This window comes from Hyla sarda, chromosome 5 (genome assembly GCF_029499605.1).
Source record: "Hyla sarda isolate aHylSar1 chromosome 5, aHylSar1.hap1, whole genome shotgun sequence".
NCBI lineage: Eukaryota > Metazoa > Chordata > Amphibia > Anura > Hylidae > Hyla > Hyla sarda.
Genome location: NC_079193.1, coordinates 365,750,601 through 366,023,100, shown reverse-complemented (window position 1 = coordinate 366,023,100; position 272,500 = coordinate 365,750,601). Strand labels below are relative to the sequence as shown.

Below are 272,500 nucleotides of genomic sequence, written 5' to 3'. Positions count from 1 at the left end.
AGAATTTCCACTGTAGTATTCAGCAGCTAATAAGTACAGGAAGGATTAAGATTTTTTTAATAGGAGTAATTTACAAATCTGTTTAACTTTCTGGCACCAGTTGATTTAAAAGAAAAAAGGTTATCACCGGAGTACCCCTTTAACACTATAATTTCTAGTCATTTAGTTCTTTTAAAAGAAATCAACTTTTTAAGACTGTTCTCCTGATGAGCTTATGCTTATATACAGCAGTTTAAAAAAAAAAAAAAGTTTTTCACCAGAGTACCCCTTTAATATTTGCCTTTGAAGTAGGTCACATGATCTCTTTCACCTCAAGTGACACTGCTGCAAAATGCCAAATGTCAATCATACGGAGGGCCGTGAGGGAAGGCACATACGGAGGGGCCGTGAGGGAGGGGGGAGGGAGCATACGGAGGGGCCGTGAGGGAGGGGGGAGGGAGCATACGGCGGGGCCGTGAGGGAGTTGGGAGGTAGCATACAGCGGCGCCGTGAGGGAGGGGGGAGGGAGCATACGGCGGGGCCGTGAGGGAGTTGGGAGGTAGCATACAGCGGGGCCGTGAGGGAGGGGGGAGGGAGCATACGGAGGGGCCGTGAGGGAGGGGGGAGGTAGCATACGGAGGGGCCGTGAGGGAGGGTGAGCATACGGAGATGGTGGGAGCATACGGAGAGGCCGGGAGGGAAGGGGGCACAGGAGGAAGGAGGAGAGAGGGTCATGGAGGAGGGAAACAGTGGAGTCTAACAGCAGTATAATTCCTTTTCACCCATTCAGAACACTCTCTTATTACCTGCACCTAACGTGTATGGCCAGCCTGGGAACGTATGAGATGGCTGCTCTATAAACGAGTGCTGATCTATGAGATAGATGCTTGTATACAGTGCAGAGAGGGAAGGGCCAAACACACGGGCACTGGATCATTGGAGCAGCCCTTTATGGCAATCATCTGTTGGCTAATGATTCTTTTTTAAGCGGGGCAAAACACGATCAGCCGACCAACAGGCATTTTGGAGTCAAAAACGCAAAAGAGGGGAAAAAGAGAGACGAAAAGGGCAAGAGAGGAGGAAAGGGCAAAAAAGGGTACAAGGGTGTACAAGAGAGTGCCTCAGAGCGAGCACAATACGAGAGAATGAGAGGTACAGATGGAGTACAGAAGGAAAATAGACAACATAAATAACAAAACTATGGCCGTACCATCTACTTCCTTCTCTATGAGGTCCATGCGGCTGGTGACTTCATTCTGGACGCTCTCTATGTGGGTCAGAAGATTGAGCTGCCACTGGAGGTGAGTGTCCAGCTGCTCCTCCGCTACTTTCTTGTCATTACACACTTCTGCCAATACAGCCTGGAATAGAAGATTCATCATCAGTCATTCATAAGTCGTAAGTTACCAGGGTGCCTTTCAACTGGCTCCAGAAAGTTAAACAGATTTGTAAATTACTTCTATAAAAAATCTTAATCCTTTCCGTACTTATGAGCTGCTAAAGTTGAGTTGTTCTTTTCTGTCTAAGTGCTCTCTGATGAAATGTGTCTCGGGAACTGTCCAGAGTAGAAGCAAATCCCCATAGCAAACCTCTTCTACTCTGTGCAGTTCCCGAGACAAGCAGAGATGTCAGCAGAGAGAGCACTGTTGCCAGACAGAAAAGAACAACTGAACTTCAGCAGCTGATAATTATTGGAAGGATTAAGATTTTTTTAATAGAAGTCATTAACAAATCTGTATAACTTTCTGGAGCCAGTTGATATATATATATATATATATATATATATATATATATATATATATATATATATAAATGCTTTTTCCTGGAATACCCTTATAAAACTAATTTTTGCTATTGCACTTCTTATGGTAAATAAAAAAATCTCTCTAATGTACTTTGAACATTTCTGCCACTAGGAGTCCCCCTACTTGTCCAGATCACATTTCCCCCATCTTTTGCACAGAATGTGGACTCCTGCTGGCCTGGCAGAAGTCCAAAATCAGGAAATGCAGTCTGGAGTGCTGAAGGGGGGGGGGGGCATGCAGCCTTATCTAATCATAGATCATCTCACACTGAACTGCTCTGGACTGTGTGTAGCAGAGTGAGGGAGGAAGTTCTCCCCTGTATGGCTTCAGATGATGTCACACCTGCTGGGGAACGCCCCTTCCCAGTCTGTGAATCTGACTGAGGCTGAGCAGAAAATACAGAGCAATATCAAAGTAGAAAACTAAAAAAATTTATAGAAATAAAGGCAGGGGGTGGTATATTATTAGAGATGAGCGAACTTACAGTAAATTCGATTCGTCACGAACTTCTCAGCAGTTGATGATGGGTGGGCTGGAAAAGGTGGATACAGTCCTAGGAGACTCTTTCCTAGGAATGTATCCACCTTTTCCAGCCCACCGGAGCACCGGAAAGCTGAACTAATTTACACAGGAAAAGTCATCAACTGCCGAGCCGAGAAGTTCGTGACAAATCAAATTTACTGTAAGTTCGCTCATCTCTATTTATTATGATGGGGGCAGTGAACTGGGAGGATTATAAAATTTAACAAGATCATGACAGATATTCTTTAACCCCTCCTGAACATTTCAGTAATGCTGCAGTTCACCCCGGTGTTCCCCTTTTCCCATACACTGGTCCAGGAAGTTGAAATATGAGGTGCTGTTTGGTTGCCCTCATACTGCAGACGTTATGGAAACTATTTTACCATGCACCAAAATTCTTTTAATCTGGTATCAATTAATACAGAATGTATCATGTCAGATATAGGAGCCATTGTATATAGTTCTATTTTACACCAAATACATAGATGACATAATTCTCTCCCTCCTATTGGACAGCTTTTCGATCTCTCACCTGGTCAGTCCTCCTTTCCATATTTATATGATCTGATAATCTTCTTTTTGCTTCAGTGTGTAAGTTACTCTTGTGGCCGCCCAGAATTACGCTATTATTGTCCTCAGACTTTCCGGTGTCGTTCTGCATTTTGTTGTCACCGCCGGAGCCCTGGGGCTTTTGGTAGCTGTGCTCGCTCACTATATATGTTTCTTCCGTCATATCCAGCTTGTTTGTTGGCCCTTTATGGTTCAGTCCACATGTGCCTTTTCCCTGATTTGACTCCCGAGGCTTCATGGGACGGGACCACAGTCTGAGGTCTGGGTGGTCTTTGTTCCTGTAAATACCAGATTAAGAGACAAATGGTGGTTATATTTGGGAAATTACAAAATGGACGTGTTTTACAGTCAATTTTCAGTTGTGAAAGTGCTGATGTGCATCAAATTTAGGAAATGGCCAAGAGGATATGATAAATACACAGCTAGGAGAAATTACCTCAGCACAGTCAATTTCCAACCAAAAGAAAAAGTGGCTGTGTTAAAGTGGTACTCCAGTGGAATACAATTTTTCTCTGATGCCAGAAAGTTAAAACAGATTTGTAAATTACTTTTATTGAAAAGTCTTAACCCTTCCAGTAACTTATCATACTCCACAGGAAGTTGTGTAGTTCTTTTTTGTCTGACCACATTGCTCTCTGCTGACACCTCTGTCCATGTCAGGAACTGTCCAGAGCAGGATAGGTTTGCTATAGGGATTTGCTCCTACTCTGGACAGTTCCTGACACAGACAAAAGGTGTCAGCAGAGAGCACTGTGGTCAGACTACAAAGAACTACACAATTTCCTGTGGTGTATACAGCAGTACCCCTTTAAAGAGTACCTGTCGTCAATTTTTTTTTTTTTGATATGTTGTTTATTATCTTAACCCCTTAAGGACTGAGCCCTTTTTCACCTTAAGGACTCGGCCATTTTTTGCAAATCTGACCACTGTCACTTTAAACATTAATAACTCTGGAATGCTTTTAGTTATCATTCTGATTCCGAGATTGTTTTTTCGTGACATATTCTACTTTAACGTAGTGGTAAAATTTTTTGGTAACTTGCATCCTTTCTTGGTGAAAAATCCCAAAATTTGATGAAAAATTTGAAAATTTTGCATTTTTCTAACTTTGAAGCTCTCTGCTTGTAAGGAAAATGGATATTCAAAATAATTTTTTTTTATTCACATATACAATATGTCTACTTTATATTTGCATCATAAAATTTATGAGTTTTTACTTTTGGAAGAGACACCAGAGGGCTTCAAAGTTCCGCAGCAATTTTCCAATTTTTCACAAAATTTTGAAACTCACTTTTTTTCAGGGACCAGTTCAGGTTTGAAGTGGATTTGAAGGGTCTTCATATTAGAAATACCCCATAAATGACCCCATTATAAAAACTACACCCCCCCAAAGTATTCAAAATGACATTCAGTCAGCGTTTTAACCCTTTAGGTGTTTCACAGGAATAGCCTCAAAGTGAAGGAGAAAATACACAATCTTCATTTTTTACACTCGCATGTTCTTGTAGACCCAATTTTTGAATTTTTGCAAGGGGTAAAAAGGAGAAAATTTTTACTTGTATTTGAAACCCAATTTCTCTCGAGTAAGCACATACCTCATATGTCTATGTTAATTGTTCGGCGGGCGCAGAAGAGGGCTCAGAAGGGAAGGAGCGACAAATGGTTTTTGGGGGGCATGTCACCTTTAGGAAGCCCCTATGGTGCCAGAACTGCAAAAAAACCCACATGGCATACCATTTTGGAAACTAGACCCCTCGGGGAACGTAAAAAGGGGTAATGTGAACCTTAATACCCCACAGGTGATTCACGACTTTTGCATATGTAAAAAAAATAAATAATTTTTTACCTAAAATGCTTGGTTTCTCTAAAGTTTTACATTTTTAAAAAGGGTAATAGCAGAAAATACCCCCCAAAATTTGAAGCCCAATTTCTCCCGATTCAGAAAACACCCCATATGGGGGTGAAAAGTGCTCTGCTGGCGCACTACAGGTCTCAGAAGAGAAGGAGTCACATTTGGCTTTTTGAAAGCAAATTTTTCTCTGGGGGCATGCCGCATTTAGGAAGCCCCTATGGTGCCAGGACCGCAAAAAAAAAAACCCACATGGCATACCATTTTGGAAACTAGAACCCTCGGGGAATGTAACAAGGGGTTAAGTGAACCTTAATACCCCACAGGCGTTTCACGACTATTGCATATGTAAAAAAAAAAAAAATTTTTTTTACCTAAAATGCTTCTTTTCCCAAAAACTTTACATTTTTAAAAAGGGTAAAAGCAAAAAATACCCCCCAAAATTTGAAGCCCAATTTCTCCCGAGTACGGCGATACCCCATATGTGACCCTAAACTGTTGCCTTGAAATACGACAGGGCTCCAAAGTGAGAGCTCCATGCGCATTTGAGGCCTAAATTAGGGACTTGCATAGGGGTGGACATAGGGGTATTCTACGCCAGTGATTCCCAAACAGGGTGCCTCCAGCTGTTGCAAAACTCCCAGCATGCCTGGACAGTCAACGGCTGTCCGACAATACTGGGAGTTGTTGTTTTGCAACAGCTGGAGGCTCCGTTTTGGAAACCATGGCGTACCAGACGTTTTTCATTTTTATTGGGGAGGGGAGGGGGGCTGTGTAGGGGTATGTGTATATGTAGTGTTTTTTACTTTTTATTTTATTTTTTGTGTTAGTGTAGTGTAGTGTTTTTAGGGTACAGTCGCACAGGCGGGGGTTCACAGTAGTTTCTCGCTGGCAGTTTGAGCTGTTGCAGAAAATTTGCTGCAGCTCAAACTTGCAGCCCGATACTTACTGTAAGCCTCCGCCCATGTGAGTGTACCCTGTACATTCACATTGGGGGGGACATCCAGCTGTTGCAAAACGAAAACTCCCAGCATGCGCTGACAGACTGTACATGCTGAGAGTTTTAGTTTTGCAACAGCTGTAGGCACACTGGTTATGTATCACGGAGTTTGTGACCTTACTCAGTGTTTCAAAACCAGTGTGCCTCCAGCTGTTGCAAAACTACAACTCCCAGCATGTACGGTGCATGGTGTAAGGTGACTGCTGAGAGTTGTAGTTTGCAACTGCTGGAGGCACACCGGTCGTGAAACACTGAGTTAGGTAAAAAAAAAAACTCTGTTTCACAACCAGTGTGCCTTCAGCTGTTGCAAAACTACAACTCTCAGCAGTCACCGACAGCCAACGGGCATGCTGGGAGTTGTAGTTATGCAACCAGCAGATGCACCACTACAACTCCCAGCATGCACTTTAGCTGTTTGTGCAAGCTGGGAGTTGTAGTTATACAACAGCTGAAGGTACACTTTTCCATAGAAAAAATGTGCCTCCAGCTGTTGCAAAACCATAAGTCCCAGCATGCCCATAAGGGAATGCTGGGAGTTGTGGTGATCTGCCTCCTGCTGTTGCATAACTACAGCTCCCAGCATGCCCTTTTGCATGCTGGGAGCTGTTGCTAAGCAACAGCAGGAGGCTGTCACTCACCTCCTGCTGCTGCTCCACGGTGCCACCGCACAGGTCAGTCCCTCGCCGCCGCCATCGCTCCTGGGGCCCCGATCCCAACATGGACGCCGGGGATCGGGGTCCCCAGCACCCGGGGTCGTCTTCCCGCACCCGCTCACGCCCTCCGGAAGAGGGGCGGAGCGGGTGCGGGAGTGACGCCCGCAGCAGGCGCCCTGATTGGTCGGCCGGTAATCCGGCCGACGAATCAGGGCGATCGTGAGGTGGCACCAGTGCCACCTCACCCCTGCAGGCTCTGGCTGTCAGAGACGGCCCCGAACAGCCAGTAATTCCGGGTCACCTGGTCACTGGAGACCCGATTGACCCGGAATCGCCGCAGATCGCTGGACTGAATTGTCCAGCGATCTGCGGCGATCGCCGACATGGGGGGGCATAATGACCCCCCTGGGCGATATGCCGGGATGCCTGCTGAACGATTTCAGCAGGCATCCGGCTCCGGTCCCCAACCGGCTAGCGGTGGGGGCCGGAATTCCCACGGGCGTATGGATACGCCCTTAAGGACTCGGGATGCAGGGCGTATCCATACGCCCTGCGTCCTTAAGAGGTTAATATAAACAACATGCTTTTAAAAAAAAAATTATATTTATGCCTTTTTCTATTTTTATTTCTAATAAATGGCCACTAGGGGTCTCCCTACATGTCCCGGCCGCAAGTCTCCCATAGAGTTCGGACTCATGCTGGACTGGCATAAGTCCAAACTCTGTCAGTGCAGCCTTCTTCCTGTCAATCAGACAGACGGGAGCAAGCTCTGTGCCCGCAGCAGCTCCTCACATGGCCTTATTATTATTATTAATTTATTTTTTGTAAAATTATGGCCACTCACCATATTGTCCTTGCCAGGCAGCGTGGCTCGCACAGCAGGTTCTCACTCCTACACTCCACCTCCCTATAAAACACATGCAGTGCTAAACGAGGAGGAGGAGACCCCAGAGCAGCCTACTGTGTCATAGGCTAAGCATCTCTGTGTGCTCCCGACACAAAGCGCAGCAGAGATGAAGTGAGGGCGGAAACGATCCCCCAGCAGGCTTCAGTGACGTAGCGCCTGCTGGGTAGAGCAGTTTGTTAGGTGTAGTTAGGAAACATAGCGGAAGGTAGTTTAGGACAGTTTGTTTCATGACAGGTACTCTTTAAGTGCTGCGTGTTGCTGTATTCCATTGTTGACCCCCTATAAAATTCAAATTTTTCCACATATAGGGCAGTAAAAGGGCTATTTTTTGCACCAAGATCTGTAGTTTTTAACAGTACCACTTTTATATATATGTGATATTTTGGTCCCTTTTTTTTGCATTTTTTAGGGATGTGATGTAACCTAAAATTTGGGATTTATTCTTTTACGCTGTTCACCGCATAGGACAATTCCCATCTTATTTTATTAGTTATGACATTTCCACAAGCGACCATACCAAATATGTTGGTTTATTTAATTGTTTTACTTTATTTTTATTTGTAAAATAAGAAATGAGGGTAACTTTTTTTTTGGGGGGGGGGGAGGGGCATTTAAACTCAGGGCGTGCTGGGAGTTATAGTCGTTTACCATAGAGAGAGACACATGTTAGGGCAGTGTGTCCTCTATGGGTTAAACCATCTGCCTGTGCCTAGTTATTTTTCTAAGTATGGTCCCTGCCTGGCGTTGAAACTTTTTTCAAAAAGTCACAATGATAAATTCCTGACCACGTCATCTGCAAAGACAGATTTGAGTGTTAACAGTGATTTCTAAGTAATCAGGTGTGCATCGAAAAGTTGCCAAAACACCACAAAAAGAAAAAAAAAAAGAAAAAAATAAACATCTAAATCCCTTGATAAATTCCCCCCAAACAATCTTAATTTTAATCTGTAATTAAATGAGTTCAGAATATTTTGGCATAACACGAAGTGAAGTTGAAGCATAAAGCTTGTCCCGGGTGTCATTGAGAAAGGTCTACAGCACAGGACCCTTCAACCACTTTATATGCATTTATTTCAATAGCTGCATGTAATACTTTATTTCCCCTGTAGAGGACACTGTAGGGAAAAAACAGATGACAATAGACTACAATCATACCACTATGCCAATAGGTCACACTTATAGGTGTTAAAGGGTTTATCCAGGAAAAATATATATTTTTATATATATCAACTGGCTCCAGAACGTTAAACAGATTTGTAAATTACTTCTATTAAAAAATCTTAATCCTTACAGTACTTATGAGCTGCTGAAGTTGAGTTTTCTTTTCTGTCTAAGTGCTCTCTGATGACACGTGTCTCGGGAACCGCCCAGTTTAGAAGCAAATCCCCATAACAAACCTCTTCTACTCTGTGCAATTCCCGAGACAAGCAGAGATGTCAGCAAAGAGCACTGTTGTCAGACAGAAAACAACAATTCAACTTCAGCAGCTGATAATTATTGGAAGGATTAAGATTTTTTTTAATAGAACTAATTTAACTTTCTGGAGCCAGTTAATATATATAAAAAAAAGTTTCTTTCCTGGAATACACCGTTAAGGAAAGCCGTAAAAGTTGTACATGTTTGTGTAAAATTGTGTTAAAGGGGTTCTCCGGTGGGAAAAAAAAAAAAAAGTTTTCAAATTAACTAGTACCAGAAAGTAAAACAGATTTATAAATTACTTCTATATAAAAATCTTAATCCTTCCAGCTGCTGTATGCTCCAGAGGAAGTTGTGCAGTTGTTTCCAGTCTGACCACAGTGCTCTCTGCTGACACCTCTGTCCTTGTCAGGAACTGTCCAGAGCAGGAGAGGTTAACTTTGGGGATTTGCTTCTGCTCTGGACAGTTCCTGACACGGACAGAGGTGTCAGCAGAGAGCACTGTGGTCAGGCTGGAAAGATCTACACACACAACTTCCTTTGTAGTATACAGCAGCTGATAAGTACTGGAAGGATTAAGATTTTTATAGAGAAGTAATTTGTACAAGTCTGTATAACTTTCTGGCACCAATTGATTTGAAAACATTTGTTTCCACCGGAGTACCCCTTTAACTACTTTCAAATTATTTTTTTTTTAACCAGAAAACTGGCGTAAGTTGACCCCCCCACATCTAAATGTAACCTATACAGTGAGGTGCAGGGTACATAAAAAAGCATTAGATCAAAAGTCATCACTCACTTTAAAATCCCAAATTTTAGCTGTAGTCCATGAAGTATCTCGGTGACGCCGTACACGTCAGCCAGGAGGTGGTGCGTGGACACAATCTTTTTGGCGTTCAGGTAGGAGTAGTTGTCATTTATGAAGGAGAGGCCGCACATGCGCCCGTTGTTAAACCAATCTCTGTCGTACTTGTATTTTGCGCTCCATCTCTGACCTGTAAAAATGAGGCCAAGGAAATGGAAATTATGAAAGAAGCCGTAAATTATAACAGTGCGCAAAAAAAACGAGAATGTGACTTTAACTTAGATGACTGATAGTTCTTTGAACGTTCCTGGCACTCAGGTCTAATTTTAGGCAATGAACTTAATGGGGTACTCCGCTGCTCAGCATTTGGAACCAACTGTTCCAAACGCTGGAGCAGGCAGCTCGTAACATCATAGCCCCCTCAATGCTAGTCTATGGGAGGGGGCATGACGGTAGTCATGCCCCCTCCCATAGACTTGCATTGAGGGCGTGGGATATGACATCATGAGGGGGCGGGGCTTTGTTCCAAAAGCTGAGCAGTGGAGTACCCCTTTAAGGGATTTGTCTCATCAAATTTTTCCCAGTTTAAAGTGTTACTGTCATTACAAAACATTTGATATGTCATGCAGACAAAATGTTTTGATCGGTCGGGATCTCAGTGCTGAGACCCCCACCAATCCCGGAATACAGGCACACTATAATCCTTGACCTGGCGCTTAATGCAGGAGTCAGTCTCCATCATAGTCTATGGCAGAACTGAGCACAGAGATAGGGAGCGAAGCTGGTTATATCTAAACTGGGTATATCTAAAGATTGGTGGGGGTCCCCTGTCCCTGGCAAATAGAAATGTTATTATTAAGCCAGAAAACCCCTTTACAGTTCCTTGTCTTTTGAAAGGTCATAGAGACCTGTTAAATGTTTTGATCAGTTGGGATCTCAGTGCTGAGACCTCCACCAATCATTAGAATGAGAAAAGGAGAAGTGCACGGTTTCTGCTTCACTCCCAGTTCTTCTCTCAGCTCATTCGAATGATCGATTGGGGTTTCAGCACGGAGACATCCTGACCAATCAAAACTTTTGACATATTTCTGTGACATGTACAAGTTTTTTTTTAAATGACATGGACGCTTTAAATAGTAACTTCACTGTAAATGACACTGTACGTTCTTTCTCCTTGACATAACTCTTATTTTTCCATCCACAGAACCACATGAGGGCTTGTATTATTATTATTGTATTTTCTTTTGCAGGGCCAATTGCAGTAGGTAATGAAACCTGTCATTTTACCATAAAATATACTGCAAAACCAGAAAAAAATATTTTGTGGGATGAAAATAAATCTTGTCTTTTATAAGTAATCATTGGATTGCTTATACTCATCAATGCTATGCTGTGTGTTTTTTTTTTTGCAGGACCAATTGCAGTAGGTAATGCAACCTGTCATTTTACCATAAAATATACCACAAAACCAGAATAAAATATTTTGCGGGATGAAAATAAATCGAGTGTTTTATAAGTAATCATTAGATTGCTTATACTCATCAATGCTATGCTGTTTTTTTTTTTTTTTTTTGTAGGACCAATTGCAGTAGGTAATGAAACCTGTCATTTAACCATAAAATATACTGCCAAACCAGATTTTTTTTTTTTTTGTGGGATGAAAATAAATCTAGTCTTTTATAAGTAATCATTAGATTGCTTATACTCATCAATGCTATTCTGTTGCATAGCAGTGTTCAGTTAGATTGGTGCTCTGCTGGGATGGTAGATGTACTATAGCACAGGGGACTGGTAAAGCCCTCTGCCTGCCATAGTAATTTTGCATGCACACCACGTTTTTGCATTACAGTTCCTGTATCAAGTTTTTGATGAAAAATGGATTCCTCAAAACTGGACTAAAACTGTATCAAAACGTGTGTACAAAAATTCCACCCTTGTACTGTTAAAAACTGTATATGGTTTGAAAAATAATGTCCGATTGCATCCATTTAAGAAAAAAAACTTTAAATAAATAAATAAAGTTTAACTTTTTTGATTGAAATTCCAAGAAAAAAAACTGTGCAAAGTCAAAAACCGTATGGTGAAAACTGGAGGAAACTGTATGCACATACGGTATGGTTCCAATTGACTCCCATGTATATATAAAAAAAAAAAAAAAAAAAAAAAGTATACTGTTTTAATATGGTTTTTCACCCAGACCAAAAAACGTAATATGACGAAAAACGGACTAAACCGGATGATGCGTTTGACATACAGTTTACAAAGTTAAGTCAATGTATACGGTTTTCTATACGGTTCCGTATGGTTTTTAGATTGAAACCGTATACGGGAACTGTATAGCAAAAAAGTGGTGTGAATGCTGCCTAAGGCTGGGTTCACACTACGGTTTGTAACTACGGTTCCCGTATACGGCTGGGAGGAGGGGGGGCGGGGCTTAATCGTGGCGCCCGCACTCAGCAGTATTTGGGAACCGTAGTTAATGTATGTCTATGAGCCGACCGGAGTGAACCGCAGCCTCCGGTCAACCACGTTTTTGCTTGCGGTCGGGAAACCGCATACGGCCGAAAAAGCAGCCGACCGGAGGCTGCGGTTCACTCCGGTCGGCTCATAGACATACATTAACTACGATTCCCGAATACGGCTGAGTGCGGGAGTAGCGATTAAGCCCCGCCCACCCATCCTCCCAGCCGTATACAGGAACCGTAGTTACAAACCGTAGTGTGAACCCAGCCTAACAGGTAAATGGGACATGCGGCCCAACAACCCCACTGAACAGACTGCAACCAGTTAAAAAAAAAAAAGAATCCATTTCTCACCTGGTGGGTCGCTGCACACATAGCAGATATACTGCTCAGGAATATTGTCTTCCGGAACTCCCATGCAAATACTGTGCTGCCAACAAAGACATTCCTCACACTACAAAACAGATAACATAAAAGCATTGTTATGGGATGTGGATGCCCAAAGCAAACTGCAACATACATGTGAATAAGAACCTAATGTGCCTACATTCTGATAACTGTTTAACCCCTTAAGGACCGGGTTTTTTTCCGTTTTTGCATTTTCGTTTTTTGCTCCTTGCCTTTAAAAAATCATAACTCTTCCAATTTTGCACCTAAAAATCCATATGATGGCTTATTTTTTGCGCCACCAATTCTACTTTGTAATGACGTCAGTCATTTTGCCCAAGAATCTACGGTGAAACGGAAAAAAAAATCATTGTGCGACAAAATTGAAAAAAAAAACGCCATTTTGTAACTTTTGGGGGCTTCCGTTTCTACGTAGTACATTTTTCGGTAAAAATGACACCTTATCTTTATTCTGTAGGTCCATACGATTAAAATGTTACCCTACTTATATAGGTTTGATTTTGTCGCACTTCTGGAAAAAATCATAACTGCATGCAGGAAAATTAATACGTTTAAAATTGTCCTCTTCTGACCCCTATAACTTTTTTATTTTTCCGTGTATGGGGCGGTATGAGGGCTCATTTTTTGCACCGTGATCTGAAGTTTTTAACGGTACCATTTTTGCATTGATAGGACTTATTGATTTTATTTTATTTATTTTATTCATTTTTAAATGATATAAAAAGTGCCAAAAATGCACTATTTTGGACTTTGGAATTTTTTTGCGCGCACGCCATTGACTGAGCGGTTTAATTAATGATATATTTTTATAATTCGGACATTTCCGCACGTGGTGATACCATATGTGTTTATTTTTATTTACACTTTTTTTTTATTGGAAAAGGGGGGTGATTCAAACTTTTAATAGGGGAGGAGTTAAATGATCTTTATTCACTTTTTTTTTCCACTTTTTTTTTGCAGTGTTATAGGTCCCATAGGGACCTATAACACTGCACACACTGATCATTGCTATCCCATAGGGACCTATAACACTGCACACACTGATCATTGTTATCCCATAGGGACCTATGACACTGCACACATTGATCTTCATCATTGATCACTGGTTTCTCAAAAGAAACCAGTGATCAATGATTCTGCCGCATGACTGTTCATGCCTGGATCTCAGGCACTGAGCAGTCATTCGGCGATCGGACAGCGAGGAGGCAGGTATGTCCTGTCAGCTGTTCGGGATGCCGCGATTAGCCGCGGCTATCCCGAACAGCCCGGCTGAGCTAGCCGGCCACTTTCAGTTTCGCTTTTAGCGCGCGGCTAAAGGGTTAATAGCGCGCGGCGCCGCGATTGGCGCTGCGCGCTATTAGAGGCGGGTCCCGGCTTCACTATGACACAGGCCCGCCGTGATATGATGTGGGGTTACTGTGTAACCCCGCGTTATATCAGGAGAGCAGGACCAAGGGCGTACCTGTACGCCCTTGGTCCTTAAGGGGTTAAAGGGGTACTCCGGTGGAAAACATTTTTCTTTTTAATCAACTGATGCCAGAAAGTAAAAACAGATTTGTAAATTACTTCTATAAAAAAAAAAAAAAAAATCGTAATCCTTCCAGTAATTATTAGTGGCTGTATACTACTAAATTATTTTCTTTTTGGATTTCTTTCTGTCACGAACACATGTGCTCTCTGCTGACACCTCTGTCCATTTCAGGAACTGTCCAGAGCAGAAGAATATCCCCATAGCAAACATATGCTGCTCTAAAATGGACAGAGGTGTCAGCAGAGAGCACTGTGCTCGTGACAGAAAGAAATCCAAAAAGAAAAATTATTTCACACAGGGCATCGCAGCTTGCTGTGTGCCATGCTGACCACTGTCCACTATTGAAAGTGTCTATAATAGGTATATGAGCATCAGAACTGGCGCATGGAGCAGTGTCCAGCTTTTAACTACAGTGGTCCCTCAACATACGATGGTAATCCGTTCCAAATGAACCATCGTTTGTTGAAACCATCATATGTTGAGGGATCCGTGCAATGGAAAGTATAGGACAGTGGTCTACAACCTGCGGACCTCCAGATGTTGCAAAACTACAACACCCAGCATGCCCGGACAGCCAACGGCTGTCCGGGCATGCTGGGAGTTGTAGTTTTGCAACATCTGGAGGTCCGCAGGTTGAAGACCACTGGTATTGGAGGTTGTACTCACCTGTCCCCGCCGCTCCGGACCATCATCGCCGCCCTGGATGTCGCCTTCTATCGCTGTCGCCGCGTCCCCGACGCTCCGGCAAGGCCTCTGCTTTCCCAGGATCCTCGCTCTCACGTCGCCGCCATCACGTTGCTCCTATTGGATGACGGGACGGCATGCGCAGCGACGTGATGACGACGATGGAGAGCGCCGACGATGCAGGGGATCCCGAAGAGGACGCGCCGGAGCCCCGAGGACAGGTAAGTGATCGTCAGCGGAGCACACGGGGCACCGTGTACGGCTATCCGGTGGCAGCTGAAGCAGTCTGTGCTGCCGGATAGCCGTTTATGCGATGGCCCCGACATACAAAAGCATTGTATGTTGATGCTGCCTCTGAGAGGCCATCGCATGTTGAAATGATCATATGTCGGGGCCATCGTAGGTCGGGGGGAGGGGTCACTGTAATGGTGCATTCACACCACGTTTGCTAGATCCGGACGGGAAAATTCAAAAACAGGGTGCTCCCGTATCTGAGCCGGACCAGCGCCAAATCTCATTAATTTAACTGCACCGACCAGAATCAGATAGTGACTCCGGTCGGCTCCTTTTTGCCCCGTATCCGGTTTTGTGGCCAGACTGTAAACCTAGGTATGCAACGGTTTCCAGTCTGGCCACAGAACCGGATACAGGGAAAAAAGGAGCCGACTGGAGTCACTATCTGATTCCGGTCGGCGCATTTAAAGGGGTACTCCGGCGCTTAGACATCTTATCCTCTATCCAAAGGATAGGGGATAAGATGTCTGATCGCGGGGGTCCCGCCGCTGGGGACCCCTGTGATCTTGCATGCCGCAACCCGTTTATAATCAGTCCCCGGAGCGTGCTCGCTCCGGGTCTGATTACTGTCGATCACTGGGTCGGAGCGTTGTGACGTCAAGGCTCCGCCCCCCTGTGACATCACGCTCCGCCCCCCCCCCCCCCCCACACACACACACACACACACGGGGGCGGAGCCTTGACGTCACAACGCACCGGCCCCGTGATCGACAGTAATCAGACCCGGAGGAGCGAACACACTCTGGGGACTCAGTAAAAACGGGGTGCTGCGTGCAAGATCAAGGGGGTCCCCAGCGGCGGGACCCCCGCGATCAGGCATCTTATCCCCCATCCTTTGGATAGGGGATAAGATGTCTAAGCGCCGGAGTACCCCTTTAAATTAATGAGATTCAGTGCCGGTCCAGCTGGGATATGGTTTTGAAATTTCCCAGCCGGATCTCACATACGTGGTGTGAATGCACCCTAAAAATGACTCTTCAGTGTCAGCAGAGATCTTAATAATGTGAGGAACAGGAACCGTTATAGAAAGTTTTATTGTATACTGTAAAGGGTTTGTCCCGGATTTAACCCCTTAAGGACCACGGGTTTTTCCATTTTTTGCACTTTCGTTTTTTCCTCATCACCTTTTAAAAATCATAACCCTTTCAATTTTTGCACCTAAAAATCCATATTATGGCTTATTTTTTGCGCCACCAATTCTACTTTGCAGTGACATCAGTCATTTTACCCAAAATTCCATTTCTACGCAGTACATTTTTTCTGTAAAATGACACCTTCTCTTTATTCTGTAGGTCCATACCATTAAAATGATCCCCTACTTATATAGGTTTGATTTTGTCGTAATTCTGGAAAAAATCATAACTACATGCAGGAAAATGTATACGTTTAAAATTGTCATCTTCTGACCCCTATAACTTTTATTTTTCTGCGTATGGGGCGGTATGAGGGCTCTTTCTTTGCGCCATGATCTGAAGTTTTTATCGGTACAATTTTTGTATTGATCTGACTTTTTGATCGCTTTTTATACATTTTTTCATGATATAAAAAGTGACCAAAAATACGCTATTTTCAACGTAGGAATTTTTTTGCGTGTACGCCATTGACCCTGCAGTTTAATTAATTATATATTTTTTATATATATAGTTCAGACATATACGCACGCGGCGATACCACATATGTTTATATTTATTTTATTATATTTATTTTCATTTTTTTTTTAATGGGAAAAGTTAAGTCTAATTTGGACTTTTATTAGTGAAAGGGTTAAATCACATTTATTAACTTTATTTTTTTACACTTTTTTTTTTGCAATGTTATAGCTCCCCTAGTGTATGCTATAACATTGCATACACCAAATGCCAGCACTGTTCAGCCATAGCTTTGCATTGATCAGTGTTCTCGGCAGTCGATTGCTCAAGCCTGGATCTCACTTCAGTACAGCTCAGCTACAATACTATAGACACGTGTGCTCTGCTCTGGAGAGAACCGTGTTTTTCTAATCCTGGACAGGCCATTTACAGCATTTCTGATGTTTGATCTTAACTTTTGACATTCCTGTGTGACATGGGGTAACAGTGCTGAGAGCCCCACCAATCCTCTAGATGTAGCTGAAAGAAGAGCATGACTGTATGCTGCTCTCCATCTGACCCATTGCAGGAGACTGGCTGCCATTATAAGTCTATGAAGACCGTGTCCTGCCATTACTCAAATTGAGCAGCAAGACATGAAGTTCACAGCCATGTGCTTCTCCTGGCTATATCTAGAGATCGGTGAGGGTCTCAGCAATGTGACCCCAGCCAATCGAAACTTTTGACATGACAAAAATGTATTTAAATTACTATAACGCTGTAAAGAATGCTTTCACTGTATATATGTATATAAATAAAGAGAAGAGAGAAAGAGAGAGAGAGATGTGTATAAACACACACACATATATATATATATATATATATACACACAGTCATGGCCGTAAATGTTGGCACCCCTGAAATGTTTCTAGAAAATGAAGTATTCCTCACAGGAAAGGATTGCAGTAACACATGTTTTGCTATACACATGTTTATTCCCTTTGTTTGTATTGGAACTAAACGAAAAAAGGGAGGAAAAAAAACAAATTGGACATAATGTCACCAAACTCCAAAAATGGTCTGGACAAAATTATTGCCACCCTTAACTTAATATTTGGTTGCACACCCTTTGGAAAAAATAACTGAAATCAGTGGCTTCCTATAACCATCAATAAGCTTCTTACACCTCTCAGACGGAATGTTGGACCACTCTTCCTTTACAAACTGCTCCAGGTCTCTTATTGGAAGGCGCCTTTTCCCAACAGCAATTTTAAGATCTCTCCACAGGTGATCAATGGGATTTAGATCTGGACTCATTGCTGACACTTCAGAACTCTCCAGCGCTTTGTTGTCATCCATTTCTGGGGGCTTTTTGACATATGTTTAGGGTCATTGTTCTGCTGGAAGACCCAAGATCTGGGAAACAAACCCAGCTTTCTGACACTGGGCTGTACAGCGCGACCCAAAATCCGTTGGTAATCCTGAGATTTCATGATGTCTTGTACACATTCAAGGCCCCCAGTGCCAGAGGCAGCAAAACCACCACAAAACATCACTGACCTCCCCCATATTTCACTGTAGGTACTGTGCTCTTTTCTTTGTAGGCCTCATTCCATTTTCGGTAAACAATAGAATGAGGTGTTTTACCAAAAAGCTCTATCTTGGTCTCATCTGTCCACAAGACGTTTTCCCAGAAGGATTTTGGTTACTCAAGTTCATTTTGTGAAAATGTAGTCTTGCTTTTTTATGTCTCTCTGTCAGCAGTGGGGCCCTCCTGGGTCTCCTCCATAGTGGGGTCCTCCTTGGTCTCCTCCATAGTGGGGTCCTCCTGGGTCCCCTGCCATAGCGTTTAATTTCATTTAAATGTCGATGGATAGTTTGCGCTGACACTGATGCTCCCTGAGCCTGCAGGACAGCTTGAATATCTTTGGAACTTGTTTGGGGCTGCTTATCCACCATCAGGGCTATCCTGCATTGATACCTTTCATCAATTTTTCTCTTCCGTCCACGCCCAGGGAGATTAGCTACAGTGCCATGGGTTGCAAACTTCTTGATGTTGCGCACTGTGGACAAAGGCAAATCTAGATCTCTGGAGATGGACTTGTAACCTTGAGATTGTTGATGTTTTCCCACAATTTTGGTTCTCAAGTCCTCAGACAGTCCTCTTCTCCTCTTTCTGTTGTCCATGCTTAGTGTAGCACACACAGACACACAATGAAAAGACTAAGTGAACTTCTCTCCTTTTTATATGCTTTCAGGTGTGATTTTTATATTGCCCACACCTGTTAGTTGCCCCAAGTAAGTTTAAAGGACCATCACATGCTTGAAACAATCTTGTTTTTCCCAAATTTTGAAAGGGTGCCAATAATTTTGTCCAGCCCATTTTTGGAGTTTGGGGACATTATGTCCAATTTGCTTTTTTCCTCACATTTTTGGTTTAGTTCCAATACACACAAAGGGAATAAACATTTGTATAGCAAAACATGTGTTACTGCAATCTTTTTCTGAGAAATACTTCATTTTCTAGAAAAATTTCAGGGGTGCCAACATTTACAGCCATGGCTGTGTGTGTGTGTGTGTGTGTGTGTGTGTGTATATATATATATATATATATATATATATATATATATACAGAATCTCTTCAGCTGTCCAGAACACATGAGGCCCCCACCTGAATCATGAAGCCGTTCTCCTCGTCCATCTTGCACACACATCTTACGATTTCGCCGATGCCTTCCTCTTCATCCTGAGACTCCTCAAAGTTCGTAGAGTCGAATTCCTGGTTGTACTCATCCCCGCTGAGGATCAGACTCTCAGTAGAGGAGTCATCGAGGAATTCCATGTCAGAAAGATCTGGTCAGAAAGACAAGAATAAGGTTCACTGCATTCAGCTGGGGAAAATAATTCAATTATAGGAAGAGCTCATGGTGATTGATGGGGGACACCTACACCTGGACATTGTACCCTAGGAAAACTCAAACAGTAGTATATGCCAGAATATTATAGATATGAGTAGAAGGTTCATTGTAGCCATGGAAACAGGCTGTTGACTGTGGCGACTATTACCAAGGTTACAGATGTTACTGCAGAAAAGTCCATCAAATGTCCAAATCATCTAAGGCGAATGCTACACAACAATATCCACTGCCCACGAGAAGTCCTGTAACTCATTAATAACACTCTTTACAATGGCCACCAATAAGCTTTATTCTACATTACAATAGGATAAGAACCGCATTGGTGTTTTATGCCATCCTGGAGCAGGTTCTCAGCCTTGTAATGACAGCCGAGCTCCTGCACTAATCCCCCTCAATCACCTTTGTCATGTGTGTGCGCCAAGGTAACAAAAAAGGAACCCCCCCCCCCCCCCCCTTCAATTGGGTCACTGGATTTCCAATTGACATACGTAGGGGTCTACGTGACCCCTGTTGAGTCAGGACAGGAGACCTCGAAAGACCCAAGGGCTGTCTGTTCACTTAGCCTGCTGTTAGATAGATATGAGATATATAGATAGGAGATATATAGATATGAGATAGATAGATAGGAGATATATAGATATGAGATAGATAGATAGATATGAGATAGATAGATAGATATGAGATAGATAGATATGAGATAGATATGAGATAGATAGATATGAGATAGATATGAGATAGATATAAGATAGATAGATATGAGCTAGATAGATATGAGATAGATAGATAGATGATAGATAGATATGAGCTAGATAGATAGATGATAGATAGATAGGAGATAGATAGATACGAGATAGATAGGAGATAGATAGATACGAGATAGATAGGAGATAGATAGATAGATAGGAGATAGATATGAGATAGATATGAGATAGATATGAGATAGATATGAGATAGATATGAGATAGATATGAGATAGATATGAGATAGATATGAGATAGATATGAGATAGATATGAGATAGATATGAGATAGATATGAGATAGATAGATATGAGATAGATAGATATGAGCTAGATAGATGGGAATTTAAACTTACTTTCTCCAGTAAGATCCACAGACAGGATGGCACATGGGAACTGAAAGGTTGTATTCTTTACTGTCAATGTATTGTTTGGACCCACTACACTGGGGGATGAACGTATAACTGGAGAGGAGCTTCTATCCAAAAAGTCCAGGGTACTCTCTTCATAGTCTGAATGTTCTGTAGATAGAAGAGACATATAATCCGATAATAAACATAAAATATATAGAATACAATCCATTGTAGAGATCACCCAATAGCATCTGCAAACATGGCCTTGATCGAGAGATGGGTGCGTGACCCAGAAGGGTAGGACCGGCATCCATCAGACATGTATTGAATAAATATCCACATGGGGAAACCCTGGCTGTCAGTCAAACCAGACTCCGACTGTAAGGGAGTGAATGACTGGGAATGACTCGGCCGCACACTTCAGTTTCTTATAACTGGAGATGGCAGTGGGTCTCAAGACTGAAACCTGGTGCTATCTAAGCTTTTGACATTTCAGGACGACATAAAAGAAACAAAGCTGATCCAACAGCACAAACCAGTAGTCCCAAATCCTGGTCAGACATCCAAACACAAAACAAAGGATTGAAAACATTAACAATTACTGTAAAAAACAGGTTTATTCAGACAAAACGTGCATGGTGCATCTAAATAGAACGTATGACAAAGGTTTGCGGAGGCAGAAACGTTGCATTATTATTTGGATGCACCATGCACTTCTTGTCTGAATAAACATGTATATTTTTTGCACTCATTTTTGATGGTGTCCCTTTGTCTAGATTTAGATGCCTGTGCGTCATGTCAAAAGTTTTTTTTAGAAGTGACACTGACACCTATTAATTAGGGATGTCCGGATATTGATTCTGGTATCGGTATTGAGACCGATACTGGACATTTGCTCGAGTACTTGTACTCTGCAAATGACCCCGATACCTGCTGACGGGACTCCCGCCGGCAGGTATCACGGAGGTGCGGTAAGCCACCCGCACTCTCCGCTCCCAAGCTATGGAGTGCACTCAGCAGCTGAACGCACTTCATAGCCGGGACCCGCATTAACCATTTACACGCAGCAATCAAAGTTGATTGCGACGTCTAAAAGTCCTGAGATGTACTGCAGGTTAGCTCAGGGAAGCTGGTTGGGATCACCGCGGTGTAATCGCGGTGTCCCTATCAGCTGTGATGACGGCCGGAGGTCCCTTAGTAAGTAAAGGAGCACCGATATCATTGATCACTGCTATGCTATGGCAGAGCATCGATCAGTGTCTGCAATCTACAGATTGCATGTAATAGTCAAATATGGGGACTAAAAAAGTGAATTCCTTTTTTTTATTTTTTTTTTTTTATAATAAATGTGAATTAACCCCTTCCCAAGAAACAATTTGAATCACCTCCCTTTTCAAAAAAGTTTAAATAAAATTAAAAAAAAAATATATTTTTTAATATAAAAATCCCTCTGTTATAAAAACTAAAACTAAAAACACCCCTTTTTCCCATTAAGGGTACGTTCTCAATGGCGGATTCACAGCGTATTTTACGCTGTGTATCCACCACTGAAGGACCGCTAGATGCTGCCTTTAGATGTGCCTGCTCGGTGCGGCAATATGCCGCTACGAGCAGACACACTGAGGCGATGTGTGACTCGCTGCACATGGGCGATTTACTCGCACACATCGAGGCCGCTCCCCCTGCTACATGAGCTAGCCCAAGAGCGGCCGCGATGTGAGTACACTGCGCATGCGTGCTGCGACTCGCACATCGCAGTGTGTCTGCTCGTAGTGGCACATTGCTGCTCCGAGTAGGACCATCTAAAGGCACCACCATGTAGCGGTCCTTCAGCGGCGGATCTGCAGCTTAAAGTACGCTGTGGATCCGCCCTTGTGAACGTACTCTTAAGAAAGGAAAAAACCCTGTCAAATGACATTGAAAAAAGTATCGGTAATTGGTATTGGCGAGTAATTAAGAAAAAAGTATCGGTAATTGGTATTGGCGAGTACTTAAAGGGGTTATCCAGGGAAAAACTTTATATATATATATATATATATATATATATCTCTCAACTGGTGCCAGAAAGTTAAACAGATTTGTAAATTACTTCTATTAAAAAATCTTAATCCTTTCAATAATTATCAGCTGCTGAAGTTGAGTTGTTGTTTTCTGTCTGGCAACAGTGCTCTCTGCTCACATCTCTGCTTGTCTCGGGAACTGCACAGACTAGAAGAGGTTTGCTATGGGGATTTGCTTCTAAATTGGACAGTTCCCGAGACAGTTCACATCAGAGAGCACTTAGACAGAAAAGAACAACTCAACTTCAGCAGCTCATAAGTACTGAAAGGATTAAGACTTTTTAATAGAAGTAATTTACAAATCTGTTTAACTTTCTGGCACCAGTTGATTTAAAAAAAAAAAATAATTTTTCCGTTTGAGTACCCCTTTTATGCTCTTTTGATAGATAGATAGATAGATAGAGATATATATCTCTATCTATCTATCTATCTCTCTATCTATATATATCTCTATCTATCTCTCTATATATATATCTCTCTCTATATATATATATATATATATATATATATATATATATATATATATATATATATATAAAATGTTTTTTTCCTGGATAATCTCTTTAAGTACTAGCCATTACCATTTACCAATACTTTTTCTTAAGTACTTGCCAATGCCAATTACCGATACTTTTCTCAAAGTACTCGCCAACACCAATTACCGATACTTTTCTCTTAAAGGGTAGCTCCCACCATCCCTTTTTTTTTCTTTCTGGCCCTGCCTATTGCCCATCTATCCCTAACCACCTCCCTGCCTTTACATTTTTTTTTACTATATTAAAAATGCTTTTAAAAATGCTTCCCCGGCAGGCATGACGTCACTGATGCCTGCCCAACTTCCGCCCTTAGTTCAACTATACAGGGTGCCTCCAGCTGTTTCACCACTACAACTCCCAGCCTGCCCTGACATCTATTGGCTGTCAGGGCATGCTGGGAGTTGTAGTGGGGAAACAACTGTAGGCACCCTGTGGTGAAAACAGTCTCAGCCGCAGCTGGCACAGATCCCGCTCCCCCAGGTCCCGCCGCGCAACACCCCCCACCCTTCTCCCTCCGCCCGCCCGCCCGAAAAAGACATTCCGCTCCCCCAAACTCCATAACCCCCAGACCCCGCCGTGCAACACCCCCCTCCCTCCGACCGCCCGAAAAGAAGACATTCCGCTCCCCTTATAAGACCTCCGATCAGACTTGCCCATTCGGAGGATCAGCGCAGCAATGAGTGCGCGCGCTGCCTCCGGACAGGGTAACAGGGCGGGTGGGGCCACGCGTGAGGCTAGTGGAGCAGCCTGACAGTGGGCAGTGCAGCCCCAGCTATCAGCGTGCTCGCTCTCGCCTGTTTGATTGACAGGCGGGAGCGAGCACCGCAGTGACTGGATTTTGACTCATTGCCAGGCTGAAATGAGTCGAAATCCAGTAGTGACGTCACCGCTGAATGCATTCGGCCACTAGGAGGGCGACCCCTAGTGGCCGAATTTAAAAGTGATTTTAAACTTGTTTAAAATCACTTTTTTTAATTAAAGTATATTAGAGATATGTTGTAGTACTTAAGTACTACAACATATCAATTTTTTTACTTCATGACAGTGCCCATTTAAGTACTCGCCAATACCAATTACCAATACTTTTTCTTAAGTTGTCGCCAATACCAATTACCGATACTTTTTCTTAAGAAAAAGTATCGGTACTCGTACTCTGTCTTAAAAAAAACGGTATGGGGACATCCCTACTATTAATGCATACTTTTCTTCTTCTTCTTTTTCTTCTTCTTTTGTTTGGACTTTGAGTGATCCTTCTCTTTCCTCTCTTTGTCTTTTTCTTTCTTCTTACCTACTAGGAAAAACACTATTAAAGGAGTATTCCCATGTCACAACGCGATGACAATTTGCTAGGAGTTTCCCGTACCTAATAAAGAGGTTTTACCCATAACTACCTGCTAACCATTTATCCATTTCCAGGCCTCTGATCCAAGAACTGAGTCATGACTCTACATTAATGTTTTCCAACCAGGGTGCCTCCAGCGGTTGCCAAACTACAATTCCCAGCATGCCCGGAGAGCCAACGGCTGTCCGGGCATGCTGGGAGTTGTAGTTTGGCAACATCTGGAGGCACCCTAGTTGGGAAACACTGCTCTATATCATCTCTGTTCCGACAGCACACACAAGGATTATTTCCTACCAAGCATGATGTCGGTGGTCACAAGTCACAACCTGGTAAAATCTAAGGAATAAGGCTCTAGAAATTTTGGTTGAGAAATTTCTGCAACAAAATAATTTGCAATATAATACAATGCAAGTGATTTGGATCTTATAAAATCCCATTACATGTTTCCTAAAAAATATTGAAGGGTATTCTGCAGATTTTCAAATCCAATGCATGTCTTGTCAATGACAATTTTTTATTTTATTTATTTATTCAAAGGGGGTTATCCAGGAAAAAACTTTTTTTTTATATATTTATATCAACTGGCTCCAGAAAGTTAAACAGATTTGTAAATTACTTCTATAAAAAAACAAAAAAATCTTAATCCTTCCAGTACTTATTGGCTGCTGAATACTACAGAGGAAATTCTTTTCTTTTTGGAACACACAGTGCTCTCTGCTGATATCTCTGTCCATTTTAAGAACTGTCCAGAGTAGGAGAAAATCCCCATAGCAAACATATGCTGCTCTGGACAGTCCCTAAAATGGAAAAGGAGATGTTAGCAGAGAGCACTGTGTTCCAAAAAGAAAATAATTTCCTCTGTAGTATTCAGCAGCTAATAAGTACTGGAAGGATTAAGATTTTTAAATAGAAGTAATTTATCTATATCTATTTAACTTTCTGGCACCAGTTGATTTAAAAAAAAAAAAAAAAAAAAAAAAAACAGTTTTCCACCGGAGTACCCATTTAATAGGATTCTGCAGCGCTGTGCACACCTGCGCGCCAGATGTTACTGAAATCAGAAAATTCGATTTCCGTATCCGCAGAAAGAATGAACTTGTCCATTCTTTCTGCGGACACCGCACGGAATGCATAGCCGTCTATGAGGCAGCGCATTACATGCAGTCCTAGCATTGGCATTTTGCCAGCATCCACAGTCTACGGCAGTGTTTCCCAACCAGGGTGCCTCCAGGTGTTGCAAAACTACAACTCCCAGAATGCCTGGACAGCCAAAAGGCTGTCCAGGCATGCTGGGAGATGTAGTTTGGCAACATCTGGAGGCACCCTGGTTAGGAAACACTGGTCTATGGGAATGTGCGCACTGAGATTTTCCTGTGTAGACACTCCAAGGTGTGAACAAAGCTTTAGGCTGGGTTCACACCTGGGTTCCCGACCGCAGGCAAAAACGTGGTCGACCACGTTTTTGCCTGCGGTCGGGAAACCGCATACGGCCGAAAAAGCAGCCGACCGGAGGCTGCGGTTCATTCCGGTCGGCTCATAGACATACATTAACTACGGTTCCCGAATGCGGCTGAGTGCAGGTGCCGCGATTAAGCCCCGCCCACCCCTCCTCCCAGCCGTATACGGGAGCCGTAGTTCAAATCGTAGTGTGAACCCAGCCATAGTCAGGTTTTGAGGAATCTTTTTTATTTTTTTTTTAAAACCTTTTAATCAAAAACCTGATAAGGGAACTGTATTGCAAAATGGTAGGTAGGAATCATCCGCAGATCTGATTCCTGCCTAAAATTTACTGCCACTGCTCATCCACAATGGTGCACCTCTACACTTAAAGGGCTGATGTTCTTATTAAAGGGGTACTCCGGTGGAAAACTTTTATTTATTTATTTATTTATTTTTTTTATCAACTGGTGCCAGAAAGTTAAACAGATTTGTAAATTACTTCTATTAAGAAATCTTAATCTTTCCAGGACTTATTAGCTGTTGAATACTACAGAGTAATTTCTTTTCTTTTTGGAACACAGAGCTCTCGGATGAATCACAAGCACAGTGCTCTCTGCTGACACCTCTAACCATTTTAGGAACTGTCCAGAGTAGGAGAAAATTCCCATAGTAAACATATGCTGCTCTGGACAGTTCCTAAAATAGACAGAGATGTCAGTAGAGAGCACTGTGGTCATGATGTCAGCAGAGAGCTAGCTCTGTGTTCCAAAAAGAAAATAATTTCCTCTGTAGTATTCAGCAGCTAATAAGTACTGGAAGAATTAAGATTTAATAGAAGTAATTTAATAGAAGTAATTTACAAATCTGTTTAACTTTCTGGCACCAGTTGATTTAAAAAAAAATAAAAAAATAAGTTTTCCACCCGGGAACCCCTTTAAGGAAAAAAAAAAAAAAGAATAGTCTATTACCCGCAGAAGAGGTTTTGTCTTCAGTCTTTACTTTCTTCTCAGATTTGATGGCTCCTGTTAAATGTATAAGATCACAAAAAAAAATGAGCATTGCAAATAAATGATTGTTCATATGGATTATTTTCTAAATACCTTAAAGGGGTACTTCCCTAGAATTGTTTTTTTTTTTTTTTTTTTTAAATCAACTGGTGCCAGAAAGTAAAACAGATTTGTAAATTAATTCTATGTAAAAAATCTTAACCCTTCCAGTACTTATCAGTTGCTATATGTTCCACAGGGAGTTCTTTTCTTTTCTGTCTGACCACAGTGCTCTCTGCTGACACGTCTGTCCATGTCAGGAACTGTCCAGAGCCGGACAGGTTTGTTATGGGGATTTGCTCCTGCTCTGGACAGTTCTTAAAATGGACAGAGGTGTCAGCAGTGAGCACTGTGGTCAGACAAAAAGGACATTCAAGAAGAAAATAACTTCCTGTGGGGGATACAGCAGCTGATAAGTACTGGAAGGTTTAAGATTTTGGAATAGAAGTCATTTACAAATCTGTTTAACTTTCTGGCACCAGTTGATTTAAAAAAATAAAATAAAATGTTTTCCAGTGGAGTACCCCTTTAAAGAAACAGTCCATATTTGCCTTACATTTGCCAAAAGAAATGTAGATTTTACTCGGACCACCATAAAAAAGGAGATTTTTTATGCTTACCGTAAAATCTCTTTCTTGAAGGATCCATTGGGGGACACAGACCATGGGTGTATGCTGCTGTCACTGGGAGGCTTGACATTATGGCAACAAGAAAAGTCAACTCCTCCCAGCAGGGTATACCCGCCCACAGGCACCTGAGGTAATCAGTTTTAGTCCCAGAGCAATAGGAGAAGACCGACAGGTCAAGAGAAAACCACAAATTGTCCGAGCAATCAGAAGAAAAGGCAACTGAACACACCTTCGGACAGATAACTGAAATAGGAACACCAGAAAAAAGGTTGGGAGCTGTTTCCCCCAATGGATCCTTCGAGAAAGAGATTTTACAGTAGGCATAAAAAATCTCCTTTTCTCTATCGGCTCCATTGGGGGACACAGACCATGGGACGTACCAAAGCCGTCCCTTGGGTGGGTAAGGAATCAGACAGATGGATGGTGGGACCACCGCCGTCTGCAACATCTTACAGCCCAGAGTAGCATCAACTGATGCGAAGGTATGAATCTGGTAGCACCTTGAGAAAGAGTGCAAAGACGACCACGCGGACGCCTTACAGAACTGCAAGGCCGAAGCCACATAGCGGAGGGCCCAGGATGCCCCGAAAAACTGGTGGAATGAGCCAAAACCCCAAAGGGTGGGATCTTCCCCTTGCAGCGGTAAGCTTCCAAAATGGTTGTCTTGTCCAACGACCACAACAGGTTGTGGAACAAACGCTTCCAGGGATGAGAAAGGGGCCAAACAAAGGACGGTAGGACGATGTTCTCATTGAGATGAAAAAGCCAAAACCATATCAGGTATGAAGGACGGACCTGGACGGAAAACAAAACAACTTGTCGTGGTATACAACCAGGAAGGGAGAACGGCAGGAGAGAGCTGCCAGCTCTGACACCCTCCTAACAGAGGGAAGAGCAATAAGGAACGCCACCTTCCAGGGAAGGAGGCGAAGAGAAATGTCCCCGAGAGGTTCAAAAGGGGGGCCTTGCAGGGCATCCAAGACCAAGCGCAAGTACCAAAGGAAAAGAGGGGACTGATGAGGGGCAGCTTGTGCCACTCCCTGAACTAGGTTCGGACATGATAACGCCAGAGAACGTTGGAAAAGAATGGAAACGGTCGAACCTTTGACCCCTAAGGGAGCTACAGCCAACCACGGAGGAGAAAAAGGCTGAGTTTCACACCAACAGAAATAAGACCACCAGGTATGGTGGTAAATCTTTGCAGAGGAAGGCTTGTGAGCCTTCAGCATGGTGCGAACCACTTGGGAAGAGAAACCGCGGGTCCTCAGAACCGCTGTCTCAACCGCCACGCCGTCAAAAGCAGAGACGGCAAATAGGGGTGGCACAGGAGACCTGATATAGGAGGTCTGGACGATAGGGAAGGTGCAGAGGTAAGTAGTTCAGGAGCCTGATCACGACGACGTATCACGCCCGCTGGGGCCAGTCTGGGCCACGAGAATGGTGGGAACGCCCTCTGCTGTGAGTTTCCTCAGGACCCCGAAAAGAGAGGAAGGGGAGGAAACAGATAAGGTAGGGCAAAGCCCGACCAATAAACAGATAAGGTAGGGCAAAGCCCGACCAATAAACAGATAAGGTAGGGCAAAGCCCAACCTCCACGCCTGGAGCGCCCCAGATCACTGCAAACACCTCCGGATGTAGGGACCACTCGCCTTAGACGGTTGAGGACCGGCTGAGAAAGACCACATCCCAGAGACGCCCGGAATGAAGAGCGCTGAGATGGCCGGAAACCTGAGTTCCGCCCAGAAGGGAATTTCCCAAGAAGCAAGCAAAGAAAGGAATGCCCTAGGCCCCAACATGTTGAAGGGGAAAAGGGCTTCTCGAGGGACCAAGGCCCCAGACTGGCCGGTCCTTGAAAACACCTCCCCAGCCCGACAGACTGGCAGGGAGGGGAAGGAAGGAGCGCCCCCGAAAAAGCAGGGGGGAAACAAAGCCACCATAGAAGCGACCGACAAGACTGTCGAGAGAGAACAATCTTGCACTCGAGAGACAATGGAGACCTGTCCCACCGGAAGAGAATCACCAGTTGAAGAGGTTGGTGGTGAAACTGGGCAAAAGGCACGGCCTCCACGGCTGCCGCTAACCGACCCAGGACATCCATGCAAAAGCGAATGGAAACTGAAGCAGGGTGCCGAAGTCATTGGACTCTTGATAAGAGAGTCAGCCGATTGGTCGGCGGAGTCGAAGCGGTCAGAGGCCACGTTGAACTGGAGCCCCAGGGGAGTGGTTGGACTTGTCCCGATTGACCATCCAACCGAAGTGAGACAAGGTCTGGAGGTTGAGACTAAGACTCTCCAGGATCTGGGCCCTGGCTGGAGCTCTGATCAGGAAGTCGTCCAAGTAAGGAATCACGGAAACAACTGTTGTCCGTAAAAGGGCTATCACAGGCGCTAGGACTTTAGTAAAGGTCAGCGGAGTAGTGGTCAGACCGAAATGGAGAGCCACAATAGAAAATGACTGTCCGGAACTGCGAAGCGGAGGTACCGCTGATGACCGGAACAATGAGATGTGGAGGCAGGCATCCTTGATGTCCACCGAGGAACGAAAATTCCTCATGAACCAGGGACACCAACACCGAATGGAGAGACTCCATTCGGGATGGGAAAGCAGAAGATGCTGGCTGAGATGCTCGAGAACAGAAACGCCTTTCTTGGGGACCACAAAGAGGTTGGAATAAACCTCGAAAATGTTCCCCTGAAGGAACCGGGACAATTCTGGATAAAAAAGGAGCTGGATCCTGAATGTGCGTGGTCCAGGCATCCCAGAAGAGTAAGAGGCGACCAACCACCCGAGAAAGGTCGGCGGGTGGGGGCGACCCTTCAGGTCGAGGAAGGCCTACGGGTGTCTGATGGGGCCGCAAAACTGCCGGAACGGATAGCCGACCTCCTGGAGAGACAGGTTCGGAAGGAGGAAGCCCTCTTCCCGTGAAGGCGCCCGGCTGGACCCTTTGTTGGTACCCTTTGGTGGCACCAAAGGTCTGCAGAACCCGAAGGAGGACTTACGACGAAAAGCAGTTCTGTGAGCCTTATCCAAAGGTAATAAAGAACTCTTTTCCGCCCATCGCCTCACTTCCTGAAGGCGGCGTCCACATTCCAGGCTTTAAGCCACATGGAGGGACGGTGGCTACCAGGTAGCTTGGGGCAAAGGCAGCACAGTGGCTGCGCATGGAAGCGGAACACAGGAAATCTCCAGCTGCAGAGCATCGGAGAGCTAGATGAAATAAATCCTCCAGAGGGATCTTGAAGACTACCCTGGCGGAGATGGGAGACCATACTGAATGGGCCCTTGACACCCAGGCCAAAGCAAAAGCAGGAAGATCCTGCTGTCTCAAAGGCAAAGTTTGCCAAAGTCTCCACCTTTATGTCCGCTGGATCCTTGAAGGCAGCCGCATCAGCCAACAGCCAGGTAGGCACCTTAGAGAGGCGGGAGACCGGCAGATACACAGTTGGAGAGGAGGTCCACCGAGCAATGAGGTCCTTGGCGAAGGGATACCGTGCTTGAACCTTCTTCGTTTCCTGAAACTTCTTGTCAGGGTGCCTCCAGGCGGATACCAGCAGGGCGTAAAATTCAGCGTGAGAGCTGAAGGTCTTAGGTGCTGGTCGGGCACGAAAAAAGGAGAATTCTGGAGCCACGTCCGAAGTTCCTGGGTCCTTTAGATGGAAAGTGTCTCTTAAGGCTGAAACCAATGAGTACACCACATCAGGCATCCGTGCGTTCCTTTGAGTCGGAGGCCGAATCAGAAACCTCATCCACAAGTTCTCCAGGTGAATGGGAACGAGGTGAGGCAGCCCTGGAAGAGGTCGGGCACGATGAGAGGAAACTTCTGGACCACGTCCGAAGTTCCTGGGTCCTTTAGCTGGAAGGTGTCTCTTAAGGCCGAAACCAATGAGTACACCACATCAGGCATATCCATGCGGTCCTCTGAGTCGGAGGCCGAATCAGAAACCTCATCCACAAGTTCTCCGAGTGAATGGGAACGAGGTGAGGCAGCCCTGGAGGTTTGGCACGATGAAAGGAAACTTCTGGAGCCACGTCCGAAGTTCCTGGTCCTCTACATGGAAGGTGTCTCTTGTGGCATAGACCAATAAGTGCACCATGTCCGACATATCCGTGCGGTCCTCTGAATCAGAGGCCGAATTGGAAACTTCATCCTCAAGTTCTCCAGGTGAATGGGAAAGTGTGAGGTGGCCCTGGAAGAGAGGGAGACTAACCTGGTAAGCGGGTCTGGAGAGCCAGAGCGGCAACCATGGGAGAGTCCTCTAGGGGAGCAACGCTTGCTACAGGGCGGAGTAACGGGGCGATGCCTGTGAGGGGAGCGCACGTGCCTGGCAGAAGATTCGGAGGATGAGTCAGATGAAAAACACCCCTATGACGCTGCGAGAGCGTCAGTCTAAGGGGAGAGCGGGACCCTCCAGAGGGCCACTTCAATGCAGTCACCACATAACGGGAGACCTGAGCCAAGTCGGATATACCCAGGCTGGAGGGGCGGACGAACCCACCGGGTCTGGAAGACAACCGGTGTAGAATAGCAGGGGGGGGGGGTCTGGGGGAGCAGTGGAGCAGGCAGAGCAAGTGGGTTCCGCAGAACTGGGAATTTTGGAGTTAGAGCATTTACAGACAAAATGGGAAACTAACGCTCCAGTTGTCTGTTTAGAGGGAGGAACAATTCTGGGCACGGACATGGTGAAAAAAGCCCCGGCTGCCGAAATTTCAATAAGAAACACAGTAATGGCGCCCGCTCCTTGCCCCGAGCGCACATGTCATTCGCATATGTGTTCGCGGGGAACTGAGCGGGTGAAACGCCGCCGGCAGCAGCCTGCTACCGAAAGTGAAAGTAAGCCGGTGCTCCGTACGCCGGCATAGAAGAACGCCGCGGCTGTCAGCCGCTTAAAGTAAAACACCCACATCTGTTTGAATGAAATGTGAAGTAAGCTGTGCCCCATCCAAAATGCCACTGCTCACCCCAGTAATAAAGAGACGCCTTGTCCAGGCCAGCCCCATTAGACCCTGAGAAAGGTTGGCCAAAACTGAGGGTCTCCAGAGGTTGCAAATCTGCACCTAAGGGAGAAAGGGAAAAATACTTCATTAGGTAAGTTCTTCTGACTAAGGTAAGTCTTCTATGAAGCTTTCAGTCAGCCTTTTGTCACCTGCATCACGCCGGGCTACCATATGCGAGCGAGGCGAGCAGGGAGATAGGGGGACCAGGACCCATGAGGTACAACCCCAGGCACTGACCGTTGGCGAGAGGGGTTTAACAGCACATATACGCAATGTCTGTGCCCCCTCAATCGCAATGGGGAAACAGTGAGCCGCAGTTCCTGAGTTCCCACCTGAAAACAGGAAAGAAAAAGGAATAAAAAACTAACACATCCCTAATCTAGGAAAATAATAAAACATAAGACGTGGTCTGGAGAACTCCAGACCATGTCCACCTCCTTAAGACACTAAGCTAAAACTGATTACCTCAGGTGCCTGTGGGCGGGTATACCCTGTTGGGAGGAGCCGACTTTTCTTGTTGCCATAGTGTCAAGCCTCCTAGTGACAGCAGCATACACCCATGATCTGTGTCCCCCAATGGAGCCGATAGAGAAAAAGGCATTTCCTACCTTGGTACCCTGCAGCTTCGGCTATGACAATACCTGGTCCCCCGCTCATCGCTTTGCTTCCTACTTCTATAATGGACCCATCTTGGCAGCGACAGCCCACTCAGCAAATGATTGGCTGAGTGGGCTATCAGTGCCTAGTGGAAGTACAAAGCACAGTGATAAGCGGGGGACCAAATGGCATTAAAACTGAGGCTATGGGAAAACCCAGGTAGGGAATGTTTTTTTGTTTTTTTTAGTTAATAGTTACAAAATATTTTTAAAAAAAGTATATACCGGTACCCAAACAACCTCTTTAAAGACACAATGATTCTTTTTGTTTTTGGTCAACTCCCTTTTTTAACTTTTGTGATAGATATAATAAATTACTTTGGGGAGATTACAATATTCTGGAGAGAATAAAAAAAATATATACATATATTAAAAAACGATTTTGCCAACGTCCTAAGATTTGATTTTATGATATTCCCCGTGAGGTACATTTTTACATTTCTTTCAACAAAATAAATTGATTTTTTGGAGGACAACTTTTAGTTTTCATTGGTACCCTTCTAGGGTAGATAGGACTTTTTGATGACGTTTTATCTTTAATTTGCAAATTTTATCCTATCAATTTGGTCTGGTGATTTGAATTGTAATAAGGCTTTTTTTATTCATGCATTTTTGCAATGTAAAATATTGTGCAAGGAAAATCCTTTTTTGTTTTTTATAAAAGTTTAGTAAACATTTTTGTAAACACTATTTTTAAAGGAGAATTATCATGCCGAAAAACGAATCCCCTATCCGCAGGATAGGGGATAAGTTTTAGATCCTGTGGGGTCCGTCCACTGGAACCCGACTCTCTCTGGGAATGAGTTGAATGGCTTTCCCATAGAAATATATGGAGGGGGCGTGTCGGCGGCCACTTTGTGCGGGGGTTGTGACACTGTATTCCCGGGGATAGACAGTGCTCCGTACAGGAGATCGCAGGGGGCCCAACGCTTGGACCCCCCCCCAGGATCTAAAACTTCTCACTTATCCTGTGGATAGGGGATAAGTTGTTAGGCATGATACTTCTCCTTTAAAGGGGTACTCCAGTAGAAAACTTTTTTTTTTTTTTAATCAACTGGTGCCAGAAAGTTGAACAGATTTGTAAATTACTTCTATTTAAAAATCTCAACCCTTCCAGAACTTATCAGCTGCTGAATGTTTCACAGGAAGTTCTTTTCTTTTTGAATTTCAAAATTGACCACAGTGCTCTCTGCTGACACCTCTGTCCGTGTCAGGAACTGTCCAGAGCAGGATAGGTCTGCTATGGGGATTTGCTCCTACTCTGGACAGTTCTTAAAATGGACAGAGGTGTCAGCAGAGAGCACTGTGGTCAGACAGAAAAGAAATTCAAAAATAAAAGAACTTCCTCTGTAGTATAAAGCAGCCGATAAGTACTGGAAGGATTAAGATTTTTAAATAAAAGTAATTTACAAGTCTGTTTAAGTTTCTGGCACCAGTTAATTAAAAATTATTTTTTTTTCCAATGGAGTACCCCTATAATCCCACCAGACCATGCAATTCTTTGACCAAATCCAAAATACCTTATAAATGACTTCTGTACTGCACTATACTGTATATAAGGCCTGCCAGGCCTCTGACTAACACAGCAGTCCCATGTATTCTGTGATTACTTTTCCTAGGCAAAGTGTATATCACTTAGGTGCCCAAGATCAATATGGGTTGTGGCATCCAAAAGGTTTAACGGCCATCTTCATTTACCCTAGTGCAGTGTTTCCCAACCAAGGTGATCCCAGCTGTTGCAAAACTACAACTCCCAGTGGTTGTAGTTTTGCAACAGCTGGAGGCACCCTGGTTGGGAAACACTGCCCTAGTGGTAGCAGGGTGTTGGCTCTATGTTACTGCAGATGGCACAGCTTCTATTGCTGTAAGAATACAATTAGAATGTAAATTTATTAAACGGTTAAAGGAGTTATCCAGGAAAAAAACATTTTTTATATATCAACTGGCTTTTTTACTTCTATTAAAAAATCTTAATCCTTTCAGTACTTATGAGCTTCTGAAGTTAAGGTTGTTCTTTTCTGTCTAAATGCTCTCTGATGACACGTGTCTCGGGAACCGCCCAGTTTAGAAGCAAATCCCCATAGCAAACCTCTTCTAAACTGGGCGTTTCCCGAGACACGTGTCATCAGAGAGCACTTAGACAGAAAACAACAACCTTAACTTCAGAAGCTCATAAGTACTGAAAGGATTAAGATTTTTTAATAGAAGTAATTTACAAATCTGTTTAACTTTCTGGAGCCAGTTGATATATAAAAAAAAGCTTTTCCTGGATAAACCCTTTAATAAAAAAACACCAATTTTTCTTCTTTATTAAGCCTTTTAGCTGAACAGCGTTGTGTATCTTATATTTATTTTCTAGTTAAAATAAATAAAAAATAGGAAGCACTTTACCAATTTCCGGCTGCTTGTCCTTGTCGTTCACTTTCTTTATTATCTTTTCTTGCAAACTATCAGAGAGTTTGTTTTCTGCTGCAGGAGTAGTCGATGTCACCATCATGTCTGTGCTCGTGAGACCGGGGGATTTCTTCTTTTTGCTTGCTTTAGGGGGCTTCATATTATTCGATAAAGTCAAGGTGGTGTGTAAGGAGAGCGGGGGAGACTCCAGGACTGCAAATGAGAAAGAAAATGGGTCACATATACTGATAGTAACAAAGCAGAATAAAACAGAAAATGAAACTATCATAAAATGTAAAAAAAATAAAAATAAATTCACCAATTTAATGAAACTGAGAAACATCCAGAAGTAATTAAAAAGGTACTCCAGAGGAACAATTTTTTTTACTTTTCAACTTGTGGTAAAAAGTAAAAACAGATTTGTTAAAAATCTTAAACCTTCCAGTACTTATTAGCTGCTGTATGCTCCGTAGGAAGTTGTATAGTTCTTTCCAGTCTGACCACAGCGCTCTCTGCTGACACCACTGTCTGTGTCAGGAACTGTCCAGAGTACAAGCAAATCCCCATAGCAAACCTCTCCTGCTCCGGACAGTTCCTCACAGAGGGGCAGCAGAGAGAGCTGTAGTCGGACTGGAAAAAAACACACAACTTCCTGTGGAGAATACAGCAGCTGATAAGTACTGGAAGGATTAAGATTTTTACATAGAGGTAATTTACAAATCTGTATAACTTTCTGCCAGAAGATGCTTTGATTTTTTCCCCTTGTGGAGAACCCCTTTAATCCTATGTGTTCCAGGAGGAAATCAGCTATTTTGCAACTGTTTCTTATAAATAAAGGCTGGCTGTAAGGCAACTGGCTGCAGCAGGAGCTTCTCCCCCATCCATTTCTCTGTCTACTAAAAAGGATACAGTACAACACAATAAGTCCGCCTCATCAAACATCTGCCTTATGGAAATAGCAAAGATTAGGAGAAAGCTTTAAGTGTCATAGGGGAGATTGATCAAAACTTGTGAAGAGGAAAAGTTGACCAGTAGCCCATAGCAACCAATCAGATCGCTTCTTTCCTATTTAACAAGGTCTCTGAAAAATAAAAGAAGCGATCTGATTGGTTGCTATGGTCAACTGGTCAACTTTTCCTCTTCAAAGGTTTTGATTAATCTCCCTCATTGTCATTTAAACTATTCACAAGTCAACAAAGTTTTGATCAGTCAGGATCTAGGTGCGGAGAACTTTACCGAAAACAAAAAAAATTAGCAGGGAGAAGCCCTTGGCCAAGCGCTTCTCTCTCTATCTCTCTTAAGCAGCAGGAGGGAGAGGGAATAAACATAATAACTGGAGATAGAAGCTTTTTAAGTCTAATATAAAACGAATAGGTACACTTTTCGGATGTAGATAAGGACAAGTATGGCTATATGGCCTCTTTTTTCTCTTTTGATTGATGTTGATATGTATATCTGAATCGTATATGGTAATTTTGTAAATTTTATATTTAAAAGAAATAAAAGATAAAAAAAATAACTATTGGAAGGATTAAGATTTTTTAATAGAAGTAATTTACAAATCAGTTGATATATAAAAAAAAGTTTTGACATGGAATACCCCTTTAAGAAACCACTGATCAATTATTCTGCCGCTTGACTGCTCATGCCTGGATCTCAGGCACAGAGCAGTCATTCGGCAATCGGACAGCGAGGAGGCAGGTAGGGACCCTCCGGCTGTCATGTAAGCTGTTCGGGATTCCGCTATTTTGCCGCGGCGTTCAACTTTGAATGCCACATCTAAAGGGTTAATAGCGTGCGGCACCGCGATCAGTGGTGCGCCCTATTAGCCGTGGCCCCACGTTATAGATCGGGAGCGGACTTATGACGTACTGGTACATCGTGGGTCCTTAAGAGGTTAAAGGGGTACTCCCGTGGGAAACTTTTTTATTTTATTTATTTTTTAAAATCAACTGGTGCCAGAAAGTTAAACAGATTTGTAAATTACTTCTATTAAAAAAATCTTAATCCTTCCAGTATTTATTAGCTGCTGAATACTATGGAGGAAATTATTTTCTTTTTGGAGCACAGTGCTCTCTGCTGACATCTCTGTCCATTTTAGGAACTGTCCAGAGTAGGAGAAAATCCCTATAGAAAACATATTCTGCTCTGGACAGTTCCTAAAAATCACAGAGATGGCAGCAGAGAGCACTGTGGTCATAATGTCAGCAGAGAGCTCTGTGTTCCAAAAAGAAAATAATTTTTTTCTGTAGTATTCAGCAGCTAATAAGTACTGGAAGGATTAAGATTTTTTTAATAGAAGTAATTTACAAATCTGTAATCACAAACAAGAGTACGTGACCCAAGAGATGCCGTTTTACTAGCTATTGAGGCCATTAGCACAGTATGCTAATGAGGGTCTAGACTAGTGGTCTTAAACCTGCGGACCTCCAGATGTTGCAAAACTACAACTCCCAGCATGCCCGGACAGCCGTTGGCTGTCCGGGCATGCCGGGAGTTGTAGTTTTGCAACATCTGGAGGTCCGCAGGTTGAAGACCACTGGTCTAGACTGTCAACTGGGTGGTCACCACTGCTCAGTCCTCAATGGGGAGAGCACTGAGATACACAACTCTTTAAAGAGCCGTGGTAACAGCCCCTTTGACAGTCTATAGACATCACTGCAGTCTGTGCACTGCGAAGGGGGCAGCACACATTGTGCTTAGCGGAGTGTAAATTTAAGGCTCCCCCCATTAAAAATTGAGCAGCGGTGACTGCCTATTTAACATGCTACTGAGAGTCTAGACCAGTGTTTCCCAAACAGTGTTCTCAAACTACAACTCCCAGCATGTGGCATGCTGAGAGTTGTAGTTTTGCAATAGCTGGAGGGCCACAGTTTGGAAATCACTTAGGCACCAATAGCTAGTGAACGGGGGCCTTTAAAAAAAAAAATTTAAAAAATGCCTCAAAGCAGTGGTTCAACATGAACGATGGTAGCATAGGGTTTTTTTTTTAAAGAGACCATGGGTCCTCTTTAAATGGGCACTGTCAGATTCCATCCAAAACTTTTTATATGTTGTAGATCTTAGCAAAACTAATACAAAAATACTTCAGAAATAGTTTTCTCTGCTTTTTATCGAAATCATGAAAAAGAAAAAAAAAAGACCACTAGGGGGCCTTTATACCATCCAGAACATAATCCTTTCCGGCTGCAGCATTATCTTTGTCCCAGCTGAAGCACAGGCAAGGACAAAGTCCAGGAAGTGAGGGCGGGACTAGCACTCCTCTGTGCTCACTCCTGTCCAATCAGACTGCAGCATGAAAACAGAGAGGAGGGGGGGTTACAGAGCAGCCTGCAGTGACTGAAGAGACTTAGCACAGCACAGCAGACTCAGGGAGAAAGTGAATGCATGGTGAGTGAGGTCTGAGCTCAGTGCTTGCCTTGGACACTCCCCTTCCTGAGCAGTGGATGTCAGAATGAGTGAGCAGCAGTACAGAGGGATTTATGAGCAAAATACAGAAGATAGACACACAAACAAAAGAGTTGTAAAGCATCCCTATGACCTAGGGAAATATATATGAAAGCATAATTTTTTTTTTTTCCTGCGATATGACAGGAACACTTTAAATCTGCAAAACACATATAAGCTTAGGGGCCTGGGTCCGAAGTGGCTGGCTATTTATTTCCCCGTCAATAGATTCTGTAAGGAAAATTTAGCATTTATATGGCAACCATTCGCTATGACATGTATGGATAAAGTCCGCCAGAAGGAAATGCTTCCTAGGCAGGGTCTATACCTATAAAAAAAAGTAACGCTACGTGTATGTCCAATGTAAAAATGGAGGTCGAGTCTTCATGATAGTGAGCCCCACATAGCCACACAGGGGATAGCAGTGCTGGATCTGCGCGGCTACATGACTTTATTGTAATAATGGGAACAATGGAAGGAGATTTATGCTAACTGGAACATAGGAAATGTGGTGCCGTGACCAATCGGGTCGCTGGTATAATTCTCCAAAACACAAGGCTGGAATCCGAGACCGCCCCCCTCCCCCCCTCTCTCATCAACTCTCCGCAAGTAATAAATTCTAGATGAAACCGACAGTATAAGAATGAGATCCAGAGTGAAGCGCAGGCTGCAGAATATATAGAGCAATATTGTGTCCGCCATCACATTATAGACTGATAGGGATCAATCTTCTCTACAGGATGCAATGACAATTCCCCAGTCTGCAGTGTATGTGTGTGAGTCACGTGACCATGAGGGAACTATAACTCCCACAATCCTCCTTGATTCTGCATTCTGTAGCATGTGCTTTTTAGCACTAGGCCGGCAGATCCTCGTGTAGTCAAAGAGCTTTTCTTTTCGCACGTGTTGGCAATAGAAAATAATGGATGGCGCTATGTGAAGGCTGAGGAAGGGGGTTTAACCCTATGTTTGCATTCTGTCTGCAGAAATTAATCTGGTCTCAAGAGGGATTCTGTAAAACCATCCACCCTCTTACTGTTAATGATCAAATGGTAGAGCACAGATTTCTATTAGGGGTTAAATCAGTTTTTCCCCCCCAAGCAGAGTGACTCCAGCTGTTGCAAAAGTACAACTCCCAGCATGCCTTTGGCTGTCCGGGCATGCTGGGAGATGTAGTTTTGCAACAGCCGGAGACACATTGTCCGGGCATGCTGGGAGATGTAGTTTTGCAAAAGCTGGAGACACATTGTCCGGGCATGCTGGGAGATATAGTTTTGCAACAGCTGGAGACACACTGTTCAGGCATGCTGGGATTTGTCGTTTTGCAACAGCAGGAGGCACATTGTCCAGGCATGCTGGAAGATGTAGTTTTGCAATAGCTGGAGACACATTGTTTAGGCATGCTGGGAGTTGCCGTTTTGCAACCGCTGGAGGCACTGTCCTGGCATGCTGGGATTTGTCGTTTTGAAACAGCTGGAGACACACTGTCCAGGCATGCTGGGAGTTGCAGTTTTGCCATAGCTGGAGACACACTGTTCGGGCATGCTGGGAGATGTAGTTTTGCAACAGCTGGAGACACACTGTTGGGGCATGCTGGGATTTGTCGTTTTGCAACAGCTGGAGACACTTTGTCCAGGCATGCTAGGAGATGCAGTTTTGCAACAGCTGGAGACACATTGGCCAGGCATGCTGGGAGATGTAGTTTTGCAACAGCTGGAGACACACTGTTTGGGCATGCTGGGAGTTGCAGTTTAGCAATAGCCAGAGACACACTGACACTGGGTTAAGTGGACTGTAAATACTACTATAGGCATTCGGGATCTAGACCCAAACCTAGACCGAAAGTTAAACTGTGTGGCCCTTTAATTGGAAATGGAAATTGAATCCTAAGTGTAATTCCTTTAATACGGTATTAGATAATCCAAGAAGTCCAATAATATGCCATGTGTTTCCATTCTTAAATTAGATCTTCAAAGATTTAACAACTTAGGGACAGCAGTGAGCTAAGCTAATTCATATATTGCTGAGGCTATAGAGCAGTGTTTCCCAACCAGTGTGCCTACAGCTAGTGCAAAACTACAACTCCCAGCATGCCCGGACAGCTGCTGTGGACAGTAACTAGCCAAGCGGGCAGGTTCTGCTCCAAGCTCTTGTGTCGGAAGCAGGCAGAGGAGACGAATGTAGGGGATCGGAAGGAGTCAATCGGGAGCTGCAGCAGGACCAGTGGACTGGGATTGGAGGTAGGTAAAAGTAGGATTTTTTTTCTTGTTTCACAACCAGGGTGCCTCCAGCTGTTGCAAAACTACAACTCCCAGCATGTCCGGACAGCCAACGGCTATCCGGGCATGCTGGGAGTTGAAGTTTTGCAATAGCTGGAGACACCCTGGTTGGGAAACACTGCTCTATAGCCTCAACAATATATAAATTGGAGCTGCAGACGGACAGGTGGGAGACCAAGGGATAGGTAGCTATAGTTTTTCTTTATATCTCTACAGCCCCAGTAATGCACACATTTTTTTTGGCCACCCGTTTAAAGATACAATGGGACAATTAAATTCTCTATCCAAGTTCAGGATCCTGACCTCTTGCGTGGAGAAGCTCTGCTTTAAAGAACCTGTCCTGTCTCACGTTACAGACACGCCATTGATATAAATGGACACTGTGTAATGCTTTATGTTCTGATGCTGCAGGAATTTAAACAATAAGGCTAAGTTCACACTATGGAATTTCGAACCAATAGGTTTTGCAATTGCTTTCATTAGAAAATTTGCAGTATTTCATACTGAAAAAGCCAGTCAAACAACTGCCTGCTTGGACACATACTAGTCCTGCTGTGTCCATGCGTCATCACCTATGTCATGGACACACTTCCTTGATTGACAGCTGTGAGGAAAAATCCTCCCACTGTCAGCTTGTGTCCCGCTACGGTCAGTGAGGACAAGCTGGGAGTTGTAGTTTTGCTAATGCTAGGGGAGAGGTGAGCAGACCGCACACTGAGGGAGGGGGCGGAGACCTGTACAGTGAGGCCACGCCCCCTCCCTTTGAGAGGAATTCAGACTAGTGAGCTAAATTAAAAGTGTAATAAAAAAAATTTAAAAAAATAAAGGTGCTAGACACATAAAAATTAGATGTACATGGTCAGGATTAGGTACTGAGTGATATATAAAAAATAAAATAAAAAATTATTTGTCGGATCTGACGGGTACGCTTTAAAGAAGTCTTCCAATAAGCAAGGACTGACCCCTTTTTTAAGGTGTTACAAAGGTCTTTTAGCCATTGGTTGGAAGGGGGGAGGTCTGCATTAGGGCCCAGGAGCTACATACTACACATTTTAAAAATGTTGAAGTACAACACATTAAGAGTTAATGCTCTGCAATAAATTTGTGGTTTCCTTCCAGCATGCCTAACACAAACATCCAATATTCTGCATCCCAACCGAGATAGTAATCTGGCATTTATGGAAGAAAAGTGATAGTCCTGCCTAGTCCTATTCTTAGGAAAGCCAATGATATGAGCTCATCCATGACCCTGGCTAAGGCTGGGTTCACATCATGTTTTCTCCCATACGGGAGAGCATACGGCAGGGGGGGGGGGAGCTAAAACCTCGCGCTCCCGTATGTAATTCATTTCAATAAGCCGGCCAGAGTGAAACGTTCGGTCGGCTCATTTTTGCGCCATACGGCGCAAAAATGAGCCGACCGGACCGAACGTTTCACTCCGGCCGGCTTATTGAAATGAATTATATACGGGAGCGCAAACGGGAGCGCAAGGTTTTAGCTCCCCCCTGCCGTATGCGCTCCCGTATGGGAGAAACCATGATGTGAACCACCCCTTACTAGTAAACCGAATCTACCCTGATCCGCGTCTTGTGGGCCCTCTCAGAAATACTTATCCTCGTAACAGACTGTAATGCGAGGAGGTGAAAGAACAGCTAGATATGACGGTACTTCCAGAACGCCAGCCAGGGGCCTTGCATGCACATAAAGCCAGCGTACTTCATTATCATCTAACCCAATAGTCAAGGGTTCCCAGGACACCAATAAAACGATGTAAATTAGCAGCTAAATCCAAGATTACGACGCAAACAGAATTCTCACCGTTTTATAGGACTTAATCTTGCTACATTAATATAAAGTATTTGCGGAAAAGAAAAATTGAAAGCCAAGTGTAGAACCGACTGTAAAAACGTTGGTGACATCTAAAGATATAAAAAAAATATATAAAAAATGTTTTTCCTGGATAACCCCTTTAAATTTGTCAGGGGGGGGGGGGGGGTTAGGGGTCTGGGAAGGATTTGGCATGTTGGATTTGAACGTGCTTTAAAAGATGGACCACTCTGATTTTTGTGTCTATAAATATTTCATTATAGCATTAATCCTTCCTCGTCTTTGTATCTCTTGACTGATATATTCTTGGTCGATGCAGGTAGGTTAAACGTTTCAATTTTAAGAACCCAGCACGATCTGAGCCCACTCGGCAGAAACTGTTGATTTTACTGGGCGACACCGTGGCCAACAAGGCACTGCCCTACAGTGACCACTGCAAGGGAAATGAAGTATTTTATGGCGGTCATACTTGTAATGAAGGGATTGAGTCAACAAGAATGGGAGCCGCTTATAGAGTAGAGTAGGGGGGGGGCAAGGTATCGTTCTTTTTAAGATGTCCACGTGCTCTAACAGGACATACAGACAAGGGCTAACAAGGAATAAACTCCATTGTATGTGGTACTGCTGCTCAGTTCCATTAAAGGGGTACTCCGGCGCTTAGACATCTTATACCCTATCCAAAGGATAGGGGATAAGATGCCTGATCGCGGGGGTACCGCCGCTGGGGACCCCCGTGATCTTGCACGCCGCACCCCGTTTAAAATCAGTCCCCGGAGCGTGTTCGCTCCGGGTCTGATTACTGTCGATCACGAGGCCAGAGCGTTGTGATGTCAGGGCTCCGCCCTGTGTGACGTCAAGCTCCGCCCCCTCAATGCAAGCCTATGGGAGGGGACGAACACGTTCCGTGGACTGATTTTAAACGGGGTACGGCGTGCAAGATCACGGGGGTCCCCAGTGATCAGGAATTTTAACCCCTATCCTTTGGATCGGGGATAAGATGTCTAAGCGCCGGAGTACCCTTTAAAGTAAAGGGAGTGGAGTTGTAATACCACACACAACCTGAAGATAGGAGTGGTGTTGTTTTAGGGAGAAATAAATTTCTTTAACACACTTCATTCCAAACTAAAACCCTTTATAGATCCTTCATTAGACATCATGTGACTATTCTTTAAATAAAATTCAGGGACAGCAAAATGGCAAACAGATAGATTTTTGGTAGCTTTAGTAACTTTCATGCTCACCAGTGTGTTTCACAAATACATGTTTGTACAGTTTGGAATCATATTAAAAGCCATAATGTATTATTTTGCATCATTTAGGATAGTGGCATGAGCAGAAGACACCAGGTGGTGGAGCGCCATTGTAGGTGTCAAGTCTATAACTAGAGATGAGCGAACTTACAGAAAATTCGATTCGTCACGAACTTCTTGGCTCGGCAGTTGATGACTTATCCTGCATAAATTAGTTCAGCTTTCCGGTGCTCCCGTGGGCTGGAAAAGGTGGATACAGTCCTGGGAGACTTTTTTCTAGGACTGTATCCACCTTTTCCAGCCCTCCGGAGCACCTGAAGGCTGAACTAATTTATGCAGGATAAGTCATCAACTGCCGAACCGAGAAGTTCGTGATGAATCGAATTTACCATATATACTCGAGTATAAGCCGAGTTTTTCAGCACGATTTTTCGTGCTGAAAACCCCCCCCTCGGCTTATACTCGAGTGAACTCTTTTGAAACCTCTGGAGGTCTGCAGGTTGAAGACCACTGCGGCCTTCGACATCATCCAGCCCCCTCTCACCCCCTTTAGTTCTGTACAGTACTCGCCTCCGCTCGGCGCTGGTCCGGTGCTGCAGGACTGTCCGGTGAGGAGGTCGTCCGGTGGGATAGTGGTTCCGGGCTGCTATCTTCACCGGGGAGGCCTCTTCGAAGCGCGGAGAAGAGGCGCTCCCGGTGAAGATGGCAGCCTGGAACCACTATCCCACCGGACGACCTCCCCACCGGACAGTCCTGCAGCACCGGACCAGCGCCGAGCGGAGGCGAGTACTGTACAGAACTAAAGGGGGTGAGAGGGGGCTGGATGATGTCGAAGGCCGCAGTGGTCTTTAACCTGCGGACCTCCAGAGGTTCCAAAACTACAACTCCCAGCAAGCCCGGACAGCCGATGGCTGCCCGGCTTGCTGGGAGTTGTAGTTTTGAAACCTCTGGAGGTCCACAGGTTGAAGACCACTGAGGGCGGATAGTTCACAAGAGGATGATGACAAGAGGATGATGAAGGGGGGGTGTGGGATGATGACAAGGGGATGATGACAAGGGCATGATGAAGGGGGTGGGGATGATGACAAGAGGATGATGAAGGGGGGGTATGGGATGATGAAGGGGGGTGGGGATGATTACAAGGGGATGATGAAGGGGGGGTGGGATGATGACAAGGGGATGATGACAGGTGATGATGATGAGGATGTTAATGACGGGGATCTGGATGATGACAGGGGGGGGATGATGTATTTCCCACCCTAGGCTTATACTCGAGTCAATACCTTTTCCTGGGATTTTGGGGTGAAATTAGGGGCCTCGGCTTATACTCGGGTCGGCTTATACTCGAGTATATACGGTACTTCAAGTTCGCTCATCTCTATCTATAACCAATAATTTTGATCACAGTGACCGAGCAAACAGAGTATTAATTTTTCTGATTAAAAAATGCAAAAATGTTGGTGTGGTTGAAATCTCCTGCTAAACATCTGCTATAGACTGCATAGACTAAGTCACATATGTCTGCCATTAATGCACAGATATAGTATATTATTACAGTGGTCCCTCAACATACAATGGTAATCCGTTCCAAATGGACCATCGTTTGTTGAAACCATCGTATGTTGAGGGATCCGTGCAACGTAAAGTATAGGACAGTAGTCTTCAACCTGCGGACCTCCAGATGTTGCAAAACTACAACACCCAGCATGCCCGGACAGCCAACGGCTGTCCGGGCATGCTGGGAGTTGTAGTTTTGCAACATCCGGAGGTCCGCAGGTTGAAGACCACTGGTATTGGAGGTTATACTCACGTGTCCCCGCTGCTCCGGACCGTCACTGCTGCCCTGGATGTCGCCTTCGATCGCTGTCGCCGCGTCCCCGAGGTGTCCCCGACGCTCCAGCAAGGCCTCTGCTTCCCCGATTTCCTCGCTCTCCGTCGCCGCCATCACGTCGCTATGCACACCGCTCCTATTGGATGACGGAACGGCGTGCGCAGCGACGTGATGAGGACGATGGAGAGCGCCGACGATGGAGGGGATCTCGATGAGGAGGCGCCAGAGCCCCGAGGACAGGTAAGTGATCGTCAGCGGAGCACATGGGGCACCGTAAATGGCTATCCGGTGGCAGCTGAAGCAGTCTGCGCTGCCATTTATGCGATGGCCCCGACATACAAAAGCATTGTATGTTGATGCTGCCTCTGAGAGGCCATCATATGTTGAAATGATCGTATGTCGGGGCCATCGTAGGTCGGGGGGGGGGGGCAGAAAATATCCACGTTTTTCTTATGCTGTACAAGCAGGCTTTTTTTCTCGATTAGCTTATAAATAAGTTTTCCTAGTGCAACCTAGTTAGGTGGGATTATTAGGTTATATTCTCTTGCTCTCAGTGTGATCTGCTCCTACTTGTAGTTCCTGAATTTATACGTGAATTACAGTAACCAACCACAGCTTAACTTTAATTTTACTAGAGCTTGTTAAGATATGAAAGCTGAGCTGTGATTGGTTGCTTTAGAAAAATCTGAGTTTTTGTCTAATTCTGGGCCAATGTGTCATTTAAAAAAAAAAAGAAAAAAAAAAGAATACTAGATAAGAAAAAGTTCTTAGAATCACGTGGATTAGTAAAATCAGTAAAAACATATTTGTACATAAACCTGGTAGATCTAAAAAAAAAACATTGGTCTGTGTCAGAAAGGTCAAAAAAGTATTTGGAAACAGTAGAATGCGAATGTATCCTGTCATGTCTAGGCAGTATTGTTTCTCACTGAGGGGGATCCACCTTTGTATGGACTCTTAGGCTATGATCACATGGCAGAATTTCTGCATTAAATTAAAGCCCAATAGACTTCAATGGGATTCTGCACTCCCATTCACACTTAAGAATTTTGGCATGCAGATTCTGCACCGATTCCACACAAGCCAGAAACCACTCAAAAGAATGCGGACGCGGAATTGGTGCGGATGTGTGGACATTCTGCTGTGTAAATAAAGCCTTACAGGCAAACTACATCCAGACTGAAGAAAATCGCCTCTCTACTGCCCATAGGTGGCACTTAAGAGATAGTTTTAATCTTTTTGGTGGATAGCTAGCTTGTATACGTCCTTAAGGACACTGGAATTTTTCATTTTCGCACTTTAGTTTTTTTTTCCTCCTCGCCTTCTAATAGCCATAACGCTTACAGGAGCATACGATGGCTTGTTTTTTTTTAATATACAGGGTGGGCCAATTCTATGGATACACCTTAATAAAATGGGAATGGTTGGTGATATTAACTTTCTGTTTGTGGCACATTAGTATATGTGAGGGGGGGAAACTTTTCAAGATGGGTGGTGACCATGGCGGCCATTTTGAAGTCGGCCATTTAGAATCCACCTTTTGTTTTTTCAATAGGAAGAGGGTCATGTGACACATCAAACTTATTGGGAATTTCACAATAAAAACAATGGTGGTCTTGGTTTTAACGTAACTTTATTCTTTCATGAGTTATTTACAAATTTCTGACCACTTATAAAATGTGTTCAATGTGCTGCCCATTGTGTTGGATTGTCAATGCAACCCTCTTCTCTATATACTGCTATATACTACTATATACATCAGAGGAGAAATGCTAGCACAGGCTTCCAGTATCCGTATATACTACTATATACACCGCAGGAGAAATGCTAGCACAGGCTTCCAGTATCCGTATATACTGCTATATACTACTATATACACCGCAGGAGAAATGCGAGCACAGGCTTCCAGTATCCGTAGTTTCAGGTGCTGCACATCTCGTATCTTCACAGCATAGACAATTGCCTTCAAATGACGGCAAAGATAAAAGTCTAAGAGGGTCAGATCGGGAGACCTTGGGGGCCATTCAACTGGCCCACGACGACCAATCCACTTTCCAGGAAACTGTTCATCTAGGAATGCTCGGACCTGACACCCATAATGTGGTGGTCACCATCTTGCTGGAAAAACTCAGGGAACGTGCCAGCTTCAGTGCATAAAGAGGGAAACACATCATCATGTAGCAATTTCGCATATCCAGTGGCCTTGAGGTTTCCATTGATGAAGAATGGCCCCACTATCTTTGTACCCCATATACCACACCATACCATCAATTTTTGTGTTCCAACAGTCTTGGAGGGATCTATCCAATGTGGGTTAGTGTCAGACCAATAGCGGTGGTTTTGTTTGTTAACTTCACCATTCACATAAAAGTTTCCTCATCACTGAACAAAATCTTCTGCGTAAACTGAGGGTCCTGTTCCAATTTTTTGTTTTGCCCATTCTGCAGCACCTGAAACTACGGATACTGGAAGCCTGTGCTAGCATTTCTCCTGCGGTGTATATAGTAATATATAGCAGTGTATACGGATACTGGAAGCCTGTGCTAGCATTTCTCCTGCGGTGTATATAGTAGTATATAGCAGTATATACGGATACTGGAAGCCTGTGCTAGCATTTCTCCTGCGGTGTATATAGTAGTATATAGCAGTGTATACGGATACTGGCAGCCTGTGCTAGCATTTCTCCTGCGGTGTATATAGTAGTATATAGCAGTGTATACGGATACTGGAAGCCTGTGCTAGCATTTCTCCTGTGGTGTATATAGTAGTATATAGCAGTATATAGAGAAGAGGGCTGCATTGACAATCCAACACAATGGGCAGCACATTGAACACATTTGATAAGTGTTCAGAAACTTGTAAATAACTCATGAAAGAATAAAGTTATGCTAAAAAAAAGCACATGATTCCCAATAAGTTTGAATTCCCAAGTTTGATGTGTCACATGACCCTCTTCCTATTGAAAAAACAAAAATTGGATTCAAAATGTCCGACTTCAAAATGGCCGCCATGGTCACCACCTATCTTGAAAGGTTTCCCCCCTCACATATACTAATGTGCCACAAACAGGAAGTTAATATCACCAACCATTCCCATTTTATTAAGGTGAATCCATATAAATGGCCCACCTTGTACTCCGTAATAACATAACTTGTTTTACCACGAAAATCTAAAGCAATAAAAATTATTTGGGGGGGGGGGGGGGCAGTCTATTTGCAATGTTTGGGGGCTTCAGTTTCTAAGATGTACATTACCTGGAAAAAATAATACATTACCTTTATTCGACAGGTCCATACGATTACAATAAGTATATTTTTTATGCTTACCGTAAATCTCTTTCTCGGAGGATCCACTGGGAAACACAGAGACCATGGGTATATGCTGTTGCCACTAGGCAACAAAAGAAAGTCGGCCCCTCCTGGAAGGAAATACCCCGCCTACAGACTCTGAGCTGATCAATTTAGTCCCAAAGCAGTAGGAGAGGACCGACAGGAAAGAGAAAAGAAAGCAACTGTTCGAAGGAACCACAGACAAAAAATAACCGGAACCAACCCACAGACAGACAACTGAACCAAAGACATTGGAACAAATGGGTGGGTGCTGTGTCCCACAATGAATCCTCCGAGAAAGAGATTTTACGGCTCCATTGTGGGACACGGAGACCGTGGGATGTACCAAAGCAGTCTTCTTGGTAGGAAAGAACCCAAGCAACTCAAGTGGAAGGCTGGACCACAGCCGCCTGCAACACTTTGCGACCCAAGCCGGCGTCAGTAGACGCAAAAGTGTGCACCTGGAAAAATTTGGTAAAAGTGTGAAAGGACGACCAGGTGGCCGCCTTACCGACTTGCAAGGCCGAGGCCCTAATGCAAAGAGCCCAGGAGGCCCTAACGGATCGAGAGGAATGAGCTGAGACCCGGAAAGGCAGAGTCTTCCATTTGCAACGTTAGGCTTCCGAGATGGCAGAACGGATGCACCGGGAAATGGACACCTTCGAAGCAGAAGTCCCTTCCGACGACGCTCCAGAAGCACAAACAAAGAGTCACACTAACGAAAAGATGAAGTGACAGAAAGGTAGGTCCAAATAGCCCGAACCACGTCAAGACAGTGAAGCAAACGCTCCCAAGTATGTTTAGAATGCTGGGTTTGGGCGGCCAGAGACATGACGCTACATTACGCCCTTCCTCCCCTCGTCAAACCACGCTTCCTCCGTTCAGGTCTATGGGAGGGGCTGTGACATCACTTCTCCGGCCGCCCCCAAACCCAGCGTTCTAAACATACTGTTTAGCATGCTGGGTACTGCACAGAGATTGTGGCAGGATCCCAGCAGAAGGAACCCCCCCGATCAGACATCTTATCTACCATAAGTATGTTACCAAATTAGATAAAATTTTATATTAAACATTTTTTAAGAATTTTTGTTATTGTGTTTTTCTAATTTTATATTTTAATATCTATATAAGCTGCCACAAAACTACACCTCCTATCATGCCCGGACAGCAAAACGCATGACCAGTAACCATTACTGTTCATGTTAATGGAACAGCTTCTGTCTATCATTGCCTATGTCTATGCTGTAAATGCTGTTACAAATAGCTCAGGCAAGATGGCAGCACTAATGCACAAAAAAAAAAAAAAATCCCAATTAAAAAAAAAATATAAAAAATTATAATTATTATAACAAAAGAATCTAAGCAAATTAGAAAAAAAAACATCTAAGCACATTGTCTTTAAGAATAAAAATAAAGTGCTTCACCTGCAGTATTTCACATAGTAGCAGAAAACATTCTGCAAAGATTGCCGAGCACCTACCTGACTCCATAGTAGAGGTCCATGATGCTGGATACACAGAGTTGTTTGCACTTTTTTTGTTACACATAGTATGAAACAAGCCATTTGCTTGCAAAACCAAAAGGACATTACCTGATGATGTTGAGGCTATTTTGCCATCAGCTATTGCTTTTGGAGAATAGGTTATCAATTGTAAGTGTTCCTTTTCTTTTGTGAGACAGTCAATGTGGAAAGTGGATGCTGGGATTATGGGAGATGTAATTTCCACGTTACGGCTTAGGTCAAGTGGTTCAAGCTTCTCCTGAGGCACAAAGGCAACATCGGGTACTATATAAACAAGAGAATGCGATAGAGTATTACAATATGACGTTCCGGAGGACACAGGTCATGACATTCTGCAGATTACCTCAAAAAATAGTTTTGGGGAATATAGAGGGTGTGAAGGTAGACTTTCTTTTCCGATGGTAGAATCAAACATCAAACATGATAGACCGCTAAATTTAATTTATTAATATCATTCTTTATCATAGTTATAACAACACTGAGTGACCAAAACCAATTTTACCACTCAAAGATTTAATAGTAAAATTAATAAAAAAAATAAAAGAAACTGGCATAAAAAAAAACAGTAAAATATTTTTCAATTACTGATCCACAGAAAAACAAAAATGTAGAACTGGTGTAAACACACTTTACAATTTAACAATTTAAACAATGTTAAAAATTCTGGTTAATCTGGTGTTAGGCAAACTGAAATATATATTTGATTAAATTACCAACTAAAGAATGTAAAAAAAAAAAAAATGTGTATATATTAGTTAAAATGTTCTTTCAATTAACAGAGTATTTTAAATATTTTCATTTCTTTTTTTCAAGTCTTCGGGGTTAATATATATTTATTAACTTTCGTACAATCTTATTCAAAAATTATTATTATTTTCCTATTGTACATCAGTTCTATTTTTCGTACATTTTTTGAGTTAATCATTTTACTTTTATTTTTTTGAGGAAGCAATCTTTAACGAATCACTTAAAAATGTTTTAACTACAAGACTTATTAATCATTTAACTAATTGGCGTAAAACTAGTTAAATATTTTCCCAGAATGAACAAAAATGATTAAAAACAGTTGGCAGAATTTAAATTTATATATTTATTTAGAACTGCTTACTTTAAAATAAAATGTAAAGTTACGGTAGTTAAAATTATTTTAAAATTGTTAACTCAAAGAACATTCAAAAACTAAAACTTGTTGATTAAGTTCTAAATAGTTTTTATCATTGATCCAAAAGATTATAGAAGGAAACAAAACCTGTGTATAAGTTTTTCAAGACTGGAGATCTCCTTTAATTAAAAAAAAATATATATATATAATATATATATATATATATATATATATGTCTCAATAAAATTAATAATCAATATCATCTGATGTAAAAGGTTGAAAAATATTTAAAATACTCTCTAAATTATAGAAGAGTATCCAGCGCAGCTTCTTGCAAAATGGACCTTTATTGCATAATTCACCTCAGTGCACAGACAGTGTAGACATTCGTGACGCGTTTTAGCCCCACATATGGGAATTAGTCATGATGGTATGACTAAGGCCCATATGTGGGGCCAAAATGCACCACAGATGCTCCATTTTGCAAGAAGTTGTGCTGGATACTCTTTCTTCTATTGTCTACAAACTATTGGTGGAGTCCGCGCCAGTTCAAGCGCTACAGGACACAGGGGGTGAACCGAGGACTTGTGTACATTCCCTATTCTCTAAATTACTATGTTAAATGTCATTAAAAAAAAAAAATCAGCATTTGGTGTAAAATAAATTAAATGTTCTTAAATATTTTTTTATAACTGAATCCAAATATCGTCCAAATAAATATGGAACTGATCTAAAATGAGTTTAAAATATAAACCCAGGTGATTGCACACAAAAAAAAAAAATTATATATAATATAATACTGCACTGGTATAGGAAGTGTTACTATTTTTTTTAAATGATTCAGTGGATCATAGAAAACTTTAATTGGGGAAGAATTATAGCGCCCCTGAGCGAAGGGCACGCATTAAATGTATTAATTACCCTTGGCTATGGAAAGGTCTTGCGGAGTCTGTGAGTAACTCAGAAGGCCTTTTGCTTCACTGAAAGGTATGCGGAGAACATCGCCACATGTTTCGGATGTAAGTCGCCGAGATCGCCGCCTTTGGTTGTTACGTCCAGACGACCTAGAAAGATTTGCGTTGTGTGGCATACCTATAAAGAAAGATCTTTCAATGATTATGAAGTAGCAGAAAACCTCCTTTGTTGAGTTTTATACCCCCAATAAAATGACATGCACTGAATTTTTTTTCATGTAAAAAATGAATTTAAACCATGCTGAAAAGGAGCCATAGCCTCATAAAGCAGCGGGGATGTCGTGTTGCATTTTCGGCTAAACAAAGTCACAAAACTCAGGTACACAAAAAGCTGAAAGGATACTAAATATCTTCTCAACAATTCTAAATAATTAATGGAATTCTTAAAGGTGTTATCCAGGGATAGGAAAAACAGAGGTTGTTTCTTTAAAAAAAAAAAAAAAAAAAAAAAAACAGCTCCACGTCTGTCCCCAGGTTGTGTGTGGTATTAAAACTTGGCTCCATTCATTTCAATGGAACTGAACTGCAGAACCACATCCAAACTGGAGACAGACTGGGAGCAGTTATTGAAAAAAGTTAGCTCTTTTTTTCAATTCCTGGATAACCCCTTTAAGGTCTGTAAAAAAAATTATAAAATGTTTGCATCTACTCCGTTCATATTTGACTGGATTTACTGTTATATTTAAACTATACTTGCAGGCTGGTTCTAAACAACCACTTTTTTAATTAAATACTATTTTCCAACATAATTCCCAAGCTTTTCCCTTATTAATTCCATAGTATGTTTAGAGGACATAATGGGTAATCTTAACACAAAATGATACCTGTCTCTTAACTGATTGCTGTTTGCAAAGTTATCAAATCACGTTTAAGGGGACATTCCCATGTGTGTATTTTGCTGCAGATTTGCTGGTTCTTATTTGCCACTGACTTCAATGGGTAGGAAAAACAGCAGAAGAAAAGCTACTGCAAAATACACACGTGTGAAAGTACCCTACAGGTTTTAGAGGCCAGTCTGATCTGCAGCATGCATGCCTCCTCCCTCCCCCACCCTTACCTGCTCTGCATGATTGATGCACAAGGCTCAGTACTGGAAGCCAAACATCAAGCAGGGCAAGGAAGTGAGTGTGGGGGGGGGGGGGGGGGATACATGTATGGTACAGCTTAGCCTGGCCTATAAGGCTTAGAAATAAAAGTTAATTTTATAACTTTGCAAACAGCCGTCAGCTAAAGGACCTGTATCATATGTTTTATCTGCCCATCAGCTATCTGCCCATGAATTCAGATCTGAGCATGAGAGAGAGAGTGAAAACATTCCCTTTTTACACACATAAAATAAACTTAAAAATTCAAAGTGCCCTGCCAGTTGAGGCCTCACACGCACTGTGACACTGGCAGTAGATAGATGCTAGTTCAGGATGAGTGATTTCATTAATTAGATTTAAATTTTAGGTAAACTATTGAGAATAAATATAGATGCAGTGCAGGCCGGGATACTTCCTACATAAATGAGATTAACACATTTTCCCAAATACACACATATATATATATATATATATATATATGCACTAACATAAAATGCAGAATACATATCATTTGAAATCCCAAAAATAAAATAAAATAAAATAAATTAATAATAATATAGAAATAGGAGGTATAATAAGGAAAGGCCTACACTGTCACTTTATGTAGCGCTATAGGATTGATTTTAACCACTGAGTGACTGCTGTTGAATTGGTTTAGACAGCAGCTGTGGCTAGATAGTTAAAATCAATCTTGTATCACCACAAAAAGTCTTCCTAAAGCCCTAGCTTACATTAATATCAACAGACATGAAGAAAATAAGAGATTTGAAAATCTTAAAAAAAATACATAAAAACAAAAAAAAAAAAAAATCAATAAATCTAACCATAACTGTTTACTTAAAATTCCATGTGGCTTCAGTTATTAAATGGGCAACAATACTTAAAAAAATTTTTTGTTATGCCAAAAGTTTTGATCGGTTGGGGTCTGAGTGTTCAGACTCCAACTGATGGCTACAAAGAGCCAGGATTAGTGTGCACCAAGCGTGTTCTCTCCCGGCTCTTTGCTACAGGATAGAGACAAACTTACAATGTCTATGGGATGGTCTTGGTTGCTGCACAGGGAGCAAGGATAGAAGTGCTTAGCCGTGGACTTCTCTCCCAGCTCGTTCTACTGATCGGTTGGGGTCTGAACACCCAGACCCTGATCAATCAAATATTTTGACATGTCTCTAGGATATTTACATTTTTTATTTATTTTTTTTAAAGGTGTCTAAACATTGGAGAAAATCTTATGTGTACCTGGGTATCCCAGTTCTCTAGTACCAAAGGGTCAATACATTCTTTCTGTATAACAAATTTTAGTACCTAAAATGTGCAGTATACTGAGAGAATAACATCTTAATACTGAAGAAAAAAACCCTGCAATGTAACTAAATCTGCAAATCAATTATAAAACATTGAATAGATTTTATTGCAACAGGAGGAAGGAGACTGTAGGCAAATGGCAGATCCTCGCCTTGATTTAGCTGCGGATCGGTAAAGGATAATGATGGGGACTTTTTACACCCTGAGGCATCGACAGACTCCTGTTTGTCTTTCTTGCTGCGAAACTTCCCGGAAGACAAAGTTGGCGGCAACAGCGAGGGTTTCACTGTCATAATAGAATGGCATTTATCTGCTTCAATTTGATTCTGCGGTTTGGGAGCAATGGCCTAAAAGAAAATAAGATTTTTACAGTTATATCTGCATTAAACAGGATTCAAGGCTCAAGCAAGAGAGATATTGCCCGAAGCACAAAAGTGAAAAAAAGCAATAAAAAAAAGTTACAAATAATAGAAGTGTCCAGCAATAAAAATATAAAATGAAAAAGGCTTAAAATAAATTAACCCTAAATGTGAAATAAAGAAAAAAAAATGGCCTAAACACTAAAATACATATTTCAACTAAAATATATTTTATAGAACCTTTTACAAGAAAAAAAAAATATGTTTATATTTAAGTTATTGTACCAGTCATTTAAAAAAAAAAAATTATTCGATTGGTCGGGGTCTCCACTGTGTGACATGTGAAAAGTAAATTTTTTTTTCTAAACGACAGGTACACCAACCATAATTAAGGGGCCTGGTCTCCTATAGGCTTGGTTCACTGGTAGTATTTTGGTTAGTATTTTAAGCCAGAACTACAGAATGCTACAGAGAAAAACTTTTTCTGTGTTTTTGGCCAAAAATACTAACCATAATTAGCTTCAAGTTAAGGACCAACCTGGCTTTACTTTTCACACAGCTCCATACATTTGGTAGTGGTGGTATCTGGTATTGCAGCTTTGTCCCGCTCACTAGATTGGCACTGAGATGCAAAGAGCTGTAGCACCGGGAACAGCCACTACAAAATGAACGGTGCTGTGTATGGTGGAGTGGGACCCCTACCTATTAGCCTGTTATAAGGAAAATATTTCATGTTAAAACTAAGTTTATTGTAAGTTATTGTATTGACTGTTCGGTACTTGAAAAATACACTATGCAACCATGAAAAACAAATAATGTATCACATTCAGTTTTTGTTCACATTCAGGGTAGGTATTTACCTCTTGTGTAGGTCCAAGAATACTTGATTGATCAAATGTTATGCAACAGATTTACAATCATTTAGAAGATACAATCTGCATTTAGGATTAGGAAATGTTACCATGTCGATGAATTAAAATTTTGAATGTTTAGTTACCCATTAAGAAATAAATTATATACTGAAAGAATAAAGTTAAAACAAAACTAAAAATAAGATTTTGGCATGTTTTTTTAAGTTTAGATTCTTTTCCTAAGTGTTTTTTGTTTTTGTGTTTTAACCCACTTCTGGAAATAAAGTTACATATAACACTACAGTAATAATAAACATGAACAAAAAGGGAAAACCAAATGTGTTTAAAGATATAAAAATGAATTCCCAAAAATGTTCTCTGAACTTTCGCTCTGCACTACAGCAATATGCCTAAGCTTCTAAAAGTAAAGCACTTACTAGTTCGTTTACTTCTATGTAAAGTCAATGTTTACACGGCATCCAATGTCATTTACGATGGGCTGGAAGTTGTGCGCTTAAAGGGGTACTCCGGGAAAACAAATGTGTTTAAAGATATAAAAATGAATTCCAAAAAATGTTCTTTGAAGTTCCGCTGTGCACTACAGCAATATGCCTAAGCTTCTAAAAGTAAAGCACTTACTAGTTCGTTTAGTTCTATGTAAATTCAATGTTTACACGGCATCCAATGTCATTTACTATGGGCTGGAAGTTGTGCGCTTAATGGGGTACTCCAGTGGAAAAAATTTTTTTCATATCAACTGGTTCCAGAAAATTAAACAGATTTGTAAATTACTTCTATTAAAAAATCTTCATCCTTCCAGTACCTATCAGCTGATGTATTCTATAGAGGAAGTTGAGTTGTTCTTTCCAGTCTGACCTCAGTACTCTCTGCTGACACCTCTGTTCATGTCAGGAACTGTCCAGAGTAGGAGCAAATGCCCATAGCAAACCTCTCCTGCTCAGGACAGTTCCTGACATGGACAGAGGTGTCAGCAGAGAGCACTGTGGTCAGACTGGAAAGAACTACACAACTTCCTCTGTAGCATACAGCAGCTTATAAGCACTGGAAGGATTAATATTTTTTTTTTAACAGATGTAATTTACAAATCTGTTTAGCTTTTTGCCACCAGTTGATTTGAAATGTTTCTTTCCACTGAAGTACCCCTTTAATAATGTAAAGCAAGGCCATACATCTTAAATAGATTTCAGCGTAAAACTAAGGGCCCATTCACACATCGGATTATAATGTATTATATGAATTGTGTCGTGTCTTCGTGGAAAAAGAGGGGGAAGAAGCTCACAGAAATAAAAGAAAACAAATTAATTAATATTAGGAGAAAAGCAGTTGGGGTGGGGCTGCAAATTAGCGGGTCCCTCCTTGTTCACAGAACCATTAGGTCTTGTTGAGTGCAGGTAGGTAACACTACAAATCAACAAATGCAGTTGCAGTCATATCAGTAAAGCTCTGTCAATAATGTTTACATATCTGTTATATGTATAAGATGGTGCAGAACCAGTAGTCGTTGTTTCGGTTCCGTCCCTTTTTAAGGCCATTGACATATCCAATATACTTTGGTTCCTGCACCAGGTTCTTCATCAAAGAGGTCGTCGTTACTTATTGAATTCTCCAAACAGTCTCACAGGCAAAAAAGAAAAATTATTACTTCAAAAATCTTCTACGAAGGAGCACAACGTTGTTTCAGATAATCAATAATGGACGATCAGAGCAGATCACAAGGTGACGATTTGCCCTTTTAGGGTAAAAAGTTCATTGTTAAAAGTCAATTCCAGAAACAAAAATTGGGTAGGATATGAATTATAGCCACAACATGTAAACAAACACAGTTTATTGCACATCAACTACAACAGCTTCATGATCATCAAACGTTGCATACATCATCAGTTCTATAGAAAAATGAGGTCACATCGCTATAGACAAAGAAAAAACGGTCATGACCTTGTATAAAGTACAATCAGAAATGGGTCTCATAGGCAATTGTGTCTCATACAGAAATAACACATAGCACCCACAGTGTGTGTCACCTTCATTTATTGTAGGTTTAGGTGGTGGATTAGATAGTAGACCTCAGAAGATCATTAAAAACAATCAAATACTGATTAAAAAATATAATAAAAAAACGGTCAACCAAAATAAAAACAATAATATCACAAAGTTTATAAAACTTTATAAAAATTCAATGTAAGTGCTGCGGGAGCTTTGGGGAGTCTGGCAATATTTTTCATAAATTTTAAAGAGGGTATGTTCACTTCTGCAACTTTTTGTTGTTCCAAAGCATACAGGGAAAAAATAAAATAAAAACCAATGTCTTATAAATATTGGGCTAGGACATATTCCTGGTGCTCGGACGGTTACACCGCACTGACGATCAGCCCATCACCGGCCCAGACAGGATTTCACTGCCACCGTTGCTGATCTGCAGTGTTATTTATCTGCCCTCAAAACCAGGAAGAAGACCGGGCCGGAAGATGGAAGACCGATAACAGAGCGGCGGAAGGTAAGTTAAAGTTTATTCTTTTAACCCCCTCATGCCGCCACGCCCCCTCACAGACTTGCATTGAGGGGGCGGGGAGTGATGTGACGAGGGGGTGGGGCTATGACGTCACAAGCTCCCGGCGTTGTTCCAAACGCTGAACAGCGGAGTACCCCTTTAAAGGGGTACTCCGGCGCTTAGACATCTTATCCCCTATCCAAAGGATAGGGGATAAGATGCCTGATCGAGGGTAACCCGCTGCTGGGGACCCCCGTGATCTTGCACACCGCACCCCAGTTAAAATCAGTCCCCGGAGAGTGTTTGCTCCGGGTCTGATTACCGGAGACCACGGGGCCGGTGGCGTGTGATGTCACGCCTCCGCCCCCGTGTGACGTCACGCTCCGCCCCTCAATGCAAGCCTATGGGAGGGGGCGTGACAGCTGTCACGGAGCGAACATGCTCCAGGGACCGATTTTAACTGGGGTGCTGCGTGCAAGATCACGGGGGTCCCCAGCGGCAGGACCCCCACTATCAGGCATCTTATCCCCTATCCTTTGGATAGGGGATAAGATGTCTAAGCACCGGAGTACCCCTTTAAAGTGGTTTTAGGAGATTAGAATAAATAGAATAAAATTAGCTTTTTCACAAAAAACAGCTCCACGCTGGTTAATAGGCCGTGTCTGGAATTGCAACTGTCAAGTAAAACGAGGCCTGAGAGGCAATACCAGACACCGTTCCTAAACAAAGATGGTGCTCCTTTAGGCCTTTTCTGAAAAAACTTAATTGATAATATTAATTCTGCTGTAGGGTCTACAGAGGAGATATTGAAAATATATAAGAGACCGGCCTTCATGTTATCGCCTAAACGTTCCAGCAGTACAGGAAGTGGTGCTGATAACATAGAATTGCTAGTTGAGAAATTGTCTGAATTTAGCCTCAAAAGGCAGAGAACTGGGGTGCTAAATGTTTTAAGAGGCAAATCCATCCACAATACTGAATAAAACACTCTGTTAACATCAACCATACAGAAAGGGTTTTGTGCAATGTTTAGGGGATCGCTTCTTCTACACCAAAAAAAATGTTTTCTCCTTACATAAGTGTTCCCCTTTATAAATCATTGTAAAAGAAAATAGATTAAGAATCATATGGCTCAAATATTATCAGAATATTCCTGATATTCCTTAAAAAAAACACCCCCAACAATAAAGGAAACATACGAGCAGAGGACATTCACATTTGTGCAAAAGTAGTGGATCAATACAAAGGTCATATGAATAGCAAATACTTTCCAAGCAAAAAATTTAAATGTTTAACTCAATAGTGAAATAATTTTTTTTTTTTTTTTAAATAAATACAAATAAAAAAGTAATGGCAAAAGCAACACATGATGTAACCTGTATATAACAGAAATGGTGGTTAGGTGTCAACAGCAGAGACAACATTTATTGGGGTTGTCCGGCCACTAAAAGAATAAAATAAAATAAATAAATAAAAAATAAAAACAGAATGGAGTAAAATTGCAAAAAGTAGTCAGATTTAAGTTACCGAGTTGCCATCTCTCTTTTCTCAGCATTCTTCTACCTACAGGATGCATGGCACAGACATGTGACTACTCTAACCAACCACTGAGCTTAGGAGGTCACTACCGCAGCCAGTGATTGGTTGCAGTTGTCACATGTCAAGAGAGACCAGGTAAAAGTATTTTTTTTTTACATTTTATACCATTCTAAAATTTAAGTGGTGGGACAACCTCTTCATCGCCTCTTTCTTTGCGTGTCAAAAAATATTTATAAAATATTTTGAAATTAAATTTTTATACAAAAAAACAGGAAATAAAACCAGCCTTCCCTCCTGAAAACCACAAACAAAAGATTTGAAATTTTTTTTTTTTTTTTTAATTCTAACAATATAATTATAACTAGGAAAATCCTCCCTTTGTTGATAATAATAGATTTTTTTTTTTCCTCTCAAGAAAACTTTTAAACATTTTTTTTCATTTTTTTTTTAAATGTCAGCGTCAAATAACTAAGCTTTTTTGCTGTATGGCTTCAATTTTTGAGAGTAAACATAGCTTTGTTATTAAAATAGCTTCAACAATTAATGAAATGTTTTATTTATATAAAAAGAAAAAAAGAAAAAATCACAGTGCTTTACTTTATAGGTACTTGTCCCCATCTTCCCTCTATAAAGTAACAAAGAAAACTTTGAAAAACTTTTCCGGAGGTTACATTTATAGGATTGATCAAAACCTGTGTAGAAGAAGAGTGGTGCAGTTGCCCATACCAACCAGATTGCTTCTTTTATTTTTCAAAAGGCCTCTGAAAAATTAAAGAAGCGATCTGATTGGTTGCTATGTGCAACTACAGCACTTTTCCTTTGCACAAGTTTTGATAAATCCACCCCTTCGTCTTCAAGGGATTATTCCTAATTTACATAAAAATGGGAAATTGTAAACAAAAACAAAAAAGTCCCAAATAAAAAAAAATAATAATTCTAAAAACTGGAGCACCCTTCCTTCTCACATAAGGCAAGGGGCCATTGTCTAAAGGCCTCCATAAGCACCTCTATAAACACACAGATTTTGGCCTACAAAGGCCGACTTTTCTGTGTACGGGGGCCGTATTAGGGTCTATTCACACAGCAGAGTTTCCGCTTGCGGAATTCTGCCTCAAATTAAGGAGTACCAGTCATCAAACCATATTTTCTAAACTAATGCAGATTATATTCCCTAACTACTCCTAACACCCCTCCTGTCCTTAATTTTTTTTTCTGAGCTTTAAAAAGCTGTGTATCATACCTTTCCCCTTGCTCACATTGTGTGAGCTCCCGGCAGGAGAAAGTGGGCGTTCCCAAGCAGATGCTACGTCATTGAAGCCTGCGAGAGCTGTGCCCCGCATGCACTTCCTGAGTTTGGACTTCTGCAAGTCCAGGAGGAGACCAAACTAACAGTTTGACTTGTGCAGGGAACAGAACAGAGCCACCTAGTGGCCATTTTTTTCAATCACATTAAAAACATATAAAGGTTGAGAATTTTAACAGCAAGTAAATAGCAAAGTTTCTTATAATTAAATAAGGAAAAATATATTAAAAGTTTAGTTTGGCGACAGGTACTCTTTAAAAGGAGTTATCCAGGAAAAAACCTTTTTTTTATATATATCAACTGGCTCCAAAAAGTTAAACAGATTTGTAAATTACTTCTATTAAAAATTATTAATCCTTTCAGTACTTATGAACTTCTGAAGTTGAGTTGTTCTTTTCTGTCTAAGACCTCTCTGATGACACGTGTCTCGGGAACCGCCCAGTTTAGAAGAGGTTTGATATGGGGATTTGCTTCTAAACTGGGCGGTTCCCCAGACATGTGTCATCAGAGAGCAGAGAAGACAGAAAAGAACAACTCAACTTCAGAAGCTCATAAGTACTGAAAGGATTAAGATTTTTTAATAGAAGTAATTTACAAATCTGTTTAACTTTCTGAAGCCAGTTTAAAAAAAAGTTTTATCCTGAATAACCCCTTTAAAGCCCATATACTTCTATAGGATTCCGCACTCCCTTTCACACTTCTGAATTTCCGCTTGCGGAATTCTGCCTCAACTTAAAGCCCATAGACTTCTATGGGATTCCGCACTCCCATTCACACTTCTGAATTTCCGCTTGTGGAATTCCGCAAGCGGAATTCCGCAAGCGGAAATTCAGAAGTGTGAATGGGAGTGCGGAATCCCATAGAAGTCTATGGGCTTTAAGTTGAGGCGGAATTTTGCAAAAGGAAATTCTGCTGTGTGAATAGACACTTTACTCTTCCCCCGTCAGACAATGTTGTGGGACAAAAGGATCGGGCATGTCGGACCACTAAACCCCTGCAGTTACCCTCCTGCAAATGGCTTATATTGACAGCATATCTCCAGCATATCTACATCACTCAAGATTTTTTTTACTTTATTGTTTTTAAAATAGTTTACCCTCTGTATTTTTTCAGCTATAGGTAGTTTTGAGACTGTACAGGAGGGGGCTTATTTTATATTTAGCACCAACCCTAAGGGGTTATACTGTTCGCTTCTACACAAAAGTTTAAAAAAAATTAAAATAAAAAAATACATTACACATTTCTCTCTATTACAGTGGAGATGAAAAACACAATTTGGGCAGAAGAAATGTATCTAATCCATAAACAACGAGCAAGTGATACAGGCCGCTCCTGAATAAATGCTAACCTGCCGTCTGATGAATTACTACAGTAGCCCAGGCAAAAAAAAAATAGAAAAAAAAAAATTACTTAAAAACTTCTTTGCACAAAACGGTCCCTGCTCAGAGGAGCTTACAATCTAATACTGGTAGATAGAGTATAGGAAGATGCGATAAGCAATGTCCACCTTTACAAACATTTTTTTTACTATCTTAATGAATTAATTTAGTTTTGCAATAGTTGCTGAATAAACAATATTTAAAGGGGTACTCCGGTGGAAAACTTTTTTTTTGGTTTTGCTTTTTTAAATCAACTGGTGCCAGAAAGTTGAACAGATTTGCAAATTACTTCTATTAAAAAAAATCTTAATCCTTTCAGTACTTATTAGCTGCTGAATACTACAGAGGAAATTCTTTTCTTTTTGGAACACAGAGCTCTCTGCTGACATCTCTGTCCATTTTAGGAAGTGTCCAGAGCAGCATATGTTTGCTATGGGGATTTTCTCCTACTCTGGACAGTTCTTAAAATGGACAGAGGTGTCAGCAGAGAGCACTGTGCTCGTGATGTCAGCAGAGAGCTCTGTGTTCTAAAAAGAAAACCATTTCCTCTGTAGTATTCAGCAGCTAATAAGTACTGGAAGGATTAAGATTTTTTAATAGAAGTAATTTGCAAATCTGTTTAACTTTCTGGCACCAGTTGATTATAAAGAGAAGAAATATATATATATATATATATATATATATATATATATATATATAGTGTTCCACCGGAGTACCCCTGTAAAGGAAATCTGTCATCAGTATCACCCGCACTAACCTGTCATACAGGGTTGTAGTGCAGGTGATACAGATCAAAACGATACTTACCATGTCCCGAACCGCCGTTATTTAGCTTTTTCTTCATATGTAAATTAGGTCCTTGGGGCATGGGTGGAGCTCCGGGCACCCATATGTGATCTTCGGCCCGGTGGAGCGCTCATCCATATGCATAATCCCTCTCCCTCTTTGCGCTGCTGCTGGTCTACTCTACGGCACATTCACCGTAGAGTAAACCTGCCTCGCAAGCAGGGAGGGGGATTATGCATATGGGTGAGTGCTCCACCCGGTCAAAGATGACAGAGGTGTCCGGAGCTCCACCCATGCCCCAAGGACCTCATTTACTTATGAAGAAAAAGCAAAATAATGGCGGAACAGTTGGACGGTTCGGGACATGGTAAGTATCGTTTTCATCAGTATCACCTGCACTACAAGCCTGTTAGACAGGTTGTTGCAGGAGATCCAGATGAAAGACTTCCTTTAGCAGTTTTGTATCTTCATAGTAATTGATGTCATACTCACTTCTGTTCTCCAACTTTGGCTACACAGAAAAGTTCATAGGAACTACAAAGACTAAGGGAATTAATTTAATTTTTATAGATTAATTGGGACAATAAAAAAAAAATGGTTGTGATGGTGGACAGGGGACAAAAAGACTAATAATAATATATTCTGGCAGTTTTTAAAGTAACCATTTTCAATGGAGAATATCCTATTTAATTACCGGTATAACATTTTTTTTTGTATTTCCTACTAATGAATACCATAATTAAACACTTTGTGACTCCTTCACATAATGAGATCATTTCAAGAAAAAAAAGAAAGAAAGAAAAGAACAACGAAGAAAAGAAATGTTCCAGATTCTCACATTCAGCATAAACCACCTGTAATATTGCCGTATTTGGCATCTGACACCATGTCCTTAAAATAATTTTTATATATATATATATTTTTAAATATATTTGTATTTTTTTTTCCGGTTATGGATCTTAATTTTGAGTTTACATGGACACATAAATATACTTTGCTTTACAGAACCAGAGCTGAACTTCGAATTTAGCTGGCTGGCAGCAATGTCCGATAAGCTGCTGGTTCAGGGTCTGTGCTCAATTGCAGTGCATTGTAAGAGATGGCTGCTTATTAATAAAGCACCTCCCAACATGCAGTGCAACTAAGCAGAACCCCCAACCTCTTCCAGCATTTCTAGCATATAAAAATTTAAAAAAAAGTCTGATAAAATGAAGCATTCGCAAATGTATAGATGTTAGGAGAAATGAGGGACATGGTGACAGATGGGCAATACTGGGAATACATACAGCCTTCCACTTGTGCAGATGAAAAGCTTTTGCACTGGAAGCAGGCACTGGTTTAAGGTTCAATAAGGTACAAGCCCTGATGTGGGTCCCTGCTGGAATCTTGAAAAAGAACCACACTCGCCCATTTCATACCTCTTCCTGCTTCGCAGGCTTTTCAGTGGCTTGCTGCTTCTTTTCTGCATCGTCCAGCACCACAGCTTTCGAGGCCAATAAACCTTCAAAAGAGAACAGGAACATATTGTAATTCAGGAACGTGATGGGTAAGCTGTTAGGGGCCATCACTAAATCATGGAGTAACCTGAATAGGAGACATTTTTCTTAAATATGTTCTATCACAAAGTTTCTTACTTTTACTGCTGATTTATGTAAAGTTTATTAAATGGTTAGTGACCATTTAAAGGGATAGTCCACCATAAGGTGATTTTAGTAGTATGTACCTGCCAGAATTGGGTATTTTCTGTTGAATTTCGTTCTCTAAACTACACATCCCATAGTTCCATAGTTTGTAAGTATGAGGTCACTTTCCTCCCTCCCACACATCAGCCATTTCACCCATTGAAACACACCTGTGATCCCTTCAATGCAATACACCAGTGCTTTCTAATCAGGGTGCCTAGAGCTGTTGTAAAATGATCTCCCTCCCACCCAGCGGACGCTCCACCCATTGAAGCAGGACAGGCTCCCTTAGATCACCTGACTAGTGATGTCAGGTCTCGACGAATTGCAACCTGGGAAATCCCGGGACCTGAATAATTTTGTATGCTGTTAAAAATAAATATTGGGGCGATAATCACATAAGAATTGTGAGAAAACCGTCACACACAGGTACAGCCACTATATTATGAACTACACTAACTTTACAGCCCATGTAGCATAGTCACATAAAAAACTCAAAGTTAGTTTTGCAACCGCTGGAGAGCCAAAGGTTCAAGACCTCCCATATACACTTCTGAATTTCCGCTTGCGGAATTCCGCCTCAAATTGAAGCCCAGAGACGTCTATGGGATTCCACACTTCTGAATTTCCGCTAGCGGAATTCCGCAAGCAGAAATTCAGACGTGTGAATGGGAGTGCGGAATCCCATAGAAGTCTATGGGCTTTAATTTGAGGCAGAATTCCGCCGTGTGAATAGGCCCTAAGAAAGGTGGCCATACACATGATATAACTGTAGGCTGAAATGTCTGATTTTTACAACTTTGTCCGACCGACCTGCCACGTTATGATTTTTTTGCAGCTGTGGTTGGCAGAAAAAAATATGGCATGACAAGCCAAATTCAGACAACCCTATGCCACTTCATATAAGGTCACTGTGATATATTATATATATATATTTTTTTTAAATAACCCACAGTGATCCATTGGATGTATTGCTGGTGGGACCATTCGTACAACAGATTTCACCAATATTTGATCGCCCACACAAACGACTTCTGTAGGCCTGTACTGATGTTAGAAGCAAAGTTATTTTACAGGATTCACCTGGGTATCATTTTATTTCCCGGGATCAGACATTGTACCTGTGATTTTGTTTAGCCGGGCACGCTTTGCTTGAAAGGAGCTGGCTTGGCTGATCTTCCTCTTTAGTAACGCCTCATCTTCTCGCTGTTGAAGGGAAAGTTTCGGTACTTCTTCTAATGCAATTTCTAAATTACAAAATAGAATTTTTTTTTTTATTATTTAGAGAACTGAAAAGATAAATATTGTGATTGTGAATAAAAACAAAGACTTCTTAAAGTGCATCAGTCATCTCTGTATGATGTACAGAGCTGTAGACCCCAGTATTTAGGACATAAGTAGATAGGAAAGTGTGCACCTTTGCTTACAGTGAAAGAGATTTGTAAAAGTATACTTGAGTTTTTTAAGATAGTCAAACAGTCAGAGAGGTGGGCAGTCACAGCAGTCCGCCTCCTTCCCAGCATGCTCCCAGAATGAAGTCCTGTAACTCCATTACGTGGGATCACCACAAGAGAGATCCCATGACCAGGCATCACAAGATTCCTCACAAAAGTTCCTAGGAGCTACCTAAAGGGGCAGAGCAATGAAGAGTCAGGGGGGAAATATTTTCTCATAGTCCTCTCTTCTCTGATGACTGGTTATGACTATAGGCCTTTCCATGGACCCCAGGCAGCCTTATTTGATTAAATTACCCCATTTTTAATGTGGATGGAATTATATCATGTAGATAAGCAGAATATGCTTTATATAATCTCAATATTGAGATGGTAAAGTTAGTTAATGAGCCAAACTTCCTTCTTCTGCAGATGAACGGGGCGTGTCTTATGGGGATCAATGCAATCACATATTGAATAGTCTATGGATCTTTCTCTGCTCCATCACATGATATAACAATTCCCATGAGGAAACAAAGAAGTACTCCAGTGGAACAATGTTTTTTTTTACAAATCAACTGGTGCTAGAAAGTTAAACAGATTTGTAAATTACTATTAAAATATCTTAATCCTTCCAGCACTTATCAGCTGCTGTATGCTCCAAGTTGTTTAGTTATTTCCAGTCTGACCACAGTGCTCTCTGCTGACACCTCTGTCCATGTCAGGCACTGTCCAGAGTAGGAACAAATCCCCATAGCAAACCTATCCTGCTCTGGACAATTCATGACATGGACAGAGGTGTCAGAAGAGAGCACTGTGGTCAGACTGGAAAGAACTAAACAACTTCCTCTGGAGCATACAGCAGCTGATAAGTACTGGAAGAAGATTTTTTAATAGAAGTAATATACAAATGTGTTTAACTTTTGCCAGTTGATTTAAAAAAGGAGATCTTTTAACACTTATCGTAAAATCTCTTTCTCGAAGGATCCATTGGGGGACACAGACCGTGGGTGTATGCTGCTGTCTCTAGGAGGTGTGACACTATGGTAATAAAAAAAAGTCAGCTCCTCCCAGTAGGATATACCTGCCTCCAGGCCCTGAGCTAATCAGTTTTAGTTCCAGAGCAATAGAAGAGGACAGACAGGTCAAAGACGACCCAAACTGTCCGAGAACCAGAAGAAAAAATACAACTTAACACACCCTCGGACAGAGAACCGAAGAAAAACCCCAAAAAAGGGTCGGAGCTGTGTCCCCCAATGGATCCTTCGAGAAAGATTTTACGGTAAGTGTTAAAAAATCTCCTTTTCTCTATCGGCTCCATTTTGGGGGGGGGGGGGGGGGGGGGGACAGACCGTGGGACGTACCAAAGCCGTCCCTTGGGTGGGCAGATAAGCAGTCAGGCAGACAGCCGTTCCACGGCCGCCTGCAACACTTTACGGCCCAGACTAGCATCAGCCGATGCAAAGGTATGAACCCGGTAGAACCTCGAGAAAGTGTGCAAAGACGACCAAGTAGCCGCCTTGCAAATCTGCAAGGCCGAAGCTCTGTTCTGAAGAACCCAGGATGCCCCAACAGAACGGGTAGAATGAGCCACAACCCTGAAAGGAGGAATCTTCCCCTTACAGCGATAGACTTCCGAAAAGGCAGACCGAATCGACCGAGAAATGGTGGCCTTGGAAGCAGGTTGTCCCATACGACGACCTTCCGTGAGGACGAAAAAGGAATCACACTGACGAAACGAAGAAGTAATAGAGAGATAGGACCTAACAGCCCGAACCACATCCAGTTTGTGGAGTAAATGCTCCTTAGGATGAGAAGGAGCGGACAAAAAGACGGGAGGACAACGTCCTCATTGAGATAAAAAGCCGAAACCACCTTAGGCAAAAAGGAAGGATCTGGCCTGAAAACAACCTTGTCCTGGGGGACCACCAGAATGGAGAACGGCAGGAGAGAGCCACCAATTCAGACACCCTCCGGATGGAGGTGATAGCAACAAGAAACGCCACCTTCCAAGAAAAGAGGCACAGAGACACCTCTCTAAGGGGCTCAAAGGGTGCACCCTGGAGGGCACTCAGAACCAGATTCAAGTCCCAAGGGGGAGAGGGTGACCGGTAAGGAGGGACAGCATGTGCCACTCCTTGAAAGAAGGTCCGGACATGAGAATTAGAAGCCAGAGGATGCTGGAAAAGATAAGAAAAAGCCGAAACCTGACCCTTAAGGGAACTGAGAGACAACCCCAGTTCCAAACCCGACTGCAAAAGGAGAGAAGACTGGGAACCGAGAAAGTCACAGGAGACAGGACCTGAGCTTCACACCAGCGAAAATAAGACCGCCATGTACGGTGGTAAATTTTTGCCGAGGAGGGCTTACGAGCCCTGAGCATGGTGAGAAAGACTTGGGAAGAGAACCCGCGGGCCCTCAAAACCGCAGTCTCAACCGCCAAACCGTCAAATGCAGCGACTGTAGATTGGGGTGGCAAAGAGGACCCTGTGAGAGCAGGTCCGGACGAAGCGGAAGGATCAGTGGAGCGTCGTCCAGGAGCCTGACTACGTCGGCGTACCACGACCTTCAGGGACAATTTGGAGCTACCAGAATGGCGGAAACATCCTCCGATTTGAGCTTCCTCAGAACTCTGGGGGGAGAGGGAACAGGTAGGGTAGGGCAAACCCCGCCTAAAGAATCATTAGGGCGTGTTCAAGGCTAGAGCCTGAGGGTCCTTGGACACAAAAGGAAGGATCTTCCGATTGTGCCGAGACGCGAAGAGGTCCACGTCTGAAATGCCCCAGAGGTCGCAGACCCCCGGAATGTGAAATGCCGAAATGGCCAGAACCTTGCTTTCCGCCCAGATGAGAATCTTTGTCACCTCGGCCTTGGCTGCAGAGCTGCGAGTGCCGCCTTGGCGATTTATGTACGCCACGGCCGTGGCATTGTCCGACTGGATGCGGACAGGACGGGACCGAAGCCGAGACTCCCAAAGAAAAAGACAAGGAAGAATCACCTGTAGTTCCAATATGTTTATAGGAAGAAGGGCTTCTCGGGGAGACCAGAGTCCCTGAACCGTCCATTCCTCGAACACACCGCCCCAGCCCCACAGACTGGCATCCGTTGTAACTACCTGCCAGCGAAAGGGAAGAAATGACCTCCCCTGAAGAAGAAGGGGGGAGCGGAGCCACCAGAGCAGAGACTGTCGGATCCTGGAGGGAGAACAATCTTGCGATCGAGGGACAGAGGAGATCTGTCCCATTGAGGGAATAATAGCCAGCTGAAGAGGGCGGTAATGAAACTGGGCCACCATCCGACCCAGGACTTTCATACAAGTGCGGATGGAAACTGGGACCTGAGCCCGAAGGGAGCGGACTCCAGACATAAGAGTCAGTTAGACCGGCGGAAGACAAATTCGGGCAGGGGCCGTGTTGAAGTGAAGTCTAGAGATGAGCGAACTTACAGTAAATTCGATTCTTCACGAACTTCTCGGCTCGGCAGTTGATGACTAATCCTGCGTAAATTAGTTCAGCCTTCAGGTGCCCGGTGGGCTGGAAAAGGTGGATACATTCCTAGGAAAGAGTCTCCTAGTACTGTATCCACCTTTTCCAGCCCATCGGAGCACCTGAAAGCTGAACTAATTTATGCAGGAAAAGTCATCAACTGCCGAGACGAGAAGTTCATGACGAATCGAATTTACTTTAAGTTCGCTCATCTCTAGTGAAGTCCCAAGAAGATCAGAGACTGGGTGGGAGAGAGGACTGACTTGTCCCGGTTGACCATCCACCTGAAGTGATCCAGAGTGTGAAGAGCGACATCCACATTCTCCAGAGTCTGGGCTCTGGTGGGAGCCTTGATGAGAAGGTCGTCCAGGTAGGGTATCACCGAGACTCCCCTCGACCGCAACAGGGCCATCACTGGCGCAAGGATCTTGGTAACGACCCGAGGAGCCGTGGCCAGGCCAAAGGGGAGGGCTACGAATTGAAATGCCCCTCCGGAACCGCAAAGCGGAGATACCAATGATGGGCTGGAAATATTGGTACATGGAGGTAGGCATCCTTGATGTCCACCGAAGGAAGAAACTCCCCTTGTTCTAGGGATGCCACTACCGAACGGAGAGATTCCATTCGGAAGTGGCGGATGAGAAGATGACGGTTGAGACACTTGAGGTCTAGGATTGGTCGTAAAGAACCGTCCTTCTTGGGGACCACAAAAAGAATGGAATAGGAACCCCGAAAAACGTTCCCCTGGAGGAAATGGGAACGATAACCCCTTGGAGGAGCAGAGACTGGAGAGCCTCTCGAAATTGCTTCACCAGAGAAGGAGACCGGGGGGCCCGGGATTGAAAAAAGCAAACCCTCGGAAGGGAGGCAAATTCGATTTGGTAACTGTTGGACACCACGTTCCTGACCCAGGAGTCCTGAATGTGTGTGGTCCAGATGTCTCGAAAAAGTAAGAGACGACCTCCCACCCGAGAAAAAAACTGCGGGTGGGGGGCTTCACTTCATGCGGAAGTGGGTTTGCGGTTGCCTGATTTGGTTGCAAACCAGCCGAAACGGTTGGTGTCCGACTTCCAAGAAGGGCGTGCCCGGAACGAGGGAGCCTTCTTGTCCCGTGAAGGCGCCTGCTCAGACACCTTGCTGGGGCCATGGGTCCGAAAGGACCGAAAGGAAGAGGGCTTCCTTTGGGAAGTGGAGGACGCCTTGTTTTGAGGCAACAAGGAACCCTTACCACCCGTCGCCTCAAAGATAATCTCGACAAGGCGCTTGCCAAAAAGACGGCCACCCGTAAAAGGAAGCTCAGTGAGAGACCTTTTGAAAGCGGCATCCGCATTCCAAGCTTTAAGCCACATAGAATGGCGGAGAGCAGCTAGGTGACCCACAGCAAATGCAGAACAACGGGCTGACTGCATGGAAGCTGTGCACAGAAAGTCCCCAGCTTAGAGCATTGGAGGGCCAGAGCAGACAGATCCTCTGGGGGGATCCCGCTAGGATACCCCGACGGAGTTATAGGCACCACTCAGATAGGGCCTTGCACGCCCATGTCGAGGCGAAGATGGGAAGAAGCGAAGAGCCAGCTGCTTTAGAGGCAAACTTCGCTAAGGACTCCCCCTTCTTGTCCGTGGAATCCATGAAGGCAGCCGCATCTGCCAGTGGCAGTGTAGTAGCCTTAGAGATTCGGGAGATTGGTGGATCCACTGAAGGCGGGGAACCACCTTAGTGACAAGATCCTTGTCAAATGCATAACGTACTTGAATCGTCTTTATTCCCGAGAACCTCTTGTCTGGATGTTTCCGTGCAGATTCCAGAATGGTCTCAAAGTCAGCGTGAGAGCTGAACCTTTGAGGTGCTGGCTTAGCACGATGAAAGGATACTTCAGGAGTTATGTCCAAAGATCCTGGGTCCTCTTAAGTGAAAGGTGTCTCCTATGGCTGCGACCAATGAGTTCACCGTTTAAACTGTACCCGAGTGGTCCTCTGTGTCAGATGCCGATTCGGAAACCTCGTCAGCCAGGTCGCCAGGAGAATGCGACGAGTGGAGGCAGTCCTGACCGGGTACGCGGGGGGGGGGGGGGGGGCGGGACCCACAGGGGGAGCACCCACACCTATCTGAAGACTCAATGGAAGAGTCGGACGAGGCACCCCTAGTACGCTTGTGAGAGCGTGAAGTATGTGGGGAAGAGGAGCGGGCCTCCAGAGAGGGCCGGCGCAGGGCAGACCCCTTCAAGGTGGACGCCACTTCCCGGGAGGCCTCAGCCACCGAACGGGAGACTTGAGTCAAATCAGCCATATACTGGGTCAGAGAAGAAACCCAGGCTGGAGGGGCGGCTGAATCCACCGGAACCAAAAGGGCATCCGGGGGTACCAGGGGAGCAGTGGAGCAGGCAGAGCAAGTGGGCTCAGTAGAGCCAGGCATCTTAGAATTACAGTGCTTACAGACAAAACAAGACTCTGACATTCCGGTTATGTGTTTAGAGGGAGGAACAGCTCTGGGTACGGACATAATGAGAAAAAGACAGGAACTTTCTCACTCCAGACTGTGTCCCCTGGCAGCTGCAGGGAGGAGAACTCAGCTCCGTGCAGCTAGAGTGAAAAATGGGCCAGCCAATAGCCAGAGAGGGGCGTTCCTGAGGCAGAGGCACAATCTGATTGGCCCCTACTGAAATTTGCACCCCCGGCGCTGATTGGAGGCCGCTTTGCGCCTCTAGAGAGCTCCGACAGCCCAGGGGGCGGAGCTATGAGAAGAGCGAGAAGAAGCTGTAATGACGCCCGCTCCTTGTCCCGAGCGCACATGTCAGCCGCATATGCGCTCGGGGGGGGAAGTGAGCGGGCGGCCCAAACGCCGGCAGCGGCTGCCGGAGAAAACGAAAGTAAGCCAGAACGAGCGTTGCGGCTGTCAGCCGCATATAAGGCGCTGTGGTCATAGCCGCACAGTAAACACCACACACACACACACAGTGAAGTAGAAAAAACACATTCACACAGTTTAAATATAGAATGCATGCCCCCTAAGATGCCACTGCTCACCTGAAAAGGTGGGCCAAAAAACTGAGGGTCTCCAGAGGTTGCAAGTCTGCACCTAAGGGAGAAAAGGGAAATGTACTTATCTCAGTCAGAAGAACTTACCTAATGGAGTCTTCCATGAGGTCTTCAGTCAGCTTTTGTCGCCTGCATCACGCCTACCTGCTATGCGCGAGCGAGGCGAGCAGGGGAATAGGGGGACCCGGACCCATGAGGTGCCAACCCAGGAGCTGACCGCTGGTGAGGGGGGGGGGGGGGGGGGGTGAACAGCGCATGTACGCTATGTCTGTGCCCCCTTACTCGTTATGGGAAAACAAGGAACTGGAGTCCCTGAGTCCAATGGAGCCGATAGAGAAAAAAAAATTCCATTGAAGTACCCCTTTAACTTAAGTCTTCCTAATTAATAGAGTACTACAGATAACATATTTAGTACTGTATCTTAATATCAGAGATAGCTGTGGTTAGAACTTGGCGGGGTCTACTCACATTTTATATATCTAAATATTAGATGCCCATTCGATATCATTTAATGTGAGGTTCTCTTGTCAGTGTCATACCTATAGGATATCTGAACTAACCAACTTCTGTGACTAAGATTGATACTAAATAAATGTATGCATGTATTATTGATTTATATCTGACATTGTGTCATTGATATTCTCTCTCTATCTATATATATATATATATATATATATATATATATATATATTTTTTTTTTTTTTTCATTCATTTATATCATGGTCTATTTATATTTCTCTTTGTTAATCAATTATAACTAATAAACCTGCATATCATTTTTATAACTTTATTATTTTATAATATTTCAAAAGTTACTTCTACCACTACTTCCTAGATCTCGTATCTGGGAAAATAGTCAGGCCCAGAATTGGGTTGTTTGTATATTTTTGGCAATTCATAATAATCATAATATTTGTAATATTGTTCTTGACCATAAATAATAATTCATAATTGAGTTATGATATTATTATGTCTTCTGACAAAATGGAGGCCTTAGGCCCCTTTAACACTATAAATTAATCAGTTTTAAAGACCCGTTATAATGTTCCGTTGTGAAAACCCTTAAAATCGTCCGTTAAACGGCAGTTACAAAATCCCATTATAGTCTATGGGATTTTTACATTATCCATTTTAACCCCTCATAGACGTTATTAATAACGGACGTTATTTTGTGACGGGAGAAAGTAACGGGAGAAATAGTTCATGCACGGACAGAGGTGTCAGCAGAGAGCACTGTGGACAAGACAAAAAAAAAATTAAAAAAGAAAAGAATTTCCTCTGTAGCATACAGCTGCTAAAAAGTACTGGAAGGATAAAGATTTTTTAATAGAAGTCAATTACAAATCTGTTTAACTTTCTGGCACCAGTTGATTTAAAAAAAATAACTGTTTCCACCGGAGTACCCCTTTAAACGGGCACCTCTATATCATAATATGTACACATATGTGGTTTATACCCAGGTTCTGGCTGGACGTTGGCTCTTCCTCCTTGTGGAATAATTCCAGAGGTTTACTAGTGACGACTTCTTCCTTTTTTGAAGACCCTTTTTGCATTTTTTTCTCTTCTTTATTGCTGTTGACGCTGGTCCTTGGTTTGTTAGCAGCCTTGTTCTTGACTACGGCTGCAGCGGCTTTGACTAAAGCTATCCAATCCTAGACAAAGAGAGAACAAACTTGTGAGCATATCATGGAGCAGTGGTTGCCAAGCAGGGTGCCCAGCTGTTGCAAAACTACAACTCCCAGCATGCCCTGAGAGCCAAAGGCTGTCCGGGCATGCTGTGAGTTGTTTTTTTGCAACAGCTGGAGGCACCCCAGTGTGGAAAAACTATTATAGAGGCTTTGATGCCGTTGACTCAAGAAGACATCCCCTGTCCATATACCCTGTTGGGGAATATGGATTTCAGGAGGGAGGGGGAGGTGTCCTACTAGAATCCCCCTACCATGCACACGAAAAATAACTTGCTTATATCAAGATGGGAATACCCCTCTAATTTATCTAATACACCTAAGGAATTAAAGAACTATAAAAGTTTGAAAAAACTGGGGTACATAGTCCATTCTATGGGTTATTCTTAGGGTAGGGTCACACATAACGGATCCAAAGCTTATTTTGACTCGACCCATAGTGTGCCTGCAGCTCTTAGACCTAACCCGAATCCACACTGCTCTGAGCAGTCACACAGGGGGCCTGCAAGATGCAGCTTGTAGTCAGACATCGCAGAGCAGCCACGATATCTGAGAACACTATGATTCGCCACACGCATGCGCAATGTACTCAGACATCGCGGCTGCACTGCGATGTGTGACTACAAGCGGCGTCTCCAAGGAGCGTGTCTGCTCAGAGCGGCCTATTGCCACTGCGAGCAGGCCGGAGGGGGGGGCAGGGGTGATTCGGGTTAGGTCTAACAACTGGAGGCACACTATGCGTCGGGTCAGCATCCAAAAACGTTTTTGATATATTATAGATTAATGTATGCAGAATAACTTTCCAATTGCATGTTTTAAAAAAAACACGCTTCTTTCTATTTAATATTCCACTTTGAAAAAATTACCACTAGAGGTCTCCCTACCAGCCCTGGGCGCAAGCCCTTTTTATAGATTTCCGACTCATGCTGGAGTCCTAAATCTCACACTGCAGCCAGGACACAGACAAGCTCGGCTGGCAGCTCTGAATCTTCTCTCTGTTTACAACTGCATGTGCAGAGAGAAGAATGATCGGAGCTCAGATAGTAAAATGAATGAGGGCATGCAGTAAAGCAGAGTCAGGAGTATGCCCTGCTGTGCTATGAGCACAGTGCTGGCTCCTGCCTGTCTGATTGACAGGCAGGGAGCAGTGCTGAGCTTGTCTGTGTCCCGGCTGCAATCTGAGATTTAGGACTCCAGAACTAGTCTGAAATCTATTTAAAAAAAAAGGGCTTGCGGCCAGGACTGGTAGGGAGACCTCTAGTGGTCATTTTTTCAAAGTGGAAAATGAAATAAAAAGAAGCATATTTTTTAATAACATGCTATTGGAAAGTTATTCTGCATACATTAATCTCTAATATATCAAAAGTTTTTTTTGATGAAAGGTACCCTTTAACCCCTTAAGGACCGGGTTTTTTTCCGTTTTTGCACTTCTGTTTTTTTGCTCCTTGCCTTTAAAAAATCATAACTCTTTAAATTTTGCACCTAAAAAGCCATATGATGGCTTATTTTTTGCGCCACCAATTCTACTTTGTAATGACGTCAGTCATTTTGCCCAAAAATCTACGGTGAAACGGAAAAAAAAATCATTGTGAGACAAAATTGAAAAAAAAAACCGCCGTTTTGTAATTTTGGGGGCTTCCGTTTCTACGTAGTACATTTTTCGGTAAAAATGACACCTTATCTTTATTCTGTAGGTCCATACGATTAAAATGATCCCCTACTTATATAGGTTTGATTTTGTCGGACTTCTGGAAAAAATCATAACTTCATGCAGGAAAATTAATACGGTTAAAATTGTCATCTTCTGACCCCTATAACTTTTTTATTTTTCCGCGTATGGGGCGGTATGAGGGCTCATGAGTGATCTGAAGTTTTTAATTGTACCATTTTTGCATTGATAGGACTTATTGATTCATGATATAAAAAGTGACCAAAAATGCACTATTTTGGAATTTGGAATTTTTTTGCGCGTACGTCATTGACCGTGCGGTTTAATTAACAATATATTTTTATAATTCGGACATTTCCACACGCGGCGATACCATATATGTTTATTTTTATTTACACTGTTTTTTTATTTTATGGGAAAAGGGGAGTGATTCAAACTTTTAATAGGGGAGGGGTTAAATGATCTTTATTCACTTTTTTTTGCAGTGTTATAGCTCCCATAGGGACCTATAACACTGCACACACTGATCATTGTCATCCCATAGGGACCTATAACACTGTACACACTGATCATTGTTATCCCATAGGGACCTATAACACTGCACACACTGATCTTTTACATTGATCACTGGTTTCTCATAGGAAACCAGTGATCGATGATTCTGCTGCTTGACTGCTCATGCCTGGATCTCAGGCACTGAGCAGTCATTCGGCGATCGGACAGCGAGGAGGCAGGTAGGGACCCTCTGGCTGTCCTGCAAGCTGTTGGGGATGCCGCAATTTCGCCGCGGCTATCCCGAACAGCCCACTGAGCTAACCGGCACTTTTTACTTTCACTTTTAGCCGCGTGGCTCAGCTTTGAGCGCGCAGCTAAAGAGTTAATAGCGCGCGGCACTGCGATCAGTGCAGCGCGCTATTAGCGGCAGGTCCCGGCTTCACTATGACACCGGGCCCACCGTGATATGATGCGGGGTCACCGTGGGACCCCGTGTTATATCACGGGAGCGGGACCAAGGACGTACTCATACGTCCTTGATCCTTAAGAGGTTAAGGAAGGAATGGTTACCTGGCCTCTGGCATCTTCTGGCATAGACTTAATGTGCATCTTCTTCAAGCATCGAATGACCCCGTCATAAAACTGCACCGTATAGGTACCTGTAAGCGGGTAAAAACATTTATGATGAGATGGGAACACACAGAATCAGTAAGAAAATGATAACAAAAATAATTAAATCTTCCAATCCAGTATCCATCTATAGCAAGGGCGACACTTCGACTTTTGAAGTGCTACAAATCTATTTTGACTATTGAGTGATTGCTGCTGTCCATGAAATTACGTTCAACTGTGTTGCTTTGCCCGGTGGATTGTTTTTGTTTTTTTGTTTTTTTTTTATGAACTGGTGCAATAAAGTTAAACAGATTTGTAAATTACTTCTATAAAAAAATCTTTATCCTTCCAGTACTTATTAGCAGCTGTATGCTACAGAGGAAATTCTTTGCTTTTTGAATTTCTTTTTTGTCTGGTCCACAGTCCTCTCTGCTGACACTTCTGTCCCTGTCAGCAACTGTCCAGAGCAGCATAGGTTTGCTATGAGGATTTTCTCCTGCTATGGACAGTTCCTGATACGGGCATCAGGTGTCAGCAGAGAGCACTGTGGACAAGACAAAAAAGAAATTAAAAAAAAGAAAAAAATTTCCTCTGTAGCATACTGTAGCAAAAGTACTGGAAGGATAAAGATTTTTTAATAGAAGTAATTTACAAGCTGTGATGTGAGAATAACCCCCGCTTGTGTCTTCCATCTACCTGCTCTCCCGCTGATGTCCTCATGTGTCCTGTAATCTGTGATTCTCAATAAAAGTTGCATCTGTGTCCGCAATTTGGAGGTGAGTGCTCCGTTTCTTTGTTCTTTGGAGAAGATTTAATTTACAAATCTGTTTAACTTTCTGGCACCAGTTCATTTAAAAAAAAAAAAAAAAGTTTGCCACCGGAGTACCCCTTTAAGAACGTTTTTGTTTTCCTCCTTCCATCCACACAATATGGGCCCGAAACAGACGAACCAGATGTTGAGAGTTATAGGCCATTCCTATGGGTTTGGAAAAAAAAAACTTTTCCACCGGAGTACCCTTTTAAAGAGTAGCTCCCACCATCCTTTTTTTTTTACTTTCTCTGTCGCTGCCTATTGCCCCATCTATCCCTAACCCCTTTTCTGCCTTAAATTTTTTTTTTATAATCCTAGAAATGCCACTACCAGGAAGACTTCCCCAGCAGGCACGACGTTACTGATGCCTGCTGAGAGGGCCGACTTCCGCCCTTAGTTCACCTATACAGGGTGCCTTCCGCTGTTTCACCACTACAACTCCCAGCTTGCCCTGACATTATTGGCTGTCAGGGCATGCTGGGAGTTGTAGTGGTGAAACAGCTGGAGGCACCCTGTGGTGAACACCGTATCTGAGTTTCGGCCAGGCAACCTGCTCCACCAGACCCGCTCCCCGCAACCCGCTCTCCCGAACCCTATAACCCGCTCCCCACTGCGCTCCCCACTGCGCTCCCCAACCCAAAAAAGACATACCCGTGGAGTGCAGGACTTCAGCGGAAGCATGTGTATGCAGGGAGGCGGGGCCAGCGTGTGAGCCAATGCACTCTGCAATCCTCTGTGTTGTCAGTGCTCACTCCTGCCTATCTGATTGACCGGCAGGGAGCGAGAGCAGCCTGAATGAATTCGGACTGATTGCCCGGCCGGCATCGGTCCGAATTTAGGCATGACGTCACGCCAGGCTGCAGCCAGCCACTAGGAGGGAGACCCCTAGTGGCCAGTTTTCAAATGTAAATTAAAACATTTTAATAAAATAAAAAAAATTAAACTATATTAGAGATATGTTGTAGTACATAAGTTGGTGACAGTGCCCATTTAAGCTGTAGCACGATTAATTTTAACTATTGGTGCTACTTCATGTTGCAGTGTTGCCCCAGCCTAAACGTATATTCAATACATATAATAAAATAGATTATAGAAAAATTCTATAGAAATGTATAAATAGACTATATAGACTTCTTAAAACCCCTGAAGAACAGATTACAGCCAAGGAGCGGCAATCCACTGCTACGAGAAGACAGAGCATTGTGCAATCAACATCATCGGCTGATCTGCAGCATAAAATATGGAGCGGATCTGCTCCGTGTGACATTACATTGCTGGGAGTTGTAGTTTTGCAACAGCTGGGGGCACCCTGGTTGGGAAACACTGCCCTACACTAAAGGTGTATTTCAGCACTTAATAACTCCATACATTCTCTATGAGAGCGCAGTACTCATGTATCTCCAGCACTTCCATAGAGATGCATGGAGGGCATGTCAACACGGAGATAACACGGAGGGACAGTCAAGCTCCATTCTCCATCCGCGATCAGACACTTATCCCCTATTCTGTGGATAGGGGACAGGTAGTCAAGTTCTGGAGTACCCTTTTGATACCGTATATACTCGAGTATAAGCCGACCCGAATTTAAGCCAAGGCCCCTAATTTCACCCCAAAAACCCTGGAAAAGTTATTGACTCGACTATAAGCCTAGGGTTGGAAATTCATCATCCCCCCTGTCATTACCGCCTGTCATCATCCCCCTGTCATCCTCCCACACCCCCCCTTCATCATCACCGCCTGTCATCATTACCCTGTCATCATCCCACCCCCCTTCGTCATCTCGCCTGTCATCAGCCCCCCCCCCTTCATCATCACCGCTTGTTAATGTCTGATTTACAGTGGTTTTCAATCTGCGGACCTTCAGATGTTCCAAAACTACAACTCCCAGCATGCCTGGACAGCCATCGGCATGTTGGGAGTTGTAGTTTTGAAACATCTGGAGGTCCGCAGGTTGAAAACCACTGCGGCCTTCGACATCATCCAGACCCCCCCCCCCCCCTCACCCCCTTTAGTTTTCTACTCACCTCCCCTCGGTGGGAAGGAAGGGTGAGCTGGTCCGGGCCATCTGTGCTGCAGGGACCGTCCGGTGGGGAGGGATAGTCGTTCCGGGCTGTCCATCTTCACCGGGGGGGCCTCTTCTCCGCACTTCGGGCCCGGAATAGAGACGTTGCTTTGACGACGACACACAGGGACGTTGCTCCCCCCCCCTGAAGACGGACAGCCCGGAACGACTATCCCTCCCCACCGGACGGTCCCTGCAGCACAGATGGCCCGGGACAGCTCACCCTAACTTCCCACCGAGCGGAGGTGAGTACAAAACTAAAGGAGGGGGGGGGGGGGTCTGGATGATGACGAAGGCCGCAGTGGTCTTCAACCTGCGGGCCTCCAGATGTTTCAAAACTACAACTCCCAGCATGCTGGTTGTAGTTTTGAAACATCTGGAGGTCCGCAGGTTGAAGACCACTGAGAGCGGAGAGTTCACTCGAGTATAAGCCGAGGGGGGTGTTTTCAGCACGAAAAATTGTGCTGAAAAACTCGGCTTATAATCGAGTATATACGTTAAGTGTTTTTGCTTATAAAATGAAGCATAAGCTATTATTAGAGAATGTAAAGATTCTTGTGTATGCCTTGAGCTTACCTGTTTTATCCGATGTGGAAGGTACAAGTTTGCAGCCATTTTGATTGCAATTCTATTACTGAAATGAATTTCCTAATGCTGCCTACATATCCCATAAATCCTCTGGGTTTCCAAAGAGAAGGTGTGGAGTCTCTTCACTGCACCTGATCATCTAAATAGGTAGCTGGAGGTCACCCAGGCGAACTGAATGGACTCACAAGTGGGTTAAAGTGGTACTCAAGTGGAATTTTTTTTAAATTTTTTTTTAATGAACTGGTGCCAGAAAGTTAAACAGATTTGTAAATTACTTCTATTAAAAAATCTTTACCCTTCCAGTACTTTTTAGCAGCTGTATGCTACAGAGGAAATTATTTTCTTTTCGAATTTCTTTTTTGTCTTGTCCACAGTGCTCTCTGGTGACACCTCTGTCCGTGTCAGGAACTATCCAGAGCAGTCAGGAACTATCCAGAGCAGTATAGGTTTTCTGTGAGGATTTTCTCCGGCTATGGACAGTTCCTGAGCACTGTGGACAAGAAAAAAAATAAATTCAAAAAGAAAATTATTTCCTCTGTAGAATACAGCTGCTGATAAGTACTGGAAGGAAAAAGATTTTTTAATAGAAGTAATTTACAAATTTGTTTAACTTTCTGGCACCAGTTGATTTAAAAAAAATGTTTTCCACCGGAGTACCCCTTTAAAGAACACCGGAGTACCCCTTTAAAGAGGCTGCCTCCCCGCCTCTTTCATAGAGATGTATGGAGGACGCGTGCCGGCTGCAACGTCATGCTGCGGCTGGCACGCCCCCTGCACGGGACAGCCGCGGCCCCGTACAGGAGATCACAGGGGGTCCCAGTGGTCGGACCCCCCGCGATCAAACACTTATCCCCTATCCTGTGAATAGTGGATAAGTGTTAATGACGCTGCAGATGTCCTTTAAGGTCAGTTCCCATTATGTGCAGTTTTTGTGTATTTTTTTTCACTTTTTTATACCAAGTGCATTTGTTTGAGAAATATGGCCATGAGTCAGAAGTGATTTGACCTATAATCACAACCGAGATGTTTTATGAAGATTTAAAGACTTTAGGCCGTTTCCCCACATTAAATTTTTACTACATTTTTGCAGTTTTTGCTGCAATTTTCAAAGTCATCATAAAAAAAAAAAAAAAGTGATTTTCACAATTGCAGTAAAATTATACTGATAAATTGCAAAGTAAATCTATGGCAGATATTGATACTTTAGAATTTTAATGATAATAGAAAGGTTTTTCTACCCACTGATCAAATGTTTATAAAGAGAAAAATAGGGGATTTTTAAATAGGTTCATGTCATCCATTGTAGTAGAATCTAAAGACAGGAACTCAAATCTTACAGCCAAAGTGATGTTTTTATAATACCATTTAAAAAAAAAATGTTTTTCAGAACTACAAACCTTCCTTGTTTATGGCCTCGATCTTGGCAGGATAATACCGACAATCCGTCCAACGAGCTAGAACCTCTTCTCCTTCTTTAAAATCCTATAAAAAAAGGGGCTCATTAGTAAGGCTGAAAATGACATCGGTCCATACAAGTCAGCTGAGGGGAGGTTTCCGTTTATTTTTTACAGGGGTCTAGGTTACAAAAAACCTTCTCATACACTTTATTCTGAGTCAAAAACAGAGTGGGGGGTGGGGGTCCTCTGTTTACAATCATTATCTCTTGGTCAGCGTTTAGAGCAGGGTTTCCCAACCAGGGTACCTCCAGCTGTTGCAAAACTACAACTCCCAGTACGCCCGGACAACCAAATGCTGGTTGGGAAACACTGGTATAGAGCATCTCTAGCTCTGGAGGACATGCTTTGTCCTATGTTACAGACAACATTTTGATATAAATGGACCTTATGTAACGTTTAAAGGGGTACTCCAGTGGAATTATTATTATTATTTTTTTTTTTTTATCAACTGGTGCCAGAAAGTTAAATAGATTTGTAAATTACATCTATTTCAAAATCTTAATCCTTCCAGTACTTATCAGCTGCTGTATGCTCCACAGGAAGTTCTTTTCTTTTTGAATTTATTTTCTGTATGACCACAGTGCACTCTGCTGACACCTCTGTCCATGTCAGGAACTGTCCCGAGTAGCAGCAAATCCCCATAGCAAACCTATCCTGCTCTGAACAGTTCCTGACATGGACAGAGGTGTCAGCAGAGAGCACTGTGGTCAGAAAGAAGAGACATTCAAAAAGAAAAGAACTTCTGCAGTATACAGCAGGTGAAAATTACTGGAAGGGTTAAAGATTTTTTTTTAATAGAAGTAATTTACAAATCTGTTTAACTTTCTGGCACCAGTTGATATTAAAATTTATTTTTTCCACTGGAGTACCCCTTTAATTTCTACTGTGGTGGCACTACAGGACAACTGAACACTTACTACCAGGTTTCTCCACAGATCACAGCTGCTGGCTGTAGGTCCTAAACAGAAGGACACTATGTGATCAGGTTAGAACAGTGTTTCCCAACCAGGGTGCCTTCAGCTGTTGCAAAACTACAACTCCCAGCATGCCTGGACAGGCTTTGGCTGTCCGGGCATGCTGGCAGTTGTAGTTTTGCAACAGCTGGAGGCACCCTGGTTGGGAAACAATGGGTTAGACCCTACTAAATATTAAGATTTGTAAAAAGAAAGGAACCCATCTGTGATTGAAATAGAGTACCTATCATCAACTACACTTTCCCTAACCCCACCCCCCATCTGTCCCTGACTATAACTCTATCCCTGACCTTTTTTTAATTCAATACCCCTATAAATCCCTTTTTTATTCCATCTTTGGTAGCTCAGTTTGGTGCTGTGTACCAGCGGAGGAAGAGGGCATGGCCCAGCAGACACAACGCCACCTGATGCCTGGCCGGGCCCTTTTTCCGCCCTTCTTCCTGTATTCGGCGCTCCATCTCGGGAGCGCGCATATGGGCTGAGTGCAGGGGAGGCATGGCAGCTTCTGTGTCTCCTCCTCTCTGTTTGGCTTTACACGTGCCATACATAGAGGAGGAACGTCGGAAGACAGAGCTGCCACGCCCGCTTCCAAAACATTTTTTAAAGCAGAAAAGTTTTCCCTTATGTTAATAGGCGAAGTTCTTTATCAACCCTTTATTACCAGCAGTGTTGCTAGAGAGTGATGGGGGGGGGGCGTACCGCATCGGGTGACACCCTGACTGGCACTAAATAGCTGCACTCCAACTATCCCACAACAACCCATCCACCCTCCTCAGAAATAAAAAAATATTAGAAACATACTATGCCGCACCATGAATATCCGTACTCTGGAGGCTTTTTTGTTTAATTTTGAGGCTGCAATTTTGTGACGTGGGTGAGCGGAGTCTTGCGTCAGGAAGGAAGACAACGCAGCGCCAACAGGCACATAAACTATAGTGAAGCCCAAAAAAAAAAAGCGGTTCGGTACGTTACCCACCCCAAAATGTGCAAGAAGCCGTATTACTACGGATGTTTCTTTTTTTTTTAAGGAAAAATTTTTGTGCCACATATGGGTTATTTACGTATTCTACATATTCTTACACAATTATTTTGTGCCTAATTCTATTTTAACCTATTTTTAATTTAGTGGGTATGCCAGCATGTACGTGTCCTAAAAATAACAAGGTGTGCAGTGTGTATTTTCAACCTTAAAATTAATTATTAGTTATATAATTACTTCTTTCTATAATTAACATTAATGCAGTAGCTTTGTTTCATGATGCAGAATAAGAACAGTTGGTAAAGTGGGTGTTAATGTCCTTTTCTGCGGACATATGCACTTTCTATAAGCCAGGTTGGACCTGGAATACATATGCGACTTTTAAATGGAGACGCAATTTTTTTTTCTTTATAATTAGCGACTATCGCATTTGATAAATAAATGAACACTGCAAAAGTAAAAAAAAAAATTTAAATTACTACTACGTGAGCGTGCGACTTTTTTACGCAAGAAAAAAAAAAAACTACTACGGGGCTTGATAAATCTCCTATGTGTAGACAGCAGAGCTATGCATCAGTAAGCGCAGTGTAGGGACACAACACATACAGGAGACTGGAAACATACAATGTCCTCCTCCTCGTCCCTCAGTCCTTCTTTCCGTAGTGCCGGTCTTTCAAGAGGACGAATACGACTGCTGTCCCAGTGAATCCATTCATCGTATCGACTGCTCCAGCGTTCAAAATGGATCAACATCTTCTCCTCTTCATAATCTATTTTCTCTATCTTTGATGGATACCTAACAAAAGAAAATCAAGACCGTCAATATAGAGATCAACAATAAACAGACTAATGTAAGGCTGGGCACACACTGCTGAAATATTCATGGGCGACCCTTCGCCCATGTGGGCACTCTGTTGGCGGCATATCAAAGCAAAGAGGAAGGAGTCAGGGATGCTGGGTATGCCGGGTCCAGCCACCATTGTGCAAAGTCGGGGATTAACAATGAAGGCCAATAATGACTCTGATCTACTAAGAGTGTTGTGTAGTTTTCTTTGTGGGTTTTAATTCCCTGCAATTTTTTTTTCAAGGTATTTACTAAGGTTTCCCTATATTTGGCACTTTTCCCTAACATTTTCCTTTTTTTTGTTTTTTTTTAATTTATATATTTTTTTTAAATTTATTTATTTATTTATTTTTTTACACATGTTCTGATCTGTGGGGCTTTCATCAGCTCAAATCCACCACATTTTCTATGGAAACCTTAGTGAATATGTTGGGTTTTTGTGAAAATTTCGGAAATACGGCCCCTTTTTTGTGACCACACCCCCTTTCCCGGCAGCCACGCCCCTTTTTCAGGTTCTCTCAGTAAAAAAAGAGAGTTAGTTGGGGTTTTTCAATTCGACAAAACTTGTTGGGTTTGCAATAGTAAATGAGGGCCAATGTATCTATCTCTCTCCAGAACAGGACCATGGATCCGGGTAAGTTATATACCTCATTTTAATCCAGTTCACCTGCACTATAACACAGTGTACTGGGTTTAGAAACATAGAAGCATAAAACATGTCGGCAGATAAGAGCCATTTGTCCCATCTTGTCTTCCCAATATTCTGCATACTTATGCTTCGTCCTTCTCCCTACCTTATATGAAGGACAGTCTTATGCCTATCCCTATCTTATATAAAGGATAGCCTTATACCCATCCCTATCTTACAGTGGGGATCAAAAGTTTGGGCACCCCAGGTAAAAATTCGTATTAATGTGCATAAAGAAGCCAAGGAAAGATGGAAAAATCTCCAAAAGGCATCAAATTACAGCTTAGACATTCTTATAATATATTTCCATCATTTTCCTTTAAATCTTTCTTTATTGAGCCACAATTCTTCATTTTATACATACAGTATATAGTACCGTATTTTTCGCCGTATAAGACGCACTTTTTCTTCCCCAAAACTGGGGGGGGGGGGGGAGTCTGTGCGTCTTATACGGCGAATACACCCCTATCGCGGCGGTCCCTGCGGCCATCAACGGCCGGGACCCGCGGCTAATACAGGACATCACCGATCGCAGTGATGCCCTGTATTAACCCTTCAGACGCGGTGATCAAAGCTGACCGCCATGTCTGAAGGGAAAGTGACACTAACCCGGCTGTTCAGTCGGGCTGTTCGGGACCGCCACGATTTCACTGCGGCGGTCCCGAACAGCCCGACTGAATAGCCGGGTTAGTGCTTACAGGACACCGGGAGGGACCTTACCTGCCTCCTCGGTGTCTTCTCCGTTCAGGGATCCCCTGTATGGCCGGCGCTCTCCTTCCTCGTCATCACGTCGTCGCGTACGTGCGTCGGCGTGCGTAACGACGTGATGGCGGCGACGGAGAGCGAGGATACCCGGCCGGCAGCAGAGACGTTCCGGAGCGACGGGGACAGCGATGGAGCGACATCCAGGGCAGCGGTGACGGGTCTGGAGCGGCGGGGATTACCTCCTATGCAGTGGTCTTCAATCTGCGGACCTCCAGATGTTGCAAAACTACAACTCCCAGCATGCCCGGACAGCCGTTGGCTGTCCGGGCATGCTGGGAGTTGTAGTTTTGCAACATCTGGAGGTCCGCAGGTTGAAGACCACTATTGGGTTCAAAATCTTTATTTTTTTAGATTTTGCACCTATAAATTGGGTGCATCTTATACGCCGGTGCGTCCTATAGGACGAAAAATACAGTATTTATAATTTTCTAACAAACAACACTCACTGATAATAGAACAAAAGAGATACGATAATATCCCTATTGTCTACCCACACAAATCTCAATATAAACCCACACATGATCCCTAAATGCCTCGGGGGAAGGACACACAAAAAAATAAAAAAATAAAAAACAAAAAACAAGACACCACCTAACTAATACGGCCTTCTCCAGTCCCATCCCTTCACTCATCTCTCAAACAGCGTTTAGGCAGCCAGTCCCTAACCCCTCCGATCATTCAGGCTCTTACTCAAATTTATTATAAAAATAGAGAAGATTTACAGAGTTTTTTTTTTTATTTTAATCGTAGCTTATCAATAAAAATTTTAGTCACTTGAAAGAGAATTTATTTTAAAATTTAGTTTATCTTCTTCTCCCCCTTCCTTTCTTTTTTTTACTTTTAGTTCAAGTATAAATAGTCCGAACAAATAAATATTTACATACATTTAATCTTACTTTATCAAAATATATAACCGGGACTCCCTCCCCCTTCCTCTCTCTCTAATCAGGGCACCTATTCACCCAGCATGACCAAATTTGATTACATTTCCCAGGATTACTTCTTTTACTATATATAGCTCTTTCCCATTCAACTACCTGGTCTGTTTTATCTCTGTTTTAGCTCTATCAAATTTAATGTTGGATGAGAAATGTTAGAATTTCTGAACTTCCCACATTCCAATGAGCCTAATAAATCTCGGGAAGATAGAGCCCATGCTAAAATGCCCTCTGAGCTGTTTTCAGAGCACTGCCTATCCCAACCAACGATCCCAACCAACTAAGTGTTTACACTGCGCGGCAAGAAAATACCACATAGGATTGGGCAAAGCTTCCCGTTTGACACGCTGTAAGTTCTCAAGTTTAAGCTTCCATCATTTACACTTTCAAAATAACAAAAAACAAAAAAATAGCGTCTGCAAAAGTTTGGGCACCCTGCAGAATTTTTAGCTTGCACGGCCTCCTTTGCAAAGCCGAGACCTGCCAGTGTCATGGATTGTTCTCAATCATCATCTGGGAAGACCAGGTGATGTCAATCTCAAAGGTTTTAAATGCCCAGACTCATCTGACCTTGCCCCAACAATCAGCACCATGGGTTCTTCTAAGCAGTTGTCTAGAAATCTGAAACTGAAAATAGTTGACGCTCACAAAGCTGGAGAAGGCTACAAGAAGATAGCAAAACGTTTTCAGATGTCAATATCCTCTGTTCGGAATGTAATTAAGAAATGGCAGCAACAGTGAAAGTTAAAGCAAGATCTGGAAGAACAAGAAAAATATCAGACAGAACAGCTCGCAGGATTGTGAGAAAAACAATTCAAACCCGCCATTTGACTGCACAATCCCTCCAGAAAGATCTGGCAGACACTGGAGTTGTGGTACACTATTCCACTACAAAGAGATACTTGTACAAATATGGTCTTCATGGAAGAGTCATCAGAAGAAAACCTCTTCTACGTCCTCAACACAAAAATCTGTGTTTGTACTTAGCAAATAAACATATAGATAAGCCTGATGCATTTTGGAAACAAGTTCTGTGGACCGATGAGGTTAAAATTTAATTTTCTGGCCGGAATGAGCAAAGGTACGTTTGGAGAAGAAGGGGAACAGAATTTAATGAAAAGAACCTCTGTCCAATTGTTAAGCATGGGGGTGGATCAATCATGCTTTGGGGTTGTATTGCAGCCAGTGGCACAGGGAACATCTCACGAGTAAAAGGAAAAATGTATTCAATAAAATTTCAGCAAATTTTGGATGCTAACTTGATGCCATCTGTGAAAAAGCTGAAGTTAAAGAGAGGAAGTTAAACACACCTCGAAATCCACGGGGGATTACATCAAGAGTCGTAAACTGAAGGTTTTGTCATGGCCTTCACATTCTCCTGACCTCAACACAATTGAAAATCTATGGATAGACCTTAAAAGAGCAGTGCGTGACAGACAGCCAAGAAATCTCAAAGAACTGGAAGACTTTTGTAAGGAAGAATGGGCAAAGATACCTCAAACAAGAATTGAAAGACTCTTGGCTGGCTACAAAAAGCGTTTACAAGCTGTGATACTTTCCAAAGGGGGCAGTACAAGATATTAACTCTGCAGGGAGTCCAAACTTTTGCAGACACCATTTTTTTTGTTTTCTGTTATTTTGAAAGTGTAAATGATGGAAATAAAAATCTGACTTTTGTTGACATATTATAAGAATGTTTAATCTGTAATTTTATTTATTTATATAGCACCTACAGATTCCGCAGCGCTTACAATTATGGGGTACAAACAAAAACAAGTATCAGACATAAGATTACGCAATAACTATTCAAACAAGAGGTGTGGGGATATGTTGAGGATATGTTGAGGCCAATTAAAGAATGTTATAGGCCTGTCTGAAGAGATGTGTTTTTAGGCCACATTTGAAACTATGGATGTTGTTGTTAAGTTTGAGGGATAGCATTCCATCTTTCCTTGGCTTCGTTATGCACATTAATACAAATTTTTACCTGGGGTGCCCAAAAACTTTTGATCCCCACTGTATATGAAGGATAGCCTTATGCCTATCCATGTGTTATAAGAAGGATAGCCTTATGCCTATCCCTGTCTTGTATGAAGGATAGCCTTATGCCTATCCCTGTCTTGTATGAAGCATAGCCTTATGCCTATCCCTGTCTTGTATGAAGGGTAGCCTTATGCCTATCCCTGTCTTGTATGAAGGGTAGCCTTATGCCTATCCCTGTCTTGTATGAAGGATAGCCTTATGCCCATCCCTGTCTTGTATGAAGCATAGCCTTATGCCTATCCCTGTCTTGTATGAAGGATAGCCTTATGCCTATCCCTGTCTTGTATGAAGGATAGCCTTATGCCTATCCCTGTCTTGTATGAAGGATAGTCTTATGCCTATCCCTGTCATGTATGAAGGATAGCCTTATGCCTATCCCTGTCTTGTATGAAGGATAGCCTTATACCTATCTCTGTCTTGCATGAAGGATAGCCTTATATCTATCTATGTCTTATATGAAGCTTAGCCTTATACCCATCCCAATCTTATATTAAGGATAGCCTAATGCCTATTCCTCTCATATGAAGGATAGCCTTATGCCTATCCCTATCTTAAATGAAGGATAGCCTTATGCGTATCCCTATCTTAAATGAAGGATAGCCTTATGCCTATCCCTATCTTATATGTAGAATGGTTTTATGCCTATCCCTATCTTATATAAAGGAAAACCTTATATCTATCCCTATCTTATACGAAGGATAGCCTTACGCTTATCCCATGCATGCTTAAACTCCTTCACTGTATTTGCAGCTACCACTTCTGCAGGAAGGCTATTCTATGCTTCCACTACTCACTGATATTCCTGCAGAAACCTTTGCCCCTCTAATTTAAAATGATGTTCTCTATATATAACACTATGTCCTCTATACAGTGGGGCAAAAAACTAGTCAGCCATCAATTGTGCAAGTTCTCCCACTTTAAAAGATGAGAGGCTGTAATTTTCATCATAGGTTATAACCTCAACTAAGAGAGACATAATGAGAAAAAAAAATCCATAAAATCACATTTGTCTGATTTTTAAGAAATTATTTGCGAATTATGGTGGAAAATAAGTATTTGTTCAATAACAAAGGTTTATCTCAATACTTTGTTATATCCCCTTTGTTGGCAATGACAGAGGTCAAATGTTTTCTGTAAGTCTTCACAAGGTTTTCAAACACTGTTGCTGGTATTTTGGCCCATTCCTCCATGCAGATCTCCTCTAGAGCAGTGATGTTTTGGGTCTGTTGCTGGGAAACACAGACTTAACTCCCTCCAAAGGTTTTCTATGGGATTGACATCTGGAGACTGGCTTAGCCACTCCAGGACCTTGAAATGCTTCTTACGAAGTCACTTGGATTTCACTCAAAATTTGGGTTGAGGTTTCCTGGTGGTGTAGTGTTACTGATGGTAGCCTTTGTTACTTTGGTCCCAGCTCTCTGCAGGTCAATCACTAGGTCCCCCCGTGTGGTTCTGGAATTTTTTCTCACCATCTTGTGATCATTTTGACACCAGGGGGTGAGATCTTGTGTGGAGCCCCAGATCGAGGGAGATTATCAGTGGTCTTGTATGTCTTCCATTTTCTACTAATTGCTCCCACAGTTGATTTCTTCACACCAAGCTGCTTGCCTATTACAGATTCAGTCTTCCCAGCCTGGTGCAGGTCTACAATTTTGTTTCTGGTGTCCTTCAACAGCTCTTTGGTCTTGGCCATAGTGGAGTTTGGAGTGTGACTGTTTGAGGTTGTGGACAGGTGTCTTTTATACTGATAACAAGTTCAAACAGGAGCCATTAATACAGGTAACGAGTGGAGGATAGAGGAGACTCTTAAAGAAGAAGTTACAGGTCTGTGAGAGCCAGAAATCTTGCTTGTTTGTAGGTGACCAAATACAAATTTTCCACTATAATTTGCAAATAAATTCTTTAAAAATCAGACAATGTGATTTTATGGATTTTTTTTTCTCATTCTGTCTCTCATAGTTGAGGTATACCGTATTTTTCGCCGTATAAGACGCACTTTTTCTTCCCCAAAACGTGGGGGGAAAAGTTGGTGCGTCTTATACGGCGAATATACGCCCGAGGCTGCTGCGGGCGAGAGCGGGAAGTCAGTGGTAAGTACAGAGGCTGCGGCGGTGCGGTACAGCGCTGACTACCCGCTCCCCACCCGCAGCAGCCTCATGACCGCCGGTGAATTTTTCACCTCACACCGGCTATGTTTATTGCCCTAGGACTGGAACATACAGTTCCGGGCGCCTGGCAGGTGAATTAATAATAACTGTATACTAAAAACCAGGGTGCCTTGAGCTGTTCAGAAACTACAACTCCCAGCATGCCCGGACCGGCAAAGGCTGTCTGGGCATGCTGGTAGTTGTAGTTTCACAACAGCTGGGGGCACCCTGCTTGGGAAACACTGGTCTATGTAGAAGACAGGAGCTTCTTTGGGGTCCTGTACAGTACACACAATGTCCTAAAAAAAGTAACATGGAGTCCAAAAGGAGCAGGTAACCCTGGTACAGGTAAAGTGTACAGAACATGTAATACCTCTCTGTACTGTAGGGGGCACTACCAGACATCAGTCAGTGCATACGCTTCAGTAATACAGGTGTTTTACCAGTAAATTGCCCATTCTGATTGGTCACTTCTCTTGGCCATTGACAAGTTTCACAGATCGGGACTGTTTTGGTCCAGATTGTCATTGTATGTTGAGTCTGGTTTCAACTTACAATGGTCCAGAAAAGACCACTGTATGTTGAAACTATTGTATGTTGAGGCCATTGTAAGTTGAGGGATCACTGTATACATACTCTCCTCTTTTATCATGTTGACTCCCTTTCTGTATCTGAAAAGTTTCTATTATATCTAGTGTGGGTGAACAGGCTGTCAGATTCCTGTCCTGGAACTCTAATAAAACTTTGCTGTAGAATTCCTCACTATTTTCGAAATATCTGCTTACAGACCTTTTTTTTTTCTCTTCTTCTTACTTTTAGATAAAAAAAAAAAACCCTGAAAAGACCTGATACTTCCCACAGCTAAGGTCTGTTACAATGATATCCCATCTAGACAAACAGTCAGATCCTGACAAATTTTAGCCTGCAATGATCTATTGTAGCAAACTATAGCAACACAGAGAAGAGAGTAGCGTTGCAGTGTTCAGCACCCGAACTACTAAATATAACAGGGCTTGACAATTTTTAATTTTTTTATTATAGTTTTTTATATTTTTTAATCTAGGAGCCAGGATTTTAATTTTTTTTTATTTTATTTAAATGACCAGCATGATCTTTTTTAGTTTTTTTTGCTCTGTGCGCTGTTTTTACCACTTTTGTGTAGTATTGACTTTTTGATCAATTCTCATAAAAAAAATGTTTCTAGATCATAACATGGATATTGCACAATCAGTAGAAAGAGTCAGCACCACTCCACCATACATTCAATGTGAACTTGGCTCCTCTTAGGATAGCGGCCACAGATGGGGAGTGGCACAGGAGACCGTCCGGTGCCAGGGCCTGTGGTCAGATGAATGCACGATACCTTATCAAGGAAGAATGACACGGCGCCCAGGGCGCTTCTTGCAAAACGTGCTGCTTTAATGCTTGGAGCACACACACACACACAAATGATTTTGCGCTTAGAAGAAGTGCGCTAAGTCGCACGAAACAACTTGTCCCGGAGTTCCCCGCCTCCTATGCCACTCCCCCGCCTGTAGCCACCGTTATGCCTGCTGGATTGGAATAAAAGACCTGCGGCCTCTGCCTGTTTTCTGTCTTCAATTTCAAAATTCACTTCATCAAACTTGCTAATGGTGCAATAATTAAAACCTTCTTCAGTAGTGATGAACACAAATCTGGAAATGCAACACTGGAGATATTAACCACATTGTCACCCGAAGGTAGACTGACCTGTTCCGCTGTCCCGGAGTCATGTGACACAGCATCTCTTACTGCCTCCAGGAGACCTGTTTCCTTTTTGTGCTCCAGTCCCTGTTAGGGAATGATCTTTTACGTCATCCGCCCCAGCGCTTCCGTCGCCCAAAGGGCCAGGTGTAGTGGTGAGATTTGCACCATATCGCACCCCTTGTTTAGAAGGTCCACTTCGTAAGTCATCTGTATTACTCGAATTCGATCCAGAGTCTGTTGTCCAATGGTCAGGTTTTTGGCTCGGAAATCAGGACTTCCGCCGTTGATTCCTTGTTTTGATAGATCATTGTTGCTGTTGGTTATTCCAGGAAATTATCATATCCAAATCATAGTCAATTTTGTCCCTTTGTTTCATTTTGTATAGGGATCAACTATACATCCAATTTACATAGGAAATTTGTCCATTGTAGTTCCATCAAACTAGATCGCAACTCGGATCTTGCTTTTTCCCCAAGTCCGTTCGGACCATCACATAATCCAAATTAGATCTGTCCAGGAAAAGCCTTGTCAAATTCATTGCATGTTTCAAATGTGCTTGTTGCCATTTCGCAATAAAAGACTTATCTTCCTGATATTGAGAGACATCCTTGTATATCCTTAAGCCTCGAGGTGCCCGGTTTGCTTTGACATAAGATTTTAATTTATTAATTGTCCAGAACAGTTTCCCCTCTTTCTCGGATAGGGATATCAGACGATTCTCCAATGCCCGAGTACTCAAAACGGAGAATTCATCGTTCAGATTAAATTTTGAAAAGAATGTAGTTATATCCTCTCTCCCCGCCTCCAGAGCACTAGCCATATTGGCGTTCATACCTGTAGCAGTCGTTTCATCCATACTTGAGCCTTCCATTGCTCAGGTGGCTGTGCCAGACATATAGAAGAAATAGTCCAAAGCACAATCAGTAGAAAGTAGAGTCAGCACCACTCCACCATACATTCAATGTGAACTTGGCTCCTCTTAGGATAGCGGCCACAGATGGGAGTCGCACAGCAGACCATCCGATGCCAGCGTCTGTAGTCAGACGATACCTTATCAAGGAAGAATGACACAGCACCCAGGGTGCTTCTTGCAAAACTTGCTGCTTTATTGCTTGGAGCGGGGTATACACACGAGGATGCACAAGACCAACAACGCGCTTGTTTCAAAACTAATTGGTACCACCTCCCTAAAATCCATAGGGGTCTCAGGGACCCTCTGAGAAGACCCATAGTCTCATGTCAGACCAGAGAAGAAGACCCCAGGATGACGGCCGGAGCAGGTGAGGGGACCTCCGGCTGCCATGTTGGATGATCGGAAACCCTGCGTGATCCATTTAAATGCCCGCGTTTCCGCACATGCAGATATCTGCATTGATCATGACATCTGAAGGGTTAATGGTGGACATCAGCGAGATCACTTATGTCCGCCATTACCAGCGGGTCTCTGGCAACCAGGACCTGCCGTGCATGATGCGAGCACTGGTCCAGTGCTCGCGTCATGTACAGGATGTAAACATATGTCCTGGTGTGTTAAGTACCACCACATCAGGACGTACGTTTACGTCCATTGTCCATAACCTCTTAAAGACGCAGGGCGTACCTGAATGCACAGCGCTTGATCCCGGTCTATAATGCGGGGTCACGCCGCGACCATCACGGTGATGTCCTGATCAGCTAGGCCACGAGTGGAGGGTCCGTTACCTGGCTCGGGCGCGTCCGATCGGCGATTGACTTCTCCATGGCTGAGATCTAGGCAGGCAAACTCAAGCCCCGATAACACTGAACATCCGCATGTAGTTCTACGCTGATGATCAATGTTAGGAATCAGTATACTGCATATTATAGCCACTAGAAGGGGCTATGACATAGCAAAAATAAAGCCCCTCCCCCCCTTTTCCCATTTAAAAAAAAAAAAAAACGGTGTAAATAAAACCAAACATATGTGGTATCGCCACGTGCGGAAAAGTCCGAATTATAAAAATATATAATTAATTAAACCAGCACGGTCCATGGTGTACACGCTAAAAATTCCAAAGTCCAAAATGTCGTATTTTTGGTCACTTTTTATAGCACAAAAAAATGAATAAAAAGCGATCAAAAGGTCTAATCAAAACAAAAATGGTACTGAGAAAAACTTCAGATCACGGTGCAAAAAATTTGCCCTCATACCGCTCCGTACGCGGAAAAATAAAAAAAAGCTATAGGTGTCAGAAGATGAACATTTTAAATGTATACATTTTCCTGCATGTAGTTATGATTTTTTCCAGAAGTCCGACAAAATCAAACCTATATAAGTAGGGTATCATTTTAACCGTATGGACCTACAGAATAAAGATAAGATGTCATTTTTACAGAAAAATGCACTACGTAGAAACGGAGGCCGTCAAAAGTTACAAAATGGAATAAAAAAAAAATAATAATTTTGCACAATGATTTTTTTTCCGTTTCGCCGTGGATATTTTGATAAAATGACTAATGTCACTGCAAAGTAGAATTGGTGGCGCAAAAAATAAGCAATCATATGGATTTTTAGATGCAAAATTGAAAGAGTTATGATTTTAAGAAGGTGATGAGGAAAAAATGAAAATGCCCAAAAATGGAAAAACCCTGCCTCCTTAAAGGGGTTCTCCGGTGCTTAGACATCTTATCCCCTATCCAAAGGATAGGGGATAAGATGCCTGATCGCGGGAGTCCCGCAGCTGGGGACGCCCGTGATCATGCACGCAGCACCCCGTTAGTAATCAGTCCCCGGAGCGTGTTCGCTCCGGGTCTGATTATGCTCGAACGCAGGGCCGGCGGCATGTGAAGTCATGCTCCGCCCCTCAATGCAAGCCGACGGAAGGGGGCTTAAATGTTAAAAACAGTTAAATGCCTGATATCGCATTCATATAGGGAGAAAGCTTTGCACATACAGACGAATACCTCCTAAACTGCTTTCTACCAGGTAAGAAGCGATAGAAACAAAATCACCCGAACTACCTGTATATACAGATTAGCGCAGGTGAATCGGCTTTCAGTTTCCCTTAAAAACATACCTGTCATTTTAAAATATTTAAAAAGAAAAACAATTATATTATTGTTTTGTTAGATTCTCAGACCGATAAGTGGTAATTTGCCAGTAGTACTCACACAGGTACTTTCTTTCCATTACTTGCATGTCCAATCACAAAAAGCCACTACTACTGGATATTACTAAAGTACACTACTTTAAATGGCATGTGGGGGGGGAGAGGGGATTAGTAATGCACTGGGTTTGCAAGGTGTTATGTAAGCAGAATGGCAAAGAACAGCACAAGCACAGCGAGGAAGGGGCTAAACTAAGCACTGAACTGCTGCTACTGAATATGACAAGTCTGCAGACTAAATGGTACGAGGCAGGGGGTGATTACATTTGGGAGGCAGCTCTTTGTACATACAGTAGTAGGAACAAAGTATTTACACAAGGAACCAATGCCTAGAACTTTATGGCTAGTCAGAGATGAGAGGGAAGCCTTGATTAACCTTTCAGGCACATTGTAGATTCTCTGGAGGATGCAGACAGGCTAACAGATTCATGCTAAACAGCACAGGCTTTTTTCCTCTCTCCTATACATAAAACTATCTAAGCCCCAGACACACTTCTTGTATTCCATCTTGGTCTCCCTGCTGCTAGTATTTTCCTTACAACAGGCAGTAGATATCAGAATTCAGGGAAATGAGACAAAATCGGACACACTGCCCCAGATTTTAGGTTTGTTTTAAAAAAAGACATTTTTTTGTGGTAAATTCACTTATTTACAAATATATTCAAAATCACATAAGCTACCACATGGAGAGAAGTTGATTGAAATGACAGGGACCATGAAAGGGCCGAGGATTGGATCGGGGAACTTGTTTTGTACAGTTTAACGCTTCTGATCTTGCCAATATAATGGTTGCAGCGGATGAGTTGCACGCTGGGCATCAATGGTTGATTGGGTCTGAATTTTGGCATATTTAAAAATAGTAAATCTGCCCCAAGTGATTCTTCTGTAGGATGAGAATTATTCCTTTATATCACAGTGATCGGTCACTATTATATCAGCAGCTGGGAGACTCATGTGAACTGATGGGGTTAAATGTGAAAACCCAACAGATACATTTCCAGATTTTCTATATTCATTACAGTGATCCCTCAACTTACAATGGCATCAACATACAATAGTTTCAACATACAATGGTCTTTTCTGGACCATTGTAACTTGAAACCAGACTCAACATACAATGTACAGACAGTCCAGATCTGTGAAACGGGTCAATGGCTGGAAGAACCGACCAATCAGATTGGGCAATTTACTGGTAAAACCCCTGTATTACTGAAGTGTATGCACTGACTGGTGTCTGGTAGCGCCCCCTACAGTACAGGGAGGTATTACATATTCTGTACTCTTTACCTGTACCAGGGTTACCTGCTCCTTCAGACACCAGGTGAGGGCGGCTCCATGTTACTTTTTTTAGGACACCGTGTACTGTACAGGACCCCGAAGAAGCTCCTTTCCTCTACATAGACAAGTGTTTCCCAAGCAGGGTGCCCCCAGCTGTTGCAAAACTACAACTCCCAGCATGCCCGGACAGCCTTTGGCTGTCCGGGCATGCTGGGAGTTGTAGTTTTGCAATAGCTGGAGGCACCCTTGTTGGGAAACACTGACCTAGACAGTGATTTACAGCTCCCAGCAGATCTTTCTTACTTTTATATGTAAGGATTTGCTTTATCTATATTAGTTATCTACTTATTTTTCTTTAATCCTCACTTTTTCCTATTTCTGGATGACATTTTGGTGGCTTCAGAACTAATTACCAGTTTTCCATAGAGTTCTGGTCTCAACATACGATGGTTTCAACATACAATGGTCGTCCTGGAACCAATTAATATTGTAACTTGAGGGACCACTGTATTGCTACATGCACAAGTGGAGGAAGAAATAAATTCCTTTATCTAAAATCTAATCATCCGGAAACATCTTTCAGCACTAAACTGTAATCTATACCCTTATCACACAGCAGAGGGCGGCATATGGACGCATTTACCAACAAAACCAAACACAAAAAAACACATAAAACAGTTAAACTACTACAATAATTGAAGCACTTTCTCATTTCATCGTTTGTTACAATACTCACGATCTGTCAAACACAAATAAATATAATTTGAATTATAGAATTAAAAAAATTTAATAAAAAACACACGACAGGAAAAAATACAGAAAACATACATTACACATACCTGGCACATTGTAAAAATGGCAGGCAGCACTATACGATCATGGACCATGGGCAAGTTTATGCAATCTTGTATCACAGAGTAATAGTTTATTAAAAATAAAATGTATAAAATATTCATTTCTATGCCTAGAAATCTGACTCCGACACAGAAAACATCCTAATAAAAGATAAAGATGTGCAGGGTTAAAGGGGTACTCCCGTGGAAAACTTTTTTTTTTTTTTAATCAACTGGTGCCAGAGAGTTAAACAGATTTGTAAATTACTTCTATTAAAAATTTTTTATCCTTCCAGTACTTTTTAGGGGCTGTATACTACAGAGGAAATGCTTTTCTTTTTGGATTTCTCTGATGTCACGACCACAGTGCTCTCTGCTGACCTCTGCTGTCCATTTTAGTAACTGTCCAGAGCAGCATATGTTTGCTATGGGGATTTTCTCCTGCTCTGGACAGTTCCAAAAATGGACAGCAGAGGTCAGCAGAGAGCACTGTGGTCGTGACATCAGAGAAATCCAAAAAGAAAAGCATTTCTTCTCTAGTATATAGCCCCTAAAAAGTACTGAAAGGATTAAGATTTTATAATAGAAGTCATTTACAAATCTGTTTAACTTTCTGGCACCAGTTGATTTAAAAAAAAAAAAAAAAAGGTTTCCACTGCAGTGTTTGGTACAATCGGTTTCGAACGCTGGAGTCGGTGCCGGGAGCTCGTGGGGTCATAGCCCCGCCCTGTCATGAAGTCACACCCTGCCCCCTCAATGCAAGCCTATGGGAGGGGGCGGTGGGGGGCGTGATGTCATGAGGGGACGGGGCTATGACATCACGAGCTCCCGGCGCCAACTAGAGCGTTCGGAACAGATTGTACCAAACATTGAGCAGCGGAGTACCCTTTTAATATATATGCCATTCATGCCTATGTCTAAATACACACATCACCATATGTTTACCAGAACAGAAGCCTGAAAATCTCTGCCATCTAGAAGCCAATAAACAACTGCTTTACATTTAAAGAGGCACGTCAGGTTTTTTTTTTCACCCATATCATGCAAACTCCCCATCACTATTCCTACAACATCATCTGTTCTATTCCAGCACAGCTGGATCCTTGGGTCTCATTTCTGTAACTGGGCCATGTGATCCCCAGCCTGACCCACAGAAAATCCCAGCGCTTAAAGGGGTTGTCAGGCCCAAGGCCTGATTATTAAAATCCTATATGTGTATCATAATTGTAACTGTGTAATGTCTTATCCAAGACATGGGTGAGAGATCATTCAGACTGTGTTTTGTGTATTGCATTTTATTGGGGGTCTGTCTGTTTGTTTACATCTCCTTTGAAGTCGTGCACTCTGGTCCCATCATATAATCAAACAGATAAGTGGTCAGGAAGAGAGATGCCCCACCTGGTGGGATAAGAGGGGAGGGGGGAATGGAGTCTCCCTCCCAAGAAAGCAGATAGGATATTTAAACAATGCTAGACTAAAAGTTGGTTGTTCAAGGCTGTGCCACAAGCTGACAAGATCATCCTAAGAACAGATGGACTCTCACTCACTCATGGACTGCTATATCATCATGCTGTAAGAACTTCATCTTTTGTTTTATGAACTTGTCTTGCTAAAGTCTTTTATATATTTTTGTACCTCTATGTCATTTGTTCCTGTATTTTTATATAGTCAGCACTGTGATACCTTTTATCAGATTAAATGTTTAATTAATCAGCTCTGGTCTTTGATCTCTAAATATATGAGCTCACCTTTCTGAAGGCAGCTCTGGTAAAACACGTTTATATAAGGGTTAATTTGGTGACTTGCTGGGACTAGTAGTGGATACCCAGAGGTCTGGCGGCTTTAACCCTTGCACCATCACACTCTCTCTAATGTCTTGGCTGGACTGATAGGGTGTGATCGTGACAACTGGTGGCAGCGGTGGGATATCTTTAGAGATTTTTAGTGCTTGCTGGATTTTACCTGTAAGGAAATCTTAGCACTAAAAAGAAATTGCATACATATTCTTGTGTGTAAATCCCAAAGACAGAGCTCAGTGCTGGTTTAAAAGACATACAAAAAGAGTGCAAGACAGTTCTGTCCTCCCCATCTCCTGTTTTACCTCCTCTGTCTCATCTCGGAAATATGGAGGCATATCACAAGCAGTCCAAGCCTGCACTGGAGCTAATGTGCCAAGAAAAGGACATCCCTACTGCAGGAAAGAACAAGGAACAACTTATTGCTGATCTTGTGGAGTATGATCCCCGTGCAGAAGAGCTGAGTGACATGAGACAAAGTCCTACAGCTGGAACTGCCATCCAAGGACTGATATCTCCTGGGGAATATAACATTACTCCCCATCAGGACAGTACTCCACATGATGCCTTGGACTCTTATATGCGGACTTCCTTACAACACATTGGGAATGTGAATGCCAATATGAAACTACAACTGCTTCTCCAGTACCAAACTGCAGAGAGAGAGAGGCACGAGCCACAGAGAGAGAGGCCCAGAGAGAGAGGCCCAGGCACGAGCCACAGAAAGAGAGGCACAGATACAAGCTGCAGAGAGAGAGGCCCAGGCACGAGCCGCAGAGAGAGAGGCAACAGAAAGAAAGGCCCAGCGAAGGCATGAACTGGAGGTTCTAAGGCTGAGAGGGGATGCTTTATCCGCACGGAGTGATGTGCAGGATCAAGGAGACCACAAACATTTCCCCATGTTGGAGAAAGATGGTGATCTGGAGGTGTTCCTGAGGGGATTTGAAAAGGTTTGCCAGCAGTTCCATCTACCTAAGGAACAGTGGGGACGATATCTAACCCCACGGCTGTGAGGGAAAGCTCTGGATGTGTTTGCTTCGCTTCCCTCTGAGAGTGACCAGGACTATGAGGCAATAAAATCTGCCCTGCTAAAAAGTTTTAATCTGACTCCAGAGACTTATCGGAAAAAGTTTCGGACTTTGCAACAAAGTGCCACAGAAAGCTGCACTGAACATGTAGGTCAGCTAAGGACTGCATTCAGGCTGTGGACTGGGGGCCTACAAGTCACTACCTATGAGGCCCTGGAGGACTTGATGGTCCTGGATCAGTTTCTCCAAACATGGAGCTTTGAAGCCAGAGAGTGGATTTTGGACCACAAGCCCAAGACAGCCATGGAAGCAGCAGAACTACGAGATGACTTTGCCAACAACTGGGCGCCAGCAGCAAAGCGTGGATCTGCACAAGCTGGGGCAAGTACCTGGAGGGGAGCCACACAACCACAAAGCACCACCAGGTCAGCCGGGAAATTCTTGCCATCATTCCCAAAAGCAACAGGAGCCACATTGGGTCAGGGGGACACCTGCCAATGTTACAGATGCAACAATATTGGGCACCTGAGTGCCACTTGCCCCAACAAAAATAATTCTCCACCAGTAGCTGGAGGACACACAGCCGTTCTTCTGGTGTCCGGGTTACAGTGGGTTCGCGAGATTCTGGAGCCTCCTTTACCTTGGTGCGGCCTGAAGTGGTGGATACAGAGGACATCATCCCTGGAAGAACCATGGCTTTAAAAGGAATTGGAGGTGTGCGGCCTGCTGTGCCCATGGCCCGTGTGTACCTGGATTGGGGTACAGGCAAGGGTTTGCGGGAGGTGGAGGTCTCTGAGGACATCCCTGTTAATGTTCTGCTGGGGAATGATTTGGGTCGGATGCTCTGTCATTATGCTCCAAAGGACACTACCTGCACACCGGAAGGGCTAGGAGAGAGCCCTGTTCATTCAGAGGTACTGTGCGAGACTTTGGGAGACACTGCGAGATATGGTAACTGGGAGGGAGTGCAGGGGATTGATAAATGTTTACCTGTGACTGAACCAGTAATGTTTTCCAAAAGTGAAATGGGGTGTATTGTAAAATGTGGTGACAATGAATTGCCAATGCCAAAACCTAGTGGAGATGGGCTAGGGGGAGGGGTTGGTGTGCCCCTGGTGACATGTAAGGATGAGGGACCAGCAGTGAGTGATATGTCCCAATCCTGTGAGCCTAAGGAGGAGGAGGGAAGGAGTGATAGCCCTGTGTATGATGCCTGTATTGTTATGTCTGTAACTGAGGGAGAGGAAGGTGGAGATGCTAGTTCACCTGGGGGAAATGTGCTCCCTGATGCTCCAAGATGGGGGGAGGGAAATGAGCATTTCAGGGAAGCTCTGCGCAGTGACCCTTCCCTTGAAGGGCTGAGACAACGTGCTGAGCATACAGATGTTGACACAGATGGGCATCGGGTATATTGGGAAAATGATATCTTGTACTGGGAGTCCCTTTCCAAAGGCATGCTAGGGGCCCAGGAGAGAGAGAGGCTGTTATTGGTTCCTAGGCAGTGCAGGAAAGAGCTGCTGAAGTTGGCCCATGAGACACCCCTGGCAGGACATTTGGGAGTGGCCTATGCGGTCATAGAGAAGGAATGTCTAGTTGTGGTCTGGGCTTTGCAAAAATTACATCCCTACCTGTATGGCAGGGATTTTCCTGTCATAACTGATCACAACCCTCTACACTGGTTGGATAGAGTGTCCGGTAACAATGGCACCTTGAAACAAATGCTAAAAACATTTGTAGAATCGGAGGGCCGAGACTGGGGAAAGTATTTACCCCATCTGTTATTTGCTTACAGGGAGGTACCCCAAGAGCCTACAGGTTTCTCGCCCTTTGAGTTATTATATGGTCACAAAGTGCGGGGACCCCGAGATTTAGTTAGGGAAGAATGGGAAGGGGCGCTACCTGCCCCTGAGACTTCTGTGGTAAAGTATGTTCTGAGATCTTTTTTTATAGCAACTTTGGAAAATTGCAACAAAAACACAACCTGAGGGCTTTAAATCTTCTTGAAACACCTCAATTGTAATGCTAGGTCATATTGGGGTGTCCCGGTACAGGACTTGGTCCTGTCCCTTTGTCTGGAGTCCCCTCAGCCAGAGTCCCTTGATGATAATGGACTCTCCTGAAGGGCTAACCCCTAATTGCCTCTTAATATTGTAATATTTAATGTATATATTTGATTAATTAGTCTAGGATACCTCTGTATAGGACCTTAGAGGTCATGTGCCTTTAATTTCTGATATGCTATGGTTTAAGGATCTTTGGGTCATGTGATATACCCAGAGTTCCATGGGTCAGGACTGACAGGTTTGGCTATCCAATGAGCTTTGTTCCACCCCCTTAATATATATATAAGGGGCTGCAGCCACTAGATTCTCTCTCTTGAGACCTGTACATGAAAGCAAGCACATCTAATCATCTCATATCTAATCATAAATTCAAGCTAGGCCTGAAGCCTTATCTTCCGCAGCCACTAAACCGTGAGTCATCCAGCTCAAAACTACTAAAATCCTGTGTTACTACTGCAACTCAATTATCTTAAAATCAGTAGCACAGTGGCTAGCAAACAAAGCTCAGAAGTCCCAGCAAACCTGTGAGGAACCTGAACTACGGTCCTCTATACAAAGACTGTATTGTATTGTTTTGTTGCATAAAATAGGCAGTAAAGTTTATTCCGGTTTTCATCAATATCTGCTGTGGACATTCCTTTATATTTCCCTACCATTTATGGGACGGTTGGCGGTAGGACCATTACCCTAAAGGAAACCGCACCCTGGCGTCACGACAACAAAATTAATACCACTACCCTACACTTCCACTCAGCAACACCCCTGACACCATTACCCCTCCAGAGTACCACAATATTACTATTGTTCTAAGCAGATTCTGCTTCTGGTTGCTGAAGTCTAGGCAGGCGATTAGGTTGGTCTCATTAGGTGAATTACAATGATGAGACTAAACACCTTTCTCTGCAAACAAGAGGATTCATGGGAAATGTAGGCAGCATGAGAAAATCATTTCTGTTCTGAAATAGAATCAGGAGGGATGAAAACCCCCATGCCTGCCAAATCAGCTGAATCAGGTAAGCAAGAGGCATATACAAGAACCTCTACATTATTCTCTAGTAATAGCCTAAGCTGCATTATATAAGTATAAACAAAATAAATACTCAGAGTGTTTCATTTCACGCGTAGATGAAGGGGGTGATTATATGCAAAACTGCTCAACTTCTCATCCATTTAGAACAGTGGACTCCAAACTAAGGCCCTCCAGATGTTGCAAAACTAAAACTCCCAGCATGCCCGGACATCACCATTTCACATTTAAAAGGCCACATATGAAAGGGGTGATGAAATGAAGAAAAGTTCATGTATCCATTCCTGGAGCCACTGGAGGCTGCACATTGGGATATGGTAATGGATACATCTTATCCCCGAGCCAAAGGATAGGGGATAAGATGTACGATCGCAGGGGGTTCCGCCGCTAGGGACCCCCGTGATCTCGGTGCAGCCCCCGGCATTCTGTGCCAGGCGCTGCTTTCGAGACGGGACGTGACATCATGGTCACGTCCCCTAGTGACGTCACACCACGCCCCCTCCATTCATGTCCATGGGAGGGGGCGTGACGGCCGTCACGCCCCCTCCCATGGACATGAATGGAGGGGGCGTGACTTCACTAGGGGGCATGGCCGTGACGTCACGTCCCCATCTCGGAAGCAGCGCCCGGCACAGAATGCCGGGAGCTGCACCGAGATCACTGGGGTCCCTAGCGGTGGGACCCCCTGCAATCATACATCTTATCTCCTAAAATAAGATGTATAAACCCGGAATACCCCTTTAAACAGGCGCTCAGGAAACCCGAGAAAAAAAAATCGCCACCAATGCAAGATGTGGAATCAAGTAGTCGCCTTTATTGGATAAAAGATACAGGCAATAACACGTTTCGGGGTATCACACCCCTTCTTCAGATTGAGAATGTGCATCTTATTGTGTACCTTGTTATATCTGCTTTGTGCACCGCTACTACACTTTCTCTATGAGTAGATGGGGAAGCAGAGTTCACAGGCTCTCTCTATGAGTGGGTAGAGGAAAAAGAGCATAAAAAGGGTACTCCAACGGAAAAATTATTATTTTTTTTTTTTTTTTAAATCAACTGGTGCCAGAAAGTTAAACAGATTTGTAAATTGCTTCTATTTAAAAATCTTAATCCTTCCAGTACTTATCAGCTGCTGTATGTTCCACAGGAAGTTATTTTTTTTTTGAATTTCTTTTCTGTCTGAACACAGTGCTCTCTGCTGACGCCTCTGTCTGTCTGTCTCAGGAACTGTCGATAGTAGGAGCAAATGCCCATAGCAAACCTCTCCTGCTCTGGACAATTCCTGGCATGGACAGAGGTGTCAGCAGAGAGCACTGTGGTCAGACTGGAAAGAAATTAAAAAAGAAAATAACTTCATGTGTAGCATACAGCAGCTCATAAGTACTGGAAGGATTAAGATTTTTAAATAGAAGTAATTTACAAATCTGTTTAACTTTCTGGCACCAGTTGATTTAAAAAAATAAGTGTTTTCCGGCGGAGTACCCCTTTAAAGAATTTCTAAATGGGTGGGTAGAGGAAGCAGGGCTCCCAGGTTTTTCGATCACTCCTGTCAGAAGTTAAATGCTTTTTTTTTTTACCTAAAAATATGTAAAGGAAAACAGAACTACTTAAAGGAAAAAGGTAAACCAAATTTACTGGGTAATAGTGCGGGTGAACAGAATAAAAAACAGTGGTCACTTACTTTAATTAGTGTAGTGATTGCAGAGTTATCCTTGTTTCATCATGTATTGTTATTGCGGTGCTGTGCACAATGGAGGCGGGGAGACGGCTGGTCGAGCTCCCCTGCCTCATCAATATTCACCACCCGCCCACGTGATGAATATGCAAAAGTTTTAACTCTGACGTCACTCGGACGTGAGACCCTTGCGTGGGTGAGCGTTCTGCTCTTGTACCAAAGGCACTGTTACTTTGCTTCACCCAACTTCCGAGTGTATCCAGCCTGCACTCTGCTCAGACAGCAGACCGATCACCCCCCCAGCTGCCTCTCACGTGCCCCCCTCGCAGGCTCTCCCAACACCAACACATAAAATTTAAAACAGCAACATCTATAAATGTGAATAACAAAACTTCCAGTACCATTTCTGCAGGTAGTCCTGCGCTTCCAACCGAGCGCCAACCTCAAAAGTGATTCCAGGACGAATCGGAGGCGTCTTACTCATCTTAGAGAGTCTTCTCTTCTCCCCCCAACCTACGGAACAAAAGGATTTAATAGTGAGTAAACAATTAGATAACACACATGTACCAAGAAGATAACATATCCTTTCCCCCTTGACCTGACCGTATTAGTCATAGAAAGTTAGCGAGAAAAAACACAATATTCTGTTACGCTAGTAAAAGTTAGTGAAAAACATAAACCAGTCTGAAGATTTACCGGACCCTTAGATAAATCTGACAATTTGAAGACTGTCGGTCCAAGTCTGCCCTGCGAAAAAGAATCTGGACCAGGGTATTTAAAAGGGTACTCCAGTTGAAAACTTTTTTTTTTTATTTTTTTTTTTTATGAACTGGTGCCAGAAAGTTAAACAGATTTGTAAATTACTTCTATCAAAAAATCTTAAATCCTTCCAGTACATATTAACTGCTGAATACTACAGAGGAAATTCTTCTCTTTTTGGAACACAGTGCTCTCTGCTGACATCTCTGTCCATTTTAGGAACTGTCCAGAACAGCATGTGTTTGTTATGGGGATTTTCTTCTACCCTGGACAGTTCTTAAAATGGACAGAGATGTCAATTTTAATTGTGTACACAATTCTATTAGTTTCTTTCTTAATATATTTTTTAAGCAGCTGAAGTCCATTTTCCAGATATAGGGCTTCATATCCCCTATATAGAGATGAGATGACGGGGCTTTTTCCATCAGAAAATATTATGACATATCCTAGAGCCGTGTTACCAAATGTGTGTATCTCGAGCTGGGGCAAAACTCCCATCATGCCCACTGCTGAAGCTGGAAAGGCCACAGTTAGACAACTGTGTGTGCGCGTATATATATTTATACACACACATTATATATATATATATTCACACTAAGATAGGCCATAAATTGTCCAGCTATAGGAACATAGACTAAATAGATAAGGATGAGAAAAAGGGAGTGTTCCTATAGCTGGTCAATTTATGGCCCATCTTAGTGTGAATTCTCCACATCTATTGTCTTAACCCCTGCATATTTGTGAGATGTAACCTGTGTCTTCTGCTTGTGAGCTTAGATTTTCTTTTGACTTGATGAAGGGAGGAATCCCGAAAGCTTCTCTACAAAATTCTGTTAGTCTAATAAAAAAGGTTATTACAGGATACTGCAACATTTTATGATTTGCATCACTGGACTAATTCGGCTACTCAAATTTACTATATATTATGGGGGTGTGTGTGTGTATGTATGTATGTATGTATATATATATGTTCCAGCATCACTTCCAGACGGCTAAAGATATTAACATGAAACTTGGTCACATGTTACTTATATGTCAACAACAAACATAGAATAGGTCATTTAACCCTTACTCACCCCCATTTGCCAGGGTCGGGGTTTTTGTTTAAAGTCTTATACAAATCTATGGGACATAATTTGTTACTGCATAACTTCCAAACGGCTGGAGATATTTCAATAATACCTGGTCGCATGTTACTTATATGTCAAATAAAAATATATGATTAAATTACCCCTTAACTACACCCTTATATAAAAGATGAGGTTTTGTATCATGTAAGTCTATGGGACTTCCAGTACCTTACTCCACAAGCTCCAGTCTGCAACTCCTGGTGAATGTGTCAGTCCGGCTTGCAAGCCACACCCCATGTCACAAAGACACGCCCATTGTTTAAACTCCAACCCTTTTATTCTCTACCCTTTTTGCGCATCGGTCTGGCTATCAAATCATGCCCAGTCCCACAAAGCCACGTCCCTTTCTATTTTCAGCTTACAATATCTTCATCACAAATCAGTCCCACCAGAGGACAGGATACGAGGACGGGGCACAGGGATGGGACAGGAGGACGGGATATGAGGTTGAGATATGGGGACGTGATATGACAACAATATATGAAGTCAAAAGCTTCCTCCTTTGTTTATTTTCCTCCCCAACAAGAATTAGGAAGGAAAAACCGGGCAACGCCGGATACTCAGCTAATTACTTTCTGGAGATGGTAAAGCGTTAAAGGGTTACTGTAATTAAAAAAAAAATAATAATAAACTTGACATGCTGGCTAGACATGTCAAAAGTTGGGATCGCAACAGGGTCTCACTCCTGACATCCGTTGTGATTGCTAGTTATAAGCCAGGGAAGTGCACAGTATCACACAACTCCCCAGCCAGCTGATGGAAAGGGTGGATACTTCTTCGGGCTTATAACTAGCAATCACAGCAGGTCTCAGAACAGAGACCCGATGCAATCAAAGCAGGTCTCATATCTGGGCAGCATGTAAAAATTTTTTTTTAACGATAATAACCCTTTAAAACATAAAACATCCTTTTAGCGTAGGGTCACACATAACAGATCCGCAGCGTATTTTACAATGCAGATCTGCCAATGATCGACCCTATAGTGAGCCCCCTTCCTGTGCCTGTGTCTGCTGGTAGCAGCAATCCACTGTATGAGCAGACACACAGGGATCTGCGGATCTGTAGTAAACTGTGCAACATGCACAATTTACCTTCAGACATTGCAGCCGCTCTCGGCCTTGTCCAGGGAGCAGTGGAGATGCCGCTGTGTCTGGGAGTACACTGCGTATATGCGCACAATTTACTACAGATCCGCAGATCCCTGTGTGTCTGCTCGTAGCAGTGGATTGCTGCTACGAGCGGACACAGGCACAGGCTGGGGGCTCATTCTAGGGTCGACATTGGCGGATCTCCCATTTAATGTCCCCATCCCACATTCCTTTCATTTCATATCCATCCCCCTTAATATGGTGCTGGGGAGCAGGAGAAACATGAAAAAACCTGATGCTTGCTTAGCCCCGGCCCCTGTTGGTCTGTTGAAGATCCCATTCTCCTCTCCCAGTGTCTTCTGTGCTTCCTTCTTACCGGACAAGCAGCTTGTTGCACTTGCAGAACCTTCCAATCACTAGCCAAGACAGGTCACCGCTGAGGCCAGTGACTGGCTGTGCGGGAAGGTCCTGCAACAGCTGCTTTTCTCTGAAGAAGGAAGCACAGAAGACACGGGAGAACGGGATCTGCAGCAGACCTATGGAAACCGGGGCTAGGTAAGCATCAGTTATTTATGTTTCCTCAGCACCATATTACTCAAACACAGGGGTAGGGGCTGGGCTGCCACCAAAATTGGTCACAGATACAAATACGATGACACTTTCTATTACTGAAACCAAACATCTCACTATCCTGACCTAATAACTATTACTTGAATGTACAACACGGGAAATACAACAGCCCGAATAGAAAATAATAAACAAAAAAAAACAGCAAACGTAAATGGGTAAACTGATATATATACACACACACACAGCGACCCCCCCCCCCCCGACCTACAATGGCCCCGACATACAATCATTTCAACATACGATGGTCTCTCAGAGGCAGCATCAACATACGATGCTTTTGTATGTCGGGGCCATCGCATAAATGGCTATCCAGCAGCGCAGACTGCTTCAGCTGCCACCGGATAGCCGTTTACGGTGGCCCGTGTGGTCCGCTGACGATCACTTACCTGTCCTCGGGGCTCCGGCGCGTCCTCTTCGGGATCCCCTGCATTGTCGGCGCTCTCCATCGTCGTCATCACGTCGCCGCGCACGCCGCCCCGTCATCCAATAGGAGCGGTGTGCGTAGCGACGTGATGGCGGCGACGGAGAGCGAGGATGCCGGGGAAGCAGAGGCCTTGCCGGAGCGTTGTAGACACCCCGGGGACGCGGCGACAGCGATGGAAGGCGACATCCAGGGCAGCGGTGACCAGCAGTGACGGTCCGGAGCGGCGGGGACAGGTGAGTATAACCTCCAATACCAGTGGTCTTCAACCTGCGGACCTCCAGATGTTGCATGCTGGGTGTTGTAGTTTTGCAACATCTGGAGGTCCGCAGGTTGTAGACCCCTGTCCTATACTTTACATTGCACGGATCCCTCAACATACGATGGTTTCAACAAACGATGTTCCAATTGGAACGGATTACCATCGTATGTTGAGGGACCACTGTACTATAATATATGTGAAATTACATTAGCCATAAAAAACTATGATCTGTTTCTTCCCAGCTCAGCTGCAGCCATACATTTCATTACTGTAGCTGGGTCATGTGACAACAGGCCAATAACATGCAATAATGTACAGAAAGGAGGTCAGTGTCTACAGTGGGGCTACAGGATGACATCACCTCCGATCCCGCCAGCAAGCTCAGACCCTCCTCAGAAGCTGCAACTCATAGCAATATACAGCAGATGCAGTAATACAACAAGTGCTGTGATGAGACCCTTCCTCCCCCAGCCCTTCATTTCTAGTAAACATTTCTTCTTTATTACTTTCGGTTTTAAGTTATTTCAGGGAGCGTTATGGGCTTTTCTGTTGAAAACTACCAACAATTTTGTCTAGGTCTGTATGTAGGCTGCACTAGGACAACTATGTTTGGACACCCTGTCGGACACTGTCTCCTCTGCACATCATCTCCTCTTATCTCATCATACGTGGTCCCATTTCTCTGCTTTATATGTGGTCTTGTATCATTATACACTGTCTTGGCTACAACATCTTCCTGCCTATCCCTCTATATACCATTGCTCTCCTATCACCTTCACCAGTTGGGACATATGATGCCTGTCGCCTCAATCCATCATACACCCTCTCTCTCTCATTGTCATGCAGTGGGGTAAAAAAGTATTTAGTCAGCCACCAATTGTGCAAGTTCTCCCACTTAAAAAGAATAGAGCGGTCTGTAATTTTCATTAGGGATCGACCGATATCGTTTTTTTAGGGCCAATACCGATAATCGGTGGAGGTTAGGGCCGATAGCCGATAACTTATACCGATATTCCGGTATAAGTTATCGGCTATTTATCCCCCCCCGACACCGTTGCAGATCATTGATTTAAAGCGGGCGCTTTAAATCAATGCACTGCAGTGGCTTTTGCGGTGCCATAGACCGCCGCCGTCACCCGCTTCTCTCCCCCTACCTGTCAGGGTGGTCCGGGCCATCCTTCCTTCCTGTAGTGTCCGGCGGCATTCCGGGAGGAGGGTGAACCGGTCCGGGCTGTCCTTCTCCGGCGGTCATCTTCTCCACTCCGGGCAGGCTCCGGCCTAGTACGCTGCATGGACGTCGCTGCGCAGTGACACCCGTGCGAAGCGACGCACCTGACGTCACGGCGTAGCAGCGTCTATGCAGCGTACTAGGCCGGAGCCTGCCCGGAGTGGAGAAGAGGACCGCCGGAGAAGGACAGCCCGGACCGGTTCACCCACCAACCGGGGGCGGGGCATTATCGGCAAGGTAATAGCCGATACCGATAATGCCCAAAATCGTGATTATCGGCCGATCCCTAATTTTCATCATAGGTTATAACCTCAACTAAGAGACAGAATGAGAAAAAAAATCCATAAAATCACATTGTCTGATTTTTAAAGAATCTATTTGCAAATGATGGTGGAAAATAAGTATTTGGTCAGTAACAAAAGTTCATATCAATACTTCGTTATATCCCCTTTGTTGGCAATGACAGAGGTAAAACGTTTTCTGTAAGTCTTCACAATGTTTTTTTTGGCCCATTCCCCCATGCAGATCTCCTCTAGAGCAGTGATGTTTTGGGGCAGTCGCTGGGCAACACGGACTTTCAACTCCCTCCAAAAGTTTTCTATAGGGTTTGAGGTTGTGGACAGGTGTCTTTTATACTGATAAGTTAAAACAGGAGCCATTAATACAGGTAACGAGTGGAGGACAGAGGAGACTCTTAAAGAAGAAGTTACAGGTCTGTGAGAGCCAGAAATCTTGCTTGTCTGTAGGTGACCAAATACAAATTTTCCACCATAATTTGCAAATAAATTCTTTAAAAAAATCAGACAATGTGATTTTATGTATTTTTTTTCTAATTCTGTCTCTCATAGTTGAGGTTATAACCTATGATGATAATTACAGCCTCTCTCATCTTTATAAGTGGGAAAACTTTCACAATTGGTGGCTGACTAAATACTTTTTTGCCCCACTGTATGTCCTCTCTCCATCTCACACACTCTCTCTCTCTCTCTCGTTATGTTGTCTCTTCTCTCCCAATTATAAACTCTCATTCTTTCTCAATGTCAAATTTTGTCTCTCTCTACCTATCATACACTGTCACTCTTGCGTTGTCATGTGACATCTCTAATTTCTCACTCATGTTATCGCTCTTTATCCATCATACACTGTCACTAGTTTGCTGTCATACGTCATCATATTCCTCTCCCTATTACACACTGTCTCTCATCATACGCCGTCTCCCTCCATCTCCCCATCATACGTCGTCTCTCTCGCCATCATACGTCGTCTCTCTCGCCATCATACGTCGTCTCTCTCCCCATCATACGTCGTCTCTCTCCCCATCATACGTCGTCTCTCTCGCCATCATACGTCGTCTCTCTCCCCATCATACGTCGTCTCCCTCCCCATCATACGTCGTCTCCCTCCCCATCATACGTCGTCTCTCTCCCCATCATACGTCGTCTCTCTCCCCATCATACGCCGTCTCCCTCCCCATCATACGCCGTCTCCCTCCCCATCATACGCCGTCTCCCTCCCCATCATACGCCGTCTCCCTCTCCCCATCATACGCCGTCTCCCTCTCCCCATCATACGCCGTCTCCCTCTCCCCATCATACGCCGTCTCCCTCTCCCCATCATACGCCGTCTCCCTCTCCCCATCATACGCCGTCTCTCTCCCCATCATACGCCGTCTCTCTCCCCATCATACGCCGTCTCTCTCCCCATCATACGTCGTCTCTCTCCCCATCATACGTCGTCTCTCTCCCCATCATACGTCGTCTCTCTCCCCATCATACGTCGTCTCTCTCCCCATCATACGCCGTCTCTCTCCCCATCATACGCCGTCTCTCTCCCCATCATACGCCGTCTCTCTCCCCATCATACGTCGTCTCTCTCCCCATCATACGTCGTCTCTCTCCCCATCATACGTCGTCTCTCTCCCCATCATACGTCGTCTCTCTCCCCATCATACGTCGTCTCTCTCCCCATCATACGTCGTCTCTCTCCCCATCATACGTCGTCTCTCTCCCCATCATACGTCGTCTCTCTCCCCATCATACGTCGTCTCTCTCCCCATCATACGTCGTCTCTCTCCCCATCATACGTCGTCTCTCTCCCCATCATACGTCGTCTCTCTCCCCATCATACGTCGTCTCTCTCCCCATCATACGTCGTCTCTCTCCCCATCATACGTCGTCTCTCTCCCCATCATACGTCGTCTCTCTCCCCATCATACGTCGTCTCTCTCCCCATCATACGTCGTCTCTCTCCCCATCATACGTCGTCTCTCTCCCCATCATACGTCGTCTCTCTCCCCATCATACGTCGTCTCTCTCCCCATCATACGTCGTCTCTCTCCCCATCATACGTCGTCTCTCTCCCCATCATACGTCGTCTCTCTCCCCATCATACGTCGTCTCTCTCCCCATCATACGTCGTCTCTCTCCCCATCATACGTCGTCTCTCTCCCCATCATACGTCGTCTCTCTCCCCATCATACGTCGTCTCTCTCCCCATCATACGTCGTCTCTCTCCCCATCATACGTCGTCTCTCTCCCCATCATACGTCGTCTCTCTCCCCATCATACGTCGTCTCTCTCCCCATCATACGTCGTCTCTCTCCCCATCATACGTCGTCTCTCTCCCCATCATACGTCGTCTCTCTCCCCATCATACGTCGTCTCTCTCCCCATCATACGTCGTCTCTCTCCCCATCATACGTCGTCTCTCTCCCCATCATACGTCGTCTCTCTCCCCATATCATACGCCGTCTCCCTCCCCATATCATACGCCGTCTCCCTCCCCATATCATACGCCGTCTCCCTCCCCATATCATACGCCGTCTCCCTCCCCATATCATACGCCGTCTCCCTCCCCATATCATACGCCGTCTCCCTCTCCATATCATACGCCGTCTCCCTCTCCCCATCATACGCCGTCTCCCTCTCCCCATCATACGCCGTCTCCCTCTCCCCATCATACGCCGTCTCCCTCTCCCCATCATACGCCGTCTCCCTCTCCCCATCATACGCCGTCTCCCTCTCTCCATCATACGTCGTCTCTCTCTCCATCATACGTCGTCTCTCTCTCCATCATACGTCGTCTCTCTCTCCATCATACGTCGTCTCTCTCTCCATCATACGTCGTCTCTCTCTCTCCATCATACGTCGTCTCTCTCTCCATCATACGTCGTCTCTCTCTCCATCATACGTCGTCTCTCTCTCCATCATACGTCGTCTCTCTCTCCATCATACGTCGTCTCTCACTCCATCATACGTCGTCTCTCTCTCCATCATACGTCGTCTCTCTCTCCATCATACGTCGTCTCTCTCTCCATCATACGTCGTCTCTCTCTCCATCATACGTCGTCTCTCTCTCCATCATACGTCGTCTCTCTCTCCATCATACGTCGTCTCTCTCTCCATCATACGTCGTCTCTCTCACTCTCATACACCGCCTTTCTATTTTCCCCATCACAGACATCTCTTTCTCTCTTGTCATACACTGTTATCTTTCTCCAGACACACTCTCTCTATCCTTGCTATATACTGACTTTCTCCCTCTCTATATATATACTTTTCTATGTCCTCTCCATGTTATTTTCTAGGTGTCTCTTCCCTCCGGATCCCTTCCCCCCTTGATGTCCCTGTTCTCTCACCCCGGCTGTCTCTCTCTCCCGCACGTCACGGTGCACAGCGCTCAGTCCGTGAAGGACCCGGTGTCTCCTCTCGGATTTCGGAGTGTCCTAATCTCCGGGGAGCCTCATCCTTCTAGTATCCGATTCTCCGGCGGACTCCCACCCGCAGCTCCCAGAGAGCCCTCTGAGCGGCCGTCAGCCAATCACACCGTGCCACGTCAGAGGGCGAACAAAAACAACTTCCGGGTAAGCGCGTCAAAGAGAGACGCGTACGCTGCCGTCTCCAAGGTGAGACACACGTGACTTCCGGCGTGCTTGAACTCTTCTGCGTTCGGGTCGTCCATGCAGTCACGTGATCTGAGGAGTTCAGTGGGCGGGGATAATGGAGGCTAATAGGACTCTACATGGCCTGGTGTATAGTTATACAGTGTATAAATATAACAGCGGATTCATTATACCTAATAAAAATATGAGAGCAGATAAACTATAACCCAATTAAAATATAAAATGATAAATTATAACCTTATAAATTATTACCAGCTTAGTCTGAATCCAGACCGCTCTGGATCAGACTGTCATAAAGAATATCACTGTACTCGACTCTATTCAGCTTTCCCTCCACCCTGATCAGTCCCTGTCACCACAGCATGAACCTGCTCCCACAATGCTTCACTGTAGAGATGGTATTGGGGCAGGTGATGGGCAGTATCTGGTTTCCTCCAGACATGATGCTGCCCCCACCATGATGACTGTAGGGATGGTATTGGGCAGGTGATGAGCAGTGCCTGGTTTCCCCCAGACATGATGCTGCCCCCACCATGATCACTGTAGGGATGGTATTGGGCAGGTGATGGGCAGTGCCTGGTTTCCCCCAGACGTGATGCTGCCCCCACCATGATCACTGTGGGGATGGTATTGGGCAGGTGATGGGCAGTGCCTGGTTTCCTCCAGACATGATGCTGCCCCCACCATGATCACTGTAGGGATGGTATTGGGCAGGTGATGAGCAGTGCCTGGTTTCCCCCAGACATGATGCTGCCCCCACCATGATCACTGTAGGGATGGTATTGGGCAGGTGATGGGCAGTACCTGGTTTCCCCCAGACATGATGCTGCCCCCACCATGATCACTGTAGGGATGGTATTGGGCAGGTGATGGGCAGTGCCTGGTTTCCCCCAGACATGATGCTGCCCCCACCATGATCACTGTAGGGATGGTATTGGGCAGGTGATGGGCAGTGCCTGGTTTCCCCCAGACATGATGCTGTCCCCACCATGATCACTGTAGGGATGGTATTGGGCAGGTGATGGACAGTGCCTGGTTTCCCCCAGACATGATGCTGCCCCCACCATGACTAATGTAGAGATGGTATTGGGCAGTGCCTGGTTTCCTCCAGACATGATGCTGCCCCCACATGTAGGGATGGTATTGGACAGGTGATGGGCAGTGCCTGGTTTCCCCCAGACATGATGCTGCCCCCACCATGATCACTGTAGGGATGGTATTGGGCAGGTGATGGGCAGTGCCTGGTTTCCCCCAGACATGATGCTGCCCACACCATTCTTTACTGTAGAGATGGTATTGGGCAGGTGAGGAACAGTTCCTGGTTTCCTCTAGACATGATACTTAGAATTGAGGCCAAAAAGTTCAATATTGGTTTTATCAGACCGGAGAATCTTCTTTCTCACATTCTGAAAGTCCTTCAGGTTCTTTATTTGTAAACTTACTCATTGATTTCCCTCTACGGCTATGTTCACACAGCGTTTTTTCTTTGGCTTTTTTCCCCCTATATTTTTGACACATGAATCTTTTATCATATTACTCAGGGTTTGATCTGCCATCACATATGATCAAAAGACTGATTGTTATTTTACTGCTAGCTAGCCCTACTTAACAGCGCCCTTTTCCGTAAATTAAAAAGCTAAGTATGTCTTATTGATATACAGATATGTGTTTGTTCATATGGGATATAGATTTGCCTCTACGAGGTTCTCAACATGGTTCATCAGGAGCCTCATTAAAGTGAGGAGATTCAGGTTATATATGTGATGCGAATTTGTCGCTAAATAATACAACCATACACAGTCCATATAGTCCATCACACACATTAATATAGCTACTCTCCATCTCCTAAAATAATAGGGCCACGTTCACAAGGTGGAATTTTCAAGTAGACTTTGGCGGAAAAATTCCACCTGAAAACTCAGTTCCAGCAAAGTCCCTTTGTTTCCAATGGTATTCTGCTGCACTATGCACATGGCACAATTTTCCTAAGGATAGGGGATATGTGCATGATGGGAGAAAATCCCCATAGGAGCTGGACAGCTCCCGGGACGTGAGTCATCAGAGAGCAGTTAGACAGAAAACAACAACTCAACTTCAGAAGCTAATCACTATTGGAAGGATTAAGATTTTTTAATAGAAGTAATTTACAAATCTGTTTAACTTTCCGGAGCCAGTTGTTACATAAAAAAAAGTTTTTGCCTGGGATACCCCTTTAATGTCCTAAAATGGTCCAGTCAATGCCCAGAATTGAATACAATTAAGAATCTTTGGCAAGAATTAAAAATTGCTGCTCACAGCAATCTCCATCCCATAGGACCGAGCTTCAGCTTGTTTGATAAGAAAAATAATAAAAAAAATTCCATCTCTAGATGTACAAAACCAGTGGAGACATCCCCCAAAAAGACTGGCAACTGTAAGTGCAGCAAAGGGTGGTTCTACCAAGTATTGCCTCAGGGGGGTGAATACTTAAACATCCAACAAATGTCAACTTTTTTTTTTTCATTATTGTGTGTGTCTAGGGCTGGGCGGTATGACCGAATGTGTGTATCACGGTATTTTTTTTACTTTTGGCGGTTCCACGGTATATAACGGTATTTCCTAGCCCCCCCCCCCCCCCCCCATATTAATTATCAGCCCACATCCCCATCGGGGTAAATACTCACATATCACCTGCAAATGCTGCCCTCCTTGTTCTCCTGTTTGTTGGGGGCTGCCGCCGCTGAGACTCTATACTGTGCGTTATCCCTATGCCCGGGCTGCAAAAGGTAAACAAAATAAACTTTAACGCACCTACGTCGGCCTTACCCTGGGGACGGGAACGTCGGAGAGACGTCAGCCTATCACCAGCCGCAGCGATGTTCCGCTTCATCCAGTGATAGGCTGAGCCCACTGTCATGTAAGAAGCCGGCTTTTTACATGACAGTGGGCTCAGCCTATCACCGGCCGAGGCGGAACATCGCTGCGGCTGGTGATAGGCTGATGGCTGTCCGATGTTCCCGTCCCCAGGAAACAAGTGAGGCCGATACCGGACCAACGGGAGGTGAGTTAAAGTTTATTTTGTTTATTTTTTGCAGCCCGGGCATAGGGATACCGCACAGTATAGAGCAGTGGTCTACAACCTGAGGACCTCCAGATGTTGCAAAACTACAACTCCCAGTATGCCCGGACAGCCGTTGGCTGTCCGGGCATGCTGGGAGTTGTAGTTTTGCAACATCTGGAGGTCCGCAGGTTGGAGACCACTGGTATAGAGTGTCAGCGCCGGCGGCGGAAAAAACAGGATGAGGAGGGCAGCGCATGCAGGTGACATGTGAGTAGTACCCTGATGGGGACAGAACTGGGCTGATAATTAATTGGGGGGGGGGGGGGCAGAACAGAGCTCGCAGGTCACATAGAATTAGTTCCCCGTTGTGGGGACAGCGCAGCACTGGGCTGATTCATTCATTCCCGAGGGGGAGGGGACAAACCGGTATTGCGGTAAGGGTTAAAATTCATATCGTGCAGCACAAAAATGTCAGTATTCGGTATGAACCGGTATACCACCCAGCCCCATGTGTGTCACAATAAAAAGTATTCTGCACTTTCAAAGTACTATTCATGTTGTGTTTATCAAATGGTAAAAGTCTATTTAAAGGGGTATTCCAGGAAAAAACTTTTTTTTTATATCAACTGGCTACAGAAAGTTAAACAGATTTGTAAATTACTTCTATTAAAAAAATCTTAATCCTTTCAATAATTATCAGCTGCTGAAGTTGAGTTGTTGTTTTCTGTCTGGCAACAGTGCTCTCTGCTGACATCTCTGCTTGTCTCGGGAACTGCACAGAGTAGAAGTGGTTTGCTATGGGGATTTGCTTCTAAACTGGGCGGTTCCCAAGACAGGTGTCATTAGAGAGCAGTTAGACAGAAAAGAACAACTCAAATTCAGCAGCTCATAAGTACTGAAAGGATTAAGATTTTTTAATAGAAGTAATTTACAAATCTGTTTAACTTTCTGGAGCCAGTGGATATATAAAAAAAAGTTTTTTCCTGGATAACCCCTTTAAGTCTATTTGAATTCTAGTTTGTAACAGTAGCAAAATGGGAAAAATTTAATTAAAAAGTACTGTAGAATGTGTGTGCAGCCGTGATGTTGTCTATAGTGTCTGCGCTGCTTAGCTGTGTACGTGTGGGTATATAGTGGCCAATTGTCATGTACAGAGAAAGCTGGCATGAACATAAAATACCTAAGTATGAATAATTTGATTAAAAAAAGGGCTGCAGGTCCATTCTTCTCTTTAGGATCCTTTTTAATATTATTCACGATTTTTATTTAATTTTATTATTTTATTTAAAGAGTACTTGTGGCAAAGCCACGGGGTGTCTCGGGCTACGAAGGCGAATTGTATGGGGCAGTTGTTGTAGCCCAGGGGCAAGGTGTTATTAACCCCTAAATGTTCGTGACGCCAGGGTGTGGTTTTCCCAGTAACGGTAGTACCACTATCCCAAGGTCAGGCAGGGCAATAATAGTCCAAGACCGGGTTAGGGTTAACGATAGCTTTACTGAGGTAGACTCATGGAAATAATCTTTACAGCTAGGACAGGATCCCAGAGAGGTGGCCAGCAACACAGAAGAACCTCGCAGCTTGCTGGAACTTGTAGTGATTTTAATAGACTTTAGTTCAGCCACGCAGACTAAAATAGACTTGACTTTGGACTTCACTGGGCTGTAGGTAGTGACAGCAGACATAGACTTGAGTTACTGGACTGTGGCTGTAGGTTAGGCTTGAGGCCTCCAGCTCCTCTGAAACGTCTGGTCTTTACTGTTCCTTAACAGGAGGTGAGGTAGAAGAGAGCGATTGTAATGGCTTCCCCTCTTATAAAGTGTGGCTGAGCCAGAAGCCCATAGGTCAAGCTGCAGGTCAGCTTAAAGGTCCGTTATCCATAACACACATAACAATATACATTACATATATTATTATGGGGGAGACACTGCAGGAGAACCCCTAGGACACAGAGGGACTCAACCCGACAGGGCTTAAGTACTGTACGGGACTATATCCCATACTGGGACATCACAAACCCCCCTGCTTATCAGAAGTCGCCCTCGACGAATGGTCCTGTAAGGCTTTGAGTGACGAAGCAGCCTTGGGGACGAATGCAGTCCTGGGGCATTGTAACCCAACATCCATTTCCAGGCTGTTGTGTAACAAAAACTAATAATGCAATAGAGTCTCTGTATAAATGTCCATACATGCTCTGATAGACTGTATGACAGAGTATAATAATAACAACATACCTATGACTATGGTATAAACATGACTTATGGACTATGACTATATATACTATGACAGTTGACTATGCATATTTTGACATTTGACTATGCATAACAATACTTTATGCAAGACTAGACATGACATGACACTGGCGGATTGGGTTGGTGAAGGCTTTCTTCCCAATGCCTTGGCTACTGGGGTCCCTTGGCATTAAACACTTCTCCCCAGAACACTAGTTATTTTTATGCTAGACATTTTTTTATTCTAGACATTTTTGTGGACAGGGCCGGCCTTAGGTGTTCAGGCAAGCTAACCTTGTGCCGCCCCCCCCCCCCCCCCCTCATAAACGTACACAAAGAGGAAAATATATTTGTGACAAACATTTTCATATCTAATAAGACCCGTGCCCCGTTAATCAGTCCCATGTACCCCTTCACCAGTCCCCTGCTCCCCTTAATCAGATGCAGTATAGTTCCCTCACATTAGGTGCAGTATAGCTTTCCACATTAGGTGCAGTATAACTCCCCACATTAGGTGCAGTATAGTTCCCCCACATTAGGTGCAGTATAGTTCCCCCACATTAGGTGCAGTATAGTTCCCCCACATTAGGTGCAGTATAGTTCCCCCACATTAGGTGCAGTATAGTTCCCCCACATTAGGTGCAGTATAGTTCCCCCACATTAGGTGCAGTATAGTTCTCCCACATTAGGTGCAGTATAGTTCCCCCACATTAGGTGCAGTATAGTCCCCCCACATTAGGTGCAGTATAGTTCCCCCTCATCAGATGCAGTATAGTTCCCCCACATTAGGTGCAGTATAGTTCCCCCACATTAGGTGCAGTATAGCTCCCCTTAATCAGATGCAGTACAGTTCCCCCACATTAGGTGCAGTATAGCTCTCAACATTAGGTGCAGTATAGCTCCCCCACATTAGGTGCAGTATAGCTCCCACACATTAGGTGCAGTATAGTTCCCCCACATCAGGTGCAGTATAGTTCCCCCACATTAGGTGCAGTATAGTTCCCCCACATCAGATGCAGTATAGTTCCCCCACATCAGATGTAGTATAGTTCCCACACATTAGGTGCAGTATAGTTCCCCCACATTAGGTGCAGTATAGTTCCCCCACATTAGGTGCAGTATAGTTCCCCCACATTAGGTGCAGTATAGTTCCCCACATTAGGTGCAGTATAGTTCCCCCACATTAGGTGCAGTATAGTTCCCCACATTAGGTGCAGTATAGTTCCCCCACATCAGATGCAGTATAGTTCCCCCACATCAGATGCAGTATAGTTCCCCCACATTAGGCGCAGTATAGTTCCCCCATATTAAGTGCAGTATAGTTCCCCACATTAGGTGCAGTATAGTTCCCCACATTAGGTGCAGTATAGTTCCCCACATTAGGTGCAGTAAAGTTCCCCACATTAGGTGCAGTATAGTTCCCCCACATTAGGTGCAGTATAGTTCCCCCACATTAGGTGCAGTATAGTTTTGCTACATTAGGTGCCATATAGTTCCCCACATTAGGTGCAGTATAGTTCCCCCACATTAGGTGCCATATAGTTCCCCACATTAGGTGCAGTATAGTTCTCCACATAAGGTTGGCAGTATAGTTCCCCACATTAGGTGCAGTATAGTTCCCCACATTAGGTGCAGTATAGTTCCCCACATTAGGTGCAATATAGTTCCCCACATTAGGTAATTAAACACAAAAAGAATAAACTGCACCAAATAGGTATAAATTGTACTCTGTTTTTCATGATATGTACTAGGTGCAAGGGGTCTATATGTGGTAAATCAGTATAGCTCCATAGACTATTTTATGCAAAAGGAGAGAAAAAACTCAAACAAAGAGCAATTGCTACTGATAAATATGCAAAATTTTATTATTATATCCAAAATGTTAAAAAACGTCACACATTTGTGACTAATTTCAATAAGAATAAAATACCAGATGTGTATGTATAAAGCAATACAAAATGAGATGTCTCAGATACAACCAAGGAACACGTAGGTGGATCAGGTACAGTAAAAATAGTAATCACAATGGATATATATATAGTGAGGTCAGGAAATGATGTAATATGGCTCCTATTCAATAAGAAGTAACCAGGGGTCCAGAAAGGGCCCCAGTATAATAAGTGTGAAGCTAAGTGCTCTATCACATGATTAGTATTTAGAATGAGCCCAAAGTAAATCAATAATAAATAATTCAATGATCCTCACTTACCCATAATGGAAGCCTGTAACCACCGTCCCTTCTCAAAGGACGCTACCCGACTATGTACATAGCTCCCTTTTATACTGTGTTTGTAATAAATATTGCGTGCCGATTTGTGCCGTGCGGCGCATGCGCAGGGTCCCAACCCGGATGTAATCGGCACTCACCGCCGCATCACAGCCAGTACCCGCAGGTCACGAAAGCAACACTTCCGGACCTGCGCGCACGGCCTTTTGACGCCCGGGGAGTCCGTGCCAGGAAAAGGGCCCCGCTCATGCGCACAATCAGAAATCGGCGCCTTGCATTAGAAATTGCACAAAGTCAATAGACAATAGGTATATAACCCTATCTGCACCTATACTTTGCAGTTTAACTGGTCGAGCCTTATGACATCATTATCTTGACATCAATCTAGCCTCACATAGCAACGGATAACATAAGTCATGATATACATATATCAACATATAAACATACTTATAATAACAGACAGCAACTCATAAGGCATAGGTTGGAAAGTAATTACAGCATTAGTTCAAGTAATGAATAAAAATGCTCAGTCTACATGCGCTTATTAGTTGGTTTATAAGCCCCTGCATATAGCCACACATGGTTACTATTCTAGAGTGTATACACTTGAGGAGTTAGCAAAAATATCAAGTGTAAATAAAGTGTACTCATTTGCCATAATCGTAACAGTGAAATGTAATTTACATAAAAGTGATAAAAAAAATTAATTAAAATTAATTAAAAATAAAATAAGTGGATAATGAAAAATATATATGTAGAGAATATATATAAAACATATATATTTAAAATGTATATATTTGTAGGTGAAGTGGTGATAGTGTGTGATTAGTGATAAATAATGTGACCCTCAATAAAATTAATAAATAAATAAATGTGAATAAATTAAATATATTAAGTGTTACGCCGAGCGCTCCGGGTCCCCGCTCCTCCCCGGAGCGCTCGCTACACTCTCGCTACTGCAGCACTCCGGTCAGATCCACTGACCCGGTGCGCTGCGATACCGCCTCCAGCCGGGATGCGATTCGCGATGCGGGTGGCGCCCGCTCGCGATGCGCACCCCGGCTCCCGTACCTGACTCGCTCTCCGTCGGTCCTGTCCCGGCGCGCGCGGCCCCGCTCCCTAGGGCGCGCGCGCGCCGGGTCTCTGCGATTTAAAGGGCCACTGCGCCGCTGATTGGCGCAAGTGGTTCTAATTAGTGTGTTCACCTGTGCACTCCATATATATACCTCACTTCCCCTGCACTCCCTCGCCGGATCTTGTTGCCATTGTGCCAGTGAAAGCGTTTCCTTGTGTGTTCCTAGCCTGTGTTCCAGACCTCCTGCCGTTGCCCCTGACTACGATCCTTGCTGCCTGCCCCGACCTTCTGCTACGTCCGACCTTGCTTCTGTCTACTCCCTTGTACCGCGCCTATCTTCAGCAGTCAGAGAGGTTGAGCCGTTGCTAGTGGATACGACCTGGTCACTACCGCCACAGCAAGACCATCCCGCTTTGCGGCAGGCTCTGGTGAAAACCAGTAGTGACTTAGAACCGGTCCACTAGCACGGTCCACGCCAATCCCTCTCTGGCACAGAGGATCCACCTCCTGCCAGCCGGCATCGTGACAGTAGATCCGGCCATGGATCCCGCTGAAGTCCCTCTGCCAGTTGTCGCCGACCTCACCACGGTGGTCGCCCAGCAGTCACAACAGATAGCGCAACAAGGCCACCAGCTGTCTCAACTGACCGTGATGCTACAGCAGCTACTACCACAGCTTCAGCAATCATCTCCTCCGCCAGCTCCTGCACCTCCTCCGCAGCGAGTGGCCGCTTCAGGCCTACGACTATCCTTGCCGGATAAATTTGATGGGGACTCTAAATTTTGCCGTGGCTTTCTTTCTCAATGTTCCCTGCACTTGGAGATGATGTCGGACCAGTTTCCTACTGAAAGGTCTAAGGTGGCTTTCGTAGTCAGCCTTCTGTCTGGAAAAGCTCTGTCATGGGCCACACCGCTCTGCGACCGCAATGACCCCGTCACTGCCTCTGTACACTCCTTCTTCTCGGAAATTCGAAGTGTCTTTGAGGAACCTGCCCGAGCCTCTTCTGCTGAGACTGCCCTGTTGAACCTGGTCCAGGGTAATTCTTCCGTTGGCGAGTACGCCGTACAATTCCGTACTCTTGCTTCTGAACTATCCTGGAATAATGGGGCCCTCTGCGCGACCTTTAAAAAAGGCCTATCCAGCAACATTAAAAATGTTCTGGCCGCACGAGAAATCCCTGCTAACCTACATGAACTCATTCATCTAGCCACTCGCATTGACATGCGTTTTTCCGAAAGGCGTCAGGAGCTCCGCCAGGATATGGACTTTGTTCGCACGAGGCGTTTTTTCTCCCCGGCTCCTCTCTCCTCTGGTCCCCTGCAATCCGTTCCTGTGCCTCCCGCCGTGGAGGCTATGCAGGTCGACCGGTCTCGCCTGACACCTCAAGAGAGGACACGACGCCGCATGGAGAATCTCTGCCTGTTCTGTGCCAGTACCGAACACTTCCTGAAGGATTGTCCTATCCGTCCTCCCCGCCTGGAAAGACGTACGCTGACTCCGCACAAAGGTGAGACAGTCCTTGATGTCAACTCTGCTTCTCCACGTCTTACTGTGCCTGTGCGGATATCTGCCTCTACCTTCTCCTTCTCTACTATGGCCTTCTTGGATTCCGGATCTGCAGGAAATTTTATTTTGGCCTCTCTCATCAACAGGTTCAACATCCCGGTGACCAGTCTCGCCAGACCCCTCTACATCAATTGTGTTAACAATGAAAGATTGGACTGTACCATACGTTTCCGCACGGAGCCCCTCCTAATGTGCATCGGACCTCATCACGAGAAAATTGAGTTTTTGGTCCTCCCCAATTGCACTTCCGAAATTCTCCTCGGACTACCCTGGCTTCAACACCATTCCCCAACCCTGGATTGGTCCACTGGGGAGATCAAGAGTTGGGGTTCCTCTTGTTTCAAGGACTGCCTTAAACCGGTTCCCAGTTCTCCTTGCCGTGACCCTGTGGTTCCCCCTGTAACCGGTCTCCCTAAGGCCTATATGGACTTTGCGGATGTTTTTTGCAAAAAACAAGCTGAGACTCTACCTCCTCACAGGCCTTATGACTGTCCTATTGACCTCCTCCCGGGCACTACTCCACCCCGGGGCAGAATTTATCCTCTCTCTGCCCCAGAGACTCTTGCTATGTCTGAGTACATCCAGGAAAATTTAAAAAAGGGCTTTATCCGCAAATCATCCTCTCCTGCCGGAGCCGGATTTTTCTTTGTGTCCAAAAAAGATGGCTCCCTACGTCCTTGCATTGACTACCGCGGTCCTAATAAAATCACGGTAAAGAACCGCTACCCTCTACCTCTTATCTCTGAACTCTTTGATCGCCTGCAAGGTGCCCACATCTTTACCAAACTGGACTTAAGAGGTGCTTATAATCTCATCCGCATCAGAGAGGGGGATGAATGGAAAACGGCATTTAACACTAGAGATGGACACTTTGAGTATCTGGTCATGCCCTTTGGCCTGTGCAACGCCCCTGCCGTCTTCCAAGACTTTGTTAATGAAATTTTTCGTGATCTCTTATATTCCTGTGTTGTTGTGTATCTGGACGATATCCTGATTTTTTCTGCCAACCTAGAAGAACACCGCCAGCATGTCCGCATGGTTCTTCAGAGACTTCGTGACAATCAACTTTATGCCAAAATGGAGAAATGTCTGTTTGAATGTCAATCTCTTCCTTTCCTAGGATACTTGGTCTCTGGCCAGGGACTACAAATGGATCCAGACAAACTCTCTGCCGTCTTAGATTGGCCACGCCCCTCCGGACTCCGTGCTATCCAACGTTTTTTGGGGTTCGCCAATTATTACAGACAATTTATTCCACATTTTTCTACCATTGTGGCTCCTATCGTGGCTTTAACCAAAAAGAATGCCAATCCTAAGTCATGGCCTCCTCAAGCGGAAGACGCCTTTAAACAGCTCAAGTCTGCCTTTTCTTCGGCTCCCGTGCTCTCCAGACCTGACCCATCTAAACCCTTCCTATTGGAGGTTGATGCCTCCTCAGTAGGAGCTGGAGCGGTCCTTCTACAAAAAAATTCTTCCGGGCATGCTGTTACTTGTGGTTTTTTTTCTAGGACCTTCTCTCCGGCGGAGAGGAACTACTCCATCGGGGATCGAGAGCTACTAGCCATTAAATTAGCACTTGAGGAATGGAGGCATCTGCTGGAGGGATCAAGATTTCCAGTTATTATTTACACTGATCACAAGAACCTCTCCTATCTCCAGTCTGCCCAACGGCTGAATCCTCGCCAGGCCAGGTGGTCTCTGTTCTTTGCCCGATTTAATTTTGAAATTCACTTTCGGCCTGCCGATAAGAACATTAGGGCCGATGCTCTCTCTCGTTCCTCGGATGCCTCGGAAGTAGAGCTCTCTCCGCAACACATCATTCCTCCTGACTGCCTGATCTCCACTTCTCCAGCCTCCATCAGGCAAACTCCTCCAGGGAAGACCTTCGTCTCTCCACGCCAACGCCTCGGAATCCTCAAATGGGGTCACTCCTCCCATCTCGCAGGTCATGCGGGCATCAAGAAATCCGTGCAACTCATCTCTCGTTTCTATTGGTGGCCGACTCTGGAGACGGATGTTGTGGATTTTGTGCGAGCCTGCACTGTCTGTGCCCGGGATAAGACTCCTCGCCAGAAGCCCGCTGGTCTTCTTCATCCTCTGCCTGTCCCCGAACAGCCTTGGTCTCTGATTGGTATGGACTTTATTACAGACTTACCCCCATCCCGTGGCAACACTGTTGTTTGGGTGGTCGTTGATCGATTCTCCAAGATGGCACATTTCATCCCTCTTCCTGGTCTCCCTTCAGCGCCTCAGTTGGCAAAACAATTTTTTGTACACATTTTTCGTCTTCACGGGTTGCCCACGCAGATCGTCTCGGACAGAGGCGTCCAATTCGTGTCAAAATTCTGGAGGGCTCTCTGTAAACAACTCAAGATTAAATTAAACTTTTCTTCTGCCTATCATCCTCAATCCAATGGGCAAGTAGAAAGAATTAACCAGGTCCTGGGTGATTATTTACGGCATTTTGTTTCCTCCCGCCAGGATGACTGGGCAGATCTTCTACCATGGGCCGAATTCTCGTATAACTTCAGAGTCTCTGAATCTTCCTCCAAATCCCCATTTTTCGTGGTGTACGGCCGTCACCCTCTTCCCCCCCTCCCTACTCCCTTGCCCTCTGGTTTGCCCGCTGTGGATGAAATATCTCGTGATCTTTCCACCATATGGAAAGAGACCCAAAATTCTCTCTTACAGGCTTCATCACGCATGAAGAAGTTTGCTGATAAGAAAAGAAGAGCTCCCCCCATTTTTTCTCCTGGAGACAAGGTATGGCTCTCCGCTAAATATGTCCGCTTCCGTGTCCCTAGCTACAAATTGGGACCACGCTATCTTGGTCCTTTCAAAATTTTGTGCCAGATTAATCCTGTCTCTTACAAACTTCTTCTTCCTCCTTCTCTTCGTATTCCTAATGCCTTTCACGTTTCTCTTCTTAAACCACTCATCATCAACCGTTTCTCTCCCAAACTTGTTTCTCCCACTCCTGTTTCCGGCTCCTCGGACATCTTCTCCGTAAAGGAGATACTGGCCTCCAAGAAGGTCAGAGGGAAAACTTTTTTTTTGGTCGATTGGGAGGGTTGTGGTCCTGAAGAGAGATCCTGGGAACCTGAGGACAATATCCTAGACAAAAGTCTGCTCCTCAGGTTCTCAGGCTCTAAGAAGAGGGGGAGACCCAAGGGGGGGGGTACTGTTCCGCCGAGCGCTCCGGGTCCCCGCTCCTCCCCGGAGCGCTCGCTACACTCTCGCTACTGCAGCGCTCCGGTCAGATCCACTGACCCGGTGCGCTGCGATACCGCCTCCAGCCGGGATGCGATTCGCGATGCGGGTGGCGCCCGCTCGCGATGCGCACCCCGGCTCCCGTACCTGACTCGCTCTCCGTCGGTCCTGTCCCGGCGCGCGCGGCCCCGCTCCCTAGGGCGCGCGCGCGCCGGGTCTCTGCGATTTAAAGGGCCACTGCGCCGCTGATTGGCGCAAGTGGTTCTAATTAGTGTGTTCACCTGTGCACTCCCTATGTATACCTCACTTCCCCTGCACTCCCTCGCCGGATCTTGTTGCCATTGTGCCAGTGAAAGCGTTTCCTTGTGTGTTCCTAGCCTGTGTTCCAGACCTCCTGCCGTTGCCCCTGACTACGATCCTTGCTGCCTGCCCCGACCTTCTGCTACGTCCGACCTTGCTTCTGTCTACTCCCTTGTACCGCGCCTATCTTCAGCAGTCAGAGAGGTTGAGCCGTTGCTAGTGGATACGACCTGGTCACTACCGCCGCAGCAAGACCATCCCGCTTTGCGGCGGGCTCTGGTGAAAACCAGTAGTGACTTAGAACCGGTCCACTAGCACGGTCCACGCCAATCCCTCTCTGGCACAGAGGATCCACCTCCTGCCAGCCGGCATCGTGACATTAAGACCATCATAAGGATGGTAACAACAAAAAAGTGTCAAAAATCTCAAAAAATGAGAGATCAAAGTACTTAAGAAAAAAACTAATTATTACTGTGAGTGAAGTGACAATGAGAGTAACCATATATGGTGTAGCAGGAAATTATTCAATAACCTATATAATAACAACAGTAAGATGTAGAGTTACAATCTGTGATAACCTAGAGTTATTAAGAACTGATGGGATTGTACAATGTATATCAAAGTCGCTAATTATATTGCATAACTACAAAATATCTCCTAGTAGCCATATAAGTATATTACTAAATTAGTACATAGATAAGTCAGAGAATAGATATCAAAAGATGAACAATATTAGCAAAATCATAATAACAACTAGAATAAAATTGAATAATAATACTATTTATTGGCTTCATCTTCCACCAAAGTATAGTGCTTCATGAAGTAGGTGCATAAGCTGTTGTACGAAGAATAAAGGGAGCTGACTGATGTTACTGGAAAAAATTCCCAACTGTTAAAATCTTGAACAAAGAAAAGGTAGCATTAAAATCAAGGCAAATATTGGTACAGAAACAAGAAGATCCTACAAAAATGGCGCAAAACTAAGCTGTTCATTTAAACCATTGGGCACCATTGTGCCCAATTTAACTATCCATCTGGCTTCTTTTTGAGCCAGGAGTTTTTTATAGTTACCACCTCTGATGTTCATATTCAATCTTTCTATCCCTTTAATTTTCAAGGTCGTTGGATCTGAATTATGGGATACCTTAAAGTGCCTATGGAGCGTTTTCAGATGAGTAACATCATCCTCTTCTTTTGTCGCCAGTATATCTCGTACATGTTCCCTTGTTCTTATTCGTAATTCTCTGGACGTGAGTCCAATATAAATTTTTGAGCAGCCACATGTCGCATAATAGATCACAAAGGTACAGGTGCACGAGATATACTGGCGAATCTGATAGCGACGGGAACCATCTGCAGACAGGAAATCACTGTATGTTTGTACAGGCTCGACAAGAGCCACAGGGATAGCTTCCAACTCTGGGTCCTTTTGACCCAAATAGGTTAGGGGTATTAGCTATATAGTGACTTCTAACCAAAATGTCGACTACGTCTAGCTGTCATTTGGACCCGGGGGGGGGGGGGGGGGGGGTAAAGTCGCTGCCACTAAAGAGTCTGTCTGTAAGATAGCCCAATTTTTTGGAATACAAGATCTCATTTATTCCCACCTACAGTTATATGTGGAAATAAATCTCACATTGCCACTTTGTTTATTTGTGACCTTTTTCCTACCTTGTAGGAGGTCCTCTCTATGTACATGTTGAGCTTTCTGATAGGCCTTTTTAAGAGATCGTCTGCTGTAACCACGCTGGAGAAAACGTTCCGTAAGTATTGCACTTTGTTTCTTGAAATCATCATCCGAGGAGCAAATTCTACGTATTCTCAGGAATTGTCCTGTTGGTATGGCTTTGATAGTTGATGGAGTATGTGAGGAGGCTGTATGCAAAAGGGAGTTGGTGGCAGTGGGCTTACGATATACGTCTGTTGACAGAGAACCATGGGTGTTACATTTTATAAGTATATCCAAGAACTCTATGCACTCTCTGCTTGCCTTATAGGTAAGTTTCACATTAATATTGTTAGTGTTGAGTATTGTCATGAAGTCCTTCAATTGGGATGCCGATCCCTGCCAAACAAAAAGAATATCATCGATATATCTGATCCAGCACTGCACATGGGAGCCCGCCTCTGCCCCTCCGCACTGAAACAAACCCCTCTCCCAGTACCCTAGCAAGAGGTTTGCGTACGAAGGGGCGCAAGCGGCCCCTATGGCAGTGCCGCGTTTCTGAAGGTAGAATTGGTTTTTGATCGTAAAAAAAATTATGGGTTAAAACAAACTCCAATAATTCAAGGATTAATTGGCAGGTATCGGCATCCCACGGACCAGAGTCTAGATAGAATTTAATAGCCCTCAAACCGTCCACATGGTCTATGCATGTATAAAGGCTCTCCACATCTGCAGTTACCAAACACATATCTGGTTCCAGGGAAATTCCATCAATCCGTGCCAGGGCTCCCGTCGTGTCTTTGATGAAAGAGGGTAAACATTCTACTAGCGGTTGTAGATAATAGTCAATAAATTTACATATAGGGTCGCATATACCATCAATCCCTGACACGAACGGGCGCCCCGGAGGATTGAGGGAATCCTTGTGTATTTTAGGAATGATATAAAAGGTAGGGGTTTGCGGATATGGTAGCATCAAACCACTACGTATTTTTTTATCAATAATGCCGGATTCAAGTGCCAAATCCAGAATCTGACCAAGCCTTATAGAGAACTGGGTAATGGGGTTAGAGTGTAATTTGGCATATGTGTCCTTGTCCTTTAATTGTCTGAATACCTCACGTTCAAATTTACTGACGGGCCACACTACCACGTTTCCCCCTTTATCCGCTGGTTTAAATACTACATCTTTCAATTCCATAAGTTCATTTAAAGCCCCTCTCTGTTTTTTGGTTAGATTGTCCTGGACAACTATGAATGATATCTGTTTGAGGTCCTCACTTGCCGCTTTAGTGAAGACCTCAATAGCTGGACATAATGACAAGGGAGGAAACGTGGTAGATTTAGTAGGCACTACGTATGATGGCTTACCTTGTTCTCCTCCCTGCTCTGCCAGAAGCTCCTCCAAAATTTGGATCGCCTCTCTTTCCTCTGGGGTAGAAAGTAATTGGTCCCTCTTTGCATGCAGTCTCCTCAATAGTAATTTACGTGAGAATAAATTAAGGTCCTTTAAAGCTGTAAAATAATCAAAACTATTAGTTGGTGAGAAATTAAGACCTTTACTTAGTATGTACTGTTGTTCCTCGGAGAGAATGTGGGTAGAAAGGTTGATTACCTCATTGTTTTTAGTTTTTTTACCCCTTGTGGTTGGTGGGGACATTTTCCTTTTTTCCCTGCGTAGTTCAGCAGCCCGATGTTGGGGGTTATGTTGTCTATAGTTGGTTTTGACTCTAGATCTTACATCTACAGAACTCTGTGATTCGTCAGTTGACGACAGGGAGACAATAGATGATGATCTTGACCTCAATGGTATTTGTGTTCTATCTCTAACTTGTCGCCATCTATATACTCTGTTTTGTTGTACATCCATGTTATCTCTTTGATATTTTTTCTTTTTCATGGCACTAATTTCAGTTTCCCATTTGAGATACTGTTGTTCTAGTTCGATGTTAACTTTCTCTAATTCAGCCGAAGATAAATTCTTTTTAATGTCATTTTGAAGCACTTCTATTTCCTTCTCCAAGTCATTCAATGAGGATGAATTAGCGAGTACCAGGAGTTCCATGAACCCTCTAGAGCATGTGTTGGCATGTTCCTCCCATTTGTTCTTAAAGATCGGGTCCTCCACTGGGTAGGACGGGAACACCTGGACTCTCAGTCCTCGAGGGATAATACCTTTAGAAAGATAGTTCTCTAGAAAATTTTTGTTCCACCATAATTTCATTCTCTTATACAGCAGGTTTTTCAACTTTATAATTTGTTCTTGTACATTCTGACCATTTGCGTTTAAAATCACAGGGTTGTCGCTGAACACCTCATTAATCTGGGTGAGCCACACCAACTCACGTGCTTTAAAATCCATCTCTGACCCAACTTTTTCAGCTGTGGAAACCACAGAATAAAGGGTAATTAAACACAAAAAGAATAAACTGCACCAAATAGGTATAAATTGTACTCTGTTTTTCATGATATGTACTAGATGCAAGGGGTCTATATGTGGTAAATCAGTATAGCTCCATAGACTATTTTATGCAAAAGGAGAGAAAAAACTCAAACAAAGAGCAATTGCTACTGATAAATATGCAAAATGTTATTATTATATCCAAAAAGTTAAAAAACTTCACACATTTGTGACTAATTTCAATAAGAATAAAATACCAGATGTGTATGTATAAAGCAATACAAAATGAGATGTCTCAGATACAACCAAGGAACACGTAGGTGGATCAGGTACAGTAAAAATAGATCCCCCACATCAGATGTAGTATAGTTCCCCCACATTAGGTGCAGTATAGTTCCCCCACATTAGGTGCAGTATAGTTCCCCCACATCAGATGTAGTATAGCTCCCCCACATCAGGTGCAGTATAGTTCCCCCACATCAGATGCAGTATAGTTCCCCCACATTAAGCGCAGTATAGTTCCCCCATATTAGGTGCAGTATAGTTCCCCACATTAGGTGCAGTATAGTTCCCCACATTAGGTGCAGTATAGTTCCCCCACATTAGGTGCAGTATAGTTCCCCCACATTAGGTGCAGTATAGTTCCCCCACATTAGGTGCAGTATAGTTCCCCCACATTAGGTGCAGTATAGTTTTGCCACATTAGGTGCCATATAGTTCCCCACATTAGGTGCAGTAAAGTTCCCCCACATTAGGTGCCATATAGTTCCCCACATTAGGTGCAGTATAGTTCCCCCACATTAGGTTGGCAGTATAGTTCTCCCCACATTAGGTGCAGTATAGTTCCCCACATTAGGTGCAGTATAGTTCCCCCACATTAGGTGCCATATAGTTCCCCACATTAGGTGTAGTATAGTTCTCCACATTAGGTTGGCAGTATAGTTCCCCACATTAGGTGCAGTATAGTTCCCCACATTAGGTGCAGTATAGTTCTCCACATTAGGTTGGCAGTATAGTTCCCCACATTAGGTGCAATATAGTTCCCCTCATTAGGTAGTAGCAGGTTCCCCACATTAGGTAGTAGCAGGTTCCCCACATTAGGTAGTTGCAGGTTCACCTCCCCCCACTGACTCACACACACACACAGACACACCCACACATGCACGCACAGACAGATACCCACACATCCACGCACACACAGACACCCACCCACCCACACACACACAGACAGACACCCACACATGCACACACACACACACACACACAGACAGACACCCACACATGCACACACACACATAGTCACACTTACCTGTCCTGCGCTGCGCTGCGCTTCTCTCCGGCGTCGGCCTGACAAGTGACGTCACTGACGTCCTGTGCGGGTCTGCGGAGGTACGTCACATGCGCGACGTCCCTCTTCAGACTCGGGCCAGCCAGCCAACCGGAGACACAAAGGAGGGCGGGGTAAGTGAAACCTCCCTGTGTAATGAAGAAAACTGTGCCCTGAAGCAGAATGTGACCCTCCGCATAGGGACACAGTTGAGGGACACAGTGGGAATGGAATGAGAGGGAGCGGCTTGCAAAGCAGAAAACTGTGTCCCTGTGCGAAGGGTCACATTCCGCTACAGGGCACAATTTTCTTCATTACACCGGCATTTAGCGCTGCTTGCCCGAAGCAGCGTTAAATGTCTGAAGAAGTTACCTGCACGTCGGGCAATACAAATGACATATACCTGGTGCGAGCTGTGTCGGCCGCCCGGCGCCCCTGTTGCTATGGCGCCCTGTGCGGCCACACAGCTCGCACACCCCTAAGGCCGGCCCTGTTTGTGGATAACATTTGACATTCTGTTACCTTTGACTTTTATTTTGTGCTTCTGTGAGTAACAAGAATACCTTCTGGCCAGTAAAGTATCCTGAGCACAAGGACACAATAAATATCACAATTGACATTTGAAACATGACATTTGTGTGGACTGTGTGGTTGTACTTCATGTGTACATGACTTTTATGTGCACTGCTGACTATGTGTAGTACACTTCTGTACTGTTTACTGTACATGATGCTGGTGATGGGGTGAAATGTTGCTTCTCCCGATTGGTTCAGGTCAACCCCTGTAAGAAAATACCATCAAAAAACCCCTGTAAGTAAATACCATCAAAAAATACTGTACACTATGACTTCTGGTGTACATCAACTCAGATACATTTTATTAGACCACAACAGCAGGACCATAAACATTTCAGTAAAAGACCATAACCCTTTGTTTTTTTTCCTTGTACACAGTAGCAACAAAAATATATTACTTTGGAATATTTACACGACTGTCCATGTATTGCTCAGCAGTTCGAATACACTATAGAGTTCATTAGCTAAGAGCTCAGGTCAATTCTCCTGTACCTAAGAAGTCTCTCAGTCGAAGCCAGGCACAACACTTACAAGATTGGTTACTGCAGAAAACTTTTCTTGATGAGTCCGTCAGGCACGATTCTTGAATATTACTGTAGAACTTGAAACAACAAGAGTTTGTGCTTGCACACATAAGTCAATTAGTCATATGACCAAGTCTGGTGAATTTTCTGTACACAAGTTACTTTGGCAACTTTCTTTCCCAGCCTCGCCTGTCGGACTGGGCCCTAGGTTGGGATATGAATCTAGGGTTGCGAGACTGGGCTCCCCCCATGGGGTCAACATGAGTGTTCCATGAAACATGGGATAAATGGGAGTCAGTGATAGTCGGACTGACAGTGACCACCACTTGCACCGCAGCAGCTTGCGCCACTGAGGGATGACTTGTTGGTGCCTGCTGATCTGGCCAAACCTCCACAACTGCTGGAGTAGGCTGAGGCACTTTTGTAGGTACCCGCTGATTAGGCCACACCTCCTCACAGGCAGAAGCAGGCCTGGGTACTTCTGTTGGTGCCCGACGGATAGGCCAAACCTCCTCGCTCCTTTGAGTAGGCCTGGGCACATCCGATGACTTAGACAAGTATTCAGGAGCCATAGCAGGCGCCCCGGGCGGATCTGTTGAGGCCTGTGGGGCCTGTGGACCCGGCCAAAGCTCTGTGGCTGCAAGAGTGGGCCGGGTCAGGCCTTTAGGCAAATTTAAAAACATGTAAAAAAAAGAAAATGGCAGCAGAACACTTGGCCAACAAAATGGAGGCTCTTAGCGCACTTTTTGATCAAAACGTGTCCCCCACATCCACCACGTGGAGGTGGCCTCATATAGGATGGGAACCTTACACAAAAATTGAGCCTAACTGTTAGGATTCGGTTAGCTGGATGTGGATCCTCTGTGTCAGCGAGGGATTGGCGTGGACCGTGTCGGTGGACCGGTTCTAGGGTTGCTACTGGTTTTCACCAGAGCCCGCCGCAAAGCGGGATGGTCTTGCTGCGGCGGTAGCAACCAGGTCGTATCCACCGGCAATGGCTCAACCTCGCTGACTGCTGAGAAGGCGTGGGACAGAAGGACTAGGCAGAGGCAAGGTCAGACGTAGCAGAAGGTCGGGGCAGGCGGCAAGGTTCGTAGTCAATGAGGATAGCAGGAGATCTGGAACACAAGCTTTGGACAACACTAAACGCTTTCACTGGCACAAGGCAACAAGATCCGGCAAGGAAGTGCAGGGGAAGTGAGGTAATATGGATAGGGAGCAGGTGGAAGCTAATTAGGCTGATTGGGCCAGGCACCAATCACTGGTGCACTGGCCCTTTAAATCTCAGAGAGCTGGCGCGCGCGCGCCCTAGAGAGCGGAGCCGCGCGCGCCAGAACATGACAGCCGGGGACCGGGACGGGTAAGTGACTTGGGATGCGATTCGCGAGCGGGCGCGTCCCGCTATGCGAATCGCATCCCCGCAGGCAATGTCAGTGCAGCGCTCCCGGTCAGCGGGTCTGACCGGGGCGCTGCAGAGAGAGAGACGCCGCGAGCGCTCCGGGGAGGAGCAGGGACCCGGAGCGCTCGGCGTAACAGTACCCCCCCCCCTTAGGTCTCCCCCTCTTTTTGTCTCCTTGTCCCTTCAAAAGAGACGAGAACATCGGGGTCGCCTCTTGAGTCTCCTTCTGAAAAAAGAAGTCCTGGGTAGCTATACCAGCGGCAGGTAGTTCAGAAGAAGTGGGAATGGGGAGGGGGGGCAGAGGGTGAAGCTTGTCACAGGGCAGAGTGTCACCAGGATGGGGCCTATGAAGAGGCACAGCACAGTCCTGATAGGCCTTGGGGAGACCAGGCACAGGAGGAGACACTGAGGCCCGACAGACGGGACTGGGAGCAGACGTGAGGCATTTCTTGCGGCAAGCAGAACCCCAATTCTTGATCTCCCCGGTGGTCCAGTCAAGGGTGGGAGAATGACGCTGGAGCCAAGGCAGACCGAGGAGGACTTCAGAGGTGCAGTTGGGAAGGACAAAAAATTCAATTTTCTCGTGATGCAGTCCAATGCTCATAGGCAAGGGCAGTGGTGTTGCTAGGGTTGGTTTCACCCGGTGCGGTAGAAAATGGGGTCACCCCCATACCTCCCCCCAGTAAGTTTTTAACCTGTTGTGACAGAAACCACTGTTGTAGCGCATTGTGAGAAATTCCAGTATAATAATCAGATATACCAGTTGCCACAGAATGGGAAAATGTTAAAGAAGTTTTCACCATTTAAATATACAGCTCCCATAATTACTTAAAGGGGTACTCCACTGGAAAACATTTACTTTTATATCAACTGGTGCCAGAAAGTTAAACAGATTTTTAAATTACTTCTATTTAAAATCTTAATCCTTACAGTACTTATCAGCTGCTGTATGCTCCACAGGAAGTTGTGTAGTTCTTTCCAGTCTGACCACAGTGCTATTTGCTGACACCTCTGTCCATGTCAGGAACTGTCCAGAGCAGGATAGGTTTGCTAAGGGGATTTGCTCCTACTATGGACAGTTCTTGACATGGATAGAGGTGTCAGCACAGAGCACTGTGGTCAAACAGAAAAGAAATTAAAAAAGAAAATTACTTCCTGTGAATCGCTTATACAGCAGCTAATAAGTACTGGAAGGATTAAGATTTTTAAATAGAAGTAATTTACAAATCTGTTTAACTTTGTAGCACCAGTTGATTAAAAAAAATATGTTTTCCAGTAGAGTACCCCTTTGAGCAGTGGTGAGGTTATGCTGGGAGTTGTAGTTTCACTGACCATAACTGTAGAACTGACAAGCGACTACAGCTCTGATAGGACATAGAGAGGAGAATGTACAATGATATCAGTGACTACAGGTGACATCTTCTCTATAGTGAGGATAATACACGATGATATCAGTGACTACAGGTGACGTCTTCTCTATGGTGAGGAGAATACACAATGATATCAGTGACTACAGGTGACGTCTTCTCTATAGTGAGGAGAATGTACAATGATATCAGTGACTGCAGGTGACGTCTTCTCTATAGTGAGGAGAATACACAATGATATCAGTGACTACAGGTGACGTCTTCTCTATAGTGAGGAGAATACACAATGACATCAGTGACTACAGGTGACGTCTTCTCTATAGTGAGGAGAATACAGTATGATATCAGTGACTACAGGTGACGTCTTCTCTATAGTGAGGAGAATGTACAATGATAGTGACTACAGGTGACATCTTCTCTATAGTGAGAAGAATACACAATGATATCAGGGACTACAGGTGACGTCTTCTCTATAGTGAGGAGAATACACAATGATATCAGTCTTCCCTTATCTAATTCAGATGGTACATACCGCCAGGACTTGTTCCAGCTAAAACTTCTCTCTGCAGAATGTGACACCCAGACGTCTCCTCACTATGTCAGCGCATTCTCATCCTCTATATGAAAACAATTATTATAAACCTGCCAGACACTGTATCCTCTAAATATAATACGACTATACACTATACTCTTTGATTATAAACCTTCCATACACCATACCCACTGAATATAATACCAACACATACTGAACATTCTGAATATAATACCAACACATACTGTACCCACTGAATATAATACTACCACATACTGTACCCTCTGAATATAATACTACCACACACTGTGCCCTCTGAACATACATCTGCCACATACTGCACCCTCTGAATATAAATCTGCCACATACTGTACCCCTGAATATAATACCGCCACACACTGTACCCACTGAATATAATACTACCACATACTGTACCCTCTGAATATAATACTACCACCCACTGCGCCCTCTGAATATAATACTACCACAAACTGCGCCCTCTGAATATAATACTACCACAAACTGCGCCCTCTGAATATAAATCTGCCAAATACTGTACCCCTGAATATAAATCTGCCACATACTGTACCCCTGAACATAATACTACCACCCACTGCGCCCTCTGAATATAATACTTAGAGATGAGCGAACTACAGTAAATACAAATCGTCACAAACTTCTCGGCTCCGCAGTTGATGACTTTTCCTGCATAAATTAGTTCAGCTTTCAGGTGCTCCCGTGGGCTGGAAAAGGTGGATACAGTCCTAGGAGACTCTTTCCTAGGAATGTATCCACCTTTTCCAGCCCACCGGAGCACCTGAAGGCTGAACTAATTTACGCAGGATAAGCCATCAACTGCCGAGCCGAGAAGTTCGTGACGAATCAAATTTACTGTAAGTTCGCTCATCTCTAATAATACTACCACAAACTGCGCCCTCTGAATATAATACTACCACAAACTGCGCCCTCTGAATATAATACTACCACCCACTGCGCCCTCTGAATATAATACTACCACCCACTGTATCCTCTGAATATAATACTACCACAAACTGCGCCCTCTGAATATAATACTACCACAAACTGCGCCCTCTGAATATAATACTACCACCCACTGCGCCCTCTGAATATAATACTACCACCCACTGCGCCCTCTGAATATAATACTACCACCCACTGTGCCCTCTGAATATAATACTACCACAAACTGCGCCCTCTGAATATAACGTTGCCATACAGTGCACCCTCTGAATATAATACCACAACCACAGTAACACCCCTCAACATCCGTTAGCTGATGCTATTACCACGGGAGGGGGGTATTGGTGATTTTGCTAGTGGATAATGGGGGTGCTACTACTGGGGGAGTGTTGCTGGAGGATGATGAGGGTGCTACTGGCCATCCCCCCTGGCAGTATCACCCCCATCATCCATCGGCAGGATCATCCTCCTGGCAGGAGCACCGCCATCATCCACCATCAGGATCTGCTGATGGAGGTGCTACTGCTGGGGGGGGGGGGTGTGTGTTACTGGCGGATAATGAGGGTGCTACTGCCAGGGGGGGAGCATTAGGAAGGCAGCAGTTCCCCCACATTAGGTAGGTAGTAGTTACCCCACATTAGGTAGCAATTTCCCCACATTAGGTAGCACAGATTCCCCACATTAGGTAGCATAGATTCCCCACATTAGTTAGCATAGACTCCCCACATTAGGTAGCATAAACTCCCCACATTAGGTAGCATAGACTCCCCACATTAGGTGGTAGTTTCCCCACATAAGGCCGCAGGTTCCCTTGCAGGTTCCCCACAATGTGTCAAAGTCTCCCACACATTAGATCGCTGGTTCAACCCCCCCCCCCCCCCCACACACACACAGACACACACACAAAAAAAATAAAAAACACATACAACATATAGAGACACACACAAACACACACAGTTAGAGGGACACACACTCACAGACAGACACACACACACACAGTCACATACACACACACACACACACACACACACACAGTCACACACACACACACTCAAAGAGTCACACAAACACACAGTCACACACACACAGTCACACACACACACACAGTCACACACACAAACATAGATAGAGACAGACAGAGAGACAGACAGAGAGACAGACATACTCACCCATCCAGCGCAGCGCTCCTTCTCACCGGGCGCCCTGCGAGTGACGTAACTGACGTCCTCCTGCGCGGCCATGCGGTGTGACGTCAGGCCGGCGCAGACGTGGGAGCGGAGGCCGGGCACAGTGCTGGTGAAGGTGAGGGTGTGATGACAGACGGGCGCACAGTGCAAGTGAAAGGGGGGGTTGCTGACGGAGAGGCGCACCGCACACACAGCGCGGGGGGGTGTGCTGACGGATGGGAGGCCGGTCGGGCACAGATGGGGGTGTCGGTGTAGCTGGGGAGGAGGGGTAGGTGCTGCGGAGCGTGTTGGTGTCACCCCATTAGGTCGGTGTCACCCGGTGCGGGCCGCACCCCCCGCACCCGGGTCGCAACGCTACTGGGCAAGGGCTCTGTGCGGTAACGCACAGTGCAGTCCAACTTCACTCCGTTGACCGAAGAAATGTAGAGCGGCTTGACGAGACGGGTCACCGGGATGCAGAACTTATTCACCAAAGAGGCCAGAATAAAATTTCCAGAAGAACCAGAGTCCAAGAAGGCCGCGGCTGAGAAGGAGGAGTTGGCAGAAGGAGAAATCTGCACGGGCACAGTGAGACGTGGAGAAGCAGACTTCGTACCAAGAGACGCCACACCCACGTGAGCTGGGTGCGTGCGTTTCCCAGACGTGGAGGGCGAATAGGGCAATCCACCAAGAAGTGTTCGGTACTAGCGCAGTACAGACATAAATTTTTGTCGCTACGGCGAGTCCTCTCTTCATGGGTCAGGCGAGACCGATCCACTTGCATAGCCTCCTCGGCGGTAGGCACAGGGGTAGATTGCAAAGGATACTGTGAGAGAGGTGCCCAGAGATCAAGGTCTTTTTCCTGGCGGAGCTCCTGGTGTCTTTCAGAAAAACGCATGTCAATGCGGGTGGCCAAATGGATAAGTTCTTGCAGGTTGGCAGGAATCTCTCGTGCGGCCAGCACATCCTTGATGTTACTGGATAGGCCTTTTTTAAAGGTCGCGCAGAGAGCCTCGTTATTCCAAGATAATTCGGAAGCGAGAGTACGAAATTGGATGGCGTACTCGCCTACTGAAGAATTACCCTGGACCAGGTTCAGTAGGGCAGTCTTGGCAGAAGAAGCTCGGGCTGGTTCCTCGAAGACACTACGGACTTCAGCGAAGAAGGACTGGACTGTGGCTGTGGCAGGATCATTGCGGTCCCAGAGCGGTGTGGCCCAAGACAAGGCCTTTACAGACAGAAGACTCACTACGAACGCCACCTTAGACCGTTCTGTAGGAAATTGGTCCGACAACATCTCCATATGTAGGGAACATTGAGACAAGAAGCCACGGCAGAGTATAGAGTCCCCATCAAATTTGTCCGGCAGGGACAAGCGGAGGCTAGGAGCGGCCACTCGCTGCGGAGGAGGTGCAGGAGCTGGCTGAGGAGATGGTTGCTGCTGTAGCAGTGGCAGAAGTTGCTGTAACGTGGCGGTCAACTGCGACAGCTGCTGTCCTTGTTGGGCAATTTGCTGCGATTGCTGGGCGACCACCGTGGGTAGGTCAGCGAGACTTGGCAGCTGCACCTCAGCGGGGTCCATGGCCGGATCTACTGTTAGGATTCGGCTAGCTGGATGTGGATCCTCTGTGTCAGCGAGGGATTGGCGTGGACCGTGTCGGTGGACTGGTTCTAAGGTTGCTACTGGTTTTCACCAGAGCCCGCCGCAAAGCGGGATGGTCTTGCTGCGGCGGTAGCAACCAGGTCGTATCCACCGGCAATGGCTCAACCTCGCTGACTGCTGAGAAGGCGTGGGACAGAAGGACTAGGCAGAGGCAAGGTCAGACGTAGCAGAAGGTCGGGGCAGGTGGCAAGGTTCGTAGTCAATGAGGATAGCAGGAGATCTGGAACACAGGCTTTGGACAACACTAAACGCTTTCACTGGCACAAGGCAGCAAGATCCGGCAAGGAAGTGCAGGGGAAGTGAGGTTATATGGACAGGGAGCAGGTGGAAGCTAATTAGGCTGATTGGGCCAGGCACCAATCACTGGTGCACTGGCCCTTTAAATCTTAGAGAACTGGCGCGCGCGCCCTAGAGAGCGGAGCCGCGCGCCAGAACATGACAGCCAGGGACCGGGACGGGTAAGTGACTTGGGATGCGATTCGCAAGCGGGCGCGTCCCGCTATGCGAATCGCATCCCCGCCGGCAATGTCAGTGCAGCGCTCCCGGTCAGCGGGTCTGACCGGGGCGCTGCAGAGAGAGAGACACCGTGAGAGCTCCGGGTAGGAGCAGGGACCCGGAGCGCTTGGCGTAACACTAACACTCGTAACACTCACATCTGCTGGGCATATAGCCTCTGACTGGGTGACATGTTGGATCCATAATCAATCCAAACCACCTCCTGTGAAATAGGGGAGGGGATGCACGGCTACAGAGGGAGCCACTCCCCCCAAATGCACAGCAAAAACAAAAAGAAACAAAAATTTAGCCAGCACCTATACCCATTACACGGGTGCACGCTGCTGTGGCAAGTAGAAAACATGTAAAAAAAGAAAATGGCAGCAGCACACTTGGTCATCAAAATGGAGGCTCTTAGCGCACTTTTTGATCAAAACATGGCAAGCAGAAAATGAAAGCAGAAAATGGCAGCAGCACACTTTAGGCAAATTTAAGCTTGAGTCTTTCAGCCTCTTAAAAATAGATGTCATGGAGAGGATAGATTGATTGGCAGGCCTTTTCAATGGCGGGGCTTATGCCTTCAGGTTTGTTTGCACCTCTCGGGCCATGATTTCCATCATCTTTGTATGAATCTGACAGACTTGTTGATGCTAGTCAGGGGGTGTCCTTTTGCCCTGATTGTTGTGCTTCTTTGGGACTCCAACGCAGCAGAGACAGAGAAGGTAGCCATCTGTGGTCTGCGAGGCTACATGGGCTTTAATCATGGGACATCCTTTTTTCCTCATGGCTGAGCCGCTTGGCAGACTAAGTTGTGGTGTCCCGGTACCGTTTTGCATACAGTACCTAGTGTAGTGGTCCCCAAAGTCAGAGTAACTAAGCTCAGGTAGGGTCCCCCAGGTGGGACATCCCCTAGTCGCCTCTTCTCAACTCTAATTCTATACTGTTAATACATGTATATATTTGGTAATAAGGTATATTTAATATAATGTATAGTACTTACCTTGTTTAGCGTCGCAGGACCTTCGGTCCTGTGACCATGTTAATATCCTCTATGGTATGTTGGAGGACCTTTGGAGGTCATTGGGTCACGTGTTACCCATAAGCCTTTGTAATGGTGATTGACACAAGTATGGACCAATTAGCATTAGTCCAGCCCCTGCCCATATAAGGGAGCTGAAGCCAATTATCGCTCTCTTGGGTTGCTGCTCTTGTGGATGCCGGAATACTGGACCACAACTAATCCCCTAAATCCAGTGGAACAGCGCATATTATCCTAAAACTCTAAACTGCTAAAGTCCCAACCTTTGTCAATCTCCAAAGAAAGCTTGCATGTATAGCAACTGTTCCGGTTATGAAGTTTGCATGAAATCTTCAGTAAAAGTTACAACTGTTTCAGAAAACTCTCCGGTTGTGGACATTCCATTATTATCTACCTCCTTATCGCTCTTGGGAAGGGTGGCGATAGGACAAGCATTACTGAGGAGCCCTCACCCTGGCGTCACAAATAGCAAGGGTTAACAAGCATCCTTTAGTCACCGCACAGCTACACTCCCCATACCCAACTCCCCCAGGCTATCACAAAGGGTTACTGGCCCTTTAAGAGACTTAGTGCGGGGCGCCAGTGGCCTGGTCAGTGTTGGTAGGGACCCCCCCATATAGTGCTTTCCCCTTATGCTGAAAAATCTTTAGGGGCGCTGCAGGGAACTACAGGGTGTATACAGGGGCCCCCCTGTACCAGTGACTTACTTTTCGCAAGCATTGGTGTTGGTAGAGTCTGCGCATCAGTGGGTACTTAACCAGGACCTCTGAAGCCAGGCGCAGCCACCGGGATTCGTTGTATGGCTGCATCCAGGGATCTTCCTGCTTCCTCGGCAACAGGCTCTGGTTCCATCTTGGGACTCTCGGCACTCGTGTATTGCTGCGACTCCGCCATCTTCTTGCCCCTTGCCAGTACTTCTGGTGATCTGAAGAGGTCAGGCTCCGTGTCTCTTCTTATACTGTTTCCCCGACAAGATGGCCACCGGCCGGAAGGACGTCATCAGCGGGGCCTGGAACCAGAAGCGACTCAGCGGTGCATCCTCTTCTTCCGCCCCCCCCTGGAAACATGGGGCGGACCCTTCAAGTTCAACCTCGGACTGGACACGGCAATGTGGTAGCCCTTGGGGGGTGTATGGTAGTTGGGGTGTTGTTTCGGTAAATGAGGGGTTAATGTTAACCCTCTAGTTCGTGACTCCAGGCTGAGGGCTAGTATGCTGAGGTAATTCTCCGGCCTATCGCTGCCCTTCCCAGTAACGATAGGTGCATATATAAAATGACTGAAGGTCCACAAGGTACTTGAACAAACTTTACTGAAAGGCTTGCGGTACATCCAATGCACAATAACAGTTTCAGGAATACAGTATCTATATAGTGCAATGACTGACAGTTGTTGCAGACCTTGACTTTTAGTTACAGTCTCTGAATTTAGGGTAATATTTGCAGATCCGTCCGGATTTAGGGGATAGATAAGGTCCGGTGATCATGCAGAGTGCTTAGGGATTGATACACTCTCAATTTAGAATCGATCAGCCGTTGCCGCAAGGCTCGGGCCTAACTCACTGCGGGAGATAGCTGTACAGGTCCTTCCTCGTCAGGAGCGCAGGAGCAAAGAGAAAGAGCAATGGCCGCCGCTCCCTTATATGGGCAGGGGCAGGGCCGTTTTGGATTGGTCCCAGTAACTGTCACTCACCGTTACAAGGAGTGATGGGTAGCATACGTCACAGGCACCTCCAAAGGTCCTAAAGCAAAAAAACATTGATTTTTCCTGATCACGTGACCCGCAAGTCCTACCACGCTGTATACAGGTAATTAACTATTTATAGACATTTATACAATCATATTTTTATGCATCCTAAATAAACCATTAGCTCAATAACTATATAGATGAGAGGTGACCAGGGGTGAACTAGACAATGGGGACCCCGATGTCCTAGGGACTCTGGCTAAGGGGACCCACACACGCAGGTACCGGATAGGATACGGTACCGGGACACCACAAACCCCCTTACTTAAGATAAGTCGACCTCGACGCCTGTCCCCTAAGACAGAGGGACTAGGACTAGGACAGGATGATCTATAAATTTGCTATACATCCTAAGTAAACATTGAACACATTTACATTCTCTGATACTCTTACCAGTATCTGGACTAGACAATAGAAATCTATCTAGACATTGGTGCTATCTAGACATAAATGCTATCTAGACATTAACAAAGCTATCTATTCTTTAGTTTCTAGCTTCTTAGACATTTTCATTAAGCTTACTATACATTCTAAGCTTACTAGACAATTAGGCAGCTATCTGACATGTAGTTTCTAGCTCCTAAGCCATTTTAGTAGCTCTCTACTTGGATGCTTGGAGGCTAAACTGAACATTAATATAACTCTCTACACATGAGACTATCTAGACATTAGTCCAGCTCTTTGCCAACAATAAGTTACCTGTATGTACACATAAGGTTATACTGGCTAGCCGGAAGCTATGTCACAGTAAGGGTGGCTGCTAGGGTCTATCGGCTACATGCTACTTACCCCTAGAGCACTTTCAAAACAACCTAACTAGGTTATTCTTAGAATTATGTGTTTAATTCTGTATTAGCAAGAGCACCTACTGGCCAGGCAGAGCATCTCACACACGCAATGAAAGAGAAGAAGAAGTGTCCCTAACAGTGGCAGGAATTGGGTATCAATATGCTACAATTCCTAAGTTTTTCTTAAATGAGATATTTATTTTGATATATGTACTAAAGAAACTTGAGGTAGTACATTTAAGTTAGTAATCTGGAGTACTATGTGTGCAAGTGCTATTTTAAGGGGCAATGTTCCCTATTGTTTTTATTGAGACAGGTGCTAGCGATGGGCGACAGCAATAATACTACCCTCGGAGGAGCCGAGGTGTCCCCTGTTGAGGTACCTACTAAACACCTTTAGCATTCTATACATTTGTATGTACAAGGATTATTTATATTTGTAGTGTTGAGTGTACACGTGCAGTACGTCGATATTTTCTGTGTACAGCTCTCTATACTTTTTATGTATATAGGCATTAGACTATTTTTTCTATGTACAAACCTTTACTTATTTTTTATGTACACAGACACGAGGATACCTTCCTGTTTACAAGAACCACATACATATTTACTATACAGACTTACACAATTATCAACACTCCAACATGGTTCGGGCACATTCACCTGATAAGTGCAACATTTATCATAAGAGTTCTTATGAAGCTGCTGGTATATACATAGAACAGACGAGTAAGGATCAGCAGTCCACGTACACTAGGAGTCCAAAGAAAATATACAGATTGGCGTGTAAGGATCAGCAGTCCACCTACACTAGGAGTTCGTAGGAAGGGAAAGGTAAACACGGCCTTAACTACAACTCAGCCGGGTACAGTTCTTGATGAATCTCCTACAGGCTAGGAGTCTCTTGACTTAATAGTCAGGCACAAGCTTAGTGGTTACGTTGCTGAACTTTGAACTGGAAAAATCTTAGCACAGTCCTGGTTGGCACAATTCTTGAACTTGTGTCACGATGCCGGCTGGCAGGAGGTGGATCCTCTGTGCCAGAGAGGGATTGGCGTGGACCGTGCTAGTGGACCGGTTCTAAGTCACTACTGGTGTTCACCAGAGCCCGCCGCAAAGCGGGATGGTCTTGCTGCGGCGGTAGTAACCAGGTCGTATCCACTAGCAACGGCTCAACCTCTCTGACTGCTGAAGATAGGCGTGGTACAAGGGAGTAGACAAAAGCAAGGTCGGACGTAGCAGAAGGTCGGGGCAGGCAGCAAGGATCGTAGTCAGGGGCAACGGCAGGAGGTCTGGAACACAGGCTAGGAACACACAAGGAAACGCTTTCACTGGCACGATGGCAACAAGATCCGGCGAGGGAGTGCAGGGGAAGTGAGGTATACATAGGGAGTGCACAGGTGAACACACTAATTAGAACCACTGCGCCAATCAGCGGCGCAGTGGCCCTTTAAATCGCAGAGACCCGGCGCGCGCGCGCCCTAGGGAGCGGGGCCGCGCACGCCGGGACAGGACCGACGGAGAGCGAGTCAGGTACGGGAGCCGGGGTGCGCATCGCGAGCGGGCGCCACCCGCATCGCGAATCGCATCCCGGCTGGAGGCGGTATCGCAGCGCACCCGGTCAGTGGATCTGACCGGGGCGCTGCAGTAGCGAGAGTGTAGCGAGCGCTCCGGGGAGGAGCGGGGACCCGGAGCGCTCGGCGTAACAGTACCCCCCCCTTGGGTCTCCCCCTCTTCTTGGAGCCTGAGAACCTGAGGACCAGACTTTTGTCTAGGATATTGTCCTCAGGTTCCCAGGATCTCTCTTCAGGACCACAGCCCTCCCAATCGACCAAAAAAAAGGTTTTCCCTCTGACCTTCTTGGAGGCCAGTATCTCCTTTACGGAGAAGATGTCAGAAGAGCCGGAAACAGGAGTGGGAGAAACAAGTTTGGGAGAGAAACGGTTGATGATGAGTGGTTTAAGAAGAGAAACGTGAAAGGCATTAGGAATACGAAGAGAAGGAGGAAGAAGAAGTTTGTAAGAGACAGGATTAATCTGGCACAAAATTTTGAAAGGACCAAGATAGCGTGGTCCCAATTTGTAGCTGGGAACACGGAAGCGGACATATTTAGCGGAGAGCCATACCTTTTCTCCGGGAGAAAAAATGGGGGGAGCTCTTCTTTTCTTATCAGCAAACTTCTTCATGCGTGATGAAGCCTGTAAGAGAGAATTTTGGGTCTCTTTCCATATGGTGGAAAGATCACGAGTTATTTCATCCACAGCGGGCAAACCAGAGGGCAAGGGAGTAGGGAGGGGGGGAAGAGGGTGACGGCCGTACACCACGAAAAATGGGGATTTGGAAGAAGATTCAGAGACTCTGAAGTTGTACGAGAATTCGGCCCATGGTAGAAGATCTGCCCAGTCATCCTGGCGGGAGGAAACAAAATGCCGTAAATAATCACCCAGGACCTGGTTAATTCTTTCTACTTGCCCATTGGATTGAGGATGATAAGCAGAAGAAAAGTTTAATTTAATCTTGAGTTGTTTACAGAGAGCCCTCCAGAATTTTGACACGAATTGGACGCCTCTATCCGAGACGATCTGCGTGGGCAACCCGTGAAGACGAAAAATGTGTACAAAAAATTTTTTGCCAACTGAGGCGCTGAAGGAAGACCAGGAAGAGGAATAAAATGTGCCATCTTGGAAAATCGATCAACGACCACCCAAACAACAGTGTTGCCACGGGATGGGGGTAAGTCTGTAATAAAGTCCATACCAATCAGAGACCAAGGCTGTTCGGGGACAGGCAGAGGATGAAGAAGACCAGCAGGCTTCTGGCGAGGAGTCTTATCCCGGGCACAGACAGTGCAGGCCCGCACAAAATCAACAACATCCGTCTCCAGAGTCGGCCACCAATAGAAACGAGAGATGAGTTGCACGGATTTCTTGATACCCGCATGGCCTGCGAGATGGGAGGAGTGACCCCATTTGAGGATCCCGAGGCGTTGGCGTGGAGAGACGAAGGTCTTCCCTGGAGGAGTTTGCCTGATGGAGGCTGGAGAAGTGGAGATCAGGCAGTCAGGAGGAATGATGTGTTGCGGAGAGAGCTCTACTTCCGAGGCATCCGAGGAACGAGAGAGAGCATCGGCCCTAATGTTCTTATCGGCAGGGCGAAAGTGAATTTCAAAATTAAACCGGGCAAAGAACAGAGACCACCTGGCCTGGCGAGGATTCAGCCATTGGGCAGACTGGAGATAGGAGAGATTCTTGTGATCGGTGTAAATAATAACTGGAAATTTTGATCCCTCCAGCAGATGCCTTCATTCCTCAAGTGCTAATTTAATGGCCAGTAGCTCTCGATCCCCGATGGAGTAGTTCCTCTCCGCCGGAGAGAAGGTCCTAGAAAAAAACCCACAAGTAACAGCATGCCCGGAAGAATTTTTTTGTAGAAGAACCGCTCCAGCTCCTACTGAGGAGGCATCAACCTCCAATAGGAAGGGTTTAGATGGGTCAGGTCTGGAGAGCACGGGAGCAGAAGAAAAGGCAGACTTGAGCCGTTTAAAGGCGTCTTCCGCTTGAGGAGGCCATGACTTAGGATTGGCATTCTTCTTGGTTAAAGCCACGATAGGAGCCACAATGGTGGAAAAATGTGGAATAAATTGTCTGTAATAATTGGCGAACCCCAAAAAACGTTGGATAGCACGGAGTCCGGAGGGGCGTGGCCAATCTAAGACGGCAGAGAGTTTGTCTGGATCCATTTGTAGTCCCTGGCCAGAGACCAAGTATCCTAGGAAAGGAAGAGATTGACATTCAAACAGACATTTCTCCATTTTGGCATAAAGTTGATTGTCACAAAGTCTCTGAAGAACCATGCGGACATGCTGGCGGTGTTCTTCTAGGTTGGCAGAAAAAATCAGAATATCGTCCAGATACACAACAACACAGAAATATAAGAGATCACGAAAAATTTCATTAACAAAGTCTTGGAAGACGGCAGGGGCGTTGCACAGGCCAAAGGGCATGACCAGATACTCAAAGTGTCCATCTCTAGTGTTAAATGCCGTTTTCCATTCATCCCCCTCCCTGATGCGGATGAGATTATAAGCACCTCTTAAGTCCAGTTTGGTAAAGATGTGGGCACCTTGGAGGCGATCAAAGAGTTCAGAGATAAGAGGTAGGGGGTAGCGGTTCTTTACCGTGATTTTATTAAGTCCGCGGTAGTCAATGCAAGGACGTAGGGAGCCATCTTTTTTGGACACAAAGAAAAATCCAGCTCCGGCAGGAGAGGAGGATTTGCGGATAAAGCCCTTTTTTAAATTTTCCTGGATGTACTCGGACATAGCAAGAGTCTCTAGGGCGGACAGAGGATAAATTCTGCCCCGGGGTGGAGTAGTGCCCGGGAGGAGGTCAATAGGACAGTCATAAGGCCTGTGAGGAGGTAGAGTCTCAGCTTGTTTTTTGCAAAATACGTCAGCATAGTCCATATAGGCCTTAGGGAGACCGGTTACAGGGGGAACCACAGGGTCACGGCAGGGAGTACTGGGAACCGGTTTAAGGCAGTCCTTGAAACAAGAGGTACCCCAGCTCTTGATCTCCCCTGTGGACCAATCCAGGGTTGGGGAATGGTGTTGAAGCCATGGTAATCCAAGGAGAATTTCGGAAGTGCAATTGGGGAGGACCAAAAACTCAATTTTTTCGTGATGAGGTCCAATGCACATTAGGAGGGGCTCCGTGCGGTAACGTATGGTACAGTCCAATCTTTCATTGTTAACACAATTGATGTAGAGGGGTCTGGCGACTACTGGTCACCGGATGTTGAACCTGATGAGAGAGGCCAAATAATTTCTGCAGATCCGAATCCAAGAAGGCCATAGTAGAGGAGGAGAAGGTAGAGGCAGATATCCCTAAAGGCCATAGTATGACGATGAGAACAGTACAAACGACTGGCACAGTAAGACGTGGAGAGCAGAGTGACATCAAGGACTGTCTCACCTTTGTGCGGAGTCAGCGTACGTCTTTCCAGGCGGGGAGGACGGATAGGACAATCCTTCAGGAAGTGTTCGGTACCGGCACAGTACAGACAGAGATTCTCCTTGCGGCGTCGTGTCCTCTCTTGAGGTGTCAGGCGAGACCGGTCAACTTGCATAGCCTCCACGGCGGGAGGCACAGGAACGGATTGCAGAGGACCAGAGGAGAGAGGAGCCGGGGAGAAAAAACGCCTCGTGCGAACAAAGTCCATATCCTGGCGGAGCTCCTGACGCCTTTCGGAAAAACGCATGTCAAAGCGAGTGGCTAGATGAATGAGTTCATGTAGATTAGCAGGGATTTCTCGTGCGGCCAGAACATCTTTAATGTTGCTGGATAGGCCTTTTTTAAAGGTCGCGCAGAGGGCCTCATTATTCCAGGATAGTTCTGAAGCAAGAGTACGGAATTGTACGGCGTACTCGCCAACGGAAGAATTACCCTGGACCAGGTTCAGCAGGGCAGTCTCAGCAGAAGAGGCTCGGGCAGGTTCCTCAAAGACACTTCGAATTTCCGAGAAGAAGGAGTGTACAGAGGCAGTGACGGGGTCATTGCGGTCCCAGAGCGGTGTGGCCCATGACAGAGCTTTTCCAGACAGAAGGCTGACTACGAAAGCCACCTTAGACCTTTCAGTAGGAAACTGGTCCGACATCATCTCCAAGTGCAGGGAACATTGTGAAAGAAAGCCACGGCAAAACTTAGAGTCCCCATCAAATTTATCCGGCAAGGATAGTCGTAGGCCTGAAGCGGCCACTCGCTGCGGAGGAGGTGCAGGAGCTGGCGGAGGAGATGGTTGCTGAAGCTGTGGTAGTAGCTGCTGTAGCATCACGGTCAGTTGAGACAGCTGGTGGCCTTGTTGCGCTATCTGTTGTGACTGCTGGGCGACCACCGTGGTGAGGTCGGCGACAACTGGCAGAGGAACTTCAGCGGGATCCATGGCCGGATCTACTGTCACGATGCCGGCTGGCAGGAGGTGGATCCTCTGTGCCAGAGAGGGATTGGCGTGGACCGTGCTAGTGGACCGGTTCTAAGTCACTACTGGTGTTCACCAGAGCCCGCCGCAAAGCGGGATGGTCTTGCTGCGGCGGTAGTAACCAGGTCGTATCCACTAGCAACGGCTCAACCTCTCTGACTGCTGAAGATAGGCGCGGTACAAGGGAGTAGACAAAAGCAAGGTCGGACGTAGCAGAAGGTCGGGGCAGGCAGCAAGGATCGTAGTCAGGGGCAACGGCAGGAGGTCTGGAACACAGGCTAGGAACACACAAGGAAACGCTTTCACTGGCACGATGGCAACAAGATCCGGCGAGGGAGTGCAGGGGAAGTGAGGTATACATAGGGAGTGCACAGGTGAACACACTAATTAGAACCACTGCGCCAATCAGCGGCGCAGTGGCCCTTTAAATCGCAGAGACCCGGCGCGCGCGCGCCCTAGGGAGCGGGGCCGCGCGCGCCGGGACAGGACCGACGGAGAGCGAGTCAGGTACGGGAGCCGGGGTGCGCATCGCGAGCGGGCGCCACCCGCATCGCGAATCGCATCCCGGCTGAAGGCGGTATCGCAGCGCACCCGGTCAGTGGATCTGACCGGGGCGCTGCAGTAGCGAGAGTGTAGCGAGCGCTCCGGGGAGGAGCGGGGACCCGGAGCGCTCGGCGTAACAACTTGGTTGCTGTAAGACAAAAATGGTTAGACAGAAAAACAATAGGACATTACTTTAGAGTCTCTTTAGAAGATGTTCTTCTTTACCCTTGTTGTGCCTCTCTTGGTTCCCCTATATCTGCCAACATCAGGGGCAGGATTAGAATTGGCCACACCACATTGGTGAGGATGGAGTGGTGAAAAGCAGCATTAGCAGGGGTTATAGGCTTACTAGTCGGGATCAAAGTGGGGCAATAGGGCTTGAGTACCATCTCCAAACTAGGATGGACCCATGACTCTTTCGTCAGTACCCTGGATACAGGCAAACTCTCCATGTCAGAGGAGGGCCTTGGTACATACCTTGGTACCTGTGTAGGAGGCAAACTCTCATTGCTCCGAGAGGGCCTAGGTACGGTCTTTGGTGCCCGCAATTTTGGCTTACTTTCCTGAACTTAAGCAGGACTTGTGTTACGCCGAGCGCTCCGGGTCCCTGCTCCTCCCCGGAGCGCTCGCAGCGTTCTCCTCTGTGCAGCGCCCCGGTCAGACCCGCTGACCGGGATCGCTGCACTGACAATGCCGAAGGGGATGCGATTCGCATAGCGGGATGCGCCTGCTCGCGAATCGCATCCCAAGCTACTTGCCTGTCCCGGTCCCCGGCTGTCACGTTCTGGTGCGCGCAGCTCCGCTCTTTAGGGCGCGCGCGCGCCAGCTCTCTAAGTTTTAAAGGGCCAGTGCACCAATGATTGGTGCCTGGCCCAATCAGTCTAATTAGCTTCCACCTGCTCCACGTCCTTATAACCTCACTTCCCCTTCCCTGCTTTGCCGGATCTTGTTGCCTTGTGCCAGAGAAAGCGTTTTGTGTATGTCCCAAGCCTGTGTTCCAGACCTTCTGCTGTTGCCCCTGACTACGACCCTTGCTGCCTGCCCTGACCTTCTGCTACGTCCGACCTTGCTCTTGCCTTGTCCTTTTGTACCGCGCCTGTCTCAGCAGTCAGAGAGGTTGAGCCGTTACTGGTGGATACGACCTGGTTGCTACCGCCGCAGCAAGACCCTCCCGCTTTGCGGCGGGCTCTGGTGAATACCAGTAGCAACTTAGAACCGGTCCACCGGTACGGTCCACGCCAATCCCTCTCTGACACAGAGGATCCACCTCCAGTCTGCTGAATCCTGACAACTTGATTCTCGACGGTATGAAGAAGATGAAGAACTTGACTCTTTGCTGTACATAGAAGATGATGACCTTGACTCTTTTCTGTACATAGAAGATGATGAACTTGACTCTTTGCTGTACATAGAAGATGATGACCATGACTCTTTAGGCTCCTCCTCCTTGGGTACGCTGGTGGAGGCTTTAGGAGCAGACCTTTTCGGCCTCAAGTTGAAGGGATCAGACTCCCAATCCGTTGATGGGAAATATTTGAAAGGAAGCTGTGTTTGGGCTGTTGGTCTGGTGAACGCTGCAGCCCATTCTCCACGAAGGCTCTGGACGTGGGGTGTACTCCACAATTTCACCCACCTCCAAGGTGTAGAACTTCTTATTGTTACGCCGAGCGCTCCGGGTCCCCGCTCCTCCCCGGAGCGCTCGCTACACTCTCTCCGCTGCAGCGCTCCGGTCAGATCCACTGACCCGGGGCGCTGCGATTCTGCTTCCAGCCGGGATGCGATTCGCGATGCGGGTAGCGCCCGCTCGCGATGCGCACCCCGGCTCCCGTACCTGACTCGCTCTCCCTCGGTCCTGTCCCGGCGCGCGCGGCCCCGCTCCCTAGGGCGCGCGCGCGCCGGGTCTTTGCGATTTAAAGGGCCACTGCGCCGCTGATTGGCGCAGTGATTCCAATTAGTGTCTTCACCTGTGCACTTCCCTATATCACCTCACTTCCCCTGCACTTCCCTGCCGGATCTTGTTGCCATTGTGCCAGTGAAAGCGTTCCTTGTATGTTCCTAGCCTGTGTTCCAGACCTCCTGCCGTTGCCCCTGACTACGATCCTTGCTGCCTGCCCCGACCTTCTGCTACGTCCGACCTTGCTTCTGTCTACTCCCTTGTACCGCGCCTATCTTCAGCAGCCAGAGAGGTTGAGCCGTTGCTAGTGGATACGACCTGGTCACTACCGCCGCAGCAAGACCATCCCGCTTTGCGGCGGGCTCTGGTGAAAACCAGTAGTGACTTAGAACCGATCCACTAGCACGGTCCACGCCAATCCCTCTCTGGCACAGAGGATCCACTACCCGCCAGCCGGCATCGTGACAGTAGATCCGGCCATGGATCCCGCTGAAGTTCCTCTGCCAGTTGTCGCTGACCTCACCACGGTGGTCGCCCAGCAGTCACAACAGATAGCGCAACAAGGCCAACAGCTGTCTCAACTGACCGTTATGCTACAACAGTTACTACCACAGCTTCAGCAGTCATCTCCTCCGCCAGCTCCTGCACCTCCTCCGCAGCGAGTGGCCGCTCCTGGGCTACGCCTATCCTTGCCGGATAAATTTGATGGGGACTCTAAGTTTTGCCGTGGCTTTCTTTCCCAATGTTCCCTGCATCTGGAGATGATGTCGGACCTGTTTCCCACTGAAAGGTCTAAGGTGGCTTTCGTAGTCAGCCTTCTGTCCGGAAAAGCCCTGTCATGGGCCACACCGCTCTGGGACCGCAATGACCCCGTCACTGCCTCTGTACACTCCTTCTTCTCGGAAATCCGAAGTGTCTTTGAGGAACCTGCCCGAGCCTCTTCTGCTGAGACTGCCCTGTTGAACCTGGTCCAGGGTAATTCTTCCGTTGGCGAGTATGCCGTACAATTCCGTACTCTTGCTTCAGAATTGTCCTGGAATAATGAGGCCCTCTGCGCGACCTTTAAAAAAGGCCTATCCAGCAACATTAAAGATGTTCTGGCCGCACGAGAAATTCCTGCTAATCTACATGAACTTATTCACCTAGCCACTCGCATTGACATGCGTTTTTCCGAAAGGCGTCAGGAGCTCCGCCAAGATATGGACTCTGTTCGCACGAGGCGTTTCTTCTCCTCGGCTCCTCTCTCCTCTGGTCCCCTGCAATCTGTTCCTGTGCCTCCCGCCGTGGAGGCTATGCAGGTCGACCGGTCTCGCCTGACACCTCAAGAGAGGACACGACGCCGCATGGAGAACCTCTGCCTGTACTGTGCTAGTACCGAACACTTCCTGAGGGATTGTCCTATCCGTCCTCCCCGCCTGGAAAGACGTACGCTGACTCCGCACAAAGGTGAGACAGTCCTTGATGTCTACTCTGCTTCTCCACGTCTTACTGTGCCTGTGCGGATGTCTGCCTCTGCCTTCTCCTTCTCTACCGTGGCCTTCTTGGACTCTGGATCTGCAGGAAATTTTATTTTGGCCTCTCTCGTCAACAGGTTCAACATCCCAGTGACCAGTCTCGCCAGACCCCTTTACATCAATTGTGTAAACAATGAAAGATTGGACTGTACCATACGCTTCCGCACGGAGCCCCTTCTAATGAGCATCGGATCTCATCACGAGAGGATTGAACTTTTGGTCCTCCCCAATTGCACCTCGGAAATTCTCCTTGGACTTCCCTGGCTTCAACTTCATTCCCCAACCCTGGATTGGTCCACTGGGGAGATCAAGAGTTGGGGGCCCTCTTGTTCCAAGGACTGTCTAAGACCGGTTCCCAGTAACCCTTGCCGTGGCTCTGTGGTTCCCTCAGTAACCGGTCTTCCTAAGGCCTATATGGACTTCGCGGATGTTTTCTGCAAAAAACAAGCTGAGACTCTACCTCCTCACAGGCCTTATGATTGCCCTATCGACCTCCTCCCGGGTACTACTCCACCCCGGGGCAGAATTTATCCTCTCTCTGCCCCAGAGACTCTTGCCATGTCTGAGTATGTCCAGGAAAATTTAAAAAAGGGCTTTATCCGTAAATCCTCCTCTCCTGCCGGAGCTGGATTTTTCTTTGTGTCCAAAAAAGATGGCTCCCTACGTCCTTGCATTGACTACCGCGGTCTTAATAAAATCACGGTTAAGAACCGCTACCCCCTACCCCTCATCTCTGAACTCTTTGATCGCCTCCAAGGTGCCCACATCTTTACTAAATTGGACTTAAGAGGCGCCTATAACCTCATCCGCATCAGAGAGGGGGATGAGTGGAAAACGGCGTTTAACACCAGAGATGGACACTTTGAGTATCTGGTCATGCCCTTTGGCCTGTGCAACGCCCCTGCTGTCTTCCAAGACTTTGTCAATGAAATTTTTCGTGATCTGCTTTACTCCTGTGTTGTTGTATATCTGGACGATATCCTAATTTTTTCTGCCAATCTAGAAGAACACCGCCAGCATGTCCGTATGGTTCTTCAGAGACTTCGTGACAATCAACTCTATGCCAAAATTGAGAAATGCCTGTTTGAATGCCAATCTCTTCCTTTTCTAGGATATTTGGTCTCTGGCCAGGGACTACAAATGGATCCAGACAAACTCTCTGCCGTCTTAGATTGGCCACGCCCCTCCGGACTCCGTGCTATCCAACGCTTTTTGGGGTTCGCCAATTATTACAGGCAATTTATTCCACATTTTTCTACCGTTGTGGCTCCTATCGTGGCTTTAACCAAAAAAAATGCCGATCCCAAGTCGTGGCCTCCTCAAGCGGAAGACGCCTTTAAACGACTCAAGTCTGCCTTTTCTTCGGCTCCCGTGCTCTCCAGACCTGACCCTTCCAAACCCTTCCTATTGGAGGTTGATGCCTCCTCAGTGGGAGCTGGAGCTGTTCTTTTACAAAAAAATTCTTCCGGGCATGCTGTCACTTGTGGTTTTTTTTCTAGGACCTTCTCTCCGGCGGAGAGGAACTACTCCATCGGGGATCGAGAGCTTCTAGCCATTAAATTAGCACTTGAGGAATGGAGGCATCTGCTGGAGGGATCAAGATTTCCAGTTATTATTTACACCGACCACAAGAACCTCTCCTACCTCCAGTCTGCCCAACGGCTGAATCCTCGCCAGGCCCGGTGGTCTCTGTTCTTTGCCCGATTTAATTTTGAGATTCACTTTCGTCCTGCCGATAAGAACATTAGGGCCGATGCTCTCTCTCGTTCCTCGGATGCCTCAGAAGTTGAACTCTCTCCGCAACACATCATTCCACCTGACTGCCTGATCTCCACTTCTCCAGCCTCCATCAGGCAAACTCCTCCAGGAAAGACCTTTGTTTCTCCACGCCAACGCCTCGGAATCCTCAAATGGGGTCACTCCTCCCATCTCGCTGGTCATGTGGGCATCAAGAAATCTGTGCAACTCATCTCCCGCTTCTATTGGTGGCCGACTCTGGAGACGGATGTTGTGGACTTTGTGCGAGCCTGCACTATCTGTGCCCGGGATAAGACTCCTCGCCAGAAGCCCGCTGGTTTTCTTCATCCCCTGCCTGTCCCCGAACAGCCTTGGTCTCTGATTGGTATGGATTTTATTACTGATTTACCCCCTTCCCGTGGCAACACTGTTATTTGGGTGGTCGTTGATCGATTCTCCAAAATGGCACATTTCATCCCTCTTCCTGGTCTTCCTTCAGCGCCTCAGTTGGCTAAACAATTTTTTGTACACATTTTTCGTCTTCACGGATTGCCTACGCAGATCGTCTCGGATAGAGGCGTCCAATTCGTGTCTAAATTCTGGAGGGCTCTCTGTAAACAACTCAAGATTAAATTAAATTTTTCTTCTGCATATCATCCCCAGTCCAATGGACAAGTAGAAAGAATTAACCAAGTCTTGGGTGATTATTTGCGACATTTTGTTTCCTCCCGCCAGGATGACTGGGCAGATCTCCTTCCATGGGCCGAATTCTCGTATAACTTCAGAGTCTCTGAATCTTCCTCCAAATCCCCATTTTTCGTGGTGTACGTCCGTCACCCTCTTCCCCCCCTCCCTACCCCCTTGCCCTCTGGTCTGCCCGCTGTGGATGAAATTTCTCGTGACCTTTCCATTATATGGAGAGAGACCCAAAATTCTCTCCTACAGGCTTCATCACGCATGAAGAGGTTCGCGGATAAGAAAAGAAGAGCTCCTCCCGTTTTTTCCCCTGGAGACAAGGTATGGCTCTCCGCTAAATATGTCCGCTTCCGTGTCCCTAGCTACAAGTTGGGACCACGCTATCTTGGCCCTTTCAAAATTTTGTGTCAAATTAATCCTGTCTCTTACAAACTTCTTCTTCCTCCTTCTCTTCGTATCCCTAATGCCTTTCACGTCTCTCTTCTTAAACCACTCATCCTCAACCGTTTTTCTCCCAAATCTGTTCCTCCCACTCCTGTTTCCGGCTCCTCGGACATCTTCTCTGTCAAAGAGATCTTAGCCTCTAAAAAGGTCAGAGGGAAAACTTTTTTTCTAGTGGACTGGGAGGGTTGTGGTCCTGAAGAGAGATCCTGGGAACCTGAGGACAACATCCTAGATAAAAGTCTGCTCCTCAGGTTCTCAGGCCCTAAAAAGAGGGGGAGACCCAAGGGGGGGGGTACTGTTATGCCGAGCGCTCCGGGTCCCCGCTCCTCCCCGGAGCGCTCGCTACACTCTCTCCGCTGCAGCGCTCCGGTCAGATCCACTGACCCGGGGCGCTGCGATTCTGCTTCCAGCCGGGATGCGATTCGCGATGCGGGTAGCGCCCGCTCGCGATGCGCACCCCGGCTCCCGTACCTGACTCGCTCTCCCTCGGTCCTGTCCCGGCGCGCGCGGCCCCGCTCCCTAGGGCGCGCGCGCGCCGGGTCTTTGCGATTTAAAGGGCCACTGCGCCGCTGATTGGCGCAGTGATTCCAATTAGTGTCTTCACCTGTGCACTTCCCTATATCACCTCACTTCCCCTGCACTTCCCTGCCGGATCTTGTTGCCATTGTGCCAGTGAAAGCGTTCCTTGTATGTTCCTAGCCTGTGTTCCAGACCTCCTGCCGTTGCCCCTGACTACGATCCTTGCTGCCTGCCCCGACCTTCTGCTACGTCCGACCTTGCTTCTGTCTACTCCCTTGTACCGCGCCTATCTTCAGCAGCCAGAGAGGTTGAGCCGTTGCTAGTGGATACGACCTGGTCACTACCGCCGCAGCAAGACCATCCCGCTTTGCGGCGGGCTCTGGTGAAAACCAGTAGTGACTTAGAACCGATCCACTAGCACGGTCCACGCCAATCCCTCTCTGGCACAGAGGATCCACTACCCGCCAGCCGGCATCGTGACACTTATGGAGATATGGCCTTTGCACTGCTCGCCGGTTTACGAGGATGGTCTGCCCAGTGTGGCAGTCAAGGAGTGTCCCATAACCTCTGACCTTGTCGAACTTGGCCACAGTTGCTCTTCTTCTTTCTAATGGTTCCTCCCCTTCTCGGGGGTGATTCCATTTACGGATGTACAATGCCTCCATTTCTTTGGTATTTTCTTGATACCGCACTTTTTCTTTATAAGGCAAATGTACAGAGTTCTTTGTGTCAGGCCTTTAGCTTTTCCATCAATTCGGCCAGCTCGCCTTCTTGACGGGCAATTTATCTTTCTGCAGTTGGGATTGGTGGTAGTGGCTTCCCAGGTAATGGTCGAAGTACTCTGTGCATGTACTCGATCAGCTCTGGCTCATCTCCGAACACCCATTGCAGCAATTTTGGTGAGCACGGTCGTGCACTTGGCAAGGTTGATCGAGGTATGACCTCAGGCTGGAGGAGGAAGAATAGGCCGCCTCTGGCGGGGTACTCACAGCAGACTCCTCCGACGGGATCTCGGCCCACGAGCCCCAGGTTCTGTGGTGAGGGGGACAATCTCACCGGTGATGCACCTCCAGGTGTCCCTGCGCTCTCCGCTGGAGGTGTCTCTGGCCAATCATCATCATCATCAGGCAGTGGGGGAAGATTGCAAGCCCCCTCTTCGTCTAATGACAACCACTGCAGACGGTCAGCAAGTTCTTGGAAAAGTCGGGCTGCGACTGCCACAACTTTCTGCTTTTCCGGCGCCATTTTGCCAACTTCACCACGTGGAACGCTGCTCTCTGCCATGTCTGTACTCTCAGGCTCTCTGTGCAAACTGAAGAGGTTGCTCTGCGTGGCGTCTTTTATAGTGGGCTTCTCCAAAATGGCGCTGGGCAGGAAGGACGCTATCGGTGCAGCCCCAACTTCCGATTCCTCCAGAAACGACTCCTGTATCTCTGAGTTCCCTTTTGGCTGCGACACAGCAACTTGGTGGCCACGCCCAGGGGTGTGGCGTGGCGCAACGCGGGCTTTCTTCGCGCGCTTTTCCGGCAGCAGTTCGGCTCCACCTGTGCCGACCGGACCAAAGGATCGCAGCATGAACTCATTGTGCAGTTTACACATTTCAGTCGCAGATAAATCTTTGCCTCCCCCCTTACTTTTCTCGTGGCCCCCTTGTATGGTGCACCACGGACAACGCTCCTGTACACAGCAACACGGTTTACAGCACATGAATAAAGTTCGTTTTCTGGGGGGGACTACACTTTCACTAGTGGCAACTGTGGTAGGCTCACACCCGAATCCTGTTCGTGCAACACCAAAAAGACTTTGTGGTAGCCCTTGGGGGGTGTATGGTAGTTGGGGTGTTATTTTGGTAAATGAGGGGTTAATGTTAACCCTATAGTTTGTGACGCCAGGCTGAGGGCTAGTATGCTGAGGTAATTCTCCGGCCTATCGCCGCCCTTCCCAGTAACGATAGGTGCATATATAAAATGACTGAAGGTCCACAAGGTACTTGAACTTGAACAAACTTTACTGAAAGGCTTGCGGTACATCCAATGCACAATAACAGTCTCAGGAATACAATCTCTATACAGTGCAATGACTGACAGTTGTTGCGGACCTTGACTTTTAGTTACAGTCTCTGAATTTAGGGTAATATTTGCAGATCCTTCCGGATTTAGGGGATAGAAAAGGTTCGGTGATCATGCAGAGTGCTTAGGGATTGATACACTCTCAATTTAGAATCGATCAGCCGTTGCCGCAAGGCTCGGGCCTAACTCACTGCGGGAGATAGCTGTACAGGTCCTTCCTCGTCAGGAGCGCAGGAGCAAAGAGAAAGAGCAATGGCCGCCGCTCCCTTATATGGGCAGGGGCAGGGCCGTTTTGGATTGGTCCCAGTAACTGTCACTCACTGTTACAAGGAGTGATGGGTAGCATACGTCACAGGGACCTCCAAAGGTCCTAAAGCAAAAAACCATAGAGTTTTCCTGATCACGTGACCCGCAGGTCCTACCACGCTGTATACAGGTAATTAACTATTTATAGACATTTATACTATCATATTTTTATGCATCCTAAATAAACCATTAGCTCAATAACTATCTAGATGAGAGGTGACCAGGGGTGAACTAGACAATGGGGACCCCGACGTCTTAGGGACTCTGGCTAAGGGGACCCACACACGCAGGTACCGGATAGGATACGGTACCGGGGACACCACAGCAACATGATCTCCACGCCCAGGGGCGGGCTCTGGCAGGAGCTTTTCGCACTCTTCTCAACCATCAGGTTAACCATTGCAGGTATGGCAGAAATTTTGGCGCGTAACATGGCTTCAGGACTGACTTTGCACATTGTCAATTTAACTTTTGCAGACTTCTTCACAATAGACAGCACAGTTTTCTTCACCTCCCCCTCTACTTTTTTAGCGCCACGGTAGGGACACATTTCAATAACAAAGTCCCGTACACTTTTCTGACGCAAATATTTTCGCAACTGCATTCAATTTACTTTGGACACAGTTCAGACTCAGACTAGGGGGGAGGACTTGCGGGTTTATGGCTAAGGCACACACCCGTATCCTGTTTGTGACGCTAAAGTTGTGGCGAAGCCACGGGGTGTCTCGGGCTGCAAAGGTGAATTGTATGGCGCAGATGTTGTAGCCCAGGGGCAAGGTGTTATTAACCCCTAAATGTTCGTAACGCCAGGGCGTGGTTTTTCCGGTAACCACCTGAACGGTAGCACCACAATCCCAAGGTTAGGTAGGGGAATAATAGTCCAAGGCCAGGTCAGGGTTAACTGTAGCTTTACAGAGGTAGACAGATGGAAATAGTTTTTACAGCTAGGCCAGGATCCCAGAGAGGGGGCCAGTAACACAGCAGGACCTCGCAGCTTGCTGGGACTTGTAGTGACTTTGACAGACTTTAGTTCAGTCACACAGACTAAAATAGGCTTGACTTTGGACTTGACTGGACTGTACGTAGTGACAGAAAACAGAGAGGACTTGACTTACTGACATGTGGCTGTAGGTTAGGCTCGAGGCCTCCAGATGTGCTGGACACTGGCTCTGAGATGTCTGGTCTTTACTGTTCCTCAGCAGGAGGTGAGGTAGAATAGAGCGATTGTAATGGCTGCCCCTCTTATAAAGGGGGGTTGAGCCAGAAGCCCATAGGTCAAGCTGCAGGTCACCTGGTTAGCTGGTGCTCTCTGGGTAAAAAACACCACATGTGAACACATTATTATGTGACAACTCAAAGGTCATTTATCCATAAAACACATAACACTATACATTACACATATTATTATGAGGGAGACACTGCAGGAGAACCCCTAGGACACAGAGGGACTCAACCTGACAGGGCCTAAGTACTGTCCAGGACTATATCCCGTACTGGGACATCACGTACCTATCATCAACTAAACTGTCCCTACCCCCCCCCCCCCCATCTGTCCCTGACTCTCACTGACTCTATTCCTTTCTTTATTTTTACCTATAACGGCATATGAATACATTTTTTACGTCCCCTGTGGCTGCTAAGGCTCCTGCCATGAACGAGGGAGGAAGGGGACGTGGCCCAGCAGGCATGACGTCATCTGGAGCCTGCCAGGGCGCACTTTCACCCCTCTTCCTCTTCATACAGATTTTATATATACAGTGATCCCTCAACTTACAATGGCCTCAAAATACAATATTTTCAACATACAATGGTCTTTTCTGGACCATTGTAACTTGAAACCAGACTCAACATACAATGCTATGGACAGTCCAGGCAGCAGTTAACCCCCCCCCCCTTTCCCCATGGGTATAGGCAGCAGTTACCCCCCCCCCTTTCCTCATAGGCATAGGCAGCAGTTAATCCCCCCCCTCTTTCCCCATAGGTATAGGCATCAGTTAAACCCCCCCCCCCCTTTCCCCATAGGTATAGACAGCAGGTAATCCCCCCCTTTTCCCCATAGATATAGCCAGCAGTTAACCCCCGCTTTCCCCATAGGTATAGGCAGCAGTTAACACCCCCCCCCCCCCCTTTCCCCATGGGTATAGTAGGCAGCAGTTAATCCCCCCCCCCCCATTGGTGTGGGCAGCAGTTAACCCCGCTTTCCCCATAGGTATAGTAGGCATACAAAAAAGGATTGCAGTAACACATGTTTTGCTATACACATGTTTATTCCCTTTGTGTGTATTGGAACTAAACCAAAAAAGGGAGGAAAAAGAGCAAATTGGACATAATGTCACCAAACTCCAAAAATGGGCTGGGCAAAATTATTGGCACCCTTAACTTAATATTTGGTTGCACACCCTTTGGAAAAAATCCATCAATCCATCAACAAGCTTCTTACACCTCTCAGCCGGAATGTTGGACCACTCTTCCTTTGCAATGGGATTTAGATCTGGACCCATTGTGGCCACTTTAGAACTCTCCAGCACTTTGTTGCCATCCATTTCTGGGTGCTTTTTGACGTATGTTTCGGGTCATTGTCCTGCTTGAAGACACAAGATCTCGGACGCAAACCCAGCTTTCTGACACTGGGCTGTACAGTGCAACAGAGGCAGCAAAACAACCCCAAAACATCATTGACCTCCACCATATGTCACTGTAGGTACTGTGTTCTTTTCTTTGTAGGCCTCATTACATTTTCGGTAAACAGTAGAATGATGTGCTTTACCAAAAATCTCTATCTCGGTCTCATCTGTCCACAAGACGTTTTCCCAGAAGGATTTTGGTTACTCAAGTTAATTTTTGCAAAATGTAGTCTTGCTTTATTATGTCTCTGTGTCAGCAGTGGGGTCCTCCTGGGTCTCCTGCCATAACGTTTCATTTAATTTAAATGTCGACGGATAGTTCGCGCTGACACTGATGCTCTCTGAGCCTGCAGGACAGCTTGAATATCTTTGGAATTTGTTTGGGGCTGCTTATCCACCATCCAGACTATCCTGCGTTGACACCTTTCATCAATTATTAGCTACAGTGCCATGGGTTGCAAACTTATTGATAATGTTGCACTCTGTGGACAAAGGAAAATCTAGTGTGGTGTCCCAGTATGGGATATGGTCCTACAGTCCCATCAGGTTGAGTCCCTTTATGTCCCGGGGGCTCCCCTGCAGTGTCTCCTCCTGTGTTTATACGTTTTTACATAAAAGAGTAAAAGACCTGTATTGTTTGTCACATGATTATGTCACATGTTTAAGTCATATGATTGTATTGTTACCCAGAGAACACCAGTGACCAGGTGACCTCGCTAGTAACCTATGGCCTCCTTGCACAGTCCCCCTTTATAAGGAAGGGAGGAGCTGCAATTTCTCTCTTGTGATTCTTTTCCTGCTGAGGTCAAGTCCAGTCATCTGTCCCAGTGCCTGTGTCCAGCCATTGGAGGCCTCAAGCCTAAAGTCTGCAGCCACCGGTCAATTGCAGGTAAGCTCAAGTCCTCTAATAGTCAGTCATCAAGTGAGTCAAGTCAAGTCTACTGTCTAGTCACCGTGGCCTGCATTATAGTCAGTCAACCTACAGCAAGTCCCAGCAAGCCTGCGAAGTCTCTCTGTGTCACTGGATACCTCTCTGGGATACTGGCTGAACTGCATAGACTGTAATATCTGTCTAACCTCAGTAAAAGCTACCATTAACCTTAACATGGCCTTTGACTCTTTATTGCCCCTGCCTTACCCAGGACTAGCGGTACTACCTTCGGGTGGTTATATAGGAAAACCAGGCCCTTGCGTCACGAACACGAAGGGTTTATTACCATCTACCCATGGGCAACACCATCTGCCCCTTACTGTACACCTCACCTCACACCCCGTGGCTCACCACAAACTTTGGCGTAACAAACACTAAGGGGTTAACAACATCTACCCCTGGGCAACACCATCTGCCTCTACACCTCACATCGCACCCCAGCACCACACTAGATCTCTGGAGATGGACTTGTAACCTTAACCCCTTAAGGACACAGGGCGTACCTGTAAGCGCGCTGGGTGGGGACCGGAACGGGATGCCTGCTGGGATGCCATGTCGGCGATCACACCGGCAATTTGTGGCGATTCCGGTCATACATTTCACGTGTGACCCGATAACCCGGAATTAGGAGGTGATCAGTGGTGTACTATACACCGCCAATCACCTGCTGTAGCTAGGGGGAGGTGGCGATCCCGTCACCTCCCCAGGAGCTCTGCTATTGGTCCTACCAATAGCAGCTGGCAGAGGAGGGGTTAATGTCCCCTTCTCTCAGCGGGCAGAGCTGGGAGAAGAAGCAGGGGACCCCCTCTGTGAAGATCTGTGCCCCTCAGGGCTGAAATGAAGCTCTATAGTGCAGGGTGAGATTGATAGTAAAGGGACAGGTAAAAAAAAAATAAATAAAAAAAAAGTAAAAAAAAAAATCCCCGACCCTAATAGGTTTTCAAGGGTCTGCCCCATATTTTGCAGCGCAAGCCGGGCCCTTTTCGAGGTGTTAATTAACACCTCGACGCTTGATAAAGCCGGTTACGGCCGGCAAAACGTCGGGGGGGGGGGGGGGGGGGGGTGTCAGTGTGATATTTTAAACAGCAGCATTGGGACAGTATAAGTATTTAATAGAGTTGGATCTAAATGGAAATATTCCAATAGAAAATAAAAGTGGCATTTTGGAGGAGCCATATATCCAACTACTATATAAATTATAAATGGGAATGATCAATATTAATCCTAAACTGACCCATTGTCTGTGGTTTTAATCCACATTATATTTTTGATTTCTCGCAAATTATTATTTTTAACAGAAACAAATGAAAGTTAAATTTTAAGTATTAGGGTTACCGAGTTTGGGAAATTAGGGGTGGGCATATTTTTTTGTTTTGCTATGTTCTGGGTCCTTATTCTGGGAGCATAACCTGTTTTATGATTTTACGTCCCACTGTACCCCATTTTCCATTTTAGTAATTTACCCCATGTAACGCTCCTTGAGGGGGGTTCTGGCTCCATAGGCAGCTATGTAGAAGCTCAAGGCCCCTGACTGCGCTCCTGCTCCTCCGAGACCTGGTGTGCACCCGCAGAGCTGTTTAAGTCCAGACATGAGGTATGTCCTCACTCCAAAGAAATTTACTTACAAATTTACGGTGAAATTTTGGGGCAACCTCAGCATTTTAGTGAAAAAAAATGTAATTCTTCCTTTTCACATCCCACTTAAATGAACATTTATCAAACACCTGTGGGGTGTTAAGGCTCACTGCACTGCTTGTTTTGAGGGGTGTAGTTTCCAAAATATTATGCCATGTGTTTTTTTTCTGTTCTGGCACCATGGGGGCTTCCTAAATGCAACATGCCCCCCCCCCCCCCCCATTTCAGCAGAATATGCAAATGTGACTTCTCTTCTGAGCATTGTAGTGCGCCAGCAGAGCACTTGACATCCACACATGGGGTATTTTCATACTCAGAAGAGATGGGGTTATACATTTTGGGGGGCATTGTCTCCTATTACCCCTTGGGGGAAATCCAGCATTTTAGTGAAAGAAAGAAATTCATTTACACATCCAATTTTAACTAAAAGTCAGCAACATCTGTGGGGTGTCAAGGCTCACTGTATCCCTTGTTACGTTCCTTGAGGGGTGTAGTTTCCAAAATAGTATGCCATGTGGGGGGGGGGGGGTTATGCTGTTCTGGCACCATAGGGGATTCCTAAATGTGACATGCCCCCCAAAAACCATTTCAGAAAAACTCACTCTCCAAAATCCCATTGTCGCTCCTTCCCTTCTGAGCCCTCTAGGGCACCCACAGAGCACTTTACATCCACATATGAGGTATTTCCTTACTCGAGAGAAATTGGGTTACACATTTTAGGAATATTTCTCTCCTTTACCCCATTTTAAGAACTGTCCAGAGTAGGAGAAAATCCCCATAGCAAACATATGCTGCTCTGGACAGTTCCTAAAATGGACAGAGATGTCAGCAGAGAGCACTGTGGTCATGATGTCAGCAGAGAGCTCTGTGTTTCAAAAAGAAAAGAATTACCTCTGTATTATTCAGCAGCTAATAAGTACTGGAAGGATTAAGATTTTTTAATAGAAGAAATTTACAAATCTGTTTAACTTTCTGGCACCAGTTGATTTAAAAGAAAAAAAAAAGTTTTCCACCAAAGTACCCCTTTAACCTGTTCAGGACCTAAGACGTATGCACGTATGGGACCCTGATACTTAAGGACCCAGGACGTATGCATATGCCATGTAGGCCCCCCATGTCGGTGATCGCCGCAAATCGCTGCTGAAATCACAACAGCGATCTGCGGCGATACCGGGCTGATCGGGTCTCTGGGACCCGACCGCCCGGTAATTTTGCATGATCCCGGTTGTCACAGACAGGCAAGACCATGCTGAAGTATAGGAGCGAGGTGGCAAGCCTGACACCTCCTCCTATCCCCTGCGATTCCTAACCGACCAATCGCAGGGGGGGGGGGGGGGGCGGTTACTTCCTCCCGCCCTGCCCAGCCCCTGGAGTCCGGAGAGAACGGGAGGAAGACCGGAGGACGAGGCGGGGGACGGGGGAGTGCTGGGGCCCGGCCCCGGTACTTACCTCGTCCCTGAAGACCCGGATCCCGGCGGCGAAGACGGCGGTGGTGGCGACAGGTAAGTGAATCTTTGGTGGCGTTGTGTGACCTTTGCAGCAGTCCAGACCGCCGTAAAGCGATCTGGACTGCTCCATCAGTTTGGAGACCACTGTGCCCTTCCAGATGTTGCAAAACTTCACATCCTCAGCATGCCCTTACTTTCCAGGCATGCTGGGAGTTGTAGTTCTGTAAAATCAGATGTTGCAGAACTACAACTCCCAGCATGCCTGGACAGTTTTGGCATACTGGGAGTTGTAGTTTTGCATAATCTGGAAGGGCACAGATTGGGAACCACTGTATTAGTGGTCTGCAAACTGTAGTCCTCCAAATGTTGCAAAACTACAACTCCAAGCATGCTGGGAGTTGTAGTTCGGCAACATCTGTCTCTAAGGATGTTGCCGAACTACTACTTCCAGCATGCCTGAGAATGTTTTGGAGTAGTGGTTTTGCAACAACTGGAGGCACACTGGTTGGGAAACATTGTCTGTTTCCTAACTCAGTGTTTCCCAACCCGTGTGCCTCCAGCTGTTGCAAAACTATAACTACCAGCATGCACTGATAGACTGTGCATGCTGGGAGTTGTAGTTTTGCAACAGCTGGAGCCCCCCCACCCCCTCCCCTGTGAATGTACAGGCTCCCCCCCCCCCCCCCCCCTGTGAAGTATGGCTTACAGTGAGTATCAGGCTGCAAGTTTGCAGGAAACTCGCTGTAATCCCCCGCCCGTGTGACTGTACCCTAAAAACACTACATTACACTAACACAAAATAAAATAAAAAGTAAAAAACACTACATATACACATACCCCTACACAGCCCCCCTCCCCAATAAAAATGAAAAACGTCTGGTACGCCACTGTTTCTAAAATGGAGCCTCCAGCTGTTGCAAAACAACAACTCCCAGTATTGCCGGACAGCTGTTGACTGTCCAACCATGCTGGGAGTTTTGCAACAGCTGGAGGCACCCTGTTTGGGAATCACTGGCGTAGAATACCCCTATGTCCACCCTTTTTGCAAATCCCTAATTGAGGCCTCAAATGCACATGGAGCTCTCACTTCAGAGCCCTGTCGTATTTCAAGGCAACAGTTTAGGGCCACATATGGGGTATCGCCGTACTCGGGAGAAATTGCCTAGCAAATTTTGGGGGGCTTTTTCTCCTTTCACTCCTTATGAAAAGGGGAAGTTGGGGGTCTTCACCAGCATGTTAGTGTAAAAAAAAAAAAATTTACACTAACATGCTGGTGTTGCCCTATACTTTTCATTTTGACAAGAGGTAAAAGGGAAAAAAGCCCCCCAAAATTTGTAATGCAGTTTCTCCCGACTACGGAGTTACCCCATATGTGGGCGCAAAGTCCTCTGGGGGCGCACAACAAGGCCCAGAAGGGAGAGTGCACCATGTACATTTGAGGTGATTTGCACAGGGGTGGCTGATTGTTACAGCAGTTTTGACAAATGCAAAAAAAAAAAATACACATGTGACCCCATTTCGGAAACTACACCCCTCATGGAATGTAATGAGGGGTGCAGTGAGAATTTACACCCCACTGGTGTCTGACAGATCTTTGTAACAGTGGGCTGTGCAAATTAAAATTTTTGTACAGCCCACTGTTCCAAAGATCTGACAGACACCAGTGGGGGGTAAATGCTCACTGTACCCCTTGTTACGTTCCTCAAGGGGTCTAGTTTCCAAAATGTTATGCCATGTGGGGGTTATTTTGCTGTCCTGGCACCATAGGGGCTTCCTAAATGTGACATGCCCCCGAGCATAATTTGCTCTCAAAAAGCCAAATATGACTCCTTCTCTTCTGAGCATTGTAGTTCGCCCGTGTCACGATGCCGGCTGGCAGGTAGTGGACCCTCTGTGCCAGAGAGGGATTGGCGTGGACCGTGCTAGTGGACCGGTTCTAAGCCACTACTGGTTTTCACCAGAGCCCGCCGCAAAGCGGGATGGTCTTGCTGCGGCGGTAGTGACCAGGTCGTATCCACTAGCAACGGCTCACCTCTCTGGCTGCTGAAGATAGGCGCGGTACAAGGGAGTAGGCAGAAGCAAGGTCGGACGTAGCAGAAGGTCGGGGCAGGCAGCAAGGATCGTAGTCAGGGGCAACGGCAGAAGGTCTGGAAACACTGGCAAGGGACACACAAGGAACGCTTTCACTGGCACTAAGGCAACAAGATCCGGCAAGGGAGTGCAAGGGAAGTGAGGTAATATAGGGAGTGCACAGGTGATAACTCTAATTGGAACCACTGCGCCAATCAGCGGCGCAGTGGCCCTTTAAATCGCAGAGACCCGGCGCGCGCGCGCCCTAGGGAGCGGGGCCGCGCGCGCCGGGACAGAACAGACGGGGAGCGAGTCAGGTAGGAGAGCCGGGGTGCGCATCGCGAGCGGGCGCTACCCGCATCGCGAATCGCATCCCGGCTAGCAGCAGGATCGCAGCGCCCCGGGTCAGAGGACGTGACCGGGGCGCTGCAGCGGAGGAGGTGAAGCGAGCGCTCCGGGGAGGAGCGGGAACCCGGAGCGCTCGGCGTAACAGTACCCCCCCCCTTGGGTCTCCCCCTCTTCTTGGAGCCTGAGAACCTGAGGAGCAGACTTTTGTCAAGGATGTTGTCCTCAGGTTCCCAGGATCTCTCTTCAGGACCACAACCCTCCCAGTCTACTAAAAAAAAATTTTTTCCTCTGACCTTTTTGGCAGCCAAAATCTCCTTGACCGAGAAGACGTCCGAGGAGCCGGAAACAGGAGTGGGAGGAACAGATTTGGGAGAAAAACGGTTGAGGATGAGTGGTTTGAGAAGAGAGACGTGAAAGGCATTAGGGATACGAAGAGAAGGAGGAAGAAGAAGTTTATAAGAGACAGGATTAATTTGACACAGAATTTTGAAAGGACCAAGATAGCGTGGTCCCAACTTGTAGCTAGGGACACGGAAGCGGACATATTTAGCGGAGAGCCATACCTTGTCTCCAGGGGAAAAAACGGGGGGAGCTCTTCTTTTCTTATCCGCGAACCTCTTCATGCGTGAAGAAGCCTGTAAGAGAGAATTTTGGGTCTCTCTCCATATAATGGAAAGGTCACGAGAAATTTCATCCACAGCGGGCAGACCAGAGGGCAAGGGGGTAGGGAGGGGGGGAAGAGGGTGACGGCCGTACACCACGAAAAATGGGGATTTGGAGGAAGATTCAGAGACCCTGAAGTTATACGAGAATTCGGCCCATGGAAGGAGATCTGCCCAGTCATCCTGGCGGGAGGAAACAAAATGTCGCAAATAATCACCCAGGATCTGGTTAATTCTTTCTACTTGTCCATTGGACTGGGGATGATATGCAGAGGAAAAATTTAATTTAATCTTGAGTTGTTTACAGAGAGCTCTCCAGAATTTAGACACGAATTGGACCCCTCTATCCGAGACAATCTGCGTAGGCAACCCGTGAAGACGAAAAATGTGTACAAAAAATTGTTTAGCCAACTGAGGCGCAGAAGGAAGACCAGGAAGAGGAATGAAATGTGCCATTTTGGAGAATCGATCAACGACCACCCAAATAACGGTGTTGCCACGGGAAGGGGGTAAATCAGTAATAAAATCCATACCAATCAGAGACCAAGGCTGTTCGGGGACAGGCAGAGGATGAAGAAAACCAGCGGGCTTCTGGCGAGGAGTCTTATCCCGGGCACAGATAGTGCAGGCTCGCACAAAGTCCCCAACATCCGTCTCCAGAGTTGGCCACCAATAGAAGCGGGAGATGAGTTGCACAGATTTCTTGATGCCCGCATGACCTGCGAGATGGGAGGAGTGACCCCATTTGAGGATTCCGAGGCGTTGGCGTGGAGAAACAAAGGTCTTTCCTGGAGGAGTCTGTCTGATGGAGGCAGGAGAAGTGGAGATCAGGCAGTCAGGTGGAATGATGTGTTGCGGAGGGAGATCAACTTCTGAGGCATCCGAGGAACGAGAGAGAGCATCGGCTCTAATGTTCTTATCGGCAGGACGAAAGTGAATCTCAAAATTAAATCGGGCAAAGAACAGAGACCACCGGGCCTGGCGAGGATTCAGCCGTTGGGCCGACTGGAGGTAGGAGAGGTTCTTGTGGTCGGTGTAGATAATAACAGGAAATCTTGATCCCTCCAGCAGATGCCTCCATTCCTCAAGTGCTAATTTAATGGCTAGAAGTTCTCGATCCCCGATGGAGTAGTTCCTCTCCGCTGGAGAGAAGGTCCTAGAGAAAAAACCACAAGTGACAGCATGCCCGGAAGGATTTTTTTGTAGAAGAACAGCTCCAGCTCCTACTGAGGAGGCATCAACCTCCAATAGGAAGGGTTTGGAAGGGTCAGGTCTGGAGAGCACGGGAGCCGAAGAAAAGGCAGACTTGAGTTGTTTAAAGGAGTCTTCTGCTTGAGGAGGCCAGGACTTGGGATCAGCATTTTTCTTGGTTAAAGCCACGATAGGAGCCACAATGGTAGAAAAATGTGGAATAAATTGCCTGTAATAATTGGCGAACCCCAAAAAGCGTTGGATAGCACGGAGTCCGGAGGGGCGTGGCCAATTTAAGACGGCAGAGAGTTTGTCTGGATCCATCTGTAGTCCCTGGCCAGAGACCAAATATCCTAGAAAAGGAAGAGATTGGCATTCAAACAGACATTTCTCAATTTTGGCATAGAGTTGGTTGTCACGAAGTCTCTGAAGAACCATACGGACATGCCGGCGGTGTTCCTCTAGATTGGCAGAAAAAATTAGGATATCGTCCAGATATACCACAACACAGGAGTATAATAGATCACGAAAAATTTCATTGACAAAGTCTTGGAAGACGGCAGGGGCATTGCACAGTCCAAAGGGCATGACCAGATACTCAAAGTGTCCATCTCTGGTGTTAAATGCCGTTTTCCACTCGTCCCCCTCTCTGATGCGGATGAGGTTATAGGCGCCTCTTAAGTCCAATTTAGTGAAGATGTGGGCACCTTGGAGGCGATCAAAGAGTTCAGAGATGAGGGGTAAGGGGTAGCGGTTCTTAACCGTGATTTTATTAAGACCGCGGTAGTCAATGCAAGGACGTAGGGAGCCATCTTTTTTGGAGACAAAGAAAAATCCGGCTCCGGCAGGAGAGGTGGATTTACGGATAAAGCCCCTTTTTAGATTCTCCTGGACGTATTCGGACATGGCAAGAGTCTCTGGGGCAGAGAGAGGATAAATTCTGCCCCGGGGTGGAGTAGTACCCGGGAGGAGGTCGATAGGGCAATCATAAGGCCTGTGAGGAGGTAGAGTCTCAGCTTGTTTTTTGCAGAAAACATCCGCGAAGTCCATATAGGCCTTGGGGAGACCGGTTACTGGAGGAACCACAGAGTTACGGCAAGGGTTACTGGGAACCGGTTTTAGACAGTTCTTGGAACAAGAGGACCCCCAACTCTTGATCTCCCCAGTGGACCAATCCAGGGTTGGGGAATGAAGTTGAAGCCAGGGAAGTCCAAGGAGAATCTCCGAGGTGCAATTGGGGAGGACCAAAAGTTCAATCCTCTCATGATGAGATCCGATGCTCATAAGAAGGGGCTCCGTGCGGAAACGTATGGTACAGTCCAATCTTTCATTATTTACACAATTGATGTAGAGAGGTCTGGCGAGACTGGTCACTGGGATGTTGAACCTGTTGACGAGAGAGGCCAAAATAAAATTTCCTGCAGAACCAGAGTCCAAGAAGGCCACTGTAGAGAAGGAGAAGGCAGAAGCAGACATCCGCACGGGCACAGTAAGACGTGGAGAAGCAGAGTAGACATCAAGGACTGTCTCACCCTTGTGCGGAGTCAGCGTACGTCTTTCCAGGCGGGGAGGACGGATAGGACAATCCCTCAGGAAGTGTTCGGTACTAGCACAGTACAGGCAGAGGTTCTCCATACGGCGTCGTGACCTCTCTTGAGGTGTCAGGCGAGACCGGTCGACCTGCATAGCCTCCACGGCGGGAGGCACAGGAACAGATTGCAGGGGACCAGAGGAGAGAGGAGCCGAGGAGACGAAACGCCTCGTGCGAACAGAGTCCATATCTTGGCGGAGTTCCTGACGCCTTTCAGAAAAACGCATGTCAATGCGAGTGGCTAGGTGAATAAGTTCATGTAGATTAGCAGGAATTTCTCGTGCGGCCAGAACATCTTTAATGTTGCTGGATAGGCCTTTTTTGAAGGTCGCGCAGAGGGCCTCATTATTCCAGGACAATTCTGAAGCAAGTGTACGGAATTGTACGGCATACTCGCCAACGGAAGAATTACCCTGGACCAGGTTCAACAGGGCAGTCTCAGCAGAAGAGGCTCGGGCAGGTTCCTCAAAGACACTTCGGATTTCCGAGAAGAAGGAGTGTACTGAGGCAGTGACGGGGTCATTGCGGTCCCAGAGCGGTGTGGCCCATGACAGGGCTTTTCCGGACAGAAGACTGACTACGAAAGCCACCTTAGACCTTTCAGTGGGAAACAGGTCCGACATCATCTCCAAGTGCAATGAACATTGGGAAAGGAAGCCACGGCAAAATTTAGAGTCCCCATCAAATTTATCCGGCAAGGATAGTCGTAGTCCAGAAGCGGCCACTCGCTGCGGAGGAGGTGCAGGAGCTGGCGGAGGAGATGATTGCTGAAGCTGTGGTAGTAGCTGTTGTAGCATCACGGTCAGTTGAGACAGCTGTTGGCCTTGTTGCGCAATCTGTTGTGACTGCTGGGCGACCACCGTGGTGAGGTCAGCGACAACTGGCAGAGGAACTTCAGCGGGATCCATGGCCGGATCTACTGTCACGATGCCGGCTGGCAGGTAGTGGACCCTCTGTGCCAGAGAGGGATTGGCGTGGACCGTGCTAGTGGACCGGTTCTAAGCCACTACTGGTTTTCACCAGAGCCCGCCGCAAAGCGGGATGGTCTTGCTGCGGCGGTAGTGACCAGGTCGTATCCACTAGCAACGGCTCACCTCTCTGGCTGCTGAAGATAGGCGCGGTACAAGGGAGTAGGCAGAAGCAAGGTCGGACGTAGCAGAAGGTCGGGGCAGGCAGCAAGGATCGTAGTCAGGGGCAACGGCAGAAGGTCTGGAAACACTGGCAAGGGACACACAAGGAACGCTTTCACTGGCACTAAGGCAACAAGATCCGGCAAGGGAGTGCAAGGGAAGTGAGGTAATATAGGGAGTGCACAGGTGATAACTCTAATTGGAACCACTGCGCCAATCAGCGGCGCAGTGGCCCTTTAAATCGCAGAGACCCGGCGCGCGCGCGCCCTAGGGAGCGGGGCCGCGCGCGCCGGGACAGAACAGACGGGGAGCGAGTCAGGTAGGAGAGCCGGGGTGCGCATCGCGAGCGGGCGCTACCCGCATCGCGAATCGCATCCCGGCTAGCAGCAGGATCGCAGCGCCCCGGGTCAGAGGACGTGACCGGGGCGCTGCAGCGGAGGAGGTGAAGCGAGCGCTCCGGGGAGGAGCGGGAACCCGGAGCGCTCGGCGTAACAGCCCGTAGTGCACTTCAGGTCAACTTATGGAGTACCTCCATACTCAGAAGAGATGGGGTTACAAATTTTGGGGGGTATTTTCTGCTATTAACCCTTGCATAAATGTGAAATTTGGGGGGGGTAACACACATTTTAGTGATTTTTTTTTTTTTTTACATTTGCAGAAGTCGTGAAACCCCTGTGGGGTATTAAGGCTCACTTCATTCCTTGTTACGTTCCTCAAGGGGTCTAGTTTCCAAAATGGTATGCCATGTGTTTTTTTTTTGCTTTCCTAGCACCATAGGGGCTTCCTAAATGCGACATGCCCCTGAGTAAAATTTGCTCTCAAAAAGCCAAATATGACTCCTTCTCTTCTGAGCATTGTAGCTCGCCCGTAGTGCACTTCAGGTCAACTTATTGGGTACCTCCATACTCAGAAGAGATGGGGTTACAAATTTTTTTTTTTTCTGCTATTAACCCATAGGGGCTTCCTAAATGCAACATGCCCCCAAAAAACCATTTCAGAAAAACTTACTCTCCAAAATCCCCTTGACGCTCCTTCGCTTCTGAGCCCTCTACTGCGCCTGCCGAACACTTTACATAGACAAATGAGATATGTGCTTACTCGAGAGAAATTGGACAACAAATATAAGTATAAATTTTCTCATTTTACCCCTTGTAAAAATTCAAAAATTTGGTCTACAAGAACATGCGAGTGTAAAAAATGAAGATTGTGAATTTTCTCCTTCACTTTGCTGTTATTCCTGTGAAACACCTAAAGGGTTAAAACGCTGACTGAATGTCATTTTAAATACTTTGGGGGATGCAATTTTTATAATGTGGTCATTTGTGGGGTATTTCTAATATGAAGACCCTTCAAATCCACTTCAAACCTGAACTGGTCCCTGAAAAATTGTGAGTTTGAAAATTTTGTGAAAAATTGGAAAATTGCTGCTGACCGTTGAAGCCCTCTGGTGTCTTCCAAAAGTAAAAACACATCAATTTTATGATGCAAACATAAAGTAGACATATTGTATATGTGAATAAAAAAAATGTATTTGGAATATCAATTTTCCTTACAAGCAGAGAGCTTCAAAGTTAGAAAAATTCAAAATTTTCTAATTTTTAATCAAATTTGGGGATTTTTCACCAAGAAAGGATGCAAGTTACCACAAAATTTTACCACTATGTTAAAGTAGAATATGTCACGAAAAAGCAATCTCGGAATCAGAATGATAAGTAAAAGCATTCCAGAGTTATTAATGTTTAAAGTGACAGTGGTCAGATGTTCAAAAAATGGCCGGGTCCTAAGGTGTAAAATGGCTGGGTCCTTAAGTGGTTAAGATTGTTGATATTTTTCCACAATTTTGGTTCTCAAATCCTCAGACAGTTCTCTTCTCCTCTTTCTGTTGTCCATGCTTAATTTTGCACACACTGACACACAATGCAAAGACTAAGTGAACTTCTCTCCTTTTTATCTGCTTTCAGGTGTGATTTTTATATTGTTACTTGCCCCAGGTGAGTTTAAATTAGCATCACATGCTTGAAACAATCTTATTTTTCCACAATTTTAAATGGGTGCCAATAATTTTGTCCAGCCCATTTTTGAAGTTTGGTGACATTATGTCCAATGTGCTTTTTTTCTCCCTCTTTTGGCTTAGTTCCAACACACACAAAGGGGGAGATTTATCATTGTATATACACTCTCCTCACTGTCTATTCTGCGTAAAACAAATTGTAGAAGTGCGTAATTTGCGTGTTTTTTTTTGCGCAAAGTTTGATAGAACTTCACATCTGGAATTCTAAGGCAAGGTGTAATTTTTTTTGTAATTAAAGAGGCTGTGTACTTCAATTTATCAATTGCGTACTTTTTGTTTACATACTCAAACTCTGCACAAGTACCACAAATATTGCGCAAAAATACACCAGCACGGAGGACATCTAAAAGTTTGTAAGACAACAACCTATATTCAATCCATTGGTCCCTCTGCCTACGAAATTCTAAATGTCATCACAACTAATATGTAGCTAATTTTCAAGCTAAATAATTAAATTACCGAATACTCTGATTCTGAGATAGTTTTTTTCGTGACATATTCTACTTTATTTTGGTGGTAAATTTTCGGCGTTAATTGCATCCTTTCTTGGTGAAAAATCCCAAAATGTCATGAACATTTTGAAAATTTAGCATTTTTCTAACTTTGAAGCTCTCTGCTTGTAAAGAAAATGGATATTCCAAATAAATTTTATTTTTATTCACAAATACAATGTGTCTACTTTATGTTGGCATCATAAAATGGCATCATAAAGTACTTTTTGAAAAAATTAGAGGGCTTCAAAGTATAGCAGCAATTTTCTAAATTTTCATGAAAATTGCAAAATCTGAAGGGAAAGATGTTACAGAACTACAACTCCCAGCACGCCTGGGCAGTCTAGGCATGCTGACAGTTGTAGTTTGGCAACATCTGGAGGGCCACCGTTTGGGCACCACTGTAATAATGGTCTCCAAACTGTGACCCTCTAGATGTTGCAAAACTACAACTCCCAGCATGACCAGACAGCCTTTGGCTGTCTGGGCATGCTGGGAGTTGCAGTTTGGCAACCACTAGAAGGGCAGCAGTAAAGATCGCTTTACTGCCCCCTTCATAATCCCCCCCGTCGCCTCCCTACCTGTGCTGCTGATCTCCGCAGTCTCCACCGATGATCGGCGGTCCCCACAGCATCTTCTCTTCAGGTACCCGCCGCCATCTTCTTCCCCCGTTCTGCCCGACATCCGGGGTGGACAGAGCGGGGAGTTTCCATGGCAACCCCCTGTTGTGCGCTGCCATTGGTCAGAATTCATTTCTGACTAATGGCAGGGGATAGGAGGAGATCGCAGCGCTGCAATCTCGCTCCTATCCCTCAGGATGATCAGGGCTGTCACTGACAGCTCCGATCATCCCTATTTTCCAGGCGATCGGGTCACCAGAGACCCGATCAGCCCGGAATAGCAAAAAATCACATATCTGAATTGACATGCGATTTTCTGCAATCGACGACATGGGGGGGGGGGGTCTCAGGACCCCCCTCGGCGATGTGCCGGGATGCCTGCTGAATGATTTCAGCAGGCATCCCGGTCCGGTCCCCAACCGGGGGGACCTGAATTCTCACGGGCGTATGCATATGCCCTACGTCCTTAGGGACTCGGGATGCAGGGCGTATGCATGCGCCCTACGTCCTGAAAAGGTTAAAGATAAGAAAGATTGGTATTCTAAACAGGATTTCGTTAATAAAATGCCACATACCTGCAAGGATTGAAACAAACTAAAATCACAAGCTACAGGGTGTGGAAACGCCACTGCTCAGTGCGGAGGAGCTATGTGTTGTGTGTGGTAGAGCAAAAGTGCACGATAAAGTGAGGGGGCATTTCTATATTTGCACATTATTTATCAACTGACATGTGCAATTTTAGTACAATTTGTGCAGCAGTGTACATTAGACTGGCTGTGTAAAATGATAGATCAGTGTCTGTATAGACAAATAATGATAAATGTCCCCCAAAGGGTGTAACATGTATATAGTAAAACATGTGTTACTGCAATCCTCTTCTGTGAGAAATACTTTCAGGGGGGCCAACATTTATGGCCATGACGGTAATTATTTTTTTTAACCTGCCGTTCAACAGACCCAGCACCATAGTGCAGATGTGAACAGAGCCTTATGTCATCAGCTGTAGCCATGACTCCTGGGTGTATAGCACAAAACAATATGTCTCCGCATGTACTTCCCTCATGATGAGATAATCCAGGGTAACTTAAGAAAATACATGACATCATAGAGAAAGTATCATGTCTGGGAAGTTGCTGAAAGTGAATGTCTTCTTAGTCATATAGAACTTCACTAATGAAGACAATTAGGGTCATTGTCTTTTTGGAAGATTAACCCTTACCCCAGTCTGAGGTCCAGACCGCTCTGGATCAGGTTTTCATTAAAAATATCTCTGTATTTGGCTCCATTCAGATTTCTCTCAACCCTGACCTGTCTCCCTGTCCCCACAGTATAATGCTGCCCCCACCATGATCACTGTAGGGATGGTATTGGGCAGGTGACGGGCAGGTCCTAGTTTCCCCCAGATATGATGCTGCCCTCACCATGATCACTGTAGGGATGGTATTGGGCAGGTGATGGGTAGTGCCTGGTTTCCTCCAGACATGATGCTGCCCCCACCATGATCACTGTAGGGATGGTATTGGGCAGGTGATGGGCAGTGCCTGGTTTCCTCCAGACATGATGCTGCCCCCACCATGATCCCTGTAGGGATGGTATTGGGCAGGTGATGGGCAGTGCCTGGTTTCCCCCAGACATGATGCTGCCCCCACCATGATCACTGTAGTGATGGTATTGGGCAAGTGATGGGCAGTGCCTGGTTTCCTCCAGACATGATGTGGCCCCCATCATGTTCACTGTAGGGATGGTATTGGGCAGGTGATGGGCAGTACCTGGTTTCCCCCAGACATGATGCTGCCCCCACCATGATCACTGTAGGGATGGTATTGGGCAGGTGATGGGCAGTGCCTGGTTTCCCCCAGACATGATACTGCCCCCACCATGATCACTGTAGGGATGGTATTGGGCATGTGATGGGCAGTGCCTGGTTTCCCCCAGACATGATGCTGCCCCCACCATGATCACTGTAGGGATGGTATATTGGACAGGTGATGGGCAGTGCCTGGTTTCCCCCAGACATGATGCTGCCCCCACCATGATCACTGTAGGGATGGTATTGGGCAGGTGATGGGCAGTGCCTGGTTTCCTCCAGACATGATGCTGCCCCCACCATGATCACTGTAGGGATGGTATTGGGCAGGTGATGGGCAGTACCTGGTTTCCTCCAGACATGATGCTGCCCCCCCCCCCCCCCCCCATGATCACTGTAGGGATGGTATTGGGCAGGTGATGGGCAGTACCTGGTTTCCCCCAGACATGATGCTGCCCCCACCATGATCACTGTAGGGATGGTATTGGGCAGATGATGGGCAGTGCCTGGTTTCCCCCAGACATGATGCTGCCCCCACCATGATCACTGTAGGGATGGTATTGGGCAGGTGATGGGCAGTACCTGGTTTCCTCCAGACATGATGCTACCCCCACCATGATCACTGTAGAGATGGTATTGGGCAGGTGATGGGCAGTGCCTGGTTTCCTCCAGACATGATGCTGCCCCCACCATGATCACTGTAGGAATGGTATTGGGCAGGTGATGGGCAGTGCCTGTTTTCCTCCAGACATGATGCTGCCCCCACCATGATCACTGTAGGGATGGTATTGGACAGGTGATGGGCAGTGCTTGGTTTCCCCCAGACATGATGCTGCCCCCACCATGATCACTGTAGGGATGGTATTGGGCAGGTGATGGGCAGTGCTTGGTTTCTTTCAGACATGATGCTGCCCCCACCATGATCACTGTAGGGATGGTGTTAGACGGAATTGTGAGAATTATAGAGGCCACTCTGCTCTTGGGAGCTTTCAGTGCAGCAGAAGCGTTTTTGTCCCCTTCTCCATATCTTTACCTTCATGCAATCCTGTCTGAGCTCTACAGGCAGTTCTCTCCCCCCTTATGGCTTGGTTTTTGCTCTGATATTCATTGTCAGCTGTGAGACCTTATATAGACAGGGCTGTGTCTTTCCACATCCTGTCCAATTGGCTGAATTTAGTTTGTTATCTGTAATAAATCTCCCAAAAATTTTAACATTCTATTTTCATATAATCATTATGGGGTACTGAGTGCAGAATGATTGGGGCACTAAGAAAAAGCATTTTACATATAGACCTTTATACACTGCTCAAAAAATAAATAAAGGTAACACTAAGACAACGCATCCTAGATCTGAATGAATGAACTAATCGTATGAAATACTTTCGTCTTTACATAGTTGAATGAGCTGACAACAAAATCACCAAAAATTATCAATGGAAATCAAATGTATCAACCCATGGAGGTCTGGATATGGAGTCACACTCAAAATCACAGTGGAAAACCAACTACAGTCTGATCCAACTTTATGTAATGTCCTTAAAACAAGTCCCAATGAGGCTCAGTAGTGTGTGTGGCCTCCACGTGCCCGTATGACCTCCCTACAACGCCTGGGCATGCTCCTGATGATGTGGAGGATCGTCTCCTGAGAGATGTCCTCCCAGACCTGGACTAAAGCATCCGCCAACTCCTGGACAGTCTGTGGTGGATGCAGCGAGACGTCCCAGATGTGCTCAATCGGATTCAGGTCTGGGGAACGGGCGGCCAGTCCATAGCATCAATGCCTTCCTCTTGCAGGAACTGCTGACACACTCCAGCCACATGAGGTCTAGCATTGTCTTGTATTAGGAGGAACCCAGGGCCAACCGCACCAGCATATGGTCTCACAAGGTGTCTGAGGATCTCATCTCGGGACCTAATGGCAGTCAGACTACCTCTGGAAAGCACATGGAGGGCTGTGCGGCCCCCCAAAGAAATACCCCCCCCCCACACACACCATTACTGACCCACCACCAAACCGGTCATGCTGGAGGATGTTGCAGGCAGCAGAACATTCTCCACGGCGTCTCCAGACTCTGTCACGTCTGTCACATGTGCTCAGTGTGAACCTGCTTTAATCTGTGAAGAGCACCGGGCGCCAGTGGCGAATTTGCCAATCTTGGTGTTCTCTGGAAAATGCCAAATGTTCTGCACAGTGTTGGGCTGTAAGCACAACCCCCACCTGTGGACGTCGGGCCCTCATATCACCCTTATGGAGTCTTGTTTCTGACCGTTTGAGTGGACACATGCACATTTGTGGCCTGCTGGAGGTCATTTTGCAGGGGTCTGGCAGTGCTCCTCCTGCCCCTCCTTGTACAAAGGCTGTGGTAGCGGTCCTGCTGCTGGGTTGTTGCCCTCCTACAGCCTCCTCCACATCTCCTGATGTACTGGCCTGTCTCCTGGTAGCGCCCTTCATGCTCTGGACACTATGCTGACAGACACAGCAAACCTTCTTGCCACAGCTCGCATTGATGTGCCATCCTGGATGAGCTGCACTACCTGAGCCACTTGTGTGGGTTGTAGACTCCGTCTCATGCTACCACTAGAGTGAAAGCACCGCCAGAATTCAAAAGTGATCAAAACATCAGCCAGGAAGCATAGGAACTGAGAAGTGGTCTGTGGTCACCACCTGCAAAACCACTCCTTTATTGGGGGTGTCTTGCTAATTGCCTATAATTTCCACCTGTTGTCTGTTCCATGTGAAATTGATTGTCAATCAGTGTTCTTCCTGAGTGGACAGTGGGATCTCACACAAGTGTCAGTGACTTGGAGTTACATTGTGTTGTGTAGGTGTTCCCTTTATGTTTTTGAGCAGTGTATGTCTCTGGCTCCTAGCTCATATCTGCCCACAGCATTGTTGGCATTTTTTTTCCGGTGTTTTTTTTTTTTTTTTCTGGAATGATGCCATATGTTAACCCATAGGTGAAATGTTTGCTCCTTTGTGTTTGGGGAAATCTTTTTGTTTTTCTCAATGTTCTTTCCCTCCTTACTGAGACCTACAACAATTGAAGATCTGTCTTCTCTAAATGTCAATCATCTTTATTTACATTCAAAGGCAGTAAACCCTGTGCATAACTAGTCCTGCTCACAGCTGACAAGTGGATACAATTTGATTCAGTGTAGACAATGCTCTGTGAGCTAAACATGCTGGACTCCAGACTGATACGTTGTACATTGCCAGTCCTGCTCTCTCTAAGCGTAACTGACGTATTTTCTACAGCAGTGGTCTTCATCCTGTGGACCTCCAGATGTTGCAAAACTACAACTCCCAGCATGCCCGGACAGCCAACGGCTGTCCGGGCATGCTGGGAGTTGTAGTTTTGCAACATCTGGAGGTCCGCAGGTCGGAGACCACTGGTCTATATACTGGATACAAATGTCTCCACTTCTCAGCTGAGAGCAGGACCAGCTATGTACAATGTATCAGTCTTGAGTCCAGGCTGTTTAGCTCACAGAGCATTGTCTATAGACTGGATACAATTGTATCACTTCTAGGCTGAGAGCAGGACGAGCTATGTACAATGTATCAGTCTGGAGTCCAGGATGTTTAGCTCACAGAGCATTGTCTATAGACTGGATACAATTGTATCACTTCTAGGCTGAGAGCAGGACTAGCTATGTACAATGTATCAGTCTGGGATTCAGGCTATTAGAGGAGATATCCAGTGGTGAAAAACGTATCCCCTATCCTAAGGAAAGGGGATAAGTTTCATATGGCAGGGGGTCCGACCACCGGGGCCCCCCGCAATCTCTCTATACGGGACCCCGGCTAGCTGACCAGATAGCGCCTGTTGACCACCGCACGAAGCAGCGGCTGACACGCCCCCTCAATACAGCGCTATGGCAGTTTATTTTTGATAATCATGTATAATGCTATTTAATAAAGTTTTTTTGGACGGTATTGGAGTATATCCTTTTTTGGTAGCAAGTGTAGGTTCATATATATATATATATATATATATATATATATATATATATATATACAGTGACCCCTTACCTACGATGGCCCCAACATACGATAATTTCAACATACGATGGCCTCTCAGAGACCATCGCATGTTGAAGGCAGCATCAACATACAATGCTTTTTTATGTCGGGGCCATCGCATAAATGGCTATCCGGCAGCGCATACTGCTTCAGCTGCCACCGGATAGCCGTTTACGGTGCCCCGTGTGCTCCGCTGACGATCACTTACCTGTCCTTGGGGCTCTGTAGCGTACTCCTCGGGATCCCCTGCATCGCCGTCGCCCTCCTTCGTCGCCATCACGTCCCCTCATCCAATAGGAGCGGTGTGCTTAGCGACATGATGGCGGCGACGGAGAACGACGTTCCCAGGCAGCAGAGACCTTCCCGGAGCGTCGGGGACACCCCGGGGACCGGGCGACAGCGATGGAGGGCGACATCCAGGGCAGCGGTGACAAGCGATGACGGTCCGGAGCAGCGGGGACACGTGAGTATAACCTCCAATACCAGTGGTTTTCAACCTGCGGACCTCCAGATGTTGCAAAACTACAACTCCCAGCATGCCCGGACAGCCAACGGCTGTCCGGGCATGCTGGGAGTTGTAGTTTTGCAACATCTGGAGGTCCGCAAGTTGTAGACCACTGTCCTATACTTTACATTGCACTTATCCCTCAACATACGATGGTTTCATCATGTATGTGTGTGTGTATATATATATATATATATATATATATATATATGTATATATATATATATATATATATATAGGTTTGCTGCCTGTTCTCATTCACACTGACAGCAAACTAATATCTTGAAAATGTCGAGAAACTTAAATGCAAAGTCAATTCGAAAGCTGCAGAACTTCCCATTGATACGAGACACTTATATCAACTTTTTAAGGGTTCGTTCACACGTGCGCAGATTTGATGCGCTGGATTTTCTGCTGCAGATTTCAATGTAAACTGAATGACCGAGCGCAGCTTCAAATCGGCAGTTACCAATCCTGCGCGTCAAATCTGCGCAGGATCCCGTATGTGTGAACGTGACCTTAAAGGGATGCGTTGTAATGCCAGCTGACACACTCGGCTCTGCACATCCGCATCGTCTATCCCTGTGAAAGCCTCTTAGAGGCCGCGCAACAGGAAACGTGACCTCATTCTGACAGCGGACGGTGACTGCACAGACTGGGTTTGAAAAGAAACAAGACTGCTGAGAAGTGATCTGAACGGTGGCGGAGACATCCCAGATTGTGGATTATGGGGGGGGGCTTCATTAGGGAACAGACTGACTAGATGAATTAACCCCTCCCTAACAGGTGGCACTGGCTGATTCGTTACGGTTACATTGTATTTATTGGGACGCTGCGGTAATTGAAGGACAATCAGGATCCCTCCGGATCTACTGGATCTACTACGATCCCTTCAGATATTGATGCAACGAAGGAGCAGATCAGATTGGTAAGGGATAAAATGCATTGGAGAAACTTTTGCAACATTGTGGACGATTCCGCATCGTCCTGTTTCCCCTGCACATGGGGTGCTGAGAAGTAGGGGAAGCTTTGGGAAATTATTGGGCTGTGTTCACACACGAAAAAACACAAAGACACATTACGGAGGCACAAACCGCGTCATGTGACCACATGAAATTCTGCATAAATTCCGTAATGATGAACTTTGTTCTGCAACTACGGCAGTGTTTCCCAACTAGTTTGCCTCCAGCTGTTGCAAAACCACAACTCCCAGCATACCCGGACAGCCTTCGGCTGTCCGGGCATGCTGGGAGTTGTGGTTTTGCAACAGCTGGAAGCAAACTGGTTGGGAAACACTGCTCCATGAGGACCTGCCGCAGGTAAGTGATCAGTGAATTTACTCCCCTGGAATACTCTGTGCTGCTGAGTGATCTTTCTCCTTCCACTCACAGGTTACGGTATTTAAAGGGGTACTCCGGTGGAAAACTATTTTTTTTTTTAGATCAACTGGTGCCAGAAAGTCAAACAGATTTGTAAATTACTTCTATTTAAAAATCGTAATCCTTCCAGTACTTATTAGCTGCTGTATGCTCAAGAGGAAGTGGTGTAGTTCTTTCAACTCTGACCACAGTGCTCTCTGCTGACACCTCTGTCCATGTCAGGAACTGTCCAGAGCAGGAGCAAATCCATCCTGCTCCGGACAGTTCCTGACATGGACAGAGGTGTCAGCAGAGAGCACTGTGGTCAGACTGGAAAGAAAAACACAACTTCCTGTGGAGCATACAGCAGCTGATAAGTACTGGAAGGATTAAGATTATTTCATAGAAATAATTTACAAATCTGTATAACTTTCTGGCACCAGTTGATTAAAAAACAATAATAATAATTTCTACTGGAGTACCCCTTTAAAGTAAGTTATTCAACATTATAAAAATATAGCTTCTTTCGTCCAGACTTCTGCAACTACAGCAGTGTTTTCCAATGGCTGTCCGGGCATGCTGGGAGTTGTAGTTTTGCAACAGCTGGAGGCACCCTGGTTGGGAAACACTGAGCTACAGGAAGCCATTTCAATAACAAATTAATGTTAGGTCATTGCTATGGACCTTCCCATAAAGGCTAGGTTCACACTGCAGAATTTCCGTGCAGAATTCCGTGGAATAATGGCGCCGTCAATTCTGCTGAATAATTCTACCAGAAATTCCGCAGAAATTTCATGCACATTGGGGGGAGATTTCTCAAAACCTGTCCAGAGGAAAAGTTGCCCAGTTTCCCTTAGCAACCAATCAGATCGCTTCTTTCATTTTTAACAAGGCCTCTGCAAAATGAAAGAAGCGATCTGATTGGTTGCTATGGGCAACTGCACTACTCTTCCTCTACACAGGTTTTGATAAATCTCCCCCATTATGTTCAATGGGATTCTGCATTCCTCAAAATTTAAAGACCTGTTTTTAAATTTTGCGTAATTGCGGGCGGAATCCCATTGAACTGAATGCGGTGTAGAATTTCGGCAGAATTCTGTGTTTTGAGCACACAGTAACTCCACTCAAATTCCGCAAATGTGCAAAATAAAAAATTCTGCGCAATTGCAGAATTTCCGCTGCGTGAACATAATCAAAGGCTGTTATTGTTACCTGTTGTTGTTACGTAGTCATAAAGGATTTCTATTAAAGGGGTAGTCCAGTGGTGAAAAACTTATCCCCTATCCAAAGGATAGGGGATAAGTTTCAGATCGCGGGGGGTCCGACCGCTGGGGCCCCCTGCGATCTCTCTGTACGGCGGCCAGGCTCTCCGGCCAGATAGCGGGTGTCGACCCCCGCACGAAGCGGCGTCCGACACGCCCCCTCAATACAGCGCTATGGTAGAGCCGGAGATTGCCAGAGTTATTAAGCTGACAACAAATTCAACTCTGCTACATCTAGTGATATAGGAGACTCTCTAAAAATGTGTATGTATATATATTACATATTTTTAACTAGAAGAGATATTGAATGGGAGACAAAGGACATTTCATGTTAAATTAATTTTTATTGAAGTTTATTACACATTAAGTATCACAAGCAATAAAACAATATGATTAAAAAAGAAGAAATAAACAAACAAATAATTAGAAAAAAAATATTAACAAATGACAAAATTAATAGTAATAATAAAACAATGTATCTAAAATTACCTAATTATATAAATGAAATGGAAATTTCAATTCATGCCATAATAACCAATTAGCATCAGCGTTGCCCATAGCAACCAGATTTAATTATGTTTGAAAATCAATTTTAACAATCTGATGAGCATCAATCACAAACATTCTACAGACGTTACGACTTCTTTCCCTGGATTCTTCAAAACTAAAGAATGCCGGATGTGTTATCAGCGGCGGAATTCTAATCGCTGGATGCTGTGGAGCCTGTGGGCCGGGGGCCCGATACTGACAGCCTGTACACAGTGTCCTTAACCTATAGGGGGCAGCAGACACATTAAGGCTGCATTCACATCTCGTTTTTGCAATACGGTTGCTGTATCCGGTTTCAGCAAAAAAAAAAAAAAAAAAAACGTATTGAACCGTATTCCAAACTGTATGCATAGACATTACAATGACAACCGTAGCATCCGGTTGCGTACGTTTTGCTTAATTTACGGTTGCATGCGTTTTTTTTCCGCACACAAAACCATAGTCTACTACAGTTTGAAGTCCGGTTGAAAAATCGTATCCAACCTGTATACGGTTATTTAAAAATGGAGTTCTATGGTAACTGTATTGAACCGTATGTGCGTACGGTTACCTCCGGTTTGCACAATACTGTTTTTCTTTTATTTATTTTTTTAAATTTTTTTTATTTTTTTTGGAAATTCAATAAAAAAAAGAACTTTAGTTAAAATGTTGACAAACATAAAACCGTATCTGTTTTTTTCCCCCAAGGAAAACGTATAAATACGTATGCAAATGGACATCCGTTTTCAAACCGTATACGGTTTAAAAACGTGAGGAGGCATATACGGTTGCATACGTTTCGGTCCGGTTTGGAGACATACATTTTTTGTACAGAAACGGGATACATAACCCGTATTACAAAAACGAGATGTGAATGCAGCCTAAAATGGGTTAATAGGTATAATACATGGAGGCTGTTGGTACAATCAGAGGTCAAGTCCTGGGAAGAAAGTATGGGAACTCACCCAAGATTTCCACTGATGGGCTGGTACTGCAGGACTCCAGCTAATGGGAACTGTGTTCCTGCTATGGAAAAGTGCAGGAACTCCATTCCCATGCATTCCTGCAAGACTTGAGCCCTGGTGGAGCCCCATTTGACCTTCTCTTTTGGAGCCCTTCACCACTGCCTAAAAAAAGGCACCCAGAGTGCTCCTGCACTTTTTCCATAGGGGGAAAACAGTTCCCATTAGCAGGTGTCCTGCAGGATCAGCCCTTGAGTGGAAATGGTGGGTGAGTTCCCTCACTTTTTCCCCCAGAATTGACCCTTTGGCTCCACTCTATGGTTCTGTGACCCTAAAGCCAGTTCCTCACTCAGTATTTTCTAGTAAAAAAAAAAGCTCTTCTTGGGGAGTCCTGCACAACAGCTGTATGGTCAACCTCTGTGGCAGTGGTTTTCAAACTTTGGCCCCGACATATGATCATTTCAACATATGATGGCCTCTCAGAGCCCATCGTATGTTGAAGGCAGCCTCGACATATGATGCTGCTGTGTCTGGGCCATCGTACAAACAGCTATCTGACAGCGCTGACAACTTCAGCAAATGACAGATAGTTGTATAATGTGCCCCGTGTGCCCCGTTCTGCCTCCTGTTACTCACATGCTGTCCTGCTAACTCACGCAGGCTTCCACTGTGAGCTCCGTGTAAGCCCCGCCCCCCAGTGCAGCTATAGCCAATAGCCTGCAGCATCTTGCTGCAGGCATCCAATGAGCTGCTGGCTGCCCTCCCCTTCCTTTCCTATAGAGCTGTAGTCGGCAGGATGGTAATGGAGGACATTCTGTCTCCCCTGAAGGTATTTAAAGAACTGTACAGTACTGTATGCGATGTCACACATCACATACAATACATATACACACTATACACCCCATACATCAATGTTTCCCTATCAGTGTGCCTCCAGCTGTTGCAAAACTATAACTCCCAGCATGCCCAGACAGTCAGTGGCTGTACATGCATGCTAGGAGTTGTAGTTGTGCAACAGCTGGAGGCACCCTGGTTTGTTAAACACTCCCCATACACTCCACATACAATGGTCATCCCAGAACCAATTAGCAGTTTCCCATAGAGATATGTATTCAACATACAATGGTTCCGAGCCCCCAGAACCAATTACCATTTATACATAGACATATGTACTCGACATATGATGGTTTCAACATATGATGGTTCTCCTGGAACCAATTAATATCATATGTTGAGGGACCACTGTACACAAAATAAGACAAACAGAAAAGATTCAAAATAGACAAGTTCGGCGGAGAAGATATTTCGCAAGTAGCTTGGTGAATTTATTTCTGGCGTTACGAACAGGATATGAGGCCACAGGACATGTAGCAAACATCTTAGTTTGTTGTGTCTTCGGCTGCCTGTAATTTGCAGCAATTCTTACAATTCATATGATGGCCGTAGACCCCCAAGAGCTGCACTACAACTGCATAAAGTATGAGACGTGCATTTACGCCATTTTTGTACTGTAATTGGTGGCGCCTTTTATGGACCCTTTCATTACAAAGTTATCTACAACAATAGGGAAAGATGAATTTTATTTTTTTATTTTTGTTTTCCCTTGTCCCCACTGTCTGTCAGGGCCCCTTACAGGAGATAGTGGGGGGTGGGGACTTCAGCGGTCAACCCCCCCCAAACTGAAACGTATCCCCTATACTTAGGATAGGGGTTAATTTTTCATATCCCGGCGTACTCCTTCCAATTCACTGGGGCTCTGAACGGAATTTCCACAAAATTTGCGACATTCCGCATGTGTGAATGGGACAGTGAAATCCCCAGTAAAGTAAATGTGCGTTAAAATTTGCGGAATGTCCATTACGGAAGTTTTCAGCAGACAGCCCGTCGTGTGAACATGGCCTTAGGGTATGTTCACGCGGCGGAATTTCCACAATTCCCCAGTAATTCCCCAGCTGAACGGAATTGCAGAGTTCTGCCGGAATTCCGGTGGAATTTTTGTGTTCTCAGAACACAGAATTCTGCTGAAATTCCTGCTCCTTTGATTTCAATAGGATTCTGCAGCAGAATTCTGCAACATTATAAGACCGAGGGTCTATTCACATGACAGAATTTCCGCACATCAGCAGCAATTCTGCTTCCGCATTCCTTCGGGTGGTTTCTGGCTTGTGCGGATTTTGTGCAGAATTGGTGTGGAATCCGCATGCAGAAATTCAGAAGTGTGAATGGGAGTGCGGAGCATCATAGACGTCTATGGGCTTTAATTTGAGGTGGAATATGTGTGCGGAAATTCTGCCGTGTGAATAGACCCCAAGCGTTATATTGTAGTGAAAAGCGGAATTTCTGCGGTGGAAATTCTGCTGTCTCAATGGGACTGCGGAAACCCATTTAAATCAATAGTAAATTGCGGCAGAATTTCTGTTGGCATTCCGCAGAATTCTAGTTTCCACCTGCCCTGGTCTAATTGTGAACCAGGAAGCTTAGGATGAACAGGGTAGTAGGTCCTGCCTAGATAGGAGAGTTTATATAGGGCATGGAATTATGGGACTGACAGGAGCCCAAATATCCTACAGCACCGGTCTCCAAACTGCGGACCTCCAGATGTTGCAAAACTACAACTCCCAGCATGCCCGGACAGCCGTTGGCTGTCCGGGCATGCTGGGAGTTGTAGTTTTGCAACATCTGGAGGTCCGCAGTTTGGAGACCACTGCCCTAGGTATGAGAGTAACCAAAAAAAAAAAAAAAAAACATGGGTGAGTAGCTGCTTCCTTACATGTCAAGGTTCCCATAGACTTTAATGGGCCAAACATAATCTTCTATTAGTGACTACGTTTGGTTATGTCTACGTAACCAAAGAAAAGCTTTGTCACCCTTAAAGGGGTTATCCAGGAAAAAAACTTTTATATATATAACTGGCTCCAGAAAGTTAAACAGATTTGTAAATGACTTCTATTAAATTTTTTTAATCCTTTCAGTACTTATGAGCTGCTGAAGTTGAGTTGTTCTTTTCTGTCTAAGTGCTCTCTGATGACACCTAACTCGGGAACTGTCCAGAGTAGAAACAAATCTCCATAGCAAACCTCTTCTACTCTGTGCAGTTCCCGAGACAAGCAGAGGTGTCAGCAGAGAGAACTGTTATCAGACAGAAAAGAACAACTCAACTTTAGAAGCTGATAATTATTGGAAGGATTAAGATTTTTTAATAGAAGTAATTTACAAATCTGTTTAGCTTTCTGGAGCCAGTTGATATAAAAATAAAAAAAATTTTTTTTCCTGGAATACCCCTTTAACTTCTTAAGGACCCATGACGTATGTGTACGTCATGAGTCCCGGTCCTGCGATATAACACGGGGTCACACGGTGACCCCGCATCATATCGCGGCGGGCCCGGCGTCATAGTGAAGCCGGGACCCGCCTCTAATAGCGCGCGGCACTGATCGCTGTGCCGCGCGCTATTAACCCTTTAGCCGCGCGCTCAAAGCTGAGCCGCGTGGCTAAAAACGAAAGTAAAATGTGCCGGTTAGCTCAGGGAGCTGTTCGGGATCGTCGCGGTATAATCGCGCCATCCCGAACAGCTGTAGCACAGGAGGAGGTCTTCTTACCTTCTCCTGCGCTGGCCTGAGATCCAGGCTTGAGCATTCAATCGCCGAAAACACTGATTGATCCATTCCTATGGAGATGGATCAATCAGTGTAAAAGATCAGTTAATGCAATGTTATAGCCCCCCCCTATAGGAGCTATAATATTGCATAAGAAAAGTGTAAAAAAATCATTAACCCTTTCAATTATCCCTTCCCCTAATAAAAGTTTGAATCACCGGCATTTCCAAAAATAAAAAAAACATTATGTAAATAATAATAAAAATAAACATATGTGGTATCGCCGCGTGCGGAAATGTCCGATTTATAAAAATATACTGCTTTTTAAACCGCTCGTTCAATGGCGTACGCGCAAAAAAATTCCAAAGTCCAAAATAGCGCATTTTTGATCACTTTTTATACCACAAAAAAGTGAATAAAAAGTGATCAAAAAGTCTGATCAGAACAAAAATGGTACCGCTAAAAACTTCAGATGACGGCGCAAAAAATGAGTCCTCAAAGCGCCCTGAACACAGAAAAATAAAAAAGTTATAGGGGTCAAAAGATTACCATTTTAAACGTATACATTTTCCTGCATGTATTCATGATTTTTTACGGAAGTGATACAAAATCAAACCTATACAAGTAGGGTATCATTTTAACCGTATGGACCTACAGAATAAAGATAAGGTGTAATTTTTGACAAAAAATGTACTGCGTAAAAACAGAAGCCCCCAAAACTTACAAAATAGTGTTTTTTCATCAATTTTGTCGCACATTGATTTTTTTTCCCATTTCACTGTAGATTTTTGGGTAAAATGACTAATGTCATTACAAAGTAGAATTAGTGACGCAAAAATTAAGCCATTATATATAATTTTAGGTGAAAATTTTTAAGAGTTATGATTTTTTAAAGTTAAGGAGGAAAAATTGAAAATGAAAAAACGGAAAAAGCCCGGGTCCTTAAGGGGTTAAGAACGTTTTTGTTTCCCTCCTTCCATCCACACAACATGGGCCCGGAACAGACGGGCCAGATATTAAGAGATATAGGCCATTCCTATGGGTTTGGACGTATTATACGCCGATGCCAAACAGTCATGTGACGATGGACAATCGATTAAAGCGTTTTATTTTGGGAGATTCTCCACATTTTTCCTGTTGGCCTTGGTCAGGGCTCAGCAGTCGGCAGTGGGTTTTATCTCTCCAGTCACTTCAGTGTTGGCGCATTTTTGGAATTCCTCATAGTAACAAGGAGCTGGAGTGTCAGAGCAGGGTGGAGGGGACCGAGTGCAGACAGTCATTATAGTACAGGCTGGGAGTAGTAGTGCCGGAGTGACAGGGAGGGTTATTCGTGTATTTCTATGGCATTGGATAAACTTTCTATAGACTGGAGTTTCGGTGAGACAAGTTACTCTTCTATACTCCGAAGAAGCCCCATAATGGGGACCACTTAAAATGACCCCCTTCTGAAGCTTGGGTGAGCCATCGATGCCACCATTATAGCCTATGCCACTCACAGTAGCCCCCATTACAGCAACAGATCCAGCAAACTGTGGCTTTCTAGGATGAGCGGGACTACATGTACCAGCAAGCTCTGCACAACACCTCTAACTGTGTCCTCTACCGGTCCCAAGAGACTGCAATTACAATAGATGCCAACCTGACCTAAGCAACGTTACATTCCAAGATGTGACAGCCCGTTATCTTACCCCTGCAGTCTGCGCCAAAGATGTCCCTATACAGCCTACATCAGCCATAGATGCCCCATATACAGCCTGCACCAGCCATAGATGCCCCTATACAGCCTGCACCAGCCATAGATGCCCCTATACAGCCTACATCAGCCATAGATGCCCCATATACAGCCTGCACCAGCCATAGATGCCCCTATACAGCCTGCACCAGCCATAGATGCCCCTATACAGCCTACATCAGCCATAGATACCCCTATACAGCCTACACAAGCCATAGATACCCCTATACAGCCTACACCAGTCATAGATGCCCCTATACAGCCTACATCAGCCATAGATGCCCCTATATAGCCTACATCAGCCATAGATGCCCCTATACAGCCTACACCAGCTATAGATGCCCCTATACAGCCTACATCAGCCATAGATACCCCTATATAGCCTACACCAGCCATAGATGCCCCTATATAGCCTACATCAGCCATAGATGCCCCTATACAGCCTTCACCAGCCATAGATGCCCCTATACAGCCTACACCAGCTATAGATGCCCCTATACAGCCTACATCAGCCATAGATACCCCTATACAGCCTACACCAGCCATAGATGCCCCTATACAGCCTACATCAGCCATAGATGCCCCTATATAGCCTACATCAGCCATAGATGTCCCTATACAGCCTACACCAGCCATAGATGCCCCTATACACCCTGCACCAGCCATAGATGCCCCTATACAGCCTACATCAGCCATAGATGACCCTATACAGCCTGCACCAGCCATAGATGCCCCTATACAGCCTTCACCAGCCATAGATGCCCCTATACAGCCTACATCAGCCATAGATGCCCCTATACAGCCTATATCAGCCATAGATGCCCCTACACAGCCTGCACCAGCCATAGATGCCCCTATACAGCCTACATCAGCCATAGATGCCCCTATACAGCCTACATCAGCCATAGATGCCCCTATACAGCCTACATCAGCCATAGATTCCCCTGTACAGCGTGCACCAGCCATAGATGCCCCTATACAGCCTACATCAGCCATAGATGCCCCTATACAGCCTTCACCAGCCATAGGTGCCCCTATACAGCCTACATCAGCCATAGATGCCCCTATACAGCCTGCACCAGCAATAGATGCCCCTATACAGCCTACACCAGCCATAGATGCCCCTATACAGCCTGCACAGCCATAGATGCCCCTATACAGCCTACATCAGCCATAGGTGCCCCTATACAGCCTACATCAGCCATAGATGCCCCTACACAGCCTGCACCAGCCATAGATGCCCCTATACAGCCTACATCAGCCATAGATGCCCCTATACAGCCTGCACAAGCCATAGATGCCCCTATACAGCCTACATCAGCCATAGATGCCCCTATACAGCCTGCACCAGCCATAGATGCCCCTATACAGCCTACATCAGCCATAGATGCCCCTATACAGCCTACATCAGCCATAGATGCCCCTATACAGCCTGCACCAGCCCTAGATGCCCCTATACAGCCTTCACCAGCCATAGATGCCCCTATACAGCCTACATCAGCCATAGATGCCCCTATACAGCCTATATCAGCCATAGATGCCCCTACACAGCCTGCACCAGCCATAGATGCCCCTATACAGCCTACACCAGCCATAGATGCCCCTTTTCCCTGGTTGAACTTGATGGACACATGTCTTTTTTCGACCGTACTAACTATGTAACTATGTAACTATACAGCCTGCACCAGCAATAGATGCCCCTATACAGCCTACATCAGCCATAGATGCCTCTATACAGCCTACATCAGCCATAGATGCCCCTATACAGCCTGCTCCAGCCATAGATGCCCCTATACAGCCTACATCAGCCATAGATGCCCCTGTACAGCGTGCACCAGCCATAGATGCCCCTATACAGCCTGCTCCAGCCATAGATGCCCCTGTACAGCCTGCACCAGCCATAGATGCCCCTATGCAGCCTGCACCAGCAATAGATGCTCCTATACAGCCTACACCAGCCATAGATGCCCCTATACAGCCTGCACCAGCCATGGATGCCCCTATACAGCCTACATCAGCCATAGATGCCCCTATACAGCCTACATCAGCCATAGATGCCCCTATAGAGCCTGCACCAGCCATAGATGCCCCTACATAGCCTACTCCAGCCATAGATGCCCCTATAGAGCCTGCTCCAGCCAAATATGCCCCTATAGAGCCTGCACCAGCCATAGATGCCCCTATACAGCCTGCACCAGTCATATATGCCCCTATGCAGCCTGCACCAGCCATAGATGCCCCTATGCAGCCCGCACCAGCCATAGATGCCACTATACAGCCTGCTCCAGCCATAGATGCCCCTATACAGCCTGCACCAGCCATAGATGTCCCTATACAGCCTTCACCAGCCATAGATGCCTCTATGCAGCCTACATCAGCCATAGATGCCCCTATACAGCCTGCACCAACCATAGATGCCCCTATACAGCCTACATAAGCCATAGATGCCCCTATACAGCCTGCACCAGCCATAGATGCCCCTATACAGCCTGCACCAACCATAGATGCCCCTATACAGCCTGCACCAGCCATTGATGCCCCTATACAGCCTTCATCAGCCACAGATGCCACTATACAGGCTGCACCAGCCATAGATGCCCCTATACAGCCTGCACCAGCCATAGATGCCCCTATACAGCCTGCTCCAGCCATAGATGCCCCTTTACAGCCTCCATCAGCCATAGATGCCCCTATACAGCCTACATCAGCCATAGATGCCCCTATACAGCCTACATCAGCCATAGATGCCCCTATACAGCCTTCACCAGCCATAGGTGCCCCTATACAGCCTTCACCAGCCATAGGTGCCCCTATACAGCCTCAATCAGCCATAGATGCCCCTATACATCCTACATCAGCCATATATGCCCCTATACAGCCTACATCAGCCATAGATGCCCCTGTACAGCGTGCACCAGCCATAGATGCCCCTATACAGCCTGCTCCAGCCATAGATGCCCCTGTACAGCCTGCACCAGCCATAGATGCCCCTATGCAGCCTGCACCAGCAATAGATGCTCCTATATAGCCTACACCAGCCATAGATGCCCCTATACAGCCTGCACCAGCCATAGATGCCCCTATACAGCCTACATCAGCCATAGATGCCCCTATAGAGCCTGCACCAGCCATAGATGCCCCTACATAGCCTACTCCAGCCATAGATGCACCTATAGAGCCTGCTCCAGCCAAAGATGCCCCTATAGAACCTGCACCAGCCATAGATGCCCCTATACAGCCTGCACCAACCATAGATGCCCCTATGCAGCCTGCACCAGCCATAGATGCCCCTATGCAGCCTGCACCAGCCATAGATGCCACTATACAGCCTGCTCCAGCCATAGATGCCCCTATACAGCCTGCACCAGCCATAGATGTCCCTATACAGCCTTCACCAGCCATTGATGCCTCTATACTGCCTACATCAGCCACATATGGTCCTGTACAGCCTGCACCAGCCATAGATGTCCCTATACAGCCTGCACCAGCCACAGATGCCCCTATACAGCCTACATCAGCCATAAATGCCCCTATACAGCCTGCACCAGCCATAGATGCCCCTATACAGCCTGCACCAGACATAAATGCCCCTATACAGCCTGCACCAGCCATAAATGCCCCTATACAGCCTACATCAGCCATAGATGCCCCTATACAGCCTGCACCAGCCATAGATGCCCCTATACAGCCTGCACCAACCATAGATGCCCCTATACAGCCTGCACAAGCCATAGATGCCTCTATACAGCCTACATCAGCCATAAATGCCCCTCTACAGCCTTCACCAGCCATTGATGCCTCTATACAGCCTACATCAGCCATAAATGCTCCTATACAGCCTTCACCAGCCATAAATGCCCCTATACAGCCTACATCAGCCATAGATGCCCCTATACAGCCTACATCAGACATAAATGCCCCTATACAGCCTACACCAGCCATAGATGCCCCTATACAGCCTATATCAGCCATAGATGCCTCTATACAGCCTTCACCAGCCATAGATGCCCCTATACAGCCTACACCAGCCATAGATGCCTCTATACAGCCTACATCAGCCACATATGGTCCTGTACAGCCTGCACCAGCCATAGATGCCCCTATACAGCCTGCACCAGACATAAATTCCCCTATACAGCCTATATCAGCCATAGATGCCTCTATACAGCCTTCACCAGCCATAGATGCCCCTATACAGCCTACACCAGCCATAGATGCCTCTATACAGCCTACATCAGCCACATATGGTCCTGTACAGCCTGCACCAGCCATAGATGCCCCTATACAGCCTGCACCAGCCATAGATGCCCCTATACAGCCTACATCAGCCATAGATGCCCCTATACAGCCTGCACCAGCCATAGATGCCCCTATACAGCCTACATCAGCCATAGATGCCCCTATACAGCCTGCACCAGCCATAGATGCCCCTATACAGCCTGCTCCAGCCATAGATGCCCCTATACAGCCTGCACCGGCCACATATGGTCCTGTACAGCCTGCACCAGATAAAGATGCCCTTATATAAGAGGGGCATGCACAAATGTCCAGGTCCAAATATCCCCAGCCTGGCCCAATGGATGTGGATGCTCCATACAAAACTGTTGTCCCTACAATTCCAGAATTTGCCTTAGTTTTACCTGAGAAATAACTCCCCCCCCCCCCCCCCACACACACATCACATCCTCTGATATGTCACATAGAAGATATGTCCCTTATAACTACAATGAGACTCTCCGTCTAATATTAGAGCCGCCATGACCTAAACCCGGCACATGGAAAATACTTAAGATACTACAGGAATTTTTTTCAAGTGAAGTGATGTGCGATAAGGAAGATGATGAGAATCCTGACCTTCAGACGGTGGAAGAAGAATGAACAGTTTAAATATCAACAAATTAGACCGTAAAGGACTATGAATGCCTTGGTTCTAGGGGAGAAGGGCACAATGATCCTTGGGATGATTTGTCCTTTCTTTTCCGCCTAAGGCCTTGTTCACACAACGGAATTTCTGAGTGTTATCCGGCGAAAAAAATTCAGCTTGGAAATTCCATTGCATTGTTTTTAATGGGATTCTGCTGCACCGCAGAAATTCCGATTCCATGTCAATTCTTTTGGCAGAATCAGCTTGGAAATGCATTGCCGTCTATGGAGGCAGCGGATTTACGTGCATTTACGAGCACTCCTAGCTATTTTTGGAATGTGTGCCCGTGTTTTCCATCATCATGGGAAAACAAAACTTCATGGGAAAACAATATGCAAATTAGCTCTTCTCCGGAGGAAGAAAATCAATTTGCATATGAAGCATTGTCGGAAAATGAGTTCCCATATACCAAATGCGTCTCTTTGAGGAGAAAAAGTACCGCCCTATATGTAAAGGCCTAACACATTAGAAATACATCGGCCGAACCCACCGATTTTAGTGGGACCAGCTGTCTGTCTAATACAGTGTTTCTGAACCAGGGTGGCTCCAGCTATTGAAAAACTACAACTCCCAGCATGCCCAGATAGCCTTCGTCCGGGAGTTGTAGTTTTGCATCAGCTGGAGGCACACTGGTTGGGAAACACTGGTCTAATGTATATGGGGGCCTACTTCCCCTATGTTGTCCCTATATTAACAGTAATGTTCTCTCTTACAGATAATGAACACAGAATTTTTCAAGATGGCGGCACAACCTCCTCTGATGTCGACACCAAAGAAGGGAAAATGTAAGTGTCCTGGAAATATGGTAAAAAAAAAAAAAAAGTGAAGCACAAGTATTTCTATATCTATCTATCTAATATCTATATCTCATATTTATCTAACTCCTATCTATCTCATATCTATCTATCTCATATCTATCTATCTCTATCTATCTATCTATCTATCCATCTCATATCTATCTATCTCATTTCCATCTATCTCATATCTATTTATCTCATATCTATCTATCTTATATCTATCTATCTATCTATCTATCTATTTATCTCATATCTATCTATTATATCTATTTATCTATCTCATATCTATCTATCTATCTCATATCTATCCATCTCATATCTATTTATCTATCTCATTTCTATCTATCTATCTATCTCATATCTATCTATCTCATATCTATCTATCTATCTCATATCTATCTATCTATCTCATATCTATCTATCTATCTCATATCTATCTATCTATCTATCTATCTATCTATCTCATATCTATCTATCTATCTATCTATCTATCTATCTCATATCTATCTATCTATCTATCTATCCATCTCATATCTATTTATCTATCTCATATCTATCTATCTATCTATCTAACTATATTTGTTATGAAGTATTGGGGGATATTTATCAAAGTTGTCTATGTCCTGCATCAATGTTCTGTAGACCAAACTACAGAGGGTTAAGCCGGTCTATTGTGCGCCTAATTTATCAAAAGGCCCAAGGCTCTTGATAAATTCTGCACACTTTAGTCTATATTTAAACCTGCTCCAGCATGGTCTGACATTTCGGCGTACTTTCAGCCCATGCGACTTTTCGCTGAAAAGTCTCTTTTGATAAATTCAGCACCAATGCATTTTTCTGTCTAAAATAGACTAGAATGCATCATGTTCTGAAAATCCTCTAAAGCAAAAGTCGCAGAAAAGTCGCACATATTTAGACTGCGACTTTCTATGCGACAAATTTAGATGGTGAAAAACAGTCTAAATCCTTTGATAAATCTCCCCCATTGTATTATACCAGCACACTATGCAGTGTTTGCTGTTTGGAGAAGTCGGCCCTGCCGGGACCAATATAGAGGGACATTTATCAATGTTTGCTTATGTGTTCTTTTTTTTAGTAACTTTTTCCTTACTTTTTTTTGCTTATGTGCGACTTATTTATCAACTGGTTTCAGCCTGTTGATAATTTTCTTTCACGTAAGCAATTTTTCCTTTTTTACTTTGGTTGTAGCTTTTTCTGCTCCATGTTTGAGCTGGAATAAATTTAGTAAATTTTTAACCCTGTTGCGACTTTTTTTTTGCGCAGTTGCGACTGTCTAAGTGCTCTCTGATGACATGCGTCTCAGGAAACTCCCAGTTTAGAAGAGGTTTGCTATGGGGATTTGCTTCTAAACTGGGCGTTTCCCGAGACATGTGTCATCAGAGAGCACTTAGACAGAAAAGAACAACCTTAACTTCAGCAGCTCATAAGTACTGAAAGGATTAAGATTTTTTAATAGAAGTAATTTACAAATCTGTTTAACTTTCTGGAGCCAGTTGATATATATATAAAACAGTTTTTTTCCTGGATAACCCCTTTAACCCCTTAACCTCTTAAGGACCCAGGATGTACGGGGACGTCATTGCACCCTGGGCTTTAAGGACCCAGGACGTCCCCGTACGTCCTGGCAATTTCCGATCCCTGCCGTGCGCCGGGCAGAGATCGGAACGGCATGTCTGCTGATATCCTTCAGCAGGCATGCTGTGCAAATGCCGAGGGGGGTCCCGGGACCCCCGCATGTCGACGATCGCCGGAGATCGCTTGCGAAATCACGCAAGCGATCTTCGGCGATTCGGGTCATTCGGGTCACTTGTGACCCGATGACCTGGAAATAAATGGTGATCGGCGGTGTACAATTACACCGCCAATCACCTGCAGTTGCTGTCACCGCCCCAGCAACGCTGCTATTGGCCGGCGATCGTCCGGCCAATAGCAGAGCAGCAGAGGAGGGGTTAACGGTCCCTTCCCGCTGCTGGACCCGCTGTTTTCGTTCAGTCAGCGGGTGCAGCAGCAGGAAGAGGACCGTTGATCCCCCCTCAGAGCTCCGGAGCCCCTCAGGAGCCGTAGAATAGGGAAAGCTGAGTGTAGGGACAGGTAGGAGCAAATAAGTAATAAAGTGTAATAAAAGTAAAAAAAAAAGTTAAAAGAAGTTAAAAAACCTTTTTTATTTTGGCCGCAGCTTTTTTTTTTTATTAAAAAAAATCCCCCCCCCTGACCCCCTAATAGGTCCCCCAGGGTCCTATTAGGGTCTGATCCCTTACCCCGGGTCCTATTAGGGGTTCAGGGAGCTTCGTGCACCACCCCATTTTTTTTTTTTTTGGCCACAGCTTTTTTTTTTTTATATTACTGTTATTACACTTTTTACACCAAGCACCACACAGTACATACTTCCCCGCCCCACCCCCGCACACACCCCCTCCCTCCAGCCAACGTAGAAAAAAGGCGATGGCCCGCCGGGCATTTTCGGTAGCGGAGGCTTACGCTTTTTTAGCCTCCGACTTCAAATCTGCCAGTGAGGACGATGAAGATCCAACTTTTTTGTGTTCTTCATCGCCCTCCTCATCATCAAGTAGTGATGATGAGTCCCCTGTATGGCAGCGGAGACGCCGCCAGGCGAGGCCACGCACCCCCCATGAGAGTGACCCAGTGGCCGACACTAGTACGAGTGGCAATGCCGCTCGTAATAGGAGTCCGGCCCCCCAGACAAGTGCAGCGGAGCCCCCTTCCGCTGACCCTGTCTGGAGCACCCCAGAGGATTATCAGCCACGGATTCCTGAGTATGTTGGCGACTCAGGAATCCGGATTGACACGGCTGGGTTCACTGATCTGGACTTTTTAAAGTTTTTTTTCAGTGACAGCCTGGTCAATCTAATGGTGGAGCAAACAAACTTGTACACCCAGCAGTTCATTGCCCACCACCCCGATTCCTTTTTGGCCAGGTCCAATGAATGGCGTGCCATTGATGCAGCGGAAATGATGACATTTTGGGGCCTCACGCTGCATATGGGCCTGGACAAAAAACCAAGTGTCCGTCATTACTGGAGCGGGGACGTCCTCTACCAGACCCCGCTTTACAGTATGGCGATGACACGGAAGCGGTACGAGGCGATTCGGAAATGCCTGCATTATGCAGATAATGAGGCATGTCCGCCCCGAGGTGATCCCACCCATGACCGGCTTTACAAAGTGAAGCCGGTCATCGATCACTTTGGGGCCAAATTTTTGGAGGCCTACGTACCGCTCAGGGACCTCTCGGTAGATGAGTCTTTCATCAGTTTTAAGGGGAGACTCATCTTCCGCCAGTATATTCCCTCAAAGCGGGCGCGGTATGGCGTGAAGCTCTATGAACTCTGCGAGAGTACCTCCGGGTACACTTGCAGGTTTAGAGTATATGAGGGACGAGATTCCCGTATTGAACCCCCAGATTGTTCCCCCACTCTGGGTGTTAGCGGGAAAATCGTTTGGGACCTTATGCACCGATTGCTGGATAAGGGTTTCCACGTATACGTGGACAACTTTTATACCAGCATCCCTCTGTTCAAATCCCTTTCCGCCAGATCCACGTCCGCTTGTGGGACTGTGCGGAAGAATCAGAGAGGCCTCCCTCTAAATTTTGTTAAGACGCCTATCCCCAAGGGTGAGTCCCGTGCCCTCACCCATGATAACCTGTTGTTGGTGAAGTATAAGGATAAGAGGGATGTCCTTATGCTCACCACTATTCATGGGAATGGCAGCACCCCTGTCCCTGTGCGAGGTACCGCGGGACCGGTCCTCAAGCCCGATTGTATTCTGGACTACAATCGGTATATGGGGGGAGTTGATCTCTCTGATCAAGTCCTCAAGCCATACAACGCCATGCGGAAAACACGGGCATGGTACAAAAAAGTTGCGGTCTACATGGTACAGGTTGCCATGTACAACGCTTTTGTACTATCCCAGTACGCTGGCAACACAGGGACATTCCTCCAGTACCAAGAAGAAGTCCTAAGGTTCCTGATCTTTGCTGACCGGGAAAGAGCAGGCCGGACTTCCCAAGGGTCTGGAGTTATAGGCGCCAGGATCGTCCCAGGCCAACACTTTCCAGGTGAGATCCCCCACAGTGGAAAGAAGGGGCGATCCCAGAAAAAATGCAGAGTGTGTTACAAGAGGGGGATTTGGAGGGACACCAGGTACCAATGTGACACTTGCCCAGATAATCCGGGCCTCTGCATAGGCTGCTTCAGGGAGTATCACACTTCCATGGAGCCCTAAATTTTCCCTTTTCATTTTAATTTTCATAATTTGACCAATGTACCAAGTCCAGAGTACATTCCAAAATATAACCCCCATAAATCACTAAATTGCCCCAAAAAAACAGAAAAAAAAAAAAAAAAAACCTGATAAGACCTCTGGGGGTATTTTTTCAAAAATGGGTCATAGGTCACTGAGTCACTATCATCGGGGACTTTTTATGTTGCCTCAAATGTGCAGCGCTCTCTCTCCACCTGAGCGGGGTGCTCATTTGAGGCAACAGGTCAGGGATGACCACACACATCACATTCCCAGAATGATGACTCAGAGCATAGGGTTTGGGGTGGGCATATTTTTTTTAGTTTTGGCTATGCTCTGTGTCATCATTCTGGGAACATATCCTATTTTATTATTTTATGATTTATAGTTTTCTGGCCCACTGTACCCCATATTACGGGCCTCTGTACCCCACCTGTCTACCCCAGTTATGGCCCGTTGTCCCCCATAGCGTTCCCCTATTTTAGGGCTCAGTGCTCCCCCCCATTAATGCTCCTTGAGGGGGGATCCCACATCCTGGCTGCTATAATAAGTTTCCAAAATGGTATGCCATGTGGAGTTATTTTGTTGTTCTGGCACCATAGGGGCTTCCTAAATGCGACATGCCCCCCTAGCAAAATTTGCTCTCAAAAAGCCAAATATTACTCCTTCTCTTCTGAGCATTGTAGTACGCCCGTAGTGCACTTAAGGGGAACTTATGGGGTACCTCCATACTCAGAAGAGATGGGGTTACAAATTTTGTGGGGTATTTACTGCTATTAACCCTTGCAAAAATGTGAAATTTGGGGGGAAACATACATTTTAGTGAAAAAAAAATAAAAATTTTTTACATATGGAAAAGTCGTGAAACCCCTGTGGGGTATTAAGGCTTACTTTACCCCTAGTTACGTTCCTCAAGGGGTCTAGTTTCCAAAATGTGATGCCATGTGTTTTTTTTTTTTTTTGCTGTCCTGGCACCATAGGGGCTTCCCAAATGCGACATGTCCCCCCCCCCCCCCCCCCCATTTCAGCAAAGTTTGCAAATGTGACTCCTTCTCTTCTGAGTATTGTGGCACTCCTGCAGTGCACTTGACGTCCACTTATGGGGTACCTCCATACTCAGAAGAGATGGGGTTACAAATTTTGGGGGGTATTTACTGCTATTAACCCTTGCAAAAATGTGAAATTTGGGGGGAAACACACATTTTAGGGAAAAAAAATAAAAAAAATTTACATATGGAAAAGTCGTGAAACCCCTGTGGGGTATTAAGGCTCACTTAATTCCTTGTTACGTTCCTCAAGGGGTCTAGTTTCCAAAATGGTATGCCATGTGGGGTTATTTTGTTGTTCTGGCACCATAGGGGCTTCCTAAATGCGACATGCCCCCCTAGCAAAATTTGCTCTCAAAAAGCCAAATATTACTCCTTCTCTTCTGAGCATTGTAGTTCGCCCGTTGTGCACTTAAGGGGAACTTATGGGGTACCTCCATACTCAGAAGAGATGGGGTTACAAATTTTGGGGGGTATTTTCTGCTATTAACCCTTGCAAAAATTTGAAATTTGGGGGGAAACACACATTTTAGTGAAAAAAAAAAAAATTACATATGGAAAAGTCGTGAAACCCCTGTGGGGTATTAAGGCTCACTTAATTCCTTGTTACGTTCCTCAAGGGGTCTAGTTTCCAAAATGGTATGGCATGTGGGGTTATTTGTTGTTCTGGCACCATAGGGGCTTCCTAAATGCGACATGCCCCCCTAGCAAAATTTGCTCTCAAAAAGCCAAATATGACTCCTTCTCTTCTGAGCATTGTAGTTCGCCCGTAGTGCACTTAAGGGGAACTTATGGGGTAACTCCATACTCAGAAGAGATGGGGTTACAAATTTTGGGGGGTATTTACTGCTATTAACCCTTGCAAAAATGTGAAATTTGGGGGGAAACATACATTTTAGTGAAAAAAAAAATAAAAAAATTTTACATATGGAAAAGTCGTGAAACCCCTGTGGGGTATTAAGGCTCACTTAATTCCTTGTTACGTTCCTCAAGAGGTCTAGTTTCCAAAATGGTATGGCATGTGGGGTTATTTTGTTGTTCTGAAACCATAGGGGCTTCCTAAATGCAATATGCCCCCCAAAAACCATTTCAGAAAAACGTACTCTCCAAAATCCCCTTGTCGCTCATTCGCTTCTGAGCCCTCTACTGCGCCCGCCGAACGCTTTACATAGACATATGAGGTATGTGCTTACTCGAGAGAAATTGGGCTACAAATACAAGTATAAATTTTCTCCTTTTACCCCTTGTAAAAATTCAAAAATTGGGTCTACAAGAACATGCGAGTGTAAAAAATGAAGATTGTGAATTTTCTCCTTCACTTTGCTGCTATTCCTGTGAAGCACCTAAAGGGTTAAAATGCTGACTGAATGTCATTTTGAATACTTTGGGGGGTGTAGTTTTTATAATGGGGTCATTTGTGGGGCATTTCTAAGATGAAGACCCTTCAAATCCACTTCAAACCTGAATTGGTCCCTGAAAAATTGTGATTTTGGAAATTTTGTGAAAAATTGGAAAATTGCTGCTGAACTTTGAAGCCCTCTGGTGTCTTCCAAAAGTAAAAACTCGTCAATTTTATGATGCAAATATAAAGTAGACATATTGTATATGTGAATAAAAAAAATAATATTTGGAATATCCATTTTCCTTACAAGCAGAGAGCTTCAAAGTTAGAAAAATGCAAAATTTTTCATCAAATTTTGGGATTTTTCACCAAGAAAGGATGCAAGTTACCAAAAAATTTTTACCACTAAGTTAAAGTAGAATATGTCACGAAAAAACAATCTCGGAATCAGAATGATAACTAAAACCATTCCAGAGTTATTAATGTTTAAAGTGACAGTGGTCAGATGTGCAAAAAATGGCCGGCTCCTGTAGTGTAAAATGGCTGGGTCCTTAAGGGGTTAAGGACCAAGGACGTACCGGTACGTCCTTGGTCCTGCTCTCCCGATATAACGCGGGGTTACACAGTAACCCCGCGTCATATCACGGCGGGCCCGGCGTCATAGTGAAGCCGGGACTCGCCTCTAATAGCGCGTAGCGCCGATCACGGCGCCGCACGCTATTAACCCTTTAGCCGCGCGCTCAGAGCTGAGCCGCGCGGCTAAAAGTGAAAGTGAAAGTTGCCGGCTAGCTCAGTCGGGCTGTTAGGGATAGCCGCGGCTAATCGCGGCATCCCGAACAGCTGACAGGACAGCGGGAGGGCCCCTACCTGCCTCCTCGCTGTCCGATCGCCGAATGACTGCTCAGTGCCTGAGATCCAGGCATGAGCAGTCATGCGGCAGAGTCGTTGATCACTGGTTTCTTATGAGAAACCAGTAATCAGCATAGAAGATCAGTGTGTGCAGTGTTATAGGTCCCTATGGGATAACAATGATCAGTGTGTGCAGTGTTATAGGTCCCTATGGGATAACAAAGATCAGTGTGTGCAGTGTTATAGGTCCCTATGGGATAACAATGATCAGTGTGTGCAGTGTTATAGGTCCCTATGGGATAACAATGATCAGTGTGTGCAGTGTTATAGGTCCCTATGGGATAACAATGATCAGTGTGTGCAGTGTTATAGGTCCCTATGGGATAACAATGATCAGTGTGTGCAGTGTTATAGGTCCCTATGGGATAACAAAGATCAGTGTGTGCAGTGTTATAGGTCCCTATGGGATAACAATGACCAGTGTGTGCAGTGTTATAGGTCCCTATGGGACCTATAACACTGCAAAAAAAAAGTGGAAAAAAAAGTGAATAAAGATCATTTAACTCCTCCCCTATTAAAAGTTTGAATCACCCCCCTTTTACAATAAAAAAAAAACACAGTGTAAATAAAAATAAAAATAAACATATGTGGTATCACCGCGTGCGGAAATTTCCGAATTATAAAAATATATCATTAATTAAACCGCCCGGTCAATGGCGTGCGCGCAAAAAAATTCCAAAGTCCAAAATAGTGCATTTTTGGTCACTTTTTATATCATTTAAAAATGAATAAAAAGCGATCAATAAGTCCTATCAATGCAAAAATGGTACCGTTAAAAACTTCAGATCACGGCACAAAAAATGAGCCCTCATACCGCCCCATACACGGAAAAATAAAAAAGTTATAGGGGTCAGAAGATGACAATTTTAAACGTATACATTTTCCTGCATGTAGTTATGATTTTTTCCAGAAGTCCGACAAAATCAAACCTATATAAGTAGGGTATTATTTTAATCGTATGGACCTACAGAATAAAGATAAGATGTCATTTTTACCGAAAAATGTACTACGTAGAAACGGAAGCCCCCAAAATTACAAAACAGCGTTTTTTTTTTCAATTTTGTCGCACAATGATTTTTTTTTCCGTTTCACCGTAGATTTTTGGGCAAAATGACTGACGTCATTACAAAGTAGAATTGGTGGCGCAAAAAATAAGCCATCATATGGATTTTTAGGTGCAAAATTGAAAGAGTTATGATTTTTTAAAGGCAAGGAGCAAAAAACAAAAATGCAAAAACGGAAAAACCCCCGGTCCTTAAGGGGTTAAAGTAACCAAATAATACCAACAAACTGTGCTAAAATAATAGCAACAAACTGTGCTTAAATAATACTGATATACATTGACCCAATAATACTGATATACAGTAACCAAATTTTAACAACATACAGCATTCAAATAATGCCAACATGCAGACACCAAATAATACAAACATACAGTGCTCAAAAAATACCAACATGCGGACAACAAATTCCAAAATACAATGCTTAAGTAATAACAACATACAGTGCTCAAGTAATAACATACAGTGCTCAAATAATACCAACAAACAGTTACCAAAAATACTGACATATAGTGCTCAAGTAATATGAACAAACAGTTGCCAAATAATACCAACATCCAGCAGTGCTCATGGGGGGGGGGGGGGGGGGGGGGGGAGTTTGTGTCCCTCTTTTTTTCTATTCTTTGCGTCTTGCTACCACTAAAGCAACTGACTGATCAGCAACTGTTTTTTTTTTTGTTTTTTTGCACACTTTTTTCGTTTTTCTCTTGAATTTCAAAAAGTAAAACAAAATTAAATTAAAACACTACACACTTTGAAATAAAGTGCAAAACACATACACCTACACACCCCTTAAACAACTACATCCCCCTCAATAGAACCTTTAAATGTCCCGTAGCATATTGTTTGGTGGAGGAGGGATACACCATAATTGCCTCAGACACTGAGTCCACCAATGAGGAAGAAGAGGAAGACCCCTCCATCCACCTTTCTTTACCATCAACCTCCTACTCATCTAGTGATCATGACCCCCCCTATAGGCAGCGTCACAGGACAATGCTTATAGAGGCCCCCATACCAGTACCCCTGTCCTCTATAATTGTCCCTGTCTGCTGTTCAAATGTTCCTGTCCCCCATACTACCGACCCTGTCCTCCTTACAGTTTACCCTGTTTGGACCCCAATTCCGGACGAATATGAGCAACAGATTTTTGGGTTTGCTGGAGACCCAGAAATCTAAATTGACCCCACAGGCTTCACTTAAATAGACTTTGTCAATCTGTCAATAATGTATAATGCAGTCATTGGGTTCCCTAAAAAAAGAATTCTTGAACTTTAATTAAACATCTTAAAATCCAATCCACATCACCACACGGAAGACCGGTCTGACAGGTTTTGTCATAAAGACTCATATAGTCTTAATCATAGACCAATAGTCATAGTCTATGATTAAGTCTATGTGACGAAACATGTCAGACCTGTCTTGTTGCACCATGTGGTGATGTTGTTTGAATTTTAACATGCTTTAATAAAATTCCAAAAATGTATTTGTATGGAACCCTGTGATTGCTTGACATCTCTACCGTTGTACACTATTTTAGAGCCAAGCGACACAGGGTGTCCATGCAACACAGCAAGTACTTGAGGGTAAGAAATGGATAAAAATTTTCATTGTTTGTCAATTTGATGGTGCTCAGACAAATCTGTATCCCCAATAGCTTTGGCTAGGCCGGAGAGATGGACCCCCGTCAATGCAGCAGAGATGAGGACATATTGGGGTCTCAAGCTGCATATGGGATCTAAATGATCACTGTACCCCTTGTTATGTTCCACATGAGCCACAGATTTCTGGGTTTGCGGGACACCCAGAAATTCGAATTGACCCCACAGACCTCACTGAAATAGACTTTGTCATTTGGATATATAACAAAAGAGATGACCATCAGCCACAGGGATCCCAAATCTGTGCGTCCAATAGTTTTCTAGACCCGAGAGATGGACCCCCGGCATATAGGGCCCTTGTGCTGCATATAGGCAAAATTTCAGTCAAACACCTGTGGGATGTAAATACTCACTGTTTCCCTTGATATGTTCCTTGGGTGTAGTTTCCAAAATGGAGTCCCATGTGGGGTTGGTTTCCACTGTCTGGGCACCATAGGGGCTTTGTAAATGTGACATGGCCCCCAAAAACCATTCAAACCAAATTCTCTCTCCAAAAGACAAGTTGCTTCTTCCCTTCTGAGCCCTGAGCATTTTACTTCAACATTTTGGGTATTCCCGTACTCGGAAGAGATTGGGTTACAAATTTTACCCTTTGTGAAATTGGAAAAATTGGGTCTACAACAACATTAGCAACCCTAACAAACTTACTTTTACTCACCCTCGGAACGGGGAGGAGGAACCGGAGCAAGGAGAGCGGTGACGACAGGGGACGTGGTGGAGTCGGCTGTACATTGACAATGGGAGGAGACTGCGGGTGCGCTCGCTCGAGACACGGTGAGATCTGCCCGCACCCCCACTGCTGCGCCTGGTACGGGGATCCCCACTCTTATCCACGGGACACAATAATGAGAGTGCATTTTTGTAATACTAAAGACATTTTTTTTACTGGCAATGAGGAATCCACCCCCCCCCCCCCCCCCCCCGGTACCAGAAAAATTTAAGGGTCTCACCATCTTTACTGACTTATCGGCGTCCGCAATAGCAAAACCTAAAGAATTTGCACAAGGCACCCAGCTTTTGCGAAGCCAAACTATTGCTAATAAATGGTGATTCCCTGTAAAAGTGCTGGTCTTTTACGGAGGGAAAAATGATGCAGCCTCATCACCACGAGCATTATTGGACTTATGCCAGGAATGGGAACTACAGCAGCAGCAACCTGAGGGTGCAACCCCGAGGAGTAACACTACAGTAAAACTTACACCTGAATGGACTATGGTCTCACAGAAAGATAAAAGACATTAAAAACTATGGTCTCACAGAAAGATAAAAGACATTTGGGGGAAGCCCATCTTATCTGCTAAAGTATTCGTGCATTTATGTTAATTGTTCCCTACGGTAGAAAAAATATATGCATATATATATGCTGGTTTAGCCAATGTCAAAATGTTGGAAATTATCCAACTTCCTCCAAATGGGGCATAAGTAAGATGTCCCCAGCAGCTATGTTATTTTTTTTTTTGCGGTGTTATGTTGGTGTTTGTGCTTTATTGTTGTTTTTGATAGTACTTTATATAAAGGTAATAGCAATGTAACTTTCTATATAATGGCTTCAGATAATACCGTTACCTTAAAGGGGTACTCCGGCCCTGAGACATCTTATCCCCTATCCAAAGGATAGGGGATAAGATGTCTCACCGCGGGGTCCCGCCACTGGGAACCTCCACAATCTTGTATTCACCACCCACCTGTTTGAGCTGCACGCCGGGGTGCCAGCTCACAAACAGCCGGGTGGTGACCACGGGGCCAGAGTATCATGTCACACGGGGGCAGAGTTGTGACGTCACGCCCCCTCCCATAGACTTGCATAGACGGGGGCGGGGGGTGATGTCACACGGGGGTGGAGTCGTGACGTCACGATACTCCGGCCCTGTGGTCGCCACCCGGCTGTTTGTGAGTGTGCACCGCGGTGTGCAGCTCAAACAGGTGGGTGGAGAATACAAGATTGCGGGACCCCCGCGGTGAGACATCTTATCCCCTATACTTTGGATAGGGGATAAGATGTCTCAGGGCTGGAGTACCCCTTTAAAGATACTAAAAACAATACAAAAAATAAAAAAAAGCAACCAGGTATGTAAAACGAACAATGACAAATTGTTTTCGTTAAACGTTAAGGGGTTAAATTCTCCATATAAACGCTCCTTACTCTTTAAAGAACTCAAAACACACCGAATGGAAATCTATTGTGTTCAGGAAACACACCTAATGAAATAGATTTACATCGATTACAACACAAGTCATTTCCTGTAATAATATCAGCCCCGGCAGTACGAAAAAAAGGAGGCGTCACCATTTTTATTAGAGATTCCGTGTCAGTAACTATACAACAGCAAATCATAGGTGATAAAGGGAGATATGTAATTTTATTGTGTACACTAAATAACATCCAATACACCTTAGTCTCCCTTTACAGTACAAATGATAAACAGCACAGATTTCTTAAGAAGCTCCTAAAAATTATACAAGAGCTAAAGCAGGAGGTATTAATAATGGTAGGAGATTATAATCTATCGGTTTGGTCATCTATGGACTCCAGTACAAAAATAACTAAGCCTGAGCCCACCCCCTATGCTAAGACAATAGGTCAATATCAACTAATAGACCCCTGAAGAGTTCAGCACCCGGGAAAGAGAGACTTCCCATTCTACTCACCTATATGGACATTTATCAACGGGTTTAGTCAGGTTTTCTTTACTATAATTGTCGCAAAATTGTCTCAACTGCGACTACTCAATTTTTCGTGCGACATTTTGACTGGAAAGCGAGAAAAGCAAGTTTTCCTAAAATTTACTATGTAGTAATAATTTTAAAATGGACTACGGGTAGTCAGGTATTTATTAACTGCGACAGTCGCAACTGCGCAAAAAAAAGTCGCAACAGCGTTAAAAATTGACTAAATTTACTCCAGCTCAAACATGGAGCAGAAAAAGCTACTACCAAAGTAAAAAAGGAAAAATTGCTTACGTGAAAGAAAATTATCAACAGGCTGAAACCAGTTGATAAATAAGTCACACATAAGCAAAAAAAGAGTAAGGAAAAAATTACTAAAAAAAAGAATACATAAGCAAACATTGATAAATGTCCCTCCTAGACACCAAATGTACTCTAGAATTGATTTCTTCCTGATAGAGAGGGTCAACCTACACAGAGTAAAGACTTCTACCATAGGGACAATATCATGGTCAGATCACAGTCCTGTATTTCTCTCACTTGCAGAACATAACTCCTACTCATATGAGACAGTATGGCGCCTGAATACCCATATCCTAAACCGTCCAAATTACCACCCCGCTATGACAGAATTGCTTCTCTGACAATGACAATGGAGCGGTATCAGACTTAGTAATGTGGTGTGCTCACAAAGCCACTATTAGGGGCCATTTCATAAAACAAGCTTCACACATTAAAGGCGTACTCCACTGGCCAGCATTCGGAAGTGAATGTTCCGAACACTGTTTATGCGCTGCGGGGGTCGACCACGCCCCTTTTGACATCATGGTCACACCCCTCAATGCAAGTCTATGGGAGGCGGCGTGACGGCACAATGCATTTCCTCTGATGTCACGACCACAGTGCTCTCTGCTGACATCTGCTGTCCATTTTAGGAACTGTCCAGAGCAGGAGAAAATCCCCATAGCAAACATATGCTGCTCTGGACAGTTCCTAAAATGAACAGCGGAGGTCAGCAGAGAGCACTGTGGTCATGACATCAGAGGAAATGCATTTCATTTTTTTTTTTTTTTTTCTCTGTAGTATACAGCCCCTAAAAAGTACTGGAAGGATTAAGATTTTTTAATAGAAGTGATTTATAAATCTGTTTAACTTTCTAGCACCAGTTGATTAAAAAAAAAAAAAGTTTTCCACGGGAGTACCCCCTTAAGGAGAAAATAGCATAACACTGGAAATACCTGCAATGAAGATGGAGATATAGATTTTCCTGTGAAACAGCTAAAGGGTTAAATTTTCTGAAAGTAATTTTGAATACTTTGAGGGGTGCAGTTTTTATAATGGGGGAGCTCTAACAATCAGGCCCCTCAAATTCACTTCAAAACTGAACTGATCCCTGAAAAATTTAGATTTAAAAATTATCGAATGTCTTCAAAAAGTCAAAACATGTCAACTTTATAACGGCAACATAACATAGACACATTGTACATGTGAATCAATAATTTTGTCCATTTTCCTTGTAAGCAGAGAGTTTCAGACTTAGAAACATTGCAAATTGTTCATGACATTTTTGAGTTTTTCCACAAAGAAATGCTGCAAGTATCGACGAAGATTAAAGGGGTTCTCTGGTGATTTAACCTCTTATCCCCTATCCAAAGGATAGGGGATAAGATGCCTGATCGCGGGAGTCCCGCCGCTGGGGATCCCTGGGATCATGCACGCGGCACCCCGTTTGTAATCAGTCCCCTGGGCGTGTTCGCTGTCACGCCCCCTCCCGTAGGCTTGCATTGCGGGGCGGAGCATGACTTCACACGCCGGTGCAGGCGTAACGTCACACGCCGCCGGCCCTGTAGTCGCCGGTAATCAGTCCCAGAGCGAACAAGCTCCGGGGACTGATTACAAACGGGGTGTCACGTGCGTGATCCCGGGGGTCCCCAGTGGCGGGACTCCCGCGATCAGGCATCTTATCCCCTATCCTTTGGATAGGGGAGAAGATGTCTAAGCACCGGAGAACCCCTTTAATCACTATCTTAAAGTAGAATATGTCACAAATAAACATTCCAAAGTATTTAATCCATAAAGTGACGCAGATCAGATGTAAATATTTGGCTGTGTTGTAAAAGGGGTTCTCATAACACCAAAGAAAGAGAAATACTGTATAGAGTGCACACCACATAAATGTAATATAATCAATAGTCTTTATTATTTACCAAATACAGTACAAAATACACATAAAGGGCTAAAACCAATTAAAAAGCTAAACAAATTGGGCTCTGGGGTCCTGTCCCTGTGTACATTGTTATGGATCCTCTGTCTGTGGCTGCCAATATTTGGTGATATTATATACTCTGTTTACATTTATTTTATTCTTTCTATTCAGTAGTCATATTGTACCTGCTTGTTACTATTCAGAGTTGTTCAGCGGTGGCTATACATTGACTTGATATTGTGCACCTACAGCCACACTAAGTGAGTATATTACAGGGACAGGACATTGGTGAGGGGGGGTTCATGGCCCCTCTCCCATGTTGGGTCATGCTTTGTTTAGCTTTTTAATTGGTTTTAGCCCTTTATGTGTATTTTGTACTGTATTTGGTAAATAATAAAGACTATTGATTATATTACATTTATGTGGTGTGCACTCTATACAGTATTTCTCTTTCTTTGGTGTTATGGTAGTCTTCAGTATACTGAGTAGTAGCACCCATTGTGTATTCGACATGTGGTGAGCCCCACATTCTTTTATAATAGTAAAAGGGGTTCTCCACCATAAGGTGATTTTAGTGCTTACCTGGCAGGCAGTAATGGACATGCTTAGGGAGGATCTGCGCTTGTCTTGGGGCTAAATGGCTATGTTGTGAGATTACCATAACACTGTGGCTAGCTGTTTGTGAACTGGTATTTCCTGTCTGACTTTTCTTTTTTTGACTACAAAGCCCACAATTTCATTTTCCTCCCTCCCACACATCAGCCACCCCACCCATTGAAACATAAATGAGCTGCATCCATTCAAAAGACCTGTGGTTTTCAATCAGGGTGCCTACAGCTGTTACATTAGTTGCAGATTGATCTCTCTCCCACCAAGCGATCGCTCCACCCATTGAAGCAGACAGGCTCCCTGTCATCAGCTGACTAGTGATGTCAGGTCTTGGCCACACTGCAACCTGGGAAAAATCTGAGACAACAGTTATTTTGTATGGTGTTAAAAATAAATATTGGGGTGAAAATCACAGAAGAATTGTGAGAAAACTGTCACACTCAGGTACAGACACTATATTATGGACTACACTAACTGTACAGCCTGGAATACCCCTTTAAAAAGATATCCAGCGGAAAAATCTTATCCCCTGATCGTAGGATGGGGGATAAGTGTCTGATTGTCCGATCTCCCATACGGGGCCCCTGCTCGGCCTCAGCTTTGCTCCTGTTGTGACGTTTCACACCCCGCACAGAAGCTGGTTGAAACCACGCGCCCTTCATTCATCTCTATGGGAGAGGCGAAGACACAGCACCAAAGGTTGTTCAGGCATGCTGGGAGTTGTAGTCTTGCAACAGCTGGAGGCACCCTGGTCGGAAACAGTGACCTACAGAGCTCTTGACCAATAGGCTGAACACTATGTTGATACATTTTACTTGCATTGATACATTGTATCATTTCACCACATCATTTTGTAAATCTCCCCCAACCTGATAAACCTTTATGTAAGTCCCATCCCTGCTAGGCCCTGCCATCTGATGCCCGTGCAGGCCCGGGGCGGAGTCTAACATTTGGGAAAATAATTGTCATGAAGGTAACAGCCATGGTCTGCTAGATGTAGAAACATTACTGTAACAGACAATACAGGGAGCGCAATGTTTCACATCTTAACAATGAAATGTCTCTTTAAGAGTTCACTAGTGATGTCATAATAACGTATGACATCATGCTGGTAAGTATAACTGCCTCAGGAACGGAGAGCCTTCTGACCATCTTAGACGTCAGTGTTTGCATCTTATCGGTTTAAGGCGTTTTTCGTGAGTCTGATCTCTAGGGTGATGTCACTGAATGCAAACATTCGTATTTACATTTAGAAGCTGATCTACTACTTCTCACAGCTGCCGTTTGTTACAGTGCATCAGTGTAGGTGAGGGTTATCGGTTTGGGGTCCGGGATAGAAGACATCCATAATACGTATTGGTAATACAGATTTATTTCAGATTAAATACCATCAGTAAAGACGTGGACAAAAATGTTGGTTCCCTCCTGTTAGGGCCGATTCGGCCCTAACAGGAGGGAACCAACATTTTTGTCCACTTCTTTACTGATGGTATTTAATCTGAAACAAATCTGTATTACCAATACGTATTATGGATGTATTTCCAGACAAATCCACATTGGCTTGACTTCTGCTGCACCAATGGGGCCCGGTGTTGTATCAGAGTTTTGGCAAGAGGGTCCTCAGGTTGTGGTGGTCCGGTCAGCCTCCAGTGGTCCTTCATGTGTTGCACAGTGTACACTCTCTCCACCGCTCTGACGTGTCACTCAACATTTTCTTACAGATTCATCCCTCTTCCAGGAGATCGCTCTTCTGCCGTACAGACTATTTGGACATTGCGCACGGTAAATATTAATGGCAAATGGGCTTTCCAACCTCGGTGTATGAAGTATCCAAACGGGTACACCAGTGGCCTCCAAACTGTGGACCTTCAGATGTTGCAAAACTACAACTCCCTGTATGCTGGGAGTTGTAGTTTTGCAACATCTCAAGGTCCACGGTTTGGGGACCACGGCTGTACAGGATAAGTACTGCCGGCGTCTTTTATAAGCACTTTAGGGAGGACAGTGTCCTCAGTGTAAGTGAATATGTTTCTCTACTGGCCATATGACCAAACACATTAGAATTTATTATACTTGCCTTTGTAGTATAAGGAGTCTCTGGATTCATATTCCCATCTACAATATGATTATTAGTGTTGCTCGCGAATATTCGCAATGACGAATATTCGTGTTTTTTTTTTTATTAAATTTTTTTTTCACAGTACACATCACAGTGATCATCCCTCTCTGCTTCCAGCTTGTGTGGTGTAAAGAAGACTCTAATACTACTGTGTGAGACTGGCGTGCGAATTTTCGCATATGCGAAAATTAGCATATGCAAAGTTTCGCATATTCGAATTTATGCATATGCTAATTTTTATATATGCTAATTTTCCCATATGCAATTTTTTTGCATATGCAAATTATCGCATATACGAAAATATGCTGCGAATATTACGAATATGCAAATTTCGCGAATATATGATGAATATTCGTCCATTTATTCGCGAAATATCGTGAATTCGAATATGGCCTATGCCACTCAACACTAATAATCATGCGATTGCAGCCATGATTAAGGACTATAGGTCGGAAACCCGTCAGCTCTACCCATCTACAGAATGAGTACACCTGATTGGCAGATTGGCATCCTATAAATTTGCCTCCCCCTATCGGGTTGCTGTGCTCTGTAAATGTTCTCGATCCAATAACCGTTTGGAATTTATGGCCCATTCAAAAACAACTGATATTTTATAGTGGTGGTAACATAATAACCCAACCTCTTGGCCTTGTTTTCTCTCAGAGATAACATAGACTCTCCCAAGATGCGCTCCCCAATTCCATCCAGTGATAATATGAGTCCCTGCCGGCACAGCCTACGGCTGCTTTCCAATGGTTACTACGTATGTGATGAAGACAGTTTCTGCTGGGATGATCTGGGCAACGTATCCTTCAGCCCTACACAATGTACAGTGTCTTACAAGGAGAACATGGTAAGGTAAGTGCCTCGACTGTATACTGGTCCATGATTCAAACTCCCAGGGCTGGGCTTGCTTTTACTATAGTAGAGGTATTTTTGCAAACACAAAGAAAATCACTCATGGTTCCTTCTACTTTTTCACCATCTGGTATTGTTTTATTTTCTTTCTTTCTGATATGAAGAACATAGAGTACTAACACAGCTTACAACATTTTTCGTAGCCACAGTATCTATAGGTTCAAGAGAGAGTCAGGATCTGACGCGCGACGTTTCATACCGAAACATCGCGTGTCAGATGTTGACTATAATGCTCCTCGGGGAGTGAACCCTCTGGAAGGAGAGGTCACCGAAGAAAGACCTGGCTGACAACAGATGGTGCTGGTGAGCACCAAGACTGGAAACTGGAACAGTTCAGGTGTCTTTAGCAAGATGCAGCAGAGCTGTAAGTGTGCAGGAGAAGGCAGTCTGAATCAATCCAGGAGAGCCAAAACAGGAACAGAAGATAAAGCAGGAACGAAGTCAAAAACAGGCCGAGGTCAATCAACTGGATACAGCAAGTCAGATAGCAGATGTCTAGCTCAAGGTGTAAACAATAGAAGATCAGGCACAGACTTGAAGTTCAGAGGCTCCTTATATAACAAGAACTAGAGTGTGATTGGTGAGAGGGCTGTATCATGGGCGTGCACAGATCTTCAGAGCAACTGAACCAGTGTGACCTCTCCTGGAGGCATCAGGAACAGCTGCAGATGCCACTGATCTTAGTTTGCAACGAGCAGGATGAGTCGTGCGTGCTGCACGTCCCCAGAAGACGTCGGCATTACACTGACTCTTGATCCTAGAGATACTGTGGCTATGAAAAATGTTGTAAGCTGTGTTAGTTCTCTATTTTCTTTATATCAGAAAGAAATAAAATAAAAGATTACCAGATGGCGAAGAAGTACAAGGAATCGTGAGTGCTTTTCTTTGTGTTTGCAAAAATACCTTTGTGCTATAGTAAAAGCAAGCCCAGCCCTGGGAGTTCGAATGATGTATTGATTGGGAGCAATAAGTGGAGCTCCACACCGCAGATTTAATTATTGAATATATGCACTAATAGACTGAGACTTTTTTTTTGTATGCTGGTGCATGCACATCAGAGTCCCACTGGGCTATTGCCTCGAGAAGTGTGGCTTTACCATCTGATGTGGTGATGGACTCTTTGTGGGTGGTGAAGTGCTCACCCATAATAGACACAAATGTAGCAGAGCTCAGTTGGCCATTTAACTCTTTGGGGCAACATTTTTAGAGTTAAAGTTTCCCTATAGTTGCAATAAAACTTAGTATGTGACAAAGTGACAGCATCATAAATGATAAAAATGGCTGCTGTAATACCCTGACTTCCTTCCCTCTCTTGCACATGTAGACCTAAGCAATAGGTGACCTCCTTAGATTTTGTTGGTGCTAACCATCCATAAGCCAAGTTATAGCAAGTCATCTTAGATCTGAGCGGTAGAGCTAGGATCAGACTAAACTTCCTTTGACCCTCTGATGGACCAGTCCGGCCATGGAGGTCATCAATATCTTGGACACCAATTCATTGAGCTTTAAGAGTAATAACACTTTTATTTTTCCAATAGAATTTTTAGGAAGAGACGAAGAACCCTGGTACAAAGACGTCTTGATCTTACATCTCATGGTCACCCTGAAGACAAGCGACCCCTGCATTATGAAGCCATAAATGACATTGACCCTCTTGTTGTTGAGGAAATCTGCCATTCCACCTCCGGTATTATGTTTGTTTAACTTGTTATAAGCAGAATTTCTTTTTTTTTTTTATAGAGGTTGATCAAACAGTGGCAATATAGAAGTTAGAGACAAGGCCATGGTACACAGGGACATAAATAACGTTTAAACAGGGTTTCTTCTGTCTTTATTCTTCAGTAACAAAACAAATACAGCCTTTACACTCAGGCATAAACACAAAAATAAATCCTGCTTGTCCAGCCTTACATATACAGATCTCTTCCTACCAGCCACCCAACACAATAATCAACAATGTGTTACACACACAGGTTAAAATGCCCTCTTTTGAGGCTGAAAACCTCTGGATTCAATCATACAAGTGATGATCTGTCTACAGCACCTGTGCTGATCTGGGCTTGCCAAATTTATGATATGCTTTGGCTTCCTCTTATCTTGTCCCCCTCCTTGACACTGATGAGGGCATTAGCATGCTGGCAGTTTGGGTGTCAGTTGATACAGCAGATTTAGGTTCATATTAACCCTAAAGAAGCACTGTCATGAAAAACTTTTTATATCTTCTAGTACTACTGATATGATGACTTCTTTTTTAAAATACAGTACATTTACAAATAAAAAATTTTGCTAAAAAATAAAAAATGAAAATAGCCGCCACTAGGGGTCATCTGTCTTTATGTAGACAGACTACTCTATATTTTGCAGCATGCTGGATACCGGCCGTAAAGTGTGTTGGTATCCAGTATAGGAGATCACCATTGATGGGGAACCACAAAGTATGACAGGTGTACCAGGGATGGCTGTATACAGTGGCAGTAATCTCTTATGAGACCTGTTCCTGCTGGATCTGGCCCTAAGGTCTGGGTAGAGTGAAGGCCGAGGTGCACAAGTGCCCTGGGAGTGGTGACCCCAGGGTGCCGGAACTCACTTGGGATTGGCAACCCCACTTGAAGGAAGGCAAGTAGCATGCACTTTTTCTCTCACTCTTCTGGGCACTCACTCTTAGTATCCCGGCTTTCCGGCTAGGATCGGGGAATTTTTATAGATCCGGTCAGATGTCTGGGCAGTATTACACTGCGCATATCCATTTATTTATTTATAAATTTTTTGTCACTGTGTCCACATTTTGTGTTCTGTTTGTTCACAAGGATTTGGTAGGGTGTGGTAGCCCTTCTGGGTGTCCCTCCTGCCGATCTAGGGGAGGTGTGTGTGGCCATGAGGTTCCTCACCTCCCTGCTATACCCCATGGCAACCCTGCTTTGGCAGGATGTCGAACCGGTTTTACTGGTTTCTTGGTGACAACCTGGTTAACGCCTAGTTGTCCGCTGGGAACACTTTTGGTCCCTTAGTAGCTTTGGGGAAAGGGGACATTGTACCTGGAACCTTGTAGGTGCTTTTTGGCCTGGAGGCGAAGGGTTTGGTTTGTTGGGGGGCCTCTCTCTTTTCGGTGAAGGGCTTGCGATAGACCGCATCCTCGTGCACAGTTTTTTGTGTAAACATTTGCACTTTTTACTTGCACTTGGGTGATTTGAGAGCATGTACCTCGGCTCTTCAATAAAAAAATAAAAATAAATAAATAGGAGATCACCATTGCACCACTACAGTCTTCAGCTGTTCCTAAACTACAACTCCCGTGATGGAAGTTGTAGTTTTGCAACAGCTGGGGGTACAATCTTTGTAAAACTCTGTTTTAGAGCTGTGTACTGAGGAGTAATCCACAGCGAGGGAGAGAGATGGACACGCCCCCTCCACAAGGAAAGAACAAAAAGCAAGAGAGCAACATATCAATGCTATTTGTTAGGGATATATAGGTCATAGACACATAAAAGTGATCAGGATTAGCTACTGAGTAACATATCACTTTTGGACCTACAGAATAAATATAAGGTGTCATTTTTACAGAAAAGTGCACTGCGTAGAAACAGAAGCCCCCAATAGTTACAAAATGGCGTTTTTTTTTTCAATTTCACCCCACAAATATATATATATATTTTTTTTTGTTTCGCCGCAGATTATGTTGTAAAATCAGTGATGTCAGTACAAAGTACAATTGGTGATGCAAAAAACAAGCCCTTATATGGGTCTGTAGGTGGAAAATTTAAAGCGTTATGAATTTTAGAAGGGGAGGAGGAAAAAGCGAAAGTGCAAAAACGAAAATTGGCCTCGTCCTTAAGGTCAAAATGGGCTTCGTCCCCAAGGGGTTACAGGTTTCATTTACTTTTGACAAATGATATGGGATTTACCCTTCCTCGTCAACATCCAGAGATATTGTAATGTCAGTGTTTGTTAGTTTTTGTTTTTTTCCATTTTAGGGCCTGTTCAGACTTTGTTTTTATGTATGAACAGTTTTCTGCGCTATTCTCCCTGGCTAGGGGTTAGTTATTGCTATTAGCCAATGGGAACTTGGGTGGTGCTATGTAAACCCCGAGCCTTGCTGAACTCTTTGCTGGTTATTAGTTTAACCTTTGCTATATTTATTTGTTTGAGTTTTAACCATGGTTGATTCCTGTTTATAATATTGATTTTAGTCTGCTTAGTTTTATGTACATCTGTCGGCTTTTAGTATGTCCGTTCTGTTTTTAGTACCTTGTCATGTCTTAGTCTGTGTTCACACTGTGAGTCTTGCTTTTACCCGTGCTCTGTATTTAGTATTCCTGTTTAGAGTCCTGACCAGTATTCCTCCATGTTTTTGAGTTTGGCTTTTGATGTTTTCTCTGGAGTCTATTTAGACTCATCCGGTTCTCAGTCTTGTGTTCCGTGTATTATATTTCTGTTTCCTTCTAGGCCAGTATCCTGATCACATGGTGGAGAGTGCCAGCTGGCTAGTAGTCTATTTGGCTTTGGTATTGATGTCCCTCCTTGTTTGGAGTGGGGAGTCTAATTTGTTCTTTGTTCAGTGTCCAGCGTGAACAGTGTTCTATGTTCTCTGACCTGTTTAGTGTTTTACATTCAGTTCATCCCCTGCATCTCCTGGTTTCTTCTGTATACTTATTCCATATCTAATCTTGTTCATTTATTCATATCTGCCATTTATCTTGATTCTGGTTTCTGAACTGTATGTTAGTACGCTATATCCTGCCCTATTTGAATATTTATATCCTGCCTGGTTTGTCTGGTTGTTTTCCCGTTACTTTTCTGACCTGTCCCTGAATATGTACTGTATCATTTGTGTACCTTTACGCCCAATGCACTTTAGTGCAGGGAGGGACTGGCTCCAAGTTGTCGATCCGCCGTTTAGGGCGGATGGGCAAGAGGCAGGGAGAGTGTTTCTAGGGACAGCTTAGGGCTCACTCTCCCTGTCCACCCCCGGTCATAACAGATATGGCTTCAGGGTCCCAATTCTAGTCACATTTCCTAGGGGCAGAAGCATACCTGTAGGGGCCGCAGAGGTCTCAGCTGCACTGGGGCCCTGATGCTTGAGGGGTTTCAAAGACCCCCTCTGCCATGTAAGAAACCACCAATATTATAAGTAGCATGTATTAGGTATGGAGCCTGTCATATTTTGCACTGGGGCCCAAGTTACACTTTTTTTTTCTTTTTACGATCTAAAAAAAATCTAGGTCTTTGTGATTCTGGGAACCCTGACCTATATGCTCCGACCCTCCTTGATTTAGCCGAGTCAGATGCAGACTACATATCATCTGGATATGCGCAACTCATGGAAGGTAAGTCTTAAATATTTTTTTGTGCATTTTGAGGCATTTAAACAACTGTAGTACTTCTCAAAATATGCTTTTTTATGTCTATTTTCTTTCCACTAAATTACATTGAATTCATGAAGTTGAATCACAAGTTTTTAATTTTTTTTTACCGCCGTAATTATAACAGTCAATCACCAGTTGCAGCAATGTCCTGCCTCAGCCGGTGGCTGGTGATTGGCTGAGCGCCAATGTGACCTTTTTACGTGGTTCAAATGCCAAAGTGAATTAGAGTAAGAATGTTTGTTGGATATTTTTCCTCAGCAGTCATAAATGCAAAAACTAGAGGGAACCTGTCGTCAGGTTTTATCCACCTAAGTGTTCCCACCCTTTGCTGTCCGGGCATGCTGGGAGTTGCAGTTTTGCAACAGCTTGAGACACACTGGTTGGCAAACAATGGTCTACAGATATAAAAACTATTTATCAGATATATAAACAACACATGTCATTAAGGTTTTTTAGATTGGGGTGGGTGTGGGGACCAATGGTCTTTCAGTGATGTGCCTTCTGGCCCGCCCCCGCAGAACATGATGATGCGTGTGGACATGAAGACATGCTCACACTGAGGATAAAGAGCGATGTGAACATGCCGCTCTATATTGTGGGCACAGACATACTTAGGAACCTAATGCTTTACTTTTTTAAATGTTTCATGTTTTTCTATTGTTTCACATGTTCCTGTTGTGTTTTGTGTGTTTGTGTTCTCCAGAAAAAAGCCTGATGACTTTACCTCATCCCAGTAATTCTACCAAGATGCCAGAACCTGAGAACTCTGGAACCCCCAAAATTGGGAATAATGGTAGGTGCCTGCTTTGCATATTGTATATAAATAGTATAGATTATTTATAGAACACAAAGCAGATTTTTTAATGTTCATGTAGCCTAAGGGGATTTGTTTTTTGCATAATGAGTAAGGCTGGGTTCAAATATTTCCGGCATCCAAAATCTAGACGCAACTGATTCCACAACTGATGACAAGATGCAGGCAGCAGAACGTTCTCCACAGCGTCTCCAGACTCTGTCACGTCTGTCACATGTGCTCAGTGTGAACCTGCTTTCATCTGTGAAGAGCACAGGGCGCCAGTGGTGAATTTGCCAATCTTGGTGTTCTCTGACAGATGCCAAACGTCCTGCACGGTGTTGGGCTGTAAGCAAAACCCCCACCTGTGGACGTCGGGCCCTCATACCACCCTCATGGAGTCTGTTTCTGACTGTGTGAGTGGACACATGCACATTTGTTGCCTGCTGGAGGTCATTTTGCAGGGCTCTGGCAGTGCTCCTCCTTACACAAAGGCAGAGGTAGCGGTCCTGCTGCTGGGTTGCTGCCCTCCTACGTCCTCCTCCACGTCTCCTGATGTACTGGCCTGTCTCCTGGTAGCGCCTCCATGCTCTGGACACTACGCTGACAGACACAGCAAACCTTCTTGCCACAGCTCGCACTGATGTGCCATCCTGGATGAGCTGCACTACCTGAGCCACTTCTGTGGGTTGTAGACTCCGTCTCATGCTACCACTAGAGTGAAAGCACCGCCAGCATTCAAAAGTGACCAAAACAACATGGGAACTGAGAAGTGGTCTGTGGTCACCACCTGCAGAGCCACTCCTTTATTGGGGGTGTCTTTCTAATTGCCTATAATTTCTACCTGTTGTCTGTTCCGTTTGCACAACAGCATGTGAAATTGATTGTCAGTGTTGCTTCCTGAGTGGACAGTGGGAGTTCTATTGTGTTGTTTAAGTGTTCCCTTTAATTTTTTGAGCAGTGTATGTGAACCCAGCCTTATATTTTTAAATGGTGCCATTTTGGGTTTTATACCCAATAGCCTCTCCTGACCTGTCTGTTTCAGTAAATACTTATATTTCCTCCTATTATAACAATTCAGTATCATGTCTTCTTATTGATCTGTGTTGTGCTGCTCCTCTGTTACTCTTCCTCTTGTATCACTAAATAGTCAACTGGGTGTATCAGTTGGGGTTGTGTTGGGGGGGACCAAGTTGGATAATAAGTTAGATTACCCATATGACTGCATGTTACCCATATACGATTTAATTTTGTAAATCAGGAAATGCAGATTTGATGGAGCTTATAGGACGTTTTACCTGCGTGGAAGAGAAAGACAAAGGGGATCACCAGCCTGGCCGCGTTGCCTGTGGTGGATACATGCTGGTGAACAATGGTAAGACCTTATGGCTATTCTTATAGTGGCCAGTAAGGGGCTCCACAAGAGCCGCTGCATGGACTTCTTATCCCTTAGATCAGTGTTTCCCAATAGTGTTGAGCACGAATATTCATAATGCGAATTATTATCGCGAATATCGACATTTTGCGAAAATTTTTAATATAGTGCTCTACATTCGTAATGAAGAATATTTTTTATTTTTTTTTTTTCACATGCAAATTTGTATGCGACTTTTCGCATTGGGAATAAAAAAGTGAACGAACATAGAGAATATGCACATTTCGCGAACATAGGACGAATAATCGTCAATATATTCGGGAAATATCGCCAATTCGAATATGGCCCCTGCCGCTCATCACTATAATTCCCAACCAGGGTGCCTCCAGCTGTTGCAAAACTCTAACTCCCAACATGCCCGGACAGCCATCGGTTGTCCGGGCATGCTGGGAGTTGTAGTTTTGCAACAGCTGGAGGCACCATAGTTGGGTTACACTGCCTTAGATAATGCTGCTCTCAATAAATAACATATTATGTTATTATTTTGGGAAATACCAATCATGTTTTTGTTTTGTTTTTGTTTTATTTATTAATTTTTTATTTAAAAATAACTCAGAAAGGGGATAGAAAAGGGACTGGCATGCTGCTCCTAATCCCCTAAATGTTGCTGTTAACAACAAATAAGAAAATATTTTCAGATTTTGGGCAATACCATTCATTGTTTGTTTTTGTTACGTATGTTATATTTTTTCTATAAAAATGTTTTATTTTTAGAATTTTTTGTTATAGACGCAGAGGTGGAGGCATGGCATGCTGCTCATAATCCCTTGAATGTTGCTGTTAGCAATCAATAACATCATATATATATATATATATATATATATATATATATATATATATATATATAATTGTTTATTTTTTTTTTTTTTTTTTTTAACAAGAAAAGAAAACTACATGAAATAATATTGTGGTACATTTTTTTATTTCACTTTTTATTTAGAATTTTTATTATAGAGGCTGGGGGTGGGAAGCGGTGGCTGGAGGAGGGACTGGCATGTTGCTCCTAATATCTCAAAGATGTTGCTCTTAGCAATAAATTACATAATATTTTATTATTTTGGGCAATACCAGTCATGTTTTTTTGGTTGTATGTTGGATTTTTTTAACTTTGATTTTATTATTATTATTATTTATTTATTTATTTTTTTGTACAATTTTTATTACTGGGGGAGGGGATAGAAGAGGGACTAGCATGCTGCTCCTAACTAGAGATGAGCGAATTTACAGTAAATTCGATTCGTCACGAACTTCTCGGCTCGGCAGTTGATGACTTTTCCTGCATAAATTAGTTCAGCTTTCAGGTGCTCCGGCGGGCTGGAAAAGGTGGATACAGCCCTAGGAGACTGTTTCCTAGGAATGTATCCACCTTTTCCAGCCGACCGGAGCACCTGAAAGCTGAACTAATTTGTGCAGGATAAATCATCAACTGCCGAGCCGAGAAGTTCGTGACGAATCAAATTTACTGTAAATTCACTCGTCTCTACTCCTAACCCCTTAGATGTTTCTGTTAGCAATAAATAGCAATATTTTAATATTTTGGACAATACCAATCATTGTTTTTTGTTACATATGTTAGATTTTTTTTATTTCAATTTTTTTTTCTAGAATTCTTATTATAAACTGAGGTGGATGCATGTTGGCTGGAAGAGAGACTGTCAGGCATGCTGCTTATAATAATCAATAACATAATACTGTATTTCAATATTTCATAATATTGTATTATTTCGGGAAATAGCAATCATGTTTTTTTTTGTATGGTAGAATTTTTTTATTTAGATTTTATTATAATTTTTTTTTTTTACAATTTTTATTACTGAGGGAGGGGATAGAAGAGGGACTAGCATGCTGCTCCTAACCCCTTAGATGTTTCTGTTAGCAATAAATAGCAATATTTTAATATTTTGGACAATACCAATCATTGTTTGTTTTTGTCACATATGTTAGATTTTATTTTATTTTCTCCAATTTTTTATTTTTTGAATTTTTATTATAGACTGAGGTGGAGGCATGGTAGCTGGAAGAGAGACTGTCAGGCATGCTGCTCATAATCCCTTGAGTACCACAGTGCTCTCTGCTGACACCTCTGTCCGTATCAGGAACTGACCAGAGCAAGAGCAAATCCCCATAGCAAACCTCTCCTGCTCTGGACAGTTCCTGACATGGACAGAGGTGTCAGCAGAGAGCACTGTGGTCAGACTGAAAAGAACTACATAACTTCCTCTGTAGCATACAGCAGCTGATAAGTACTGGAAGAATTAAGATTTTTATATAGAAGTAATTTACAAATCTGTTTAACTTTCTGGCACCAGTTGATTAGAATTTTTTTTTTCCCACCAAAGTACCCCTTTAACTTGGCAGATTCCCCTGCAGCGCCACCACAGGAAAAATAAAGCATTACACTGATCCTATTAAAATGAAGGGGCTGCAAAATGCATGGATGTGCCTGATTCTCTAGTGCAGTGGTCTCCAAACTGTGGCCCTCCAGGTGTTGCAAAACTACAATTCCCAGCATGCCCGGAAAGCCAATGGCTGTAGCCCCTCTACATTTAGTTAGTAGATGTAAATATTCCTGTGCGTACAGCTGATACTTTAATATGCACTACAGCTCCCAGCAGCCTATTGGATTATCTATGGTTAAAGGGGTATAGAGATGAGCAAACTTACAGTAAATTCGATTCGTCACGAACTTCTCAGCTCGGCAGTTGATAACTTATCCTGCATAAATTAGTTCAGCTTTCCGATGCTCCGGTGGGCTGGAAAAGGTGGATACAGTCCTAGGAGACTCTTTCCTAGGACTGTATCCACCTTTTCCAGCCCACCGGAGCACCGGAAAGCTGAACTCATTTATGCAGGAAAAGTCATCAACTGCCGAGCCGAGAAGTTCGTGACGAATCGAATTTACTGTAAGTTCGCTCATCTCTAAAGGGGTGCTCTGGCGGAAAACTTTTTTTTTTTTTTTTTAATCAACTGGTGCCAGAAAGTTAAACAGATTTGTAAATTACTTCTATTAAAAAAATCTTAATCCTTTCAATAATTATCAGCTGCTGAAGTTGAGTTGTTGTTTTCTGTCTGACAACAGTGCTCTCTGCTGACATCTCTGCTTATCTCGGGAACTGCACAGAGTAGAAGAGGTTGGCTATGGGGATTTGCTTCTAAACTGGGTGGTTCCCGAGACACGTGTCATCAGAGAGCAGTTAGACAGAAAAGAGCAACTCAACTTCAGCAGCTCATAAGTACTGAAAATATTAAGATTTTTAAATAGAAGTAATTTACAAATCTGTTTAACTTTCTGGAGTCAGTTGATAAATAAAAAAAAAATTTTTTTTCCCTGGATAACCCCTTTAATGTGTCTAATTCTGTCCAAAAGCGCAAATTAACTTTAACAGCATATGAGCACATGTAGCAGAGCTGAATTTGTCATTTAATCTTTATTTTTCCTCTGCAGTGTGAAAACTGACCTAAAAAAAAGTTAGAATCCTATGGAAAAAAAATATATATATATATTGTGGGCTCCCCCGCCATGGGTTGAGTCAAATGACTTCAGCTCTGCTACATCGGCGGATGATCTTTACTGCCTTTGATCTTGTGTTTTTAGGAACCCATAGGGTAAAACTTTTTATTTTTTTCACAGATACAAACACTTGCCAATTGTCCTATGATATTAACAGCTTGGGACCGACAGAGAGGAGGCACGTGAAGAAGCATCCTTCAGATTCCAGAACTACAGACATAACACCGTCTATAGGAAGCGTCAGTGTGGGTAAGTGACCCTATAGTACTCACAGTGCTGCCCCCTACCAGGACGCCTCTGTTGTTGCCACAGTGTTACATTGAAGGGCTTACCGATCCTTTAGTGCAGTGGTCTTCAACCTGCGGACCTCCAGATGTTGCAAAACTACAACTCCCAGCATGCCCGGACAGCCGTTGGCTGTCCGGGCATGCTGGGAGTTGTAGTTTTGCAACATCTGGAGGTCTGCAGGTTGGAGACCACCGCTTTAGTGTATTATGAAGCAAAAGGCGAGTGCTTTTTTTTTAAAACATAACTTTTATTAAAGGGGTACTACCGTGGAAAACTTCTTATTTATTTATTTATTTTTTTAATCAATTGGTGCCAGAAAGTTAAAACAGATTTGTAAATCACTTCTATATAAAAAAATCTTAATCCTTCCTATCGCTTCAGGGGGATCCTGGGTGTCTTAGACACCCGCGATCCCCCTTACATTCCGGGTCACCGGGTCACTATAGACCCGTAATGACCCGGAATCGCGCAAATCGCAAGTGTGAATTCACTTGCGATTTGCTGCGATCCCCGACATGGGGGGGGGGGGGATGACCCCCCCCCCCTGGGCATTTGCACGGGATGCCTGCTGAATGATTTCAGCAGGCATCCCGGTCCGATCTCCGCCCGGCGCACGGCGGGGACTGGAACTGCCCATGACGTAACTGTACGTCATGGGTCCTTAAGACCCAGGGTGTCGGGACGTAACGTTACGTCATGGGTCCTGAACGGGTTAAAGGGTTACTACTGTGGAAAACTTTTTTTTTTTTTTTTAAATCAACTGGTGCCAGAAAGTTAAACCGATTTTGTAAATCACTTCTATTAAAAAATCTTAATCCTTCCAGTACTTTTTAGGGGCTGTATACTAAAGAGAAATCCGAAAAAGAAATTCATTTCCTCTGATGTCCTGACCACAGTGCTCTCTGCTGACCTCTGCTGTCCATTTTAGGAACTGGAGAAAATCCCCATAGCAAACATATGCTGCTCTGGACAGTTCCTAAAAGAAACTGTCAGAGGTCAGCAGAGAGCACTGTGGTCAGGACATCAGAGGAAATTAATTTATTTTTTGGATTTCTCTTTAGTATACAGCCCCTAAAAAGTACTGGAAGGATTAAGATTTTTTAATAGAAGTGATTTACAAATCTGTTTAATTTTCTGGCACCAGTTGATTTAAAAAAATAAAAAAAAAGTTCTCCACAGTAGTACCCCTTTAAAGGACATCTGCAGCGTTATTAACACTTATCCTCTATCCACAGGATAGGGGATAAGTGTTTGATCGCGGGGGGGGGGGGGGGGGGGGGGTGTTCCGACCGCAGGGACCCCCTGTGATCTCCTGTACGGGGCCGCGGCTGTCCCGTGCAGGGGTCACGCCTCCTCCAAACATCTCTTTGGGAGAGGCGGGGAGGCAGCGTTCGTGCCTCCCCTATAGAACTGTATTGGGACGGGGAGGAGACGGGGCGTCACCGTTGACCTCTAGGTCGACGCTACGCGCCTTAGTGCTCACTATGAGCGCTAATGGCGGTGCCCCGTTAGGGAGATCGCGGGGGGTCCCAGCGGTCGGACACTTATCCCCTATTCTGTAGATAGGGGATAAGTGTATATTGCGCTGCAGTTGTCCTTTAATTCCAATAATACATCACCCACTATACAAAAACACACAAAAATATATTTAGATACAAGATGCGGCTTTATTTGGCAAATAGGTGTAGCAAGAGACAATGTGGGAATGAGGAGGTATCCAATAGGGGCTGATACTAATTCACCCTATTAGCTGTCTCTATTACACCCTTTTTGGCAAGTGTTACTTCGCCCTCAGAAGGGCGACCCCCACACTGGAACCTGACCCTATCACACGCTAGAAGCCTTAACCACCCTACAGGTTTCTTTCACCTATATCTGTAGCTGAAGTCTCCAGGGGATGCTCGGTTAGGGGATAGTGTATCCTCATATTCTGACCTCAGATCTCATCCTCATATCCTGTCCTCATATCTAATCCTTATATCCCAATCTCATACCCCGACCTCATATACTGACCTCATATCTCGTCCTCATATCCCAACCTCCTATCCCATCTGTATACCCTGTCCTCATATACTTATCTCATATCCCGTCCTTATATCTAATACTTATATCCCGACCTCATATCTCGTCCCTATATCCCAACCTCATATCCTGTCCTCATAAACTCACCTCATATCTAATCCTTATATCCTGTCCTCATATCCCGTCCCCATATACTGACCTCATATCTCGTTCCCATATCCCAACCTCCGATCCCATCTGTATACCCTGTCCTTATATACTGACCTCCTATCCCATCTGTATACCTTGTCCTCATATACTGACCTCATATCCCGTCCTTATATCTAATCCTTATATCCCGACCTCATATTCCATCCCCATAACCCAACCTTCTTTCCCATCTGTATACCCTGTCCTCATATCCCGACCTCATATCTCGTCCTCATATCCCGTCCTTATATCTAATCCTTATATCTCGACCTCATATCTCGTCCTAATATCTCGTCCTTATATCTAATCCTCATATCCCGACCTCATATCTCGTCCCCATATCCTAACCTCCTACCCCATCCTCATATCCTGACCTCATATTCCATCCTCCTATCCCAACCTCGTATCTTGTCTTCATATTCCATCCTCCTATCCCAACCTCGTATCTTGTCCTCATATTCCATCCTCCTATCCCATCCTCATATCTCGTCCTCATATCTTGACCTCAGACCCTGACCTTATATCCTGTCCTGTAATCTAACATGTTTTGTATTTTGTGTTGCAGGTGGCACCAGACAGAGGAGGATATTATTCCTCGGCCTCATCTTTATTCCTCTATTGTTACTCTGCCTGGTGTTTTGGTGGCTCAGGTATGTCAATAATCTGTATATATTCTATGTAAGTCTGCAAGACAGAGACAGGAAGTCATGGCCATTACCCTTATCATCCATATGGTTGCTGAGCCCCTTTATCCTGGGCACCGGTGGTGGTGCCAGCTCAGGGGTGCTCTGTTTGCTGTTGGATGGGTAGGGATATATTCTATTCCATATGAAGGTCCAGTGCCTAGGGTGGTATGGTGGCACCTTTTAGGGGCAGCACCAGCTGCTAATTATAAAAAATATAATTTGTTCATTGACAAAAAAAATGGGCCCAGAGGGAGTCAAAAGTGTCCCCCCATCTAAAAAAGACTCTCAGTGGCTACTTTTGGGGTAGCATACCTCTTGGTGAGAGATTGTTGACTGATAGATATTCCTCTATGATGCCGTTGGAGACATTTTGCCCAGTAGATAGAGTCTGAGAGGGGGCGTGATGGTTGTTCTGACCAAGCTGTTAGGAGGTGCTGGGAGCAATACTTATGTGAGGGCACACATATGAAGAAAAAGCTCTGGATGGCCCAGACAGACCACTAGTAGATAGGATTGTTTGATTCACCAACAAACACAAAGAGCTCCCACAGTTTCCTTGTCCACCATCCAGACAGAGGTGTCTCTTCATTACACACCCCTGTCTCTTCATTACACACCCCTGTCTCTTCATTACACACCCCTTTCTCTTCATTACACACCGCCTGTCTCTTCATTACACACCGCCTGTCTCTTCATTACACACCGCCTGTCTCTTCATTACACACCGCCTGTCTCTTCATTACACATCGCCTATCTCTTCATTACACACCGCCTGTCTCTTCATTACACATCGCCTATCTCTTCATTATACACCGCCTGTCTCTTCATTACACACCCCTGTCTCTTCATTACACACCCCTGTCTCTTCATTACACACCCCTGTCTCTTCATTACACACCCCCTATCTCTTCATTACACACCCGTCTCTTCATTACACACCCCCTGTCTCTTCATTACACCCCCCCCTGTCCTTTCATTACCCACCCCCTATCTCTTTATTATACACCCCCTATCTCTTCATTACAAACCTTTTGTCTCTTCATTACACCCCCCCCCCCCCTGTCCTTTCATTACACACCCCTATCTCTTTATTACACACCCCTGTCCCCACCCTGGTCACTTCCAGGTGTTTAGTAGAAGAAAATGATGTGTCACAGCTCCCATTACACTTCCTGCCATTGGCAGCAGTAATTGTCACCTTTGTTGCAACGGGGTTGTAAATGAGAAATCTGGACTGCTAAAATCTGGAACTGCATCATAGTGCTGGGCGGTATACTGGTTCATACCGAATACCGAAATTTTTGTGCTGCACGATATGAATTTTAAGCCATACCGCAATACCAGTTTGGCCCCTCCCCCTCGGGAATGAATGAATCAGCCCAGCGCTGCGCTGTCCCCACATCGGGGAACTAATTATATTTAACTTACCTACGTCGGCCTTACGCGGGGGACTGGAACGTCGGACAGCCGTCAGCCTATCACTGGCCGCAGCAATGCCCCGGCTCCTTACATGACAGTGCGCTCAGCCTATCACTGGCCGGGGCAGGACATCGCTCTGGCCGGTGATAGGCTGACGGCTGTCCGACGTTCCAGTCCCCAACGTGAGGCCGACATAGGTAAGTTAAAGTTTATTTTCTTTATCTTTTGCAGCCCGGGCATAGGGATACAGCGTACAGCAGTGGTCTCAAACCTGCGGACCTCAAGCTGTTGCAAAAGTACAACTCCCAGCATGCCCCGACAGCTGTTGGCTGTCCGAGCATGCTGGGAGTTGCAGTTTTGCAACATCTGGAGGTCCGCAGGTTGGAGACCACTGGCGTACAGTGAGTTCTAGCGCCAGCGGCCCCCAACAAAGAGGAGGAGGGCAGTGCTTGACATATGTGAGTAGTACCCCGCTGGGCTGATAATTAATTGGGGGGGGAGCAGAACAGCGCTGGCGGGTAACATGATTTAGGGGGGGGAAGCAGAACATCGCTCGCGGGTCACATGATTTTGGGGGGGGGGGAATGAAAGAAATACCGTTATATACCGTGGAACCACCATAAGTTACAAAAATACCGTGATACACATATTTGGTCATACCGCCCAGCTCTACTGCATCATCTTTATTGATAAATCCAGGTTCTCTTTAGGCTGCAATGGTGGTCGGGTTGGAGTATGGAGGCCCTTTAATCCTGCATTTGCTGTGGAGAGACACACTGCCCCCTGCTGGTGTGATGATCTGTGACGCCATCACATAGGACAGTGGTATAGTAGTGATACGAGGGACACTAACAGCTCAGTGATAGGTGCAGGACATCTTGCTACCACGTGTTGCTTCCCATGTCTGCTAGCTGGTATTTTTCAGCAGGATAATTCCCGGCCACACACTCTTAACCCACTGGTGTTACTACATAGTAAAATACAGGTAGAGTACGAGCTGATCATCCTCCCAAAACCAACGCACGGCAGGTGTATGGCAGCACTGAATACAGGAACAAAGAAGAAATGCCAGCGAGGTATAGCGGATCCCAGGTTTATTAAATGTATAAAAACAGGAACGGTAAATACAGGGTTACGCGTTTCAGGCATGTGACAGAACGCCTGAAACGCGTAACCCTGTATTTACCGTTCCTGTTTTTATACATTTAATAAACCTGGGATCCGCTATACCTCGCTGGCATTTCTTCCTTGTACATAGTAAAATAGTTTGTAAGGTTGAAAAAAGACAAGAGTCCATTGATTTCAACCTAAAACCCTACTGTGTTGATCCAGAGGAAGGCAAAAAAAACATGAGGCTGATGCCAATTGTCCCATGACAGAGGAAAAATTCCTTTCCGGACCCAATATGGCGATCAGAATAAATCCCTGGATCAACGTTCTATCCCCATAAATCTACTATCCATAATCTCTAATGTTATTACTCTCCATAATAACATCCAGAACCGCCTTGAACTTGTTTATTGAGTCAGACATCACAACATCATGTGGAGAGAGTTCCATAGTCTCACTGCTCTTACAGTAAAGAATCTCCTTCTGTGATGATGGTGAAACCTTCTTCCCTCTAGACGTAGAGGATGCCCCCTTGTCATGTTACCGACCTAGGTATAAAAAAATCAGTAGGAAGATCTCTGTACTCTCCATTCATATACAGTGGTCCCTCAACATACGATGGTAATTAGTTCGAAATGAACCATCGTTAGTTGAAACCATTGTATGTTGAGGGATCCGTGCAATGATAAGTATAGGATATTATACTCACCTGTCCCCGCTGCTCGGGACCGTCATTGCTGCCCTGGATGTCGCCGCGTCCCAGGGGTGTCCCTGCCGCTCTGGACGTCTCTGCTGCCTGGGATCGTCACTCTTCATCGCCGTCATCATGTCGCTGCGCACTCCGCTCCTATTGGATGACGGGACGGCGTGCGCGGCAACGTGATGGCGACGAAGGAGAGCGAGGGTGATGCAGGGGATCCTGAAGAGGATGGCCCGGAGTGCCGGGGACAGGTGAGTGACCGTCACCGCACCACATGGGGCACCTTAAACGGCTATCCGGTGGCAGTTGAAGCAGTCTGCGCTGCCGGATAGCCGTTTATGCGATGGCCCCAACATACAAAAGCATCATATGCTGATGCTGCCTCTGAGAGGCCATCGTATGTTGAAATGATCGGATGTCGGGGCCATCGTAGGTCGGGGGGTCACTGTATTTGTACATTGTGATCTGATCGCTCCTAAGACGTCTTTTCTCTAAAATAAATAACCCCAAGTGATAACCTGTCTTGGTCCTGTAATCTTCCCATACCATTATTATCTTTGACGCCTACTCTGCACCCTCGCCAGTTCAGCCACGTCCTTCTTATATACAGAACTGGACAGGAGGCAGCAGCTGTACGGGATGCCTCGGCGGTATTCTAACTGTACGGGATGCCTCGGCGGTATTCTCACTGTACGGGATGCCTCGGCGGTATTCTCACTGTACGGGATGCCTCGGTGGTATTCTCACTGTACGGGATGCCTCGGCGGTATTCTCACTGTACGGGATGCCTCGGTGGTATTCTCACTGTACGGGATGCCTCGGCGGTATCCTCACTGTACGGGATGCCTCTGTGGTATTCTCACTGTACGGGATGCCTCGGCGGTATTCTCACTGTACAGGATGCCTCGGTGGTATTCTCACTGTAAGGGATGCCTTGGCGGTATTCTCACTGTACGGGATGCCTCGGCAGTATCCTCACTGTACGGGATGCCTCGGCGGTATCCTCACTGTACTGGATGCCTCGCCGGTATCCTCACTGTACGGGATGCCTCGGCGGTATACTCACTGTATGGGAAGCCTCGGCGGTATCCTCACTGTACAGAATGCCTCTGCGGTATCCTCACTGTACGGGATGCCTCGGCGGTATTCTCACTGTACGAGATGCCTCGGCGGTATTCTCACTGTACGGGATGCCTCGGCGGTATCACTCACTGTACGGGATGCCTCAGCGGTATTCTCACTGTACAGGATGCCTCAGCGGTATTCTCACTGTACGGGATGCCTCGGTGGTATTCTCACTGTAAGGGATGCCTTGGCGGTATTCTCACTGTACGGGATGCCTCGGCGGTATTCTCACTGTACGGGATGCCTCTGCGGTATTCTCACTGTACGGGATGCCTCGGCGGTATCCTCACTGTACGGGATGCCTCTGTGGTATTCTCACTGTACGGGATGCCTCGGCGGTATTCTCACTGTACAGGATGCCTCGGTGGTATTCTCACTGTAAGGGATGCCTTGGCGGTATTCTCACTGTACGGGATGCCTCGGCAGTATCCTCACTGTACGGGATGCCTCGGCGGTATTCTCACTGTACGGGATGCCTCGGCGGTATCCTCACTGTACTGGATGCCTCGCCGGTATCCTCACTGTACGGGATGCCTCGGCGGTATACTCACTGTATGGGAAGCCTCGGCGGTATCCTCACTGTACAGAATGCCTCTGCGGTATTCTCACTGTACGGGATGCCTCTGCGGTATTCTCACTGTACGGGATGCCTCTGCGGTATTCTCACTGTACTGGATGCCTCGGCGGTATTTTCACTGTACAGAATGCCTCTGCGGTATTCTCACTGTACGGGATGCCTCTGCAGTATTCTCACTGTACGGGATGCCTCTGCGGTATTCTCACTGTACAGAATGCCTCTGCGGTATCCTCACTGTACGGGATGCCTCGGCGGTATCCTCACTGTACAGAATGCCTTGGCGGTATTCTCACTGTACAGAATGCCTCTGCGGTATTCTCACTGTACGGGATGCCTCTGCGGTATTCTCACTGTACGGGATGCCTCTGCGGTATTCTCACTGTACAAAATGCCTCTGCGGTATCCTCACTGTACGGGATGCCTCAGCGGTATCCTCACTGTACGGCATGCCTCAGCGGTATCCTCACTGTACGGGATGCCTCAGCGGTATCCTCACTGTACGGGATGCCTCGGCGGTATTCTCACTGTATGGGATGCCTCGGCAGTATTCTCACTGTACGGGATGCCTCGGCGGTATTCTCACTGTACGGGATGCCTCGGCGGTATTCTCACTGTACGGGATGCCTCGGCGGTATCCTCACTGTACGGGATGCCTCGGCGGTATCCTCACTGTACGGGATGCCTCGGCGGTATTCTCACTGTACGGGATGCCTCGGCGGTATTCTCACTGTACGGGATGCCTCAGCGGTATTCTCACTGTACGGGATGCCTCGGCGGTATCCTCACTGTATGGGATGCCTCGGCGGTATTCTCACTGTACGGGATGCCTCAGCGGTATTCTCACTGTACGGGATGCCTCAGCGGTATTCTCACTGTACGGGATGCCTCGGCGGTATTCTCACTGTACGGGATGCCTCGGCGGTATACTCACTGTATGGGAAGCCTCGGCGGTATTCTCACTGTACGGGATGCCTCGGCGGTATCCTCACTGTATGGGATGCCTCGGCGGTATTCTCACTCTTGTTTTCTAACATTTTGTTTCTGTTCCTTCTATAGGTCACCAGACCACAAAAGCATCGAGATTAGGAGCGAGACTGAAACCCATAACCGGACCTAGACCACGTGCTGGACTCCACCAGGCTTCTAAGCCGATTATCCAAGCAGCTTCCTTACAATACAATTATAACACCGCTGGCTTTGAATATATTTTGCGCCTGTGACGGTCAGCGGTGATGCCAATACTTATACTAAGTACAGGAGATAGACAGGCAGCAGTGCAATGACAACCCCTCGGGTGCACATTTAGGTACTTGTACTATATATAATGTTAGAAACCAAACTCTATCTGCTTGTCTCATGTCCTATGAGGGTCTTCTGAGTCCGTGGAGCAAGGTCCGGATCACCCTCAGTACTGAACATGAGAGGCTGTAGGCCTCCATAGAGATGAATGGACTTAAAGGGGTACTCCAGTGGAAAACATTTTTTTTCTAAATCAACTGGTATCAGAAAGTTATACAGATTTGTAAATTACTTCTATTTAAAAATCTTAATCCTTCCAGTACTTATCAGCTGCTGTATGCTCCACAGGAAGTTATTTTCTTTTCTGTTTGACCACAGTGCTCTCTGCTGACACCTCTGTCCCTGTCAGGAACTGTTCAGAGTAGAAGCAAATCCCCATAGTGAACCTCTCCTGCTCTGGACAGTTCCTGACATGGACAGAGGTGTCAGCAGAGAGCACTGTGGTCAAACAGAAAAGAAATTAAAAAAGAAAATAACTTCCGGTGGAGCATACAGCAGCTGATAAGTAATGGAAGGATTAAGCATTTTTAAATAGAAGTAATTTACAGATCTGTATAACTTTCTGGCACCAGTTGATTAGAAAAAAAAAATTGTTTTCCACTGGAGTACCCCTATAAGTGTCCGGGTTTCTCTTATTTTTCTGCAGGGAAAAACAAACTCTGGTATCATAGCTGGACCCCACATTCAGCTGGTCTGAGGGGGGCGCTGTGATCTGATATAATAGAGTTTGTCTCTATATTACCTCCCTTTAAAACGTTCTGATATGTCCTGCACGAAACCGTTACTAATATCACCAGATCAGAGCGCTGAAATGATAACAGCACCGCAGAGTATTTTGAGGGATACAACAAAAGGATAAGATGACGGCACAGGTGACCCCAGGGAAGATCTAACACAGTGGTCTCCGAAGTGTGGACCTTCAGATGTTGCACAACTACAACTCCCAGCATGCCCGGACAGCCAACGGCTGTCCGGGCATGCTGGGAGTTGTAGTTTTGCAACATCTGGAGGTCCGCAGGTTGGAGACCACTGATCTAACAGATCAGAAATATTATGATCTGACTTCACCATAGACGGTAATGCAGCCCTAACCGAATTCCTCTGACGGATTGAACATGTTTATTCTTTTGACGGGTCCGGAATCCTGAATTTCAGAGGCCGAATTTTCCTCCTCGGAAATCCTGCGGTCTGAATGGGTCAATGTAAAACCCTTTCACACCAATGTCCGAGTCCATTCACAAGGCAGAATTCCACCTCAAGTTAAAGCTCATAGGCTTCTATGGGATTCCGCACTTTCGTTCACGCTTCTGAATTTCCGATTGCGCTAGAAATTCTGCCGTGTGAATAGACCCTTAGACTCGTGCAGCAGAATTTACAAGTGGAATTCCACGCAGAGTTTTCTTAGTGTAAATCATACTCTTGTGGCTTTTTTTTCCAAAAAATAATTAGTTTTAGTGAAAGCTTCTTTTTTTAAATTTGGGGTTTTATCCCCTGTGCTTTGCTCATCACAAGTCATGTGATTCTATAATCACGTCACTCAAGGATTTCTATTTAAGAACTGGGTGAAAGAATGCCAGAAAAAATACCAACATACAGGTGAAAGTCGAAAAATTAGAATATTGTGCATTTCGTGTATTTCATTAATGCAACTTAAAAGGAAAGGAAGCATGAAGTGATCCAAAATCTCCCGGTAGACGGATTCGTTGACCCTGGACTTAATGAAGCACGGTGGACCAACACCATACCTCCCAACTTTTGCTAAGAGAAAAGAGGGACAAGCCACGCCCCTGACCGTACCTTTAGCCACACCCCCTAACCATTCACTCAGCCACGCCCCTAACCACACCTACTCACGTGGAATGGGAATACTTATTTAACGGTAATAATGTCAGTCTGTCATCTGAGTTTAGGAGGCCCTACAGGTGACTGACTACTACCCCCATCATTACCACTACAGACCATATAAGTGATTACATTCTTACACTTTTTGTGACACAGGTGACGTCTTTGCTGATCGGAGTCGCTCACTTTCTTTTTCTGCTCCATCCAGCTGAGGTCATCATGATCATTTCTAGTGACCAGAACCTGCTGGAAAAAATACATTTTAGGCTCTGAACCACTTTTCCAAGACCTATAGTGCCCAAAACTGTAATAGTTGTCCCCCCCCCCCCCCTTAATGTAGCAGCTGCTCTGTAGGTGACAGTCCCCCTGCAGGATCAGTCTCCCCCCCCCCTGGAGGTAGCAGTCCACCTATAGATGGATCCCCCCCTGTAGGTAGCAGACCGCCTGTAGATAGATGACCCCCCTTGTAGGTAGCAGACCAATTGTGGATAAATTCCCCCGCTCATCTAGCATCCACCCCACCACCTCGTCACCCCTGTAAGTAGCAGTCCCCTTGTTGATAGATACCCCCCCCCCTTGTTGGTAGCAGTTTCCCTGTAGATAGATGCCCCCCTCCCCCTGTTGATAGCAGTCCCCTATAGATATGTGCTCCCCTCCCCCTGTTGATAGCAGTCCCCTGCAGATAGATGCTCCCCTCCCCCTGTTGGTATAAGTCCCCTGTAGATAGATGTCCCCCTCCCCCTGTTGGTAGTAGTCCCCCCTGTAGATAGATGTCCCCCTCCCCCTGTTGGTAGTAGTCCCCCCTGTAGATAGATGCCCCCTCCCCCTGTTGGTAGCAGCCCCCTATAGATATATGTCCCCCTCCCCCTGTTGGTAGCAGCCCCCTATAGATATATGTCCCCCTCCCCCTGTTGGTAGCAGCCCCCTATAGATAAATGACCCCCTCCCCCTGTTGGTGGCAGTCCCATGTAGATAGATGTCCCCCTCCCCCTGTTGGTAGTAGTCCCCCCTGTAGATAGATGCCCCCCTCCCCCTGTTGGTAGCAGCCCCCTATAGATATATGCTCCCCTCCCCCTGTTGGTAGCAGTCCCCTGTAGATAGATGTCCCCCTCCCCCTGTTGGTAGCAGTCCTCTGTAGATAGATGTCCCCCTCCCCCTGTTGGTAGCAGTCCCCTGTAGATAGATGTCCCCCTCCCCCTGTTGGTAGCAGTCCCCTGTAGATAGATGTCCCCCTCCCCCTGTTGGTAGCAGTCCCCTGTAAATAGATGTCCCCCTCCCCCTGTTGGTAGCAGTCCCCTGTAAATAGATGTCCCCCTCCCCCTGTTGGTAGCAGTCCCCTGTAGATAGATGTCCCCCTCCCCCTGTTGGTAGCAGTCCCCTGTAGATAGATGTCCCCCTCCCCCTGTTGGTAGCAGTCCCCTGTAAATAGATGTCCCCCTCCCCCTGTTGGTAGCAGTCCCCTGTAGATAGATGTCCCCCTCCCCCTGTTGGTAGCAGTCCTCTGTAGATAGATGTCCCCCTCCCCCTGTTGGTAGCAGTCCCCTGTAAATAGATGTCCCCCTCCCCCTGTTGGTAGCAGTCCCCTGTAGATAGATGTCCCCCTCCCCCTGTTGGTAGCAGTCCCCTGTAAATAGATGTCCCCCTCCCCCTGTTGGTAGCAGTCCCCTGTAGATAGATGTCCCCCTCCCCCTGTTGGTAGCAGTCCCCTGTAGATAGATGTTCCCCTCCCCCTGTTGGTAGCAGTCCCCTGTAGATAGATGTCCCCCTCCCCCTGTTGGTAGCAGTCCCCTGTAGATAGATGTCCCCCTCCCCCTGTTGGTAGCAGTCCCCTGTAGATAGATGTCCCCCTCCCCCTGTTGGTAGCAGTCCCCTGTAGATAGATGCCCCCCTCCCCCTGTTGGTAGCAGTCCCCTGTAGATAGATGTCCCCCTCCCCCTGTTGGTAGCAGTTTCCCTGTAGATAGATGTCCCCCTCCCCCTGTTGGTTGTAGTCCCCCCTGTAGATAGATGCCCCCCTCCCCCTGTTGGTGGCATTCCCTTGTAGATAGATGTCCCCCTCCCCCTGTTGGTAGCAGTTTCCCTGTAGATAGATGTCCCCCTCCCCCTGTTGGTTGTAGTCCCCCCTGTAGATAGATGTCCCCCTCCCCCTGTTGGTTGTAGTCCCCCCTGTAGATAGATGTCCCCCTCCCCCTGTTGGTAGTAGTCCCCCTGTAGATAGATGCCCCCCTCCCCCCTGTTGATAGCAGTCCCCTCTAGATAGATGCCCCCCCCATTGGTAGCTGCCTCCCTGTAGATAGATGCCCCCCCCCCCCCCCCATCGGTAGCTGCCTCCCTGTAGATAGATGCCCCCCTCCATCTCCCCTTCCTGTAGGTAGCAGACCCTCGTAGAATGTAATATACTTTCCTATGCTCCATTGCTTGTCCAGTCCGGGACCTATTTCTATAGGCCATAGCCCTAAGCAGTAGGTCCCACAACCGGAGGAAGCCCAGATACCTTCAAAGAGAGCTGTGGCCGGGCCAGCCAGACTCCTCCTCGTCCTCCAGCTGTCCCGCCGCTACCTCTCCTGACGCCTCTGTACGTAATACGGGACGTGCCTGCGCACGTCCCGCTACGCTACATCCCAGTTGATATTGCTCTTAAATTGGCAGTGGCTGCCAGCCCCAGCGGTCCCCTGTCGGCCATCATTATGTAAGGAAATAAAAACAGGATATGAGGGGTCTGTTCCGCGATGGCGGGATATGACCCCAAAAACGGGAATGTCCTGCCGCATCCGGGGTGGTTGGGAGGTATGCCAACACCAGCAGATGACATGGCTCCCCAAATCATAGTAATGGGGGGGGGGGGGGGGGGGTTCATAAGCTGTAAGCGATTAATCATCACAATTACTGTATGACAAACCTCGGCTTGTAATGAGTCTCTCTTATATATTAGTTTCACCTTTTAAAGGGGTACTCCGGTGCTTATACATCTTTTCCCATTATCCAAAGGATAGGGGATAAGATGCCTGATTGCGGGAGTCCCGCCGCTAGGGACCCCCGTGATCATGCACGTGGCACGCTCAATGCAAGTCTACAGGAGGGGGCGTGATAGCTGTCACGCCCCCTCCGGTAGGCTTGCATTGAGGGGCGGAGCGTGACGTCACACGGGGCGTGACATCACACGCCGTCAACCCTGTGGTCGTCGGTAATCAGAACCGGAGCGAACACGCTCCGGAGACTGATTACAAACAGGGTGCCGTGTGCATGATCCCGGGGGTCCCCAGTGGCGGGACTCCCGCGATCAGACATCTTATCCCCTATCCTTTGGATTGGGGAAAAGATGTATAAGCACCGGAGTACCCCTTTAAGTTGCATTACGATATTCAAATCTTTCGTGTTTCACCTGTACATGCACACATGGGGGGGTGGGGGGGGGGATTTATCAAAACCTGTGTAGAGCAAAAGTTGCCCATTTGCCTATAGCAACCTTTTTTTTAAAAAGGAAAATGAAAGCAGCGATCTGATTGGTTGCTATGGGCAACTGGGCAACTTTTCCTCTACACAGGTTTTGATAAATCTTCCCCATGGTGTTTTTCTGGCTTTTTAAAAAAAAAAATTATTTTTTTTACATCTATAGTCGATGTGTTTGTTCACTTGGCGGAATTTCCGTGAGGAATCTGGTGGAATAATTCAGCTCCAAAATTCTGCTGAATGAAGTTAAAGAGTACCTGTCATGATATTTTTAAATGTTATAATCCTCCCAGGTCACTGCCCCCATCATAATAAACCACCCATGGCCTTATTATTTTTTAGTTTTCTACCTTGATATTGCTCTGTATTTTCTGCTCAGTCTCAGTCAGAGTCACAGACTGGGAAGGGGCGTTCCCCAGCAGGCGTGACATCATCTGAAGCCATACAGGGGAGAACTTCCTCCCTCACTCTGCTACACACAGACCAGAGCATTTCAGTGTGAGATGAGCTATGATTGGCTAAGGCTGCACACACACCCTCAGCACTCCACACTACATTTCCTGATTTTGGACTTTTGCCGGGAATGTGCTCTGAACAAGTAGGGAGACACCTAGTGGCAGCTTTTTTTATGCACAAACAAACATAGAAAACTTCTTTTTTTTTTTTTTTTTTTAAACAAAGTACATTTTTTTTTACCATAAGGAGTGCAATAGGAAAAATTAGTTTTAATGAGTGGTGAATGGGATTTCTGCTGAAGATTTTCCTGATGCTGAAATTCTGCATTTTGGATTCCACAAAAAGAATGAACATGTAAATTATTGGGACTCTGATTTCCACGTGGAATCCGTGTATTGAGCACAAGAAATTCTGCATAAATTTTGCACAAATTTCACGTGGAATCCGAAGAATTGCATAAAATTTGCTGCCAGCTTGGCAGAACGGAATCTGAGCAGAAACACAGAAATTGCGCTGTATGAACATAAAAAATGCTGTACCAGGAGCATGCTGCCATTTTGAGACACTCACTGAGGCTTAAAATGCCACTAAAGGATGAAAAAATGCATGAAAAAAAAAAGGCACGTGGTCTATCCCAAAAAATGCAATGCAGTGAGTTTGGCATTTTTTTGGGTTTTTTTATTTTGTTTTGAGCCTAAATAGTAGGCCTGTATGCACTTTCAGCATCTGAATGTAAACTTCAATGTTCCCATTCACCGACAGCAAGTGTACGTCTTGAAAGTGGAACAAAATTTTCGGACTGTACAATAATATATAAATAATTGATATATTTCATTGAATCTGGAATCTGATCACCAAACACTGAACTGTGATATAATGTAAATTCCCTATAACAAGAGAGAACCAGATGGGAAACGCCTCAGATTTCATTTATATTCCTTGGTCTTTGTTCCTGAATGGTCTTTTGCTAAGTCAATGTCCAATAAGGCAATGTTTTCTAACCAGAGTGCCTCCAGCTGTTGCAAAACTACAACTCCCAGCATGCCCGGACATCCAAAGGCTGTCCGGGCATGATGGGAGTTGTAGTTTGGCAACAGCTGGAGACACACTGTTTGGAAAACACCGTAATAAGGTCTTGTTGATGTGGAATTAAAAGGAATTTTATTGCACAATGATTCTATTATAAGTACAATTATAAAAAAAAACATTTATATATGAGACAGATGTTTGCTTCTTCATTGCTTCTTATTCTTCTTAGTGTGCCTCTAGCCATTGCAAAACTACAACTCCGAGCATGATGGGAGTTGTAGTTTTGCAACAGCTGGAGGCACACCGGTTGGGAAACACAGTTCTAGACAGTCTATAACAGTGATGGCGAAACTTTTTGAGTCCGAGTGCCCAAACTGTAATGCACGCCAACTTTTTTTCCCCTCAAAGTGCCAGCACAGCAATTAAATCAGAATACTGAGGAATAAGTTTAGAAAAAAACAACTTAGGTAGGCAGTATGTTCCCCCACATTAGGTTGGCAGTATAGTTCCCCCACATTAGGTTGGCAGTATGTTCCCCCACATTAGGTTGGCAGTATGTTCCCCACATTAGGTTGGCAGTATAGTTCCCCCACATTAGGTTGGCATTATAGTTCCCCCACATTAGGTTGGCAGTATGTTCCCCCACATTAGGTTGGCAGTATATTCCCCCACATTAGGTTGGCAGTATAGCTCCCCCACTTTAGGTGCAGTATAGTTCCCCCACATTAGGTTGGCAGTATAGTTCCCCCACATTAGGTTGTAATTCCCCCACATTAGGTTGGCAGTATGTTCCCCCACATTAGGTTGTAGTCACCCCACATTAGGTGCAGTATAGTTCCCCACATTAGGTGCAGTATAGTTCCCCACATTAGGTGCAGTATAGCTCCCCACATTAGGTGCAGTATAGTTGTCCACATTAGGTGCAGTATAGTTGTCCACATTAGGTTAGCAGTATAGTTCCCCCACATTAGGTTGGCAGTATAGTTCCCCCACATTAGGTTGGCAGTATAGTTCCCCCACATTAGGTTGGCAGTATGTCCCCCACATTAGGTTGGCAGTATAGTTCCCCCACATTAGGTTGGCAGTATAGTTCCCCCACAGTAGGTTGGCAGTATGGTTCCCCCACATTAGGTTGGCAGTATGTTGCCCCACATTAGGTTGGCAGTATAGTTCCCCCACAGTAGGTAGGCAGTATAGTTCCCCCACATTAGGTTGGCAGTATGTTCCCCCACATTAGGTTGGCAGTATAGCTCCCCCACTTTAGAAGCAGTATAGTTCCCCCACATTAGGTTGGCAGTATAGTTCCCCCACATTAGGTTGTAGTTCCCCCACATTAGGTTGGCAGTATGTTCCCCCACATTAGGTTGTAGTCACCCCACATTAGGTGCAGTATAGTTCCCCACATTAGGTGCAGTATAGTTCCCCACATTAGGTGCGGTATAGCTCCTCACATTAGGCGCAGTATAGTTCTCCACATTAGGTGCAGTATAGCTCCCCACATTAGGTTTGCAGTATAGTTCCCCCACATTAGGTTGGCAGTATAGTTCCCCCACATTAGGTTGGCAGTATAGGGGCATTAAGTTGGCAGTATAGTTCCCCCACATTAGGTTGTAGTTCCCCCACATTAGGTTGGCAGTATGTTCCCCCACATTAGGTTGTAGTCACCCACATTAGGTGCAGTATAGTTCCCCACATTAGGTGCAGTGTAGTTCCCCCACATTAGGTGCAGTATAGTTCCCCCACAGACAGTCTTCAGCCATAAAAGCTGGAGACTGTACGTCTGTGTACTGCCTCACAGTGCTCCGTCCACCGCTCCTCCGGTCAGGGGTCATGACCTACTGCTATGGCCTATAGCATAGCAGTAGGTCCCGGGACCGGTGGTCGGAGCACAGAAGCTGAAGTGTAGCTGGTAACTTACCATGCCGGCCAGCACACGTCCTCCTCGATGCCCCGTACCCCGCTCCTCTGTTCCTATGGGCACACGCATGGGACGTCAGTTACGTCCCTGCGTGCGCCACCTCCCAACGGCCCCTGCGTTTTTAAAGTTAATGCGAGGCCGCAGAAAGGTAACCGGGACATCCTTGTGTCCCAAAAAGATCTTTTGGGACACAGGGATGTCCCGGTTTGCCCCGCCTTGCGAACTATGGCCGCATGCCCACAGAGGGGGCTCGGCGTGCCTCCTGTGGCACGCGTGCCATAGGTTCGCCATCACTGGTCTATAACATCATAAATTGTCTAAATCAGTGTTCTCCAATCTCTAGCAAAACCACAACTTTTATAATTCCTTGACAGCTGCAGAGCTTGGGGAGCACAAGCCTAAAAAACACAGTGTAAATGCAGTGCTGTCCTGCTACTGGTTGTATAAGAACTACACAATAGTTACCAATTACCGATACCTTTTTTAAGGTCATGTGACAGCAGAGGTAGACTTTGTGAAGTCGAACATAAGGACTTCACTGACACTCATAATTATATGACCCCAGTAGGTACCGAATCCCCACTATTAGGTAGAAGCCCCTAGTAGGTAGGGAATTCCCACTATTAGGTAGAAGCCCCTAGTAGGTAGGGAATCCCCTCTAATAGGCAGAAGCCCCCAGAAGGTATGTAGGGAATCCCTTCCAATTAGGTAGAAGCTCCCAGTAGGTAGGAAATCTCCCATATTAGGTAGAAGCCCACTGTAGGTAGGGAATCCCCCACTATTAGGCAGAAACCCCCAGTAGGTAGGTAGGGAATCCCCCTTCTATTAGATAGAAACTCCCAGTAGGTAGGCAATCTCCCACTATTAAGTAGAAGCTCACAGTAGGTAGGGAATCCCCCACTATTAGGTAGAAGCCCCAAGTTGGTAGGTAGGGAATCCCCCTATTAGGTAGAACCACCAGTAGGTAGGTAGGGACCCCCCCACACACACTATTAGGTAGGAGCTCCAAGTAGGTAGGGAATCCCCCACTATTGGGTAGAAGCCCCCAGTAGATGGGTAGGGAATCCCTCCCCTTTTAGGTAGAAGCCCCCATACGATAGGCAAGTAAAAATACCCCTATTAGGTAGAAGTCCTCAGTAGGTAGGTACTCAAAGGGATAGACAAAATTCAAGCTTCCAGGCGATGATCTGGCAGAGTAAGTTGGCCCAACTTACTCTGCCAGATCAGCGCCTAGAAGCTTGAATTTTGTTTATCCCTTTGAGCATCTTCCCACCGGATCAGCGCTGCTGACACCGGGCAAGCCACGGCTGCAGATCCAAGTGACCATCACATTGATACTTGATGTCTTCTGAGGTGTTGTGCTCTTAGCACAACCTCACTTGATGAGTGCAATTCCACTTATCATTTATAATTTGTCTGATATATTACACTAGGGGCGCATATCCCTTTCTTTTGTATTTGTGTTTTTTTCTCAGTAGGTAGGTAGGGAACCCCCCTATTAAGTAGAAACTCCCATAAGGTAGGAAATCCCCCACTATTAGGTAGATACCCCCGTAGGTAGGGAATCCCCCACTATTAGGTTGAAGCCCCCAGTAGATAGGCAGGGAACTCTCACCTTTTAGGTAGAAGCCCCCACTAGGTAGGGAATTCTCCCTTTTTAGGTAAAAGCCCTCATAAGTTAGGCAAGTAATAAATCCCCTATTAAGTAGAAGTCCACAGCAGGTAGGTAGGAAACCCCCTTCCCTTTCAGATAGAAGCCCTCAGTAGGTAGGTAGTCCAGTAGGTTGAGAACCTCCTATTAGGTAGATGCCCAAATTAAGTAGTTTCCGTGCTGACCTCCCAGAGATGGCGGGTGCTGCCATAATATGGATCTAGATCTCTGTGGGGGAACCATGGCCTGATGGGGAAGGGGGATACAATTTGGCACAAGCAACAGGAATCGATGAGCCCTTCCTGTCAGGTGTGAAAGGTTCATGTTGAGGGGGAATGTTTTCTTGATGCACTGTGGCTCCTCTGATACTTGTGGATGGACATCTAGGTAGTAGAGTTCATCTAAGGATTGTGGACGACCAAGTTCCTCCCTCCATGGCAGCCATTTCCCCTTTGGGAGAAGGAGACTGTCAGCAGGACAATGCACCGGCCACAAGTTTTGTATTGTCAAGGACTGGCTCCAGGACCATGACAGTGAGGTTTCCTCGCTTCCCCGGCCTTCAGAGCCCCAGTTCTCCTCCTATGGATCTATCTCTGGGATGAAGTAGAAGGGGTTGTTCAGATCATGTCAGGCCCTACATCTAATGAGAAGCGACCCTGTCCGCATGGGCGGATATTCCTGCAGCAAGGATTCATCACCTAGTGCATTGTTTCCAAACCAGGATACCTCCAGTTGTTGCTAAAACTACAACTCCCAGCATGCCCGGACAGCCTTTGGCTGTCCGGGCATGCTGGGAGTTGTAGTTTTAGCAACAACTGGAGGCACCCTGGTTGGGAAACACTGACCTAGTAGAATCTATGCCCTGAGGATTCCATGCAGCTCTGAAGGCTCTTCAGCTGATACAAAACTACAACTCCCAGCATGCTCTGACAGCTGGACTAGTGGTCTCTCAGCTGATGCAAAACTACAACTCCCCGCATGTCCTGACAGCTGCACCAGTGACTCTCCAGCTGATACAGAACTACAACTCCCAGCATGTCCTGACAGCTGCACTAGTGATGCTCCAGCTCATGCAAAACTACAGCTCCCAGCATATCCTGACAGCTGCACTAGTGGCTCTCCAGCTGATGCAAAACTACAACTCCCAGCATGTTCTGACAGCCGCACCAGTGGCTCTCCAGCTGACACAAAACTACAACTCCCAGCATGTTCAGACAGCCGCACCAGTGGCTCTCCAGCTGATACAAAACTACAACTCCCAGCATGTCCTGACAGCTTCACCAATGTCTCTCTAGATGATATAAAACTACAACTCCCAGCATGTCCTGCCAGCTGCACTAGTGACTCTCCAGCTAAGGCAAAACTACAACTCCCAGCATGTCCTGACAGCTTCACCAATGTCTCTCTAGATGATATAAAACTACAACTTCCAGCATGTCCGTACAGCTGCACTAGTTCCTCTCCAACTAATGGAAAACAACAAATACCAGCATGTCCTATAAGCGCACCAATGCCCTGACAGTTGCACTAGTGATCCTCCAGCTCGTGCAAAACTACAACTCCCAGCATGCCAGTCAGCGACCACAGTTCTACGCTATCTCTGTAGCCTAATACGTACGTCCCACGTGTCTCCAGCGCCCTCTACCGGTGATCGCGTCTCACATTGAAGCTTTTTTGTCCCGTCTCTCCCGCCGTACTCCGCTCGTTGTCATGGATACGGGAAGCGCTTCTTTCAGTTACCGGTGACCGTACACACGGGAGAGTCTGTAACCGCAGCCATGGTGTTCAGTGAGTATCTGTATCATCTCTATATCCCTCCGCACACACATCAATGTACTGACAGTCCACGTGCAGGCGGACTACAAGTCCCAGCAAATGCTGTCAGTCTGCAGTCACCAGTTATCATGGCAGCACAATCCCGGGGGCTGTGGAATGTTTTTTTTGTTTTTTTTTTATCCTCTGCAGATTTCATCTATAGCAACTTCTATATCTCCATCCTGTGACCTCCTATCACAGTATGCTGGGAGTTGTAGTTCTAGTAGTTTGTTTTCACTTCTTGGCTATTATTTATTTATTTATTTTTTTAGTAATTTTTTTATGACCCAATTGTAGGTTGTTTATAGCCGTATCGATTTCAGATTTCCATTTTTTTTTAGGTCTTTTTGGGAGGAAACAGAAAAGAAGTGCAACGCTGGCATTGTGTTTTGTGCAACATTGCATTTTTTTTATTCTGTTGGTCATTACAACTATTATATGACTAGTGTTATACCATAAAAATCTGCAGAACAGCGCAACTGTCATGAGATTATAGCCCCACCAGACTACTACAATGTTGTTACAGATGTCCATAATGTGAGTGTACCCATATACCTTTATGGGTTTTCCTCCTTCTTTTATAAAAAATAAATAAATAAAATTAAACCATAGTATTAAAAAACACTATAAAGAATCCTGGAACCTCCCCCCCCCCAAAATTTTTTTTTTTTTAATAAATCAATAAATAAATAAATACAAACAAATATAAATACAAACAAATAAATAATAAATATTAAAATAATAATAAAAAAAATAAAGCCCTGTACATAGGGCAGGGCGGTATACCGGTTCATACCGAATTTTTTGTGCTGCACGATATGAATTTTAACCCATATTTGGCCCCTCCCCCTCGGGAATGAATGAATCAGCCCAGCGCTGCGCTGTCCCCACATCGGGGAACTAATCCTATGTACCTGCGAGCACTGTTCAGCCCCCCCAATTAATTATCAGCCCAGCCCAGCGCTGTCCCCATCAGGGTACTACTCACATGTCACCCGCATGCGCTGCCCTCCTCGTCCTGTTTGTTGCGGCCGCCGGCGCTGACACTCTATACCAGTGGTCTCCAACCTGCGGACCTCCAGATGTTGCAAAACTACAACTCCCAGCATACCCGGACAGCCAACGGGCACATTATGGACATCTGTAACAACATTGTAGTTGTCTGGGTGGGCTAAAATCTCATGACAGTTGCGATAGGAGGAGATCGCAGCGCTGCAACCTCTGCTCCTATCCCTCAGGATGATCGGGGCTGTCACTGACAGATCCGATCATCCCTATTTTCCGGGTGATCGGGTCACTAGAGACCCGATCAGCCGGGAATAGGAGAAAATCGCATGTCTGAATTGACATGCGATTTTCTCCGATCGCTGACATGGGGGGGGGGTCTCAGGACCTCCCTCGGCGATGTGCCGGGATGCCTTGATTTCAGCAGGCATCCCGGTCCGGTCCCCAACCGGCTAGTGGCGGGGACTGGAATTCCCACAGGTGTATGCATACGCCCCACGTCCTGAACAGGTTAATGTATCTGTACAGGGCATTTTTTTTATTTTATTATTTTAATATTTATTTATTTGTTTATTTTTTTGGGGAGGTGGGGGGCAAGATTCTGGGATTCTTTATAGTGTTTTTTAATACTATGGTTTAATTTTATTTTTCTATTATTGATTTCTTTTACTAGGAAATCATTTTATTATGTTTTAGTTACTATTATTATTTTATTTTTATATTATTATTATTTTTATTAGTCCCACTAGAGCAGTAGTCTCCAAACTGCCGACCTCCAGCTGTTGCAAAACTACAACTCCCAGCATGCTCAGACAACCGTTGGGTCACCAATTTTTTATTTTTTTTAGGTTAACAACATTTTTCACATTTTTAAAATATTTTGGAAATATTTGAAAAATGTTTTACTTGTCACAAATATAAAAAATTAAATAATAACCTGTCATATTCTCCACTGTTGACAAGCAGAGGGAGCAAATATAAGGAATCTGACAAAGGCAACCAACTTGTAAATTGAATGCTGCAACTATGGCCACGCCCATCTACCTTCCTTTTGTGTCTGAGTATAAAAGGAGGGGGGGGGGGTTTGAAAATGTTTCAATTCTGCTGTGCAGGGCCATTTTGTTGGTGTCTAAAGAATAGTAAAGTAATGACTTCCAGATGACTCTTGTGACTCGTGCCTACTGTCTCCTGCTGCCAGATTTCTCTTGCCCACTGGCTCTGCTGCTGTGGATCATGTGACTTGGGTCTTGTAAGACTTTTGTGCCAACCACTGCAAGAGGACTGTGGACGGTTACTCACCACTACCATAGTGTCGCGTGCCTCCCACTTAGGCTGGGTTCACACTACGTTTTTCAACTACGGTTCCCGCATATGTTCTCTATCAAAAACCGTATGGGAAAAAAACGGATGGAACAGTTTGGGAAAAAGTAAACCGTATGCGTTTTTTAAACAGTAGACTGTTTTTAAAAGTGCATACTGTTCCGTCCGTTTTTATTTTAAAAAACCCATAAGTTTTTGAAAATTCTATTCATTTTTAATAGGAGGGGTCTTTGGTGGGGACTTTAGGATGCAAATGCGCATGTGCAAAGAAAAAACGCATACGGTGTTGCCGTATGGAACCGTATACATGTGCGTTTCCCATTGACGTCCATGTTAAAAAAAAAAAAAAGGTATGCGGTTGCAATACGGTTTTAAAACTGGAGTCAAAACCGTGGTTGAACACGGTTTGGAGCACTGTTAAAAACCGTATTGCAAGCAAAGCGTACGCGACCGTATGCATCAGGGTGCATACGGTTTGCAATGCTTTGCCTATGTTTTTCAGTACCGTTCCATACGTTTTCACTAATGAAAACGTATGCGGGAACTGTAGTTGAAAAACGTAGTGTGAACCCAGCCTTACTTCCATTCAGCACTGAGTCCTGAATTTATGACGTCTATTTTACAGTCACAGAAGACTTGATCAGAAGACGGGCCGAACACAACAACTGCGAGATCTTTTCCTTGGAAGAAGTTTCCCTTCACCAGCAGGATCTGGAAAGGATCGAACACCTGGATAAGTGGTGCAGGGACCTAAAAATCCTTTATCTCCAGAACAACCTCATCCCCAGAATAGGTAGGTGTTTTATACAAGCAGGTTCTGTCCTGTAGGACTACAAATTCCAGCATTTCTAAAGAGTACCTGTTACCAAAATAACCTTTTAATATATCGTTCCTTATGTAATTATAAGACCTTTTGCTATTTACTTGCTGTTAAAATTCCCCGACGCAAGTCAAAAAGTTAAAATTCCCTGACTCAAGTCAAAAAGTTTGTTTGGTCTCCTCCTGACCTGGCAGGAGACCAAACTCAGGAAGTGCATGCGTGGCATTGCGAGGCACAGCGCTCACAGGCTTCAGTGATGTCACACCTACTGGGGAACGCCCACTTTCTCCTGCCGGGAGCTCACACAATGGGGGAGATTTATCAAAAACTGTGCAGAGGAAGAGTGTTGTGTTCGGTAAGTGGGATGTCGGGGGGGTGTTCTTGCTTCTGTCCTTCCTCTCTTCTGACGTCCGATGCAAATCTTTTTTTCCTGTTTCTTCCGTGGCTCAGTGAAGAATCTGTGGCCTCTTCCGGCGCATGCGCAGGTAGTTTTTTTTTTTTAAACCAATAACGCTTTTTTTTGTCTAATTGACAAACTGTCTGTGCTTGCGCGAAGCTACGCTATTAGCGTAGACCTAACGTACGCTACACTGTTAGCGTAGCACTTGCGTACTCGCGCATGCGCAGACAGTATGTCAATTAGACAAAAAAAAAACTTTATTGGTAAAAAAAACAAATAAACTACCTGCGCATGCGCCGGAAGAGGCCGCAGATTCGTCGCTGAGCCACGGAAGAAACAGTAAGAAAAGATTTGCCTCGGACGTCAGAAGATAGGAAGGACAGAAGCAAGAACACACCCCCTGACATCCCACTTACCGAACACAACATGGCGGAGGCCGAGGTTACACAGCAAGCCGCTGGAAGAAAAAGGGGCCAGCTTCCGGATCTTCACAAAAGGTAAGAAAATACATATATACATAATCACAACACACATAAAAAAACACATACTTATACACACATAACACACAAACATAATAACAAAAAACAGTATAAACAAGGGAGAACCCCTTTAAGCATTCGGGACATTTTGTTCCAAACGCTGAGTAGCGGAGTACCCCTTTAAGTAGAATGGCACTATTTAGTATATTGTAGTGTATGTGCCTACTGTGGGGCCATCCTATCAATGATTGACAGACCCCCCCCCCCCTCCTTCCCCGAGCTTATTACTGAGAAAAATATTCAAAGAACACCTAAGAACTTTAATTGTTGCCACATGGAAGCACCAAGAAATCTCCAGCAGCTTCACTCCCACCACTTGACATCTCTCCATCAGGACAGTCTTTGTAAGAGAGAGGATGTCTGAGCTGTACGGCAGGTGAGCCTGACAAATCATAGGTACAATTATTTATTTTCCCTAGGGTTACCTTGTACCATCCTATAGAAATTCCCGCTGACTAGCAGAACATATACGGGTTGTAACATTCCTCAGTTGGACTATTCGCTCTGCTCCTGTCTGAACAATTGTTTTTATGCTGCAGAAAATGTTGGCCGACTGAAGAAACTGGAATATCTGAATTTAGCCTTGAACAACATCGAAAAGATTGAAAATCTGGAAGGTAAATGCATATGCTGCTGGGTGAAAGGGGTGAAAGTAATCCAGCCTTAACCTCTTAAAGACGCAGGGTGTACCTGTACGCCCTGCGCCCGGTCCCGGTCTATAACGCGTCATAGCGGGTCGGTCCCAGCGGCTAATGAAAGCCGGGACCATGGGCTAATAGCATGCGGCACCGATCGTTGTGCCACGTGCTATTAACCCTTTAGATGAGGCGTCAAAGTTGATTGCCGTGTCTAAAGTAACAAAAATACACTCCCGTCAGCTCAGTCGGGCTGATCGGGACCATCGCATTGAAATTGCGATGTCCCGATCAGTTAGGACGCAGCAGAAGGGTGTCTCACCTGCCTCCTGCGCGTCCGATCGGCGATTGATTGCTCCAAGCCTGAAATCCAGGCTTGAGCAATCGACCGCTGATAACACTGATCATTGCCATGTTAGGCTTGTTTCACACTAGCAAATTACTCAGTTTAGCAAGTTCCGACGCTAGTTCCGTCCTAAAATCAGCTGTCACCGGCAGTAACCAAATCCTATACGTCCGTTAGAAAAGCCCATTATAGTCTATGGGATTTTTCTAATATCCGTTTTAATCCATTATAGTCCGTTATTGATAACGGACGTTATTTTGTGACGGAAGATAGTACGGAAGAAAATAATTCATGAACAAAATAACGTCCGTTATCAATAACGGACTATAATGGATTAAAACGGATATTAGAAAAATCCCATAGACTATAATGGGATTTGCTAACGGACATATAGGATTTGGTTACTGCCGGTGACAGCTGATTTTAGGACGGAACTAGTGACGGAACTTGCTAAACGGAGTAATTTGCTAGTGTGAAACAAGCCCTTAATGCACGGCAGTGATCTGTGTAAAAGATCAGTGTGTGCAGTGATATAGCCACTAGAGGGGGCTATAATACTGCAAAAAAAAAGTTAATTAAGATCATTTAACCCCTTTCCTAATAAAAGAAAGAATCACCCCTCCTTTTCCCATTTAAAAACAACAACTGTGTAAATAAAAATAAACATATGTGGTATCACCACGTGCAAAAATGTCCGAACTATAAAAATATAGTTAACCCCTTCCCGACCTATGACATACCTGTACGTCATGGGTGGCAAGGTGTTCCCGACCCATGACATACAGGTACGTCATGGACATTACTGCCGCTACTCGCGGCATCCCGCAGCGCCCGGAAAGATGGTGGCTATCACTGATAGCCAGCCATCTTACCGTGCGACCACGGGGGGTTTCATCCCCCACCCCGCCCCAGCGATCGCTGCTATCAGCTGGTCAAATCTGACTAGCTGATAGCAGCGTTTCGCTATCAGAATACTTAGCAGCACGGTGTGTGAGTTCTGATCACGGGGATCGGGACACACACCGCTCTGCTAAGTGTCCCTGACCCGTCCCCCGGCGTCACTTACCCGTCGGAGCGGTGTCCCCAGCGGTCCCGGCGTCCTCCATGTCCCGAGCGGTCCCGGCGTCCCGGCTGCGCTGCGTCCCGGAGGTGAGTTTCCGGCAGCAGTGCGGCATCTTCATTGGCAGCAGTGAGATCGCCGTAAAGCGATCTCACTGCTGCCTCTGAGAGTTTCAAAACTGCAACTCCCAGCATGCCCAGACAGCCTTTGGCTTTCTGGGCATGCTGGGAGTTGTAGTTTTGCAACATCTGGAGGTCCACAGTTTGGAGACCACTGTATAATGGTCTCCAATCTGTGCTCTTCCAGATGTAGCAAAACTACAAATCTCAGCATGCACAGTCTGTCCAGGCATGCTGGGAGTTGTAGTTCTCTAACATCTGGAAGAGCACAGATTGGAGACCATTATACAGTGGTCTCCAAACTGTGGACCTCCAGATGTTGCAAAACTACAACTCCCAGCATGCCCAGACTGCCCAAGCATGCTGGAAGTTGTAGTTCGGCAACATCTGATCCTTCAGATATTGCCGAACTACAACTTCCAGCATGCCTTGGCAGTCTGGGCATGCTGGGAGTTGTAGTTTTGCAACAACTGGAGGCACACTAGTTGGGAAACATTGTCCGTTTCCTACCTCAGTGCCTCCAGCTGTTGCAATTGTTGCAAAACTATAACTCCCAGCATGCACTGACAGACCATGCATGCTGGGAGTTGTAGTTTTGCAACAGCTGGAGGCACACAGGTTTGGAAACACTAAGTTTGGTTGCAAAACACTTGAAAGTTTATTACTTAACTTAGTGTTTCCAAACCAGTGTTCCTCCAGCTGTTGCAAAACTACAACTCCCAGCATGCATGGACAGCCAAAGGGCATGCTCGGAGTTTGCAACAGCTGGATGTTTGCCCCCTCCCCCAATGTGAATGTACAGGGTACACTCACATGGGCGGAGGTTTACAGTGAGTGCTGCAAGTTTGAGATGGCGCAAATTTTGCGCTGCAGCTCAAACTTCCAGCGGCAAACTTGCTGTGAACCTCTGCCCATGTGACTGTACCCTAAAAACACTACACTACACTGACACTAACCTAAAATAAAAAGTAAAAAACACTACATATACACATACCCCTACACAGCCCCCCTCCCCCCAAAAAATGAAAAACGTCTGGTACGCTACTGTTTCCAAAATGGAGCCTCCAGCTGTTGCATAATAATAACTCCCAGTATTGCCGGACAGCCATTGACTGTCCAGGCATGCTGGGAGTTTTGAAACAGCTGGAGGCACCCTGTTTGGGAATCACTGGCGTAGAATACCCCTATGTCCACCCCTATGCAAATCCCTAATTCAGGCCTCAAATGCACATGGCGCTCTCTCACTTTGGAGCCCTGTCGTATTTCAGGGCAACAGTTTTGGGACACATATGGGGTATCGCCGTACTCGGGAGAAATTGCCTTACAAATTTTGGGGGGCTTTTTCTTCTTTAACCCCTTATGAAAAGGTGAAGTTGGGGTCTACACCAGCATGTTAGTGTAAAAAAATAAATTTTTTACACTGACATGCTGGTGTTGCCCTATACTTTTCATTTTCACAAGAGGTAAAAGGGAAAAAAGACCCTCTAAATTTGTAACGCAATTTCTCCCGACTACAGAGATACCCCATATGTGGGCGCAAAGTGCTCTGAGGGCGCACAACAAGGCCCAGAAGGGAGAGTGCACCATGTACATTTGAGGCGATTTGCACAGGGGTGGCTGATTGTTACAGCAGTTCTGACAAACGCAAAACAATAAATATCCACATGTGACCCCATTTTGGAAACTACACCCCTCACGGAATGTAATAAGGGGTGCAGTGAGCATTTACACCCCACTGGTGTATGACAGATTTTTGGAACAGTGGTCTGTGAAAATGAAAAATAAAATTTTTGATTTGCACAGTCCACTGTTTCAAATATCTGTCAAACGCCAGTGGGGTGTAAATGCTCACTGCACCCCTTATTAAATTCCATGAGGGGTATAGTTTCCAAAATGGGGTCACATGTGGGGGGGTCCACTGTTCTGGCACCATAGGGGCTTCCTAAATGGGACATGCCCCCCAAAAACCCTTTCAGAAAAACTCACTCTCCAAAATCCCATTGTCGCTCCTTCCCTTCTGAGCCCTCTACTGCGCCCGCCGAACACTTTACATACGCATATGAGGTATTTCCTTACTCAAGAGAAATTGGGTTACCAATTTTAGGGTGATTTCTCTCCTTTTACCCCTTGTAAAAATTCAAAAATTGGGTCTACAAGAAAATGCGAGTGTAAAAAATGAAGATTTAGAATTTTCTCCTTCACTTTGCTGCTATTCCTGTGAAACACCTAAAGGGTTAAAACACTTACTGAATGTCATTTTGAATACTTTGGGGGGTGCAGTTTTTATAATGGGGTCATTTATGGGGTATTTCTAATATGAAGATCCTTAAAATCCACTTCCAACCTGAACTGGGCCCTGAAAAATTACGATTTTGAAAATCTTGAGAAAAATTGGAAAATTGCTGCGGAACTTTGAAGCCCTCTGGTGTCTTCCAAAAGTAAAAACTTGTCAATTTTTTAATGCAAACACAAAGTAGACATATTGTTTATGTGAATCAATATGTAATTTATTTGGAATATCCATTTTCCTTTCAAGCAGAGACTTTCAAAGTTAGAAAAATACTAAATTTTCTAAATTTTCATGAAATTTTTAGATTTTTTACCAAGAAAGGATACAAATATCAGTGAAATTTTACCGATAACATAAAGTAGAATATGTCACGAAAAAACAATCTCGGAATCAGAATGATAAGTAAAAGCATTCCAGAGTTATTAATGTTTAAAATGACAGTGGTCAGATTTTCAAAAAATGCCCAGGTCATGAAGGTGAAAATGGGCTGGGTCATGAAGGGGTTAATTAAACCGCACTGTCAACGGCGTACGTGATCAAAAAGTCCGATCAATACAAAAATGGTACCGCTAAAAACTTCAGATCACGGCGCAAAAAATGAGCCCTCAAACCGGCCCGTACGCGGAAAAATTAAAAAGTTATAGGGGTCAGAAGAGGTACTACAAAATCAAACCTATATAAGTAGGGTATCATTTTAATTGTATGAACCTACAGAATAAAGAGAAGGTGTCATTTTACCAAAAAATGTACAGCGTAGAAACGGAAGCCACCAAAAGTTGCCAAAATGCCATTTTTTTCTTAAATTTCGTCTCACAATGAATTTTTTTCCCGTTTCAATGTGGATTTTGTGGTAAAATGACTAATGTTACTGCAAAGCAGAATAGTTGGTGCAAAACATAAATCATTATATGGAATTTTAGGTGCAAAATTGAAAGGGTATAAATGATTTTTAAAAGGTACCTGCTATGGTAGGAAGTTGAAGAGAAGATTGGGATAGGGGGGGCATAGAAAAAAAACATACTTACCTAGCCCCCGCATGTCCTGTTCACCTCCATCTGTGCCCTCCCCCCCCCCCCCCCCCCCCCAATCTTCTCTCTTCTTCCTGCTTTTGGGACAAGCACTTTTAGCAGGACCTGCTAGCTCAGCCAATCATTGGCCAAGTCTGGACTTGATGTGGTCAGTCTCAGGAGCAGGAGGAAGAGAGAAGATCAGGGGACCAGACAGAGGTGAACAGGATCTGCAGAGGACCTGGACTAGGTAAGTAAGCCTTTTATTTCTATTTCTTCTGTGACATGTCTTAAGTTTTTTCTAACGACACCACCATATATGTACCCACACCACTGTGTTAAAGGGCTACTCCGGAGGGAAAACAAATGTTTTCTAAACAACTAATGCCAGAAATGTATACAGATCTGGAAATTAGCTACTGTATGCTACAGAGAAAGTTGTGTAGTTCTTTCCAGTCTGACCACTGTGCTGTCTGCTGCCACCTCTGTCCATGTCAGGTACTCTCCAGAGCATATCCAAATCCACATAGAGAACCTCTCCTGCTCTGGACAGTTCCTGACATGGACAGAGGTGTCAGCAGAGAGCACTGTGGTCAGACTGGAAAGAACTACACAACTACCTCTGGAGCATACAGCAGCTGATAAGTACTGGAAGGATTAAGATTTTCAAATAGAAGTAATTTACAAATCTGTATTACTTTCTGGCACCAGTTGATCTGAATTTTTTTTTTCCTATGGAGTACACCTTTAAAGGGGTAGTCCAGTGGTGAAAAACGTATCCCCTATCCTAAGGATAGGGGATAAGTTTGAGATCGCGGGGGTCCGACCGCTGGGGCCCCCTGCGATCTCTCTGTACGGGGGCCAGGCTCTCCGGCCAGATAGCGGGTGTCGGCCCCCGCACGAAGCGGCGACCGACACGCCCCCTCAATACATCTCTATGGTAGAGCCGGAGATTGCCGAAGGCAGCGCTTTGGCTCTGCCATAGAGTTGTATTGAGGGGGCGTGTCGGCCGCCGCTTCGTGCGGAGGTCGACACGCCCCCTTCCCGCGGGCTGTCGGGGCTCCGTACAGGAGATCGCAGGGGGCCCCAGCGGTCGGACCCCCCGCGATCTGCAACTTATCCCCTATCCTTAGGATAGGGTATAAGTTGTTCACCACTGGGTCACCACTGGACTACTCCTTTAAATGGGTATTCCAGGCAAAAACTTTTTTTTATATATATATAAACTGGCTCCAGAAAGTTAAACAGATTTGTAAATTACTTCTATTTAAAAATCTTAATCCTTTCAGTACTTATGAGCTTCTGAAGTTGAGTTGTTCTTTTCTGTCTAAGTGCTCTCTGATGACACCTGTCTCGGGAAACGCCCAGTTTAGAAGCAAATTCCCATAGCAAACCTCTTCTAAACTGGGCGTTTCCCGAGATACGTGTCATCAGAGAGCACTTAGACAGAAAAGAACAACCTTAACTTCAGAAGCTCATAAGTACGGAAAGGATTAAGATTTTTTAATAGAAATAATTTACAAATCTGTTTAACTTTCTGGAGCCAGTTGATATATATAAAAAAGTTTTTTCCTGGAATACCCCTTTAAGCCAGCTGGGTACCCCACTGCCAAAGACTGCTTATCACCTAGAACAGTGGTCTCCAACCTGCGGTCCTCCAGATGTTGCAAAACTACAACTCCCAGCATGCCCGGACAGCCGTTGGCTGCCCGGGCATGCTGGGAGTTGTAGTTTTGCAACATCTGGAGGTCCGTAGGTTGAAGACCACTGACCTAGAACATAAGGCAAAAGATTTATTTATGTATTTATTTATTTATTGCCACTTCTGTCTTCTCTGACTTTCTATATAAGTGCCGTGTATAGAATATTGGCAGCAGGATCCTGGAGATCACTAAATGATCACCTGATCACTTGGATGCTGACACACTCAGACTGGTGTGACTATCCCCAGCACAGTCCTAGCAGTGATATCGGTCACAATCGCAAAAAAAAATGTCGAAGCCTAATAATTGTTCATTAAAAATAAATAAACAGGAAACAAAAAAAAAAAAAAAGAGGTAAAAAACGACTAATTAAAGCTGGACCATAGGTGATCGTGTCTGTGATGACCGCTATATGTAATCTCTGTACTTCCGCTCCCCAGGCTGTGAGTCTCTACAGAAGTTGGATCTGACAGTAAATTTTGTGGGGGAGCTGTCCAGCGTCCAGAGCCTCAAACACAACATTCACCTTCGGGAACTTTACCTGGTCGGGAATCCCTGCGCACAGTTTGATGGCTACAGGAAGTACGTGGTGGCTACTCTGCCGCAGCTGAAGGTACCGTACGAGGGGATGATAGGCGTTCCTCTACTCCAGACTGGTGATTGGCTTCGTGAAAAGTGGATTTGGCTTTATGTGAAGGGGGGGTATCTTGTGTGCAATATTAGTGCACAAAGTCACGCACAAGCCAGACTCGCTTTCCACTAAGCCATGTTCCCTTGTTGAGCCAGGCATAGAAGTTTCTACAACTAATAATAAACATGGACAAATCATGTAAGGGCCGGTTCACACTACGGGGCAGATTTACGATTGCAAATGTGCTGCTCAGTGTTTGGAACAAACTGTTCTGAATGCCGGTGCCGAGAGCTCGTGATGTTATAGCCCCGCCCCCTCATGACGTCAGCCATCACACCCCCTCCCATAGACTTTCTTTGAGGGGGCGGGGCGTGACATCATAAGCGGGCGGGGCCATGACGTCACAAGCTCTCGGCACCTGCTCCAGCATTAGGAAAAGTTTGTTCCGAACGCTGAGCAGCACAGTACCCCTTTAAAGGGGTACTCCGCCCTTAGACATCTTATGCCCTATCCAAAGGATAGGGGATAAGATGTTTGATCGCGGGGTTCCCGCCACTGTAGACCCGCTGCAGCACCCTGCTGTCATTACTGCACAGAGCAAACTCGCTTTGTGTGTAATGACAGGCGAAACAGGGGCCGGAGCATTGTGACGTCATGGCTCCGCCCCTTGTGACGTCATGCCCCTCCCCTCGTGATGTCACAGCCTGCCCCTTTAAGGCAAGTCTATGGCAGGGCGTGACGGCAGCCACGCCCCCTCCCATAGACTTGTATTGAGGGGGCGGGCCGTGACGTCACAAGGGACGGACCGTGACGTCACAAGGGGCGGAGCCATAACGTCACCAGGGGCGGAGCCATGATGTCACAATGCTCCGGCCCCTGTATCACCCGTCATTACGCACAGAGCGAGTTTGCTCTGTGCAGTAATGACAGCAGGGTGCTGCAGCCGAGATCCCGGGGGTCCTCAGTGGCGGGACCCCACAATCAGACATCTTATCCCCTATCCTTTGGATAGAGGATAAGATGTCTATTTGGTGGAGTACCCCTTTAATATCACAACTTCTTCATACCATACAGATCGGCTATCCTTGGACCATGTTGGCCATAATTTTTTATTTTTTTTTTAGAAATCTTTATTATGTTCCATTACACATAAATATACAAAAAGAACCACAAAAATTCTCATATCCATTTATCCATTACAATATTAAACCCATATCCCACCCAACCTCTCAGCCCATGTAAACCCTCCCAGCCCATGAAAACGTTTGACTCCCGGGGGGGACACTTAAAGGGGTACTCCTCTGCCCCAGTGTTTGGAACATTTTGTTCCAAACATTGGGTGTGGGGGTCGTGATGCCTCACCACGCCCCCTCAATGCAAGTCTATTGGAGGCGGCATGGCTTCTGTCACGCCCCCTCCCATAGACTTGCATTGTGGGGGCGTGGTGTGATGTCACAGGGGGCATGGTCGTGACCCCTGTCGCCCGCACCCAGCATTCTAAATGACGGGACGTTCTAGATGATCAGACATCTTTTCCCCTTTCCGTTGGATAGGAGATAAAGTGTCTAGGGGCGGAGTACCCCTTTAAATGGGTTATCCAAGAAAAAAAGAGCGAATTTCGACCAAAAACAGCACAACACATGTCCTCGGGTTGTGTGTAGCATTACAACTTAGATCCATTCACTTCAAGAGAACTGAGCTGCAATACCACACACAAACTGAGTAGAGGTATGGTGCTGTTTATGGAAGAAATCAGCTCTGTTTTTCTAATCTGGGATAACCGTTTTAACCCCTAAATGAGCCATGATGAAATTGTATGTCATAGATGGCTGGTAGGTATACAAGATATATTACTTAAAGAAAAATATAAAATATACTTTCCTTGTAGGAATTTATTAATACCAAATAGTTAGGCAAAGGAAACATAAACTATATCTATATGCAACATATGTTTTGTTTTTATAGAGATTAATCCCCCGCCACATTTATCTGCAGTAGAAGATGGGAGTAATCAATATACTAACTTTTATAATCTTAACACAGTGCTTAAAGGGGTACTCCGCTGGGAAACATTTTTTTTTTAAATCAATTTGTGCCAGACAGTTAAACAGATTTGTAAATTACTTCTATTTGAAAATCTTAAAGGGGTACTCCGGTGAAAAACTTTTTTTTTTTAAATCAACTGGTGCCAGAAAGTTAAACAGATTTGTAAAATACTTCTATTAAAAAAATCTTAATGCTTCCAGTACTTATTAGCTGCTGAATACTACAGTGGAAATTCTTTTCCGTTTGAAACACAGAGCTCTCTGCTGACATCACGAGCCCGGTGCTCTCTGCTGACATCTCTGTCCATTTTAGGGACTGTCCAAGGTAAAAGGAAATCCCCATTGCAAACATATGCTGTTCTGGACAGTTCCTAAAATGGACAGAGATGTCAGCAGAGAGCACTGTGCTCATGATGTCAGCAGACAGCTCTGTGTTTCAAAAAGAAAATAATTTCCGCTGTAGTATTCAGCAGCTAATAAGTACGGGAAGGATTAAGATTTTTTAATAGAATTAATTTACAAATCTGTTTAACTTTCTGGCACCAGTTGATAAAAAAAAAAAAAAGTTTTTCACTTTAGTACCCCTTTAACCCCTTAAGGACATAGGGCGTATCCATACGCCCCCGTTTCCGAGTCCTTAAGGACCGAGGGCGTATGGATACGCCCTGAGCATTTCCGGCCCCCACCGCTAGCCGGAGGGGAGCCGGAGCCGGATGCCTGCTGAAATCATTCAGCAGGCATCCCGGCATATCGCCCAGGGGGGTCATTATGTCCCCCCATGTCGGCGATTGCCGCAGATCGCTGGACAATTCAGTCCAGCGATCTGCGGCAGATTCCGGGTCAATCGGGTCTCCAGTGACCCGATGACCCGGAATTACTGGCTGATCGGGGCCGTCAGAGACGGCCCCGAACAGCCAGAGGCAGCAGGGGTGAGGTGGCACTGGTGCCACCTCACGATCGCCCTGATTCGTCGGCCGGATTACCGGCCGACGAATCAGGGCGCCTGCTGCGGGTGTCACTCCCGCAACCCGCTCCGCCCCTCTTCCGGAGGACGTGAGCGGGTGCGGGAAGACGACCCCCGGTGCTGGGGACCCCGATCCCCGGCGCCCCTGTTGGGATCGGGGCCCCAGGAGCAGCGGCGGCGGCGGAGACGACGAGGGACTGACCTGTGCTGCTGGATCGTTGGAGGTGAGTGACAGCCTCCTGCTGTTGCTTAGCAACAGCTCCCAGCATGCAACAAGGGCATGCTGGGAGCTGTAGTTATGCATCAGCAGGAGGCAGACCACCACAACTCCCAGCATGCCCTTATGGGCATGCTGGGACTTGTAGTTTTGCAACAGCTGAAGGCACATTCTTTCTATGAAAAAGTGTACCTTCAGCTGTTGTGTAACTACAACTCCCAGCTTGCACAATCAGCTAAAGTGCATGCTGGGAGTTGTAGTGGTGCATCTGGTGGTTGCATAACTACAACTCCCAGCATGCCCGTTGGCTGTCGGTGACTGCTGAGAGTTGTAGTTTTGCAACTGCTGAAGGCACACTGAGTTAAGTAGTAAACCAGTGTGTCTCCAGCTGTTGCATAACTACAATCCCCAGCATCCCCAGCCAATGTAGTATGCCTCCGGCTGTTGCATAACTACAAGACCCAGCATGCCCTTCCGCTGCCCGTACATGCTGGGGGTTGTAGCTTTTGCAACAGCTGAAGGCACACTGGTTGCAAAACACTGAGTTTGTTACCAAACTCGGTGTTTCACAACCTGTGTGTCTCCAGCTGTTGCAAAACTACAACTCCCAGCATGCACTGATAGACCGTACATGCTGGGAGTTGTAGTTTTGCAACAGCTGGATGTTCCCCCCCCAATGTGAATGTACAGGGTACACTCACATGGGCGGAGGATTACAGTAAGTATCCGGCTGCAAGTTTGAGCTGCGGCAAATTTTCTGTCGCAGCTCAAACTGCCAGCGAGAAACTACTGTGAACCCCCCGCCCATGCGACTGTACCCTAAAAACACTACACTACACTAACACAAAATAAAGTAAAAAACACTACATATACACATACCCCTACACAGCCCCCCTCCCCTCCCCAATAAAAATGAAAAACGTCTGGTACGTCACTGTTTCCAAAACGGAGCCTCCAGCGGTTGCAAAACTACAACTCCCAGCATGCACTGATAGACCGTCCATGCTGGGAGTTGTAGTTTTGCAACAGCTGGATGTTTCTCCCCCCCCCCCCCCCCCAATGTGAACGTACAGGGTACACTCACATGGGCGGAGGATTACAGTAAGTATCCGGCTGCAAGTTTGAGCTGCGTCAAATTTTCTGCCGCAGCTCAAACTGCCAGCGAGAAACTACTGTGAACCCCCGCCCGTGTGACTGTACCCTAAAAACACTACACTACACTACCACAAAATAAAATAAAAAGTAAAAAACACTACATATACACATACCCCTACACAGCCCCCCTCCCCTCCCCAATAAAAAGGAAAAACGTCTGGTACGCCACTGTTTCCAGAACGGAGCCTCCAGCTGTTGCAAAACAACTACTCCCAGTATTGCCAGATAGCCACTGACTGTCCAGGCATGCTGGGAGTTTTACAACAGCTGGAGGCCCCCTGTTTGGGAATCACTGGCGTAGAATACCCCTATGTCCACCCCTATGCAATCCCTAATTTAGGCCTCAAATGCGCATGGTGCTCTCACTTTGGAGCCCTGTCGTATTTCAAGGCAACAGTTTAGGGCCACATATGGGGTATCGCCGTACTCGGGAGAAATTGGGCTTCAAATTTTGTGGGGTATTTTTTGCTATTACCCTTTTTAAAAATGTAAAATTTTTGGGAAAACAAGCATTTTAGGTAAAAAAAAAAATTTTTTTTTTACATATACAAAAGTCATAAAACACCTGTGGGGGTATAAAGGTTCACTTAACCCCTTGTTACGTTCCCCAAGGGGTCTAGTTTCCAAAATGGTATGCCATGTGTTTTTTTTTTGCTGTCCTGGCACCATAGGGGCTTCCTAAATGCGGCATGCCCCCAGAGCAAAATTTGCTTTCAAAAAGCCAAACGTGACTCCTTCTCTTCTGAGACCTGTAGTGCTCCAGCAGAGCACTTTTCACCCCCATATGGGGTGTTTTCTGAATCGGGAGAAATTGGGCTTCAAATTTTGGGGGGTGTTTTCTGCTATTACCCTTTTTAAAAATGTAAAAATTTTGGGAAACCAAGCATTTTAGGTAAAAAAAAATAAAAAATGTTCACATATGCAAAAGTCGTGAAACACCTGTAGGGTATTAAGGTTCACATTACCCCTTGTTACGTTCCCCGAGGGGTCTAGTTTCCAAAATGGTATGCCATGTGTTTTTTTTTTGCTGTTCTGGTACCATAGGGGCTTCCTAAATGCGACATGCCCCCAGAGCAAAATTTGCTTTCAAAAAGCCAAATGTGACTCCTTCTCTTCTGAGACCTGTAGTGCGCCAGCAGAGCAATTTTCACCCCCATATGGGGTGTTTTCTGAATCGGGAGAAATTGGGTTTCAAATTTTGGGGGGTATTTTCTGCTATTACACTTTTTAAAAATGTAAAATTTTTGGGAAACCAAGCATTTTAGGTAAAAAAAATATATATTTTTTTTACATATGCTAAAGTCGTGAAACACCTGTGGGGTATTAAGGTTCACTTTACCCCTTGTTACGTTCCCTGAGGAGTCTAGTTTCCAAAATGGTATGCCATGTGTGTTTTTTTGCTGTTCTGGCACCATAGGGGCTTCCTAAAGGTGACATGCCCCCCAAAAACCATTTGACGCTCCTTCCCTTCTGAGCCCTCTACTGCGCCCGCTGAACAATTAACATAGAAATATGAGGTATGTGCTTACTCGAGAGAAATTGGGTTTCAAATACAAGTAAAAATTTTCTCCTTTTTACCCCTTTCAAAAATTCAAAAATTGGGTCTACAAGAAAATGCGAGTGTAAAAAATGAAGATTTTGAATTTTCTCCTTCACTTTGCTGCTATTCCTGTGAAACACCTAAAGGGTTAATACACTTACTGAATGTCATTTTGAATACTTTGGGGGGTGTAGTTTTTATAATGGGGTCTTTTATGGGGCATTTCTAATATGAAGGCCCTTCAAATCCACTTCAAACGTGAACTGGTCCATGAAAAATAGCGAGTTTGAAAATTTTGTGAAAAATGTCAAAATTGCTGCTGAACTTTGAAGCCCTCTGGTGTCTTCCAAAAGTAAAAACTCATAAATTTTATGATGCAAACATAAAGTAGACATATTGTATATGTGAACCCAAAAAAAATATATTTTGAATATCCATTTTCCTTACAAGCAGAGAGCTTCAAAGTTAGAAAAATGCTAAATTTTCATTTTTTTCATCAAATTTGGTGATTTTTCACCAAGAAAGGATGCAAGTTACCATAAAATTTTACCACTAAGTTAAAGTAGAATATGTCACGAAAAAACAATCTCGGAATCAGAATGATAACTAAAAGCATTCCAGAGTTATTAATGTTTAAAGTGACAGTGGTCAGAATTGCAAAAAACGCTCCGGTCCTTAAGGTGAAAAAGGGCTCGGTCCTTAAGGGGTTAATCCTTCCAGTACTTATTAGATGCTGTATGCTCCACAGGAAGTTCTGAGGAAAAAAATAAAAAATATTCATCAGAGTAGTAAAGAATGAGGCAATCAGATTTATAGGAAAACCTGGCAGCAATTGTTTAGTTACCCAGCAGCGCCTCCACAGGAGAAATGAAACATTACAGGATGCCCATTCATGTGATGGATGAGCCGCTCCTAGGGAGCAATAGATGCAGTTTACAGCCACTCTCCAATAACAGACGAGGGTCCTGACTATACCCCCCACTGTAATAACATAGACGTGCAGCCGATACTCACCTGGGAATACTTGTTACTATGTGCAGAAGTCATTACAGTGGAGTATATTACATTACAGATATTATTGCAGCCCAGAAATCAGCATTTTCTTCTATTACAGCGACTGATTTACATGTAAATTGATTCTCATAAAAGATGGTTCCTATTGATATTGGAGAATATTTGCTGGATACACCGCTCCTCTGATATAACTGCTGTATGTATATCACCGCCATCTCCTGAGTGTTATCATCTACTTCATATTCATACGGAGATATTTGAGAAGAAAA

The 272,500-nt window shown here is 45.3% G+C and overlaps 3 protein-coding genes across 8 annotated transcripts in view; 2 read left to right on the top strand and 1 right to left on the bottom strand.

Annotated features, from left to right (window-relative positions):
- Positions 1-116,584, bottom strand: part of PHF20L1 (PHD finger protein 20 like 1) — a 117,310-nt gene extending 726 nt beyond the window's left edge. Inside the window, exons 1-20 of one of the 4 annotated variants that reach the window (XM_056522790.1) lie at positions 116,338-116,584; positions 107,584-107,695; positions 85,811-86,000; positions 83,192-83,276; positions 78,292-78,380; positions 75,329-75,524; positions 67,041-67,166; positions 65,656-65,738; positions 55,663-55,858; positions 53,069-53,239; positions 51,115-51,309; positions 35,558-35,773; positions 26,809-26,862; positions 24,260-24,349; positions 20,466-20,630; positions 19,125-19,306; positions 12,323-12,422; positions 9,501-9,696; positions 2,839-3,154; positions 1,190-1,340 (exon numbers count right to left, since the gene is read on the bottom strand). In XM_056522790.1, the coding sequence (XP_056378765.1) occupies positions 1,190-1,340; positions 2,839-3,154; positions 9,501-9,696; positions 12,323-12,422; positions 19,125-19,306; positions 20,466-20,630; positions 24,260-24,349; positions 26,809-26,862; positions 35,558-35,773; positions 51,115-51,309; positions 53,069-53,239; positions 55,663-55,858; positions 65,656-65,738; positions 67,041-67,166; positions 75,329-75,524; positions 78,292-78,380; positions 83,192-83,276; positions 85,811-86,000; positions 107,584-107,666 (2,884 nt within the window). In that variant the 5' untranslated portion in view covers positions 107,667-107,695; positions 116,338-116,584. The remainder of the gene's footprint in view (positions 1-1,189; positions 1,341-2,838; positions 3,155-9,500; positions 9,697-12,322; positions 12,423-19,124; positions 19,307-20,465; positions 20,631-24,259; positions 24,350-26,808; positions 26,863-35,557; positions 35,774-51,114; positions 51,310-53,068; positions 53,240-55,662; positions 55,859-65,655; positions 65,739-67,040; positions 67,167-75,328; positions 75,525-78,291; positions 78,381-83,191; positions 83,277-85,810; positions 86,001-107,583; positions 107,696-116,337) is intronic. The other 3 variants (XM_056522791.1, XM_056522792.1, XM_056522793.1) reach the window with 3 other exon arrangements.
- A 2,339-nt stretch (positions 116,585-118,923) lies between these two features.
- Positions 118,924-241,441, top strand: TMEM71 (transmembrane protein 71). The gene is made up of 11 exons (XM_056518648.1): positions 118,924-119,014; positions 201,838-201,907; positions 219,429-219,489; positions 220,490-220,684; positions 222,283-222,431; positions 225,964-226,068; positions 226,811-226,900; positions 228,162-228,275; positions 231,967-232,095; positions 234,911-234,995; positions 241,019-241,441. Exons 2-11 carry the CDS (start codon positions 201,841-201,843, stop codon positions 241,077-241,079), a joined length of 1,056 nt encoding a protein of 351 aa, XP_056374623.1. The 5' UTR covers positions 118,924-119,014; positions 201,838-201,840; the 3' UTR covers positions 241,080-241,441.
- An 11,767-nt stretch (positions 241,442-253,208) lies between these two features.
- DNAAF11 (dynein axonemal assembly factor 11) overlaps positions 253,209-272,500 on the top strand; it is a 152,089-nt gene continuing 132,797 nt past the window's right edge. For all 3 annotated transcript variants that reach the window (XM_056522786.1, XM_056522785.1, XM_056522787.1), the window contains exons 1-4: positions 253,209-253,394; positions 256,372-256,539; positions 258,045-258,122; positions 265,106-265,278. In XM_056522786.1, coding sequence (XP_056378761.1) covers positions 253,385-253,394; positions 256,372-256,539; positions 258,045-258,122; positions 265,106-265,278 — 429 coding nt within the window. In that variant the 5' untranslated portion in view covers positions 253,209-253,384. The remainder of the gene's footprint in view (positions 253,395-256,371; positions 256,540-258,044; positions 258,123-265,105; positions 265,279-272,500) is intronic.

What these genes read in the sequence shown, in the direction of transcription:
- TMEM71 (XM_056518648.1), top strand. Translation starts at nt 201,841, where the DNA reads ATGAACACAGAATTTTTCAAGATGGCGGCACAACCTCCTCTGATGTCG. An exon ending in CTATTTGGACATTGCGCACG is followed by an intron (nt 219,490 to 220,489) that starts GTAAATATTAAT and finishes GTTTTCTCTCAG; the next exon opens with AGATAACATAGACTCTCCCA. An exon ending in AATCTGCCATTCCACCTCCG is followed by an intron (nt 222,432 to 225,963) that starts GTATTATGTTTG and finishes AAAAAAATCTAG; the next exon opens with GTCTTTGTGATTCTGGGAAC.